The sequence below is a fragment of the Zeus faber genome (genome assembly GCF_960531495.2).
Source record: "Zeus faber genome assembly, chromosome: 17".
NCBI classification, from domain to species: Eukaryota; Metazoa; Chordata; class Actinopteri; order Zeiformes; family Zeidae; genus Zeus; species Zeus faber.
This window is the reverse complement of record NC_137204.1, coordinates 11,531,817-11,809,316: the sequence shown is the minus strand read 5'-3', so window position 1 is coordinate 11,809,316 and position 277,500 is coordinate 11,531,817. Positions and strand designations below refer to the sequence as shown.

Genomic DNA, 277,500 nt, shown 5'->3' with positions numbered 1-277,500 from the left:
TATCTATCTATCTATCTATCTATCTATCTATCTATCTATCATCTCTCTCTATGTCTGTCTTTCTATCTATCTCGAGTATCTATCTGTCCGTCTGTAAATAAGATGTCGTCATCAACTGAACAACACACTTTTCACTGAAGCAGCGTGAACAGCTCTGAGCGATGTTAAAAAAAATAGCTTTTGTTTCCCTTGTTGATATTATTTTAACGATGCCAATGAGATAGCCGAGCGTGCACGTGTCTTGTATTTTTTAAGAGGCTGGAAAAGGAAAACACTGGAACAATTGGTGTTGTTTGTCTAAGGACACTGGAAGGAGTAATGAGCGGCTTTGGTGAAGGGATGCAGAAGTCAAGCCTTGCAAGCCTGAAGAGTGGGCCCCAGCCCGGCGCGTACATTTTAATAGATAGAGAAAAAATATGACGATAGATCAATATCATTGGTGCTCCCAGCGCTCCCGTATCGCCCCAAACTGGTGGGCATGATCGCTTCGGCCGCTCGTCAGCACACAATAGCCTTCCTCTCAAAAGAAAGGAAACGCCGACAAATATGCCGATGGGCGGGGCCATTTACGGTGCAACTCCAGAGGCCTATTAAAAACTTCTCAGTCAAATGCTGATTTGCCCGAGTGACTCAGAACACTGATGGCGAGGGGAGACGCCGCCGCTCGGGCTCAGTGTTTGGCCTCTCTCATCCCCTGACTGGTTAACATTCATTAGCGAGTGAATTTCCTTTCACTCAGGCCATTGGGTGGGGGGTCAGATGGGGGTGTAGGGGTAATGGGTCGGAAAAGAGCAATGGCGGAGCCAAGAGGTGATGGTTTTTAATGTGGCCCCATAACAAAGGCTTCCTTTGGTTAAAATAATACTATTAATAATACTACTGCTAAGAATACACCTTATACTAATGATAATAATACTAATAATACTACAACCACAAATAATAATAATAGTAATAATAATAATAGCAATAATAACAATAATAATAATGTGTGTAAAGTATCTAAAAGATCTAATATATAAATATATACAGTCTCTAGTATCCATCTATCTATCCATCTATCCATCTCTCTCTCTATGGCCAGGTGTTAACTTCGGTCATCTCTCTCTCTATGGCCAGGTGTTAACTTCGGTGCGTATTGGTCCCTGCTAGGGCGTGTCCCGGTCACAAGTCAGTCGATGGGAGGTGCGAGTGGGGGCGGGGGTGGTGGTGGGGTGGGGGGCATCTGCCTCTCTTTTGGACGGGCGTAGAACACAAAGGCCATCAAAGTGACAGAGGTTAAGTCAATCCATGGCGGACCAGCTGCTCCAAGCCCACACAAACCACCTCGGCCATTCATTCCCCCGTACCACCCCCCTCTTACACATTCATGGGCCCCCCAGCTGAACTCCCTCCCGCATGCTTGATGGATCGGCCCTAATATCATTAGCTTAAATGTTCAACAAATGTAGCATACCGTATTCCATTTAGACACTTAAATTCATATAACTCTCCTCGGCTTTAATTGATTTATCAAATTCCCCACAGGAGGATTTGCATACAGTTTAATCTCACAAGAGGGAGAAGGGAGGGGGCAGCTATGGTAGATAAATAAACTACAAAGATCTATCTCAGGTCGGCCGATGGAAAATGATAAGAAATATGAGGTCAATTGAATTTCTTCAAATAGCCTTGAAATAAACGAAATAATTAATATAAAATAGCTACACACGTGATGAGCTATACTTCAATGGGAGGGTGATATTATGGTATTCAAATGATAACTATTGGTAGATCTGTCTTAAAGCCAATGCATTGTCCTGTCCCGATATTTGGAGACGTCTTGTGTACAGCCCAACAGCGTGACATATATTATTATCCACGTTCACATGTTTGAAGAAAAAAACCCCAAAACATTAAGCATGAATTCCTTTTGAAAATACATAAGCCCACCTGACAAATCCAACATTAAATGAAAAATATCATGTTTCCCTTTTATCCCACGAATCAAATTGTTACCATTTCATTATTTATGTAATTCATTCATTCATTTAGATCTGTATCTGACTACACTATCACACACTATCTATACACTAGACACTATCATGTGCACATGTTCTACATGTGTGCGATCTGGCTACAGAGAGGCAAACAGAGGAGTACAGCCCTCCATTGATGCAAATAGGAATTGCACCTTGATAGCGCGTTGAAATACGTGGACGCCATTGAGACCAAATGGGGTTTTCGATTTTTTTTTTTATCGTAAACTCATCTTCTCCATGTCTATATATTGTCATCATCATCATCATCTCTACTTCCACTCACCAGTGTTTTTTGTTTATTTAAAACCAATTTTCCAAAAGACAATTATTATTATCATATGTAGTATGGTTGTTTATTATTATTATTATTATTATTATTATTATTATTGTTTATAATAATAATAATAATAATTGTAATAATAATAATTCATTTATTTCTTCTTCTTCTTCTTCTTCCTCTTCTTCTTCTTCTTCTTCTTCTTCTTCTTATTATTATTATTATTATTATTATTATTATTATTATTATTATTAATAATACCAGGGGCCAGCCCGCAGGGCTGAATAATGATTTTTATTATTATTTTCTCCTTGGCATTTCTTTGGCTATAAAGTGTCTGGCCCACAGCAACCGCTGAACCCACGGACATGAATGAGGTGGTCATCTTGTGGTACAAGTTTGATCTACATTGACCTACATTTGGAGCAGGAATTAGAGAAAAATCGTTGCAAAACTACTGAAACTTGCAAAACGTTCGCCGCAAATCAGCTTGTAGTGTTTGCTTCACCCAGGATTTGCACTGGGCTGAGACCGGGACACAACTTCCAGCTTTTCATTTGATAACATTATCTCTTTTGCAGTTTTTTTTGTAAATAAACACATTCTGTTGGCATCCAACCTGGTGCTGTGTCCCTCCTTATCTTATTTTGCGGCATTTGATCAGACTCTGTGAGCCAATGATACATTCCATGGGACTCGGAAAATCGCATCACAATTGCTGTTGCGTTTCCCGGGAATTTGGAAAACTGTACTTCGTGACTTACTTTACTAACCTGGACCCCAAACATTATATAATAATAATAATTATAATTTAATTATTAAAATAATAATAATAATAATAATAATAATAATAATAATAATAATTATTATTATTATTATTGTTCTTATTATTTCTTATTTGTATTATTATTATTATTACTATTATTGCTCAAATTTGTATTATTATTATTATTATTATTATTATTATTATTATTAATAATAATAATAATAATAATCTTCTTGGCATTTTTTGGGCTAAAAGTGTCGACAATCGCCGACATGTTGAAGTCTCGTTGGAACCGGGGCATTTCAGACATCTTGCGGTGCAAGTTTTATCCACATTGATCTACATTTGTAGCAGGGATTAGTGAAAAAAAACCTTGTAAATTTACTTTAAGTTGAAGAACATTGGCAAACCTTGATTCGTTTGTGGAGCGGGGCATCATGAACCGATGTTATATAAGTTTCCGTCTCTGGGTGCGCATTTGCATTTGGAGCATCGTGCTCTGTAGACCTGGTTGCTTTGCATGGTATTTAAGCTTGTTCAGACAACAGCCCGGAGGAGCTGTTGCGGCATTCAATGTAAACTCGGAAAATTGTAATTCGTGCTGCGTTTCACAGAACCCAGAAAACTGTAATGCATACCTAACACGACTAAACTGGACACCCTGTATTTCTGCCTGCAGCTATAGTTATCATTATTATTTGTTATTCATTCATTCATTCATTCATTCATCATCATCATCATCATCATCATCATCATCATCATCATCATCAGGCAGGAGCTCAGCAGGTAGAGCAGCTCGTCTAGTTATCCGAAGCTTGCCGGTTTGATCTCCAGCTCCTCCCGTTAGCATGCCGAATTGTCCTTGAGCAAAACACTTGAACCCTAATTGTTTCTGATGGCTGCACCCATCGTTGTATGGATTAATTTTAATTTGCTTTGGACAAAAGCCTCTGCAAAATGATGATGTAGAATTACTATAACAATATATAATCCAAAAACATTTAGGTACAAATAGCCTTTCAATCATCAACACATATTTAAGCTCACAGATATACTCTAAATCTAGGAGATCAGTTATAAATTGGGAATCATCAGACCATTTGTCACCTAAAGGCCAAGTTCACAGCCAACTCTTTTAACCTATGTCACATTATGACATATTAGTTCCCCTAAAACATTCGGTCACGCACGTAGATCACGGCCGCGTCCTTTTTCCTCGGTGGACTCCTTGTGACAAAGCCGCCGCCTGTTGATGAGCCATAATTCCGCTGGCTCCTGGGGGGGGGGGGGATCCAGCTTGCACCGCATACCATCTCTGACAGCTCCCATCGGAGCTTTGACGCTTTCGCAGGTTACACGCAGGTCTCCATGGAAATAATGTTCATATCCATAAAGTCACGAGATGATAGCATGTGACAGGCACCAGAATAGGTGGATTTATTGTGCTGTTGAAAGGATCAGAGATGTATGTCTGCTCTGGACTGGCGGGGTCACCCTCCCATTTACACCGCCCATATATACACACATACACATAAAACTGGCTAGTTAATAACACAGAGTACAGAGCAACGCTTAAGACACAACACTAAATATTCTAAATATTAACAGGAACTTAAAAAGCAGTGGCAGAAGAAGTACTCGGACCTTTTAGAAAGACGTACAAAAGACTAGTACTCGCTCTTGTATGTCCTTAAAGTATTAAAAGTAAAAGTGCTTGAGTGCTCAGCATATCTTGATGTGTCTTGCTTTTGATAGATATGAATATAAATCCTGATTTCAAGAATGTACATAGATATAAATCCACATTTTCGAAACTAAATGCATGTAAATATAAGTCCAGATTAAAACTAAAATTAAAGTAAGACATGTGGTTTAGATAAAAGTATAGATATTTGTTTTGAAAAGTAGTGGAGTCAAAGTCCAAAGAAACTGAATATGAATAACGTATGAAATTATAATAATACATTTGAAGCTGAATATACTTAAAGGTGCAGTGTGTAGAATTTAGTTGCATCTAGCGGTGAGGTTGCAGATTGCAAACAACTGAATACCCCTCCCCAACATGCGGCGGCCTCCGTGGAAGAGACGGTGCCCGCGAAACACGCAAAAAACAGGTGAGCAACAGAGAAACAGGTAGAGCCAGTGTTTGGTCCGTCCTAGGTTACTGTAGAAACATGGCGGTGCAACATGGCGGCTTCCGTGGAAGGGGACCCGCTCCTTATGTTGATAAAAACGGCTCATTCTAAGGTAACACCAACAAGATTATCATTTCCATGGGGTTATACACTAATTAAAATGTACTTGTGAATATTATATTCCATTTCTGCCAAGTCTGTTCTGTAAATTCTACACACTGCACCTTGAAGTCAGTAAACATACTTGACTTGAGACGTCGCGTGTCCAGCATAACCGCACGAGATAAATTGTTATCCACTTTCCCATGTTTGTAGAAAAAAAAAAAAAGCATGAATTCCTTTTGAAAATACATAAGCCCACTTGACAAATACAACATGACGTGAAAAATATCATGTTTCCTTTTTATACCACGACTTGTTACAATACAAATTGTTACGATAAAATGTATAATTTTTTTTTTTATTCACTCATTCATTTTTATCTGTATCTGACAACACTACTATAAAGTGGTAGATTTGTATCATGTGCACATGTTCTAAATGTGTGTGATCTGGCTACAGAGAGGCAAACAGAGGAGTACAGCCCTCCATTGATGCAAATAGGAATTGCACCTTGACGTTGAAAGGGGGGGGACACCATAGAGAGCAAATGGGGTTTTCATAATGTTTTAGTTATTTTAATCTCATCTTCCATATGTCTATATATTGTATCATCTCTAATTCCACTTAACAGTATTTTCAGTGTGAAAATGTGCTTACTGCAAGACCAGTAAGTCAAGTACTTATTTCACCACTGTATAAAAATTATCATTATATTCAATTATATGTGTCAAATGATTATTATCTTATCTTATAATCCCAATAATAATTATAATAATAATGATATACATATATATAGAATAGAATATAATAATAATAATAATAAACATTATTGTCATCATCATCATCATTATTATTATTATTATTATTATTATTATTATTATTATTGTAACATTATATATTATTATTATTATTATTATTATTATTATTATTAATAATAATAATAATAATAATAATAATAATAATAATAATAATAATAATAATAATAATAATATACATGTTTGTAATAATAATAAAAGTAAACAATATTATTATCATCATTTTATTATTAATAATGATAATAATAATATTTTTTTATTAGTATTATCATGATCATTATCATCATTATCATTATTCCTATTCATCTAACTTACCCTAAATTTAAAAAAAGCAAGCCTTTTAAACTATTCTTGGTATAGATCCCCCGGTGGGAGCCTTTCAGAGCGGGGTGGCACGTTACCTGAAATATCTCTTCCCATCTTGACATGTATAAATATTTCCCGGTCGTAAGAGCTTTCTAATAAATCAACATCCCCCAACCCCCCACCCCACCCGGAATAATATCATTAAAGATCAAGATCTGACCCGCGGAGATAGCATCAGATATAAACATACGTATCTATGGCCGTGCACTTCACAAACGTTCATATTAATCTTTCCTTGGCCCAAATTGAACTGGCGAATTTAGGAACAGATGGGATCATTAAAAGCACCCAGCACCGTGCATACACTAAGCTGGGTGCTCCTCGTCTTTCTTCTCCTCTTCTCCTCCGCCAGAAAATGGCAGTGAGAGTGACATCACACTGGGCTGGGTCAAAATATACTTCCCAAGCATTTCTGTAGCCGGGCCCCGCTTTGATGTTCATTTGCGCAGGGATGTCCGTCGCCAGAGCGCGGTCGAAAGCAAATACCGCAGGGATTCAGCTCCTTTCAGAAGAAGAAGAAGGAGAAAAAAAACAACACACATACACACACACACGCTGGTCTCACATCTCCTAAAATAGAAGCCTGGAGGTCTCCGGATTCCGGGTTCAAAAATGTTGCTTTACACCTCGGATCCGTAAACGACAACAAACAGCAGAGCGTTGAGATGGATCACGCGGCAATCCCTCACGCCAGCCGTCCCCGTTGACCCGATTTCGGATCGCCGTTGTTGACGTGCGTGCATATTTTCGTGACTTGAAAGATGATGTGAAAGTGAAGTCGGTGGAAGTCTTTGATGAGGCTGGTGACGTCCTGGGGGGCGGGAGGTCAGCGCACACAGAAACGCTCGCCCGGACCGCACTTTCAAACGGAGGTCAACGCTGCAATAATATTTTCCCCTCTTGACATTAGCCCCGCTTCCCCTAGCCGTGGCGGCCATCTGTAAGATGTAATTCCCAAGCTGAGTAAACTTTTGAGGGCGGAGGAAAGGAGGAACGGGACACACAGAGCGAGCCCCCCTATCTGGGCGTGCGTGTGCATGTGCGCAGTGTTTGTGCTTGCGGAGTAACGTGGTGTGCTGAGAGTTTGTTTGACCGCTACGCGCATCCATCATGTCTATATATAGGGGTTGACGTGACACCTTGTTTTTTATTTTATGCATGGGGGATAAAAAAGGTTAGGATTAGATCGATGTTTCCCAACCTTTGTTTTTTGTTTTTTTTTTCACGGCGAAATAATCCCGCTATCCCGCCAACCTCTTCCGCCGACGGCGACGGGGGATTCGCAAACGATTCCATCGTCGGGGACGGCTCTTTCGACACGACTCGGGAGTCGCCGACGGCGAAAGTGAAAAAGGATCGCTGAGGTCAAATTGAAGTCGAGGGCAATTTTTTTGGGGCATAAGTCATATTGAAAAGTGACTCATTAACACCCTCTGCGGAGACGAAAAGGGGAGAGGGAGAGAGAGTTTTAGGGGAAGTGATTGACTTTTCCAGGGCCAGGAGGGGGAGAGGGAGCCAGTGTTTGATGTGGGAGGTCTCCCCCCGCCCCCGTCCCCCCCGTCCCCCCCGTCTCCCAGCTGGGCTGCTCCCCGAGACCTCTCATTAAGCGTGTCATCAAAGGGCTTCCACCCAACCAATCATAACATTAATGTTAACATTACCACACAGGAACAAGTTTTCCCTCTGAGCGGTCTGCAAACACGCCAGCAACCGAGTCGTTCCATCCCTCTCAAGCTCGGGGCAGGGGCGGGCGGCCCTGACCGGCAAAGGCCTCAATTCCCAAGTCCACAGTCGGTCCGTATAAACACGAAGGACATATATTATTTGACGAAATAACACGCCAAATGTCAACAAATGGGTCCGGGAAAAAGAAACATTGGAACACTTCCACTCCGTCACTGGAGGTGCACCGCAGTCTAAAGAGGAACTTCGGAGGCAACTGAAGCTCTTTTAAAACCTTATCACTTCAACTGTCCGGGTAAAATTGGGCGAACGGAGCAACTAGGTATTTCCTGCATATTAACCTATTAATTCCAGGACTCTTGTGTCGTTTTTTTCCATAAAAATATCATTCCGTCCGGGTATTTTCATCTTTTATATTGTATAGATTAATTAAAAAAAATATATATATTTTTTTATTATGAAATATTTTGTTATTGACAAATGGGCATGGGTCAAGGAAATTTATGAGAGAAGAGTAAAGATTTTAAAGTAATAATCATTTTCATGCACACTAGGCCTATACTGCATGTTGATTACAAGGAACAATACAATTCTGAACTGAAAAAGCAGAGCTTCCATTGAGTTTTTCCATTTATTATAATGTGTAATATCATTGCTTTAAATGATATCATACCATACACTCCTTATCTGTACATTTAATTTATCTGAATAACTCACATATGCTAATAGCTACATGTGTTATGATGTGTACATACTGTAAATTCCATAGAAACAACTCTGTAGTCATCTTAGAACACCCGACATGCCGCAGATAGAAACACTACACCATTACATTACACCAGAAGAGACTTGAGACTTGGAATTGCAAGAAATGACTCGGGAGGATTTCCGCCTCCTATACACATTAACTTTTTGGTGGAAGTTTGTTGTGTATTTAAGCACTTTGAATTGGCTACTGCGTGGAAAAAAAGGAGATTAAACGAAGAAACAATGGAAGTACCAGGTAGATTAAACACGAAACAGTGATACAGGAATTTCTTCAACAATTTCTTCTTTTTCTGTTTTCCAAGGGAAACAGGTCCATAAAGATTGACACATTGAACCGTTGACCAATTGTGCGTCTTTGGAACTATATGCTGCCTAAGCACATATGGTATACACACATGCTAATGATATAATAACAGTGATATAGAGTTTCCTAGAATACTAATAGACCTTTTATCTATCACACTGCAACACACCTTTTTACAATGAACCCCGCACCACTATCCTGTTAACCACTAAAAACGTCACAAAACCGCACAAACCCATAGAACTGTGTTTATTTTCATGGCCTCCTATAGTTAGTGATGATGCGCAAACAAATCTTTCAAATAACTCCAATCGTCGACTTACAAACTGGTGATAATTACTGAGGACTTAATTAACGTCCAAGTAAAAAATGAAAATAAAAGCCTTTCACCAAAATATATGATTTTTACAGAATCAAAAAATTTTTGGTAGAATTCGATTCACAACTGAGACCGTCATTCATCGCTCACCGTGCATTACACCGACCCAATCACACGAATGAAGTCGGACAAAGTGAACGACTCCTTACTATTTAATAAGTGACTCGTCAAGGACTCTCACAAGCTCTCAGCCATGCAATTTTGATCTTGCGACACACAAGCTGCACATGTTTTAAGTGGAATTCGAAAAATGTTTTACTCCTTATCGTAGGCATTCCCAAACGGAGCCCGGAGCCCTTTTCCGTTTGCTCCGGCGTAGCATCCAGCCCCCCTCCATGTTCTCCACGAAAGCCACAGGGACCAAATGACAGGAGATCACAGATAACCGTCCTCTACCCTTCCTTCCCTCTGTCCTTTCATTCCCAACCCCCCTCCGCTCCATCACCCCCGCCCCCCTCCTCCGTCACCCCGTCTCTTGTCCTCAGGTCAATGGGTCTCCCGTGGCCACCTTGCTTTTAAGCCATCAGACTCCACCCCCATGGGGCACATGAGGGAGATCTATCTGTCATCCTCTTCAGGTGATCCTTAGGTAATGTACTGAAGGACACGAGTGCGGCCATCAGCTCCGGACCTCCGTCAGGCGGGCCGCACCTTGCAGGCTCGCGCACTCGGTGGCTCCTTTTGGTCGGCAATTACGGGGGAGGGCTCCTCCGGCCGTGGGGAGCGGCAAACCAATTAGAGAGTGTACCCGCCGTTAAAGGACGTCTCCCTGACAAACCTGGCCACGGGGTCGCATGTTTATTATGTCATCCCTCCACTCGGGGGGCCATTATTACAGATAAGTGTCACCGTTTGGAGGTCGTGGATGGAAATGGTATTCTGTTTGGGCCCGCCATTTTACATGCTCCGATTATTCCAACGGCCGCCCGGGCAGCTAATTATGACCGATTTGATTCAGCTCTCTACCTGTCCGTTTAAAAGGGAATTAACGGATGTCCCCGCGAAGATAATTTCAGAGAAGCGTTCCCCTGCCTGATCAGTTTGGACAATAAGTTTGAAAGTTGCTTGACACAGTGAATTTTTCAAAGCTCATGTTGGACTATAAATATGACGCCTGTGGGATGCGGGACATGTACTGCATATCTCCATATGCCTCTCAAGGGTCAGGCAAAAGCCCTATTTGGATGACCAAAGCTCGCATTTCTAAAAGATGGGACATAATCGCCCACAGAACAGCTTGCAAATGTGTGCTGCTGTAGCACGTGTTTAAAAAGTAATCAAACAGCAGGACCCCACCATCAGGGGAGCCATGGGTTTTAGCCCATTAGCAACCATACATGCATTGACTTTTTACAACTCAAAATCGACACATTAAGAACCGGTGCAAGGTTGAGTTTGTAAATGAAGCGTCGCTCGTTCCTCTAGAGACACGAATAACAGAATAGAGCAAGCTGTTAAGCTCAAGTTTTATTGAGATCGGTGTTAAAAATGTGGGATTGTGAGGGAAAAAGAAGGGTGTATGAAATTTTCTTCTTTGAAAAGCTGGACGTTGATATATTGTGCTTACACCAGGGCCCGTTGGTTAGGACTTTCACGGTAACTAGTCTGTAGTCTGTCAAACTCTCTGAAGTTCTCAGGAGCCCATTCTGTAGCTTCACACACCTTTCAGCTTTTTCGACTGCAGCTGCACAGGAAAATATATCGTTGAGTGTCGTTCTATAAATTAAAATCAAGCCACTCTTTACATTACATTGCGTCATTTACGCCACTTTTGTCCAAAGCGACTTACAATAACTACATTTTGTCGGTAGTACCGTAGTCTCTAGAAATAAAAAGGTATAAGTAGGAAAGTCACAGGGAAAAAATTGTCGCGATAGACAGGGTAGTGAAAATGGGGTCCAGCTGTATGAACAGGCCTATTCTGCGGCTGCTGTAGAGGGAAAACCTCCAAGAGCAGGTTGTCGCAGCGAGGGGCAGGGCAGGACAGCTGGTTGTCCGGAATGGGGTGACGTTGAAAGGTAAATACGTTGGTGTTTTCGATGGTAAGGGAGAGGTCTTTCTGAGGGCAATCTTTCCCAGGGACAAAGAGGAGCTCCATCCTGTCGAGATTGAGCTTTGGGTGTTGCCCAGACGACCCATGCACTAATGTCTTGAGGCACGGACGGACTGGGACTAAAAAATGGCCCTGGACATTTTTACCCAGACCAGCCCATGTCTACTCCACCATCTCCGCCCCATCGACCCACATACAAACACGCGTGCCCTTGATACCACCATTCTAACATTAACAGAGCTATTTTAAGAGCAAGTGAAAGGTTGCCAGCAGGCCACCACTGTGAGGATACCACAGTGGAGGACTGTCTTTTCAGGGCAGGTCTATAAAAAAGAAATAATTACAAACATCAGGTACTGATTGTACACATTTGTACTACTTCTAAAGTGCAGTTAAACAATAAAGAATACTTAAATAAACAAACTATAATTCATATCTAAAATTGAACAAAACTTAAGTACTGTACATTATTTGGCCTGCTGCTAAGATACAGACTGTTACCCCTGGCCTGAGTATTGCTGGTTTATAGATCATAAATAATATATAAAATTGATATTTTCGATGCTTGAAGGCAGTGCGTTAGCATTTCTGACGGGCCTTGAATGCTTCTTTGAAAAAAAATACCTCGCAACTTGGAAAAACAAATGCTGTTGTGCATCCCTTACAGTGTTAAATACCACTAACAAACCATTAATGTTGGTGCATATTTCAGGGTAACGAGGATCCTAAACTGTGCGATTTCATTTCATGAATGGATAGTTACATGGCTTGATTATTTGGAAGAGAGAATTGGTAAGGAAAGTAAATAATAATGATATTTGTTTCTCCGCCACTTACACTTTTAATCGTATATAGTAAGTCACTTTTTATGTGCTGCTGCTGCTAGTGCTCACAAACATATCACTTCTCCTCATGCAAGTTATAGCATCAGCTTGAACTGAGGTTATTTTTTTCAGCGCCACCTTTCCTCTTTTAACTTTGATTTTTGTTCATTTTGACCGACTGGGTCATGAAACCGCCCGTTCACTCACTCCTGTTGACGGCTGGGAGTTGGCGTGTGTGAGAGCGATTGGCAAAATCAAAGTGGGCCGGCGACACAGATCTCTCTTGCTCATGTTTTTGTATAATGGGCTGCTCAGGCAGCTCACAGAGTGACAGGATATATCCCGGTGCTCCCGATGGCCAGTCCAACTATATTTTGAGGACATGCAGATATGTGCCTCTCCATATGCGTTTCCGAAGGGTGAAGGAGAGATAAAGTTACGTGTCATCTGCATAGCAGTGATATAAGAAGCCACGAGAGGGGATCTTACCACCAGGGGATTTTGCGTGCCAGGAGAACAGTAGGCCCCAGAATGGAGCCCTGTGGGACCCCAGTGATAAGAGTCTTTAGAAGCACTATTCAACTAAACACCACATCCCAGCGGGGTCACATTGATGCCCCTTGTCTTATGATTTCTCAATACATTAAGAAAGTGCTATTTATTCATTTATTGATGCGAGGGTCCTGCTTATTTTTTTATATTTAAAATTGTTTACTGTTGCAAAGCTTAGGTTCGGCCCTGGGGTCTTTGGGTCTGCATCAGCACGTGGTCGCATTAGTTTGTGGTGTGTGACAGAGTGTGCAGGCGAGCTGACCCCCAAACTGATTTGCATAAAGCAGGGACAATACTGCAGCTCTCTCCATCAGCATGCACTGACACCTCTACTGTTTAATGCACTCCTCCAGTTTATAAATGCTCGACGTGCGATAAACATTTCTGCAGTGGAAGCACATCGGGTCAAGGCTCTTGCGGCCGCACGTCTCACCAACAGCTGTTAGAGGACACAGCCTTCCTGACCGTCAACTCCACAAAGTATCGACAGGCTGTCTCATCTCATCTCAGGTATTAGTGATCGGGAGGTTAGGGCCTGATGGTACACGTCATGTTTATGACGTATTTATCCAGTCTATTACATATGTTGGATAATTGTGTTTGATCTTAGGAGTCAAGCGCACAGAACAGAAGCCGAGACTTAAGATGATATCAAACCAAGCTGATATTGTGACCATGTCGAATTAAATGCCTCCCCGTGCCCTGAATTACAAGAGGTTTCCTAAGGATTTTCATAAATATTGAAAAGTGGACAGGGACCCAAAAAATAGGTTTGGGTTATACAAAGTTATCTAATTCTAGTTCCAGTTTTTGGCACGTTTTTATAATAGTCTACGTATTACTTACTTTTGTAGGTTTTGACATATGCACTGGATAAATGACACTTACAGAATAAATTGATTTTACCCAATGACTGAGAATGGGTCCGACATTCATCAAATCTAAAAATGCTATCGCTATGGATATATCTACAGAATTCATATAATATATTAGTATTGACATCAGTCTCTTTTTACATTAGTCACACTGCAATATCCTCAAAGGGGAATAAATTAGGAGGGAGCTTAATATATATTGTTTCTACATTTTTTCTTCAGTCAGTTCTCATTAAATGGACTTTAACGAGATAAATGGATGATATATGGATGATCGATAGATGGATACTTTCTCCATGGAGTCTCACAGCAGCTCAATAAAAAAAAATTGGTGATAATAGTATAATATAGTGATGAGAATACAAATAGAAAAAAATAACAACACGCAGATAGAAAAATGTGAAAATATACCGTGAACGTGTGTGCTGGCCCAGGGCCAGGCAATGAGCGAGGGGAGGCAGGCGAAGGCAAAACAGCAGCAGTGGGCGTGTATTTATTATAGAATAAATAAAAAGGTGGCTCATGGGCCTGTCATGGGCAAAATAAAATGCTCGCTAACAAACAGGGGAAGGGTCCGGTGCGTCTGGATTTGTGCGCACTGCCGCCATAACGTGGCCGGTCTGTTGCGCTTAGCGTCTGTGCTGGGTCTGATCCTGTGTCTCCTAAACCCCCTCTACAGCGAGGAAAGACAGCACCTAAATTACTTCCTGGTCCGGGATTGGACCAATCAGCGGAGCCCCTCCGTTGATTTGCCTGATCGCCAGCAGGTGAGCGGCCCCGGGATGGGAGCCGGCACCCCCCTTCTGCAGCAGCGGCTTGACCACAACCCCTTGGCCTCCCACACACCACCACCGTCACACTTAGGCCGGGGCACTGTCCGGCTAACACTGACACGGGCCCACTTTATCGCCAGACATTTTATTTCTACGGTGCTCTGCCTCGTCTCCACCACTGCAAGCTTGCGGCTGAGGTACAGCACCAGCAGCCCCCCACCCAAGTGGTACCCCAGATACTGTACCTCTCTCCGCCCAACTGTGCACTTCTTTGCGATTGCGGTGAGACCTGCACGCCTCAGGCAGCTAGCACTGCGACCACATGCCACAGGTTCCGCTCCCAGGTATCGCTGTGAATAATCCCATCGTCTTGGTTTACAGCGGCAAATGCTGTATGCGGACGTAGGACACGGTCCATGAGTTGTTTAAAGGTCGCGGGGGCACCAAACAACCCGAACGGAAGCACACAAAACCAGTTAAGGCTTTCGGAGAGGAGAAGGACGAATTTTCGTTGGACTGCCAGGAAAAGGGAATCTTCCATTAGCCCTTGGTTAAATCCAGCGTCGTAAAAACAATTAGCCGTCCTAACTAGTCGAGAAGCTCGTCAACGTGCAGCATCGGGTAGGCGTCAAACTTTGACACTGCATTTACCTTTCAGTAATCTATGCAGAATCGCACCCACCCATCAGGCTTACCACAAGCACGATGGGGCTGGACCATTCGCCCATAGATTCCTCTATTACCCTCATGTCCAGCATGGCCTCTTATTCCGCCTGCACTATTTTGCGTTTGTGTTTGGGCAGGCGATTCGGCCGAGAGCACACCTTCACCAGGGGTCGTACGGCCGGGCAGGGTAGAGAACACGCCGGCAAAGCAGTTGCTGCAGCGGTGCGATGTTCGCACTCTGGCCAGGAGAGAGATGGTCACTTAAAAGGGCAGCCGTGTGATCGGCCGATTTTGGAACCTCTGGCCCCAATTCGTCCCTCTCATTTACAGCTGTTGCCAGTGCTAGGGACACACCTTCCCTCCATTCTTTTAGAAGGTTTGGGTTGTAAATTTAGGCAGACCCCCCCTTGTCTGTGCATTCAACTTCATAATCAACCTTCCTGATGCGTTGTGTGACCACAAAGGACCCTTACGACTTCGCCAGTAATTTTGAGCTGGACGTAGAGAGCAATACTAACACCTTGTCTCGGTGGGAATTTTCTTCACCAAGCCCCCCTGTTGTACCGGCGGCGCTGACGTTCTCGGGCCTGGAGCAAATTCTCCTGTGATTCCTGCCCTAACGCGTGTAGCTTTGCTCTCAGGTCTGGGATGTATTAAACCTCCTGCCACTTTTTCTTAATCTGGTCCAGCACCCCACAAGGTCTTCTGCCAAACAATAGCTCAAAGGGGGAAAACCCTGTGGAGGATTGGGGAACCTCCCGCACGCCAACAACAGGGGGTTGAGCCATGTGTCCCAATTCCGGCTGTCACCGTGGACAAACTTCTGGATCATGTTTTTCCACATTTTCTTGACGACCTCAACCGGCCCGTCCATCTGCAGATGGTAAATGCTGGTCTGAATTGAGCGGATGCCCAGTAACCTGTACTGTTTGCGCAGTGTGCGTGACATAAACAAAGTGCCCTGGTAGGTCTGGATTTCCTTCGGAATCTCGACCCGGGTGATGGCCTAAAACAGCATCTACACCACATTTTTGGCCACAATACTGCGCAGAAGCACTACTTCGGGGTATCCTAACACAAATCGATAGCCTGGAGCACCGCGGTCTAATGGCCCAATGAGATCCATAGCGATTCTCTCGAACGACGTCTCGACTAGGGGGCGGGGCCTTAGTGGCGCTCTGGGAATAGCCGATGGATTCACCAGATGACACTTGGGACAGGCGGCACAGCACTGCCGCAAGTCTGCCCAGGTACCCGGCCAATAGAAACAGGCCATTATCCACTTGAGTGTTTCTTCGTATCATAAGTGACCGAACCTCTGGTTATAATGAGCTGCCTGGAAGACTAAACTCCGACGGCTTTTGGGAATCATCAACTGGGCTCTCTCTTCTCCTGTTGGAGCGTCACGGTTGACTCAATATAATCTATCCCTAATCACCGCGTAATACGGGTGAGTGAGCGCAGCGTTTGGGCGCACCAACACGCCATTGACTTTATCTACCCGCTCAAAGGTCCCGCACAGTTTATCTCGCATGACTGTTCCAGAGAAAATCCCTCCATGGGATGGCCTGAGGGGTCCGGGGAAGTTCCCACCTGGGGGCTCCCCTTCCCCTGCTCTGGCGACCTCCAAGGGTGTGACCTCCGCGACGATGCGCAACATTCACATATCCCTACGGACCGTGAGCGCTCCCCCCCGCTTCTTTCATCAATACATTGAAACCCGGCCAACTTTTGCCCAAAATCAGGGGGTGCGACAGGCGGGAACTAACCACAGCCTTCCCCCTATGCACTATCAGATTCATGTGAATATCCCCATGCACACCACCTGGGGCCCCGGAAGGGAGGAGGATGGTGATGGCCGAGAGGCCCCGGTGCTGGTACTGGCCAGTCCTGCGGCGACTCCCACGGCAGATCCGGACGCGGGCCCCTCGACGGTGGTCGTCCCGCAGCCCCCTCGGTGGGCCCCTCTCCAGGCCGGTGCAGTAGGCAACGTAGGCCTTGGCGTGGTCCTCGGCGAGGGCTATGGGTGGGTGTGGGCGTGGCTTGGAGGGATGCCGGCCAGTGACAACGCACCCGGCTAGCGGCACGGACCGAGAGATTATCGATGAACTGTTCGGTGCCGCATCGATCTGGTGTGGGGGGCGCTCCTCCGGTTGAAGACACCGCTGTCCAGGAGCTGTTGGGCATGCAGGAACAGGGGAGGGACCGGAGGTGCAGGTAGTGGCCCTCTGGCGTTCTCCCGACCTGTTCCATCACAGCCCTCCGGACGACAGCATAGCTCGTCCCCTGCTCTGGGGCATACTGCTCCGGGGCATACGCCACAAGCAGGCCTTCACCGAAGAAGAGGGTAACGAGCCGCCACGCCAACTCATGGTCTGACCAGCCGGCCGCCTCGGCCATCTGTTCAAAACTGGCGAGGAACGCCTTGGGACTGTCCTCCCCGGTCATCATCTGTAGTGGGGGTACGTGGGGTGAAGTTCCTCACCCTGTCCGGGGGAGGAGGAGGATGACCTTGATGGCCTGCTGGCTTTCCCAGAACACCTCCTGGTACCGCTTGTGGACCCTCGCCATTTCCTGGAACTGCAGGGCTTGCTGCTCCTGCATTGTGGAGAGGGCCGCCACCATCTGTTTCAGAGGGGAAGGCGTCAGGGACTATGCCTGGGAATGAGAGAGGGGAGGCAGGCGGATGCAAAACAGCGCCGGTTGGCGTGAATTTATTGTAGAATAAATAAGCAGGTGGCTCGTGGGCCAAAGGCAAAATCAAATGCTCGCTAGTAAACAGGGGGAGAGACCGGCGCGTCTGCGCTTATGCACATTGCCGCCGTAATGTGTGCTGTCAGTTGCGCTTAGCGTTCCTGCTTGGTCTGATCTCGTGTCTCCAAAACCCCACACACGTCCTCGTCTGCGGGGAAAAACAGAACCTAAGTTACGTCCTGGTCCAGGATCAGACGGATCAGCGAAGCCCCTCTGTTGATTCGCCCGATCCCCAGCGGCATCCCCGGGATGGGAGCCTGCCTGATGGGAGGCTTGACCACGCCCCTTTGGTCCGCCACATGCACATTAAAAAAATACACCTAACGATAGACAATAAACCTGAAAAATAAACCTTACAATAAACAATGGACAACAGATATAAACTTAAATCATTAAACAAGAAAATATTAGCAAGAAAAACATATTTTAAAATGATACAAGAATTCTCAGTGCAGTGGTCATTCTGTCAGCAGGTCTTCTTCAGTATTCTGCACCTTCTAAACTACTATATCTTGGCACTGGCCATATTTTTTCTGAACGAGCCAATATTATGAGTGACAACAGCAGCAGCACCAGAGAACGGGAAGTGAGAGCAAATACAGTGTCTCCAGCTCGGAAAATCGCCCTCACCCCAATATTGTTAATCTGCGTGGGAATTTATACCAAAAAAATAAATAAAACATAAGGAATGAAACCTGATTAATTCTATGCTGTGGTCAATGACTACTGTAAAATGTATGACAAGTAAACTCTTTATTGTAAGGATTCAATTTTTCCGGTGACATATCACTTCAGCACATAATATAAACATGTATATTCGGTGTGTATATTCTGTGACAAATGGCGTGAGAATTTTCCCCGCCAGCCATCTCCATCGGCGGTAGTCTATGTCCAAGCAGGACTCAGTTAGAGCGAACAGCCTGGGCCCTGATCGATACGCCGGCGCGACGGGGGAATAGCTGGGTCGACCGCAACATGAGGTTTCATTTGACACCGCTAAATGTATTTTTGAGGTGCAATTTCAACAATCAAAGAGGCGTCCCTCCAAAAAGAAGTCCATCTCATTCCCGTTGCCTGTGCCTTTTCAGGCCGGGGGAGGATGAGAAACGATTCGACATTGAGAGAAGATCCTGATTTCCACCACTTTCTTTTTACCCCTAGAACCCGGCATCGCCTGCCGAAATTGCGGCAGTTTACATTTCCTCGACTCTTCCGTCCTCTTTGGCGTGAAGTTGTCCGTCTGGAACGAGTCTCTGAGAAGATGAATTGAGTCGCGGACGCTTTCTTGCCTCTTTACTTTGGCCCGGGCCGCGGGGCCGAGAGGAGGCCCCCGGCCCGGGCCAAAGTAAAGAGACCATCTCATTAATATATGATTAATAGCCACCGGCCGCTGGTGATTAATTATTGTTTGTGACAGTAAACTTTTAACAGGCTCCTATGTCGTCCTTTGGAATGGCCATTTATCTTTTCGGACCCCCCCCTCCAAACACCCCACCCCCATCTCTCTCTCTCATTATCCGTAGCCTTCCAGAAAGAGCGAATAACTTTGCATATTCTAGTCTTGTCCGATTTCATTCCGCCGTCCTCCGTAAAAAAGGCTAGCCAGGAATGAGCCGGGGCTCTCCGACATGATTGATTGCTTTGCTTTTTTATTTGCAAGTTGGAATCTAAGGAAGAGGGTTTTTTTTTTTTTTTTTTGCCTAACCCCCCCCCCCCCTTTTTTTAAACTTCCGTGTACTTGTTCTTCTCAGGCTCCCAACGAGGACCTCAGTCTTCCCATTTGCCACAGGAATTTCTCCGGGCTCCACTTTAAAATTGATTTTGAATGAATCGCTGGTGTATAAGGTTGTGTGTGTTTTTCTCATAGCCTCCTTGTGCTCAATTTGCACTGCCGCCACTACCCCTCCCCATCACCCCCCAAATCACCCCCCCCCTTACTCTCTCTCTCTCTCTCTCTCTCGCTCTCTTTTAGAGCCACACACAAACAGATTCAACATGCGCCGCATCTAAGAGTCACTTAGTGTTCTGCGTAATTCAAATTGTTAACCATTCACAGATTGAAATATCCAAATATGATTTTCGACCTGGTCTTCCCTGACTGTCAAGTATTGTATTGGGTTTTTTTTTTTGTGCAGACGTGGAGATACGTGGCCTTTTTTCCATCGCGGCAATGTCACAGACTGTTCCCACGTTTTACAACGCTTGCTGCTTTTCCAACTCCCCTCATAAAATTAACTCATAACACGTTCACCTTCAATCCAGAAACACCACAATTATGAATTGGTCACATTGTCGATTTGCCCATATGGCAACAGTTAAGCACGAGGTATTAACGTGTTATCTGTACATTTCACCAGCCAATCATGTTCACGCCAGTGGCTCAAAAATCACACGATTGCAGGCAATCTGCTCTCAGCTCCCATTTTCAGAAACGGTGGAAGGCTTATTTCTTTATTTTTTTGTATGAAAGCGACAAAATAATCAGAATATGTGGCTTTTAATATAAAAGCCTATCATCCGTTTTATCTGTTTTATTGAGTTTATGGAGGCTGGCGGCGCTTACTGGGGATCAGGGGGTGAGGGCATGGCCACCTGTAAAGCCTCCCTGGCCGCTTCGCGCTCATACAATAAAAAACCTTTTCTGGGAATTTGTTCAAAGATATGTAGACTTTTCATCAGGGCCGTGGAGTGGAGTAACTTTTCTTTCTACTATCTTCATTGTTGATAATCTCTTTAACCACAGGGGTGAGCCGCTACACCTGGACCCCTCTATCCGGCGGCCGCCAAAATCGCTCTATAGCCCAAGCACTAATCCCATCAGGCCTTGGGTAGACGCAGGCTTTCTTTTTTCCCCTCACTTCTTCTTCTTTTTTCTCATCTTGTCTTTCCCCTTCTCCCTTATATATAGGACGCTTATAGTGCAGAGAGGAAGTAAAACAGATTTCCAGCAGCTCTATTTCATTTCAATAACCCGCCTTACACCCGCATCCACTCGGGGCTGGGCTTCGGGGTTCACGTTGTAATATGTGGAAGGGGATTCCGCCTGGCCCCTGAAAGAACCCAGAGGGTTGCTCGTAGCTTTCCAAATCCAAGTATAGATGTGTCCCAGAAGGTTGAATGTAATCCAATGTCAATGCAAGTCATTGAAAGATACAGAAAATCAATGTTATTCCTTCGGCAACAAATTAATAGAACTTTTCTAACTGAAACTCCTCAATTGATTTCGAGCACAAGTCTCTTGTCGGAGAAATTCCACTGCATGGTGGGTGAAGTACCTGCCTTGCCTACCAGAAACAAACTGAGATCCTTGTTCTGTTCATGAAATGTATTTTGTAAAATAAATTAGAACAATACAGTGACACTCTGAATGCGGTGAAAACAATACTTTCTGACTAAATGAGTCAGTCAGTTTTCTATACGCATCGGAAGTTGAGCGCCTCCCTTGACTTCGAGTTTCATACAATAATACAATACATCATATGTTCAAAAAATAATGAGCAGTTCGGGCGCAGGTGCAGGATAAGAGACATGCCAAGGCAAACGGTTTTCTCACCGCTGTGACTGTCTCTTTGTTTGAGAGGGACAGGGGAGTATAACTATAGTATAAGTAAGTATCATTGTCGCTTTTATGAGAATATGAGTCATGCACCTGGTTCTTGGAACTGTATCTCTGACTGAGAGGTGGCCTTCACCGGCTGCCGAATTGCAGACAGCGGAATACAGACGACATCAATTTGTGTCTTGAGAAAATTGCATTGCTTCATCCAGACTAATTCACTTTTAAGAATCAAGCTACAATATTAATGCAATCATTTAAGTTGGCAGTTCTTATCTACTTTAACAGTGCAGAGAGTTTTATTTTATTTTTATAATTTAGGATATAGGCCAGTAGGCAAAGCCCAAAGAACATGATGAACTCACAAATTGTTTTAACTCTAAAAGTGATACTGCATACATTTCACTGTTGATTTCTGTATATTCGCCAAGGTGGCCTTTGAATCACAGAAAACCTGATTTCCATTGTTTAATCAAGTGTAATACAGATATTGCTGGGGAAAATGTTTTTTCTTCTGTCATTCTCAAGGCCTTGATCTCAAAGAATAGAAAGGTGCATGTGCTACACCAAGGAGTTACATAAATCACAAGCTCAACCTATGCCTGGACCCTAAGTTGATTGACCATCAACTCCTCTGGGCGAAAACAACCAATCAAGACAACTATGTTGGCGAAAGGAATTGAACCAGTAAGCGAAACGCTGACCATTTCCTTGGGGATGGGGGATGGCAGGGTGTAGTGCAAGACTTCCCAACCCCATATAACTCACACAACTGTTGCACCTCCAAAGTCGCAGGCCCGGTCAGAGTGGAGGCGTGCAGGGACACTTTATCTGTAAAACCACTCTTTCACCAAGACGGTTGCCACTGTAGTTGCCCTAATGTAACTGGAACAGCACAACCTCTTTCAATGCTTCTGGTAGGAGCAACTGATTGCTTTTCTCACCTCCATCCAGGGACAGTGAAGGTATAACAAGAATAACAGTTTGGGCGGTTTTCAAGGATTGGCTTTCCATGGAAGCTTTTGAGGATACCGGCACCGCAATGCCAGGAAGGGACGCTCCAAGTGTGGCTGAATTTGTGGGCGTCAGCATTAGCATTACCATAAGAATGGCCAAAGCCTGCAAATGCGGCTACCGAATGACACACATGCCATAGGCCACACATTTTCTGGCCAACAACATGACCAAGAAATAAATACTACCAGAATTCTATAGTCATGCCATTTTTTTGTGCTAGAAATTGTAGCTTCATTGAGCCATTGTTGGCCATGTTCATCTCTGAATGACTAAGAGATCTACTGGCATAAACAATGAGATCAGATAGGATAACACTTAACACACATTAATCCCCACACATACACATTAATCCCCGGGAGGAAATTCAGGAACTTCCTAAATAAACAAAAATTAAATCGCACCTTGCCTTCCTGTTTCCTAGGACGGCACTGCAGCCAGACCATCATGATCGGCATCCACCTCTATGATGAAAAGGAGCTTAATCTTGGTATGGGCCAGCAGTGGAGAAGTGGCAAGGTCAGTTTTTAAGCCATCGAAACTCTTCTCACACTACTGCATCACCAAAGGCTCGACCCAAGCTTTCCTTGGTTTATGAGTTGCCAGGCAATTGCGCGAACCGGAAAACCCCTCGACAAATCTCCTTTAATAACTAGCGATCCCTAAGAAGGACTTCAGCTCTAAAGCAGTCTTTGGTAGCGGCCAATTTGGAACACAGTTTTGTCAGGGTCAGTTGAGACTCCGTCCTTGGAAATAACATGTCGCAAGTGTTTTACCTCACCAGTTGTGAAACAACAGAATGGTTCCGCTGACCGTGATTGTCTGAGTTCGGTGTTACCCCCACTCGGCCCGTCAGAGTCGCCCCCCTGTGTGGGGTGGCATGGTGTACGGTGAACCAGGGGGACAACACTCTCATTATCACACTAGCAAATATAATGACCTGATCATTGGCAGAGCCTGGATACCCTTTGATTAGGTTGCCTTTAAGGGTTTTGTATCTACCGTGGGCACTCAGACGGTAGATTAAGCTGCTCTTGTTGTTTCGCCATCAGTTATTTCAACTTGGATAATCCATGTTAAATGTCGGATGTATGCGCTGCTGAAAATGGGAATGCTGCGTTGCACATTAGTAGAGATGCTATTGAATGGTACTTTGGCCGACTTATAGCCCTTATACCCCTTTTTAATGTCATACGGAGAGTGGGATTATATACATAGAATAGAACACAGCAGAATTTGGGATGCTACCAGGGGAACTCTTCACCACTTTCTCCATCAAACAGAACAAGTGGAAATAAGAACTGGCGTAAACGCTGCTATAGCTAATACCTTCAGTTGCCACTACACAATGGTTAACAGAGAGGGGAACCATGTTGCCCTTGCCAAACTTATAAGTACTTAGTAATGCACGCATGCTTAGTGTTCAGATTTACAATGCATTGGCCGACTCTCGATTCCCACAGCAGCAGTGCAACGACACAGAGTAGCAGCACAAGCTCCGAGGCTATTGGCCACCGAGAAGCCATGACGTCGTCTGGTGACTTCTACTGACTTTTGGAGCACCTGACATCTACTTTCCTTTTCCAGTTCTCAACCCGAGTCAACCAGTCACCATGACATGCTACAGGAGTTAATGAATGGTGAAATGTTGAGTATGGAAAAGATTACAATATCGGCCTGAGTGGCCGATAAGTTAAGATAAGTTAACTGAGGTGAAGACCCAAAATAGGTTGACACAATGATCTGCATGAGTGTTTGGTGTTGAAGACGGTTACGTGATATCAGTATCAATTTACCAAGGGCCAGTAGTTATGTAGTTTAAAAAAGCCTGTGTTGATTGTGACAGGAACAGTTACGTGCAATCCCCATTTGTTTGCCCACGCTGAAACCATTTTGGAACCATAAATCGATATTCTGACAAGGCTGATATCATATTTGATGACACAACAGCTGAAGAGCTGCTTTTGATGAGAAACTAGCAGCGACCGTTATGGTGGAGGGCTGAAGCAATGCAGAACTGGTGATGAAAGGATCGGTTCAATTTTCTCAGCAAAAAGATTTGTTCTCTTTTACGACTTTGCTTATTTGATTGAATTGGTGTAATGCACAGGCAAACGAGGGAGGACTTCCGGTCAACGAAAGTCAGAAGAGTGGGTTCGCTCCGACTTATGAATGGAATGGAATTCTCACGGGAATCATTTAACTCGTCACAATTATTTATTTTGGTGGAGGGCAAAGTGTCAATCAGTCACATTCGATTCATTTAATCCTCGGTCATTTATTTTCAGCTTGAGAGTCAAAGATTCGCTCTCTCTCGTTCTCTCCAACTGACTGAATCGAAAACACAGGGAACTTGTTGAGCTTAAATTTTCTGGCGGCGTGAGTCACATGCGTGGCCTACAGCTCTTTCGATTGGGAGCCGAGACTCACAAAGAGAACATGGAGTGTTCCACTGTGCTGAAACCGTAGCACAGCAACTTTCGCAATTACTTCATGCGTTGTCTCAAAATTCATTATCGTGATTGTTTTAGTGCTTTTTGTCATGAATGACAGCCTTGTGAGACGCAAAAAATGATCAGGTGGTTATGGTGGTTATTTTAATACTGGGTCCCGTTTCGGCTCAATGTCATCCATCAGGGTAAATTGTCATTCATTGTCTTTTATGTACGGGGGCACAGAGCATTGCACTGGTGCCTCACAGCAAGAAGGTCCTGCGTACGATTCCCTACCGGGGGCACTTTCTGTGTAGAGTTTGCATGTTCTCCCTGTGCTCACATGGGTTTCCTCCTTGTAAGGTCAGTAAGGTCCCCCAACAAAAACATGCAGAACATCGTTGTCTGACCAGCGATGGACGTTTGAAATCGGTACCCGGGCGTGTCGCTGTTTGCTGCCCACTGCCACTGGCTGCACCCTGGAGGAAGGACAAGCCAGGATGGGTTAAAAGCAGAGAATAAGTTTCACCAGCCACCGTTTGAAAGCCTGTGTGTGTGCTGGTTGTGGTGTGCGTGTTACGTGTGACAAATAAAGATCCTTCTTATGCTTATCAATATATTTTGTAATAATATATTGCGAAATATTTCATTTGCAATAAGATAAATACTGGTTGTACCTCAAGAAGGAGTATGTACTAAAGAGATCTATGTAAATATTACTTATTGAAGTACTACTGTAATACTGTATTGGGGTTTTACTATTATGAAGTTTGTTTACCAAAATATTTGCTTATGTACTAGTTTTCACATTTCACAACTTTGAGCTATTCAATCAGAACATTCATATCAATACATTGATAGGCAATCTTTGGTTTCCAGCATCCATTACTATTGCAAACAAATAGGTAAATGGAAAGACCAGTTGGTTGATTGTTGTAGCTTTGCTGTTAGTTCCACATATGTAAAACATTTAAGTTTCAAGCAAAAACTTTTCTAGTGGCTTTCCTTTCTTAAATGAAAGGGCGGGAGTCAGGTTTTTTTAATAATACACTTGACATCGGAGCAACATGATACCAGTCTGAATTGAATGGCCCCGCCTCTTGCTTACTTTTATTAGGAAGTCTGAGATTGCATTGTTATTACCTTGACATCATATTCTGCCCCGGTTTATGTCTTGTCTTTGCATGGGTTGTCCTGGGTTGCTCGCTCACAGTCCATGCAAATCAAAAAGCCTTGATTTATGCACCTTTCCTGCGGCGAATGGAACAATACATTTAATTTTAGCCGCTGTGGAGCCGCGGGTCCCACCTTGCTCAGGCTTGACACGGTGAACCGGGGGGCCTGCCGCGGCACAGGAATTCATTACTTCCTCCACAATATGCGAAAGCAACATTTGAATGAAACATTTGTCTCTTGTCAGAACAGCGTAGCATCTACTCTCTCTATACAGATATATATATATATAAAAAAAGGAACAGGAAAAAGGCCCTCATACTTGACTTGAGGCACATTATGCTGGCACATTAAAATGAGGCCTGTTGGATGTGTGTAGCGAAGCAATCTGTTTCTTTCTTCTGCGATCGCCCATTACCGCTTTGTAATGATGTGGAAAAAATATCACAAAACAAAGTAATGAAACATACCAGACACCCCACCCCACCCCTCCTCCCTCAGCCTACTTTAACTATACGCTTCAATTTTGCACCTCACAGGGCTTCTTAAAAAAAAACAAAAAACGGGCGGCATTCACACCTCCAAAAAAAAACCAAAAAAAACCCTGGATGGGACGCGACTCGTTCACTGTGTTCATGATCCATGATTTATTTGCAGCTCAAAATATCTTGTTTCCTTTGCTGGCAGGCAATTTATCTATGTAAATGTATAATGCATGTGTTTCCTCCTATTAAGAATCGGATTTGTTGGACGCTCAATGTAAAGGAAAAAACATGGAACAAGATTATCTTCAGCATTGTCTATATTGTTTAGAAATTATATTCTTGCAGCTGCTCAAGGCTGGCGGTTATAAAAATGTATCCCGCATGTTCCCTTTTACAGCAGGTTTATGTTTTGCATCCATAGCGTCATTCAGCTGTTATGCCTCATCATAATAGATGTCAGATATATCGGGCTATAATTTAAGTTTCTTCCTGGAGGTTTATTCAGGTAAATTTTCTGTCTCTTATTGAGTATGTCTACATCACCTATTTGACCCCTTCTTTACATTTCCAAGGCCATTGGGCTTTTAGAAAGTGTGTGTGTGTGTGTGTGTGTGTGTGTTTGTGTTTATATGTGTGTGTGTGTGTGTGTGGGGGGGGGGGGCAGCATCCTGCCTGGTCGCGTCGCTGGACAGATTACAGCCTCAGTCTAGCGGTAGATGTGGAAGCGGAGCAGGTGATTACGCGCCCGGCGTGGTGTGGTCAAGTGTGACCTTGCGATAAAGTAAATCCTCCGTGCGTGCAGCTGCCACGGCTGTTGACTCGAAGAGGCGTGCTGAATATTCTGATTGACTACTCCAGCTCCGCCGTCCCTGAATGCGCAGGTTTTGCCTGGCTGACCAATCCCTTGGCGGGGAACATAGACAACAGCCGTAGAGACCGCAGAGGAATTCATGTCCTTGAAATAAACCGAGCTCAAAGACTGCTATCGCTGCGTTTCTGTAGACACAAAAGAGAGACATTATTTGTTTTCCACCCTCCATTGAGTCAATATACCTGTTAGTTGGAAAGTAAGTACATTTAAACATGCAAGGAATTTGTCGTGGTGAGGACTGGTGCATTGCATAGATTTCCATAAAAAAAAAGCTTAACAAAATAGCCAAATACACAAAAATAAACAAAGATAACAGAAATAGCCAAATACTCTGCAGAGGAGGGAAGTCATAGGTTTAGGTATATAAGGTATACATTATCATTATCTATGAAATTACTAGTTTATTACAGTGTCTACAATGTAATTACAGTGTTGTTACTTACTCCTATTATTCCCATTCATTTTGTTTATTAAATATGTGTATTGATTGCATCTAAGTATGTGTTATTTGCTGATGATAGAGTGATGCTCAGTAACTCCTGGGCCTTGCAGTATCACAGTATCGTCCGTAGCCCCATGTCCCGCAGGGGCCTTCCAGTGAGCTAAAGTGACAAATCCTATGCCCAGATGCAAATGACTTTGCAAGGTCCTTGCGATTTCTCATTAACTTTCCACGGGCATAAGTCCTAACTTTATTATTGACTGCACAGAATACACAATCCACCGACCTCTGCGACCCACAACTAAATCTCTCACAGCCGATCCATTGTACCGATTTCCGCGGCGGGCCAGAAAAACTAGAGCCAGCAGTTAAGTCACCTCACGTGTTTGCATCCTCCTCCCGGCGCGGCGTGCATTTGCACAGAAAGAGCTGCGAACGTCAATGTATGTACACGTCATAAACCCTTTGTCATATCATCCCCCGATGATGATCCAATTGGTTTGGTTCCAAAAATGGTTTGTTCGGTGTCCTCGACGTCACTGCAGGATATTCAAATACCTTTTACAGTTTCCAAAAGTCAAAGGGAATTTTCATCTGGTCATTGCAAAACCTGCTTCCTAGCCCCGCACCACCCACACTCACGTGAATGCAGTGCTTATGCAGATGAGGGGCAGAGAATCAACATATTAAAAGCAGCTGACATTTGTCCTGATATATTGAATCGTTAGCGCGACAGAATCACTTAAGCCGGATCCACTAACATCAAGTTTCCTCTCGTTATTGACCCCCGCAGGCCAAGCCTGACAAGTGGAACTGCGGCAAAGTTCATTAATAATGTGAAATAAATCAATTTGCCTGGAAATACCGAAAAGCCACGGACTGGGGAGTGGAAAGCCCCAATTCCACTGCTGTGATGTTTTCCCTATTATGCTCTGTTATTCCACCAATTACTCATACAGTCATTCATACCGAGAGTTTTTTTTTTTTTTTTTTTTACTTTTTATTAAAGATGACCCGTCTATTGTCCCAATGTCGGTTTATGACCATGTAAAACACCCATTTGAATTTATGCTCACAATTAAGTGTTTTACAATTCTTCATGAGTAATGATAGGGCTAGCGGTAGGAGGACAGATTAGCTTTGCTCTGCCTCTGAAATAAGCCAAGATAAATGGATATTCATAAATGCATGGCACTGATTCATAACAGCGGCAAAAATATTTTGGGGCACTCTTTGGGGCATAGTTTGTATATCTGTTTTCAGTCCAAACGTAACCAGGGACCGTATAGGCAAATAAACCAATCAAAAACCGATAAAAAAAAAATCTATATTAGTTTGGAATTTCTTGTTATTTTCCTGACGTAGATTTCCCTGATGTTGAAGTGCATTTTATTGTATTTTACATGTTCTTTTGGCTCTTTCTGGGAAATCGGTACAATGGATCGGCCGTGAGAGATTGAGTTGTGGCCAATAGAGAGCAACAGAAAGACACTTTAAATCGGCCTGAAATGAAAACTATGCTGTTGTAAATAAACTAAAGTAAAGAACCGGGGGTTTATTGCATATAATAATAAATTATAATACAATATATTACCATTCAAATTACATATGGAATTGTAAAAATGGTGGGTATATATAAATGTATATATATTGTATATGTACATATGTATGTATGTATGTATGTATGTATGAAAATGTTTCTGTAGGTATGATATGAGTTCATGGATGTATGTGTATATGTGTATATTTGTTCAACTTCGTATGTTCTAAAAAACCCAATAAACAAAACTGTGGGGGAAATTACATATGAACAAAATTACAAAATTAAAGAGGTAATTAAAGAGGTGATTTTGTTCTCTGTAGCGGCATGTTTACCAGCGGTTTTCAGTTATTGATCCTCCCCTTATTTGCATGTTGGCTTAAAGTTTTTGTCATGACAAAATGTGACACGTTCATTTTTGCGGCCTGTCTGTTCCCACCGCTCATTTCTTCATCATTCCTCACTTCATCGATTCCTGTTCTTCATCAACTGCCTACATGGCAACTAGACCTCTTACACCTTGGCAACGATCGCCACCGTGGCGGAAAGACAAGAGTGCAGTGTCAGCTGATCGGGACGTCCTTCCTAGGGGGGGGGGGGGGGGGGGCAAGGTCAAACCTGCTGACAGAGGAGGGGAGAAAAAAAGAACAGATCACTTCATTTACTATTCTCACTGGGAAAAAAAAAACCAAGTAGAGTCACGCCTGGACTTGATCAAATCAAGGGTGATCTATTTTGCGGATCGATGACAGATGCAGAAAAAATGAAAGCTGTCAACAATATCAAAATAATAATAATAATAATAATAATAATAATAATATTAATAATAAATAAACCAATCAATCAATCAACCAATCATCGCCAAGATGGGATGAAAAATCATAATCTTAGATTGCTTGCACATGTTCTGTTCAATTTATAGCAAAAAACGACAGTTCACTTCCTGGTTTCCCTACTCAAATAGTCTTATCTTTATCTTTATTCTTATCTTATCTTATCTTATCTCACATAGATACCATTTGGTATAACTGAGTTGAATTTTCAGTGCCTTAGGCCCTTTTCATAGTGGGGTCAATGACCCAGGGGCCAATAGGGGGCACTAGGGGGCACCGGGGGGGGCGTGTCAATAGTTTAGGTCGTGAGGAGATTCTGAAGAAGTGTCTTTTTTTTTTTTTTTTTTTTTAACATAGTATAAGTTTTTATTTAGCCAGTAAATTTGCAAAGACAATAATTGAACAAAAACAGGACAATCGCTAACAGCGAAACTCATTTAACTTGTAACGATCGTGTCTTTGAATCTTTGGTCAGATTTGATATAACGACATAACTTCCATTTGATCTGTCCGAGTTTGTGTGCACGCTGTATGACCTGAACTAATATCACTCTCCACCGACGGCAGTAGAAGCCTTTGTTTTATTAATAACCTGGTCTTTAAAAAATATATATTTTTATTATCCTTCTCTCGCCACGTTAATGTTGGTTGCTGGCCTTTGGGTGGCCGCGCTTTAAAAACCCGACCATCGGATCAATCGCGCCGACGTAATTATATTATATTCGGTTAATTTCATTGCTCGACGTGAATAAGTGGATAATTCCAATCTTTAAGAGCTGCTGGCTCAGCGCTTCTCCGGCCTACCTCAGCTCTTTGACTGAGGCCATTTTAACCCAGGCATTACCTTGACTGGTGTGGCTCATTTGCTAATTGAAAACTGATTGACAAATCATGGGGCCGTGGCTCCGCGGCTTGGACTCCCCTCGTCTAACGCACCCAGCCTCCTGACCGCCGCGCCGCGCCCTGACGCGGAGGACACTCGCCTGTTACGGGGAGAATAAGGGGACGACATCATCTTTAACTTACGAGGCGGGTGCATTTCCGTGGGTCTTCGGCCTCAGCCTCGATGAATCAGAGCGGAGGGGCGGGAGAGAGTCAAAGCTCAACCCTTCATGGCGGCTACCCCACCCACCCCCAGCCCCCCCGTGGAAGTCCTGCCCTGTCTTCTGGCTGATATCCTCCCCGTCAGTGCCTTGAGAAGTGAGCAATAACAAATCTCCTGTCTAATGGTCAGTGAATTAAGCTGGACGGGCCTGAAGCCTGAAGCCTGAAGCCTGAAGGAGTCGCCCCCCCATCCCTCCACCTCCCTGTTTCCACCCCACAGCCCCCCTCACCCCATTACCTGTCACACCAAGTGGGCCACAATTAGCGGAGACAAGTCTTTTCGGTGCTTTCGCCGCAACACCCGGAGCTCTCCCCAGTGAGTACCCCCCGCCCCCGTTATCCTGTCTCCCAGTTGTCACCGGTTGCAGAGGGGAAGCTCTACCCGGTTTAGGGGAGAAGGGATATTAATCGCAAAAAACCAGGGGCGCCACAAGTCATCGCGCACCTCGCCGGCCACGACGGTTTCGCGGGGGCCGCGGGGATAATAGACAGGGGATGGACGTAGATTGACAGAGGGACAACTGATGCGATATTCTGTGTGGAAGCCCCCCCTTAGGGGACTTAGAATGCTGCACCGCATTGTTTAAATTAACTATGCTGACCTGCTATGAGGGCAGTAATCCCACACATTTTTTTTTTTATCGAAAGGAGATTTGCGGGAAGTAAATATGTGGTAATTAACAAAATGATAATTGCCTTGATAGATGTTACAGGTGTTATATTAGATGTATACAGCACAGGACATTACTTAAAAAATTTAAAAAAATCACCAATCTTGATTATGATAATCCTGTACATTATATCCTGTAATGGCGACAAAGTCAATAATATTTAAAAAAGAAAACAGTTAGGGGTGGGTTTTTTTAAATTTCAAGCAGGGTGCCGCTATCTTTCCACCATGCGCACCGCCCCGCCATCACTCTTCCTTAACAGTCTTTAATTAATACTGATTATCGCAGGGGGGGAGGGGGGGAGGGAGGGGGAGGGATCACCAGAATGAATGGCAGTATTTTACGGTCAATTTACCACAATGTTCTTATCAATGAAAGCCTTACATAACCCCTGTTAAAAGAGCTAATTAGCTGGAAAATACATGACAAGTCAATTGTGGGGACGGAGGGGACAGGAAGGAAGCGTTCAGCCTGGACCAATGTCTGCTCGCCGTAGATACACTTGTTCTCGTTTTGGACTGCCAGCTGGGGGGTAAACCCGATAATATTGTTGTAGGGGAGGGGGTACAATTCAGTACAATTAAGTAAACAATTCACCATAAAAAACTAGATTGAATTGATTAAATATTATTATTAGCATCAGTTTTTGAGACGTAGAAAAAAAATGTATATTAGACTATACTATACTACTATACTATTTACACTATATACAGTATATATGGCAATATACACTAAACCTATATTTTATTTTTCACCAAATTGTTAAATCAGAATCTGTTTATTGTGTCAAGGACATTTATTATTTTTTATATTTGTCATGGTATAGTTGGTGCATTGTATATCAAACAAATAGTGGCATAGAAAAATAATATTTTAGTAAAAAAATAAATAAATACAATATTTAAAGAATAAACAAAATGGTCTAAGTGGCAGTAAGGATGCAAATATCGTATAGGTGTGTGATGGGCGGATAGTGTGGTTTGAGCAGCCACACCTGTCATGGATCTAGTGTAATTGGGGACCCAGGACCAGGGTGGCTGCATACCTGTCGCTCGCTGCTTGGTCTAATGAGCAGCAGCTAAAACCCCCATCCCCACACTCACTCAGGAGAGAGGAGCCCTGGCATGACCTGTGTCCACCTGCTCCGGGGCTTGTTCTATCAAGCCCCCTCTCCACAATAAACTGGCGTGTTTTCTACCCCTTCGTCCGGTTCTCTGAGCCGGAGGTCCCTGAAAACGCCACGGGGTGGCAAGTGGTAGGCGACACTGCCACAAGGCGTATATATAAATATAAATATAGTTGGATATTTATGAACACGATGAATAAAAATAATAACGTGTATACAGTACAGTATGGACACAGCTAATAATTGACGGGTTAGACTAACTTATTACAGTGTTTTTACAGAATATTGCAAATATAATATAAATATAATATAAATTGTGTCATATAAGTCATATAATACTAAACATTTGTGCGCTATATGACAAGACATTATAAAATGACCAGACAGAGAAAACTGCAACCACTTCAATAACAATACTTCATACCAAGTTGTTTTTTTTTTAATTATTTTCAACTAAAATCAAACTAAATGCAGTGGAGGTTGAGAAGATAATGCCACTGCATCAAGTGGAAGGAAAAAAGCATCAAAATTCCAGGCGTCAACAGGCTCGTATTTGTTACAGCAGGTGTGGCGGAGTGGCGCGGTGAAGGCTCGACATCTGTCTGCCGTATATATAAAAAACACACACATTTCAGATGCCGCTCTTTTTTTTTTTTTTAAATGCTGGAGCTCTCAAAGAAATCCAATGTCGTTGTAAAAAAAAAAAAAAAAAAAAAAAGGCGATGGTCCAAACTTTAGCTGATTAGAAAAGAGTTCAGCGTTAACCTGGTCATCTGTCAACCTTCTTCGGTGTTTAATTTCATTTACAACAAATCGAGAGTCTTCCAACATCACCTTGGAGTATGCATGTTCGGACTGTTGTCACTTATTAGGGGCGTCATTATATGAGGATCCTTAGCACTAGTACTACCACTATTAGACGTAGTAATGCTGTTATTATGGACTGCTATTATCACAGTATGCCACTTTTTGATTGTTCTGTTTCTTTAATTACCGTCGCTACTATATGCAACTTTCTTAGTCACGCTACAACACCGTGACTTGTTCTTACTGTAGAAGAGATAGATGGATAGAAGAATAAATAGAACGACAGAAAGATGAAATGACAGATAAAACGACAGAACAATTGATAGATAGATAGATAGATAGATAGATAGATAGATAGATAGATAGATACAACCCACATCCAAAAAGTCGGCAAAATAATAATAATAATGCAATACAATCGGAGAAAATGGCAATATAAGAAAATATTGGCATTTTCCAATAAACCTAATAAACAGTTTACTTTACACAATACTAATATGACAATATACACTAAACCTAATGATAAACAACAAATACAACCTAAAAAAAAAAAAAAAGAACAGGAAAAGAATAAAAAGCAAAACATAAATATGGTGCTGTCCAAAAATAAAATATAAGTTCCCGTACAATAACTCATGGAATGAACCATGAAGATGAACTCAAGGTAGAAATAAGTAAAAAGTACAATAAACCTGATCTTAAATACCAGCCTGAATCAATAAACCAAATGTGGTATAATAAACCAAACAAATTCACGGCAAACATGAACATAACTGCTACTTGCCCACGTTGGGCTCACTACTTACAAGCTGGCATAGTGCTACTATCTTATCCTACTTATCTTGTCTTATTGTATCTCATCTTACGCTGTTCAAAACCACTGCTGAGCAAGGCTCGGCTAGCTGGTTAGCGGTTAGCTCCCCGACTCGAGGGAGAACATCTGAATCCATCAGTCAAGCGTTTGAGCGGGGAACAAGCGTGAACTGTTGCTTTTGGCAGAGGCTCCCGGCCGCCATAACACACCGCTAGCGCCGTCCCTCCTCCCGCTGCCATCGGGGGATATTTATGTGGCAACGGATCCGTCTTTCGGGCCAGCCCATCTGCCGAGAGCTGTCTCCCCTGGCAACCGTTCCGAAACGTTGCAGATTGTTAATGTGGGCGATAAACAATAATAGACGCGGAAGCTCCTCCTTTTAACAATTTCCTTCGGGCGGCAGCTGCACGTTCGAATGGACGATTTGAATTTGTTGGTTTTCCCGACCATTGCAGCTGTCATAGTCATCAAATTCACAACAGCAGGTATTTATTCCCCATCGTCTCGGAATCGGAATCAGAACAAGGATCAGAACCCGTTCATCCGGCCAAGAGCACGTGCGTATACGGAGGAAGTTGTTGTTGGTGTGTATTGCTGCGTTGCTGTGCCGACATTTAGCATACAAAATGTAAACGGCCAAAGATTAAGAACAGAAATAGTCAAATATATCGAATATGCAGAATATACAGAGTGTGAGCTATGCAGGATAAGTTATAGGTATATGTTATCACCAGTTACTTTCCCGTTCTCTGTCACTTTCTAAAATGGCTCAAACTATGTCCAAAATATAACGTTCCTCCCCGTGTCTGCACTGCAGTACAACAGCGGAACAGACATTTTTCAGGCGGCCGAATCTGCGCGAGCCGTGCAGCAGTGCGAACGAAAGGAAGAAAATAGAACTTATTTGGGTTGAAGACACGCAACACAAGGCAAACATGACCGAGTCGGCCCCTGGATGCGGAGGGCCCGGGAGGGGGGGGGAGGGTCTGCGTCCCGCGGAGGAAGTTGTTTTCCCTCCCCGGCGTTCAGCTCCCCGCCAGACGTTTATTTTCGCGGCGTCGTGTGCGGCGGCCCGAGTACCTCTCCCTCTCTCTCTCTCCCCCTCTCTCTCTCTCTTTCATCCGACACACTCTCCGTTCTTTACTTGTGCTTGTGGGAATGGATCTCTCTTTGCGTTTCAACTTCTCCGTTGATGTTTTTCAAGGGGGAACAAGCGATGCTTGTAAAACCAGGTAACAATTCCAGTTAACATGCGTTTTTATTTTATTTTTTTTCTATTTCTGATGCAATACCCCGTGGCCTGTCTTCCATTGATTTTTGGAGCAGTTACTCACATTAAAGGATCACGAATGTATTATTTTGTCGGAGATGTCATCTATGGGCGTGACTTGCTTGTGCTTGTACATTCTTTCCCTACAGCAGGGATTCCAAACCTTTTTTTCTTCCACGCCACACTGTTTACAGTGGAATACTCCCACGACACACCGCTATCCTGTTCGGCACTAAAAACGTTGTTATCATAGATAGGCAGCGCTCACGGACGATTCGTTCGCGGCGAACAAATCTTTCAAAAGACTCGACTCTTACAAACTGAAAATAATTGCTCAGAATTAGATTAAAAGTCCGTGGAAAAATAGCCCGAACGTGACGCGATTTACTCGTCGCATTCCCGCCCAAAGGAAATAATCTTGACCGAATGAAATGTCTCTCGGGGGAATCACATTCATAATTCAGAGCCGAACCTGAACTTCTTTTTTGACTGCACAGACTAAATCAAAGGAACAAAAAAATTGGAAACGTCAAACGACTTTCCTTTTCACAGGGCGACTCGTCGAGAGCCGAAGCTCAAGAAACGGTCCAACCCTATACCGTCTGGAACCGGTGAATTCGAGGAATTAGCGCGGCCCTGGCCACTTTGATCTGGCGACGCGAGAGCTCGTTTCTCATTTACTTTTTCCAGGCGGAATTTCGGGAACATTATTCGCGGCGCGGCGCGTGGAGCTGAAAAACGCAGCCGGCTGCACAGCATTTTGAGACACTCCTGGGTGACCTGTTGGAATCCGTCTTTGAGCTCCCCTTAGCTGAGCGTGCCACCGCTGCCGCTGCCGCTGCCGCCGCCGCTACTGCGGCGGCGGCGGCAGTTAAGGCGCGCGGGTCAGGGATCAGGAGGTTGTCATCATCCTCTACTTTGCCTAATTACAGGGGAGGAGAGGAGAGTGCAGCCCGCTGCGGCGGGCCGGAATTGTCCTGATGGGAGAAGCGTGGCGGCGGTTCACCGTCCCCGTTATGGAAATCCTTAATATTTAATACATCGATTAACATTAACAACTCAGGCAGGAACTGTTTCAACAATTCCATTTTTATTTGATCTCTCTCCGTAGAGCGATGATGGGTGGCATAATGAAAGGTGGATCTCTATTTCAACCTTGAAGGGGTTGGGCAAAGTGCCAGTAATGAAGACATATTAAACCTTAATGTAGCTTAATGTAGCAGGTGTCATATATATAATGTACAGAAGCTCTTTCTAAAGCATTATATTCATCGCTACTACCTTAAAAGCCACTAAATCTTCCGGGCTAAGTTAGTCCCGGTACGATTCTCTTCCAATTAATCAATAGAAAAATTGTTAACACGCCTTAACTGGGATCCATTAGAGTGTCCGGCGGTAATAAATGTGCCTCTGGTGTTCGGAGGGAGGCGGGGGCAAACTGCCTGCTGCACTCAGGTTAATGGGCAAAGTTGAGCGAAGTGACCACTAAATCTGCAAGGACACCACATTCACACTGGCCGAGCCTCCGTCGCTGGCAAATGACCGCGCCTAAGAGCTCGGCGCTAATCAATTGTTTCTTTAAGAGAGGAGGAGCGAGGGCCTCCGACGAGCGAGGGAGGGAACGCCGAGTGTGATTCATTTAACCTCCGTTTTGAGTCCTCATAGGCAACTTGGTACGGGGTTTGGGATTCGGTATTGATACAAAGCCTACTCATCATTGTCAACGGCTTTGACGGAGTGAGACGGCGGTGATTTATCGTCCTCGGTATTCTCGCCCAAGACCTTATCTGACCTTCCCCTCCGGCCGGAGGAAAATGACAACACTCCGGCGACCGGCCGTACCTACTGATCAAACTTCCCACATTTTGCCTGTCAATTAGGTTGTGATATTGCAACACAAAGGTCAGAAAAGACCTCTGTTCATAAAAGACGGGAGATGACATTTCGGGAACGGCTTTCCGCAGGTAACCAAAAATAGGTAGTGCACAGCAGAAACCAATAATATTTTTTACAAGTGTAGTTTTCCGATTTTCAAATTGTTCTTGCGATCGGGCTTTCACTTTATTTAAGTCAGTATAACACGCTTGTTTCGTTCATCGGCGAACATTAGGTTCACGGGGTTTCCCGCCGAACAGCGTTTTTTTGTTTTTGTTTTTTTTTTTAAGCGGGATGAGTCAGCGATTTGAGAATTATTTTTTTTTTTCCGGAGCGGGGGGTCGCTCTGCTTTTTTCTCCACACCTTCAACCCGCCACGCGATCCGGCCAGGAGGAAAGTGTACGTGCCGGGGGGCTAATAAGTCACGCGGCGCGGCTCAACCTGGAGAAGAGAGCCGCGAGGGGAAAACGCCCCGAGGTAATCGCATTTACTTCATCCTGTAATGCGGCGGCCATCGCAGCGGCTAATTCAATTGTACAATCATTCTGCCAACTCCTGGCCATTAAGCGCCCGTTTAATTACGTCCATAAAGCTTTTAATATGCGGCGCGCAAAGCGAGGCGAGGAGACGTGACACCGGCCGCCTCTCTCTCCACCGCCAGCCAGCATCCAGATGTCCCCCGGCCACCGTCGCCACGGAGACAGGAGCCCGGGTTTTTTTTTTTGCGGAAAAGGGGGGTAATTGGGAGTTGCGAGGGTGTGGGTGTTATTGGACAGTCCCGTTTCAGATACATCATTATTAGATGAGTGCTTGGGGCCCATTTCACAGTTGTAATTCAAAGGCGGGATGGAGGGAATAATGGATGGATAGATGGATAGATGGATAGATCATGGGCCTGGCCGCCGTAAATTGGCCCCCGACAAGCCTTGCCATTGTTGTATGGCCATAACCGCCGCTCACGAGGGGGGGGGGGGGGGGTGTCTTATCTCCAAGCCATACAAGAGCTTAGGGTGGCCACGCCAAGACATCTCCTGATAAGAGGACATGCCGTGTGAGTAAGAGGAGGAGGAGGAGGGGAACAAGGGGGGAGCGGGAGTGATAAAATCCCGGTTGAGACAACAGCGCCGGCAATGACAAGCACAGACATATATAAAACTCCAACAAAGCCCCCCGAGGAGACAGACCATCAATACCCGGGGATGTACATGACCATTATTGTTCCCCCTGAACAAAGGATGGTGTCAATTGCGGCCGTGTTATGGAGAAGTCTCTTAAATTAAAATCTTGTATCAACCCGCATCTGATGGCCGCGGCTATTTAGCGGCCACATTTTACGGCCGGACCAATGAAAAGTAATAACAGTTTTTTTTTTTCATTTAATGTATCTGCTCCTGCCAGCTGCCAGGGAGAGAGGGTCTTAATAGGAGCTGTCCATCAATGTCGCGGCGGCGGCGCCGGCCCCCAACAAGAGGCGCCGCTGTAATAAACATAAAGGGGAGATAACGCCGCCCGCAGGCACCGAGCGGGGCCGGGGGCCCGGGGGGCCGTTCGCAGTCTGGTCAACTTCCGGCTCAACTGAAGCGCTTGTCGTCCCAAGTTTGTGAAAGGGAAACCATTTCTCAGACGGGCTCGCTCCCGTTTCTCTCTCTCTCTCTCTCTTTCTCCTTTGGTTAGGTTGCCAATCCCGTAAGAATTGCCAACCGCAAATGTTGCGTGACATACAGCCATCTACAACAGATTTATGGTGATTTGGGTTTTTTTTTTCTATCCGTTGCCATTTACCGCTGATGTATGATGTTGAAGTTGACACCAGAATGACTGATTTTACAACCTGTTGTCTTACAATGAAATAGCCCCCCGGTACACTTCCACACCGTTAATCACTAGAAACATCACAAAATGTTACAAACCCGTAGAACTGTGCTCATTATTATTATTAAGGCCGACTGAGGGCGATGCAAGATTTGCGACTGATTAGTTCGTAGCGAACTCCAACACAAGAGTGGGCTCAGTCGACTTAAAATAAGGACTCACTTTAAGTCCAAGGCAAAAAAAAAAGGTTCTCGGCGTAATTCATATAGAATGTGACGGATTTGCAGTTTGCACTCCACCAAAATAAATACTTTGACAGAATTTAACGATTCCCGTGAGAATTAACATCAACAACTCCAGAGCCAGAGCCAAACTTAGTCCTCTGGCTCTCGTTCGTCCCTCACAGGAAGCCCTCCCTCGCTCGCCGCGCATTGGGCCAACTGGATCGAAGGAAACCAAGGGTCGTAAAATCGAAACGACTCTTTTCTCTGAGTGACTCGTCCAGGAACCGAATCAAAAAAGAGATTCAGACTTTACATCACTACTAATAGTCTTCACTTTCAGTGAGAAGCTCGAGCTCGTTCTGTTGAACACAGAGCTGATATTCTGACTTGAACTAGTGAATGAGCACAGACTGGCAATTTTGATCTTGCAGCACAAGAGCTAATTTCCGTCATTTATGTGTTTTAAGTGAAAGTGGAACACTTTTCTTGCACACTTGTCGAGATATGGCCACAGCCCAACTGACAGAAAAATTAATAAATCGCCAATTTAACATTTTTTTTTTTTTGTCTGTGTCTCGTTCAAGGTTTTGAGGATTTCCTCCGCCTCTGCCGCATATATTGTACAATATTCTTCCCCTTGATTAGAGGACAGCAACGTGGATAATCACAGCACGGTGTTCTGGGTGCAGTTTTAATCTCTATAAAACCTTCACCCAGGTCCCCCTATCCCGGAGGAGGGAGATTAAATGCTTCTACACATTAGTAATGTCAGCGCAAAATGATTATCTTTTTCTGAATAATTTATTCTCAGCCCCAACGTCATTTTCTTATCTCTGCTTTTTCTTTTTTCTTTTTTCTTTTTTTTTTTTTGTGTGCCTCTTTTTTTCTTAGCCCGCGGGAGATGGTAAATGGCTGTTAGTCTTCAGAAAACCTATGGATCGCCGTTTCCATCAATCAATTAAAAAACACTTACCTCACACTCAACATGATTTATATCTTGTTAATAGAATTGTCTCACTATATCCCTATATTATTATAGCCGTAATTCCATTAGCTGTTTGCTTAATGCTTTTTTTTTAGGTTGACCTCCAAGAAAGGGGAGATAGAAGGGGGATTAGAGCAATATTGGCCGGAGAATGGAGCTTCTTTTCCGGAAATGTTGTAGGTCGTTGGGTGGCGAGCGGATTCCGTGCTATCGTAACTCTTACTGTAAGTGATCAAGCCATTTTGTCGCAGGCCGCATCTTTTTTCATATACTTCATGCACAGTAAATAAAGAATACACCGGAATACATACAAAGAAAGTTCAAAGCTCGTACTATAAAGTCCTTTAGTCACAGGGGCACGTACTGTACATTTTACTGTATTTCCCTGATGGATGCCAAAATGTATCATTTCAGTCAGATGCCCTTGACACGGTAACATGTAAGTTACATTTTGAATATTCATCACGCGTGCCCTTATGAACCCATTACTCTGTTCTTTCTTTTCTTTAATACCCGCGGGGGCCTCCGCCATGCGCAGAACTGTCTCAAAAAAAGGGATGAGTTCAAAACTTTTCCACAAAGTGTCACCGAATAATCAATCATGCACTTCGAAGCGCGTAATTATGCCTCTCCGTCGCTTAAGCATGTTGCATAGGATTTCAATACATTAGGCGGAGGATGAATAGGGAACGCATGTCCAGTGGGTTTTTACGGGAAGCGGATGAACGCGGCAGGGCCCACGCTAATAAGTGCCACCGTCCGACGACCTTTCCGACGGCAAACCTGGCAACCGACATTAACCAGAGGATCTCTGGTCATCTCTCGGCGACAATGAGGGAGAAGTGGTATAGACAAAGACGGTATTAGTATTTTGGTATTTTACAATAATCTATGCCCTAGATACGGGCTATTCCACTACGTTCTGTTGGGGGCCAGATTTTCCAACATAGGATTACAGACTAAGGGGCCTCACAAATGCAACAACCCCATTTCATGCTCGGGACTGGAGCTATGTTTGTATGTAGCAGACGTGAAAATACATGCTTATACAGTAATTATTGAAGTTTGCCAAAATATACTGAGGTCATATTGTACTGCTTTTATTCAAACCTGGCAACCCCTGTTTGGCCTTACTTTTCTGGCAACACAAGAATACGATCAATTTCGCTACGATTTCCAGATCCGGTCACTTTGCTACGATGCAGACTTGGGAACTGGTACAGTATGTCATTTTTCAGCTCTGCGCCATGTATTGATAAATACGTTCAAAATTATTTTATCGTGCGACCTTAGTTAATTAGCAGTTTTGTGAATGTGTTGTTTCCTCTGTAATTTCATCTCATATTGTGGTTTTATTTTATCCATATAGCAAAACTTTTTTTCCCACACGGGTGGAATGTTTCACAAACGTATAACTTGAATGGTGCGAGACAGCTGAGATGTTCCAATTTTTTGGTTTTAGATGACATACAAATGACATATTCGGGTTCTAGGGTTCCCAGGTTTTCCTAAAATAATATTTTCTCAGGTTTTCTTTCCTCCTGTATAGTCATCAGATTTTTCGGTCGTTCGTCCTTTAAGCTACTGTTACATTGTTTCACCTCAGGTTTATTCAAAGGGTCGCCAGTTGAATAGGTCTTTAAATGAAAAAAATTAAAATTTACGCTATTTAAAAAAAAATCTGCAAATGCATATTAGACTTGTGGTGCCGGAGGTAGGATCTTGTTTGTTCTGTCTGTACTTAGCAATAATTATTAATTCATAAATTATGCCTGTCAGGGTTTTGCCCACTGTCTGGGAACCGTCCCCGTTCCATCATTGCTAAGTTTGAACACTTCAAGCACAAGGAGCTGGTTAAAAGCAAAGGACGGCAGCTGAAAGGAGCCACGCTGGGTATGAACGACCAATTCCCCCGGGAGATCAACAACCGATGGAGAACCGGCAGAAGGGTAAACGGGTATTGCTGGTTGTTGATAAACTATAGATGGTCTGTTGTTCTGAGACTCCTCCACCACACCCTGGTTATTCTGAGAATTCTGATATGCGAGATGTAAAATTGGCGGAGATGTAATTATTGTGAAATGAACATCCTATCTATGTCACGGTTGTAAATATTGCTCACTCTCATCATCTCTCCTTCCCAATCCCTCCCTCCCTACTTCTCTCATCACTCTCACTCTCAATTCACTCTCTCACTATATGTATGTCTGACTCTGCAATGTTCCATGTTTATCTTCGTCTATAGTTCCTTGATTGGTGGAGGGATGCATCCCTACAAACTTCCTGCAATACTAGGACAGAAAAATGAAACGTAAAGGAGAAACACACAAGTTTATCTACAGGAAAACATGGGCACGGTAGTACAGCTATTGCCTTGGATGCAAATTGCTGCTGCATGGGAAACCTACAAATCCACATCCATCACCCGCTAACTAACCGCAAAGACATCCACATTGTTTGTTAGTTGGAATGTAAGGGGCATAGGCTCACCAGCTAAACGTAGCAAAATCCTAAGTCACCTCAGCAGGATGAACCCCAGCTTCTGTCTACTGCAAGAAACTCACCTCACTGCATCCGAGCACGGAAAACTCAAAGCTACAATGGTTAATCAGATGTTTTCTGCATCATATAATAAAAAAAAAAAAAGAAGTGTTTCTATATTGATCAATTAAAGTATCCCATATCAGAATAAAACCACAAAATTAGACACAGAAGGGCGAGACATAATAATTAGCGGAATTTTAGGAAACGTCAAATTAACCATAGCTAATATTTATGGCCCCAAGGTAGACGACTCAAATTTCCTTTACAGTATATTTTCTAAATCCTTAGAATTCTCTGACTCAATTATTAGACTGGGAGGGGACTTCAACGCAGGACTCGATCCAAGTTTAGATCGTTCACAAACCAGAAATAATCACAAGCTGTGCCGTTTGTCTGACACTATAAAACAATATATGGGTGATCTTGCTCTTGGCAATTGTCGGCGATCAAATAACCCACATAATAGAGAATGCTCATATTACTCACCACCTCACAAAAGCTTCTCTAGAATTTACTTTTTTTTGACAAGTAACTCAGTAATGTCCAAAATCACTAATCCTGAAATCCGCTGTATTGTAATTTCCGATCACAGGTCGATTCGTTTCAGCCTCATTAATGAAACCAACCCAAACCCTCCGGGCAGGTGCCAGCTTCACACCTCGCTTTTCATGGATAAAGAATTTAACCTTTTCTTTTCCAGAGAATGGACTTCCTTCATTGAGCTGAATGACTCTCCAGAAATATCACCATTACTCTGGGAAATGGCAAAGGCAGTTCTAAGAGGTTGTATTATTTCATTCTCCACTCACAAGAACAAGGAAGGACAAGAATGCGTAAATAAACTAGAACAACGATTAAAAGACTTGCACTCCCAACAAGCCCACTCACCCCGTGAGCAAAGCCGAAATGAGATCCAGACAATTAAATCTCAACTTGAGATCCATCAAAAGACACAATTCCTTGTGCAATGAACAAGAGTGAATTATTTTGAATTAATTTCAATTAGATACCTTGGGATTGATATCTCCTCCAATCTGTCAGATTTGTTTACCCTTAACTTCACTCCATTGGTCAAATCCATTGAAGAAGACCTCACTCGATGGAACAACCTACCCATCTCACTAATTGGTAGGATAGCAGCACAACTATTTCTGGAACAATATTTTCTGGTTTAAAACAAACCAATAATGTTCAGGTCTTGGAAAAGACAGGGAATTACTCATCTGGAAGACATTTTTGAAGACAATTCACTTATATCTTTCCCAACCCTAATCCAAAGGTATAATATTGGTCACAGTTTCCTGCAATTCCTTCAACTGCAGCAGTCTCTAAAAGTTAAAATCAAATTAACGAACAACATCCTACCACCACCTCCGATGATTGAACATCTAACTCAAAGAGGAAAAAAAATCCCTTTTCCAGAAAATGCAAACTTTTATTAAAAACATATGACACTTTGTCTTTACCAGCGATGGAATGGGAAAGAGACCTTGCTGTTTTCACCGATATCAACCTGCGGAAGCTTATTTGCAACAACACATTTTTTACCAAAATGCAACTCATCCAATATAAGTGTGGCGGACCAAGGGGAGTGGTAAAGCACTGGCTGCAGACGACAGCACAATTCCCTTTCCGGCGGGCGCCAAGCTGCCTCAAGCGCCACGCGGGCACTGATTAGGCCGATTCAGGGCACGGACCTTTCTTGATGTTTGTCTGTCTTGCAGAGGGGATCGACGCCCAGGCTTGTCAGCCAACCAGGAGGCAGATCGGAACGCCATTCCTCCTGCGCCTGAAACCATCACCATCACCATCACCATTATTATTATTATTATTATTATTATTATTATTATCGTCATCATTATTAGTTATACTTCTGGCCAGCAAGCCTTTCGTTCATCGGACCCCGGAGCTGTTCGGCTGGCTGCGGATGCACCTCTCAGACCTGGAAGAGAAGCGGGACATCCTCCGCTGTCAGCTGGAGTCCTTGTCGGCCTGAGCTCCTGGTAGCATGCCGCAACTGGCTGCTGGCCCGCCGCCATCAACCGGGAGGCGGCTAGAGGGCCAGACCCGCGTCCGACCCCAGGACCCAAGCGGGATTCGCCGGGTCCCCACCCACGGGCATCCGGAGACGCCCCTTCCCCACACGATCCCCCTCCCACCAGCCCGGGGGAGCGTGGATGTCTACCAGCCGGGTCCTGACCCCCTTCATCTTCCAGGGTGGTGCTGCTGAGGAAAATCAGGGAGCATTACAGACGTCTGTGCAGGGGTGCGTGCAAAGCAAGCGGCCCAGCCACGTACCGGGACTGCACGCGGATGGAGCTCGGCCAGGTGGCCCGGGTCGCCGGCCTGCCGGACCCCTCCCCTGGTCGGGAAGGGGCCTACCAAGTACAGGTAAGGCTACAAGGGGGTAGATATCAGGCTTTGCTGGACTCGGGCTGTTCGCAGACTATGGTCCAGCAACGCCTGGTTCGACCTTTACTAGAGATGTCACAGGTGGAGGTGCTTGGCGCTGTGGCCATGGGGGGGTGTGAGGGGGCTGGAGGGTGGCGTCTGCTCTTGGCGCTGGGTTGAGTTGGCTGGTCTCTGGGGGTGGAGGGTGGCAGTGCCCTTGGGGGGTGCCTGCAGCTGGCACTGGTGTGTTGGTTTCAGCACTGGGGTTTCCGGGGTGGCGGGGCTGCGGGGAGCGCCCCTGGGTGCTTTCCACGGCCCCTTGTATGCTGCTTTCCGTTGTGGGTGTGGGTGGGGTGCGGGAGGCAGCTGTCGGCCTTTGCCCCCGCTGCATGGCTTCCCTGTGGCGGGTGCCGCAGGGGTTGGGGGTGGTGGAGGGCCAACATATCTGTCTGCGGGTATCTGCGGGGGGGGCTGACATTCGGGTGTCCTGTGATGAACGCTATCGGCCACGTGGATGGGCGCTCGGGCGGTTGCGTTTGGGTTGCGAGTCTTCTGTGGCTCCAGACGCCCCACTATGGCTGGGTGATGCGTCTGGCCAGTTTTGGTGGGGCGGGCCTTGCCTCTGCACGGTGTGTTGGTGGGAGTGGATGCCCTGCCGGCTCGCATGGGGCGGGCGGTTCGGGTGAGGCGTCGGTCTGTTGGTGCGAGACCTGACTCCGGGCTTGTGGTCAGTGCCTGGCGCCCGCGGCCTGGGTTCTATGCCTGTGGCTGCGTCTTATGCCTACACGTGGGGGTTGTATGTGTCTCCTCATGCTATCTGGGACCCATATATACATACATACATGCATACATACATACATACATACATACATACATGCATACATACATACATGCATACATACATACATACATGCGGACTCATCACAGGCACACATAGACCACCACCACCTGCTTTGAACACACCCCCGAACACCCTCCTGATTTCATCCCTCTCCTTTCCTCCCTCATTTACTGCCATAGCTATCATAGGAAGAGGCCACATGCTGAATTGCTGTTCCAGTTTCATGGACTTAATGAACTCTGTCTTATGGATACATGTTGTCATCTGACGTTTCTATGTTAACGTTTTTCCATGTACACTGTACATGTTCTATGTTTATTTATCTCACCCCTGGTGATTCTCCCCTTCTTGGAGTAGTGATTAGTTGTTTATAGACCAAAACGTGGTAAGATAGTTCTCCAAAGAGGGGGATTGGTGGCAGTTCTGTGTAACAAAACCTGTGCTCTTGTCATCCCACAGGTCGTCCACAGGACAGAGTGATTGCAGCAGTTCTTGATGATTAAAAAATGAATAAAAATAAATAAATAATAAATAAATAAAATGAAGTTGCATTATAGGTTGAGAAGTTGAACGCCACTTGCAGACTAACTCTGTCCTAGATGCAATAGCATACAAATACTCTTTGTTGTATGCCCAGCATGCCGACAGCGCAGGTAAAAAAAAAAAAAGATAGACACTCCAGTCTCCCCAGCTGAAGCCCAGTCCTCTCCTGGTCCCGAGCCGTCGGACGCCGCTGACGAGTCTCAGTCCGTTACTGGTCCCGAGCTGCTGGGCGCCCTTGCCCTAGTGTAGGGTTCCGTGTTGGTTTACTGTCACAACAGCATGGTTGTCTGCTGGCACTACAGCTTTTAAGTCTGCTGTACTGTGTTTGTCCTGGTACTGTCAGGGTTCTGCCCTGTGGTTGTAATAAGTTTATTCCGTTCCTTGTTATCCTTCTCTCCCTCGTGTATGTAGTCCTAGTAGTATGTATGTAGTGTCCTCCCTGTCTTGGTTTCTCCTTGTGCTCTGTCTCTCTCTTTCCTCCAGGTCCTGTGTTCCCTCGTTTGTACAGAAGATGTCCTCAGTGTCTTTGCCCCTCAGCTGTGTCTTGTCTAGTAGTAACCCAAGTGTATTTAGTTGTCTTCCCCAGTTAGCCTTTTTCGGATCATAAATTCCTGGTTGTGAGTGTTACCTGTATGTCCTGTACTTGCCCAGTGTAAGAAACTACAGGACACACAGTGTGTATGTAAAGTGTCGCATTTTGTATATTTTCAAATATTTGACTATTTCTGTTTTGTATTTTTGTGTATTATTTGGTATAGTATTTGGTATTTTTTATTATTCTATTTCACTATATATATATATATATATATATATATATATATATATATATATAATTATTATTATTTCATTTTTATTTTTATTATTTTTATTTTTTCAGAATGTTAACCTTTTTAAGGGCCGAAAATGTATTTTGTCTGAATAAATTCTGATTTGGGAGTGACTAACAAGTACATCACAGCAGCACCTTGTGGCGTGGAGGAGCAATTCACCCTCTCTGCTCAGCTCTGCTCATGAAGACCGGGAGGCTGCGGCGTCGGCAGCAGCGGCTTATTACGTTAGTTTAAACCTTCATGCAATGATCAATAGCAATGTGTTTATTTTCCTGCACTGCGTTATTCGTTAGAAATCCTTAAAGAGCCTTATTAGGTCAGGATGCGGCCGAGCTGTATGGGAGGGAGGAGAAAAAGGTCCAGGTAGAGGGGTGGAGGGCCACAGGGCTCTCATAGAGCGGCTCTATGGAGACCGGGCTCCCACGGGAGGCTTAGAGAAATGAACACTGATGTGAGGATAGAAGATGGAAACACAGGTTGTAAAGATGAACAAAGATGAATTAAGGGTTGGGATTCAAAAAAAACGAAACGCTCTATAATAAAAAATATCGCTGCAGGAAGTCATGCATGGGGTCTGGTTTAGTTGGTGTGACAGGTGTAAGGATTAGTACAAATAGATGTAACCACCTTGCCAAAGGTGTATTTTTCCACTTTTAACCCTTTCCTGTCGCCACTCTTAAATGCCTCTTTCTTTTTCAAACGAAACCCCCTGAGTTTGCTGTAAACCAGGGTTTTGGATTTTTATAACTTACCCGGGTGCGTGTCTCGGAGTTTCCCAGCACAGCACGGGGAACGGCCTGATACGTGCTGTGCACCGTGCCAGAGCAGTGATCCGGTGTCTTCTCCTCTCTGCTGGGACAGTTAATAAACTGCTTGTATTTCAGGAGTTTGTCTGAAATTCCCTTTGTTAAGAGTCTGCCATCACAACAAGGACGGGGTTCGGGTGTTTTCCCTCCACATACAGCATCAGGGGTGACAAAAACACTGTTTTTTTTTTTACTAACTTAAAGAAGACCGATGTGGATCAAACCAGGACCGCAGCGTGTGTGGACTGCCCCGGATATAAATCGTATTCATTCATGTCTGTGGGTTCGACAGTTTCTGAGCGCCAGATACTTTGCATGCAATAATGGCTTGGGAGATTAAGTAAAAGAACAGATTCCTGCCCTTTGGGAGAAAAACCCCTAATAATAACAATAATAATGATGATAATGATGCAATGGTATAATATAATAACAACAGTGATAAAAATAATCATAATAATAATCATAATATCAACATAGCTGAACGCAGCATTGGTTGACGTAATGATGCGGTGACGCATGTTTTTCAAATCCTGGTGGCAGAATTACTACTACAAGCCGATACACTTATTGTGTATTATTACTTTATCCTAAAAATAAGAACGTAGCTGTCTACTACCTGTATTGCACACAGTCCTGCCTCATAGTTTCTCTGTGGAAGGAGATCACTCCGTGTGGAAGTTCTCAACAACATTCCAATCAAACGTATTGAACACTGCATGTCCCTCAGAGGCATTTTATCAACTTTTTAAACTTTTGGGACTAAAATAAAATGGATACGATTTAGACTCTGCTCTGAGGCTGCAAGCGAACTCCACGTGTGACACAAACCAGGAATGTATTTTGGACTGTTTTGGACTTCTACAATTCATGTGTTACGACTGGCTGGAATGCTGCAAAATAAGGAGGGACACAACCCCGGGTTAGATGGAAACAGAATGTGTTTATTTAAAAGAGGGCAAAAGAGATAAAATATCAAACTAAAAGCCCTGCCGACACACACACACACACACACACACACACACACACACACACACAGACAGAGTCATGGAGTCTACACCACGCACCTCACACAACGTGAATGTGCGCCCAGGGCCACAACCTGCACCTATATAACGAATTGGATGATGATGTCACAAAGCGCCCTGCTCCACAAACTCATTTAACTTCACCACCCGACCAGAAGTTTTAGAGCGTTGGCGTATCGAGGATGCACAAACGTTCTGCTACTTCCAGCAAAATTGTATCCGTTTTTTCCACAAATTCCTGCTCCAAATGTAGATCGATATGGATCAAACTTGAACCACAAGATGTTTGAGAGGTCCTGGTTCTAATGAGACCTCAATCCGGGCTGGATCCCTAATGATCTATCCATCCATCCATCCATCCATCCATCCATCCATCCATCCATCCGTCTATCTATCCATCTATCCATCTATCCATCTATCTATCTATCTATCTATCTATCTATCTATCTGTCTGTCTATCTGTCTATCTAACTAACATGACCACATGACTCTATTTCAATTCAAAGTACAGCCAAGCGGAAAATCCACAGTCAACGTCACAGAGGCGAAAAATATTTCACCTTCCGGGCTCCCTCAGAGGAGCGCTTGTTTCCGCGGAGTCAGGCGAAACAACGGCACCCCCGCCGTTACCACGTGACGCGAGTTACCGCTATGTGGCGTACACTAGCAGAGACAGTGGCCCGGGATAATTCGGCCTAATCAGATGAAAGCACTGGGCGGCCCCCGATCTCGCCAAAGGATATGGAGCATTAATTGACATTTGCCGAACAGGCCCAACAAAGCACGAGTAACGGGCGCTCTCGAGTGAAATAAATTAATCCCAAGAATAAATTGTCCCTTTTCAATTTGTTATCGATTCGAAAATGAGCCGAGATTCGAGATCCATCTGGAAAATGCGAAAAACAAACCCGGGGATGACTCTCAATTTGTTTTAATGTATTTAAAACCCATAATCATCATTTTTTATGATTAGCGCGGGGGGGGGGGGGGGGGGGGGGGTGGTGCATCTGCTCGCCTGGAGAGCTGCTCTCCTTTTCTTTCTGACCAGACCTCTCTCTCTCTCTCTGTCTCTCTCTCTCTACATAGTAAGAAATCCCTGCACTCTCTCACCTTGTGCCCTATTTTTAAAGACGCTGTGATTGCGACGGAGGGGGGGGGATTCGGACGAGGGGTTAAACTGGTAAGAGCATGTTTGCTAAGCTGTTTGAGGACCATTCTGGTATGGGCTGTAGCAGTGATGGGATTTTTTTCTCCCCCCCACCCCCCACTCACCCACCCACCCACCCACCCTACTCTGCCTTTCCATCTCGGTGCACCCGAGTGCAGTGATGGGATGACCCGGACTTGATCTTCGAGGGCAACATGTCTGATGGTTTCTGCGGATTGATAAATTGATTCAAAACTATTACCATGGGTAAAAAAAGCAATAAGGTCATAAAAATTGCATCGGTCCGACCGGCTAAGTAAATCCGTGGCATTTTTTTTTTTTCGAGGAAGGGAGGGGGGTGGAGGGGGCGGGGTGGCGGGACCCCAGGCATGAGGTGGAATGAAGGGAGCAAGAAATGACTTTGAAGAGCTCATCATCTTCAATCTATTTTCCCCTGCCCGCGCTCCATGCCGCCGCATAGAGGCACTTCATTACAGGGGGAATAACTGTACACAGGCAGATCCCTGGCCGGCCTCCCGGTCCGGACCCCCCCCTCCTGCCACCCCGGGGGGCCCCCTGGGGGCTTGAGCTGGTTAATACCTCATCACTGGCTTCATTGAACGCTTTAATCTGCACTCCGGTGATCAATAGAATCCCGTTGTAAATGAAAAAAGGGGGCATTTCGTGCAATCAACCCCCGTTCACGCCTGTTGTGAAAAACATTATTTGCGGAAGGTATTTAGTGGGGAGGTGAGGGGTGGGGATTTGCCACGGTGACAAGGCCTCACGTCCCCCTTCCGTACCCCTTACCGCTTACGCTGACAAAGATTACCAGTGGCTAGGGGTTGTTTGGCGAAGAGGTAAATAGGGATGAAAGGGGATGGGGATGGGGGGTGACAGTCGAGAGGTGTCGGGCCAGGAGAGCGGGACGTCACGAGGAGCGGACAGTCAGTCGGGAGAAGGATCGGGGTGGGGGAGGGATCGAGGCGAGGGAAATGGAAGAGAAAATGGATGGAGTTCAGGCGGGAAGAGGAGGAGGAGGAAGAGTCTGCCCCGGCTTCTTCTTCTTCTTCTTCTTCTTTTTCTGCCGCTCAAGTCCTTGCGCCCTCCACACACACACACACACACACACACACACACATATACGCGCACGCGCTCCCATGGGCGGGGGGTGAAATTTTCCACACCGCCATTTCTGCGGCAAATTAAATTACTGCAGCCACTTGTACAAAGACAGAGCGGTGACTTCCCTGATCCTGAGATTGGGGAAGAAGAAGAAGGAGAAGAACGGAGGCCGAAGGCTGCGCTGTCTTCTTTGGAGTACATCAGAAAAATGAAATGAAAATAGGAGCGATCCGGATGAGAGAGGACAAAATAAGGATAACCATGACATAGTGGGTGGGGAGTTTGTAGAAAAGTGGTTGGCTTATCTTTTGGTTCTATTTTTTCCTCCGATCGTGCGATAAGAAAGGGGTGTAAATAGCACACGCAGTTCTACAAATGGCTATTGTCATGACACATCAGTCACCCACCCATCGCATATGGGCACCACTTAAATGCACCTGAGATGATGAATAGAACTTTAGACAGGGCAGGATATTAACCTCACGCGCTCCGGTGAAAAAATAAAAATAAAAATAAAAGACACACACACACACACATAATGATGAGATCAATGGAAAATATGTCCTAAATACAACAGGTACATTTATATATGCTGTATGTGATGATGTAAATTATTAGGAATACATTTTCCATTGTCTGATTACATACAAATAATAAACCAATAAATTAAAACCAAAACCAATAAATTGCTTCACTCAAATGTGGGTTATATTAGTATTTTCCTATAATGACATTGATGCTGACACATTTGCGGTAACCCCATGAAATGAATATAAATGAACTAAATTAATTAGTAAATTATTTTGGAACTCCAAATTGGAATATCAAATTAACCAACAAATCAATATATATGTACGAATATACACATATATATATATATATATATATATATATATATATATATATTTATATCCATAAAAAAACAATTGTGGTGTGGGGATGGTGTTGAGCAGCCATACCTGTCCTGGGTCTAGGTAATTGGTGCCCAGGATCAGAGTGGCTGCATACCTGTTGCTTGTTGGTCGGTCTAAGAAGCAACAGGTAAAACCCCCATCCCCACACACACTCAGGTTAGGAGCCCTCGTCATGACACGTGTCCATTTGCTCCTGGGCTAATTCCACCGAGCCAACGCTCTACAATAAACTGTGTGTCTGTACCCCATTGTCTATGTCTCTGAGCCAAAGGTCCCTGATAACGCCACTTGGGTGGCGTGTGGCGAAAGTGCCACACTGGCGCCTGAACAGGGACTCTCCGGCAGGGGGAAGGGACACAGCAACAGCCCTCTCCCGACTGGCAGCAGCAGCACCCAGGGTGTCCGGCGGAGGACCGGGGGAGAAGCACCACGGGTAATCGCTGGCAGCTGCAGCCCCCGCAACAGGCCCGGCCATGCGTCCACCAGCCAGCACAGCAGCCCAAGGCCCCACGGTCCGGAAGGGAGGAGGGGAGTCTGTCATCGCCCTTGGGGAAAGTCCCTGGTGGGCCATGCTGTACCGGGGAACCAGGTCCCCGGGGGGGTTCTCCCTGGCCTCACTTTGGTGTCGTGGGTATGTGGTGGGGTTTGAGAAGCCACACCTGTCCTGCATCTAGGTAATTGGGGCCCGAGATCAGAGTGGCTGCATACCTGTTGCCCGTTGGTTGGTCTTATGAGCAACAGGAGAAACCACCATCGCCACGCACTCAGGGTAGGAGCCCTTGCATGACACGTGTCCATCTGCTCCTGGGCTTATTCCACCGAGCCCACTCTCTGCAATAAACTATGTGACTGAAACACCATCGTCTGTGTCTCTGTGCCTGAGGCCCCTGAAAACGCCTCTTGAGTGTTGTGTGGTAGGCGAAAATGCCACAACAATGTTCCATCCGTTGTATATATGTGTGTGTATGTGTGTGTGTATACATATATATATATATACAAACACACACACACACACTGTATATATATACAGTATACATATATATAAACATAAAAGCAATGTTACTTCCACGGTATTTACTGTATGTATATATACATACATACTGTATATACACACACATATACTGTATATATACACAAACATATATATGTATATACATATATATATACTGTATATCACAACTAGAAAAGGATGCTTGAGATAAAACACAATGTTGCTTCCACTGTGTGGCGGACTAAGGGGCGTGGTCAAGCCATGTGGCTGCAGACAGCAGCATGGCTTTCTTTCCCGTGGCCACCCAGCTGCCTCGAATTCGGCCGAATCGGCGCCCGCGCGGCGCTGATTGGTCCGGCTCGGGGCAGGGAGCTTTCTGAATGTTGGTCTGTCTTGCAGAGAGGATCGGCGCACAGGCTCGTCAGCCGACCGAGAGCCAGATCGGAACGTCAATCCTCCTGCGCCCCAAATCATTGTTGATTAATTATTTATCCTTTTGGCCAGCGAGCCTTTCTGTTTAGAATTATTTATAAAAGATTCTCGCCATGTTGGCAATCCACCGCCAGAGACTCCCACACACTGTTTTGATATATATATATATATATAAATATATACTAGGTTTTATGAAAATAAGCTAAAAGAAATTTGCTGATTTTGTCTTTTTCTTTTGGCTAGAATGGTGGGTTTTTTGGGGTTTTTTTTGTAATCGCATTATATTTTTCCATTTGGCCCCACCTTCAAAAAACAACAGCAAAAAAAACACGTTTCCGTGGGAGATCACAACTAGTGTGGTCAGCGTCGCACGCTTAGGCTTTGTCTAGCTTGGTCGGTCACCGGAAAATGAGTGTGTGTCGCCCCCCCCCCCCACCCTTGTAATCCCGATGGCCTGCTCCACATTCTCATTGTGCGCTTTCATTTAATTTCTCCCCTTTCTGCTACAAAGCCCCCGTGGTATTACCTGCGAGGGAGAGAAGGGGGGATATAAAGTATTTGATTCCGATTCCAGGCAAACCCTGTGGGGGTGGGAACTGTGGGATGGGCGGCGGCGGGAGGAGCTCGGGAGGTGGGGCGGCGGGGGGGGGCGGGTTTCAGTTTTTTTCCACATGCACCCGAGTCGGTTAGGGGGAAGAGAAAAGCTATTAAAGTCGCATATCTCGAAAAAAAAGGTCAATAACATTCGCCGTAATGACTCCGACTCTTTAATCCGAACATATGGGTCTGCGAGTGAGCCCTGGCGCGCTGACATTGATAGACTTGAGTGGCATGTTGCCGGGCTCTCCGTCAAAACATCTCCCGGTCGGAGGCCCTAATGAGAAACCCGCCACTTGAGCATAACCCCCCCCACCCCTTAACAATACAATGGGTGTCACGGAGGCATGATTTGGCTCTTCTAATCGGCTGGGATTTGTGTCTTACTGAGCAAAAACGTGTGTGTGTGTGTGTGTGTGTGTGTGTGAGTGTAGGAGTGTGTGCGTGCGTGTCGGAGTGTGCGTGCGTGTGCGTGACGGATGGGTGAGGTTGTGTTTAGTGCGATTGGGGAAGCGATACGCGCCGATGTTTGTCCCCGGGCAGAAAGAAACACGGGTGTGATATCATCTCCCCCCCCCCACGAGGCTCCCCCCGGACAAGCTAATGTGATATTTGCTCTCGCCGCCGCCCCCGGCCCCCCACCATCCCCCCACCCTGCCCCCCAAAAATCCGGTGTTAAGCGAAGAAGATCTCATCTCCTTGTAAGACAATTTCCGCACATCTGAGAAGACACGTTTTTTTCCCTCGAGTCAATATAGACGATACGTTTCTGTTGGAAATGTGTCGAGGGGGGGTGGGGTGTCCAAGACGGTCCATTATTTATTTCTGATAATTTGTATGTTTAGTTGTTTGGTCAATTGGAGCCTGGCCCTGTGATGTCTCATCCGAGAGCCCATCAATCAGACTCAGCCCCCCGGCAGAAAAAAATCTCCTGTCACAATATTACAGGTTATTAAAAGGATGATCCTGAGGTGGCTCGTTTGTGTGTGTGTGTGTGTGTGTGTGTGTGTGTGTGTGTGTGTGTGTGTGTGTGTGTGTCAGTTGTGTCGGCCAAGGCCTCCCCGTCATTTATCGAATGCGCGGCCTTGTGCGCGTCATCTAGTAATTCATGCCCAACAAGTCAACAAGTGTGACGGCGGACTTGCAAAATCAACCAGCAAGTCTCTTCTTTAGGCACAAAAAGAAAAAAGATTTAAAACTAGCTCCTGATAAAAGCACAGCGGAGTGAGGAAAGCAGTGACGTTGTATTGTTTTTCAAATGTATTTTTATTAAAATGAAATGTGAAAATATGGATAACAACTGTTGAGCACTAAGCCTAACCCTGCATCATAATCATAATTATAATCATCATAATCATCATAATCATCATAATCATAATAGTGTCATATTAACTTTAACCTTTCACCTGGAAGTGTATTCTGAGTAAATATTGAATATATTCCAAATCAAACAATGGTAGGCAGCAGATGAAAATAAAATTGCATTTTGTATTTCACATACTAAATATGTAAAAAAGTGGTTTGTATGTGTATTTCTTAATTATTTCATGCAATTATTTTTTTTTCCAATGAAAAAATAATTACATTTTTATATTAACAGTAAAAAGGTATGATATAAATATATAATAAATTAAAAATAAAACAAAATTGTATATATATATATATATATATATATATACACATAGTATAATATATAAATATAAGAAGCAAGGTTTACAGCGATGCCGCAAAATATTTTGATTAGTCAGCATTAACAAAAGACAATGTATGTCTTTATTTAAATTGAAATAAAGTGTTATCAGCTGGTATTTAAATAAGACAAATGATGACAGGGCTTAAATAATGATTCTGTCTTTATGTTGGCCTTACATTAATATTACTTTTTCTTTTATCTCCGTGCAGGATATTAATAATGGAATACTGTGTGAATTAATACTTTTGATCATTAAGAGTTGGGAGATATATGAGTGGAATAAGTAAGGCATGTCATTATGGGGGTTGTTATTAATAACCATCATAAAACCCACTGGCTGTATGGTGTCTTGTTGCTGATGATTGATCATGAATATTAATAACACCAAATGGCAAATAAATGGCACCATTTAGACACGTACAGCCTCCTCCGTATACGTCCTGTCAGGGATGTGCTACAGCCAGAGAGGAAATATATTTCATCAAGGAAAGTTGTCACGTGAGACAGCTAAATAATAAAGGAAGCAAAAGGGTCTTTTTTTTATTCCTCTGGGTGTCAACTATCTCCTTTATGGGGGGCGGACAGTTTTCTGCGATGCCATATACTTCAGTGGCTTTTTCAACCGCTGTACCGTGAGAGCTCATCGGGTCAGGTGTGCCGTGATCATTTTTCCTCCCCTTTCCCCTGGAAATAAATAAATCATGGAAACTAGTTCCTGTGTTGCAAGATCGAAATGGCAGGGCTGTACGTGTTCTTCTAATTAATTGCTACCAGCCAGGATAGCGGCGCTGCGTTCATCGGAAACGAGCTCAGGTCCTCGCGCCGGAGGCGAGAACTATTAGCGGCGATGGAAGGTTTGACTCTTCTTTTGGGATTCGGTTCAAGGCGAGTGAAAGAGTCATTGGATTCTCTGGCTCGCTTCTCTTTCGTTTCGATTCGGCTGCTCCTCCTCCTCCGCCCGCCCTGCGACCGATGGATGAGCGTCTGAAGAGTCGGTTTCGCTCAGAGTGGTGACGAGATCACAAGAAGATTCTCACGAGAAGCATTTCGAAATAATTTTTTTTTTTTGTGGAATGCAAACCAAACTGTATATCAGTCAAGTTCAATATGAATTATGGCAAATGCTGAGACCTTTTAAATCGATCCTCAGTTATTATCTTTAGCCTGTGAGTCACTGGCTCCCCCACTCGTTCGAGGCAGTGACTCCCAACTCCTGAGTAATTTCAAAGATTTGTTCGCTACGAGCAAATCGTTCTCGAGCCCCACATCACTAACATTCAGCAGGCCATAATAATGAGCACAGTTCTATGGGGTTGTGAGGGTTTAATTGACATTTTTTAACAGGACAGGAGGATTATTTCATTGTAAAAAGTGTGTCGTGGCAGAAAAAAAAGGTTGGAAAAGACTACAGTAGTAAAATAAATAAATAAATAAATAATTTGAAAAAAACAAAAAACCCCTCCACGCAAAAGCTCCTCGCGCCCGGTAGATTGATTTGAAAAGACCGACCTAGGGAGCAATGCCACCCGTGTTCCGATGACCCCGCACATCACGCCTCGCGTGAGCACATATTCGGTTTTCGCTTCTCACCGCCCCGTCCGTCCGTCCGTCCGTCCGTTTAAAAATAAAAAATCCGCTGACAACGAGGCATTTGTTTAGGAGCGGTCCTACCCTTCATACCTGAGAGGTACCTGTCGCTGCAGAGTCTGGGAGGCGGGCGAGGGGAGGGAGGAGTCAAAGTGGAAGGACGACGATGATGAGGATGAGGATGATGTCACTGTTCCAGGGCACGTTTGGGTGACCTACTTTAATAACAACAATAACCCCCTTTTCGTATCGCATCTCATAGCCTCCGTGGAATAGCCACAACGAAAGCAAAGCAAACAAGCAGAATGCATTCACAAAGTAGAATAACAAAAGGATTTGAGGAATGAAATACATTTTAAAACAGGGTAAGAATAAGCTCATGAAAGTAGAAAAATCGAACAAGCAAAATGCATTTAAATATCAAACTAATTATCAGATTTTCTTATTTCAATCGGAGTCTCAGAGTCTAGAGAAATCTCCAGATCATGCGCTGTGATCTTCAATTACCGTGCTTTTTTCTTATGATATTGCAACAAATACTATTCGAGTCATTAGGGCGCAGAAACAACTTTTTTGAGATCACGCGTGATCATGATCATATTTAGCTACCATGTGTTTTTCTCCGGGTATTTCTTTTCTTACTTTGGATGTGGATTTTCGGAAGTCTATTTCTACGTAATTCCATGTGATCTTTTATCCCCAAACACATACATCACATCTCATTTCCATTCAATTTACTTTATTGGCTACAATCCACCCTTTAGAACATTGGCTCCCCCACTAAAAGCATTGCCAACCTTGCCACTGCGCGTGATGTTATTTGTAAGTACTTTAAATTAAAATAAGATAAAAGGTAGATAGATGCACAATATTAAGTTAATTTACTTTTTTTTTTTTTTTACAAGAACGTGCAGAGAACTTAGAACGGCGAAACAAATGAGTAAAATGAGTTCAATAATCACATGAATATAAATGAAAATCATGCCGCGAAAAACGATGCTAATGCAGATACATACAGTATTCATTAAATAAAAAAAAAGATTCCATATCAGCTGTATAAATCTTGCAAAGTTATTAACTAAGGTTTTGGTTTAATGCAGAATATTATGTCATGTTTAACGTCTAAGGTGTCTGTAAAATTAGGTTGAGGCCAAGGTGATGAGGCTCATCATTTCTATTATTCATGCAATGTGGTACACAAGACCATGAAACTGATCCCTTTATTTGGATTATTTATATCTATGAACACATTCAGGTTTAAAATATATGTTCTTGTGGGGTGGATAACTGACTGAAATTTTTTTTATATTGAGGCCAAATATGAATGATGTCAAAATGTTCCGGAGGAAATAAGACGAGAGTGGTCGTTTGTTCAAAGTCAAAGGATGAAAAGATCCAAATTGGAACGCTGCCCTAATTCATGTAATTTATCAGTTCCCGCTAGAACAGCAGATCTGTATTCTTCGGAACGAGCTCAAGTTCCACACTGAGAAGTGAGGAATGAGGCGTAACTTGCGGAGCTAGTTCTGTCAGACAACTTGACGGCGCCGCGCGCTTCCGCGCCCTTATACGGCGGCCTATTGAAGAAACCAGTCCCTCCTGCGCTACCTGCTTTGCTTCCTGCTGTGCTGCCTGCTTTGCTTGCTGCGCCGCTGCGCCCCCTCCACCTCCCCTGCATCCACCTGTTGGGCTCTACTCTTCTATCCAGCGGGGGGGTTCGAGCTCATCACTCATATATTCCTCGTTCACTATGTATGCTGATGTTGGCTTCGCACTTCGCCGGGAGTGGTGAACTCAAACGATGCTAAATAAATAAAGATAATTTCTTGATAATAATAATATTTTTTATAACTCCCAGACAGACTAGTTGGTCTGTCAAAGCTATGGAGGCCACACCGCGGGCGACGGGGCTGCAGCATGAAGCCAAGCAGCTCCTGTGTTGTCGCTGGTCACCTGGCTGCCGTGAGCGTGTCGGTTCACAACATTTCAGATTTCATATCATATTTAATATACATTATATAAATAGATGGTTCCCTGTGTACTTTTTTATTTAAATTGCACTTAGCAAAAAAATGACGTAAATAATCTTGCCGTCCGACCCTTAAAATAAAGAATTGTCCTTATTGGAGAAACATAAATTAAGTGTTCTTTAGGGATGTTTTTCATTGAATTGGCTAATAATGAACAATTGTCCGGGTGTCCATTTTCTAAGGATCAGCGCCGCTGATATTGCATCTTCCCTCCTATTGGCCGTCGCCCGGCGCTGCTCCTTCGCATAAAGTCGAAATTCGTTCAACTTCCCTTGTTGCCGTGACGCTTTGAGCTCGTCGCTGAATGCAGCTCCCACCCCCTGCGGTGTGATGGAGCTCCGTTTGAACCGCGCTGCAGCCTGTACCTTTCGCAGTGACCTCGGGTCACCATTCGGTAATGTGACGAGTCGCTGAGTAAAGAGTCGTTCAATTTTCCAACTCTCTGTTCCTGTGATTTCGCTGGTGAAATGCGCGGCGAACGAGGGAGGACTTCCGGTGAATGATGAAGGAGAGTCAGAGGAGTGCGTTTGGCTCCAAGTGGTGAATGGAATTCTCCCAAGAATCATTTAATTGTCAAAATGATTTATTTTGGTGGAATACAAAGTGTAAATCAGTCACATTCAGTATGATTTATGCCAAATGCCTCCAACTTATTTTACTTTGGACTTTGCGACTTAATATTATTTTCACTTTGTGAGTCGGAGTCTCGCCGGCTCTTCTGCTGGAGTGACTCCCAACTCCCGAGTCGTTTCAAAAATGTGTTCGCTACCAACGAATCGTTGCATCGCTTCTGGTTTAGTAGCAGCGGTCAACGGGATTTGTTGGGCGCCGCGGGAGTATTTCATTGTATAAGGTGTGGCAGAAAAAACGTCGGGAAGGAGATTTCGCTTTCTCGGAGACGGCCCCCGAGGAATTAAAAGCGCACAATAGCTGGGAGGCGAAGAGCTGCAAAGGGTTAAATTACGACCAAATTAAACCATTTGGCGACGCGGAGTCGTCATGTCGCGGTGTCAAGAACTTCTAAACATAAATTTGTTCCCACCTTAAACACCCACTCTGTCGAGTGTGGCCCCTGACCGGGACTGGAACAGTTTAACACGATTGCCTTTTGTTCTGCTGAGAATCCCTAAATAGAGCTTCATCGAAGCTGGAGTTACGGGTCGTAACACAGCGAGTCTTACAAACCGGCGGCATGTATGGAGAGGGGTCATATCTCTCCGGGTTAACAAAGCTCCGGATGCCCAGGCCCCGGATCATTAGAATGATCCGCGCCACGCATTCGCCCCGGCAATTTAGCTTGAGTAATAGATAGGGGTCACGCTGGGTCACTTTCAATTTCCACTCTCTGCGGGGGAAAAATGAAAACAACTCATTTGCACAAATCTGAATAATTTGGTCAGTTCCAAAAAAAAAAAAAAAGCCAAGGAAAGGAAGGAAAGGGAAGGGGAAGGGAGGGAAAGGGAACGGGAAGGACAGTGTTTTTGCGGCGCGGCGCTAATGACGGGCGGCCCCCTTGCTCCCCTCGCATAAAAGCTCATGATCAACCCGACGGAGGATATGAATCCAGATGTAAGGAATAAAGCTTCCCTTTCTTTCTGTCTTTCTGTCCTTTTCTCTCTTTCTTTCTTTCTTTCTTTCTTTCTTTCCACCGCCTCGCACAAGGGTTGGGGTGGTGGTGGTGGTGGTGGTGGGGGGAGAGGGGGGGGGGGGGATTAGCCTCCGTCGCCTCCTCTAGTGAGCTTTTTAAACTTATCATAAATGTATTAAGATTGCACCGGGCCATGGAACAGCTGTAGACAATTAATCTTCGGCAAATCTTATCCGAGGAATTGGTTTCTGCAAAGTAACATCTGCTGCTGCTGCTTGGGGGGGGGGGGCGGAGGGGGGGCTTGGGGGGATATGGGGTTGGGGTGATTATTCATGCATGGGGCGACACACGCCCGCCGCACTTTTATGCGTAGGGCACGATCATTGCCAATGAAGTGAAAATTTATAGTTTTCCCTGTTCGGTAGGGAAAAGAAATAACATGCGGCGGCATTAAAACGTCATCCATCAACATTGTCCGGGGGGTGGGGGTGGGGGTGGGGAGGCGCGGGAGGAGGGGGGGGGGGGGGAGGGTGGAGGCGCAAATCCCAGGCAGAGAAATTAAAAAAGTATTCATTTTTGCCGAGAAGTTGCAAAGTGTGACGCTCCGTTGAACTGATTTCTTTTTTTTTTTTTTTTTTTTTCCCCGAGAATGAAATTGGAGAAGCGCGGTTACGGGTGTAGGCGACGCGTTTGCGGGACCCCGCCCCCGACCCCCCCCCCCCCTCCGGAGACCCCGATCACAGAGTGTCGTGATGGGTGACGTTTTTAGCACCGACTTTGCCAAATATTGACTTGGATTAAAAAAAAAAAGAGAGAAAATCGACCGATGTCATTTTGTCATCTGAAAACCTGGGCGTCTGTTTTTGGCGCGCGTGCTGCGACGAGGTCGGATTGGGCTTTTTGACAATCCGTCGACCGCGGTTTGCAGTATGCAGTTATCTCGTCTAAGTTTTGGTGTGATTTTGCAGGAAAGCCCCAAAAAACGATCCTCTCCTACCAGAGTCGGTGTAACTGGAGATTGATAGAGATCTTCTCATGTTTTCGCTCCTCCTCCCCTCCAACTCCCCCCTAACTGTCGCAATATCACAGATGGCGATATCATTTACTATATATGCCGTCAGATGGAGCCGGGCTCGATGCAACTGTAATAGGAATTTGATCATCTGCAACTTTTTTGGCTGCCTGTCACTTATTTGTTTTGAAACAAAACAATTCCATTTGCCGCCATCCCAGCAGACCTCATTCTCTTTCAATTTGGGATAATAAATTGAGAGATTGCAAATGAAATCCTGAAATAATGTTAAAACCTGTGTATATACTGAATGTACATGCTATATCTGTGTATAATATTTTCAATCTATATAGATATAAGACATACTGAATATAAGTAGATAAGCATATGTTTTCATAAAATATGTATGTTTATGTTATATACACATATCTTGTAGGATACGTGCTGTACAAATAGTTTATTTATATATTATTATTATATGAATAATATATATATATATATACACGTCAATATATATATATAAATACATATATTATATGTAAGACATACTGCATATATATGTATATATGCATATATAATTCATTATATATGTATATGAATATATATGTATGTTATATATGTGTACATGTATATATAATAGTCATTATACTGTATATATATATAAATATATATATATATATATATATCGGTTAGTATTAGGGTTACTGAAATGGTCTTTTGTACGATGGAGAAGCAGTCCAGGAGATGTGAGGAGTCCCATCAGAGGGAGAGCGCTACCTGCCGAGTCACATTACCGCTCCGCGCGGGAGATGATGTTTAAAACCTGAACGTGGATTGTTCGACGTGACATGCTCAATTTATCATTAGTTGTGAGCCCAGAACGGATGAGTACACTTTCAATTTAGTTCCACTGGTTTCTTCATTCATCACGCCTTTTTCCATCATCCATCATTTGCCCCCCGTCCCCCGTCCCCATCCGCGCCCCCTCCTCCCAGCTTTGTACAAGATTTACACAAAAACACACTTTCATAAGTTGAATGCAATTAATCTTCATGCTAAGATAATTTCCTATTAATGAAGCGCGACGTTCCTTTGATGATTCATTTGATGAACTCGCTGCGTTTTCTTTCGTCGACACAATGGCCAGATGATCTGTCGCGCATTAGGCGCGGGGTGAGGTTGGGGGGGGAAGTCCGAGTGCGTTTCTTTTTGTGCCGCTGCCTCCGCGGGGTTACGTACATTTTTTATTTATTTTTTTTCCCGGGGAGCGATCTGCCATCGCCCGCCCGACGGTAACGCCTGCCGTCTCCGTACGACGCGGCCCGGAGAAATTGGAAAAAGTTGCGGCGACAGATAGGAGGTGACCTGGAAACAAAAGCAATCAAGGGGGGAGGAAGACTCCGGGAACAGTGAGAGCCACCATCAGGGGGAAATTCTGCTTCTCTGTCAATAAAAGCCCAAATACCTTTTGAGGAGAAAGAGCGGTTTGCAATTTCACACCTTCGGGTTGCTTGGCGGAAGCACATTTTTCATGCGGCTTGATACCAAACACAATGGTTCTTTGCCACCGTTTTCTGAACCGCGGGCTTCTAAAGTGAGACGCAGCCGCACACAGACGTCTAACGAAGATCGTTTTTCCATTGACTACACGGGAACGTCATTGAAATTTTTTTTTTTTCAATTTTGTTTTTATTCCAAACGAAACTAAGCGGAATTGAACCACAAATCAATCAGATGCACTTGGAGAACCTCAGACTCAATTGCGGCTCAATCAAAACAGAATAAAATAAATAATAAAATAAAATCAATTCTGACCAATAATAGCCACGACAATTAGTCTATGCAAATCGGGGCTTTCACCAGATTCCCACTAATCTCTAATTGCCTCCCACCACCAGGAGAAAGAAGAAGAAGAAAAAGGAAAACACTTACATATATCAACACATGGTTACCACAGATACAAATTACCTATATATACAGTATATATATATAAATATATATATATATATAAACTGAGATAAAACTTTTGTTGCAACTTGTGACTTTTGTGGTCAACTTGAATTTTTGTCTCTTGGTGTGACTGGCTGCAGCGTTCACGCTTCATCCGTCACCGTTGGAGCCGTTTGTTTTTGTCATCCTTTTCGGCTGATCCGTTTATTGTTTGAGGGCTGTTTTGTTTCCATACAGAAAACCCTCCCCCGGAGACAGGTTATCTTATTTTACTTGAGATACGTTGTTACTTCTCCGCCTTTGACCCACCCCGTATCAGATAATATCGTCACATATAATTATTTACCGATGGATTGCATTACAAAACATACAACAATGTTATGAATGACAAGAGAATAGATATATTGTATTGATTTTTAAGAAAATCAGTGTATAAGCATACAATATTTATATAATATTTCATAACTTTGTATAATATTTCAAAATCATTTTTCGTGACTGAATTGACAGCGACTCCTTCAAAAGAACCTGAAAACCAGATTGTTTTTTTTACTCCGGGCATTTCAGCTGCATGATAACCTTTTTTTTTTAAGTTTAAGTCTGAGGTGGATCACACGATTTGATCAAGACATTCCTCGGTTGAAATCTCCTCCTCCCATCGAATTCAGTCTGGATTCGGTAGGGGACGGATAAAGGATTCTGGAAAAGGTTACGGGGGCCTCGCTGATACCATCGCCCGTTACAAATTCACTGTAGAATTCGAAATCTGTCCCCGGATGCTCAAATGCAGGTTGGACACACTGAGAATTACCTGTAACAAATTTGAAGTGGGTTTCCAAGAATTCCAAACCCTTCTATCGTCTTTTCTGACAATCGTGTCCACGGCTCGCAATGGGTCCCCCCCCCTCTCTTCCCACATTGATCTGCGTGGCATTCCCTGCGTCACTTACACTAAAGAAAAGGCACTTCTATTCCCAGCATTAAATGGATGGTAGAACAATGTATTTAAAGTCATTACGTCCTAAGTAATGGCAAGACTTGGAGAGAAAGAGAGAGAGAGACCTCGGTCGTTTAGCCTCGGCGGGCGCTTTTCGAAACGGCTCGATTCCCGGCAAACCAGTGATTTAAAATGATGCCCCCCAGCCCCGTGTGGACTACATTTTCATGGGCAGAATGATTCAATTTGGAAAAAATATATTCATATTTACTTAAGCTTACCTGTATTGCATTTGTATAGATCACATTTGGGGGGGTAGGGGGCGGGTAAAACCAAAACGGAGCAAATCTAATCAACATGGTGAGGGTCCGTGCAGGGGAGGGTTGGTTGGTTGTATGGAGTCTAACGGTTATCCAGACCCAGGCAGGGGTCACTCCAATGCCTTTTATGATGTCTCTTTGAAATCTATCTGAATCGCATTAAATTGGACATAAAGATGTGCAGACACATACATCACAGTAAATGGTGCAGCGGAGCACGGCTTTGCCAGGGATCCCACCTCAGGAATCGGGTTATAAAAATCGGCTTTGGAATCCCATTAATAATTCACAATCTTGTTAGGGGAGAACAAACATTTCTGTTCGAGCAATTTAAGTTGCCAGATTGTTATTGTGGCCGGGAAGGGTGGGGGGGGGCGGGGGGGGGTGGTGGGGGGGGGGGTGGAGGGTGGCGCGGCTTCAGTCGGCCGCGAGATGGGTCTCGGCGTGAGAGACGGAGAGCCCGTGAAATTTAAGATGGCTCCGGCTGTGTGTGAAAGAATAACTCAACGCTATTTCACAGTCTCTGCTTTCTTTATTAAAGCACCGTCACAGTAAACATGTCTGGCCTAGACTCATCTGTGCATGGGTAGTTGTTTTTTTTTGTTGTTTTTTTTTCTTGGGCGGTTGGTGTTGTTGTTGGGGAGGGACCGTCCGACTCTTTCTTTCTCCGCCAGGATATATTGGGTCCTCGATAATTAAGGAACCCGCCCGTAAAGTGTCAACGGACAATTGGGGGAATATTGCATAGTATTTCTATCACTGGCGCCATTAATTAAACACAACACACGACATCGGCGGGAAGGGGTGGGGGGGCGTGGGCTGGGATTTATTTATCCCAGGGGGAAAATTAGACGGGGTGTACCTGTTTTAAACAGCTACAAGAGGCGCGTCTTATAAATAACCCCCGCACCCAGGCTTTTAATGTTGCGGTGTACGACACTGTACAATAACATTGTTTCATTAGTAATTTTCAGTGGACTGATTTGAAATAACACTGACGTAAGGTCAAGTGATCATAATCATGTGATTGCATTAGACGCTGAAAGTGATTTTATATCCTGTTTTCTGTAGTTAACCTCAAATATTTTAGAGCAAAAAAAAAAATGTATATATATATACATTTATATATTATAATATATATATATACAATCATATATATACTGTGTATATATATATATATACATATGTAATATATATGTATGATATACCATATATAATAATATAATATAATATATAATATATATTTGTATATGATACTTTATTATTAACTATTTTATTAAGTTTATAATAATAATAATAATAATAATAATAATACTAAAATACTAACCAATATAAAACTGCAACAAAACTGGAATAAAAAAAAATCGAATAACATGAATCGAATTTCTGGATACAACTGTTGTCCATTCAGTAGTGTTACAATACTACTACAATCATTTCATTAGGATTGTTTTCCCCGCTCCACGTAATAGCTTTGATAACAGCTACCATGCTGACGTCACTTTGCTTGAGCGATGAAACCGGGAGACGCGTGAATAAAACGCAGGCCCAGCCACTGCTGTTACCAGGTCAACACTGACACCCCGTGGCGAGTATAGGCCACTACAGCAAAACATAGGCGATACAGCCGAGACCTTAACAGAAAGGACTTCGTTCAAGTTTTCAGGCGGCAACCTGTATGCAGACACAGAGGCCAGATCTAATTAATCATGTCAAACTTCTTGGTCAAAGAATTTCAATTAAAAAAAAAAAAAAAAGATAATGGTTGTCCAACTGTTATGGTACCTTGGTGTCTTGGGTAGGAGTCTTCCGGGACTTGCCACCGTTTTTGCTGGCTGCGATCATACCGCTATAGATCTTCTGTTGCTCCTCTTTCAACGACTCCTTCACCTTTGCTCTCTTCAGGCCTCCATCCCTGCCGGGAGATACATGCACTTTTGACATACACTGACTGTGTGGTGGTCTACTGTATACCCGGAGGCGACAGCCTCGAGGTCGGAGGCTTGACAGGGGATATCATTTCAAATCCCGGTACAGAAACGCGAAGTGAATGGAATTCATACAAAAATTTGACTTAAAACGAATAATTGAAACTAGCTCTTGTGTTGCAAGATCAAAATTGCAAGGCTGCATTTATTCATTAGTTGCAATGAACGGTTCGACTCTTTTTTTGGAGATTAGGTTCTTGGTGTCGCTCAGTGACGAGCAGAGAGTCGTTCCGTTTTCCGACTCTCCGTTTGTATGATTCAGTTGGTGTAGCGGGCGGTGAGCGAGGGAGGACTTCAGAAGGGTCGGTTTGGCGCTGAGCTGTGAATGGAATTCTTACAAAAATGCAATCGCGCCAAAAGCTTAGACCTTGTTTGCCTTGGATTGTAAGTGAGTCCTCAGTAATTACTTTCAAGTTTGTGAGTCAAACTTTCACTTGCTCACCCACTCTTTTGCCAGAGTGACTCCTGACTTCCAGAGTCATTTAAAAGATTTGTTTCGCTACGGACCAATTGTTTGCGAATCTTGCATCACTTACTGCCACATTTTTTGTGTTTTTTTTGGGGGGTTTTTTTTTGTAGAAAGTGTGCAGTGGCAGAAAAAAGGCTGGGAAACTTGTTCATTTAAAAAAAAAAAAAAAGTACCATGCGAGATCCAAAAGCCCTCCTTGTTTGGCAATGGCAGCTTTCACTCTCTTGGCAAACAGACAGGCATCCTCCCCCTCCTGGAGAGAAAATATGTCATGGGTAATTCACACGGAGGTGAAGGTCTCTACAGTGACACATTTAGTCGCACTCAAATCTCTCACACGAGGCCTCTATGAATGAAACGAGGGACTCCTACCCGTCTGGTCATAGGAGGGAGATACCACACGTTGACCACGATGGCCCAGCTGGTCATCATTCTCAGCAGATAGCTGACCATGTTGTATTTCGTGCTGTTCCAAAAGGCGTCGCCGAATCGCGGATCATACTGATACCACGGGGGAAGCAAGAAATTAGCTGATAAACCTTTTAATGCAAGAAAACTTCAGCACTCATTTCCACAATCCGTTTCAGAATCAGAATGGGAATCAGCTCATTCCGCCCTAAAATAAAATAAAATAGAATAAATAAATAAATACAAATTGCACTATATAAACAAATAGCCAAAGAATACAAAACAGAAATAGTCACATTTATAAGAATATACAGAATATATACAAAATGTGATTCTATGCACAGTATAAATTATTGGTATTGGTATATAGGGTATAAATTAAAAAAATATTGCTTTTAATTAGAAAGAAAATCAAAGCATCAAATGTGCCATTAATGGCATACCACACATTATTTTGCACCTTTTTATACGTATCACGTCATTTTTATGTATATAATTGATACATATATACTGCTGACAACCAGTTATTCAAATAAAAACACTGTGCGGTACTTTTGATGCACAATTTGTTCTTTGTTTTTGACTTTATGGTCTTTTAGCGGTATACCTTGATGGCAGCAGGGTAGATAGTCCCTCCGATTTCAAAGCTTCCCTTCTTAAACATCATGACTGATGTGTTGTTGACGCAGGTTCCTGAGAAAGAATCATACAATCATCATTTCCAAGTCAACAGCTATGGCGGATGTGTTTCTATCTTATAATAATAATAATAATAATAATAATAATAATAATAATAATAATAATAATAATAACAATAATAATAATAATAAAAATAATACCAATAATAATAATAATAATAATAATAATAATAATAATAATAATAATAATAAATATAGCTGCAGGCAGCAATATCCCTTTGTATTGACACTAATTTGAAATTTTGAGTTCCCTTGGAACGTACAGTAACAGCAGTTTGTGCTGTCGCTCGTCTTTACATCAGCATTACAACTAAATCGAGTTACAATTTTACAAGTTTCCATTGAACGCAGCATCGGGTGACATAATGACAGGGTGACGCAAGTTTCCCCAGTCCTGGTGACACGCAAAGTTGCTACTACAAGCCGATACACCTGTTGTGTGATATTCCTAAATCCCAAAAATTTGAACGTGGCTGTCTACTACCTGTAGTCCACAGAGTCTTGCCTCACAGTGTCTATGTGGAAGAAAATCACTCCATGTGGAAGTTCCCAACAACACGGTTCCATTCAAATGGACTGAACACTGCATGTCCTTCAGAGACAATTCATCAACTTTTTTAACTTTTGGGACTAAAATAAAACGGACACGATTGGGACCCGTTTCTCTGGAGGTGCAGGCAAACTCCATGTGTAAGGACACAAACAGGGAACATGTTGTTGACTGTCTTCGACTGCTACAGTTTGTGTGAACTTATGTCTGGACCACTGGACCAATCAACGTGCACTTACGTCAATGCACGTTCCTCTTCCGGCGTTCAGTTTAAATATCCCTGAAGAGCGGTGATTTAAGAATTACGATCGTTCCTGGATAACGCAGTGCGGACACAAAAGACAATGTTGGTTCCTCCAATGGTTCTTAGAACTTCCTGCGGTGCGAAAATGTGTTCTTTGAACAGAACGCAGAACGAGTTACAGATTTCCGAGTTTCCTTTAAACGCAGCCCTGGCTCAAGGTGTCTCTCTAGATGTTGTACCCGCAAGTGGCTGGAGGGAAATGAGCTCCAAAAGACAAAGCTTGGAAGACTATGACTTTGGATGATGATGTCACAAAGCAGCCTGCTCCAGAAACTAATGAGATTACTGTAGCTTTTCAATAATTACTGGTCTAAATGTAGATCGATGTTGATCAAACTTGGGCAACAAGACATCTGATACATCCCGGTTCTAACAACCATGTCTATGCGTACCGCAGTTATTGTGTTTCAGATACTTTTAGCCCGAAAAATGCAGAGAAAAAAAAGAAAAGAAAACGCAGAGCAATAACAATTCAGCATGAGTAAAATGATAATGGAGGAACAGGATATTCTTCCCGGTAAAAGTATGTTTTAAGAATAGATTTATTTTCTCCAGGCAGTTATAAGTAGTTATCTATAAAATCTTAAAATCTATCCTCAAACATACAGCATAACACTTACCTTCAGGGAAGATGAGTATGGGGAGTTTGTTCTTAGCTGCCACATGATCTTTTAATCTTTGAAAAAAAAAAACAGTAATATACAAACAATGTAATAATAAAATATGAATAACTATTTCATTTTACAGCAAGCAATGTTTTATTTCCCTCCAAATAATTCTAAATATTTTTAATGTTTGTAATACATCTGGACTGCACCTGTCACAAAGACGATCGATCACAAATAAAGCCAGATGTATGTACTACTTTTCCTAAATTAAATTATAAGCCAGCCAAAAATCCCATGTACAGTTGTTTCCATACTATGATTTATTTCAGAATATTTCAGTGCAATGTTAAGATTAGAATTGAAAATAATGCTCTGTAAGTGATTGTTTTTCAGATGAAGTACTGTAAGTGTTATGATAAGTTGCCACAAAAAAAGTCTAAAGTGGTGATAAACCAATCACCCGACTCAGAAGCTGACATGAATGTATCATTGGATGTAATATGTTTATGTTATAGAAGATTAAAAAATAATGATAAATTAGGAACGAGAAAAAATAAAAATCCAGCGCAGCTGAAAAACCCAGATTTATTCTTATTTTTGACACCTTATTGAAATGTTTTTGTTGTATATATTTGTATTTATTTTTTATGTTTAATAGTGTACTTCCACAATTTTCCATTTATCTCCATTTTCTCCTCATGATTTTATTCCATTGCTTTATTATTATTATTGTCTATGATTTTATGTAAGCTGTTACTGACAATGCAATTTCCCTCCAGAGATAAATAAAGTAAGTAAGTAAGTAAGTAAGTAAGTAAGTCAGTAAGTAAGTAAGTAAGTAAGTCAGTAGGTGAGTAAGTAAGTAAGTAAATATGCAAGTAAGTATGTATGTTAGTAAGTAAGTAAGTATGTAAGTATTAGGGCTGTCAAAGTAAACAAGTTAATAACGAGTTAACACAATTTTTAACATTGTAATACCACTCATTTCTTTGATTCGCCTCTGATTCGTGCAGCCACACGTGATAGACTAGCAACAGCCTTGACAAGTCACAACTCACATACTGTACAGGCCAATCAGCGTTGAATTCAGATGCATGGAATATTGTCGATGTTTTTTGACTGGGTTAGGTAATAATAAGTGGGACAGAGCATGATAAATGTCTATGTTAACACTGAAAACAAGAATAATAACATTATTATTATTAATTTAATTGTGGTGAAAACTGGGACAATTTGGTAGTGAATGTTGAAAACCAAGACATTTTAGATATTTGTTGGGCTTGAGTTTGCCATGTTATGATTTGAGCATATGTTTTAATGCTTAATCGAGTACATTTGAGGAATTTACGGACAGTATTTTTCACTGTTTTGGGTTGTTAATTGATTTCCAATAAACATACATTTGCATAAAGCCAGCATATTTGTCCACTCCCATGTTGATAAGAATATTGTTGTTGATATAACACTTGAAAAATATGTCTTTATGGTACATTTTGAACAGATGAAAACACGTGCGATTAATTTATGATTAATTGCGAATAACTATGGACAATCATGCGATTAATCGCAATCAAATATTTTAATCAATTGCCATCCCTAGTAAGTATTTAAGTACATATATAAGTAAGTATGTAAGCATGTATGTAAGTGTGAAAGTATCTAAATAAGCATGTAAGTATGCAAGTAAGTAAGTAAGTAAGTAAGTAAGTAAGTAAGTAAGTAAGCAAGTATGTATGTAAGTAAGAACAGTAAGTAAGCATGTATATATGTAAGTAAGAACAGTAAGTAAGCATGTATATACAGTGGGGCAAAAAAGTATTTAGTCAGCCACCAATTGTGCAAGTTCTCCCACTTAAAAAGATGAGAGAGGCCTGTAATTTTCATCATAGGTACACCTCGACTATGAGACAGGATGGGGGGAAAGAATCAGAAAATCACATTGTAGGATTTTTAATGAATTAATTGGTAAATTCCTCAGTAAAATAAGTATTTGGTCACCTACAAACAAGCAAGATTTCTGGCTTTCACAGACCTGTAACTTTTTCTTTAAGAGGCTCCTCTGTCCTCCACTCGTTACCTGTATTAATGGCACCTGTTTGAACTCGTTATCAGTATAAAAGACACCTGTCCACAACCTCAAACAGTCACACTCCAAACTCCACTATGGCCAAGACCAAAGAGCTGTCAAAGGACACCAGAAACAAAATTGTAGACCTGCACCAGGCTGGGAAGACTGAATCTGCAATAGGTAAGCAGCTTGTTGTGCAGAAATCAACTGTGGGAGCAATTATTCGAAAATGGAAGACATACAAGACCACTGATAATCTCCCTCGATCTTGGGCTCCACGCAAGATCTCACCCCGTGGGGTCAAACTGATCACAAGAACGGTGAGCAAACATCCCAGAAGCACACGGGGGGACTTAGTGAATGACCTGCAGAGTGCTGGGACCAAAGTAACAAAGGCTACCATCAGTAACACACTACGCCGCCAGGGACTCAAATCCTCCAGTGCCAGACGTGTCCCCCTGCTTAAGCCAGTACATGTCCAGGCCCGTCTGAAGTTTGCTAGAGAGCATTTGGATGATCCAGAAGAGGATTGGGAGAATGTCATATGGTCAGATGAAACCAAAATAGAACTTTTTGGTAAAAACTCAACTTGTCATGTTTGGAGGAGAAAGAAAGCTGAGTTGCATCCAAAGAACACCATACCTACTGTGAAGCATGGGGGTGGAAACATCATGCTTTGGGGATGTTTTTCTTCAAAGGGACCAGGACGACTGATCCGTGCATAGGAAAGAATGAATGGGGCCATGTTTCGTGAGATTTTGAGTGAAAACCTCCTTCCATCAGCAAGGGCATTGAGGATGAAACATGGCTGGGTCTTTCAGCATGACAATGATCCCAAACACACCGCCCGGGCAACGAAGGAGTGGCTTCATAAGAAGCATTTCAAGGTCCTGGAGTGGCCTAGCCAGTCTCCAGATCTCAACCCCATAGAAAATCTTTGGAGGGAGTTGAGAGTCCCTGTTGCCTAGCGACAGCCCCAAAACATCACTGCTTTAGAAGAGATCTGCATGGAGGAATGGGCCAAAATACCAGCAACAGTGTGTGAAGACCTTGTGAAGACTTACAGAAAACATTTGACCTCTGTCATTGCAAACAAAGGGTGTATAACAAAGTATTGAGATGAACTTTTGTTATTGACCAAATACTTATTTTCCACCATAATTTGCAAATAAATTCTTTAAAAATCAGACAATGTGATTTTCTGGATTTTTTTTTTCTCATTCTGTCTCTCATAGTTGAGGTGAACCTATGATGAAAATAACAGGCCTCTCTCATCTTTTTAAGTGGGAGAACATGCACAATTGGTGGCTGACTAAATACTTTTTTGCCCCACTGTATGTAAGTAAGTATGTAAGCGAGTATATAAGTAAGTAGGTATGTAAGTATGTATGTTAGTATGTAAGCAAGTATGTAAGTACGTCAGTACTTAAGTAAGTAAGGAAGAAAGTATGTAAGTAAGTATGTAAGTACAAGTAAGTAAGTATGTACTGTAAGAATGCAAATACGCATGTAAGTAAGTATGTAAGTAAGTAAGTAAGTACATAAGTTTGTAAGTAAGTATGTAAGGAAGTAAGTAAGTACATACGTTTGTAAGTAAGTTTATAAATAAGTAAGTGAGTAAGTAAGTAAGTGAGTAAGTAAGTAAGTAAGTTTGTAAGAAAGTTTTTAAGTACTGTAAGTATGTAAGTAAGTAAGTAAGTAAGTATGTAAGTAAGTAAGTAGGTAAGAAAGTTTGTAAGTACTGTAAGTATGTAAGTAAATAAGTAAGTATGTAATTATATAAGTAAGTAAGTATGTAAGTTAGTATGTAAGTAAGTAATTAAGTATTAAGTAAGCATGTATGTAAGTAAGAAATTAAGTCATTAATTAAGCATGTAAGTCAGTAAGTGAGTATGTGAGTAGGTAAGTATTTAAGTAAGTAAGTATGGGGGCACGCCGAAACATTGAGTTTTTATTAATTTTAGATGTAGGTTATTTTATTTTACGTCTTATTATGGAACGAAACAAGTGCGTATAGAACTAAACCGTGCGTAATGGGGACACTCTCTCCGTGACTCTCTCACTGATAACCCCCTGTCCATGCGTTATGCACAAAAGATTATCTTAACCTTATTCTCAAACTTAAGTCTACGAGTCGTGCCCTGTTTCTCCGTGACCCATCCGTTCACTGTTTTTAGTTGTTTTATTTGGAGGAACAGGGCAGGGCGATCAGGGCGCACAGATGAAACATGTGCGATTAATCGCGATTAACTATGGACAATCATGCAATTATGTAAGTAAGCATGTAAGTATGTAAGTAAGAAAGTAAATATGTATGTACAGCAAGTAAGTAAGTATGCAAGTAAGTAAGTAAGTAAGTAAGTAATTAAGGAAGTAAGTATCTATGTAAGTATGAAAGTAAGTCAGTATATAAGTAAGTATGTAAGTATGGAAGTAAGTATGGAAGTACATAAGTAAGTAAGTAAGTATGTAAGTAAGTAAATAAGTAGGTAAGCAAGTATGTAAGTACTATAAGTAAGTATGTAAGTATGCAAGTAACTAAGTAAGTCTGTAAGTATGTAAGTAAGTAAGTAAGTAAGTAAGTAAGTAAGTAAGCAAGTATGTAAGTACTGTAAGTAACTAAGTATGTAAGTAAGTAAGTATGTCAGTAACTAAGTTCGTTTGTAAGTATGTAAGTAAGCAAGTAAGTAAGTAAGTAAGTAAGTAAGTAAGTAAGTAAGTAGGTGAGTATGTAAGTATGTAAGTATCTACTTAAGTAAGTAAATAAATATCTATCTATCTATCTATACTTGTACTTTTGGAATCCATGGCATTAAGATATCCATTCTTCCCCCTTTCACCTCTTAATTTTAACTCCAGCCAACACAGAAATATTTGTAATTGTGTATGTACATTCATGGAATCAAGTTTGTTTTGTCTTGTTTTGTTTTCAATGTTTGCCATTCGCAAAGAATGCTGCAAAGAACACTGCTTTGTCAATTACATTATCATGTTACCTATATTCCCTTTGCGCGGGCTGCCTCACCTACTAGCGACGGCATTCCGATCCTTCATCTCCGATCTCTCAAACCAAACATGAGGGCAAGACCTCAACATGGACCTCTGAATGATCCCCATCAGGCCTCCGTGAACCTGGCCCACCTAAGGGATGACGCGGGACGGATAGCATGACATGTCTGGCCTCCGCAAAAAAAGACAAAAGTGGGTGGACGATACATCAAACATAGACGATATGTTGACCAAGTATACCCACCATTGCGTAGCATCCGTCGTTGGCCAAAATGACAACATCGATGGGTGACGTGTGATTCGCCACGCATATGCCTCCTTTTTCTGGTCTGTTCTCTCTACAAATAAAGAGAAATGTGCATCATCTACTATTCCGAGATAGATAGATAGATAGATAGATAGATAGATAGATAGATAGATAGATAGATAGATAGATAGATAGATAGATAGATAGATAGATAGATAGATAGATAGATAGAGAGAAAGAGAGATAGATAGATAGATAGATAGATAGATAGATAGATAGATAGATAGATAGAGAGATAGATAGATTGAAAAACAGACAGACAAACAGACAGATAGCAAAATATGCAATATAAGAAGATAAAAACAATAATGAATTTGCTGAAAAACTGACTCTAAGATAGATAGGAAAATTGTAAATATACAGTAAACCTAAAAAATAAAAACAAAAAAACACCGCAATGAAAGGCAAAATACAATAATAACCTAACAATAAACAGTACATAGAAAACTAGAAATCAACAAAAATCAATAAAAGTCAACCTTTTAGTAATAACACTGTCAATAAAGTAAATGATACACTAAGCCAATGAGTGTGAAAATGAAGCACTGACCCACCTGTTGTGATAACGCACGGTGGCAGAGAGCCCTCGGGCACAGATCCTGTAGCACGTGAGATGGACCAACTCACTCAGCCAATTCTTTGCACTAAAATCGGATATAATAATTACAAACAAAATAGCCAGGAAGGAGAAAAACAGCAGAGAGAAAATAATAAAATGGTAATAATAATGTAATAATTATTCTTGTTTAAAAAAACTAAAAAACAATACAATAAAAATGATAACAATCACAAATAAAGCTGCAGGCAGCAATACACAAGTCCAATGTTGTCATGTTAGGTGAGCATTACAGGTTTCCGAGGTTCCGTAATCGGAGGTTCCCGAATCTGCGCTCTGTGATTATATGCGGGGACATTTGGAGCGAACCGAGGGACTTTCTCCGACCACGTCAGACCAGAACTCACTGAAAATTTCAGATTCTTTCTTTAATCGCTCTGCTTTTGATGGGGGCCTTGCCCGGGCTCGAGCAGTGCGAGTTCAAATTCAAATAGCTGTTTGAGGAAGACACGCAGCGTCAGCTCCGGGGGCCTGTTTCCCTGCTCTGTACGATTGGCTGTTCGTGTCACATGTTTTGTAAAACGCAGCACGAGTTACAGTTTGCCTTAAACGCAGCCTTGGCTCAAGCTGTCCGTCTAGATCTCGTCCTCGCAAGTGGCTGGAGGGGAGTTCCGAGAGACATAGCTTGGACTTATATAACTTCAGATAATGATTCACAAAGTGGCCCGCTCCTGAAACTAATGAAATTCCGACAGCTTTTCACTCATTTCTGCTCCAAATGTACATCGATAATGCTCAAACTCGAACTACAAGACATCTGAAATGTCCCAGTTCTAACAAGACCTCTGACTAGACTGCTGTTGTTGTGTTTCAGATACTTTTACCCTGGAAAACACCAAAATTAAAAATAATGAGTATGCTGAGTAATAACAGGGGCTGGACCCCAAATTAAAAGAATGATAATAATACCAATAATAATAATAACAATAATAATAACAATATAATAATAATAATAATAATGATGATGCTGATTATAATAATTTGGATCATAACAATATTAATTATTATGATCATAACAATTATAATTATAATGATCATAACAATAATAATAATACATATATAATAATATATGTAATCATAATAATGGTGATGATGATTATTATAATTTGAATTATTCTGATGATAAGAATTATTATTATTAATGTAACAATAATAACATAATACATATAATAATAATGATAAATTCTAATTCTAATAATTCTCATAAAAATATAATAAATATAATAACAATAATAGTCATAATAATAACCTTAATTTGTATAGCACCTTTCATACACAACTTGCAACCTAGAACTGCCCCCGACTAACACCGTTCCTAATTTACTATTAGTCTCAGTTCAAGCCATTAGTCGAATCGTTGCATGTTTACAATATTTGTTTAATTATTTAAATAAATGTTTTTGGGGCATCAGAAAATGGTTTGAGTTCCAAGGCTGAAGAAGGACGTTATAACTAACTAACCTCTTCGCTCACCCGATGTTGGTCTCCGCGTCATTCTCTCAGTTGACAAAAAATGTGTTGGGTTTCAGAGCATTTGCTTACCGTGCCCCTTATCTCTGGAATGGCCTCCCAGTACATGTCAAAGAAGCACGCTCAGTTGACGTCTTAAAATCAAGAATGAAAACCTACCTCTACTCACTCCGTTACACCTACCCTAGAACGTATGGAACATAGTCCATCATCTTTTCAAATACCCCTTTAACATTGATGTTCTTAATGTGGTTGTTAAATTTGGATTTTTTTTTTTGTTTTTGTTCGCTATGTGCAGGCATCTCTTTGACTTTGATGTTGTTGTTTTGTTGTGACTATTTTGTTTGCCTGCTGTATGTTTTCTCCTGTGTGTTCCTTTGACTGTGAAGTGTATCGGGACCGTGCCGCATGGTGATTCTACACTTTAAATAAAAATTGATTGTTGATTGATTGATTGATTGAAAAGCCGCTCATCAAAAGCTGTAATTGCTCATCTGAACGTGTCGGAACAACCAGCAAGAAGACTGAACATTTATTTTTGTTAAATTTTGTTTCAAATTAAAAGCCCTCTCGCGTTTCATTCACGGGTGCAGCCATATTAGGTTTTAAGGTTAATTTTGACAAGGCCCAACTCCCGAATAGAGATTTTTTCCCTGTGACCAACAAACCAATGAAAAACTTGGTCAAACAAGGCTCTTCTCATCGAGTAATGTTTGGTTGACTGTTTGGAGGCAGCCCCACTGCAACATAATGTGCAAGTAATGTCCATTTAATAAAAAAAAAAAAAGTTAAATATTGGTCCACCAACGTCGAAAAAAAATCAAACAAAACATGGGCGTTTTCCCTGCACCGGACGGCGCTGTTTCCGACGGGCGTACCTGCTCTCGGGTAGAAATCCAACCAGAGTGGTTCCAATCACCAGCCATGTCAAGCCAATGATAGCCAGGGTTATCCTACAGGACAGGGAGGCCAAAACTTGAGAATCCTCGTCTGTTATTTTACGAAAGCGAGAATGAAAACCGGCCTGCACGCTCGTGAAAAAGAGCAAAGCTGCTGGAAGGAGGACATTCACTGGGGGGCGTCACGGTGTACTGACCTGAGGGGGAAAAGGACAAAGTAGCGGACGAAAACCCCCACGCCCCAGATGACCGTCAGTCGGAGGCTGATGTAACGGAAGTTCTGATTGGTGCGGGTGAGCAGGTTCCAGGAGGCCAGCTCCTCGGAGGAGAAGCGCTGCGTCACCTGGTCGTCCACGATGCTCTCCATACCCTTCTTGTGGAAGTAGAAGACGTCGCTCAGGGAAAAGTCGCCCTCCGCCAGGGACCTCGTTCGGCAACGCCGCAGCTCGGACATCTGCTGCTCCATAGACCGCCACTCCCTCTCTATGATCCCTGCACAAACATATATTACATATATCTATCGTGAATCTTCCACTCACAAACTGAAAATAATTACTGAGGACTAAATTGAGGTCCAAAGGCAAAGATAGGCTACGGCATTTGGCATAATCCATTTTGATTGTGACTGATTAACTCTTTGCATTCCACAAAATGATTTTTGTGAGAATTCCTTCTTGACTCCCAAACAACCGCGCATGAAACCGACCGAATCGAACGAACGAAGAGTCGGAAAATCGAATGACTCTTTTCATTGAGTGACTCGTGAAGAGCCGGAAAAAAAAGAGTAGACTCATTGATCACCACGAGTAGGCCACGATTTTGGGGTGAACCGATGAATTAGAGCAGCCTTGCCATTTAGATCTTGCAACACAAGTGATCACTTCCATTCTTTATTTTTTTGGAAAATTTAAAATGTAGCGAGCTCTCACCCATTGAGAAACACCAGGCCACGGCGTGACGGTTTAACATCGCATGAGCATGAGACATGCGAGGTCGTGGTTCGCATTTTGTTGTGGTTTACCAATAAGTGTTTCGTCAATTCACTGTGTTTATCTGTTGTCGCGCAGGCGCGCAAATTCCGCTTTGCTTCGATCCTTGTGGAGCGCTCCCTTTGACATCTGAAGGCCAAACAGTGTTGAAAGAAAACAAAGTCCAATGTTGTGAAACAGAAGTCATTTCTAAAAACATGTCTAAATGTCTAAATCCACGGCAGGCCGTATAAAGCGCCGCTGGTGATGGCATTTGGTCATACATTAGCTGTGGATTACACGCACAAGTCGGTCGGTTTGCTTTGACGTTGGGTAATAGACTCTTGCGTCAGAGAGGGTCTGTCTTTCCATACTTCGGCATCGAACCACGACATCAGCTGCAGGAATTGGCCAATCCGGAGGACATGCACTTAAAAAGTCACATGAGTCGGGTCAGCCCTGTCTGCAGCTGAATAAAACCCCTATACAACAGGAAGCAATGTTCTTGGAGAGCACATGGTTCTGGCATGATCAAAAAGGAACTAAATCACGTATTTTTCATTTTGTCACCCGCCCACCCCTCCCTCCTCCGTGACGGCCATTACACGAGGCCCAGATACATTTGATAACACCCAGAAATGACTCATAGGTAAGAGAAGATGAACTCACCGTTCGGCAGGGGGACCGGCACGCTGGGCTTTTCTTTGCGTCCTCTCTGGATGCGCAGCGTGGCCCACTACCCAGAAAACAAAGCACTTTTCAGGACGATCTTGTGACAGGGTGGCCCGGCCGGCGCGAACTGTGACCCACTGACTTTAGGCGTGTTGTGAAAGCCTCACGCCGAAATTACAGAGGACTTATTCCGAGCCTGGTAGAAACTGTTCAAAAGATAATCGGAGGGGGGGGGGGGACGGACGACGAATCCCGGCGCGCTCACCTCTAGAAGTTTGACCAGTATCTGAATGTAGAGCCCGGTGACGCCCAGGGAGAGGCCGAACATGGCAGGTATCATGACCAGACTCAGCACCACGAAGATCCACAGCTGGAACAGCAGCAACGCCGCTCCCCAGGGGTCCTCCATCACCCCCTGATCTGCAAGACGACAAAAGTAGAAATGACTAACGCGTTCCTTTGGAGGGGGGGGGGGGGGACAAACAATGGCACATTTTAAGGCGAAACGGACGTTTGTGGTTGGAGGGACGGCGTGCGAAGAGCGAGGTGGAAGAAATCCCCCCTCCAAAAAAAACGACACCGGTACCTGAAAGACGATTCGATGTCAGGGCATAGTCCACAACAACAATTGTTTAAAAACACTAATAATAATAATAATAATAATAATAATAATAGCGCCGCGTCAGACGCTGTTCCTTGGAAAACAAAAAGCTGCGGCCAGGCAAAAAAAAATAAATTAATAAAAGAAAGAAAGAGGAGAAAAAAAAAAACAAAAAAAAAACGCCCCCGTCGCAAACTTCCTCCGCGCGGCCGCGCAGGCGCAAACGGGGCGCCGAGGCAGCGGGACGGCCGGCATGGCGGCGCCCACCGTGTGCACGTCCGGGATCGTCCTCGCGTCGATGATGTTCGAGCACCTGAACCGCGATTCGGACGCGGTGAGTAAAAAGATGGACGCGCTCGGTCGCTCGGTCGGCCCGCCGCCCGTTCACCGCGGAGGCCCGGCCGGCGAGCGGTGAACGCTGGTGTCTCGACGCCCGGCTGGGATGTGGACGCCGGCCGTTGAGTTCGCGCGGACCGCCGAAGTTGTCGGAGCCGCAACCGTTGTTGGACGTTTCTTCAGCCCTTTTGTTTCGACGTAGCGTTCTGTTTGGGGAGAAGGTGTCCGTTTGGCTTTCGCTGGAAGCTCTATGTGTAGGTAGGGAATGCGAGGTTCGACGGCTGCCCCCGTAGAGAGTGAGCTCACATATAAAGACATACCGTCGTGCGTGTTCTGCAGTGGAATGTTTTTGCCACGCACCGGGAGATTATGCACAATAGTTACTAAACCGAACATAATAGCCAACCCCATTCCTACCTAGCTGACTGATTCCTAAACCGTAGTGCAGTTGGTGAATAGAATACTGTAAATAAAAATAAAATAAGACGCAAAAACATACAAGGTGGGGGTACAAAATAGAAGGGGATGGAGTTATGTATATAGATAGGCGAATTGGGATGTCGCACACTTTCTGTCTTTATTTCTTTATTTATATTTTTCCTTTTATTTCTATTTCTTATCATATTGTATCTGTACGTTTTTTTTGTCTTTTTAACCGCTTTTACAATTTAATGGATTCGTTTAATTACTGTTTAATAATGTTCCTTTGCCTTTTTATTTCAAGATTGGAACGCTCTGCCTTTGTTTCTCTGCCAAAGCACTTTGTAAACCCTGTTTTAAAGGTGCTATATAAATAAAGCTATTATTATTATTATTATTATTATTCAAGTAGCAATCCCCCAAATATGACATCAGCTTCACGTTCCCCATAATCACTTAGCTAGTGTGGTTTTTAAAGTGTTAGTCCATAAGATTATGAAAAATTGTATTTCATTTATTTTTTTATTTTTTTAATCCCATAGTTGATACTTAATTTAGCTGGTACTGTACCAAAAAGGCAGCCATTCAATGTGTTATGCATGTGCTCCTCTATGCTGTTTACGCTTTTCCGACAAGAACGCACATATTATGATATTCCAACAGATACTTAAATAAACAGCGAGCCAGCGGGGGCTTCAGGGCTTCAGGGCTTCAGGGCTGAGTCTCAAAGTGTTTCCTAAACAGCCATGCCAGGGACTGAATCACTGACATTTAGTTAAACTGTGCCGTTCACATGTCTTAGAAAGTCTTTTGGGGTGTGAGGGCATACATGCACTAGTGTTTAAAAATGTCAGAACCGTAGTTAAAAAAAAAACAAAGGCATACTTTTTCAAATGCATATCTCCGAATCAGCGCTGATATTTAACTTCCATGACATTTTTGCAGGAGGGTTTCATTCTTGGAGAAAGCAAAGAAGAAGAGAGGAATGTTATCATTGACTCCGACATTGATCACATTTATCTTGAGCACAGAATCAGTAAGTTCTTTTTCACGTGGTTTACGAGTATAGTTTTGCGGAAGATAATAACAGTACACTGAAAAAAAATTCCGAAATGCTTACATATGCTCCCATTTGTAAGTAGTCTTAAACAAGGTAAGCACGGGAGATTTTTTGCTGATCATTTATTTTGATATTTTGATTATTTTAGTTATAACTACTGGTATGCATTTCCTCTTTTTGGTGTTCTATAATAGCTATAATATCACTTTTCCTTTCTAGATATTCAGAAACACGTAACCTGCCACAAGCTGAATAAGTGAGTACAGGATGCACAAATATAAGTATCGCCAAGGAAAAAAAATGTATTTGCGAAAAAAAATCATGTTTTTATTATTATATTTAAATCTCACTGTTTAAATCTGGTATTATTTCAGAAAATTGAAAAAAAAAAAATGCAAACACTTTTGCTTGACATATGACATGTTAGGTAGAAATCAGTTTAACCTGCCGCTATAGAGACCAACGTATCTGCCTGAATCTAACGTCATTTGTAAGTAGACACTGATGCATAGCTTTGCCAACGTACTGGTTTTGCCGGGATTTAAATAGTGGTGCGAAGTTAAAAAAATTAGAATAAAATAAATAAATAAATAAATAACAAAGGGGGCAAAGCAGAGTGCTGTTAGGATTTCAAAGTAGTTTGTACTTCGGTCTAAATCGATTTAGAACAGCCTCGATAGCATAACACTTGCTTCATTAAGTTTAACAGAATACATCAGTATTTGTAGTTAATAGGACATATGAAGTATGAATGAATAATGGTTGAAAGTAGGATAAATACTGGATGAAAAATAAAATATTTTGCCACTTGTTTGACTTACAATGTAAGTAAAACGTTACGTGTGTTCTGAGTTTGTCACGCCAAAGAAACATGTGTTATTAACCACCCAGCCAAATTTGAATGATTGAAAAAATTGCTAGTATATCATATGTATATAAAATTAAGATTCAAAATAGTGAAGGGGGGGGCGGGGAAAGCGCAGTTCTCTCTGCTCTGAGAGTGTGTCGCTTGGGGTGTGTCCGCTGAAGACGCTGAAACCGCGCCCAATCGCAGGAGAGGCGCAGCCTCTCTCAAATGTCAAATACCGCAAACCCAATACATACATATACAAATCTGAAAACAAATAACGGGCTGTTTATCGTTGTTTTGATTTTGTTCTGACGTTGAAAATAGAGCACGAGAAAATGGGATATTTGTGGCGGGGAGCGTGTAGGCTCCCCCAGCTCCCTGCGCGGAGCCGGAACAGAGCCCTGCTCTCTGGCGGGACTTTTGGGAAAGCCCTGCTCAGAGGGGACGTTCCCGCTGTCTGGGAACACACAGAGCTGGGGGAGCCAGCATGCTCAGAAGGGAAATGTTAATAAGGAGACCGAGCCGTACATTCTAGCATCCAGGGAAGATGCATTTGAGAGATGAAGGCGCCATACCTAGATAGCAAACTAGTGTCGGCTGTAGTAACACGTCGCGATTGACGAATGCGCTCAACTCTTATATAGTGTTAGGGGAGGGGCTCTCAGGACCACTAAAACAGTTTAGCCATGACTTTAAATACTTATTCATTCTTTTCCGTCTATGTGGATATCAGATAATCCCTAGATTTCATTACTAATTGTTTATTTATTAAACAATTTAATGTTGTTTATTACTCACTCTCCCTGTAGCTTTTACAATGGAGCGGGAGAGGTGAACCTGGACCTCATTAGGAACATTTTGTGGGACAATAAGCAGGTAAATAAGTGCAACTCGGCCGCAGTTAAGTCCAGCTTACAATTGGGTAAAGGTAGTCTTACTGTAAATGTGTTTTGAAGGAGCATGTCATCGGCTGGTACAGACAGCGCAGAAACACCGGTCCGCAGATGACGTTTAGAGAGAGGATCGTGCACGAGAACCTGAAGAGAGCGCTGGCCAAACCTGACATGATCTTTTTCCTGACGACGCCGAGCGAGACGACGGCGTCGGGCAGCACTCACAGGATGGAGTACGCCGTTTTTAAATCGCAGGACGGGTGAGAATAACAGGGGCGGGGGTATCAGATGTAAACATAACATTTTTTCAACGTTTTGGTGACACTGGAATTTCTTGCTTTTTTTCGAGTAGGCTCTTCCATAATATTCCTGTCCTGATCACCAATTTGGGTTCCTTGGAAGAGCAGGTTTACTTGAGGTCTTCGGCACCAATATCCGCGGCGGGCTACAACCGCGTACTGCAAAAACACAAGTACGGTGCTTTGGGCTGGTATTATTTGGTATTATCTGACTGTTTTCCCGTATTTTAAACGTTTTTTTTTTTTTATTTGTTTGATGCCGTTCAAAGGTCAAACTTCTTCTCTGTCGATGGATCGTTGCAAGAAGTAGACAAGGTTGGCGAAATGAACAATTCTATGCAAGCGGAACTGCACGTAAGGTCATTTTTGTTTACCCGCTGGAAGGAACTATGCTTTAATGCAGTGGTGTTCAAACGGTGCCGTTAAATACCACTCCATAAACCACTGCACCCCGCCCTTAACCGGCGTCACATGTTTTGCATACACAGGAAGCGTGCCGCAATGTTGAGAAGAGCGAGCGGCAGGTTCAAACACTGCGCGCGGAAGTGAGAGCGATCCAGAAGAGGATCTTGAAGAGGAAACAGCGCGCTGAAGAAAAGGGTATGCTCCGTAAAGTTACAGCCCGTTGCTTATCCCATCCCATCCCATCCAGTGATATCATAGCTTGTTGGGTTTCTCATGGCATTAATACTGTACATCGAGAGAAAAACAAAGTGGCGTCGTGGGGAGTGGTTTTGGCGCATCCAAAGGTGGGGCTAGCCAGCACTGGCGACCAACGGGGGACGCAACTGTAGGAGATTGAGTTAGTTCTTAATCTCTCTCAGCGAGGCTGGTTCTCACACCAGTACCGGGCAAAGTATTTTTGGGGGTTTTTTTTGTTTTCATTTGATTTGCTGTGGCATAAGACCCCAGTGAAAGACGGTTTCTACTGCAAACCTCCTTCCTAGTCCATCAATCAAACACAAGAGTCTTGTCACAGTGGCGCCCAGTGCGGGGGCCCAGTGGAGTAGTAACCTCAGTTTCCGACAGCTGCGTCCTCTGCCGGTTGCCAGCACTGGCTTCCCCCACCTGCAGATACCGCCAAAACAACTCCCCACTACCACAGAAAGCCTTTCTTCGCTGCCACTTTAAAAGTCCCCCCCTTGCAACAGGATTCAGTCGTGACCAATTTTCCTCCCGTGTCCTCCAGGTGTCGCCGAAATCGTCCCGAGAAGGAATCTGCTCCTCCGCCGTGAGCTGAGGAAGCTGTTCCCGCGCTCGCCTCTCTTACGAACACAGACTTTGACGTTTGAGGGCGTCCCCGTGGCGGATCCGCCGCAGCTTCAAGGATGATGTGGACGCCGCCAGCTTGAGGCTCCGAGGATACGTTTTTAATTAGGAGTATGTGGAAGAAGTATCCAGGATGAGCTGAGGAGGTCATTTTGGATTTGCACTTGTGCCTCGAAGATTGTAAATAATTAAATTGGTTTTTTTTTAACTAATAAACTACTCAGGTGAACTTGTCCTTGAACTTAAATCCGTCTGGTAATCCATTTTCTCTATTGTTGAGGTGGACCTGGAGGCCCACTTACATTCATCCAAAGATAAACCTGCTTCTGGTCAGGTTTCATTTAAGCCTTCCCTTAGACGTAGATTAACTTTAATCTTCCTTCTGGAAATTACTTGTGCAAGTATGAGAATCATTTTTAACCATGACTGAGAAAAAACATGTCAGTTAGTCCAGATTAAAAGTGATTTCGTTTTAAAATTAGGCCTTATCTGCATCTGCGAAACCCCCCCCCCCCCTTAATGTTTATAAGGCCCTATAAAGTGGTCATTTTCTCAATAGTAAAGCATTCAGCGGGGCGATGAACAGTTGGAACAACAAGGCTTTTAAAGATTTTCAGTGATCTCCCACCAGAAGTGTTTAACAGGTGCACAGAAAGTGCTTTAAGATGATGAATAAATAAGGAAAGAAATAATTGAAAGGATTAAGGATACAAGCTTTTTAAAGCACCCACATGTGTGCGAGCCTCTGGATTTACAGACTAAGCTACCCACAACCCTTTAAATCATTTCCTTTAATCTGATGATCCATCAAGCTGTGTAAATCCCTCTCACCCTTGTATCGTAATCTTCATCACATTAGAGGGGCGACAATTATTCTTACGTCTGAACAGACGATTGCTAAACGTTAACGTAAATATTAAACATTTCATACGTTTACCAGCAGTATAATTCCCCACATCTGGTCCTGAGTAACTCCCTGAATACGAGATGCTGAAACTTGTTAGAATTGGCCAATTAAAAAAATCTTAAGTAAAATATGAAATGGTGTTAGGTTCACATACTAAATATTAAATATGAATATAGCTCACTTAAAATATGTATTTTGAAAAAGTACATTCAAAGACAGCAAATAAGCATGGTCAGCCATTTCAATGAATATAATCATAATTAAAAATAAAGGTGACTTTACATAACTAATCTTATTAACATTTTTTACTAATGAACGGTAACGCTAAGAAAGTAAACAGCAATGAGCTGCACACAAGTAAATCCAAATCCTATAGCATAGGCTAAATTAAATAGATTTTTAATCCCTTCAGTGATATTTTGCTTTTAGATGGATTATGGTTTGAATAAAGACTATGAAATTGAATTAACACACGGTACAATTTATTTGCAATAACTGACAAAACAGCATGATAATGACAATTGACTTTTTTCCAGAAAAAATGGGTTTCTAGTTTATTCAAAACAATTCTCTACTCAAAGTGTCTGACAGCACAGATGTTTGGATCCTTCATGAACTGTGGATGTTTGTGGGTCACAGACATGAACCCTGCAAAAGAAAAAATAAGAAAACTATTAGGTTAATACCTCAGCTTTTACAATACAAAGCCTAAATACTATGTACATTAATGGATGCTGTGCTATCTGTAATTTCACATGAACTCAATTACCCTTTTCATCGAATGAACTACAACCAGGAAAGTGAGTTGAGGAATTTGGTGCTACGATATGCATCGTTCATTCATGACATTTCCTTCAATTCTTAGATTATCGAGACACCCGTTCCAACGATTAATATTAAGATTCTTTATTTGTCACCCGGCACACAGACACACAACAACGGTGATAGCGACCAACACATACACTTCAAACAGTGGCCGGTGAAACTCATTGTCTGCTTTTGACCCATCCTGGTTTTTCCTTCCTGGGGGCGGCAGGAGCAGTGGGCAGCATACAGCGATGCACCAGGGGACCAATTTCAAATGTCCATCACTGGTCAGACAACAATGTTTTTGCATGTTTTTGGTGGGGGTCCTTACTGATGTTACAAGGAGGAAACCCCATGTGAGCACAGGGAGAACATGCAAACTCCACACAGAAAGTCTCCTAATCGGAACATAACCCACCGGAGCGCGGTACCAACATCGCCCCAGGCAGGAATCGAACCTTCTTGCTGTGAGGCAGCAGTAAAATGCACTGTGACACAGTACCTAGGATCTACTTCACACTGGAGACCCAAGGACATGTGTCCAATTTGGACACGTGTAAAAACTAAAAAAAACAAACTGGTAATAACCTCTTAACAACCTGATAAAAGTCCATTAGTTATCCTTTATGTGCTGCACAATTAAAGACAATAGTATGTATGCAGACTTACCCATTGAGTGACCTTTCTTAATAGCTTTGGAGACTTCCCTCTGTTTTTTACCACATAAGCCTGCAAAAAGATATGGATTACATGAATCTGTTGGCCTATCACCATACTCATAGCTTTTGCACAAATTCATTTTGAAAAGGGTGGGCAAACTACATTACTAGACTCCCATTTTTCCGTACCTGTTATGTGTCGTCCATAAATTCTGCCCGTGTGAGGGGATATAAATTGGGACAACAACTGTAAGGAGAAATAAATGTAAACATATGATTTAACATAGATCTGACTCATAATGAACTTGGTGATGTATAACATTTCTATGTACATTAGATCACCCAGAGTGCTGCAACCTTACTGCTTCAATTAATAACTTCAAATCAGTAAGAATGCTGCATTCAGGCTTTTAATGAGTGCTAGAAGATGAAAACAATTACATTTTCCATTTTTTTACATACAAACTTTAAACTCTGCCCACTAGATTTTAATTGATGACATTACTGTATAAATTTAGTGCATGGTATATGCTATAAACAATATTGCATGTATTGTTTTACTTCCATCTATTGTGTCTTTGTATATTTTCTTTGACATTGAATTTTTGCATAAAGTATTTACAGTATAGACTAACTGAGAACTTTAGGAGGAACACATGTACACCTACTTATTCATGCAATTGTCTAATTAGCCAGCCATGTGGCAGCAGTGCAAAACATAAAATCATGTAGATATGGGTCAACAGCTTCAGTTAATGTTCACATCAACCATCAGAATGGGGGAAAAAATGTGATCTCAGTACTTGACCATAGCATGATTGTTGGTTCCAGACAGGCTGGTTTGAGTACTTCTGTAACTGCTGATCTGGGATTTTCACACACAACAGTCTCAACAGAGTTTATTCAGAATGGTGCGAAAAAATAAAAAAGGTCATCCGGTGAGCAGCAGTTCACTGGAGAATGGCCAGTCTGGTTCAAGCTGACAGAAAGGCAACGGTAACTCAGCTAACCACTGGTTATGCTGAGTTTTCAAAACATCTCAGAATGCACAACCTGTCGAACCTTGAGACAGATGGGCTTCAACAGCAGAAGACCACGTCGGGTTCTACTTCTCTCAGCAAAGAACAGAAAGCTGAGGCTACAGTGGACACAGGCTCAACAAAACTGAACATTTGAAGACTGGACAAACCTAGCCTGACTTGATGAATCTCGATTTCTGCTGAGGCACATAGATAAGGGTCAGAATTTGGCACCAACAGCAAGAATCCATGGACCCAACCTGCCTTGTGTCGGGGTGTAATGGTGTGGAGAATTGTTTCTTGGCACACTTTGGGCCTGTTTATACCAATCAATCACCATCTGGATGTCTTCTGTGGAATCGGACCAGACGCGCTAGCCTTCGCTACCCACATGCATCAATGAGCCCATGGGTACCCCTGACCCTGTCACCGGTTCACCGGTTGCCCTTCCTTCGACCACTTTTGGTAGGTACTAACCACTGCATACCGGGAACCCCCCACAAGACCTGCCGTTTTCGAGATGCTCTGACCCAGTTGTCTAGCCATCACAATTTGGTCCTTGTCAAAGTTGCTCAGATCCTTACGCTTGCCTATTTTTCCTGCTTCCAACACATCACCTACAGGAACTGACTGTTCACTTGCTGTATATCCTTGCAATATATCCAACCCCTTGACTGGTGTCATTGGAACGAGGTGAGCAATGCTGTTGTGATATAAATTTAGATTGTATGCTATAACTGACCTGAAGATTCTTGTAATCCACTGTAATATTGCAGAGAAGGCATCCCTTCGGGCGTTGCTTGAATGGATTTTCCATCTTAATAGGCTTATAAATGGATATTAAAAAAAAAATAGTTAGGAGTTATGCACATCAAACAACAATAAAGGAAAATTCATTACGTGGATGTGAGGCGCATACCAGGTCATCGTTTTGTTGGGTTGGATTGGGAGCGCCCGATAAACTCCTTAGGTCTAAAATTGAAGTGTAATTAAAAATTGACAAACCTAAAGATGACCTGAGAATGTTGTATGTTAGATATTTGTAAAAAATGCAATATACTGTACGCTAAAACAATAGATTCACTCGGAGATAGAACAATAAAAATGACTAAACAATAAGTGTAGACCGAAGAGTTGGAGCACTCAAATATAGCTTACAAAAATCAACAAGAAACAAGAGGAAAGGGCAATGTTCAACACGCATAGAAATTGATTAGACGATAGAAAACATTCAAATCTACAGGAACCTAAACAATAAACGGCAACTTAAAGCTGATAATAAACCAGGAAAAAAAAAAAAAAAAAACACTCGTAGAATTTTGCCCTTTCAGTCCATGTAGGTGACGACTGAAGAAGCTACCATTAGCATATAGCATATATGAGGTGCTGCATTGGAACACAGCAAATCCCTTACTACAACTACTATTACACCATCTCAACTCATGTTTTAACCTGTTTTAACCGTTACTGTTATTACTCCGTCGTGACTTACTCATGGTCCCGCGCGGCGCTAGAAGAGGCTTTAGCTTGGTGACTCCTCTGAGCGCAAGCATTTTGACCCGAGACGGCACCGGATGTTGACGGACGCCACTTCCGGTGCCCGGTTATGAGTCGCGTCGGCCAAATTGGAATCAGAATCATATTCATTCATATCATATAAACAGGATCATTTTACACGAGGGATTAGTCGTGGTGCGTATTGGTGCGTTTCTCTACAGACAATTAACATGACATTTAAAAAAAAAAAAAAAAAAATCTAAACAGTCTGGGGGGAAAATAAATAAATAAATAAATAAATATATATATATATATATATATATATATATATATATATATATATATATATATATATATATATATATATATATATATATATAAATAAATAAACAAACAAACAAATAAATAAACAAATAAATAAATAAAGATAAATAGATAAACGATATAATATAATATAATATAATAAACGAATACATAGATACATAGATACTAATGGAATGAACAAGTAAAATAAATATAAAGTTAAGAAATATACACAAATATGCAGAAAAAAAACACACAAAAAAAAAATCGAAAATAATAATATAACAATGAAATAATATATAATCCAGGATATATTTGATGCGATTCTATGCACAGGATAAATACTTGGTATGGGTATACAGGGTATAATTATATCGATGTACTTACTAGGTTATTACTCAGTTATTAAATTTAAATCAGTTATTAATCGGTGGGATGAATATTGAAGTCCTTAAGGTTGCCTTTACAATGAACGAAAATGAATGAGAACATAAATATCTTTGTACAGACCAGTTATTAAATCGACCGTAATAGTAGTTCCGCTTTTATATTCGCCCGGAACCCGAATGTGAGTCGGAACGGATGTGACGTGAAAGGCGTTCAAAGCGACAAGCAGTGTTGTCAAGAGTTTCGTCCTCTCTCGCTTGTGTTGGGCGTCCTTGCCAACACGCTTTGGGTTTTTCATGTGTTGTTTTTAATCTATGAGAGATATGTGCGCGCTATCCGACAGTTGACATGAACGCCGAGAAACGGGAATTGAAAGTTCGAAGAGTGTCGCGGAGTAAGCGGCCCAGGCGCAGTTTTAGCGGCAGTCCGACTCCTGCCCGGAAGAAAGCGGTCGCCACACTGGGACGCTGTCCTCACGACACAGCGAAGAGGATGCTGGACAGTGTCGTGGCCGATAGCAATGCTAATGAGGTAAGAAATATGTTAACTGAACTTTTTTTTATGTTTAAATGACTCCTAAATTGGATTTTCAAGAAAACCTGCCTGTATATCCACGCAAATGTGCTCTACAAATCAACCAATCAGAGCCCTGAGCTATTGTTTTGAACCCGTTTTTGACCGATTGACACCAAATTTGGTACAGGACATTAAGGGACCTAACTTCAAGTACTAGAGCGGATTGACGATCGGTTAAGCGATATGGCCGCTATTAACCATCAAACTTGACAATGAGTGTGGTCTTACGCAACATCGGCCATAATTCAGTCACCGTTCGCCCAATCCTCGCAAAACTACATGGGGGTATGAGGAAGAGGAACGTATGTGCCAAATTATGTAAACAATGAACAGCAGCGGTCGCTACAAATGCCAAAAACGTGTATCTCCTTATGTGGTTGGTGGAATGTAATGAAACTCGGTTTACATTCTTTATAGACGATTAATAGTGCATGTACCTCGGTATATTTCCATGTGGCCAATCACATAATGGCTTACAACTCAAGTTGGATTGAGGCAATCATCATGGCACTTGGGTAACATGTTCAGACCCCCAATTGGAATATTCACACCAAGGTTACCAGGTTACAAAATGGAAATACTTTCTCTTTTTTTTCAACCAGTATTGCAGTGACGATGAAGATCTGTTTGGCGACTATGACAGCATCCTCTGCGACAGTTCTCTTATGGCCAAGCTGGACAACGCGGAGCAAATAGCGCGACAACAGGACCGTCCACCTACGGCCGACCCCAACTCCCTGGCTCAGCCGATCTCCGACTTCCCGCCTTCGCTTTGGTTAGGCAAGGAAGACGCCGTAAAACATTCTTTCCTTGACGACGACCTTACGGACTCCATCCTGGACGGGTTCAAAGACAATTCCTTTGAACTGCCAGCCACGGAGCATCATAAAACGTCCACGCCTGTGAGAACTAAGAGGACCCAAGATATTGTCAATGACAGACAGACAAGACCAGCCGGTTTTCCCAAAGTGCGGAGGAGCATGGCCGATCAGATGAGGAAAGCTATGCTGAGCAATGCAGTTGCGCCCCCCCCTGGTGTTTCGTGCACCGCCGCACTCAAAGAGGCTGTGGTTACCGAGGAGATGGGCGTCGCTGCCCGGGCCGCAGAGACCTGCATGTCCACGGAGACGACAGACCTGGGGCCTTTCTTTGGGCTCCCCAGCAAGGTGAAGGATCTGGTCCACAAACTACGTGGAATCAAAGACTTATACGGTGATTGGGTTTTAATGTCAAATCGAATCTATGCAATGGAACATCAAATCAGAATCGGATTGACTCTATTTTGCCAGGTGCATTTACATGTACTAGGAATTTGTGATAATGATGATTGATTTGGGGGGAAAAAATAGTTTAATTAATAATATAGAATAAAAAGTAAATACAATTTGCCAAATATACACAAATAGACGACTAATGGTTAATTCCTTTGTTTTTAGTTAATTAGTTGATAAATTAATCAATTAATTTATTAATAATACAATTTAATAGAATTAATATAATTTGCCAAATATACACAAATAGCCCAAAAAGCAGAACAAGAATAGTCAACTATATAAAATATACAATATAATATACAATGCGACTCTATGCACAGGATAGGTTAATGGTGTGGGCATAAATTATGATTATAAATAATTTCATGCATTTAGCTAGTTAGCTTGTTACAGCACAATACAAGCATCTCACGGATACAAATACAGGTGAATCCAGAGTACGATTTGATTATGGTTTTCAACGTCACTCCTCCTTATTTCAGATTGGCAGAAGACGTGTCTTAACTTGGACTGCGTTCACGAAAGGAGGAATCTCATCTACTCCCTTCCGACGAGTGGGGGAAAGACCCTGGTCGCCGAGATCCTCATTCTTAGAGAGCTGCTGTGCCGGAAGAAGGATTGTCTTTTCATTTTGCCCTATGTGTCACTGGTTCAAGAAAAGGTACCTATTTTGCTTTTGTATTTTTTTAAACATTTTTATTGTGAAAATTAAACTAACTGTAATCTGTTATTGTGTATTATCTATCTGTTTATCTGTCCGTCTGTCTCTCTCAGTGTTATTTATAGATGTAGTGTTTACATGGCTCATTTTTAATTTTCCCTAAACATTGGTAGGTGCGTGGGTTGGCGAGTTTTGGCCTGGAGCTGGACTTCATGGTGGAGGAGTACGCCGGAAGCAAGGGCAGGTTTCCTCCGGTGAAAAGAAGAGACAAGAAGTCTCTATACATCGCCACGATAGAGAAGGCCCACAGCCTGGTCAACTCGCTGATAGAGAATAAGAGGCTGGATAACATTGGGCTGGTGGTTGTTGATGAGGTAGGCACAAGTACCGCTTACTTTTTTTTGTACGCAGGGTTCTTACCGGCTCCCTTGAGGTTCTTGAAGGGCTTGAATTTCGTCCTCGGAAATTGTCAGAGGGAATACCTTGAAAATAGCCCCCTTTTGTGCTGAAGTGCTTGAAAAACCATTAAAAAACATGATCTTTGGAAAAACCTGTGATGTTCCCCCTGGTTTTTTTTATCCAAATCATAGCAGAATAAAAATGTTGCATAATCGCTTTTACGAAAAAAATTATGCCGGGGAAATGTAAATTGAATCGAGCATGTTGGGAATACACACTTATAATGTAGATGACAATGAAATAAATATTAGATATATAGATACATAATAGATATTGTGGTGAAAAAAAAAATCACCCTGGAGAAGAGGTTCTTTCATTTAAGATAATTTATTATAAAGAGATCTGTGTTTGTCTCTGCAGAGGACAAAACTGTTTAAATATACATACATACATACATACATACATAGATACACATAGATACATACCCTTTTATAATATCTTGCCGTGGACTGTGTCCTTGGCTGAATATTCCAACAATTCATCTGATTAAATAGTACTGTCTACCAGACTGACTTATCTCTTGGGAGTGGCATTGAGCGAGAACACTATGCTCAGTCCACTATTTAAATAGCCAAAAAGAAAACAATGTGTTGTTCTAAGTTCTGTGGTCTTTCCACTTCAATATAGTATTATAAATAATAGACAATGAGACTAAGATTGTTATATTTTAATTAATAAAGATCACATTGAAAATGGATTATATTTGTTTCACATGAAGTCATTGGAAATGAAGTAAATAGTCTCTCTCTCTCTAATCTATGAACTAAACGTGAGCTGTCCAATAAAGTATATTTATCCACATCTGGTGTTTTTTCAGCTTCACATGCTTGGTGATGGTAGCAGAGGTGCTATCATTGAAATGGCACTTTCCAAAATCCTATACATGAGTCGTAAGTGTCCTTTATTATTAGAAATCCCCTCTGATGCTGTCACGATTTTTGAGATGCACTTTTCTAAATCGTCATTCAACCTCAAATGCACATGTAATCTCAACTTGATTTTTATTTTTATTTTTATTTTTTTTCTAGAAGCAACTCAGATAATTGGAATGAGCGCCACTCTGGGAAACATCAAAGACGTTCAGAAGTTTTTGAAAGCAGAAAATTACACGAACAACTTCAGGCCCGTATGTATATTTGACACATATTTGTAAGTCTTCCAAAAGCTATGCAGAGTTGTCGAAAAGTTTGTAAAATTTGAGCTTTGACCTGCCCTGTCCAGGTCCAGCTGAAGGAGTACGTCAAACTGAAGGACAGTATCTACGAGGTGGACCCCCAGGAGGAGGACTGTTTCAGGTTCTCACGCCCTCTTAACTTTAAGGTACATACAATAATAATGCATTTGTTACAAGGTTTGAAACGTTTTTGTTAAACCACCAAGTTCGACCTTGTTGAGAGTGCCACAAAAGTGCTTCAATGTTCTTGTGTCTTTTCGTCGTTTTTGCCAAGGTAAATTAATGTATAATGTGTGCAAATATGAGATACAGAACTTACTGCGTGTCGATTACGCACATTTGGGTATTTTTTTCGAGCTTATAGAGCTTGTGCGTAATCACCGGGTGTCATGACATTTCACTCCATATATGTACGACTGTATGTGTATGTATGTGACAAATAATCTCTTGATCTTGAACTTGAACTTAAACCAGAGGTATTTAAGCCGGGGGCTCCCAAGTGGGGCATGGAGGAATTGCAAAGGGGTGGGGGGGCGTGAGAAAATGTAAAAAAAAAAAAAATGTTAAAGTGAAAAATTATATATATTTTAAGCACTCATTTGACATGACTAATTAGATATCATGAAATATGTTTATTTAAGTTAAGTTAAGTTTGAATATCACTGTACGACCGGGTCGTAGGAACGGTACTCGGTCGTTAAGTGAGGAGTACCTGTAATAACATTAAACATTTTTATATATTTGTCCTTGAAAGTCCTTGAAAAAAAAAAAAAAAGAGTGCTTGAAAAAGTATTTGACAGCCCTTGAATTCATTTGTGTAATGGCAGAATAAACCCACAAACAGAGAGCGTATCAGACTCGATTCCCAATCCAAGCATTCATTCATTTTATAATTTTGGACTATTTCAAGTTATTTTGTAGCATCACAAAATGGACAAAATTCAATGACGATTAGAAAGTTTTATTAATGGTGAGATAAGAATATATTAGGGATGCAATGGTACATTGGCTCGGTATGTAGCACTGTTTTTGGGTCACGGTAAGAAAAAAATATATTGTAATAATTTGTGTGTGTGTGTACTGTGTGTGTGTGTGTACTGTGTACATATAAACATAAAAAAAATATATATACATATATAATTTTTTTGTTAAAAGGTATAAAAAACGTTTTTATAGTAGTCTGCCATAAATAACTAGTGTAACGCTCTGTGTGTATGACTGTGGCGGACTGGGGGAGATGGGGGTTCAAGTTCATTGGTGGGTTGTAAAGCAAAGGTTCATCAGCGAGACTCTGTTCCCTTTGTTCATACTAAAGAGCTGTTCGAAAGAACCGGACCAACACTAGTGCGAGTGGAAGCAAGAGAGCGAGTGTCTGAAGAGAAGTCTGATTTAAAATGGCCATCCAAGGGGGTTATTTTCCGACTGGACACCTCAACCCCGGGGTAGTTGTAATATATGTTTGTTCTTTGTACTTAAAATGGGTCTTGATCAATAAGCAAATCCACAGCAGCTCTAGGTCTCTGGTACAATGTAGACTCTTATAAAACACATTTCAATTGATTGCCCTCTTTACAAAAAACATGTCTATGTAGTTTTATCTTGTGTTTCTATTGAAAAGGCTTGCATAGCCGCATGCAGTGGAAAAAAAAATTATATATATATATATATATATATATATATATATATATACAGACAGACAGACAGACAGACAGACCTCTCTCACAAAAATAAAGAATTGCTGCCCAGTGGAGCTCCAACAGTGAATTCTATAGGAAGCAGCACGTAGTGCACAACACGCCACACCGTACACTGCGGCAATGCCTTGGGTGGACTTCCACTGTGATAGCGTAATATCGCGGTTCATGTCTACGTATTGAACCGTAGGGAGTGGACCAAACTGTCCGATTACGTAGAATTATCATTATTTGTTTTTTAAATTCTACTAATATATACATGTATGTCTGACATTGTTGCCATTCCTCAGTACTCCAGTACGATGCAAAAGATGGACCCAGACCACATAATCGCATTGGTGACGGAGGTCATCCCGGCCTATTCCTGCCTCGTCTTCTGCCCCACGCAGAAGAACTGTGAGAACGTGGCGGGGATGATCTGCAAATACCTCAGAGAGTAAGTGCGATGGGAAAACGCGTCTTTGCAACCCTTTTTCTCTTTCCCACCTTCCGCCCTTGGTAGCCGTTCAATCTCTCCTATTTCCAGGGTTTTCGCCACAGTGGAAAGTAATTGAAAAAAAAACAGCAGATAGATGACATTGAGATCAATAATATACAGTGGCTTCAGAAAGTATTCAGATCCCTTTACTTTTTGCCAACTTCAGTGTGTGTGTGTGTGTGTGTCTGTCTGTCTGTGTGTGTGCGTTCAATTTCCTGGACAAATGGGAGGGATCCCAGTCAAATATTATCTGTGTTTATTGAGCTTAAAACGATTTGATAAGCAGACTATATAGAGAATGACATCATCAAGGGATGTAGATGTATAATATTTTTTGTTGAATATTAAGAATAAAATAAGTCCCGTCAGTAAACGCCATTTTAAAAATAAATAAATAAATAAATAGTATGAATATTACTACCTGAAATAAAAAAAATTCCAATTGTGAACAATAAGTAACAAGTGCAGCTGCTTTAATTATCATTTCACTAAATTAAATTTTGATCAAATCAAAAACATTGCAATGTATGCAATATATTATATTATATTATATATTATAATATATATACAATATATGGCGAGTAAGTCTAAATAAATAATAACGTTTTTGGTGTCGTACGTCTTCGTTTGGGACATCCCATCGACATATTTTACACAATGAATATTTACCGTCTGCTTGGGATCGGAACTTAAATATCCAAAAAACACCAAACTATGGATGTATGTATGTATGTCCCAACGATGCATCATATCTCTGCTTCTCCTCAGAGTTCAAGACGCTCGCTATGAGTCTGTGTTTACAAGCGCCACCTGTCCACGAGGGAGGGGGCGGGGCTTCGTTCTATATTGACAAATGTGATTGGCCAGAGGTGAAGCTTTCACATCAGCTTTAGATCGTCCAAACCGATCAGCTTCCCGTTGCAACTTGCCGAGCACGAAAATGAACAGATCCGTAGACTTTTTTTTATCGAAATGATCCACCCAGCACTAATTCAATTTGTGCTTGGAGGGAACTCTTTTCACCAGACAATATGAGCGGAGGGATTTAAATATGTCGGACCTGAACAGATTTTCCCGGTCAAAAACCGGCAATTACTGGATAATGGAAACGCTGACACACATACACACTGATCAGCCACAACATTAAAACCACTGACAGGTGAAGTGAATAACTTTGATCATCTGGTTCACTGACGCCTCCCATTTTACAGGGAGTTTCTCCGGCGCAAGAAGGAGGAGAAGGCGGTTCTGCTCAGAGAGTTAAGGAGCAGCGGCGGCGGCTCAATGTGTCCGGTGCTCCAGAGGACGGTGCCCTACGGCGTGGCGTACCACCACAGCGGGCTGACGAGCGAGGAGAGGAAACTGGTGGAGGAGGCGTACTCGCACGGGGTCCTGTGTCTCCTCGCTTGTACCTCCACGCTGGCCGCGGGGGTCAACCTACCTGCTCGCAGGTCCGTGAGTGCAGTGAGTGGACACGGCAACGCAGTGTCATCGAAAATCCATAGCCATGGATTGAATAAGTCATTTAGGACTCCAGTTATTGTTGTCGTGGACTTAGAGGCTATGTGGTGAAGCCTAAACGTTTCTGCAGAGCTACTTGTGAGCCATAGAAGAAGCCGACAATTTGCACTTGCAAATTAAAATAAACTTGGCCGTAGTTTTCCTGAAGCAATAAAAACCTTTTCAATAATAAGAATGAAAAAACAGAAATAAAATTAAAAAAAAGGGGTAAATATTGCACAGCTTGCCTGGTAATTGGGGTGGGGCACTAATGGTCAACAGATAAATATATAGAATAAATATATAGAATTATATTTATTTGATTTATAAATTTCTTCATTCTCTAAGCAGGAAGATTGAAATATATTGGTCCCCTATATAACATGGCAAAGGAATTAAGATAAGATATATAAACGTTTACATAACATAACATACACATAATAAAAAATAAATCTAAATTATAACAAAGAAAAAAAGGTTAAACTCATTTTTTAAACATTATTATTATTATTATTAAATTAGATGATTAAATAGTTATGTACACAGTTGAGCGTTAACACCTTTCCATTTCTGTTTAGAATGGAAAACACTTTTTCTCATTAAAAAGAAAATGGGGAGTCCACAAGTCTTACTATTTTGGCATGATTTATACGGTGTGTTTTTATTTTAATTGTATTTTTTTCCCCCAATCAGAGTGATCCTTCGCTCACCGTACGTCGCCACGGAGTTCATCAAGAGAAGTCAGTACAAGCAGATGGTGGGAAGGGCCGGACGGGCAGGAATAGACACTTTGGGAGAAAGCATACTCATCCTACAGGACAAGGACAAGACAATGGTAATTACATTTGCAGTCTGTGGGGGACTCGGATACATCCAATTAGACTTCTCCGCCAAGCAGAAGTGGTATATTTTGTCTTTGTTTTTTTTAGGCTAAAAACCTTGTGTCTGCCCCAATGGAGACCTGTTACAGCAACCTCATGTGTGGCGACGGCAAAGGTGTTTTGAGTCTTATCCTGTCCCTCATCGGATTAAGTGTAAGTACCACAGTGTAAACTACAGCAATGCAGCCTATATTTTTAAAATACACTACATGGCCAAGAGTATGTAGACACCAAAACACCACGCCCATATGTACTTGTGGAATGTTGAATTTCATCCATATGCATTTATATGAAGTTGTTCCCCCTCTGTTATAACAGCCTCCACTCTTCTGGGAAGGCTTTCCACCAGAATTTGGAGCATGGCTGTGGGAATTTACTCCCATTCAGACTAGGGATGCAAATTAAAAGGACTTTCCTTAATCGATTGTCATTAACCTTAACAAACAATCGTAGATTTATTGATAAGATAAAAGCTTAGGACGTCACCAGGGGGTGGCGGCATGGTGCACGGGGACCTACGCAACGTCACGCACCTTGGAGATTTTGTGTGCGGCGCTTTTCTTATGTAGCAGATCAAGTTGAGTACAGATATGGACAACGACAGGCTAATGAAAGTATTAAACATTACTAAAATAATTGTGTATAAACAGATACTATTTTATTGGAGTCATCACCATAGCAACATATCGCATGTTTGGTTTTGCCATCGTACCTCTCCCTCGCTCCAGATCTTTCTTCCTCCCCCCTGTGCCGCTCAGAAAGTGCCGTTCTCACGTTCCCGTCTACCGTGTTCCATCTGAACCTAGTATTAGTTGCTGAGCAACAATAAACATATTGTTTCCTCCTCGGCATCGACACACACAGCCATGTTTGTTGTTTGTCGTTCTTCCGGAAGCCTCCAACTATTTCTGCAATTACGTCTTGCTCCACTGGGCATTTTTTTCTACTGCTTTCTACTACTGGGTATTTCGATTCTCGCCCTGCGCTCCGCAAAGACTCCCGTTGATACAACAACAAGATCGCAGATTGTTTGGCTTATCGATAAAACACAATCTTAATCCATTCAATTCTTATTAGTAATGAATCGATAGTTAACATCCCTAATTCAGACTCAAGAGCATCAGTGAGGTCAGGCACTGATGTAGGCGTTGGCAGATGGGGCCAAACCCATTAATTAGAAGGGGTGTCCCCATCATTTTAGCTATGTAGTGTACAGGTAGTGTATCCAAAAGTACTTTCTCAGACACACTTATCAGATCCCATGATAAGCCACACTTATTATGAGCTTGAGTTTCACACAGCGCTGTTTTGTCCCTAATGTAGATCACCAACTCCCTGGAGCAGGTAATGGACTTCATGTCCGGTACGCTCCTGCACGTTCAGGAGCGGCAGCTGTGCGTTGAGCGCGGTCTCCGGAAGATCGTACACGAGTGCCTGGGGCTCCTGAAGGAAAAGGGTCTCATCCAAGTGTCCCCCGGTGCACAGGGTGAACGTCTGGAAATTACCAAGCTCGGGAGAGCAACTTATAAAAGTGAGTCTCGGTAAATCGTTAAGGGGTGTGGGTCCCTAGAAACGGAATCGATCTCACACCCTGTTATGCCTCCCCACCCCCCTCAGGTTCAGTGGACTTGTCCAACTGTGACGTGCTGTATAAGGACCTGGTGAAGGGGCTAGAAAGTTTAATGTTGAACAGCTACCTTCACCTGGTCTATTTGGTCACACCTTACGACATGGTTTCCCAATGCAAGCCCGATTGGATGGTATATTTCCGACAGGTAAAAAAGCCTTAACTCTTTGGAAAGCCGTAGGGGCATTAATTCTCTTTTTTTAGACTAGTTTCAATTCTGGTTGAACTAGTCGTAAATGTACACTTTGGTATAAAAGCACATTGTTGATATCACCGACTGAATTCTTTTTATCAAGAAATTGCTTATTTCACATCAAGCATTCTTGATATCAACATTAGCAATTCTGGATATCAAAAAATGTAAACCACTTCCCATTGCTTTCAATACAGAATCGCAGTTGTTGATATCAACAATGTGTATTGTTGATGTCATAGGAATTGTTGATTTCATAAATATACTTAATGATATCAAGAATTAAATTGCGTCTTTTCATATCAAAACTTCAAATATTGATATCAATTTGAATTGTTGATATCTATAATTTGTGCTGTTGATATCAACAATCTCAATTTTTTGATATCAACAATACACATTCTTGATATCAGAATTCTGCATTGGGAAGCAATGGGAAGCGGAACAACTCAACGTTCAGTGACCTCTGGATTGTCCTTGTAGTATACTTTGAAGATGTTTTTTTATTTTATTGTAAAATGTAACACGTAAAAGGGATTAGTTTGAATTGATCCCGCTTGCCTCCTCCAGTTCACCCTGTTGTCCGTGTCGGAGCAGAAGATGTCGGCGGCGGTCGGGGTACCCGAGAGCTTCGTGGCGAGAAAGGCCGCCGGCCAGACGGTGAAGAAGGTGAGAGGAGGAAGATGATGTAGTGAAAAATTCTACCTTTTAGACTTGGAAGTATAGCAAGAAGAAAATATCAAAATCAGACATTTCGATGTGGTATGTTCTGTAAAAGGGACAAACTTTTTTCAACCGAGGACGCCTTATGAGAGGAAATAAACCGAGGACCCCCCTCACATATGTCCCCAAAAGTAATTTGATATTTGGCTTATTTCTCACATTTCTACATAGGTAGATGAAAAAAAAGAAGAAAAAACACAAATCAAGGGAAATGTATGCGACATATTTGGATTACACCATTTCAAAATACAGAATATAAAAACAATGTACCAACTGAATATTTCAACGGGTCAAAAATGTTCCGTTTTTCACTTATACCGATCGATTTGGATGAAATTTTAACCACAACATCCTTGTGACATAGCGGTTTAAATGTATATGTCATATACATACCAATTAGCAAAGATAAACAATTAGTTATTAAGTAATAATAATAAACTGATCAAGAATGAACAGAGTAATTATTTCAGTGAAATGCAAGAGAATAGTATAAAAAAAGTGTGTATGAGTACAAAAAAAATCAAATTTTTATGTTTTTACCTGATGTTTTGGATTTCTTCCTCTTAAAATAAATTTGGCACTATATTAAATGTTGAAATGTCTTTTACAGAAATTTGCAAGTTTTTCCAGAAGTACGCGAGTATTTGTAGTTATCTCTTTCCACTTGACTTCAGAATTCAAGAGCGAGAGATTTTTGCTTTGCTGCAGAGTTTTGTTCTATAGTTTTTGTGCCTAGTGGACAGGTTTGACTGATATTACACGTGTTAAGGATATCCTTAAAACATTGAGATTCCCTCTAAGATTTCTTGGTTACTCGCACGTCTGCCTCTAGAATGTGAACATGGCGTCGGTGAGGCGCCTCTACCTGGCCCTGGTGCTCTTCTCCCTGTTAAAGGAAACCAACCTATGGAGCGTGGCGGCAAAGTTCCAGCTCAGCAGAGGCTTCATCCAGACACTTCTGAGCTCCTCCTCAGCCTTCTGCTCCTGCGTGATGCACTTCACCGAGGTAAAAATGTATGAAAATGTACAAGGAAAAAAAAATGCTAATTTCCTCATTCACAAATACGTGCGTGGAAATGGTCTTACTTTGTCACCACTGGTGACAACACGTGCATATGTTGGTAAATCTGAACCATTCTAAAGTGACGGGCGTGTGCTTGTAAAAGCGAATTAGCATAAACTACTCCCCGATTTTGCCATATAAGGAACTAAAGAAAGAGGAGGATCTGAGTCACACATATACAAAACACAAAAAAACAAGCTACGCAAAGAAGGAAAATAATGATGTCGGATTATTATTAGTTTCTATAGGATTATTAGTAAATAGTTAAAGGTTTATATTTGATATCGTATAGTTTCGCATGATATTGATTATTTACTCCTTTTCTTTTCCTAATATGCCATTTACATTTAGTTAAAGTTCATCAACACTCTGAAGTCTGTGATTCGTAGCGTACGACTCGTCCGAGGCGGTTCTAAATTTTCTCCTGAAGTGAAAACAAATTAGAGGAAGAAATAAATAGTGTTGGATCCCGCATTTTTCCGCAGATCCGTGCGCCGCACTGTTCGTGAGTGAGGCCCTGTGTGTTTTTGCTGCGATCGCCCGCCAGACGTTTTCTGATTCACTTTTCTGCGATCAGGAATTCGATGAGTTTTGGCCGTTCAAAGCTCTGTTGGCCGAGCTGACTCGTCGGCTGAGCTACTGCGTGCAGGTGGAGCTCATCCCCCTCATGGAGGTGGCCGGGGTCATGGAGGTATTTACACGCTGTCAATGGGAACTCATCCTTAGAAGGAACTAGTTATTTGTGATTGTTGTCATTCTAATGAATCAAAGTGATGCTGTGACTTTAACACCTTTTTTTGTGTGTGTTTTACAGTCCAGGGCAAAGCAGCTGTACAATGCTGGTTATAAGACACTGGCACACCTCGCCAACGCAGATCCCGATAGTCTTGCCAAAACGGTCGACAACTTGTACAGAAAACAAGCCAACCAAATTGTAGCCTCTGCTAAAGTAAGTCTATCATTTTTTATAACTTGTATACTATGATTAACCCTAGTTCACACATACACTACTCAGCCAAAAGTATGTGGACACCCCTTCCTATTAATGAGTTTGGCTATTTCAGCCCCACCCTAACTACCAGGGGCGTAAAGCCATGGAATCTCCGTAGATGAACATTTGCAGTAGAATGGGTCGTACTAAAGAGCTCAGTGACTTTCAACGTGGCACTGTCATAGGACGCTACCTTTCCAACAAATCAGTTCGTCGAATTTCTGCCCTGCGAGATCTGCCCGGTCAGCGGTATGTTCCGTTGCGAAGTGGAAACGCCCAGGAGCGACAGCTCAACCGTGAAGCGCTACGCCACACGTACTCCCACAATGGGACCACTGAGTGCTGTGACGGCCTGTCCCCAGTTGCGGCACTCGTTACCGAGTAACTGCCCCTGGAAGCAACGTAGGCAACAAGAACTGTTCGTCGTGAGCTTCGTGAACCGGGTTTCTACGGCCGCGCAGCTGCACACAAGCGGAACATCGCCATGCGCAGCGCCGAGCGTCGTCTGTGGTGTAAGGCGCGTCGCCGTTAGACTCGGGAACACTGTAAAAACGCGTTCTCTGGAGGGATGAATCACGATTCACTACCCGGGGTTTGACGGACCGATCCGGTGTGGAAGAACCTGACTGGCCTGCATGGAGCCCAGACCTGAACCCCACTGAACACCTTTGGTATGAGTTGGAATGAGCCAGTCCCCATCGGCCAGCATCAGTGCCAGAGCTCACTGATGCTCATGTGTCTGAATGGGAGCAATCCCTCGAGCCATGTGCCAAAATCTAGTGAAGAGCATTCCCAGAAGCGTGGGGGCTGTTAGAGCAGCAAAGGGGGAACCAACTCCATATTAATGCCCATGCTTTTGAAATAAAAATATAATTTTAAGTAAAAATAAGTACATATAGGTGTGGTGTTCAGGTGTCCACCTACTTTTGGCAATGTAGTGTAAGAACTTTAGAAATCAAAAAGTTCCATTTCGAATCAGGATTGAAATTATTCTCGCCTGTGTATGTCACATGATTTTTACAGATGCTGCTAAATGAGAAGGCTGCTGCTCTTCAGGAAGAAGTAGACGACTTGTTTATGATGCCCCATGATCTCCCTCTTACGCAAACACAAGAACAAGGAACCAAATGACTTTATTGACAACAATTTCTTCCTCCTTTTTTTTGTCCACGTATTGTTTCTTTTGCCTACTGGAAATCACCGTCTTAATAGAATATTAAATTAAAATGTCCCTCGATTTAATTTGAATTTTTAAAAAAATGTGTGATATTGTCCTTATTTGTGTGATGTAGTGATGGGCAGTTCTTTTCAGTGTACTGAATCATTAGAATCAGTTCATTTAGAAAGATTTTGTTCATAAGATAAGCCAGTGAGCTGAGAATTTAGTTGGATAAAGATACGGTTTGCAAACTGAAAGCTGCTATAACAAAGTCCTACCCTGTCATGTACAGCATGTATATTTTCGCGACACCTAAATATTAAATAAAATATTTGGTCCTACTTCAAGACTTTAAGACATATATACATACATATACTGTATATGTAAATGGCTGAAAGAAAACCAGTCTTGCAGTCATTAGTTCTACGTAGGACTTTATTTATTTTTAATGCTATGCACTGTGTTATTCGCTCACAACTGACTGAGAGCTCAACTGAACTGACTGATGAACGTGTCGTTTCAGGAAGGACCCAAAGGATTGAGGTTTTTTTTTTAACCAATTGTTCGCGAACGACACAACACAGCACAAGTGTGATGATAGGGGATATCATTAAAAATATATATTTTGAACAATACCAGTTTGTAAACAATTTTCTTCAATAAAGATATTCTTTGGGGTTTTTTTAGACTGGAAATACTGAGTAAAAATGTGAATATTCTTCATGTAGGAACAGTGGTGTCCTCCATGATTTACTGTCCTGTTAAATCCTTTCAGGCATAAAGTATTTTGTACAACCATTGATGAAAGTCGACTGAAAACCCTCTTCTAAGGGAACTCCATAGACCCAATAGTGTTGGCACCCTTTAATTCATTTTATTTTTTCAAATAACACACCGTTTCCTCCAGAAAATTGTGAAATTAAAAAATATATCGTATTGATTGGGTTTGCAGAGGAACAAAACAAAGAAGCTGGAAAAAAAATTAAATACAGAATCCTAGCTTATTCCACGCACAAATCTCAAAAATGTCCTGGACAATATAATTGGCACCCTTTTTAGAAGTTGCAAGAAAAAGTTGGAGCTGGAGTGTGGGCCAGAGATTAAATCCTACCTATTAATCTTGTCAGTCTCATAAACTCAAAAGAAAATCCTACTACTTGACGCACTTGGCAGGTTCATTAATGTTTTAATACTGAGCTCCTGAACTCCGGTCTTCCTAAGTTATTTCTTGCGCTGCCACGCAAGAAGCGCCTCGTTGCACCGGTGCTATTTGCGCATATTTAAATTTGGTATTATCCATACATTTGGTGCAAAATAGGCCCATTCTATGCAAACGAGACTGGTTGCAAATAACGTCCAATACACAAACACAAGCGCTAATAGCCACATGCAGTTAGAGTGATGCTATTACGGTCTGTAGAGACCTGGTGTTAACTGGGCGGAAAAAAAAAAAAGGCTCTGCTGTGTGATCGTCTTCAGAGAGCTGAAACCTAAAAATACTCGGTAAAACCCAGGATCTCCACCCCGTTACGCGGGAAAACGGGCGCAAAAAGCTGTATAATTGATGCGCAATTCATGGTGCTATTTATGGCCACAATCCATTCCTTTGTGAATTTCGCCCCTGAGTGTGCTGATTAAGTAAGAATGACCTAGCCTTATTCTGTTGCAGATTACCTCTTCTTTCCTTGACCTACCCATATTTCTTAATGTTGAATTGACTTTGTTGTTAAAGCTGTAGAAACCTTCCCCTTGTTTCAGCATTTTACTTCCCTTGCCATTCTTCTGTTGCTTTACTATAAATTGTTTCCTTGATCTCTGAGTTGTTTAATGAGACTTGTAAATCGATGGTGTCTCTATATAAAGCTTGTTTTGCTCATCTGTCCACCTCATTTCTCCTCAGACCTACATGTGCCGGAACCCACATAAAACCAATTACATGACATACCTTGCCAAATGAGTCTGGAATGTACTTGTAATGCTTTGAAGAGAATATCTTGGCAGCTGGAGCTGAAGGATCTCAGGCTCTTGAGAACTGAAATCGAATCAGAGCCGATCAAAGTGTTCCCTGTTTTATTCTCCTCTAACCCATTCAGGCCAATAGGACTGCCAGCATCTCCACTGCCTAGACTTTTGAAGCTTTATTCCAACAACTTTCCTATCGGGAACTGAAAAAGCAGCCCCAGTTATCTCATGCTCTGGATCTTTTGACCCATCTGTATATGCTTGTATGTACTGGGAGTAGTGCTCTCTAATATGGACTGAGAATGCTGTTTAGGGCTCCACTTTCCCTCTCTCTGCCTATTTTAGCTCCAGCAGGTACAAGTCTGCCAGCAGTGTTGTGTGTGTCCATGGCTCACCCTCAGGAATTACTACTGTTGGCCTCACCTTGATATTATTAACCCCCATATCCTTTGCATATTGCCAGCCCACCCAAAGCTTGATCTTTGACCTCTACCTTGTTCCCAGCTCCTGTAATACCACTTTTGTGGGGTGTTAGTCTTTACTCATTATGCCCTTTGAGGTTAGCCCATGTAGTTGGTCATTGTGGCAGTGTCACCTACCACTCAAGTGGCGTTTCAGGGACCAGAGTCACAGACGACGGGGTTGTAGGCACACCAGTTTATTGTGGGCCATTTGGAATTAGACCAGAGCAGATAGACATGTGTCATGACAGGGCTCCTCTCCTGAGTGTATGTGGGGATGGGGCTTTTAACTGTTACTCATTAGAGCAAACAACAAGCAACAGGTATGCAGCCACCCTGATCCCAGTTACCCAGATCCAGGTCAGGTGTGGCTGCTCAAACCACCCAATCCCCATACCACAGTCATTGACTGCTTCCTTCATCCAGTAAAAGATTTTGCACAGAGCACATATCACCCAACACAAAATGTCCAAAATGGGATTCTGGATAAAGACGTTTGCTCTCATTGTTCCCTCAATACCAGAGATGACTGCTTTCATGCCATCTGGCTCTGCACACCTATCCAAACAATCTGGACCGACATCACCAAGAGGCTATCTTTCGTTTGGGTCACAGCATTCCAGGTTCCCCGTCTACAGTATATGTCTACACGGTGACCTCTCCTCAGTTGACCCAACACCCAAACACCAGCAACCCAACAATCTCACCACCTCCCATTGGTTACATTTATTAAAAGAATACATCTCAATGGAAAGACTATTGGCAATATATCCAAAAACAAGGTTGATTCATTTAATATAATATGGGCTACTTTTATCAATGACATAACTCCATCCATCAACATCTGAGTCTTCCTCGGTCGGGGCGATGTTGTTGTATTTCAGGTCTCACTGTGGGCTCCGTGGATGGATGAGTGCTGTGCGGCTGTCAGGACATGGCGCTTTGTTGTGTTGCCATGGAGGTCCTGTCTCTGGGTTACCCCCTCCAGGGGTGGGGGGTGTTATAAGAATTGTATATTTCTATATATATTTCTGTGCCTTTCACAAAAACTTTGTTACGTATTTACTGTATGTACTCTGCTCTCTTTCTGTAGGCTAAGCAGAGTTCACATTTTATTGCTGTGTTTTTCTCTTAGATTCTTGTACGTTATAGGTGTACTTATAACTTTTCTTCAAGGCCCTGCTAAGTAAGAGCTCATATCTTAAAAAGGACATAAACAAATCACTTTCCGTGCCTCAATGTAAAGAGGAGGAAGGAAACATGTCTCAATCGTAAAGTACGGAAACATCAACATATGGTCAGCCTCAACGAAAACTGCCCCATCAATGAAAGTGTCATGTCGGCATGCTCTTTGCAGGGGCGTCTTGACATCTGCTGACCTCCATCCCAGCGGCTTCTCCTTTGCAAGAAGACTGCATAAACGCTCAGCTCTCCAGTGAGAAATTAAACGTTTCCTCTTCGACTTTCTGTTGTATTGTTACACTGAAACTGCTCCTCTTGTACAACCTTGGATCTTCTTGTACAAGATGAAATGCTTTATTAACCTAAAGTATTTGTCTCCGATTTCCTCTGTGACGATTAGTCCGTCCACGAACAAAGTTTATAGCTGTTTTACTTTAACAGGGGGGGCTGTGCCCTTGGGGGGTGCGTGCAGCTGGCGTCTGTGTATTGGTTATGGGCGTAGTTGGGGTTTGGGGCTTGGGCCGGGGGTAGGGGGTGTGGTTTGTGGGGTCGGATCTTGGCCCCGTGGTTGGCGGGTCAGGGTGCCGCGGGGATCACCAGCCCCGTGGCAGGGTGGTGGGGCTTGCGTGTCCTTCTACGTCCCATGTTGGGGCGGGTGGCCCGTCGTGCTGGGGCTGGTTGGACGTTCCACCTGGTCCTGGACCAGGGCGGGGAACTGAGCCTGACCGGGTGTACTCTGGGTGGGCTCCCTTGGTAGTCTCATTTCAGGGACGGGGGGGGGGGGACTCCCATCGTCGCACCTGGTTGTTTGGATATCGGTTCTCTGGTGCGCTCGGTCCGCGGGGAACTCATCGTTAGGGGGCTGGGCTGTGGGTGGGGGGCCATCTGCCGTTCCGTGGTCCGCATATCCGGCAGCCGGGGGCTGGTCAGGGGCCTGGTGGGGGCGCATGACATGCTGCTCTGTGCCTGTGGCTGTTCGCTGTGGGTTGGGTGCCTCTGGGTTTGGGGGACCAGGGTCTGCGTGGCTGCCGCCCGGCCTACTGCACCCTTGGTGTTGATCTGGTTGCGCTTTGCCTATCTCTCCCAGTGCCAGAACTCAAACTCAGTACATACGCCACACAATAGGCTGACGGTTTGCTGACGGGCGGGGTGAAAGCTATGTGGGAAGCGATGCGTCAGGTGGCTGCCATCTTGCCCGTCACGCCCCTGCCCTGGCACGTGGCCGCCAGGGCAATGTGATGAGATCGTCTCCGTTCTCCCAGTTGGGTAATATTATTTTCCTATTTGTATTTTTCTTTTTAAAACAGCTTTATTTCTCATTTGAGTGACTTTGTGTTTATATTATTACTATTAGGTGTCATTTTTTTTTTACGTAAGGCTCTCTATGTGTTTGCATTTTAAGTATTACGTTGTCGTTGTTTTGTTAAACATCGTTATTTTTTTTATTTGACTGCTATTTTAGCGTTAGAGGTTTTTCATCTTTTTAAAAACATTATTTTTTTTTTTTTTAATTGTCTCTGCGTGTTTGTATTGTCGGTATTAATGGCGGTGGTTGTACTACTACGTTCGGATGAACAACCGAGCTGCCCCCAGCGGCGCACAATTGGTTTATGCCACGCCCGAAGGAACGGAGAGCCAATCACATCGCCTGCTCGGCCCGAGGCCCCGCGCCCCCCCGCGGCCACAGCGCACAGCCCCCTCGCCGTCCACCGCCTCGGCGTCGAGGAAGTCGGGGGCTCCGGAGCCGTCTCGTCGTGTAGGAAACGACAACAACGGCGGGCGTCCTGCGGTCATGCTCCCGCTCGCAGCACTTCTGCTCTCCTGCCTCAGCGCCGCGGCAAGCGGCGATCCCCGGCGAAACGGCACGCTTTCGCCGGAGGCGAGCGCTGTTTGGGATGTTTCGCGCGTCCAGAGGAGCGTGGACGAGCGCTTTTTATCCCTGGCTGTCGATGCCAGTTTGGTAGTCGAGGGGAAGTTCATGTACCTGCTAGGGTACGTATCTGGTCGCCTCCTGTCCCGCATAAAGGGTTTTCGTGTCCTGTAACATCCTGGGAGATGTTGTTGTTTTTTGTTTTGTTTTTTTCAAATGAGGATTTATCTATGTGTTGGATTTTTAACTCTGGCATGTTCTCATCCGAACATTTCATCACGACGCTGAAGTTAAACTTTCACTTGTTCGAATGGAAAGGTTATTTATTATTATTTTTCCAGTGCCTTTTTATTGTATCTTGCTTTCCAGGAGCTTGTAGCCCCCTATATATTCAGGAAGATATTTCTACCGAGACAGTATTCTCTGTATTGGCATTGAACACTTTATCTTATTTGTCTCTATCTTCCAGGTCCTCAAAACTCAGGACATTGGCGAAAGCATTGACGCCAGCATTTTTAAGATTTGGGGGAACCAGACAAGATTTCATGGTCTACGACCCTGCATCCATTCGGTCACATGGGTATCATCATCATCATCAGAACTCGGATTTCACTGCAGGTAAAGTGAAATTCCATTCCAAATCAGATTACGGTCCCTTCAATTCATCTGTTTTTGTGGGGTTTTTTTTAAATTTTTTTCCACCACTTCTTTTCTATTTGAATAAAATGTGTTCGCCTTACGGACATGGTTTGCGCCATGGTCTCCTAATTCAGACCCAATGCGTATCCTCTAGTGGCCGTTGACACAAAATGTCGAAACATGGGAGATGAATTTTTTTCCCCAGTACAACAGTGAGTAGCTTGCGCAGCTGGACAATAACCATTTTCCATGAACAGGAGTTTAATTTCCTTTATATATAAAAATCTGGAAAAATACATACAATTTGCTTATATGAAAAGTGATCTATTGTTAGTGAATATGGTGAGGTTTACGTTAGTAACGTCATTATTATATACAGTATACGTGACTGAGTTTGAAGCCCAGTTCCAAAAAAACAACAACCTTGACTGACGTCATTTCCGGTCGTGAAAGTTGTCGCATGAATTGAAAAATGGGAATGCAGAAATTCCCCGCTTTCTGAAAAATCCGACTCTCCATAAGAATGAATGGACTTCCGGTTTGTTCTTGTCGTTTGTCGTATTCTGTGTAAAGCGGGCTTTAGGTCGGGCAGGTCAGTTGCTTACATTCCCCATGCTTTTGTTTTGTGGAAAAAAAATAAAAATAGACAGCTGCGAGAAGCTGGAGTTGCCCCCATTACTGGAGGAGAGGTTGAGGAAGGAGTGGGTCCAACAAGAAACTCTCCTTCGAAAAGAGGATCTGGAGAGGAAGTACAAAAGGGTGAAGTTCACAGGTAAAATCAACAAAAGCAAACTGCACCACAACGCTCATCGTAAAATACGATAAGGGCTGTTTACCACTGCAGTGTATCACATTATGCCACTGAGTATCACTTGATGTAGTATTCCAACCGAGGACCCAAATGTATACCTCCTGGTACACTAACGGTTTTATGTATCTAAACTCTGGATTTGTTGTTTTTGCAGAATATGACGTGGATCTGCTGTACGCTTTTGCCAACTGCACAAAGATGGACCTAATCTTTGGCCTGAACGCTTTGCTCAGGACGCCCGGCAATGTCTGGAACAGCAGCAACGCCAGATCCTTGATCCAGTACTGTGAATCCAAACACTACAAGATGTCCTGGGAGCTGGGCAACGGTGAACTCCCAAACCATATTGTGAAAAAGGCTTTTGGCGACTGAAGTCTTGTAGTTTGCTTGGTAGTAAGGAGATCAGTGGGATTCATAGGTCTGTGCTTGGCCATTATGATGCCACGTTAAACGGATTCTCGGGTCTCTGCGGGCTTTTCCCGGGTTGAAATTTGGATCATTTGAATTATTTTATTTTTAATTTTAAGTTTGAGTAGAACAATTTATGAGACGGATATTTCGTGTTGCCGCTGGTGACGAAAGGTTCAGCTCTCTTTGGAGCTGGGGCCCTTAAACGCTGTAAGAGTTTGTATCGATTTTTTTCGAATGGAGTCGGTTCAGCTCTGACTCGTGAATGGAACTCTGGCGAGAATCATTTAATTCTGTCAGACTACAGGACTACTCCTCACTTAACGACCGAGTTCCGTTCCTAGGACCAGGTCGTCAAGCGAATTGGTCGGTAAGCGAGGACTGTGTTATTTCACGGTAAGGGGGCATTGTGAACGCTAGAGTAGTGAATACTGACAGACTGCGGGAATGAGACTGAGAACAGTGATGAGATGAGATGTATACAGTCTATATAATGTATAAAGTGTATATAGCATTATTTCACGGTAAGGGGGCGTGGCCATTGCGAATGCTAGTGTAGTGACGGACTGCGGGAACGAGACAGACTGAGAACGGTGATGAGATGTATACAGTATAGTATATATAGTGTATAGAGTATATACAGTATACTGTATATATAGTGTATACAGTGTATATATCGTGTATATAGTATATATACTGTAGTGGATATAGTGTATATGGTATATATACTGTAGTGTATACAGTGTATATATAGTGTTTATAGTATATATACTGTAGTGTATACAGTGTATATAGCACATATAGTGTATAAAGGGGGATGAGATGCTTGACACTGAGATCCCGCAGTATTGTACACAGTGTACAATACAGACATGTCAGAGAGCTGGTCTAGGTTGTTAAGTGAGGAGTACCTGTATTTTATTTCGGAAGAATGCAGAGTATAAATAAGTCACATTCAATACGAGTTATGCCTCGGGCCTTTTTTAAATGAAAAGATGAGTTGGCCACGTAGGGACCGTTTGCAGGTCTTGCGTCACTAACTGCCGTCTAAATGGTGTAAGGACAACCAGACGAACGATATCCCTGCCAAGAACAACTGAAGAATAACCGCCATCCCCTCCCTGCCTCAACAGAACCCAATAGCTATGAGAAGAAGGCCGGTGTCCGTGTGGACGGGTATCAGCTAGGGCAGGATTTTGTTCACCTCAGAGAGATATTACGAGAATCCAAGTTTTACCACAACGCTGGGCTGTACGGCCCGGATATCAGCCAACCTCGTGACCACAGAAGAGACCTACTGGAGGGGTAAGATCTCCCTTTTTTGTTAATATGAAACATGATGTATATAACCAAGCTGCAAAGGATACATACATATTAAAATAGTGTTTGAGGAGAGTCGAATGAAGCTATTACAGTTTTATTATCACATGTGACATTCATGCCTCAGATTTAGTCTTGTGGTCGGATTCACTCAGTTTATTGTTATGACAACTGATTGTTAGAACAAACCTCTAATTGTTCTTGAGAACAGTTCATATGATCCATGTGTTTTAAAGAATAAAAATAATATTAATCCCCTTAACATGACATATTAATCATCCTGAATGGCCATTTCTCATCTGTGTAGGTTTTTGCAAAGCGCTTCAGAGGTGATTGACGCGTGCACCTGGCACCAGTACGTTTTTATATTATTATTTTTTTATATATATTGTTTCCGTAGTTGTAAAATAACATGCATGATCCCCAACGACAAAGATTTATTTCTTGACAATCTTTTTAAAATATTTTTTATTTACATTTTTTAGGTACTATGTGAATGGAAGAGACACCTCCCTGGAGGATTTCCTCGATCCAGAGGTTCTGGACACGCTCATCTTGAAGACTAATGAAGTCCTGGAGGTACCCTTTGTTTTATTTTATTTTACAATTTTTTTTTATAGGTTAGGAAACAAAAAAACGACTGTTTTTATTTATTTATATTATTTATTGTGTTTTTTTGGACGTATGATGTGAGAGCAATAAAATTAATAAAGTTTTTTATCCCCCAGACAGTAAACCTGGTGACCCCGCAGAAGAAAGTGTGGCTGGGGGAGACAAGCTCGGCCTATGGTGGCGGCGCAATTGGGCTTTCTGACACGTTTGTGGCTGGATTTATGTGAGTTTGTTTATTTATTTGTTTATTTATTCGATGCCTGAGAAAAGAAGTTCATGGTAATTTAAGTCGGGTCACATGGGACGTTAGAGTGGAGGAAATCCTGGGAATATGCCGGTGATTACATTAACTGATTATCTGGGAGGACCGGTCTTGTGACACAAACAGAAAACTCCTGGATTCTTGTCATACTGTGAAGGGTGTAAAAAAGTGAAAAGGAAAAGTATATCTCACAAAAATCAAACCAACTAGAACATCCTAAGTACAGCACTACAGTACTCATGCCTTTTTGTGTTACTGCAGGCAACATGTACAATTTCTCCATAAATTACATTTGCATTTACGTATTATTAGAATGCCTATGTTCTTTAAGTATTGTTAAAATGCAGGTGGCTGGATAAATTGGGACTCGCTGCCAAAATAGGCATGGATGTTGTCATCAGGCAAGTTTTCATTGGCTCTGGAAGCTATCACCTCGTCGATGACGATCTGGAACCTCTACCTGTAAGCATTTGAGCATTTAAAAATAAAAACATTCCTTTGGTTTGAGGACGTTACCATATGTCAAATTGTGTTGTGTTTTGTTTTTTTTGTTTTTGTTTTTGTTTTTCTCTCTATGCATTTATATTTTCTCAAGGACTATTGGCTGTCCGTTCTGTACAAAAGACTCGTTGGACGGGAGGTTTTGAGCGTGGAGATTTTTTCTGGTTTTGTACTCCATGGCAAAAGAAAACTACTACGGGTGTATCTGCACTGCACAAACAGGAAAAGGTATTTCTGTAAGATTTTTACTGTGTGACGTCCATTTTATTTTATCTGTCCATTTTCATTAATATATATATATATATCTATCTATATATCTATATATCTATAGATATATATATATATATAGATATATATAGATATAGATATATCTATATCTATAGATATAGATATAGATATAGATATATATATATATATATATATCTATAGATATATATAGATATATATATATATATATATATATATATATCTATAGATATATATATATATGTATGTATGTAAATAAATAAAGTTTTTCTTTTTTTCTTTAAGCGCAAGTTACAGAAATGGATCGGTCACACTGATAGCCCTGAATTTAAGTAATAAACCAGCCAGGATCGCGCTGCCTGCGCCGGCCTCTGACAGTCCAGTGGACGCCTATGTGCTTCAGTCCAACCAGCCCACTAAGGAAGGGCTTTATTCCAGGTATGACTGACACTGTAATAGCTGAGCTTACTTGTTAATATTTTATTTAATATTGTTAGTACAGCTATTAATAGTACAAAGTTGATGAATCAACAAATCAACTGATTAACAAACCAATTAATTGATTAATCAATAAGTATTAATAAATAACAACAAATGTATCTTTTTTTTTTTTTGTTAATTTATTAGTTAGTCAGTGGGCACAATGTGGTACAGTGCATTGCACTGCTGCTTCACAGCAAGAAGGTCGTGGGTCAATTCCCACCAGGGGTGATGTTGGATTAGGGGCCTTTATGTGTGGAGTTTGCATGTTCTCCCCGTGCTCCCATGGGTCTCCTCCAACATAAAAAAAAGGGGACCCCAATTAAAAAAAAACATGCAAAACACTTCAGTCCTGTCCCTGACCACGGCATGGATTCACACCTGGAATTGGTCCCCGGGCACAAACCATAGTGAAGGGCACCCCCTGGAGGGAGGAATTGGAACGGGATAAATGCAGAGGCTGAATTTCTCCAGCCACCACTCCCTGCATGCATGTGTTGAGTGCAGTGTATCTGTGAGGAGAGTAATAAAATGATTCTTGATTAACTAGCAATGACTGAATAGTACTAGGCCCTATCACCCATAAGCAACTCTCACCTTGATAAAAATGTTCCATGTCCTTAATTTGCAGGTCTGTGACACTCAATGGAAAACTGCTGCAGATGGTGGACGACAAAACTCTCCCTGACCTGAAAGGCGTCTTCCTGCCACCGGGAGAACATTTACAGCTGCCCGGATACTCTTTTGCCTTCTTTGTCCTCCCGGAGGCTCGGGCGTTGGCCTGCCAGTGACACCCCCCCCCCCCCAAACCCCCATGGAGAGGTGGTTGAAGTACACAAACCTATATTAGGATTGAAAATGTGACTCATAGTTGGGCTGTAAATGACTTTTGACGGGCAATGTAAAATATCTGGGGTTATTTGTTTTTTGTTTTTTGTTTTCTAAAATGAATTAATTTAATAAAATCTCTCCAAAAGGATTCTTAAGACTTTTTAATAAATGTTTGTTGAGTGTAACGTTGTTTTAATGCTACCGATCATGAATCATAAGGGTAATATTACCACTTTGAAAGGCAGAGCGTAAGCACAGTCTTTGTGACTGATATATCTTTATGGAAACAAATGTACCCTCCAGGTCAGTGTTGTGCCATTATTTCCTTTTTATTTGAAGCCAGGCAAAATGATGAAATACTGTTACATTGAGGAGGTAACACATCCAGCCCCTAATGTGCAGGGACCTGAACCTTAACGCAGGAGCTCCATTGACCAAGTTACGAGGATCATTCTTCCTGCTCTTCACCGTGTGTGATGATGTAACAAAGTGACTTGTAATCTAGATTTCCTGTTGTGTCAATATTGGACGATTGAAACATCTGCTTCACCTGAAACGAACAATAGTTTGAGATTATGTACAATATTATTATATTTTCGTTGAATTTTAATGACACTTCAATAGAAACTATTATAAGATGGATATCCTTACCTCCTCAGAGGTAAACTTGTCTGCTTGTGTCATCAATAATTCCTGTAACCTGAAATTGGACATTTGAAATATTTTATCTATCAGGACAAAATGATAAAAGAATTTAAACAATACAAGTTGAGCCAGAAATATTGGAGTAATACTAAATAAGTACGTGAAGGCACTTCAGTTTTTTTCAAGACCACTACTTGCAATTTTGGCTGCCTTACCCCCCCCCTAAGGGATGTCTGCCCACTAGTGCTGGAATTTCATTTAAAGAGACACGTTGGTTTCAACTTACTCATCTTTGTGTATGACACCTTTGACATCGGGATCAAACATTTTGAAAGCATTTAAGATGGTATCTTCAGGATCAGTGCCTAAAAAATAAATAAATAATAAATAAATAAATTATATATATATATATATATAAACAATTGCATATGACATTTTTTCAAGTTATAAGAATGCTGTCTTCAGTATGTGAGCCTATTAAATTATCTTGCACAATAAGTCATTTTCAGCCTCACCGTGTAGCTTTTCCCCGAAAAGATTGAGGAACATGGTGAAGTTGATGGGGCCGGTGGCTTCTTTCAGCATATCTTCAAGCTCATTGTCCTTCACGTTCAGTTTGCCTAGGAAAAGTATGTATGTTTGTTTTTTTATTACCTTCATACAATGTTTTGCCTTGGGAGTATAGAATGTGACCGCAACTCCAATTTTTGCTGCATTCCGAAAAAGCTCACCCAACGATGCATAGGTGTCCTTAAGATCTTCTTTATCGATAAACCCATCACGGTTTTGGTCGATGAGTGTGAAAGCCTGTGAGGAACACCGAACGCATACGGTAATCACAACGTCAGAAAGAAAAAAAAACCCTGCATATAAACCACAATCACACTGTAATTATGACCTCACCTCTTTGAACTCCTGGATCTGAGTTTGCTCAAACATGGAAAAAACATTGGATGAGGCTCTCTGAGCTCTTTTGGCGCCGCCTTCCTTCTTCTTTGTCTTCCTGCTCGCCTAATTAGAGGGCATCGATTATGCGATCACATTATTCAACATTGCAGAACTCATAGTAAATACAGAAGGAATGTCTGGACGAGTTATAAAGCCGAGATGTTTGCAAAAGAAACACAGCACATCACAAGCAGGTTATAACACTCAAATAAAAAGAAACCTGGATTGTTTGACATACCATCGCTCTCTCCTTCTCTCTGTGTGTGTGTGTGTGTGTGTGTGTGAGATGCTGCCTCCTCAGTGAATGTGCCAAATGATTTGGGAGAAGAGATCTTAAATACAACAGCTGTGTGGAATGGACAGAGGCCATGTGATGATGGTTGGGATGAAACTGCGTCTGGGGGGAACAGCAATGATCTAATTGGGAAACAAAGCCCCAGCAGAACTTCTCCATAAATGGTTCCATGGCTCCAATGGCTCCAAATCCCAGGTTGTCAAGAGGCCTGACAACTGTTGTTAATTGCCGAAAACTATTTGTGTTGCTATTTGTTGGTTTTTTCTCCCCCCACATGGCGTTGAAGCTAATATTAAGCTTGGTGCAAGCCCATCTCATTTATAATGGCTTATTCAGAAGATCTTTTTAAACTTTTTAAAGTTTCGGTTGAGAAGGCCTTCATTTTAAGGGTCAAATTACAGCTGAAATGTAGGTTGAAATGAATCTATCCTGCTCAGTTAAGAAAAATAAAAAAATGTATGAATAATGTAAGAGTTCTTTGGGAATAGTGCTAGGAAACACTATCAAAATAGATATTTTATTATTGTTATTTAATTTACGAACAATCATTATGATATATGATATAGCTGATGAGTGCATTATACATATAATATTATAAACAACATATATAATACGATATATTTGTATATTAAAAATACATATTATGATATATGTTATTTTTGGTATACTTGTATATTGGGTTTTTTGTTCATCTGAATTTTGTTGAAGACTTTGCATCATGAAAGATAGATGGCTAAGTTACAATTGTTATTGTGATTATTATTATTGATGTTGTTGTTATAACTATCATCATGATCATTCTTATGACGTCTTTCTAGTATTTTACCCTAAAATGTGTTGAAGATAATTGCGTGTGCTCTTGATTACCTACAGTTTCTCTGGTGGCCACGAAGTTGTGCTGTCGTTCTGTCTGGCTGTCTGAGTTGTGTTGGAGTTGTAATTATGATTATTAGTGACGTGGTCATTTGAATCCAATTTATATCCACGGTTACCAGAGTAGTGATGGTTCCAGTGATTCAATTGGTTCATTCAAATGGCCTAATGGGCGCAGCGCACGTCCAACAGGAAACAGAGCTAGAACATGAAAGCAATAAGTTGGAGATCGATTAAATTGGTGGTTGTGATGCAGAAGATGCTGATCATGCAATGTATTGATGATAACAAGGAAAGGAAACGCAAGGGTGGAAAATGTGAAAATATACAATATACCTAACATTTAATTGCACACAACAAATACAACCTAAAAAGTAGCAGAAAATTAATAACAACAAAGAAAGAATACCTAAAAATAAACAGAACATTAGGTCATTAACAATAACTCCTAAAATAAACCTAACAGTGAACAACATTAAAGATGAACATAAGGATCAAAATAATGGAAATGTACAATACACCTAATGATAAACACAAATTGTAAAAATAAATAAATAAAAAAAAAAAAACGAAAAATTGTGGCTATATATATATGAATACACACACACACACACACACACACACACACACACACACATATGCATTATACTGCTGAAAGAGGCCACTGCAATCAGGGAATGTATATACAGTGTGTGTGTGTGTGTGTGTGTGTGTGTGTGCATACATACAGTATATACATACTGTATACACACACACACACACACACACACACATATAAATGTATATACACATACACACACACACACACACTTTTTGTCATGTTCCTCAAACCATTCCTGAACAATGTTTGCAGTGTGGCATTGTCCTGCTGAAAGAGGCCACTGCCATCAGGAAATACCGTGGCCATAAAGGGGTATACTTGGTCTGCAACAATGTTTAGGTAGGTGGTCTGTGTCAAAAAAACATCACACTGCCTCAGCCGGCTTTGCCTTTTTCCCATAGTCCCACGGCGATTCATCAGACCAGGCCACCTTCTTTCATCGCTCCATGGTCCAGTTCTGACGCTCATGTGCACATTTTAGGCGCTTTCGGCTGTGGACAGGGGTCAGCATGGGCACCCTGACCGGTCTGCAGCTACGCAGCCCCATGCACAGCACGCTGCGATGCACTGTGCGTTCTGACACCTTTCTATCGTAGCAGCATGAACTATTTCAGCAGTTGGTGCTACAGCAGCTCTTCTGCGGGATCGGACCAGACGGCCTAGACTTCGCTCCCCACGCGCATCAGTGAGCCTTGGGCGCCCATGACCCCGTCGCCGGTTCACCGGTTGTCCTTCCTTGGACCACTTTTGGGAGGTACTAACCACTGCCCACCGGGAGCCCCCCACAAGACCTGCCGTTTCGGAGGTGCCCCGACCCAGTCGTCCAGCCGTCACAACGTGGCCCTTGTCCAAGTCGCTCAGATCCTTACGCTCGCCCGTTTCTCCTGCTTATAACACGTCAACCTCGAGAAGTGACCGATCACTTGCTGCCTAATGTATCCCGCCCCTTGACAGGTGCCGTTGGAAGGAGATGAGCAAGGTTATTCAGCTCACCCGGCAGTGGTTTTAATGTTGTGACTAACGTATGTATATGTATGCGACAAATAGAACTGGTCGGTGTACACTGTATTTAAACTGTGTGTGTGTGTGTGTGTGTGTATGCATAAACTGTATATATATATATATATAGAGAGAGAGAGCAGCAACACAGTGCGTCCTCATCGCACCCCACACTACACTTCCCACAGCTCTACGCGCCGGACACGCGGCGGCCATGTTGTAGGAAATCCTCTTGAGGCGGATTACCGTAATCCCACCGTCTGGACGACGCGTCGGATCAGGACCGACGCAAAGCGAAGCCCCGCGGCACATGCACCTCGTCCGAGAATAAAAGGATCAAAATTCAAAGATATGATCTGATGCGCGCGCGCCCGCCCGCCGCATCTGAAAGGGAGGGTGGGGGTGGGGGTGACGGTGCGCGCGTGGGGGTGGGGGTGGGGGTGGGGGTGCGGGGTGGAGTGGAGGCATCGTTTCCTGGACGAGTCATCACCTGACGGAGATTGACAGCAGCTCGGCACCACGGCAGCGGAGGGAGAGCGGAAAAAAAACAACAAAAAAAAACCCCAAACAACAACAACAACAACAACAACAACAAAAAAAACCCAACAACAACCCAACAAAACAAAACAACACAAAGCCTCTAGTTTGGCCCGGGTTGTTAAAGAGACATGCCCCTTGTCCTCGCCCGCTGCCGGGTTTAACTGCATCTCGCCCCGCTCTCAGTCCGGCTGCCCTGTCGCAGGAAGGAGACGCTGCTGCTCCGAGGCGCTAACACGACGGCTAGCTAGCACGGCTAGCGCGGTTCAGCTAGCTAGCCAGCTGGCTCGGTAGGGAGCCCGTAGAGTCACAGGCATTTCAGCGGAGACGTCTTGGAAGATGTCGGCGAAAGAGCAAACAAAGCTGTCCACCGTGGAGCGACCCATCAAAGGTAGGGCAATATATGCTCCGTCTTAAAAACCGAGCAGTGTTTTCCCTCGTACAGGAAGTTAACTCGACTAGCGTTAGCCTCGCAGCCCGTCTGCCGAGCTACTTTTACTGCGGGCTCGACTCTGCAAGAAAAGAAAGAAAGTTCATTCAGCGGACACTGTGTGCGTGGGTTTTTTTTTTTTTAAATTCAGCCTAATGGCCGGTATCATTTTAGCAGCCTCCCCGGGGGGGGGGGAAGAGGTGTCGAGGTTATGTAAGTTAATCAAGCCAGCGGCTAATAAGATAGCCGCGGAGCTACGTGTCTGCTCTGCAGCATATTTCACGGGCGCTCATTGAAGTGCTGTGTTTTTTTTTTTCTTTGTCACCAGAGTCTAGTTTCAGATCCCTTTTCGTGGCACATCAAGCGGCGAAAGGTGTTTTTCGTTTGTTTGCAATGAGCCGCTTGCACCGCGGTGCCGCAATTCCATTTATTTATTTATCTATCTATCTATCTATCTATCTATCTATCTATCTATCTATTTATTTAAATAATCGGATTCGAAGAGATCAGTATGTACATCGTAAGGGAGGCATGTGCCCGATCGTGGGCACACGGCGGGATCGTCGCCCAGCCTCGGTGAAGTGTCCGTGGGCTCGGTGCGCGGAGGGAGGCTCGGGACCGTGTGGGAGAACTTGAGACCATTAAACCGGCTCACACCACACCACCCCACCCCCCCTCCACGTTGAAAGATGTCAAAGCTGTATTCCTTCATCCCCTCGCCCGTCCCGACTTGTCTCCGTGCAGCTGTTCGGAAGCCTCCGCGCACCGGGCGTGTGTCTGCCGCGACTTGCCGGGGCTCGTGGCTTTGCGCCCAAAGTGCGTCCCTTTTGAACTTGCGGAACCCTCGCGATAGCAATCGAAATGGTAAAACGGATGACTGACTTGCTATCGCGCCGGTTCCCGGCTTGCAAGCACATTTCTAGCACAAACGAGAATACCTCACACGCCTTTCAGCTTTATGATGCGATTATAAAATGCATGTGAATTACAAGCTTATTCGCAATATCCAGTCTGCAGATAATGTTGCCATTACTGCGGATGGCACGGTTTTGATTTAGTTAGACAGACCTTTTTTTACTGACACCGCTGAAACCACTGTCTGTCAAAGTAGTAAGGGCTCAGCCGGCTCTGCTTAACTGCCACCACGTCTTCCTTTTCTTTGGATGTTTCCTCGTGAGTGGATGCCTGTGTTTCTCACTCGAAACCTATTAAAAAAAAATGTGTATTGACACACCCTTTCTTCCAGTTTTTCCACAAAAATAGCCACAGTCTCTTTGTGGATGAAATGACCAATTGTAAGTGCTTCACAAAAAAAAAAAGAAAAAGACAAATTTCAGCGCCCCGCAGTCAGAAATAAAGCAATTTCAATGAATGGCAGAGTTAAATATATTAATTAGACTGTTAAATATGACTTTAACTTTTACTCTATTTTCAAATAGAAAAACGTGGCGGTTCCCCCATAAACACTTGATCGAAGAGATGGCTGTTGTCGTTGTAGCTGAATCTTGATTCACATTTGACCTCGTAATAGTACCTGGTTTGACAGTTTGGTCAACCGATGCCACACCGGCGAGTCTTTATCCATCATGTATTATGTTGTCCCATATCCTGTCTACATAGAAGAGAGTGTGTGTGGTGCTGAGAAACCTCAACGCATTGGTTGTAAATGTACGTTTGAACCCGATTCATTCTGTGCGCATTCAGGTGCAGGCGCATGCTGTTATCTGAGCCTTGTAACGAAAGGGGCTGGACACTTGTACACAGGGGCTTATTGAAATTAGGTGGAAAGACATGCTGGGAGTTCAGCATGGCCCCCATCAATGATTGGCTCAGCAAAGTGAGCATTGCCTGTCAGTGACCTGTTTTGTGATGAATGGACAAACTTCCTGTATGTAGCGCATAGGTAGTGGTTTCTACTAGCAGTATTTGTTGTAGAAACCCAACGTGTTTAGCAGAACGCTGCTGTACCTGAGAAGAAGAGCAATCTTTAATCGTCACACACCACACCACACTACAACACATGCACGCGCACCCACCCACACGCACATGCTTTGCATGGTGGGCGGTGAAATGAGGCCTCTGCGTTTAACCCATCCTGGCTTGTCCTTCCTCCGGGGGCACAGCCAGGACGCGCGGGGACCTGGTGATGAGTGTCCATCGCTGGTCAGACGATGATGGGTGCATGTTTTTGGTGGGGGTCCTTACTGACGTGAGGTGGAGGAAACCCCATGTGAGCACGGGGAGAACATGCAAACTCCACACAGAAAGGCTCCTATTTGGGAGATAACCCGCCGGAGCACGGTGCCAACAGCGCCCCAGGCGGGAATCAAACCCAGGACCTTCTTGCTCTGAGGCAGCAGTGCAATGCACTGTGTTGCCAAATAAGTTCTAAGATGCTCAGAAATGGATATTGGATTTTCAAAATTGTAGTACTGAACGATGAAGCCAAACTTTAACCAATTACCACAAACTGAACCCCACTAAACAAACAAGCTTCTGATATCTTTCACTGTTTTCTTGTGAAAACAGATAAAACTGACCACATACCGATCACCTGTTTTATGCATAAAACCGTCCACATGCCAGCACTTGTAGTTGATGTGGAACGATAACTGATCATATTGACACGTAAACATCTCTGTAAAAGCATTAACAGATATGATGCCCCTATTTTATCACTTCAATCTACTATCAACACAGAGAAGCACCTTCTCTAACAGTCAGTAGACACAGAGCGCAGTGTTGTAGAGCGAAGGCCTCTATTGTACCATGGTGAAAGTGGATATTGTACATTGCCACAAATTAGGCAACATCCACAGTAGCCTTGATTTATTTAATCACATTTTGATGTGTAATATGCTTGGGTGATTGGACGAATATATTGGCAATTAGCTGTTTTGTTTTTTTTTTTGTTTTTTTTTGGCCACTTCTTTACTTTAATTTCGCTAATGGAATGACCTGTAAAGCGCAATTCAAAGCTTGAATGAATAGGAACTGGTATTCCACGTCTTCTTTAACCACACCTGTGCGTTTCTCCCCATCAGGAGAAATCCTCCAAAAGAAGAAATAAATAACAGTAAACCCCATTTCCAGGTCATTCTGAAACGGGCTTCCTCTCTTTCTTTTGCTCGGTTCGGTTCAGATACTGGAGGAACATCTCGGTGGTGCAGAGCGCCCTCAGAGACACGCACCTGTTATGCCGAATTCAGACTACTTTATTCTGGGCTCATTTTCCGCTCGCCGTCAGGTTTTTGGACATCGCAGAGCCAACTCCCAGGTTGGAGGAAAATCATAGCAGGCTGCTCACGATGCGATCAGATCTCGCCGACACCAGCGAGATATCAAGTATGTTAAATATCTGGTTGTGTCGGCATCAAGTTGGGCGTGATGCAACAAGCTACAGCCAATGACAGCAGACACCGGGTGAGGGGGAGGGAAGGGAGTCGAGAAGAGGAGACAGGAGTGCACAGAGCAGCCGCCAGAAACACACAACATACATATTTTACTTTTCTTCTCTAGGTTTTTAATATATTTCCTATTTAAATTCTGATTTCATTTGATGTTTTTTTTTTTGTTTTTTTTACAGTGATCGAGAATATAATAATAAAAAAATAATAATCATGTCCCACGCATGTATTGTGTCATTTAATGCGTTTTTTCGTGACAAAACATAGTTTGAAGACCCGACAGACTCGTCGGGGCTCCTCCTGGGGAAAGATCTTGTAATTGCTGACCCCCTGTCACTGAGCACTTATGTAGTGTGCAAACCACAAGACTGCCCGATTCCTGATCACAAGACAGAAAGTTGTGTAGTGTGAACAGTACAGCGATCTGATGACTTTCAAAGTCATCAGAATGCAAATCGTATTTAAAAAAGCGACTTTTTTTTTTTTTTTTTTTTTACATTTATGGCCGCTATTTTCCCCAATGCAAATGGAGAAAATCAAAGAGAGGCTAGCTGAGGAGGTTCGGAAATGTCAATTTATATGATTATTATATTTATATTGTGTTAGAATTCGTGGTGTGAAATATCCGCCAACATCCGATCTGACACCATGTGTTGTTTTTATTACGTCCGTGCTTAAATAGACTCGACACTCCCATCGAGCGTTTCGGAGGTCTAAGTGCGTAATCACTGACGCAGAACCATAAATACAAGCACTGCCATAGATACCCACGGCGTACCTATGGCGGCTATAGACGCAGAACTATAAAGCAGCCCTTAGGCCTGAATTCATCTCTAATTTAAAGACGGAAGTTAAAGCTAAGCTATAACATTTAGTCCTATCAAACCCATCAGCATTGCCTAGCATGTGGCCACATTATAGCAGTCTGGAGAATTCCATTAACTTCAGCCCTAGACTATTCAATTGTGCAATGAAGTTGTGGAGAGTGGGCTATGTTTCTGTCACTGGTTTGTCTGTGTGTGTCCTAGGACTGCTGGATGTCTGTTCTGGGCTTAATGGTTTGACCTCTTGGTTTACTGACTTGTGTAATGATTCTGTCCTTTTTCATCATTGATGGACCTAGACCTTGAGTTAAAGCCTCAACACAGATTTTCTAGAATTGGGCATATTTATACAAAGTTATTAGATTTTCAGTTTTACCTTGATCCACAGTTGGCTGACCTTCCATTGCATATTATTATTATTATTATTATTATTACTATTATTATTATTATTATTATTATTATTTTATCATATTTTTTTAAACCTTTGCTGTCAGCATGCTTGGCATACAACGCAGTGCATTTGTATGCCATTGCATCTAGGACAAAGTTAATCTGTAAGTGGAGTTCAACTTCTCAACCTTCAATGCAACTCTCTATGCATTCTTTAATTATCAAGAACTGCTTGGAGGACAATCTTACCATGTTTTGGTCTATAAACAACTGATTAGGACGTCCCCCTTGAAAGTCGACAATTTTATTCATCAGACGAAAACCCGTCAATTGACTGAGATTCTTCAAGTCGAGCAGTCATTTTTATTATTATTTTTTTTTTCAGTCAGTGTCCATTACAATAACAGGATAAAATAGATAGAGCTTACAAAATGCACAGGGATAACATTTCATTGAGAACTATGAATAAGGGGAATCATAAACATATCTTGATATGTGTGAATCACACGGACGCAAACACGGTTCTTCGTGTGCCTCGATTGCCGTGCCCTGTTCCTTCAAATAAGATAACTAGGAACAGTGTGGGGATGGGGCTAGTAGATTAGTCAAGAGTATTTTCTGCACATAACGCATGGAGAGGGAGTGATTGGAGAGAGTGTCACGGAGAAAGTGTCCCCATTATGCACGGTTTCGTTCCATACGCACTTGTTTCGTTCCATAAGGAGACATAAAATAACCTACATCTAAATTAAAAATGCACTGCTTTGGCATGCTGATCGTGGGCACCCCATCACTGTCTTGCGCATCACTAGTGCGTGCATTATCGAAGAGGGACTGGTCTCACAGGTCTCCTCCCTGCTACCGCTGAATAGTTGATTATTCGCATTGAACAGCCAAATCCGATTTGACTGACAAAATTCTGAGTCAGGCACAGCCCTACAATTAATCATCATTACTTCTCCAAGAGGGGGAGAATCACCACGGGTGAGAAAAATAAACATAGAAAAAGAAACATGTACCTGGAAAAACATAGAAATATCAGATGACAAAATGTATGGACAAAACATAATTTAAGTCCAGGAAAATTGGGACAGCAATTTGGTACATTACCTCTTCCTGTGATAACTATGGCAGTAAAGGAGGGAGAAAAGGAGAAGGATGTAATGAGAATGGTGTTCGTTCGGGGGATGTTAGAAGCAGGTTCTGTTAGTGTGTGTGGGTGGGTGTGTGTGTGTGTGTGTGTGTGTGTGTCAGGGTGACCGTGGGTCCTTCAAAAGTCTTAAAACTCACATAACATTTCCTAATTAAAGGCCTTAACAAATCTTAAATTCTGATTGGATGGTTCTTAAATGTTTTTAAGTTATGCCCCTGTTTTCGCCCCCTCTCCGCATTTCGATTGCTTCTGGTATGCGTGCAACGCCCATATTATGCTCCTCTAGGCATTTAAATCACTTCTTTATAAAAAAGGGAAAATGCAAGTTCTACGACAAATGGCTTGAGAATAACAATTACTCGTGGTGGTTGAAGCCGGTGCCTGGAAATACTTACAAAGCAAATACGCTGAACTGCGCTATGTTGGAGGGAACCATGGAGGGAAATACACAGCCAACAACGTAATTGTCTGACCTCCAAACAATTTGTGGCTCTACGCCAACACTCAGAGGTGTTTTGGGTGCTGAGGACGGTGACAAGCCACCACTCATACAGGTCAAATGATGGGATTGAAGATGTGTTCAAAGCAGTTTCGGTTAGAAAAAAATTGGTCCTGGAAGATTTCAATGTCCTGGACAAATGGGAGCGATTCCAGTCAAATATTATATGTATTTTCATATTTAATATTCAAAATAAATAAGTCCCGTTAGTTAAGCTATTTAAAAAATGTATTAATAAATATCACAAATATTGCTTCTTGAAATCAAATTTTGGTGAAATATAAGTAAAAAGCGCAGCCTCTTTTAATTAACATTTCACTTAAACAACATTTTGATAAAATCAAAAACAAATTAAGTATGACAACTAGGTCTAAACAAATTTGAAAGTGTGTCCGTCTTTGTTGGGACGTCTCGTCGACATATTTGGATACAATGGATATCAACCGTCTGCTTTGGGTCTGAACTTTAATATCCAAAAAAACACCAAAATATGGATGTATGTGTCCCTGTTGTCAACAATACATAATTTTTCTGCTTCTCCAAGTTTTGGATGCTGCACTCTGTCTCCGCTCTGTGTGTACTGTGTTTACAAGTGCAACCTGCGGGCGGGGCTTATTTCTTATTACTTCAACGTGATTGGTTAGAAATGAAAGGTCAGCCTTAGATTGTCCAAACTGATTGGCTATCCGTTGCAACTTGCCGAACGCAGGAATGAACATTTCTGTGGATTTTGTTTTTTATCAAAATTATAGTCTATTTTATTTCGACATAGAGGGAAAATAAAGTTGCGATAATTACTTTTTTGTTTTATCGCCCAGCAATAATGGAAATTGTGCTTAGAGGGAATTATTTTCACCGGCCATTATGACCGGAGAGATTTAAATATGTCGGACAACAGATTTCCCTGGTCAAAAACCGCCAATTACCGGATAGTGGAAACTCTTGTTCAAAGCTATATTTTTAGATTCGAGGCTTGATCAGACATTTACATGTGGAAAAGACAAGACCGGATATATGGATAACTTTGGATTGGCCCTGTATATTAACAAAGAGCTTATAGCCGAAGTCAACACGAGCACATTTGTAATCATGCCTGACAAGACCCTGAACCATACAACAAAAAGCAAACAACTGGACCTGCATGTGTGTTATTGGTTAAACGTCCATATTCGTTCAAGATACTATGGATCACAGTTCATGGGCCATGCAACTGTCCAGGACCTGCTTCAGCATTTCAAAGTAAGTTTGCTGTCAATCTATCTATTTATTAACTTACCTCTTGGATACATTAGTGTATCATAGAAGCACCTTTACTGATTTGCCGAGTGAATAACAACTATGGCCAAGGCACTATGTTAAATATCCAGCTGCCAAAGTGTCTCGCAGTTTTGTTAATTCGCCCTTTAATTAGTCTACCAGCCAAATTGAACTTTAGAATAGGGGAGAGTCTGGTTCTAAATACAGTATACAAACGTATCAGCCACAGGCAGAATTTACCAGCATTCGGTTGGTGATATCTCCCACACATACCATGGCAAAAGGCTATCTACCATAGTTGGCTAGTTAAGTAAATGGTTCGTTTTGCTTCATTTGTAAAATAGTATTCAATCCTTTTTTATCCTACCCAGTCTAACATTAGTCTGAAGTAGAATGTCAGAGATGAGTTGTGTTGACTGTTGTATCTAATGTCTAATGCATCTTTTTTTAATTTCCAGGAGTGTGTGCAGCACCTTGACCTGAGAAATATGATTTTAGTCTCTGGATGGACCAGTGTCAACTGGAAGTTTTTTTTTTTTTTTTTAACTGCTGCAGGAACAGGTAGAGAGGTTTGGAGGTGCCCAGCTGACTGTGGTGGAGAGCTTTGGGTTTCACACACTCAACACCTGAAAAAGTGGCTTTAGTGTCTGGCAGCTGGAGAAAGTGGCAGAGCATTACATAAAGTCTTCCATAATACCCCTGCTAGAAGACAAGATTTCTGCACTTTGACCAAGACATCTGTGTTTCCCCTACCGTTCTGTGGGCATTGCTGGATAGGGAACCTGCCTGTTGTCTACAGGGCGATTGCAATCGTGATGTACGTGGATGCAGTGACAGGGGAAAACTTCCACCAACCCTAGAACATCATCCTATGACTCTCTTGTAGAGGCACGGAAGGACCCTCTAATAATGGCCAAGTTGCACTTCTTCATGGCTGTCTCCTGGACCTTCACCACCAATGATATTTGACTAAATATCAGACAGATGAGCCTGTGATGAAATTCAGTAAAGACCTGGCTCTGCTCATGAAAATAATGAATGACATGCCACGTATATAGTGTATGATATTTCCATTTGAATTCAATAGCTTTCCACCATAACTGATAGGTATAGCATTACATCCAACATGTTTTTCTTTGTATTGTTAATGTGTTGTACTGTATATGTTTATAGAGCCTGCTGAAGAGGTTCTTCAAGGCAGAGATCCTTAATGACATCACTACAAGAGATGCAGATGGTCAGACTGGACACGACTTACAAGAAGTCAAGGGTTCACCTCAAGGATGTGGACATCGGCTTAGGAGCAGAAGCAGTCCTTAAGGTATTGTGGGAATACCCCCACCCTACCTGTGAGGAACTCCAGAGTAGCTCCAGCAGCAGTGTAGGAGAGCTCACTGTGTTGGAGCTTAGAAGGGACTATGGACTGTTTGACTAACATCGTCCAGAAAATGCAAGACAAGAACCCACTGAAGTACCCCATTGTGAGGCAAATGGCATGTTTGGACCCAACAAACATGTTCTCAGACCCCGACTTGTGACAGGAAAGAATGAAACGACTTGGTCAGTTTCTGCAAGACAACCAGCTGTTTGGAGGTGTCTCTGCTGGTTCTTAAGTTTTTAGAGGTCTAGCAGAATATACACTGTCACACTTACCTGAAGCCTGTTCAGTCACAGCACAATAAAGCAGTGATAGGTTTGTCTGATTCAGTATTTTGTTTTCATTACATTGATTGATTGTGTTTTTTTTTTTTTTTTTAATTTTGTGTTAATCTGTTTTACGACAGGTGATGTAATTGTTAAGAAATTTAGAAATTTCTTGTCCCTGGAGGCAAAAGCGGAATCCTTCTCTCCTTTACCACCCATGCGCACAAGACTGAATGTTTTCCTGCATGGACTCCTCTGTCAATCTTACTCTTAGCTTTGGACTTTCTGCAAGAAACATTTGCTGCTGTCCCATGGCCAAGCAATGGTTGAGACAGGCTATTCTCTAAACAAGGAGCTGCAGGCTGATAACATGCAGGTTGTTGCTCAGAGGATGATATGTGACTGTCTCTCCCTACTACTTCTGGTGAAGGAGCTCCTGGCAGCTGCAGCTTCAGCAAGGTCTCTGTATCGGCTTCACCTGGACCAGGAAAAGAGAGAGAGAGAAAATGGAAGAGAGAAGTTCTGAAGGACCAGCTTGAGCAGCTTAAAGAGCAGATGACACTTAGTGAGGTAGCAAACAGTCTGGAAAAAGATGCAGACAAACTGGCAGAGCAAGCTGAGGGTAAATCAGGCACAGTCAAAGAACTGAAAGAGGTTGAGACAGAGCTGGAAAATAAATCAGGCATATGCCGTAATGTCTAGTCAGGCATTTTGGTCTCTTTTCCTTACCTTCCCACCTCCCTGTTTTAGCTTACCCAGAATTCCTGTTTCCACAACATTTCAAATGAAGATTGTGCATTTGCATTGTTGTAACGTGCATACACATTGTCATATAATGTCTAAGGTAGGCCTATAATAGAAATTCAAGGTTTCATTAGCCAGGACAGATATCAAGTGGCTATTGTGAGCTGTTCAATGGCAACTCATAAGCAAGTAGTGTGGTACAGTGGCTCTTTGCAGTCCAAAATCTGCTGGAATTGTTTTTATTCGTTTATTTTTCTTTCAAACAGTATTGTTCTAGTTACTTAATTTGATTAGCTCCACATATGGTGTTACATGGTGAAGGATCTGGTTAAAAAAAAAAAACCCAACTGGTTTAGTTTGCATAGATTTATGGGTTTTTGTCCACTGATATTAAATGTTCTGAGAATATTGGGATAGTAAATATAATTTACAACAACGATGATATTTTTGCCTTTTCTTTTCACATTAATACACATTTGGACAATTTCTTAAACTCAAACAATTATTGTCATTTTACCATACTGTTTGTAACCAAAGTTAAATAACATATGAAGAAGTACAGAAAAGAACCTGGCACTATAAATAGAAGTCAGAAATAAAGATGGGTCTTTTATGCATATTGTGGAAAGATAATTAGGTGATTTATGCATGTTTAGGAAAAATAATTTAATAAATAAAAACTTAAAACCGTTATAAAAATGTGATCTGAAAATATAAATAAATTATTTTTTCCTTTATTACTGTTTACTTCCAGTCGAACTTAAGAGGCTTACTCACCCAGCCAATTGGGTAGCCGCTCCCATCAGATGACCAGACAACACCAGTCCCCGCATGGGAGTGAGCAGTCACGCATGATGAGTGCTAATGACCTTGGAAAAGTTGATAAAAGAAGGGAGGGGGCAGTTAGAATAAATTGTTTGAATATAAATCATTTTTGTGAGTAAGGACCCTGTCGTCGCTGGTCGTTGAGAAATACCCGCGCAAAGGCAAGGCCCGCCATACTTCAACCAGCCAGATGACCCGACCGGCCACGAGCCCTGAATGCCCACCCACGTAACTGGGTGTGCATGGCGCAGGACATCCCGACGTCAGCCCCGCCAACACCCGCAGAGAGCCGGATATGTGGCCCCTGTACCGCTACCACCACCTGGGGCCACCGCTGCAGAGAAAACACTCAGTGGGAGCAAGGCCGACAGCCTCCTGCACCGCAACTCACACCCCCGATGGCGAGCAGCCTCCAAAGGGGCCCTGGAAAGCACCTGCAATTCCGCCCCAAAGCAGCACAAGGAAGCCAGCTGCATGCATCTCCCAAGGCACAGCACCCCCCCATACACACACACCCACAAGCCAGCTCAACCCAGAGACAAGAGCAGAGCCCCGGTGAGGCCCGGAAGACCCCCACCTGCCCTGAAACACCACGACATCGCCCCGACTGAAGAAGACTCAATTATTGATGAATGGAGTTATGTCAGTGATAAAAGCAGCCCATATTTCATTAAATGAATCAACCTTGTTTTGGATGTTGCCAGTAGTCTTTGCATTGAGATGTGTTATTTTTATTAATGTAACCATTGGGATGTAGTGAGATGATCTCGGTTTTTCCAATTGAGTAATATAAATTCCTTGGCGATTGTTAGGGCGATCAAAATGTGATGCTGGTGTTTGAGTGGCAGGTCAACTGACGAGAGGTCACCGTGGAGACATATAGACAGGGAAACTGGAATCCTGTGACCCAAAACGGTTGATAGCGTCTTTGTGATGTTGGTCCAGAATGTTTCATCTCTGGTTTTGAGGGAACAATAGAGAACAAGTGTCTTTATCCAGGAATTCTATTTTGAACATATTGTGTGGTGATATGTGCTCTGTACTTCTTCAGTATAAGTAAAATCTTATATCTCATAAACGTGTTGTTGCAAATTAGTTGCTTCCAGAAGTTGATATCAGTGGTAACAACAAGGTCTCAGTAAGGACAAAGTGTCATCTGATTTTTAAAAGAGTTTGTATATTCTGGGGGAGAGATTTTTAAAAAAGCATATATGAGCAAGATGTTCAATCATCGGTGGTGGTTGTAGGATGTTGTTCGTCCCGAAGATAATTTGTTTGTTTTTAACCAGAAAATCTGTGTGCTGCCAAATTGAGTGAATTTGTCTGGAGATGGAGAGTAACCGCTGAGTTTGTTGAATTTTTACCAGGCTGACAGAGTTGTTGCAATAAATGGGTTTTTAAAAGCAATTATGTTTCTTTATAGATTCAGTAAGGAATGGGAGTCTGGGAATGACATTCTGTTTTTTTCAATGTCATGCGATCCATGGCCCAATTGTTGCTCTGGTTGTAACCATTTCATTACAAAAGAAATTGAAGCTGGTTTGCCAAATACTGGTATCTGCTAAGCCTCCACAGTTTTTCTGTAGTATTGTTAGTTTAATTCTCAATTCTTAATTCTTGTGTTTCCAATATAATTTATTATTCATAGAGTCTAGAGTATTAAACCAATTTACTAAACATATGTAGTTTATTTTTGGTAGTAGGTTCATTTTCACTGATGCTACCCTGCCAATTAGTGAAATTAGTAGGTTGTTCCATGTCCATTGAGGCGAGATGTTCTTCGATGGATTTGAGCAATGGAGTAATGGAGTAAAGTTAAGTGTTAACAAATCTGACAGATTGGTGGAGATATCAATACCAATTTATCAAATGTTGCCTGGTATGATAGTTAAGGGAAGTTTCTGGGTTACAGCATCCAAGTCTTGCCCACCGAGTGGGGGTTTTAGTTTTAGTCCAATTTATTGAATAGTCCGCACCAGTCCTCTGCTGAAGTGCTACCCCAGATACTGTACCCACCGCACACTTCTTATGGTTGGCGGTGAGCCCCGCCCACCTCAGGAACTCGAGTACTGCATCCACATGCTGCATATGCCGCATAACCCGAACGGAAGCGTCACAAATTGGTACAACCCCTGCGAGGTGGAGAACGCTGATTTCTTCTTGGACTCAAAAAGGGAATCTGCCAGTAGCCATTGGTTAAATCCAGTGTCGTAAAAAACCAAGCCATGCCTAACCAGTCAAGGTGTTCCTCGACTTGGGGAATGGGATACGCATCGAGTTTCCACACCGCGTTTGCAATCCGGTAGTCTATACAGAAGGGTACCGACCCATCTGACTTACCTCCAGCATGATGGAACTACACCAGTCGCTTGTAGACTCTATCAACCCCATGTCCAGCATGGCATTAAATTCTGCCTGCACGACTTTGCGTTTATGTTCGGGCAGGCCATACGGCCAGGAGCGTACTTTCACCCCTGGGGTCGTCTCCACATGGTGGTGTATGAGGGACGTGCGGCCCTGCAGGGGGCAGAAGACATCAGAAAACTGGCATTGTAGCGCGGCCACATCCGTGCTCTGGCGTGGCGAGAGATGATTTCTGGAAAGGGCCCGCCCGGGTGGAATCGGTCGTTGCCTCCTTCCACTGCTTCACTGCTGAGGTTAAGGTTATGGTTCTCTGATTTGCTCAGTGGCTTAGCAATGCAAATAAGGGCTTGTTGGGAGTGCAAGTCTTTTAGTTGTTGTTCTAATTTATTTTGGCATTCTTGACCTTTTGTTTTGTTTGTTTTATTTTGGAGAATGAAATACTACCTTAGAACTGCCTTTGCTGTTTCCCAGATTAAGGATGGTGATATTTCTGGAGTCCTTCAGCTCAAAGAAGGATGTCCATTCTCTGGAAAATTAACAGTTAAACACTTCCTTCCTTCCACCTTCCTTCTTCTTTCTGACAATCCGTCAGACAGTCTGGCGTTAAAACCCGCACCTGCCAGGAGGGTTCGGGTTGGTTTCATTAATGAGGCTGAGACGAATGGGACCGTGACCGAGATTACGATAGGGTGGATTTCAGGATTAGTGAATTGCAAATTGAAGCATATAAAAATAATGTCATTCTATAATTATTCTTTGAAGAAAATGTAGGCGTTGAGCATACCTCAAATTTGAAAAATGGTAGGTGTGGGAATTGCAAACTGTAAATCAGCATACAATAATTGTACATTTCAAGGGGCACAATACAATTGTCAACATTGGAGCCCATCTGCATTACATTGTTTATAGCAAGCTCATTACTTGTGATACATCGCAATATTTTAGAAAGACAAAAAACATTCTCCTGAAAGAATTTTTCATAACAAGAATCTGTGAAATATGTTATCTCCTATTATAGCCAAAGTATAGTTTAACACTAAGAGTACAAATGTGAAAAGTTTGTAGAACAATACTAGTCAAGATGAAAATGCTGTATCTTTTATAGGAATCAGAGTTTGCTTACAGCCATTCCTACCAACAAACATACAGGGCTCAACACTAACTTTTAAAAGTGCTTGCTAGGCTGCCAACCAGGCATCAGCTTTTGGTTGCCGAAACTGAAAATATAGTTGCCATGATCACCTTATAGTTTGAGTAATTAAGATACTATGCAGTTATATGTCAGCTTAATTCTGAAAATGTGACATAAAAGTTGTTTAAAAAACTTTTAAAAGTTGTCTTCATTAACAAACAAAATTCTTTCTAGTTTTAGATTTATCTAATGCATTACAGAATTTGCATCTTCAGAAGGGAAGAAACAGAAGTTAAGACGGACAGGAGCTGTAGTAACACTACCTCCTCTGCTCACACGTGGCCTGATTACACTTAGACTGTGTCTCTGTCTCTCTCTTACACACACATGTATATGCTTGTCACATAGACAATCAAAATCTCAACAGTCCTCTTTGTTTGCATCTTTCCATTTAAAAGTAGCTCTCCTCTAGATGAGGTCTGAGCCATGCTCATTATTAATGCTGTCTGTCTCCAAAGATGAGATCCGGTTATTGTATTGTAACGGCTATATGTTGACAAATTTGACCAAATTGACTAGAAAATACTAAAACTACAGACATTTCCTGTATATTTTTTATTTTATATTAGTTTATAAATACACAATATTCTTTTAGTTAGTTTTAGTTTTTTTTCTGTCTTGTTTTCTTTTTTTCACACCTAGTTTTAGTTTTTAGTTTTAGTTAACTTTACAGGGATGCAAACACATCTTTGGTGGAAGAAAAGGTCTGAAATATACTTTTTTCCGAGTTCCAATAAACTCATCATTTTGCCGACACGCATTAGTATTCCCAGCCCGGAACGCAACATCGCTTCCTGCTTGGAGCACTTTCAACTGGAGACTAGAGCCTTGTCAGCGTCTCACTTCTAATGTAATTTTAGAAAATGAGTCCACTAGTTAATCCCAAGTTTCCCTTTGTTTTTCGTTCAGGTTTATCTGGTTCTTTGTCAGTTTAATCAATTTGCACAATTATTTGTGATATCGACGGGTTAGTCAAACGTTTAACCATAGTCAAACAACTTCATTTGCTTTGCTATCGGCTTCAAACAGGTGCCTGTGCGCACTGGTGTGCGCATGAGTAAACGCACCAATGCACATGCAGCATTCTTGTTCAGACTGTAACACCAATATTACATTTATTTATTTGGGGGTGCACGCTTTGCTGTTTGCTGTCCCTATTTTTTATGTTAAGTGGTTGCCAAAGGGGGCAACCAGAGGCCATGAAATGGTTGCTAATTTACTTTATCTGGTTGTCAAGGGTAACCAGGCAACTGTTACTGTCGAGCCATGACAAAGCAGTCTGGCTCTTTCAGTTGATGTTGAGAAAAGTCCCATTCGCATTACAGATGATCCGCACAAATAAGTAATAACCTTTTGTATAAACAAAAACTAATTTGTAAAATTATGGTGCTTTTATTGCAGCATGTTTGTTGTCAGCGATCGAATCACATTGAAACCTTGCAATGGCACAGAAGTAAGGTGGTGGGGTAGTTCCACTAAACAATTCTTAAACCCTATTATCGTAAACTGCAGTGACAGTGTGTGATGTAGTTCACTTAACAAAGCGCACTAGATCTTGCATGCAAGTTTTTTGTTGCAAGTTTTTTTTCTGGCATGTTGCGCAGCGATATGAGGATCAAGCATGTTGTGGTTTGAAATAATTGCATGAATGACTGATGGGTTTAAACAGCTGAGCATTGGTTGTGAGATACAGGATCTATCCCAAGTTTCCCTTTGGAATGTGGCAGTGACCAAAAATAAATGGGGATATGTGAATTGTATTTTGTTCAAAACCCAGAGAAATTTATAACAATAACATCAGGCTGTTTATGAGGCAGTCATTTTTCTGCATAATGAATCTACTCACTTTGGAAACAGACTTGCTGCACAATGCAGCATGTGCCTTCTTTAAATAGAGCAAGATATGCCACTTTACGGTAAGGTCTTGCGAGAGACAAAATCAAAAATTGTCATTTTAATAAGTAAGTAAGTCGCTTTGGATAAAAGCGTCTGCTAAATGACTAAATGTAAAATGTAATGTAATAATAAAACGGGATATCCGGCCTAACCTGTAATTGTCGGGCATATTAATAACTATCAATGATTCAATTTAAGCAGGCAACTATAGTAAGCTAGAGAACTTCTGCCGCTTGCTGATGTTTTCCTCAGTGTTTGCTGTTTGCAGCATCTATGAAGTTGCGCTCCACTAGCAGGAACATGGAATAACCAAAGCCCTTACTGTGTCCTACGTTTATATCAAGGTGTGCTTGAACCATTTTTATTTGGATCACAAAAGTTAACTGAAAGAAATGACTAAAGATTTTCCTAGTCGACTATTGGTCATCAGTTCAAGGCATTAGTCGACTAATCGTTGACCATTTGTGATATACTTTTAATAATTTATTCATATTTTTTTGGGGCATCAGAAAATCGTTTGAGTTCCAGGGCTGACAATTGTTATAACTAACATTGTTAACACTGTGCTGCATTACAGATAAATACAAAACCTAATAAGCAGCCCTTAAAATATTAATTACATTTTCAAGTGCTGCGCGCACAAAGCGAGCCGCCTGTTGATTACACCGGCTAAACATGACATCGGTTAAACTTATTAGGCGCTATTATAATGTTATTAATGTGCACATTTAAATAACATTGACATAATTTGCACTGAAGTATGGTGTACGGAAGATCGTTTTCCCGGTGTCGGGATCCCCTCGTTAGGGACCCCTTGTGGGGCCCATTTCCTGGGGCCGTGGACTCGGTTTATCGCTGCTCCTTCCCAGTACCCGCCAGGGATCCGTCGGCTTTACAGCGCCCCTCTGCCCCGACCTCGGCACTTCCCAGTGCCGTGGACTTGCTTAAACCTCGCTGCGCCTTCCCCGGCCCCCCGGGGCTTTAACTTCCATTTAAACGTCAGGAATTTATCAGTAACACCAACACAATAACTTATAACCAGCCTTTAAAATATAAATTGAATTTAAAAGCTCTGCACGGTGCGCACGCATGAAGCGAGCCGCCTGTTAATTACCGGGGAATAGGCGCTCATCAAAAGCTGTAGTTGTTAGAGTGGGAACAACCAGCAACGAGACTGAACATTTATTTGTGCTAAAATTTGTTTCAAATGAAAAGCCCTTTAGAGTTTCATACACTGGTCCAGCCACTGTAGGTTTTAATGTTAATTTTGAAAAGGTGCACCCCCGTAATGGATTTTTTTTTGTTTGTTTGTTTTTTTTCCTGCTACCAACCGATCAATAAAAGCTTGATCGTCTAAGACTCTTCTCGTCAACTAACATTTGATAGACTATTTGGGGACAGCCCTAGTGTTCATCATAAGGCTATTTTCATGGAAATCAATGAATGGCATCATTGGCAATGTTTCTATTGCTAAAGGTGACAGGAGCCACTGCTAACAGTAGCTTGTTAGCAAATGAGGACATGTTCATTGTTGGCTCTGCCCTTTCCCAAGCATGCAAAAGTGGCCGTAGTTGGGTTGTTTTGACTACATAGTCAAATATTCAGCTGGTATAGGGTTGGTTTCGTAACTGTAGCTACACATGTAGCCTTGAGCGCTCACCGACAAGCACCATATACTAGGCTCTTGCTCAATGCATACCTGTACAAGTAGGTGCTGTTGGAATGGCTCTCGGTGGGAGAGTCGATCAATAAAATCCAACTTATTACTTTCAGCTTTCTGGTATTTCTTTCGATTCTTTTTCTTAAACAGTTTGCCTGCTGAAATTATACAAACCTCGGTGAGCATCATGAGTTTGTATATGATAAACTCATGAACAAACAATTTGTCACGAGTGGTTCAACAATTCAGATTGATGGGGTCAGAATATATTGCCAATACAGAAAAGGGATACCAAGAGCCATATCTGACATTTAAAATATTAAAAGCTCTCTTTTTTGGAGGTTGTTCTCTATATCAGTCCATACTTAACATTCAACACTGAATTAGTGAAAGTGGTATTCATGCATCCCTACAACCACTCTAACCCATCCTGTTTATGCAGTTAGGACTACATTTGCACCACATAATGTATGCTGAAAGGTGCCCTCCGCCAGATGTTTTCCAGCTATTTAGAAGCAGACAGATCCTATTTTCTTTTATAGTTTATCTCGTTATAAACTACTCACGCTCCACTTTGTTGATTGCATGTCAATACAAGGGGCGTTCATACATAAAGCGTTCTAAAACTTTACTGTTTTCCAACATGGCCTATTCAAAACGATCAAAATAAAACGAAAAACTAGCGGTACTGTACAGCGGTACAAATGGGAGAGGGAGCAGAGTTTGCGAGTGCACCTGGTGGTGTGCGCTGCGGGAGCCTTTTTCTAGCAGAATATCTAATATCTGATTAATTTATGTATTTTAGCCTACATTGGCAAATGCACACAAAAAGATGCATTGTTGATTCCGCATAATGGTTTCATTTTTAGACATCACGTTAAAATAACTAATTTAATTATTTCAATTTTAACAGGCGATTGCCTTTAAATGTTACAAAATTGCTAAGCTGAAAACATGGCAAAGAAAGACATTTTCAAATTCTGAACATCCATCTCCGCTCCGCAATTGTGGTGCTGAAAGGACAGCGCAGACACGGTCTGTTGGAATGGCAGTTTATAAGGGCGCCTTCACATCTACAGTTGGCTAGATTTGGCCATGTTCAAGAGCAAGTTGCTACTTTGTCGCATTTTTCGTTGGGTCCGATTACTTTTCACACGGTCCCCGTGTTAAACAACCAAAATTCGTAAACAAATGAGACGCGGCCAAACAGGTTGTTCATCTATTGGGCAGAAAATTTCAGAGGGAAAATGTATCTGACCAGCGGTGACGTCCCTGTTTGCACTTTGCTGTGCCCAACCGCTGTCATCTTCCATTGTAACAGTGTGAATCACAAACACTAAAATGCAATAACACCAGCAGCACTCCAAATGTCCATGCCAAACTGGAAATTAAAACAGAGACAGCTGTTCAACTTGATCAGGCGCACTGACAGTCCTTTTCACAGTCTTTACGCAATGATATAACCCTGCGTTCACACATCTATTGTCCAATGTCTGGGATCTTTACTCGCAACCGCCGGTCTGTTCCGTAGGTAGAGTCCCATGTGTCCATAAAGGCGATTGGCTTTTTATTTATAAACAACTCTGCAGTTTCCAGTAGCGCGTCAGTTTTCAACTTACGTTGTGGCATATACCTCTTTTAACACCTTGTAATGCCACAGGTGTGGTGAGGAGGAATCATTTCAGAGCTTAATCTGGAGAAAGAAAAGAAAAACACGAATGAGGGAAAATCACTTTCTGTCACAAAATCACAGTGTCGCGGACAACAATGGAGCAACACAAATACAGAAATGGGATACCAAGAGGCTTATCTTATATTTTTGGTGACTGGCTTCATTGGCAATGTTTCTATTGCTAAAGGTGGCGTGAGTGACTGCTAACAGTAGCTTGTTAGCAAATGAGGACATGTTCACTGTTGGCTCTGCCCTTTCCCAAGCATGCAAAAGTGGCCGTAGTTGGGTTGTTTTGACTACATAGTCAAATATTCAGCTGGCATAGGGTTGGTTTCGTAACTGTAGCTACACATGAGCCTTGAGCGCTCACCAACAAGCACCAAACAATAGGCTCTTGCTCAATGCATACCTGTAGAAGTAGGTGCTTTGGAAATGGCTCTCTGTGTAGGAGAGTGTCGATCAATGAAATCCAAACTTTTACTCTCAGCTTTCTGTTAATTCTTTTCAGTCTTTTTCTTAAACAGCTTGCCTGCTGAAATTATGTAAACCTTGGGGAGCATAATGAGTGTGTATATGAAACTCATGAACAAACAGTTTGTCACGAGTGGTTAGAATATATCAGAATATATTGCCAATAGCGAAACGGGATACCAAGAGCCATATCTGACATTTAAAATATTAAAAGCTTTCTTTTTTGGAGGTTGTTCTCTATATCAGTCCATACTTAACATTCAACACTGAATTAATGAAAGTGGTATTCATGCATCCCTACAACCACTCTAACGAGTCTTGTTTATGCACTTAGGCCTATATTTGTACCACATAATGTATGCTGAAAGGTGCCCTCGACCAAATGTTTTCCGGCTAGAGCAACTGCAGCATTGCAACCGTGAAACTAGCTTTCATTATAATGATTTAGTGTTCCAACCAAATAAGAACAGTGGAAACACAAGTGCCAACACGTTTCAACCCACAATGCACTATATTTATATATCTATATATCTGCTAAATGTGATGTAAATGTAAAATTTAGGTTTACTTCCTATATTAGGTCCTATATTAAGTACAGTTACGTTCTCACTTGTAGCAAAAACTAAACCCTGGTTCACTTGTAACCGGACCAAGTCCTGACTTTTCAGGAGGACCATCGTTTGATTGTTTGGTCCGCACCAGTTTGATCGTGTGTTCACCTCTCCAAACGAATCAGACTAACGGAGTAAACGCACCATGGGTTGATTAAAACAGACCAATCAGGGTAGGTGTGAAAGCTCCCTAAGTGTGGTTAAGCAAATCCATATCCGATGGGAAAATAAATAGGCCTATCTCTGAAAATAACCGTCCGTTAAGATACATTTTGTGTGGAATTAAGCCATATAACAATGCATTTTTTAAGCCGATGTACACCAGAATCAAAACACACACAAAAAAGACTAGTCGTAAATATCGGTATGTGCCTGCGACACGGAGACTAGCAAAAAAGTGTCGTTAACATCTCTAGTCAATACATGATGTCACTGACAAACACAAATCCATGTAACATTTAATACATTTGTGATTATTTGGTCTTGGCTTATGTAGTTTGCGGTGCCCAACGACACTATCCCACGCAGGCGATGGGTGTGCTCTCTCTGGCTGGCACCTCCCCCTACTACGTTATTTGACAGCATACAGTTTGGTGGAATGCTCCAACAAATGATCTTTGAAAAGACTCCGCTTGACTCATTAAATGTAGAATGTAGCCTGATTCCTAATCTCATACAATCATACAGTGTTCTCTGCAACTAACAACCACGTAGTTATTATTTATCATAAAGGTGGAGTGCTACATTTGTGATTTGGGATGCCCTTACTATGGAACCCTGACTAGTTTTAATATTTGCTACTCATCCTTTAGTAGAGCAGGCACAACAGGCGGATATGTGGAGCGATCCGAGTGGTCCAGATGTTGTCCCGCAGAACTCAGTGACTATAGAGTGAAGATATTTTATCTTTAACTTTATTCTCTTTGCTGATTTTCTTTGATTTATTTTAAGTTCAAGAGATTAATTGTCACATACATGTACATACGGTCCCTTTAACCTTGTGTTTTTGTCAAAGCTACATATGATGACTTCACATGAACTTTTAACTTTGAATTTAGTTTACAATACAATTCCCCAATAAAATGGCCATCAAACCATGAGACCGTACGACTCTTTGAATTTGCTGATTCTATGTGTTGTCTATGTGAGAGTACAGAGTACAACAAAAACAATGCTGAAGTGATGTGATTTGCTTAATACAAATGTTAGAAAAAGCGTAACTATATTATGTCTTAAAGTCCAAACTATAGAACCCCTTTCTCAATGATTTGTTCCCCCTTCACTCATCATCTTTGTACACAGGTTTGTTTGTTTTCATAGAAAATAAAAACCTTCTGCGACAATGAAGTTAACAGTCAACCATTGCCATAACCGTCAAAATCTATTCTCTACTGGTACAAATGATACAACCACATTCGTATTGTGGCACATATTGTGACCAATGTAGTGTGCCATTTATACAGTTTACCACCAACCCCTAGAACCCAATATATGAACCACTGAGCTTTGGAAGAACCAGTTCAGGGCCTATGAGATGATTGGCTTAATCAGCGACCTGGTTTGCTTTCAGAGTTCTACACTAACTGGATCACTGGGCCAGAAGAGTGTGTACGGATGCATGTCATGTATTCTGAAATAGTTTGTCTGTGAGAATGAAGGCAGAGAGCCAGGGGAGGGGAAGGAAGGAAGGGAGGAAGGCGTGTGCGTGGGGGTGGGGGTTGGGGTGGGTGGGGGGATGGGTGTGTGTGTGGGATTGTAATGGTTGGTAGGTAGTATCACTACAATTTATTTTGCTTAAGCGTAAGACTGGGTGGTACAATGCATGTACATCTAATACCCATAGTTGCAGCTCTTCTACTTTGGAATTTTATTATTGTAGCATGTGACTGTAGCCAATTTGCCTAAGTAAAAAAAAAAAAGAGAACTGCTGCCGTTGCTGTAATCATCATGTGGCCATTCAGCCGACACAAGGTGTGAAATATTGTCACACTTTTAGTGGATAAGAATCAACCACGAACATTTAATTTCATTGACTAATATATAAAGATATATGTTCTACTGCTATGCAATGCTTTTTAAGCCTTCTGCTTTATTTATTCAACCAGATCCAGGTCTTTCAATCAACATTTTATTTCTGATTTGTTTTTACTGATTTTTAATATTTTTTTTGTGGATAGCCTTTGGCATCCATTCAACTTTGCCTGGTACCATAATATAAAACATGCTTATGTTGAATGCTTAATGAAGGCTTTCAAAAACACCTTTTTGTTTTTACTTTTTAACCCATCTTTCTCATTCTCTTTCTTCTTCTTTGTCGCTCCCTCTTGCTGGACCTGTCTGCGTAGCGGTGCCATATCCTCCCGGCACGCGCCTAACGGTCAGGGACCTTTATGTGGATGGAAAGCCCAGTGTGGAGGTGTTGAAGGGCCATCTGGTCAAGGAGGGCCGGTTAGAAGAAGAGGCTGCTCTGCGTATCATCAATGAAGGCGCCAGCATCCTCCGCCAGGAGAAATGCATGCTGGAAGTCGAAGCCCCAATTACAGGTAAGCCTTAACTCGGTGTAGACTGGAGTGCCCTGTTAGAATAGTTAAGTTACATCACGTTATGTAAATACCCGTGTTCAAGAGGTTTATTTGTCAAATACATATACATACGTTCATACATATATGCAGTGAAATGTCTCTGCGGAGATTATGCACAATATTTTCTAAACCGAACGTAATAGCTGACCTTAATATCTACCTAGCTAAATAACTGAAACTAACGATTCCTTAAACGTAATGCAGTTAGTGAATATAATAACATAAATAAAATAAAAATAAAATAAGAAGATAAGGTAATACAGAGTGGGGATACAAAATAGAAGTGAAGGGAATAGAGTTATGTATATGGGATAGACTATTTGTATTTACAGATATGTGCAGCAAAGTACATGTGAATAAAGTGAGTATGGACATATACAGTACAGTATACAACAGCACGACACAGCAATACAATAACACCGAACAGAACTGCGCAGTATGCAGTAACCCAGAACAGTGATACAGTAATTTGCAGCACAGTATGCTACATACAGTACAGTAAGGCAGTGGGGCCTACGTGTGTGTGTGTGGCTCAGTTGAGGACCCCTGGTGAGTTCAGCATTGACAGTCCTTATGGCCTGCAGGAAGAAACTCCGTCTCAGTCTCTGTCCTGTTAATGATTTAGTCCAAAGCAACCTGCAGTCAGGTAATCTGGCATGAGCAGTGTAATTGAACTAGTTCGCACTTTGAAAGCAAGTGAACAAATCTCTCATAGAAATGAAAAGGTATTGGTTGAAGAGAGGCAGAGAAGTCCCTGTACATGAGACAAATGGAGCCGACTAGGGTTGCCGCGGTTCTCAGTGTTACAGGTGTTAAGGCGTACATTACTTGCCCACAGCCCCCACTGTAGTTTATTGACATTTTTTTTTATAGAAATAAAACCCATTCAAGTTAACTTTCATGTGTCAGTGCCGACGTTCATCACATTAAAAGAAAAATTGCAAAAGACTTAAAAGACTGGCTGAAACACGAAGAATGAGAAATCATTTTATTAAATATAATAAATTTTCAAGAGATGCTTTTGTTGAGTTTGGAAGAAAATATTTTCGAGGGAGCAGGGGAAATTAGACTTTAATTTCTTATAGTTATGATGTCTTCATTAAATTAATGTTCTCGGTATTCATGTGCAATTTGTTCAGTAAAAGCATGTTCAAAATCATTTTAATTTCCTTATTCAGTGGCCATACGCTATTCAATGTACACACTTATTTGTTTATTCATCCCAGGTCATATCATCATCGCAACTCTGAACAATGTTATCGCACATCACAGGTTTTCCTCATATCATGCCCTCTTCCCCTTTCTTGCCGTCCTCTCTCTTTTATATGTCGTCATTAGGAAATAAACCTTCAGCTTCTCTGTTTGGGGGGAAAAAAATGAAATAAAATAAAAATCTTGTTTTGTTTTCAGTGTGCGGAGATGTCCACGGTCAGTTCTTTGACCTTATGAAGCTGTTTGAGGTGGGCGGATCCCCCAGCAGCACCCGCTACTTGTTTCTCGGAGACTACGTGGATCGGGGGTATTTCAGCATTGAGGTACGGTGGCGCTGTACAGGTTTATGCCTCTCAAACGGTCGTTTTTGCTCCTTCAAGTAGTGGTGTGATCGCATTGGCCTAAGTTGCATGCCCTAAAAGAAACTCCAAAACTGCCGCATCAAACCCCCGCCCGCCTCCACTTCCACAGACACAGGCACGGGCCCGTTTAATAAGTGCACACGCAGACCTAAGCCTGGCATGGTGCCTCCGGGCTCTCTGTCCCACTTTAGAACAATCTGGGTGGAGTAGTGAAGTAGTGAAGCCGCCCGTGTGTTTTCTAAAAGTGTCATTTTTTTATTGGCTCCCTATTTTTGTTTAGTGGTTTTATTTCGGCATGTTCGGTGATCGGGCTGTTTGTTTGTATTGCTGACGAATGAAGGTGAATCAGAATTCTCAAGGTGTTGACGTCCCCCCCCCCCCCCTCCAGTTGAAATAATGTTCTTCCTCTCGGATTTTCATGTCATTACGCATGTTAAGCACGTGATCCTTTTTTTTGTTTTTGTTTGAACTCCCTACAGTGTGTTCTTTTCCTGTGGACTCTGAAGATCAACCACCCCACTACTCTCTTTCTCCTCAGAGGCAACCACGAGTGCCGGCATCTCACAGAGTACTTCACCTTCAAACAGGAGTGTAAGTCACTGTCACGATCTGTCTAGCCCCCCCGCCCCCTACCAAACAGACTGTCACGGTCAGCTTTTACCGTGAGCAAATGTCTTATTTTCCAGACCTTTTGTTTTTGTGTGTGTGTGTGTGTGTGTCTCCTCCAGGTAAAATAAAGTACTCGGAGCGTGTATACGACGCTTGCATGGAGGCGTTTGACTGTTTGCCTCTGGCTGCGCTCCTCAACCAGCAGTTCCTCTGCGTGCACGGAGGCCTGAGCCCCGAAATCACCTGCCTGGATGACATACGCAAGGTTTCAATTTCCCCGCCTATATTCCTGACGCCTTGGACCAAACGCGGTCCGCACTCATCGTGGATGAAACAAGGCCAATTAACCCAAACTGGCCTATATAATTTTTTTTTTTTATAGTTTTAACTTGTTCAGCTCGAGCAAACACACCAGTCGGCTTGGATCGGGATTTAATTTGGCAAAATATTGACGGTAATTTCGCTTTTCGCAGCTGGACCGCTTTAAGGAACCACCTGCATTTGGACCCATGTGTGATCTGCTGTGGTCAGACCCAGGGGAGGACTACGGTTCCGAAAAATCCCAAGAACACTTCTGCCATAACAGCGTCAGAGGCTGCTCCTATTTCTACAGGTACACAAGGATATAAGGATAATATTTATGCTTGTGTGCCCTTTTCACTCGCTCTTTAAACACATCAATAAACATTGTCAATATTGTTGAAAAGGATTGGATCCAAATTCAGTATGCTTTTAACGAGAAATAGTTAAACAACTGGATGCATGAAAATAAATGAGAAAAACGGACGATAGGTGTTTTTCAGAGTTTTTATTTGTGTTTTTTTTTTCACGTCATTGAGCTGAACTCGATTTTTTTCCTTTAGCTGTCATGACAACCAAGGTGACAGGAAAAGAGGTAGTAGCATTTTGGAAGGTCTATTCACGAGGATTAAATACACGCCTGTGCTGTCCTTTTGTCACACAAAGGCACATCTTAGGGACAAAAATGTAGTTAAAAGAAAAGAAAGAATTCAGGGAAATTAAACTACTGAATTAAAAAGTGATGATCACATGCGCCTCTTGTTTTTCAGGTTGAGTTTTATAAGGGACATATGAAAGGATCGAGTTGGTGGGCCTTTAGTATGTGGGCGTAGCACTTAATGTTTTCACTTAAATAAGACCACATCTATTATTTTTATTATTAGACGTAGACATTTAAGGAATCCGTTAGTTTGGTAGGGATTAGATTAGATATTATGTTCGCTTTAGTCACTATTGTGTATAATCTCCGGCTGCGTTGCAACGACATTTCACTGCATATATGTATGAACGTATGTATATGTATGTGATGAATAAACCTCTTGAATCTTGAATCTAGTAATAGTATATTATTATTATTTGTTTATTAGTAGTATTATTTTATTAGTAGTATTATATAATATATTTGAGTATTTTATTAGTATTATATTATTATTATTATTTTATTTTAATTATATATATCTTTAATTTATTTGTATTATTTTATTATTATACGTATTAAATAAAATACAAATAAACGCATTACATTAAAATGTATTTTCTTCCTTTAATAACTGTGTGGGTATTTTTCATATTAAAAATGACGAGATACTCATCCATCCCCATCTTTTCTTCTTGTCCATCAGTTACCCCGCAGTATGTGACTTCCTGATGAACAATAATCTGTTGTCAGTAATACGAGCACATGAGGCACAAGACGCAGGGTAAGTAACTCGTGCTGGTGATTTTATCTCTATCCATGTATGCAATTTTGACACTGCATGTATGCAGTGTCAAAATGTAAGCTCCTTTTTTCTTTTTTTTCAGCCAATACCCTCATTTCATGTTCTCTCTTTGCCAGGTATCGAATGTACAGGAAAAGTCAAACGACGGGTTTCCCATCTTTAATTACAATCTTCTCCGCTCCCAACTACCTGGATGTATACAATAATAAAGGTAAGAGAGCGGAAACCATGGCAACACCGCACGGGAAACCTTGGCAACAGGGCCCCTTGCTCGCGAATCCTAAGACTTGTCTGTGGTGTTCTGTGTGTGTCTGCGTCTCGCCACTTTGTTCCTCAGCGGCGGTGCTGAAATACGAAAATAACGTGATGAACATCCGCCAGTTCAACTGCTCGCCTCACCCCTACTGGCTGCCTAACTTCATGGATGTCTTCACCTGGTCACTCCCCTTCGTAGGCGAGAAAGGCAAGACTCGTACAAGAGGGTGTGTGTGTGTGTGTGTGTGTGTGTGTGTGTGTGTGTGTGTGTGTGTGTGTGTGTGTGTGCGCGCGTGCGCGCGCATGCGATCATGAACACGGGAAAAGCGATATGTTGATAAATAAAAAGGACCAAAAAGTGATAGCTGGGAGAGTGAAATAATGTTAGTTTTCATTTACTTTATCAACAGATTGTAGGCGAAGAAAATAATGACTAACTAATAACTTTCTTTTAACTCAGTGTAATATTCGTTCATTCTTTGTATTCGATTCTATTTTGGACTCAACAAAACCTTAACTGACTTTTGTCGACTACTTTTGCATTGTCTTATTCAACCTGAAAGCTGCAAAGCTGGCAACCCGAACCCTAGTCCAGAAAACAAACTGTTGCAGGTGCGATAAATGTTAACAACTTCAGAAAAAGAAATTGTTTTTTTAGAAAAGCAAAAAATCAAATGCTCGTTGTGTTTTTGGAATAGAGCGGGGGGGGGGGGGGGGGGGGGCGCAGATTCCATCCTCCAATTAAATCTTTATAGAGAAAGATGTTAAGGGGGGAAAAAAAAAAAGTTGTCCTGCTGTCCAGCATATATGGTTATTCCGGTTTATATTATTGTACAGCTTTTGTTTCTTATCAAACTAATTATAATTGAAAGACTTCCAGAACTCCCATCAGCATGCACTCAGTTAATCAGCTGGGAAAGACACCAATGTATTTATTTATTATCACAATATAAAATGTTTGTATCGACCCTTTTCATTGTGGACGTTTCTCGTTTGAAAACCATTTACCACCCTGTACTTACACGGCGCCTCATGAGGGGGGGGGACTCGACTTGACAAACTCTGCTCCATTCCGGCAGTGACGGAAATGCTGGTGAACGTGCTGAACATCTGCTCGGATGACGAGCTGATGTCCGAAGGGGACGACACGTGCGAGGGTAAGGCCAAACAACACTGTTTTGCAGCTTGCGCCCGTCTGTTTAATGTCATTCCAAGACGACTGTTTCATCAAGCTGGGTATGCATTTTCCTGCTGTTGCACACGACTGGTGAAGACAGATTTTGAGGCGGCTGAGTAGGTGGAAGTGTTTTTATTCAGTTTAAATGCGCTATCTACTTTATGCTACGCTATAAAGCCTTAACCCACAAAGCGTGACTGTCGTTGCTGTTAATTCTCCTTGCCGGTGATGTCACTTTTTAATGAGATCAGTTGGGTGTCGCGCATCAATACCGATTCTTAGGCCCTGTCCATATCTTTACGGATTTTTCAACATACATACGCAAGGTCAAACACCAGCGACGAACATGAGGAGCGTGCAGCGTGCAGAGCTTCTTCTTGAGCGTAATAATATTCATACTCGACGCTGTACAGGCGCCACTCCTCGAGTCGGAGAGACTTGTTCACGGTGACACTAAGGACATCACAGTGTCGCCGCCGCTCGTAGGTTCCCGACGCCGGCGCCAATGCCAAGGATGAGGTCATGACGTCGACGTTTTATCAGAGGCCCCCGTTTTACCTGTCCACAGGAATACACGGAAAACTTGAGTTTTGAAAAAATCTCCAACCTGGAAGGTGTTTTCCAAAACTTTACTTTTGGGTGATCTAAAACGCTGTTTTTTTTTTGTTTTTTTGTGCAGACGGGGGAGGCCATAACGCAGAGAAAATGCTAGGTTTTTAGTTAAGTTATTTGTAGCTATGATCTGCTGCAGATGACCCAGTTATGTTTGGAGAGTGTAGCGATGGCTAATTATGAGATAATTTGAATGTGATGGGGCGGATTTCAATTATAGCTCCAACACCTTCATAGCAGGCAGCGGGCGTTAAGGTTGCCACCGAACGTCATTCAAGGATCCACTGGCCTATTTTTCCCTTTTTAAAGGCCTTCCCCTAAAGTTTGGGGGTTTTGTGGAAATGTGTTTGTTTAACGGGAACAAAAAGAATGAACATCAACTGAGGCGTCTTCCTTCCTCTTCCGGTCTAGGCGGCACTCCTGCTGTCAGGAAGGAGGTTATCAGAAATAAGATTCGGGCGATTGGGAAGATGGCCCGCGTGTTCTCTGTTCTCAGGTGCGTATGCTGCTGTTGCTGCCTGGTTGGTTGTTTTATCCTGGTTGTTTATTTTTATCTCGATGCGCAAATGTTTTTATTTTTATTTTTTATTTTATTTTTGACACAAGATGGACAGATCTCTTAATATTGGCTGATCAATTGAAAACCCATGTTTAGGAATCAAACTACAGTTGAACATGAGTATGATGTCACCCCCAAACTAGTTGCCAAACATCACGTGTTTAATTAAGTAACAGAAATTTTGATCAATAAACAATTCTTTTAAGTCGTCTTATTGGGAATTTGTTGGAGTTTGTTCATTAAGGAGACAATTTAGTTTTTGGGATAAATGTATACTAGTTGTAATTAAATATTAGTGATTGGGTTATTGTTATTGTTAGTTTAGGCTGTATGAGTCAACGAATACAACGTTTGAAGGGAAATTTTGCCTTCATCAGTTTAGACTTCAGTGAATGTATATCTGCGGCTTTTTTGGGTCTTATTAATAATAATTCTTCATATACCTCAAAGACTGTTTTAAGCACGGCCCAAACCTCATATTCTTTGGTACAGGTAATATATCAGTGTTGTTATTTCACATTGAACACCTGTGGTGGAAAGTGGAATCACCGGCATGTATCATACAGAGAGACGATCAAGCCCGGAATTGATTCAATTACAATGCCCGTCTTAATTTACCTTCTGGTGAATTTTGGGTCTGATCTCTTGAGGTTTAAGTTAATTTTTTTCTTCTCCATTTTCATTACCCGCTTACTCCTCTTTAGCGGCGCCATGTTCCCATGTGGGACATTGACATTCTTCACTTTGTTAAATTCTATGCGCTGTAGGTGAAGGGCTGTCCAAAATGCAAATTCTTTTTTTTTTTTTTTTTTTGGCACTTTCTCCTGCCTTTTGGAATTTGCCCTGCTTTCCAAAAAACCAGCCGCACTTCTTCCTGGATAAAACGACCCCGGCTAATCTGCCTGAGCCGTCGTAAGTGTGTTGAAAAAAACGTTAACTGTGTCCCGCTTCCCCCTGCACGCACAGAGAGGAGAACGAGAGCGTTCTCCAGCTGAAGGGCCTGACGCCCACCGGAACGTTGCCTATGGGCGTTCTGTCCGGAGGCCGCCAAACCCTGCAAAGCGGTAAGCAAAGTGACCCCTCCCTCCCTCCCTCCCTCCCCCTACAATGTAAAAAACAAAAAAAAAACACTAACATAAGTATACTAACTTAATATTAACCTTCTACGCCTGCACTCACCATTAGAAGATCTAACACACCCTTACACATACGCCGACACACTGCTCATCTAGATCAGAATCTCAGCCCTAATCTGCTTTTTTCCTTTATCGATTTGATGGAGCGCGACGCGCACCCCGACATAACCCACGAAATACAATCCGCGAACAAGAGTTTGCCTTTATTCGGAGATATCGTCCGAAAACCCACCACCTTCCCTTTAGCAGGCCTCGTGGAGATAACTCACTAAATCCTTAGTATCCTTAGTCGTGTAGCTCCCCTTCTCCTGCCCCCAATCTTGTTGTTGTTGTTGTTGTTGTTGTTGTTAGTATTATTGTTGTTATTATTTATTCTATATTTGATGGGTGGGATAGGGTGGGGGGGGGGGGGGGGGTTGTTATGGTGTATGATTTTTGAGCTAAATGATAACCGGACTGAGTGAATGCAATGTTACCACTTTCTCTCCATTGGTTTTTGTTTTTGTTTTTTTTTGGGCATGGCACTTCTACTCACGCTTACACAGCCACCGTAGAAGCAGAAGAGGCACGAGGTATGCAAGTCTCTATCTACTATTCTCTCTCTCTCTCTCTCTCTCTCTCTCTCCTCCTCCTCACACTCTCCTTGTCGAGTACGCGTGTCATGTGGATGCTTTTGATGCCTCGCCTTTCTTTGTTCTGGACAAAAAAATAAAAAATTAGAAAGCTTCGGTTTGAAGTGCTAACCTGGTTATTATTAATAATAATAATAATAATAATAATAAACTGTAAGAAACAGCTTTTTGTAGAGAAGCCGCGTCAGTTTGTTTCCATTCTTTGTTGTCTTTATTTTCTTTCCTCTGCTCAACTAAATACTCTTCTCCTACTCCTGCCAATGCTACCAGTTAGTCAAACCGATTTGACCCGTTGTTTTGGGGGCGGTCTCGCGGCAGGGTTTTAAATCTAAATGGGGAAGGAGCTAATCCAACTTAAATCAAGCCGCCATTTTAAAGTGCCTTTTGTGAGACGTTTAACTTCAGATGAATTCGTTCTAGATTAGGGAGTCCTCGACCGAGGTACGGTCTGGAGGACTGCTCGGCTCCTTCTCTCTGGTCTTGATCCATTTCCTCTGTTGTGGAGGTCGACCTGGAGGCCCCACGTCCATTAATCCAACCAACCATTAAACCAAGACTTAGTCTGAGACTATTTTCAACCATGACCGAGGAACGAGGAAAGACCGTTTCAGTTTAAATCGAGATTGAAAGTGCGGCCCGGTTTGAAGATGAAGCCTAGTCCGTGTCCGCAGAACTGCCCCCAAAGTCTCTCCGTTCGTGACTTTGTTTGCACATCGACTTTGCCCTGATCCAACCCCCCTCCCCTCCCCCATCTACCCCGCAGCCATTCAGGGTTTCAACCCGCAGCACAAGATCCAGAGTTTCGAGGAAGCCCGGGGCCTGGATCGCATCAACGAGAGGATGCCGCCACGCCGGGACAGCAAGCAACAGGAGGCCGCCGCCTCCCTAAACAACCTGCCCGCCAGCCCGGGCCCCCCGGACAAGAACGGCACCAACGCACAGGCCTAGAAAAGCACCCGTCCCTGTCCTGCTCTCCAAGTTCCATTCCTCTTTTCATCACTTCATCTCCCTTTCTCCCCTTTTCCATTCTCCGGGCTCCTGCTATGTCCCCTCACCCCACCCCTTATCTTACCCATCTTCTTCCCATCTTTTTGCTAAACGAGGGCAGGAGAGAGGGGAGGGAGGGAGGGAGGGATGGATGGAGGGAGGGAGGGAGGGAGGGAGGGAGGGGCGGGGATCCCACCGCAATCCTTCAGCCCGACCAACACTTACAACGCTTATTTATTAAATCATCTATTAAAGATGTGGCGTCATGTTTTACATCGGAACCGAACGAGATACACAGGATCAAAACCTTGGGTTTGACGTTTTACGCCGATTTGCAACACACAAACAAACAGAAAAAGGCGATCGCCCAATCAATTCGTTTCCAAGGAAAATCTTTTTATTTTTTTTAAATAGAATATGGGTTGATGCTTTGGCACTTTTTTTTTTTTTGTTTTGTTTTTTTTTTATCAACTCTTGTTGTTTTAGATATATTTTCTTTATCAAATTTTCCTCCATGCTTGGCAAAAAGGAAGAACTGATGCTGTAATTTCTCGTCCGCCATCCCAATGCTGTGTTTGTGTCCACACAAAAGAGCAAACCACAAGCACTTGAATAGAAATGAGCAATGTTAATTGGAGCCCCCCACCGCATTAAGTCCATCCTTTCTTATGCCAATAATAATGTAACTGAGCTCCGACCTCCGCTAGTATTGACATTTATATTATATATGTACATTATAATTGTTCCCTCTTTTCAATGTGATGGTTGAATTTATTTTGATTTCTTTTTTTTTTTTTTCTTTGTTTAGTTTTTTTTTTACAATACATAGGTTTAGGCATATAATCCCCGGGATAGAAATGCTGACAAGGGAATTGAGGAGAGATAAGAGAACGAGTGCAAGGCGGAGAATGACTGAAATGCCATTCGAAGAAAGAGGAGAGATGTTACGTGATGAGTGTGACAGTAGAAAGATGCCTGCGAGGATAAAAAGAAAAGGTCAAGGGAGAGAGGGAAAATTGTGGGTTGATAATGGTTTTGTGTTATTGCAGAGAAGAGGTGCTGTTTATTTCAGGTGTGAGTATGAAGCTGATGGATGCAAATGGGTGGGTTTGAGGTGTCTTATTATTTTTTTATTTTTATTTTTTCTGGGGAGGGGAGTTGCGATTGAGGCCTCATATTTTTTTTTTTTTTCTTCTGACTTCTGTTTCAGACATGGAACATATCTCACAGAATGTACAGAAATGGATAATCAAGATTTTCTCTATAGCTGCAATTGAAAATAATTTTTGTCAAGTACTTGTACTGCGAGGCCTCTCATTTATGTAGATGTTTCACTCCATTCAATAAAAAGCTAAAAAACAACTGCTTTTCTCTCTGTTGTCTTGACTCAGAACTTTCTCCCGCACCTTGTCAGCATATAAAGGGCTTGTGTGGGAGGCATTTCATGTGCAGCTTTACTCAGTGGGAGAGAGGGATGCAGGATTGCCAAGCTGCCCTCTTTTGTGCAGACCATATGTTGCTTAGCAACACAAAGCCTTGAGTTTATTACCTAATTTAAGTGCAACTCGGAGTGATGTGTGCCATTAGCTTCTCATGTGAAATCATAATCTTGAATCTACTTGAAAGACTATTTAAGAATGGATGAAATGTTTCTGGAAGAATCGTTGCACTTTTTGGTTGTTATTGACAATATACCAACACAAGTCAGTCCATAGGTATTTTAAGTTTTTATTTGGTTTGGTCCTATATTGTACAATAGAAGCCAGATGTTATGTGATGGCATTAGCAGAAATTAAGCAAAGTGCACCAAAACATGATAGATGACGAGTAGTGAACATCTGCTGATATGCCATAGACACATTGTCATTTGATATGTTCCTCAACCCCAATACAAGATCCAAGCACACACCATTATTGATAATTACCACTTGCTTTCTTTGCAATACCCTTTTATTTATAAATGTTGCAATTTCAATAAGGCATGTTTTAAAAGCCAGTGCAGCACTGGGTGCTTTGAAAATGACAAAAACAAATCTGTACAGCAATCATTCTTCATGATAATAATAATAAAAATTAAATAATAGCTAGCCAACAGGGTACTTATGTGGAGTAGAGTAAAAAGTCATAAGATAAATATTGTTTAAATCTCATTCAGTCAGTGGCAACTAATTCCTAACTCTCAGCATGATTCGTTATTGGATATCATTACAGTCTATCCTACAATTGAATGGATTAATTAACATGATGGTGGTCTCGGGTCGGGTTGAACCGCATTCATTCAGGTAAAGGTCCAAATCACCATAATATTAACATTATATATGATATATGGGTAGACACAACATACATTGAGAATGAGCATTTGACATTTATGAGAAACGGTGATTATAAGTGCAGCGGAATAATGCGTGGGAGAGCACATCTCCACTTGGAATGACTATCAGTGAATCCTCAGTGCATCAGTTCAGATTAGTAAGAGTCGGGGTCAGAGGTTAGTCAGCGCCCACCTTAAGTATACTCTTGAAGAGGTATAATAAGCCGGGTTGGAGTGGACTGGTATAGAACATTATGGCAGATACTATACTACTATCGTTGTTCCGTGACTGTTTTGGTCAGGATCCCGTCTCCCGTTTTTTTTTTTCCGACCGAGCGGCGATTGAACGTTCGAGGGGCGAGCTGGATCTCCCCGGTCAGAACAGGGAAACTCTCTTCTTTAGTTCATTTCGTTTCCAAAGCGACAGGCGGTCAAACTCAGCGATCTGCATTCCGAACAACCGCTGGAACTCCTCGGGAGCCACGTGCCTCTGCGGGGAGAGATCAGAGCGGTTGATGAGCCGACCCCGGGTTCGTGGCCCTCGAAGACGTACGGGGAAAAAAAGAGGCTGGCGATACAAACCTCCAGTCGAGTGCGGTCGACGCCCGGTGGTAGCTTACAGCGCCCTCTGTGGGTCACAATAAGAGCTTCATAGGGATAGACCTAGAGGGTGAAAATGTACAGAAAACGCAACATTATTTTTGAATTGATCGTTCTAGTTTTGTCGTATGTTCCCTATTTTTTGGTTCTTTTTTGGTTATTTTTCTCAGCTATTCTACTTCTCCCAAAAACATTTGAGCGCTTACTCCATAAAAATCTGGAATCTGGGCCCAGAAACAAAGTAATTTTTGATACAAACCTGATATAAAATCTATGAAGAACAGATGAACTATGAAGAGGTGGAAAAATTCTTTACAAATCATAAAAAAAAATTATATTCAATATACACCATTATTCCAAATTGTGTTTGATTCGATTATTTGATGACATTGATTTATGTCTGATGTTACATGAACAGCAAAGAGGAATGTTTCTGCGATGAATGATCACCGCGTGATACTCACGTAGGCAAGGAGGGACGTTAAAACAAAGAACTGCGAGTGAGTGCGGCATTTAATACGCCTTCTTCTGAGTCTGAGTCTTCCATCTGTGAGTGCTGCATTTTAGCTCAAATTGAGTTTGTTTGTATATGTGAAGACCTTAGAACAGCGTTTGAAAACCGTGTGAAGTCCGTGGCATCCTTCACCTTTTGCTCCAGAATACTAGGCAGTGAGTTCCCTCTATCCATTCGTTCCCTTCGTGCCTCTCCATTCTGAAAACACACACACACACACACACACACACACAGGAAAAGAGTGAAATCGATACTATATGATGCATCTCAATGATATGTTATAGAAACTCTTAAAATGACACACATGCCTATCTTAATATTGAGCCGCAACTGCAAGTAGCACCATCCAGGAATTAACGGAAGGAATATATGGCCAACCAGCGCCGTTCGGTGATTTCATGCAAACGGAATAGGACGACAAGGTTTTGGGTTGGGTTATTCGACAAAAACAAACAAAAAAACAACTCAAACGGAAAGCCATCGCAAACGTACAACTGTTAAACACGAGCGACGTTAGACTAATGGATGATGCCGACCCGTGCGCATGCCACCGGCACCAGGTTAAGCAGAGGCCTAGCGAGCTTAGCGAGCCTACCTGAGCGGCTGCAAAGTGCGGGAGAGAGGAAAAAGAGAAGGTGGTGAGATCTGGAGTGTCATAAAAAATATATCCTATACCATATATATATATATATATATATATATATATATATCGTATACAGTACACACACACACACACACACACACATATATATCTGCCTTATAAGACCTTTTTTTCTCCATTATAGTTTTATAACGTGGTATCTACCTTATCTAAACATAGACTAAACCTTGGAAAAAACATACCTTGTGGTCCCTTATCTCCATCCATGGAAAACTCTGCAGACTGCATCTGCGTAAAAAATACAATAATAATTAACTTGCCTTCAAATTAAGATATGGTATCTGGTATATATATTCACACAGTAACAGATACTTGATTATTATTATTATTATTATTATTATTATTTACAGTATATATTATTGGTATGTTCAGATTCTTTAAATAGTGAAATTATCAGCTAATATTGCACATAATTCATACGGTCTATTACCCTGAATTCACTATTTTTTTCATAACTAATTGAACAGGAAATGCCCTTACCCTTGTCAGGCCTGAACGGGAGGGGGATTTCGATGCACTAGCAGAGATACCTGGCGGGCAGAAACCACCACTTTAAACTCAGACCAATATTCAAGTCATCGTGCACATTTTGGACGGTGGGAATATGAAGCTCGGCCTCACTGGCGTGCATGTGCGTTCTGTCCGGCAGCGACTGCGTCTTCCTGCGGAAATGAACGGCCTTCTCCTTCTCCTCCTTGAGGATCAGGCGGCCCAGGTTGGACTTGATCTGCAGTCAGAAAAAAAACAAACAAAAAAAAAAAAAAAAAAAAAAAAGCGAAATCGTTTCATACTTCACTTCCGCCGCGGGTCGCTCACCGTTAGACCACGCTAGTGCGTCTTCACACCTTCTCAAGCTCCTGCTCCTGCACCGTCTTGGCCTCCTCCGTCAGGTCCTCAAACTCGTCCTCCTCTTCCAACTTCTTCTTCTTCCATTCAATCTCTGTTTGACAGCGGGTGACAAAGGTTTACGCAACGAGGAAAAAAAACGAAAAACATACATATTCTCTCTCTTCTCCTGTGTGTGTGTGTGTGTGTGTGTGTGTGTGTGTGTGTGTGTTTGTATGAGTTACCCATGGCAGCTAGTGAGGGAGGGCAGGGCCAGTAGTCGGTCTCTATCTTGGACGGCAGGTTGGGGTCGGGCCGCTGGGCCGCTGGGAACTTGGACGACTCGATGATGCTCCCTTCCACGTGTTTACCGCCGTCTGCAACGAAATCCGTTTGTTCGGCCGAGTACATTCTCATACACGAGAAATTTGTGGTGGTGAAGATTGGTGCATTGCAAGTGCAGACAATTGGCATAAACAAGCTCAACATGCTGAAAAAATCAAATAAAATGGCCAAAAGTACAAAAATAGCCAAATACAAAAACAAACAAAGCAAAATAAGCAGAATATACAAAAGGCAATTCTATGCATATGAAGAGCTGAATTTAAAGCCTAAAGCAAAGGTCAGGCTGTGTTAAAAGTGACTGGTGGCTCGTTCGTACAGGAATAAATAAATATGAATACAATACAATAATAGGGGGGTGAATGACAATGAATGAGTAGGTATATGTTGTCACTATGTTATTACAATGTTATTACAATGCCATTTCCGTTAGAGGGACTCTACCTTGTTTATAGATGGGCGGTTTCATATATATGTTGGCGCCATTATCTGAAATACAGAACAACAATGAGTGCAATCTCAATCTAGAACGAAGATAATAAAGAAAAATAGTGTGTGCGCTTGTGTTTACCTGGTCTGTGGAAATGCTGTAGGCTGACGCTAATTTTGCGTCCAGGTTGGAGTTGAAGCATGGAACCTCCCGGAGAACCGCTCTCGCTGCCCGCTCTGCGTGGCTTCAGCTGAGACACAGAGAATAACAGCGTTAGATATTTGTTCAAATAGACGACTATTATTATTATTATTATTATTATTATTATTTTTCTTTTCAATAACACGTCATTAAATGAAATTGTGGGTGAGTGAGTGAGTGATTAAGTGAGTGAGTGAGTGAGTGAGTGAGTGAGTGAGCAACTAAGTAAGTAAGTAAGTAGGTAAGTAAATAAGTTTGTAAGTTAGTTAGTTACGCATGCAAGAAAGCAAGCAAGCTATCTATACATAGAAATAATATCTTCAAATTGTTGTATATCACTTGTGTTCTCATCATATAATTAAAATCAACAATTTGTGATATATATGACATTGAAAATTAGCCATGATGAGATGATACAAGCTGAGACCTTAAGTATTTTGGTGTTTTATTTGAAAACAGAAGTTTTAGTTGGGTATCACACTTGCATAACCATGTATTTCAATGTAATTTAACAAGGGATTTAAAACAAGAAATGTCTACATTAGTTATCATGCAAAATGACCTATGATCATAGCAAAATCTTCTATATCATCTGGCCCTACCTTGAAATAATGTCCTGAGACAATCACATGAGTGATTACATTGAGACTGACCTTGTACAGGACGTTTATTTGAAATGTACTTGATTTTGAAATGGTAAAAATAATAATATACCATATTTGTATTTATATCCAGGCAATACTTGCATCCTTACTGGCACTTGTGCCCTGCCATAACCTTTTTTATGTTCTCTTTCTTTGTAAAGAGCACATCTTGTTTATTATAAGTGTATTGTATGTGTATTTTGCTTTCTGTTAAACTTCTAGACTGAAACTTTTTACTAAGCAAGCAAGCTAGCTTGCTCGTTAGTTAGTCAGTTATTTTTTTAAGAAAGTAAAGTATCTAAGTACTTTTATAGCGAGTAACATTAATTTAGTTCCGCGAGTGTGAACGCCTCCCTAGCCAACGAACTGAACTTCTTTTATGCGCGTTTTGAGGCTGGCAACAACACCGCTTCCTCGCCGGCTAATTGGAGTTACACCGCTGGGATGAGCGTGCACTCTCAGCGTCTGAGCATGACGTCAGGAGGGCTCTGATGCGTGTGAACACCAGGAAAGCTGTAGGCTCAGGTGGCATATCTGGGCGAGAACAGAAGACCTGTGCTAGCCAGCTAGCTAGTGCTCACTAGGATATTCAAAGCCTCCCTGGCCGAGTCAGTGGTCACGTCCTACTCTAAGAGGTCCACCATCATCCCTGTGCCGAAGATCGCCTCTCCAGCCTGCCTGAATGACTACCGTCCGGTGGCCCTCACCTCGGTGGTCATGCAGTGTTTCGAGAGGCTGATTAAGGATTACATCTGCGCCTCCCTCCCCGCACCATTGGCCCACTGCAGTTTGCGTACCGGCCGGACAGATCCACAAGCTCACGCACATTGATGGCCGGAAGGGGGGCTGTGTGAGATTGCGGTTCATTGACTACAGTTCAGCTTTCAATACCACAGTCCCCACCAGACTGGCTGTCAAGCTGCGGGAGCTAGGACTGAACGCTCCGCTGTGTGCCTGGATCCTGGACTTCCTCTCAGCCCGGCCCCAGGTGGTTAGGGTGGGGGGGCACATGTCCAGCTCCCTCAGCCTGAACACAGGATCCCCCCAGGGCTGCGTCCTCAGCCCCAGCGTGCCCGCTGCGAGCGTGGCGTCTCAGCATCAAGCAATCCCATTCTACATCACCGTTCTCAGTCTCGTTGCCTCAGTCTGTCAGTATTCACTATACTAATGTTCACAATGGCCACGCCCCCTTACCGTGAAATAACACGGGTCCTCGCTTATCGACCAATTCACTTAATGACCTGGTTGTAGGAACGGAATTCGGTCGTTAAGTGAGGAGTACCTGTATTATGTTTTTACTCTTATTTTATTATATTTGCTAAATGATTAAGTTTTAGGAATCAGTTAGTTAGTTAATTAGTTAGCTATTCTGTCAGTTAGTACTTATTCTGCATAGTCTCCGGGTGCGTTGCAATGACATTTCACTGCATATATGTATGCTTGTATGTACTGTATATGTATGTGATAAATAAACATCTTGAATCTTGATTAGCATATGATGAGTGCTAAGTGCTACTGATTTTTAATTTTTCATTTTGTATAGTCTAGGTCAGATTGCTTATATATGGTTACTAATGTGGGACTAGTAAATGTGAATTAGTAAGTGAATAAGAAAGTAAGTTAGTACAGATGTTTGTAAGTGAGTGAATGAGTGAGTGAGTGAGTGAGTGAGCGAGTAAGTGCGTGAGTGAGTGAGTGAGTGAGTGGGTGAGTGACTTAGTATGTCAGTAAGTAAGTAAGTAAGTAAATTAGTTCGTTATTTAGTTAGTTGGTTAGTTATTTAGTTAGTTAGTTGGCTGGTTAGTTAGTTAGTTAGTTAGTTAGTTAGTTAGTTAGTCAGTCAGTCGGTCAGTCAGTCAGTCAGTCAGTCAGTCCGTCCGTCTGTCAGTTAGTTAGTTAGTTTGTTCGTGTATTAGTTCTTTGGTTACTTACTTACTTTGTTTGTTAGTAACTAAGTATTTCAGTAGGTAAGTATGCAAGTAAGTAAGTAATTTGTTAGTTAGTTATTAAGTAAGTAAGTAAATAACTGAATAAGTTAAGTAAGTAAGTAAACCAGTAAGTAATTTGTTAATTAGTTATTAAGAAACTAAGAATGTCAGTAAGTAAGTAAGTAAGTAAGTAAGTAAGTAAGAGGTAAGTAGGTAACCGAGTAAGTAACAAGTTAGTTAGTTAGTTAGTTAGTTAGTTAGTTAGTTTGTTAGTTAGTTCCGTAAGTAAGTTCGTTTGTGTGTTAGTTAATTATTAAGTAACTAAGTATGGCATTAAATAAGTACGTAAGCAAGCAAGTAAGTAAGTAAGTAAGTAAGTAAGTAAGTAGGTTAGTAAGTAAGTAGCTTGGTTGGTTGGTTGGTTGGTTGGTTGGTTGGTTGGTTGTTTGGTTGTTTGGTTGTTTGGTTAGTTAGTTAGTTAGTTAGTTAGTTAGCTAGCTAGTTAGTTAGTTAGTTAGTTAGTTAGTTAGTTAGTTAGTTAGTTAGTTAGTTAGTTAGTTAGTTAGTTAGTTAGTTAGTTAGTTAGTTAGTTAATAATTATGTCAGTAAGTAAGTAAAAAAGTAAGTTAGTAAGTAAGTAAGTAAGTAAGTAAGTAAGTAAGTAAGTAAGTAAGTGAGTTGGTTGGTTGGTTGATTAGTTGGTTAGTTTATAAGTAAGTAAATAAGTACTTAAGTACTTTGATATTGAGTAATGTTAAGTTAGTTTCCGATTAGCACCTCACTCCGTGTGAGGTTAGTTTATTGAGAGATGTCATTTTTGTTTTTATTTTCCTCCTTTTCTTTTTATTTATAATTATCCATGAATGAATATCTATGAATTTGAGATTAAGTTTATTTCTTGTAATTGCAGAGGGTTGGATACAAAAAAAAGGTAAAGAAGGTGGTGGGGAGGTTAAAAAGTATTAATTCCCAAATATTTTTTCTTCAATAAACCTTTCATTAGATGAAGACATTAGGATTAGGAGGAGGTGGCAGGGTAAGGTATTGTCAGCGCCCTTTAGTCAAGCAATTCAAACGACTCAAGGTCAATATATAATAGCAGGAGATTTAAATTATACATTAGACCCCAGTAAAGATACATAGATAACAAAAGCAGAGGAATAATACATACATTTATTAAGACGCTAAATCTAAGGGATGCATGGAGAGATAGAAACACTTAAGTATTTTTCTATTCATGTTCTTCTAATACACAAAAATCGTACTCATGAATTGATTACGTTTTAGTCTCTGCAGGTCTGATGTCTAGAATCAGACCTGATCTGATACAAGATCATTTGTTTTAGAACTTCTACATCTAAAACATCGAAAGAAAAACTAACAATGTTGGAGTCAAAAATGAAGAGATCAAATATCTCTTGGAGATAAAATATGATCAAAATCCCTATTCTAAATTAAACCAAAAAAGCTATCACCATCCACAAAAAAGAAAATGACGATACCATCATAGACCCTATTAAAATTAACAGGGCATTTGGAGAGTATAATGAAAAACTGTAGTTAGGAAAGAGATAGGGAACTATTAGACCAAAGTCTATTTCTAAATAATCTTAATAACCCTAACCCTTCGAGGACATCTCTGTGGCAATAGCGTGAAATCTGGGAAAGCTGCAGGACCAAACAGCCTGCCCACTGATATTTATAAGAAATTTTAACAAAATTTAAGACACCTCCTTGAGAGGAGCTTGGATCATATTTCTTCCTAAATCCGGAAAGTCAAACGATAAATGTAAAAATCTGAGACCGAGTCTTTTAAACTCGGATTTGAAAATACTCTCCAAAAACCTAGCAAAAAGATTCGAGAATCTTCTCCCAGGAATTATAAATGGAGACCAAAATGGTTTAATTGTGGGCCATAAGGGATTTCACAATATAAGAAGGGTTTTAAACATCTTACATGTCCAGAGAGAGGTAGCAGATAGCTTTCCTGTCATTTCCTGCAGAAAAAGCTAGATTTTTTTTGTAATTGTGTGAAACTTTTATATACAGAGCCATATGCAGAGATAGTTACTAACAACAATCTATCCAAACCAATAAATACAAATACAAATACAATAGAGGGTGTAGACAGGGTTGTCCATTATCACCTCTCCTATTTACGATTGCAATCGATTATATGCTGTAGGCCAACATCGTATAGCTCTCTATGCATACGACATTTTTTAATAAATTGGGTGAATCTGTTCCAGCTCTAATGGATCTCAATGAAAGATTTGGTAATATCTCCGATTACAAATTCGGATGAGAAGGATAACCCACCCAGTCATGTTGGTCACTTCAAAACAGTTAACAGTTTTACTTACTTAGGAATACAAATTACTTACAGGTTAGAAGAAGTCGTACAAGCCAATTATACTCCTGTTATAACATCTATTGATGAGTCAGTTGATAGATGGTCATCACTTCCAATCTCCCCAAAAGATACAGTTAATATACTGAAAATGAATACTCTCCCCAAGCTATTTCAAACCTACTCTCAAACCATCTCTTTCAAAATATCCCCTTGCCCCAAACCTCCCCCAAACTTTGTTTCTCGACTGAAGAAATGATTCAATCATTTTATGTGGAAAAATAGACACCCCAGACTTTTTTGGTCCCTTCTGTATTTAGCTTATGACAGAGGAGGGCTACAATGCCAAAACTTGTTGTGGCATGACTGGGCAACTCAAGTTAGAACTACAAGATTTTAGTACTCAACAGAAAACGCACCAGCACTGAAAGACATTGAGTCTGACTCTGTAAAGCTCCAGCTGCCAGCAGACTGGAGCTGGTAATCCTAAAAACCTTAAAAAGAGAACATTGAATGCTATAGTGGGAAACATGATTGCTTTCTTAAGAAAACTCAGTGCTGTGATGCAGTATCAATAACGTTTGAAAATTGGAGATTTGTACGATTTTGATGGTTGGACAACCCAGCACTATTTTCTGAAAATGACTCAGAAAAGCCCACTTCTCTTCAATTGACCTCGACATCCCATACATTTTCTAAATGTTCTAGGTGCTATTCTGTGTCGAGAGGCTGTGGCTGTGTTTATCCTAGAGGTCACAATAGGTCATTTTATACAGTAAGCTGAAGTTTTAAAAAGAAATGCTGTCATCATATCGAAATGGTTACTGTGAGGCCATATTTCATCGAACACAAAAGCAATTTGGCTCTTTGGATTCACAAGAGTCAGCTTTGTAGTCATACCCAAGTTCTACGATTTCAAGACTGTTTGGGCATCGCAGTGCGCAGAAATAGGGAAAAGAAAAAAAGTATATAAATATAAATAACATATTTTCACCGCATTCAGAAAACAGTGTATTTAGGACCATGAAGCCAACATACCCTGTGTAGCTGACATACTGTATGTCAGGCATGGCTGTAAAGGTGAGACTCTTGCAGGTTCTAATGAGCCAATTTCATTCAGATATCTTGATGTAAGAGGTTGTGACCCCTTTGAAAATGGTCATGCCCATTTACTTTTGTCAAAAAAGATCTAAGGCTTTGGAGCTGTGTTACACCCGCTTTTCGGTTTAAGAAATTAGCTTGGGAGAACTCGTCACTCGGACTGAGCCGTGGACCTACCGGCGGGTCTTGGGCTTAACAGGAGTGCAATTATTTAAGACATATTCATCGATCACAACAACTTGGTTTTACCTTGGGAGATGTGGAGGGAGATGTGTTGGGAGGAGACAGGGATCTCTGGGGATCAGAAGAGAAACATTACACAAAAAAAAAAACACCTTTCATTAAACAACGCGGAAATGTGCGTGTGCTTGTGTGTGTGTGTGTGTGTGTACCTCTCTGCGTGGTTGGTCCAGGGAGGAGAAGCTGAGGTGAGGCTGGTAGGTCATCAGGTCGGGTCTCTCCACCTGCAGGATGGCTTTATCTCTGGGGATGGCCGCCAGGTCTCTGTAACCCACCACTTGGTCATTCAAACGAGCCTACACACACACACACACAAAGAAAAGAACAGATTCATATCAATAACAAAATAAAAAATGAAGACGTTGATGAAATACATCCATGTGTCATGTTTAGATATGCGTGCATTATTTACTGTGATGCCTGCGGCAGGTGAACCAGGGGCACTAGGACCCCGGGAGGAAGCCAAGCCCACTGGGGTTACCCCTCCCTCCACCTGTGCAGCAAACATCCACAATCAAGAGTTGTACGTCTCAATATAGTACTATGTATTTTATATTCATATTTATTCAGGATTAGTGTCGATTACCTTATGCATGGTTGGAGAAACAACTCGCTCGCGTTTAGGCCAAAATGTTCTAGGGGGGGAAAGTTGTGTGACACAGAGACAGGTGATGGGCATTTTTTTTTAATGGTTTCATAACTCAATCACCAACTGACATTTTCTGAAACAATCTAATAACCTGATTGAAATATGTTTTGTGTAGATAATTATAGCAATCGAGCCTGTCTACCAAATCAATGTTATGAGTGACTCTGTTCAGTTATTAGTTATAAGTGATTAGATAGAGAGGCAAAGAGGGTCTGTTTAAAATTTAGTTGTACACTTGTATGGGGGTGTTCTGTGCTAAAACAGATGGGAGGGGTGGAGCTCTACTAGGGAACCCTGGTCTCCGGGGTAACTGAAGTGGCAGAACAGAACCTTGCAGCCGAAAACAACAACAGGACAACAGAATCCACGAGACCTTGCGCTTGAGAGGATATCCTGTGGCAAACGAACCCGACTTCCTTTACTCAAAGTATTCACGACTTTCCTCAAAAACACGGCTGTTCCTCGACTTTCATCTGCCCCCCCTCCCCATTCCTTGGGCTCAGGCTTCCTCTTCCCCTCAAACGCTGCCACCTCTTACTTTATCAGCCGGCCCAGTCAGGCCGACGCCCCAGCCATGGTTTAACAACTACTGTACCGCTACGGTTACACTCCTCCCTGTGAGATACACTGCTCTCATTGTCTCAGATCTCCTCCTCTGTTTATAATGTAAATACACTCTGAAAAAGCCTAAATAGTGAGTAAAGTAACGGCACAGGCACGATATCAGATTATGTCCATTATATAGAGCTGATTTTCCATTTTCAATTCCAGTATCGCATACTGATTAATGTTCCCTAAAATACTCTTAATTATATAATGTGACCACTTACGGCTTTAGTAAAGTGGGCTTCGTTAAATAATTTGGGATCTGTGTAATTCCTACCCCAGTCTCATAATTGCATAATTAAACTTCAAAACCATCAACACACTTTTCTCTATGGTATCTTGCTACCCAGCCCTATCACAGTATGTGCAAAAGCATAAAAACAATTTTTTGGCCATGAATCAAGTAAGACCTGCCAGTGATCACCGGCCTTTATCTTTATGTCCGAGGGTCCAATGGTAAAAGACACAGAAATACTTTAACATGTACCAAGGCCACGTATATTATATATATATATATATTTTTTTTTTTGTTATTTATATATATATATTTTTTTTTTTATTTAAACTTTATTTCTATTTAATTTTATTTAATTATTCTCCACTTTTCAGACTGTTAAGTTTGTCTTTATTTGTTTGTTTTTTAATGCTAATGGTCTCCAGTGGCACGCACCAAACCTCACCAGAACAAATTCCTCGTATAATAACATGTAAATATACCTGCATAGCAGAATCAAAGTGATCTCTGACTTCTTTTCTGGCAGGTGCAAAAAAAAAAAAATTATAAAATAAAAGTAAAAATAAAAACAAATCATTGTGCATGCCCTTTCGTTTGGCAGCTTTAGCCATGTGCTGGAAGTGACAGTGATCCACCCCTGTGGCCTTACAGCTCTGTGGGGGGGGGGGGGGGGGGGGATAAGTGGAGCATGTGTCCAGCGCTCAATGGGGGGAGGAGAGGTCTGGGCTGAGGAGGGAGCCTTATCACTCAGAGCTTTTAACTGCCACACACACACACACACACACACACACACACACACACACACACACACACACACACACACACACACACACACACACACACACACACACACACACACACACACTATTTGTTTTTGAAACTGTGACAATAAAAAGAATTGGCCTCTATGCAATAATCCAACTTTCATATCTATGTTTCATATCCAGGGCTTCTTTCCTTAGGGGTTTGAGGCAGTTGTTTGAATGAATTAGGTAAGGTTGGTTATCCGAGGGAAGACATCATATATATCACAGAAAGACATCATATATATCACAGAAAGACATCATATATATCACATATATAATTGAAAATGAGCGAGGCAATCTCAGCACCACAAGTGGCGCTATATTATGATGAAGGAGGAGGCCTTCTGGTGGAGGGCTAGTTTCATTTTGTTATGGTTTGGAAATACCACATATTGTCGTAGGCTGCAAAAGAAAATAGTCAGAACGCCAAATATATAGATATATATATATCTATATATATTAATAAAATTAATACACTGTAGGCCACAAGGAGAAACAACGTCAGGAAGTAAAACGGGAGCACACATTCTTTCAATACGCTGCTTTACGCGTTCTACAGCTCCATCGTACGGCGTGGACCTTGAAATACCTTGGACCCCAGTATGTGTCCTGTTTCCATCCCTATCCAGCGGGGGAGCGGACGAGCGCGTTTGCGGCAAAAACAACCGTCGCTGAGCGCATGGCCCCGGGCTCCAACACGACACCAAATAACACCTGATCCTGGAGAACAGCAGGCTAATAATATATAATAATAACAACACACCCGAATGAATAACCTACCTCCCAACGGCGTAGGAAAAAAAACAAAAACAAAACCCCAACGGGTTTAGTTCAGCTCCTCAAACCGCGTTGATATATATTTTATTGACGTATATATACGTTTATATTCATATGATCCGACATCATTCGGGGACCGTCGATGACGCTGCTCTGCCCCCGCGCGCAGGATGGATGGAGCTGGACTGGGCGGGTGGGTGTGGGGGAGTGTGCGGGGTGGGGGAGTGGGCGGGAGGGCGACGTTGGGTGGAGGGGTGCGGTGGTGCGGTGGTGCGTGTTTTTTGGTGAAGTAAAAAAAAAATACAAATAAATAAAAAAGGCGTGTGCGTGGGAGGCGGGGCAGGCGGCCTCAGTCGCAGCAGAGCGAGACAGCCCACTTTCCAGTGGACCGTTCCACTCTCGGGTCTGGATGGGGGGGGGGGGGGGGGGGGGGCAAACTATGCAGCGAAGGCATGACACTGCATTATATTCAGCTTTAAAGTCGTAATGCTGAGGATGATTGGATTTCAACGAGAAGGAAAAAAAAAAAAGTTTCCACATTTGATATTTTATCGTGCCAAACAGCGAGTCGGTAGACTGTCAATGTGGACAAACGTCGATAAGAACAAACAAACAAACGAACAAACAATCAAATAAATGTATTGTTTTACCGCGAATAACCAATTTGAAAAAAAAAAAAGTAAATTCCGTTGGGAGAAAGTATGTTTTCAAGACAAGAAAGAGACTGTCTTCCAGGGACGACTTAGGTCAACCGGGATGTTGAGACGTTTCAAATGTGCTGCTCGAAGTTCACTTGCACGCGGAAGGCCTTTGCAGCGGTTGATCGGTGCAGCGGTCGAGTGAAAGTGTCAGTGTGCAATAGGAATAAATACACTAAAACACAAATACAATACATACATGAGACCGGCGCATGCATGCAAGGCACAATATCATAAATAAAGCTGCAGGCAGCAATACACAGGGTCCATTTTAGTAGTGTTAGTCACATATTACATTTTGCAGATTTTCCCTAATGTGGGATCAAACTACATGAATCCTGACCACAATTTTTTGATTGTCCGTCCACGATATTAATCTTTTATCCTGTGTAGTGTGACGTAACCATTTTCGTAATTTAGGTACGTATTACATTTTGCAGATTTTCCCTAATCCGGGATCAATTCAGCCTGATTCGGACCTGAATTTGTAATGTTGGACAATATTTTAATTATCCAGCCATAATAGTCATCTTTATTCTTTGTCCTTATTTTGTGCAGTGTGGCATAACAGGTGAATTCTGAGACAAAGGGGCAATTATTTGTACGTTATAGCTTTACAAGTTCTCCAGGCTGTCAAGGTTTTGCAAAACACTTTTTTCTATACTGACACGAATTACAACATTTCTAATTCTTCACTCGTAAATGTAAGACCAGTTGAACATATTTAGGTCAAAACCTTCGGTATTCATAAAGTAGGGTGCATTGGGAAATTGGGAGATGACAAAACAGGTCAGATAATTGTTTTATTAAACAGTTGTCCAAAACATCTGGACAAAAAAACTCAAACAAAATATCACAGTATTTATAAAGAGCATGTAATAATTGTGTAATATTAAAATGCCAATTTTAAGTAATTCCAAAAAAAGGGGAAAAAAAGCAATTGACATAAACATTATGTCATATGTAGTCATTTAACACAAAAACACGATGTTCGGAAACCACATTTTTATAAAGACAGCTCGCTTAAATCTTGAATCTTGATATTTGTAATATGTTTATTACAATAACTAGGCCATCTTCACAAAGGAAAATATATAAATGATTCACCTCCATCTTCTGTTTTTACCATTTTTTTTCTAACTTCCATAATATTAGTCACCATAAGAAACTGCCACCCGTCGCTGGGTGGCTGAAGCACCTGTCATTCAGTGAGTCATGTTGTATTTTTACCAGGTAACGGTGCACGACAGACATTGTAATAATCACTGTAACATCCAGGTGAGGCTTCACTGCATCCTTTGTCGTTTCTAGAGTGCCACGCGCAAACGTTCTTGATCTTGTTTTAAAGTACTGCTGTTAAACTGACAGCCGCATGCTGCCTGTTCCTGTGAATCATCCCCATGAAATGAACGTGTTAACACCCGTATATATGTCGGGGGAATCAACAGTTATATTTAACGGCTTCTCATCTCTATTAACTTTTTTTTCATAGGTATCATTTTAATATTTCTTTATTTTTTTTTTTTTTAATGTTTAGCCATCTTTTTTCCCCCCACATTGTGTTTCGTCGGCTTTTTCCCAGTCTTTTTCTTTAGTGTTTTCTTTGAGAACAGTGTGGCTGCCTTCTGTGGCTGGGTGTTTGGACACTTTCTTTCAGCAATAGACCTTTGGTTATTTCTCGGCACCTGGAACAAGAATGAACAAACGTTGTAATTATTTTTAATCACAAACACACTAAATACATGTTATTGTGACGTGGTGCCTCCAAACCAAACCTTGTCATTGTTAGAACTCACCTTGTTGTCTGTGGAAATAGAGCTGCAGCTACAGTGACATGTGTGACATTTGTTGTCGGGTGAGGCAATAATGACGTATTTACTGAAGTTTGACGGGTTCAGTACGGGGCAACAATGACCTGGTGACGTCATTTTAGCGCTCGGGCCTTTATGTGGATAATAATATAATATAAAATATAAAAATATATCGGCAATATATAACCTGTAAATATAAATAAACAAACGGTATTTTTGGCGAACGAAATAGTGTGCTCTCGTCCCAGCCTCGTAGCCCTTTAAAACGTTACGTCACCTAAAGCTGACGTCACGGAGCAATGGCGTCGGACAGCGGTCTTACGTCTCTGGTAAGGGCGCAAAACACAACGTTACAAACAAAAAAAAATATATAGATATGAAGGTGTTATGTGAAGGTGCGCTGAAGGTAAATAACCAGCGGTTCACATGGAACCGAGATAATAAAAAGCAGGTGAGCGTGTGATACGGAAGCGTCGTTACAATGGCGAGACAAACATGTGCGCCCCGCTGGAAGCGCACTGGAGCGGCTCCCCGCCCGCCTTAGCCCGCCTTAGCCCGCCCTAGCCCGCCTTAGCCCGCCCTAGCCCGCCTTAGCCCGCCTGTTGGCCATGTTGACTGACCGCCTACGAAACCACACAATGTGAGGTTTGGATTACACGTGGTAGTCTTGCTGACTAACCATGGCCGCTAACTAGGGGGGAGGATGGTCTCCCGGTTAATGGCGTTGTACAACAGCGAGTCAATGATGTCTCCCATGTTTGTATCTGTACAGGGTGTCGATGGAGCCTCGGCGGCTGCCCACGCCCTGTCCCTTCCGGCGGACGCGTATGGAAACAATGTAAGCGGTTCCTCTCATGCAATTGTTATTCTTCGTGTTTTTTTTTTGTTTTTTGTTGTTGTTGTTGTTGTGTTGTTATTCTCCTGGGCTGGTTCCCGGGCTCAAAACGTCTGGCCCCACGGACGCGGTTGAGGTCTCGTTAGAACCCGGACGCCTCGGACGTCTGGCGCGTCGGGTGTCTTCCGTAACGGTGAGAACCCGCGCGTCGCCGATACGCCCGGGTTCTAAAAACTTCACCACGTCGCTCCGTCGTGGTTGCCCCACGTGGCGTCAAACTGTCAACACTCATAGTCACTACGTCATCATTGCCCGACTCACACACATATATATTTATATAACTATAATTGGTTACAGAAGCCGTTCTGCACTGCAGGAAGTTCTAAGAACCTTTGGAGGAACCGGCCTTTTCTTTTGTGCCCGTGCGGCATCAGGCAACCACGGCTTCCGAGCCACAAGCCTTCCCTTGTCATACCGTGCCCACGGCATAAATGAATGTTGAAAAAGGGTAATGTGTTGTAACCGTCCTCCCGATGGGCAATCTTCGGCCCCCGACAAAAAGCGGGTCGATATCGGGCTGAATTTGCGTGGTCTGGTTGTGTTATTGCAGAAACCTCTGGAAACTGCATCCACAGGTACTCCTGTGTACTCCTACAGGTACTTGACGACTTACGAGAGGCTCTCTGACCAGTCTGTATTGTATGCAGCGTAAAATACCACAGCGTCTCAGCATCAAGCATCTTATCACACATCACCCTTTATATACTATATATACCATATATACCATATACACTATATACACTATATATACACATATACAAGTTACACATTATAGATACTATATATACAGTACACTATATAGACTGTATACATCTCACGGCATATCACTGTTCTCAGTCTCGTTCCCGCAGTCTCAGTATTCTCTACACTGGCGTTCGCAATGGCAACACCCCCTTACCGTGAAATAACACGGGTCCTGCTTATCCACCAAGTCACTTAACGACCTGGTCCTCGCAACAAACTCAGTCGTTAAGTAAGGAGTACCTGTACGTACCTAACGTGACTTTTTTTTTTTACGTTTTATGCTATTCTCCATGGCAAATCCCCTGTATATGGAAATGTCCTCTGCAGAATAAACTACAGAAGAAAATGCATAATTATATACTATGTTGTCAAGTCATAGAACGTTAACATTGCTTACGTATTGTACACTGTTGACTTAAATAATGTCACGTCATTTTAAGCAGCACTATGTAACTTTTTGTATTTTGTCTTTGGTATTTGGCGCCTCTACAGTTTCTGAGTGCAATTTTTACACCGCTGTCGTGAAAGTCTGTCCGGTGTCCGAAAATGTATTTCCCCCGGACAAATTTGAGCCTCATGGGTCACGTTTCAATAACAGTCTTATGGTGCAAACGCAAATATAAAACATATAGTACACCTAGGTTACAGTGCCCCTTGCACGGACCACGCCGCCATGGGTAGGGCCGGGGCCCCCTGCTACCGGTGTAGGTACCAGATGTGCTCGGCCCGGCGGATCTGCTCGCACGCACGAGTCGAGAGGGTGAAACAAACGTGGCACAAAGAATGAATCCCCTTTGTATGAGCATTATTACCGGACATTTTGACAGGCAAGTTTATAATTTATCATTATTTTTATTTTTTTTAGATACATTTTAGCAGGCAAAAATCGTAACGCACTTTTCCTCCCGGTTTCGTACCCGAACATCAGAGTTGCATAGTGCAAGAACCGGGGGTAGGCGCCATCCTCCATATTACAAGTCAGTGTACCATCAAAACTATTTGGAAGCTGTTATTTCAAGGTTAAAAAAAAAAAAAAAAAAGTTACATAGTGTTGCTTTAAAATCATGAAATATTTATTTTTAAAATAATTTTTTTTTCGAAAATAAATGTGTAAAAAAATCAATGTGAAATTATTTGAGTGACTATTTTAATCGGGATTCAGTGTGAAGAACCAGATGGAATTGCATTGTATTGATTGTTAATTGCTGAGCTATGCCTAACCCTAAAGTTCACTGCTAGGGAAAACTATTCACCTGTGATGTGTAAGTCAGCTCTGTGTGTGATGATCTGCCTATACAAAGTGAAAGTACATATAAGAAGTTATTTATTTCATTTTGTTCTTTACTAGCCTTGACATTTTGTCTTCCCCTCATTTCCAGCCCCAGGTGGAGGTCATGTGGGCGATGAAGGCCTACAACCACGCTGAGGTCTACTTCAATGTAAGGTCTTTGCTTGAAAGAGCAACGATCAGGTTTTCTTTTAATGAATCTACAAATTTGGGCTTATGGAGACGATGGTCTGAAGTTCTTTTGGTAAAATGTAGGCGTTTGCGGGTAAAATAGGCCTGGTCGGTGATGTCACAGGTGGGAGTCGTCGTCTCTGGCACAGCAACGCACCTCCGTTGAAATCTAAAATAAAAAATAAAAAAATCGCGGCGATCTCCCCGAATAAGACGAGGCTCTGCGCTGCCGCTGCAGATGTGTTTAAGTTTTTCCGCTTCATAGACATAGGAAATTCTGAAACAAACGGGACACGGGAAGGGATTGGTGGAATTCTTTGGGCGATGGGGAACGCCGCGCTCACCGTCCCAACTCCCGCCCGCTTCTCTCCTCCAGCTCATCTCGTCCGTCGACCCGAAGTACCTGAAGCTGACGAAGGTGGACGATCAAATCTACTCCTCCTTTCGGGAGATGTTCAAGGACTTCGACATCAAGCTGCTGAATCCGGACGATCTCAAGTCCGACGAAGCCAAAACGGTTTGTGCCGACTGTGACTTTTAAAGATACTCTCTGGGTCCACGTGCCAGCGTGACCTCGTATTGATAGCGGTGCGTTTTTAGCATCCAATCCAATACAGACGTCCGATACCGAGAGCTAGATCAAACATGTCGGATATTAAAGAAAAAGCAAAGCCTTCTAGACGTTTCCAATAAAACTGAAATACACTTCTCACGTTCCGGTGGACACAAACAGTACAATTCTACAATATACGCCTCAGTAAAAGTTATTCTATGATTTGGAATTGTTTTTAATTGTGTTTCTTCAGAAAAGGGATTCAAACTGACCAAACTCAATTGTTTGTGTAGTTATTCCTTTCCGTGACATTTACAGCAAGGCAGCGGTTATTCTAACTTCAGCTCTTTCTATGCAGACGTGGCGGCCATTCTGTAACCAGTTCGACGGGGTCATTGAGGATTTCAACTATGGCACTCTGCTTCGCCTAGACTGCGAGAAAGACTACACGGAGGAGAATACGATATTCGGTAGGTTGCCATTGAAAACAAAACACAAAAACTGTCAGTTGAAACTAATGGAATATTTGACCCTGTTTTCCATCTTCTCTCTTTCAGCTACCAGGATCCAGTTTTTTGCCATCGAGATCGCCCGCAACAGAGAGGGTTTCAACAGCTTTGTGTATACAGCCAGTGGTTCCAAAACTTAGCCTCTACTTTAGTGAGAAACCCAATCCTAATTTATCATTATCCAAGGACTCCCAAAAACACAAGTCACGATAATTGCAATTTGTTGTTGCTTAGATTAAAACCCCACATCCTCAAATAGCATCTGTACAGTAGTGTCAGTGTACTATTTGTATACTTCATCCTCATCTTTTTATGTATTGTACATTTTATTTCGTGCCAATCCTAGTTTTTGTGGCGACCACCAGTTGAATGAATGAAAGCCTGTTAGCAAAGTTATTAAAAAGGCAATTTACAATCTTACAAACTCAGAGTCCTGAAGTACAGATTGATTTGCACAAAACGACACAAAGGCCCCCGTGTACAAACCAATGAGGTTTATTTGCAGTCACAATGCTTACACTATATGTAGCAGACATCCAAACAACTCAAACAGCTATTCACTCTATGGACCCAACACATTCACATCAGGGACACAAACCAAAAATAAAGTAGGAACTCAAATAAACATCCATGAGTGTCAACATGGTTAGAGATGAGAGCTAGTCGTCACAAACAGTTAGCAGCAACGTCGTAGGGAGTAATACAAGTTGCTAATATTCTCCTATCTCTTTACACTGTCCTGACTTCTACCAAGGTTGATGCAATATTTTTCAGATATATATATAAAAAAAAAAACAAACAAAAAAAAAAAAAAGGGATTCCTTCAAGGAGCTCTGATGACTCGCACTCCAACGCCGCCAGCGCTCCGGAACTGGGAATTAATCTTTCCGGGTGAACCGGAACCCCGTGCTCCAAGAGGTTCTAGCAGTCACAGCACCATGGGACACCACACACACACACACACACACAGCCACAACACACCTCCCACACCACACTCAATAACACATTCTTGCACACGCACACACACACACGCAAATAGGACTCCACCGGAGAGCCTTGTCCTAAGAATGGGGACGGTCCCGAAAACCTGGTCCAAGGGGACCCAGAGGAGTGTAAACAAAATGGTGGAAACTGCACCCAGCCTACCAGAGGGTAAAATGTAGCCAATACCAAATTGCTTGCACATCAATCCTCGCCAACTGTAAAAGGGGAACAAGAGGAGAAGTGTGTGTGCACAGAAGACCCGACAGCCTAGGGGTCCGTTGTGTTTCTAGATTGTTTAGAGAAGGAGGAAGAAGGTAGAGCGGTGATGGATAAAAGTCTGGGAGTGATGCCATGCCTCATCTGCCGCCATTGGGGGAAAGTGGCTTATTAACAACGTTCCAGACCAGACTTGGTTAAAAAAACAACAAAAAAAAAAAAAGTATGTACATAAACGCTGCGACCCTCTCGATCCAATTAGTGTTTGTACCATTTTTCTTTTAATCCGGCTACTCCCCAGCTCAGGTGCGCTCACATTACTCCCTCTGTCTTCCTCTCTGAAATGCGGTAGAAATCGCCCCGCCCCCGCCACATGGACACAGTTGCACTAACTGACTATACTTAGGAGGGGGGGGGGGGGGAAACAAACTCAATCACGCTTTTTACTCATCTTCCGTTTTTAAATTCAGTATAAACATTGTTCAAAATGTTACGAAAAAAATGTACACTTGTTTTGTGTGTTTTCTATACAAGGCAGGCAGAAGCAGATTACTATTTTGTCTTTATTTTTTTATTACCAGCTTTGATTAGCCCGTTTCAAACCAGAAACACTTACTCGTAGTTTCTCTACGATTTTTTTTCCTCCTTCAAGAATGTGCCCTTCCCTCCCCAAATCCTGACCCCCCCCGCTCCCCCTCCGTTCTAGCCAGAGGACTAGCCCCCTTGAGGCCTCTGCAAACTGGCTTTAAAATAGATCTGTATATATTTATATATGTTTATATCAAAAGGGGGTGCGGGTGGGGGGTCAAAAATAAGGGGTGGATGAGGTGAACAACGTAAAGATTTATGAATTGTGTTGATTTTCTTTTTAAATTGAGCGATACCTCCACGAGCAACTGCACATGCAGCGTCCGCTCTTCTTGAGGTAAAAAAAAAAAAAAAAAAAAGGATTCCTTAGAGCATCCTGGCCCAAGGCGAGAAGAGGACTGACAGTGGCGGAGGTGCGGGTGGGTGGATGGGGGACAAAACGCTAGCTGGGAATAAAGGAGTTGAGGAGACTCTGGGTCCATTTAGGGTAAGACTGCGTGGAATGTCAGCTCATCATGTCGTTGCTGTTGACGCCGTACGTTGAGTTCTTCATGCTGTCGTTGACTTCCCGCCTGAACACAGACAGGTTCTGGGTGAACCTGCGGAGAGAAGAAAATTCAAGCGCATCTGTGAATGACTGAAGGTCATATGGTATACTACATACAGGCGTGGACACATTTGTTGGTACCCTTACAGCTCATTGAAGCACTGCTTCATTCCCCCTGAAAAGTGATGAAATTAAAAGCAATTCTCATGTACACCTGCATGCCTTTGGTACGTCAAGAGTAAAGCAAGAAACTGAAAAGATCAATTATAGTCTAAAATGGCCTGGACAGACTTGTTGGTACTCCGTAGAAAAGATCATAAATAATTGTATTATGGTGATTTTTCAAAACTAAACTTCTTTAATTGGAATCACATGTCTTCAATCTTATAATCAGTCATTCAGCCTATTTAAATGGAGAAAAGTAGTCCCTCTATTTAGTATAATCGTGTGCACCGCACTGAACATGGACCAGAGAAAGCAAAGGAGAGAGTTGTCTGACGAGATCAGAAAGAAAATTATAGACAAGCATGTTTAAGGTAAATGTTACAAGACCATCTCCAAGCATCTTGATGTTCCTGTGACTACAGTTGCAAATATTATTAAGAAATTGAAGGTCCATGGGACTGTAGCCAACCTCCCTGGGCGCAGCCGCAAGAGGAAAATCGACCCCAAATTGAACAGAAGGAGAGTGTGAGTGGTAGAAAAAGAGCCAAGAGCAACCTTCAAAGAGGTACAAGGTGGACTCCAAGGTCAAGGTACATCAGTGTCTGATTGCACCATCCGCCGCTTTTTGAGTGACAGTGGGCTCCATGGAAGAAGACCCAGGAGGACTCCACTTTTGAAAGAAAAACAAAGCCAGACTGGAATTTCCTTAAATGCATATTGTAAAGCCACAATGCTTCTGGGAGAATGTCCTTTGGACTGGAGCTTTTTGGCAAGTCACATCAGCTCAGTTCATAGATGAAAAAATGAAGCTTTCTAAGAAAATTACACCATACCTACTGTGAAACATGGAGGAGGCTTGTTAATGTTTTGGGGCTGCTTTGCAGGTCTGGCACAGGGTGCCTTGAATCTGCAGGGCACAATGTAATCTCAAGACTATGAAGACATTCTGGAGGAAAACAAACTGCCTGGTGTCAGAAAGCTCTGTCTCAGTCGCAGGTCATGGGTCCTCCAACAGGATAACCCAAAAGAAAACAGGCAAAGCACCCAAAAATGGATAAGAACAAAACATTGGACTGTTCTGAAGTGGCCTTCTATGAGCCCTGATCTAAATCCTTTCAAACATCTATGAAAATAGCTGAAACATGCAGTCTGGAGAAGGCACCTTTTAAACCTGAGACAGCTGGAGCAGTTTGCTCAGGAAGAGTGGGCCAAACTACCTGTTGACAGTCAGAAGTCTCATTGAGAGCTACAGAAATCGCTTGATTGCAGTGATTAGCTCTAAAGGCTGTGCAACAAAATATTAGGTTAAGGGTCCCATCGTTTTTGTCAATGTTTAGAATATAAATGATCTCTCAAGCAATAATTTATCTCTTGTGACAATTCCTCTGCTTTACTCTATGACATACCAAAGGCATGCAGGTATACATGAGAAAATTGCTTTAAATGTCATCACTTTTAAGGAGGAATGAAGCATTGTTTCAATAAGCAGTGAGGGTACCAACAAATTCGTCCATGTCTGTATATCGTAAAGATTACCGTCATATTTGTATTAAACCGTTTCTATTGCTATGACTCAATTAAGCAGCAGCTCTGCTTCACGGCGATAGTTTTAGATTTGGAGTCATGGTGCTTCACGTCATCTGCAGTGAATGTAAAATGTGGCACTTTGGGAAATTACTCACAGAAGCAAAAACAAAAACAAACCTGTCCCTTGTCGCTAAACAATATCAAACTTGTGTTTGATAAGGATATCTCAAATTGCACAAGGGCACCATTCATGGATTATCACAAAATTTGGCGTCTGCCGACACGACATAAGGTGAGGGCAACTACAGAGCTGAACCAAAGTACCTTTTTGGAAGCATTTAACATGTTTCCAGATGGCGTTTTAGTTCAAGGTTTCAGGGAATTAAAGTTTACATCTTCAAATGAAGAATTTGTTCGCACTTTACTGCACATATCTGTATACACAAATAGGCTCTCATATACATAACTCTATTCCATTCTATTTTGTACCCCCACTTTGTATTACGTTTGAGTCTTAATTTGTTTTATTTTATTTATATTATTCCATTCACTAACTGCATTACGTTTTAGGAATCAGTTTGTTTCAGTTAGTTATCTAGGTAGGAAAATCTCTGTGTGCGTTATAACGACATTTCACTGCATATATGTATGAAAATATGTATGTGACAAATAAACCTCTTGAATCTTGAATTGTGCACATATGTTAAAAGTCAGACTTCGGAATACACCATCAACAACATTAAAACCACTGACAGTTGAAGTGAATAACATTGCTCATCTTGTTCCAATGACACCCGTCAAGGGGTGGGATATATTAGGCAACAAGTGATCAGTCACTTCTTGAAGTTGATGTGTTGGAAGCAGGAAAAATGGACAAGCGTAAGGATCTGAGCAACTTTGACAAGGGCCACACTGTGATGGCTAAACAACTGGGTCAGAGCATCTCCAAAACCACCGGTCTTGTGGGGTGTTCACGGAATGCAGTGGCTAGTACCTAACAAACGTGGTCCAAAGAAGGACAACTGGTCGGTGAACCGGCCACAGGGTCATGGGTGCCCATGGGCTCATTGATGCACGTGGGGAGCGAAGTCTAGACCGTCTGGACGAATCCCACAGAAGAGCTACTGTAGCACAAACTGCTGAAAAAGTTAATGCTGCTATGATAGAAAGGTGATGTGAGCATCAGAACAGGACCACGGAGCAACGGAAGGTGGCCTGGTCTGATGAATCACATTTTCTTCTGCATCATGTGGATGGCCGGGGTTAGGGTCCAATCCGTTCGTGCATCTGTGGGATCTGTGCTGGGACATCAAGCCCGATCCACGGGGGCCCCACCTCCCAACTTACAGGACTTAAAGGATCTGCTGCTAACATCTTGGTGCCAGATACCACAGGACACCTTCAGAGGTCTTGTGAAGTCCATGCCTTGACGGGTCAGAGCTGTTTATGTGGCACAAGGGGGAGCTACACAATATTAGTGGTGGTTTAAATGTTGTGGCTGATCGGTGTGTGTGTGTGTGTGTGTATATTTATATAGCATTTTTTTTTTTGCTTATTTTGCCTCTCCTGTGTCACATATAGGCATTACCTTAGGCATTAGGCATTACATTATTATTAAGTGTTTTTTAAAATATAAACTATATTAATTTAATATAGAAAAAACCTGATACATATCGTCATCGAGAAATGAGATGATCTATAATCGGTATGGAAGATTTTGCCCATATTGCCAGCCCGAACTGAAGATATGGGTCAAAAATGCACCGTGGCCTTTTGGACTCAAAGATGTGTCGTGTGAAATTCGAGAGTCGGGAACGTGATGATATTATGGCCATGACTGACCTGTCTCGGTTCTTGGTGAGCAAGTTGCGTTCTATTCCTTCCATCAGGTTCTCAAAACATAGGTGCATGGCCTGCTGCTTCTCCGGGGGCTGGCTGTTGACAATGCTGTTCCTCAAGTCAGCAAAATACTGTGGGAAATTCAACAGTACATAGTATACATAGATTTATTAATGGGAATAATGTAGTGTTGCATATATAGATGAAACATACAAGTTGTATCTTTACCTTTTCGTTAAGCAGGATTAGGCCTAAAAGAGGTCTTGACATTGACCACTGGTTGCGGCAGTCTTCGAAGATAATGATGTTTAAAACAGTGGACAGCATCTAAAAGGATGAATGATGTGAAAGGAGGATAGGTTGAACAACCTGTTGAGTTGCTGGCATAAAAAAAAAAAAAAAAAAAAATTAAAATAAATAAATGAGGGCTGTCAATGTGAAGTCGTTAACACGTTACCGCAAAGGAATAGGGGAGCGATGCTGGTGAAAACTCCATTAAATGCTTTTTGATAAAGATTTGCTTTATAGTTTGGATCTAACTCAATGCACTGCTTTTGAAATAGATTTTTTTTTTGTGATTTATTACTTTCATTGTTAGACAGTCCTTATAAAAAAAAAAAAAAAAAAAAAAAAAATCTACTTCTGAAATTGCCATTAAATACATTTTAATAGAGATTGTTTTGTGTTTGTTCTCTCACTGCTTTCGAAATAGGAAATAAAATGTCTAAGGGTCAAATTTGAGTACATTACACAATTGCAATTTAATCACAGCCCTTAAAAAAAATAAAAAATAAATAAAAAAAATAAAAAAAAATCTACCTGCTGTTCTATAAACACATTTGTTACAATTAAAAACAGATGTACTAATAGGTGATTCCACCTGCTGGATCATCTCTGGATGCTGCTGCATGATGTGTAGGAAACGATCATCTGTTGCCATGGGAGCAGGTCGTTTCTTGGTAGAGCGCGAGAGCTGCTTGAACAAGTAGGTTACTATGTGGTCCAGACTGGAGCAGCAACCTGTGCACACCATCGTATCTGACAAAAGAACCCCCAAAAAACAAAAGTAGAAATGGTATAATGACAACACATGCCACAAAAGCAACATATACAACCAGAGAGAGAGACAGGTTTGACTTACCTAGTGCGGTGAGTCCTTCCGATATCGAGGACAGGATGTACATGACCACATGTGGCTCCAGACTGGCAATGAAATTCATGTGGTCCTGAGTGAGCACTTCCAGCAGAGAGTAGAACGACTGGCTAAGCTTGGGATAGTCCTACAAAAACACAAAAAAAACCCCACTGTTGCAGTTCATGGATTCACTTGCTCAAACAACCGCGCTCGATTTGAAGGTTCAAAAAGGCAAGCTCACTAGTAAGTCGCTGTGAGGAATTGACAGCAGCAGCTTGATGAAGGTCTGCAGGGCGTTGTCAAGGGCATCGTCACCGTACAGGCGGAACACGCCAAAGTTGACGTAGTTGCCGCTGAGCACGGCCTTAAGCATGGCGAAGCACACGCTCACGCCCTTCAGCTTCACGCCGTATACCTGGTCCTTGGGAACCTCCCCTAGGGTCAGGATGCGGTTTCCTGCAGGTGGGAGGAGAGGAAGGAGGGGAGACGCCCCCAAAAAATACTGAAATTTTACACCGAGACACCTAAACCACACCTAGCCTTCCCAGGATGAGAGGCGGTAGGAGTATTCAGGAGTTTAAGGCTGGTTTGGAGGTACCGTAGGTGGTGATCATTTTGCTGGTCTCTCTGAACAGCAGAATCCCATTGGGCGAGGACACGTCAAACTGTAGCCTTTGGGACCTGGGAAAGGTAAATAAGGTTTGGGATTCGTAAGAAAACCTTAGCACTCCCGGCATATAGCTCATAGCTACAACAACGACCATCGCCTTTACCTGTTGTGAACGAGCTCCGCCATGAGTTTGAGGACCGGTGTGGTGCATGCCGGGTCATGGTACCACAGCTCTATGGCCCTCTGTAAAATGGGCATGTAAGCTGGATATCTGCGGTGGTAGGTCAAGGGAACATGTATATGTGTGTGTGTGTGTGTGTATATATATATATATATATATATTTTTTTTTTTTATATCGATAGTATTCCGTAATAGCCATATCGCCACTAAACCAGTGGTGTAACAGAACGTAGTTGATCTGTACGGATTGCCCTCCACGGTTCTGTACGCATGTGAACTGCGGATCAATTGCAAAATTTCAATACAGTTTTACTGCCACTGTTACTTTTTAAGTACTTTTTTTTTTTTTTCTTTATCTCGATGCAGAGTTGCAGTGAAAAGAAGATAGACAAGACAGATGATGAACCATGAGTTTTGTGATCTGTTGCACCCCTACTAAACCACTTTAATATGTTCCAAGGTTGGAAGATGCATTTTTACCAATCGGCATTAGCAAATACATCTAGTTCATAACAGTGTTTGTACTGGTTAGTCGTGCACAGCAAAGGATACATCCAATCAAAGAGCATCATGAAGCTGGTCTTGGCATTGAAGGCAAAGGCAATTCCCCTCAGGTCTCGAACCAAACCAACCAAAGTCCTCTACAGGGAATGACGTTAAGAACAGAAGATAAACAGAACACATGTCAAACAAGGAAAACATCTGTGCGTGGTCTTGTTTTACTGTACATAGGCGCTGTTTGCATGAGATACCTTGGCTTCCTGTTCGTTGAAGGTGTTGGTGCTGAGCATTTGGGCGACGGCTTCGAACGCGGCTGTCAGCGGGAGCATGAACTGCTCAAACTGGTCTTCGTCTTCCCCTGCACACACGGATAGAAGATCATCGACCCGTCAGTTACTTCACCCTGTTAAATCTAAGGGAGTGGCTGGATCGGTGAGCACTTACCTAGATCAACCATGAGCAGGCGCCCCAGCGCGGTGTAAAACGTGGTGCGACATCTCATGTCACTAAGGTTGGACTGGTTGTTGACGCCCAGGAAGGAGAAGTGCTCACTCTGGCAAGGTGGACAGCAGAAAACATTCCTTCAAATCTCACGGAGATCTAGAGTTTAGAGATGCTTGGAGGGAGTACTTACCGTATGGTTGTTCAACATGAACTGGACGGCGCTCAGCTTCACCAGCTTTCTCACGCTGCTGTATGTGCAAAGCAGCGTCAAGGAAGAAACTCAGAACGATCTGGAGGTCCCCGAAAATAATAGTGGCTCGAACGTGGCAACGGTTTGTCAAGACAACTTTGAAAACGGCAAAAAAGGATATCCTAAAGAGAGGTCGTTGAGGAGCTGCAGCGTCTTGGAGGTGATTGGTTCACACTGACCCCAGTACTTCAGATTAGTGATGCTGCAAAGGGTAACAAAAAAAACAAAAAATAGTCAATGATATAGATCTACAAATAATATAATTTTTTGTGGCGAATAAACATTTGGTCAAATTTATGACTCGTCTCCAAAACATCCCGGTGACCTCCCATATCTGCAGATATACACGTGCTCTGAATATAGTGATGACGAATACACTTACATTTTGCCAATGAAGACACTAAGTACCATGGTTTCATCGTTCAGCCCCAGTACTTCTGATAGCCGCCGGTAAAGCTGAAGGAAATATGAGCATGCGGGCACAGAGACAGACAAGACACGGCTCACTCCATCAATCCAAAATGCAAACACTCTCAAAAACATCCATTATCCTATTGACAACCCATTTTTCTTTTATTAGTTGCCTAAAGGATAAGACATTGCAAGGTTTCCCCCAGTGTATTGCAAGCCTGCCCCGCCAGGCCTAAGCACCTGCATTTTTTTCAAGTGTATTTTTATATTAATCAAAATATCAACATTGATTGCCACATATTGATTTTTTATTTTACCATTTACAAGAGGTAAAATGTTAAGCGCGTCTTAATGTATGTAGTGTGTCTCTCTCTCGCTCTCTCTCGCTCTGGGCGCATTTTGTGCCCCAGTCTCCCTCATTGGAGAGGGAGCAATCACGTGTCCCATTCCTCTAAATAAAGAAAATAAAAACATTGTGTTTTTATTTAAAATGTATTTTAATTTATTATCTTTTTTTTTATTACCCTTCACCCCTAAACATTTTTTTAATAATAAAATAAATAAATAAAAGCACCATGCGTAACGGGAACACTCAGCATCACTCTTAACCCCCTCACCCGGCCACAATGCCACCGGGCTTAACAACTTTTCTGGGGGAAACCCAGCATTGGCTACCATCCGTTTTCTCAATTTAAAAAAAAGGTTATAAGGTTTTAAGGGCACAACGCAGAGACAAAACAAGAATCCTTCACATGTGAAACATAACTAAGGGTCGAGCTCCACAGACAAGGCTGAAATGGGATATTGTGGATCAAAGGGTAAGTTGACGGGAAATGGAAGCCATCCTAAACTCGACACTAAACATTGGCAGACACCGATGTGGTCCAACAGGGCTTAACATTATGCTTTTTTTTTGGGCAAGTGGCTTCTGGCAAGTGAGTAAGATGTTTTACTTGCCCAATAGCCAAATTTACTTGTTCCAAATGAAAAATGTAGTCCTATTAAAAAATAAATAAAACCAACAGGGATTTGGATAATTATTATAATTTATTAATGTATAAATCATAAAATTATCAATTACTATAAATAAGGTAAATACACACAGTATAGTATATATACGGGTTAGGCAATCGTTTATATTTTTTGTCCAATCTACTCAAGATCGTCAATAGGTGATGCTATCGCCAGGGGGCGGCAGGAGTAGGAGGGGGAGTTAACTCACAGCCCGCCAGTGAAATGCCAGCGTGGAAACAAATGTTTATTCATTTTTATCATTTATTCTCCGTTTAGAAATTTAAACAATATTATTGATGTTAGAATGAAAATGTGATTTTAGATTTTGAATAACCATCTTGAGCATGGCTCAGTGTCTGAGGGATATTTGAAAATCTTACCTTTAAGCTTTCTGCAAGCAATAACAACATTTATAAGAGAATCTGACATTTTCTTTTAATATTTAAAACATGAAAAAAAATCCATTTAATAACAATGTGCCCTCTATTCAAACAACAGCTCCCTTTTAAAAGTCTGGGTCTGTGAGTGCAGGGGCCTTTCTGCATCAATTTATGGTGGAAATACTGTATCTCTATTCATGTAAAGGAAAAACACAAAAGTGTTTTTATTGGTGGGGAAGGGGGGCAAATGTTCTAAATTGAGGGGGATGTATCACATGCATCCCCCAAAATCTACCTTGCTAAAAGCAATGTTGGCTAGTAAACAATAACTATTTAGAGGTAGATCTTTCCAGTAAACAAAGCTACCTGAGAATTCTAACAACCATTCAAATGCTCAAATCATATCCCTAACGTTTACTGCTCTTAAGGTAGAGGTACACTTAAAAACAAGTTGGAAGTTTTGAACCAAAAAGACGTGTTCAGAAAAAGATGAGAACAAATTGACACAGTGATCTGGGTTCTTGCGGTGTTCTCGGCACAAGACCCTGAGGCAAACTGTGTCTTTCGTCATTCTCTCGTTCTGAGAGCTCCCCTTGTCCAGATTGGTCAAATTGCAGTTGCGTCATGGCAGGGGGACGGACTTCAACCTCCCTTTCCGGGTCATTCAACCTCCTCCTTTTCCTGGTTCAACAAGCTTGATTTTTCCGGAGAACGTTTTATTTATACACCCCCATCTCCTCAAATATATTTGACGCAATCAAATAAAAACAGTAAACAAGGCTGAATCTGAGTCAGTGCCCCCCCCCCCCCAAGCACTGCGTCACGCTCCACACCTGCCTTGTGGTTCCCATGTGTTTTATTTTAGATTTATTGTTTTGGTCAGTTTCTACTTGTATGATAACATTTTAAACCCAACCAAGGGACGTTCCGCCTTGAATTAGGACAGTGGATTGTGTAATTGAGAGAGAGCGATCCTTGGTCCACTGTGCGTCAGGTGTCTCCGAACAAAAAAAAGTAATAATGCAAGTTTATGTATTTATGTATTTATTTTGAGGAGCATAGTGCCCAGACGTCAGTTGAGGTAAATAAAAGCCCTGGTCACTATTTGAGGAAATATGGGTACTAACAATAAATTACATTGAGTTTGATTAAAAATTTTCTTATTACATTTTTTCATCTTTATGTAAATGAATCTTTCACCGCCGAGTTCTTAGTAAGTTCTCATTGAGTATTCTGCTGACGGTGTTGTGGGACATGTTCTCCGGTGGTTCTAACATTTTTTGTTTCTGCGTCTTTTTAAGTGTACCTTCTGTTTTAGGGAGCGCGTACCGATAGCTACCGGCTACCGGATAGCACTTCTCACAAGCTGCCGGTACTCTTTTCTGCCCTCTCAAGTGGACAAGTCACGTGGACATATTGTAAAATATATTGTATTTTATTGAATCGGAGCGCACGCAGCTCAGCTGGAAAAGCTCCGCTTCAGCGACACAAGACGTAGTTTATTTTAAGATAACTGAAAATAAGCTATTTTTCCCTTGCCCGATCTGACAACTGCATGAGAAATTCCACTTGCCCAAACACAGTTTACTTGCCCCGGGCAAGCGTTAATGTCCAGCCCTGTCCAAGAACTTCTAGCTGCGATAAAAATCATATTGTTCTTGCGAACGAGACTTAAGAGAGAGTTAGTAGCATGTTTCAACAACGATACAACTAGAAAAGTACGGAAAAAAATTAAGTTTGCCATTAACTGCAGGTTCCCGAGTGTGGAAAAAAAACAATTTTCGTTTAAACAGGTTTTCATATCTCCACACCTCTTCCTGAGTTTAGTTCCTTCCTAAATTTCTCCAAGACCTTGGACAAGGATTACTTTCAACTTTTTGAGGTTGAATTGCACATCGTGAATTTAGCATTTTTAGTAGGCATTTAAACAGAAACACCTATTGTACATGTGACTAGCTAGACTCAAACCAAACCCACAAGAGACACATAATGGGAGGGAAGCTATTGGTTCTAAGTTCAACCACTTATCTGGGCTGTTCACATTTTGCAGTTTCTGCCCAGAACAAAGAGAACACACTCAGTCAGGCAGGCCATAATAAACTTCACAATGCCGAAGCTCAACAATGGTTTAAAAAAACCCATCCACAATAAAAAGTAGGTGCAGACTCAGACCCCCGGGGGCTCTTTAGAGGTTTTTCGATAAGTCAGCACTATTGGACTCCACAAAAGCTCAGGACAAAACGACTTACTCGTTTCCATCAACTTAGCCCCCCGGCCCTAACGGCTAGCACTGGCTCGGTTAGGAAAGGGGTGAAAATAGCCCCCCCCCCCCCCAAACACAGCTACGAGGATGGACAGAGTCGACAGAGTGAGGGATTTAAAAACAAAAAATCCCACATGGCAGGCAGGATTTTACCTTAGATGATTTTTGCACCTGGTCGCCAATGTAGATCTTTCTGAACTGCTCGAAGAAGCTGAGCATGGCCAGCTCCAGTCTCTCATTGCCGGCCTGGGCTAACCGAGAGTCGGTGAGGTTCATCAGTTGGAGAACCCTGTGTGAGAGAGAGAGAGACACACATACACACACTCTGTAATGGGTCTAATACATAGATGTAGTATGCATGAGGGAAAGCGGTTTGAATTCTTACCGACATACTAGCTCTCCGTCCATGGCGTCCTGCTCGTCCGTACTGGCAAACGACACCCGTCCGCCAATCACGGCTCCGATTATATAAACCAACCACGTCAACCGCCCTGCTTGGAAAAAAAAAAGGTTTCACAACAGGGGTTAGGGCAGACGCATACAGGCAAATTCACCAAATACATATAGTATTTTCAAATGTGCCCAAAGCATTCCCCACAATTTCAATTGAAAAATTCAAAGCTTGATTCTAGCCGGAGCCTGAATAAATACTTCATATTGCTGCAAGAACATTTAATTTCTTCACAAAACACTTTAACCATTTGGCTCTTGATGGCAACATGGCCAATGCCAGCCTCAGTCTACACCACTCCAATTTGATTTAGTCCATTTGTTTGCAGTTCAACAAACATTTCCATCCAACTGTAAAGACTGCTTTTTGGTTCTTTTCAATTATCGATTTCACCTCTAGATAATTGCTCATTGGCGTCAAGCGCATTGGTTGATTTCTATCAATAAGAGCAAAGGAATCAAAATGGTAATACTAGATAAAGCCGACTTTAAGCTGCTCTTGTTGGGCCAATATGTTTTTGGGTAGCCTGTAAAATGAAAAGTCACATTGGACAGTAAAAAACAAACAAACCCCAAAACACTCAACAACAACACATACCCTCTTGTACAGTGACATCGGCCGTGCTGGAGTTGGTGGACTGGAGCAGCTCCTGATAAGACTGTGCTGCCTGGTCAAAGAGCTGCACCAACAACGCGCAGGTTTTCTCGTACTCACACCTCCCGATGGTGGACAGTTGGTCCAGCTGCTGCTGAACCAGGCCGGCGTCGTCCAAGGGGTCTTCCAACCCATCTCTGTACAGAAACAGCACACATTCGGACAGACAATCAATTCCCTGTGCTTTATCTGCACTCTGGAGCGGATGTAAACAAACATGTTTTGGGAAATTACTCGGAAGAATCATGGCCCATGGAGCATAATTTTTTTGTGTCTGTTGATGAAATATGGTCGTGTTTTGTCAGCACCATTCATGGATTACTACGAAATTTGGCCGTCTGCTACCACGCCGCCAACACCTAAGGTGAGGGCAATTTACATGTTTGCCGATGGCATTTTAGTTCGAGGTTGCAGGGAATCAAAGTTTGCATCTTCAATTTTGCAAATATGTTAAAAGTTGAATTTCGATACATGTAGCTGATTTTTCCACTTATTTTGCCTCTCCTGTGTCACAAATAGCCTTTACCATGTGTTTTTTTAAAATAAACTATTTATTAATTGAATAGACGCAACACATGCTATATCGTGATATACATCTTTATCAAGATATGAAATTACCTATTATCGGAATAGAAGATTTTGGCCATATCTTATTGCCCAGCCCCAGCGGAAAAGCATTAGATAGTATCCTGTGCGGGAACATATACAACCAGCACGCGTCACATTCCATAAGCTAACCTCAGGATGACATGCACCGATTCCAAGCGTGATGTGATGTAGGCCTTGGTGACCTCCGGCGTGTACGTCTCCAGCAGATGGGGTTCTGTGGCTTTGACGTAGGGGACGGACGCCGCCAGACGTTGCCAGAGGCTGAGCAGGTAGTGAACGCTGTTGGGGGCAAACTCCCAGTGCTAGAACCCACAAAACAAAACAATGACATTTTTATTTTATTGTTAAACCAACCATCTGCTTTTTTTCTTTCCCCACCTCCATTTACAATGCACCTACCTGGAGACTGGTGACTGTAAAGTTAGCTATGAGGCGTATGACTTCAGGATAGTTCTCCACTTTAACCAACTCTCCCAGCTGGTAGTTACTCTTCAGCCTTGCCAGTAGACGACAAAACTCATGGTAGTTGTTTGGATCTGGCAGACACTGAGGGGAGATAACAACATACAGGTCAACGATGACGCTGGTTTATCTTAAAAATAAGTTTACTGACAGGAGTCCAATAGGGTATGTATGTACATCAACGGCCATGTGCATACCTGTGGGTTTGCGAGTATCCTCTTCACTCCGTCCACCAGGTGTGAAAGGAACTTAGCTCTCTCTGCGTTGTTGAACAGAGATCTCCGAACTGAGGCTATCTGAACTAGACATGACAACACCTACACACACGCAAACACAACGACCATTAGCATTTGTAAAAACTGTAAACGTTGCCTCAACTTCTGCCTTATTTTGGCTGTGTCGATATCAGTGTTGACAGTGTCGATAATAGTGCCACGAAAACATTTCAAATGCCACTTCAATAAAGAATGCGACAAGATCACAATTGCAAGGCTGCACTAATTAATCGGTTCCAGCCAGAATAGCAGCCCTAGAATAGCAGCTCCAGTAGAAGACGTTTCGTTCCGAGAGTGAGGAGTATTCGTCGTGACCAAAGGATAAGACTTTGAAATTTGGTTCTTGACAAGTCACTTGGTAAAAAGAATCTTTCCATTTTCCGACTTCTTGTTGACATGATTCAGAGGGAAGACTTCCGGTAAACAAGAGGCAGAGGGGTCGGTTCGGCTGCGAGTGGTGAATGGGATTCTCACAAGAATCATTGCACTGTGTGAAAAGTATTTAATTTGGTGGAATGCCAAGAGTAAATCAGTTGCAATCTATATGAATTATGCCAAATGATATTGTCCTTTTTCGCCTTGGAATTAAATGTAGTCCTCAGTCATTATTTTTAGTTAGTGAGTCAAAGATTCACTCTTTGGACGGAGTGGCACCCGACTCATTTAAAAGATTTGTTCATGATGAACGAATCACTTGCAAGTCGCACGTAGGCCTTTAGTATTACTAGGCCCTAATAATAAGCATAGTCGGAAATGTTTCTGACATTTCTAGTGATTAACAGGATACCGGGACAATTTAATTGTAAAAAGTGTGCTGTGGAAGAAAAGGAGGTTAGTCTTTACTTACCAATGGGGAAAGGGATGGCGGGATGGAATGATATAAATTGAAAAACAGCTGTAGAGTGGAGGAATCAAGAAATGCTGTGGAATAAAAACAAAAAAATACATCAGAGACATGTCAATTTGGTTGGTGTCAAATAATTAATAAATAAATCACCTGCGCCTCCCCTCATTGGCCGACAACTACCTGATCTCCAAGATGTGGGTATCTGTACGGTGCAGAGGTCGTCTGAGGACTCATCCGTCGAAGTTCCTATGAAGTCATAGTTGAGGCAATTGTAACTGAGCTTCAGCAGCTGCATGAGCAGACCGTGCTGAGATTCATCGTTCAGGTTCAAGTTCTTCCCTGATGCCTGGAAACCATATGGACAAAAACAAACAAGGCACATATAACACAATGGTCATCACGAACCATGGGATGATACTTACTGAATATAATGAAATTCTGAAAATAAAACTAATGAACAAACCCAATTTCTTCATCCATTCATAATAGAAATAATAGTATTTATTATCATAATGAATATGAATTAATAAACGAACCTGCTTTAGCAAATTACAGGAGAGAGTGAAAATCTCAAACAGGGAGGAGTCTCTGAATGACGACGCTATCTTCCTATGTTTGGTAAGAGGATGTGTGGTGTCCGCCTGTTGGTGAAAGGCACAATATTAAAATAAATACAATTTGTTTTAAGAGAACTACATTGATTAGAGAGTAGGACGGAGGCGCTTACCTGATTAATCTCATTTGTTAGCTGGGAAAGAATCGTAACTCCTATAATGCAATGCTCCACGCTATCCTGCAAACGTACGTAAACACATGAGCGACACAACAAAAGCATGTTAACACACGTGAGTAAAATACCACACACACACACACACACACACACACACACACACACACACACACACACACACACACACACACACACACACACACACCTGTAGAAAACGCGTCACATCGGCAATGACGTTTCTGAAGACGTAGTCGTCCTTCTGACAGTCGAACCAACCCAGCTTAGTGATCCTGGCGTACAGCTGGATCAAGGCCTGGGTCACGAAGGCAGCTAACTTTGGCCGGGTTGCCAGATAATTCAGCACATAGTTCCCTGTACAGTGAACGAAAAGTAGAAAAAATTTTCACAACCACACCCTTTTTCTCCCCACAAGGCAATAAATGAAATAAAAATGTCATCCTTTATAATTTAACATTTGTAAAAGAAATATGAGTTTTGTTGGTGCTTAAGCTACATTTGAGAAACATTTGTTAGTTTTTGTAGTGGTCAACCCATATGGGTTTTTTCCCCCAATGGCCGATGCCAATATTTAAAGAGCGGGGTGGCCAATGGCCAACATAATGCCCAAATCATGTTGTTGTTGTTTTTGCATCTGATAAAACACAATAATTTAACAATGATAACAAATGACACACTAAATTGCTGAACTTAGATGAACATTTATTTAACAAAAATGTTATTGTCTGCATTGTCTCTGCAGTGCATTTATTTTAAATAAATAAATTGGTCAGGGAAAAAACTTTCAACTAAATAAATGTCCACAGGTAATGAAAAAAACGTTTCATACAAGTTAGGAAATGCATAAAAATAAATAGATCTAAAGAAAAACACAGGAAAACTGCCACGGGAACAAAGGCACGCCCGCAGCCCTGATTGAGGTAGAAAAAAAAACAACTCCACGCCAATATTCTAAGTTAGGTTTACATTTTGCTTTAAATGCGAAGTATTTCCAAATGACACTCAGAATTGATATGTAAAAAAATATATATTTTTTTCCACAACACTAGTCTGCAGACATTTTGTTTATTGGCATTGTGAGCACACGCAGGCATCGGCCGATGATCTCAATATGCGCAAATATCGTATATATTCATGTTCCTTGAACATTATTATCTTTTCTTTGATAAGATCAATCTAAATCATATCCATAACATTAAATACTCTTCTGGAGCGCATACTGGTGCGCATCGGCACTTCTCACAAGCTGCCGGTCTCCGTTCTGTCATCTTAAGTGGACATATTGGAAAATATATCATACACAGGTTTTCTTTAAAATTATGAGAACTCTCCCTCGCCCCTCCTTCTCACGCAGCTCAGCTGGAAAAGCTCCTCTTCGACGATACAGTACACAGTTCATTTTTGAATAATTTTTCACTTGCCTTATCAGACAACTTCATGAGGCATTCCACTTGCCCGAACACAGCCCACTTGCCCTGGGCAAGCGTCGAGCCCTGAGGGATGCGGCGCAGCGGACCCTCCGTGGAGCCGACCACAGCTAGCCCAACTCCAAACTTCAACCAAATTTCTCAAGTCAGTTCAGAGCGGGCAAGCCACAGTCGACTCCGCAGAGGTGCCCGTACCCCCCAGCGCACACTCCATTTGTTTACCAGCGGATCTTAACCGCCCCAATATGGCAGCCATGTCAGACAATATTACCCACAAAAATATGGGGAGAATCGCAAACCTGCTTGTGATTTCAAAGTTCAAAATCGAACGCTCATTTCAATCAGTTTTTGATTTCTAATTGTGACACCCCTAGATGAGTTAGGGGGCTTTTAGACTTTTGTGTTTTTATTCCAAAATATTAATTTTGGATTGTATTTAGAGATAGATAGATGAGCTTTTTGGAATACGGCAGTACCAAATACGGGAAAAAAATAAAAATAAAAATAAAAATATATAGTCAAGACACGGCAGTTTAGTTGAAGTCTCCAAAGGAAAATAAAATAAAGTCAAATTAAATTAAAGGCCTGATTAGAGCCAGAAAACACAACAATAAACAACAATTTTGTCATTTTGCCAAATAAGTCTTTTTGAATTCCAGATTGTGTGGTGTACTACATTCTGGTATTTTTTAATCAAATGCAAACAAGGCTCATATAACTAAAGATAGTAGATAGACTTACGAATGTCAATGCGCTGCTCGAGAGGCAGAGGGTTGCTGGTTCGAGACACCAGTTTAGACAGACAGGTGGCAGCCAGAAGCTGAGAATATGACGACTGAGGAGGAGATGCAGAGAGAACATACAGTACATGAGTGCAGCAACAGATATTACGCAGGGACCGTACTTTGAAAACATTGCCTCTAATTAGGGATTGTGGACAATTAATCGTCACACAAATAATGGTGGTGAACGATTAAGTTTCCTTTTTTTGTTCATTTTGTGCCACTATAATATAATTACCTTTAATAATACACATCCTCCTTATGAAGAACGGCAGTTTAGCGGCATTGAACATACCAATTTGGATGGACAGTTCATTTCATTTTTTTAACTTTTCTTACATTATTAAATAAACTGGGCAAATATATTATTTCTTAAAAGTATTTTGAGGTCTTCCTAGCTTTTCTCTTAGGCAACGGTCCCAATTAAAATTTTATATATATATATATATATATATATATATATATATATATATATATATATATATTTTTTTTTTCCCCCCACCCATACCAAAATAAAACCATTATCTATGCATAGAATTGCATTTGTTGTAAATTGTTTAATATATTTGACTATTTCTGTTTCGTATAATTCTGCCAGTTGTGTATATTTGGAATTTTTTTATTTTATACCTTTTATTCTATTTTTTTCTCTCAGAGTGTTAAGCTTTTTTTTGATGCCAATTGTCTGTAGACGCGCACCAATAATCACAGTGACATATTCCACCTAAATGTAAATGCCCCTGGCGAAATAAAATCTTTCTGATTACGGAAAAGATTTGGTTCAACATTAAAATTGATCAATTCCTTCATATACAACAACTCAAATCAATCTGTCAATGGGACCACCCTCCAACAAGTAGACAAGCCATAATGGCCCTCCAGTCACATCACATGGCCCCTGGGTGTTTCCCAGAGCTGAAGCAGCCTAGTCTATATGTTATGAGAAAGTAGCTGGTCATAACTTATTTTATCAACAATTTGTAAAACTAAAATGGTAAAACCTTAAGAGTTTTCATATTAGTCAGTGGCCGGCTACCACATATGCAATAACCCAGCCGGCCCAAACCGCCTCTGGATTAGATCAGAGCATTTATTTGATATCATTTGTAATGTGAGGTGTTACTGACACGGCGCCACCTGTCGCCAGCCTTGCATGGCGCTCAACAGGAGAGCCTGAAGTACTCACGCTGCCCCGCTCCAGCAGCAGCTGACACTTGCTGAGACAGTCTGGGCTGTTGGTGAACTCAACCAGAGCCTTCTCTGCTTGGTGTCGGACGGCTGTGTCGGTGGTCTCATAGAGCTGCTTACATAGGATCTCCAGCTGGGCAAGGCCCTGTATACGCGGAAAAAACAATGGAAATTCAAATTATCTGTAAGAAGAAATAACTTACAAACAACACAAAAATAAATCACAATAGCATATGTACAATATAAAAGTTTCAGACCATAACTGATATACATATTTTATTAGAACGTATCAGGCTCTTTAATTTGTGAGCAAACAGGGCTTTTCTCCAAGCTACTGAATTTATGGTATGGAATTGTCATGAGCCCCTTTAAAAAAATAAGTTTTGCAATGAAAACATAATTTCAATCTCTAAATACAGCAAATGTTAAATAATACACACAAGCCCAAAACATTTCATTCATTGAATTTACGTTGGTTTGAACATAGCGCCCCTTGCCTGCACAAAATTATCTCAAATAAAGCTAAAAGGGGTAATAGCAACTTTATCACATGCACCATATCAGAGAGCAGAACCATTTACATTCTTTGGTTAATTCTGGCCCACCAAGCCACAGCCATATAATCTGTCGGTGTCACTCTCACTAATAAGTAGAGGGATTGACCGGGGTTAGTGTGCAAGTAGAGCGCCCAAATTCACCCCTGCAAGCCAGTTCATTACAAAATGGCCGAAAGGGGAAAGGTGATGCTAATGGTAGATCATTTCAAGACGGTTTTGGCAGAAGAGAGAATATTCATTGTGTAATTTAGGTGTCATTGTGGTCATCAATCGACTCCAAACCCTACACTTAGTTAATTTAATTCAAATTCCAGTGCTTTCCACTGTATTCTGGCTTGCTTGGAAGAGGTAAGATCAATACCATTAATACCAACTCCCTCTGACACGTTCACACTTTCAGATAGTGCCAGGATAAGAATGAAGGGATTCCATGGAACCACGCAACAGTGTCTAATCAAAATGAAAAAATTAAAATTAAATAAGAAAGAATCCTGTGACAACAGGACAGATAGAAGGACCCCATCACACAGAAATTAAGCCGGACACACAGGGTGTGTTTGGGTCAATGGCATGTTTTGTATCCATCAATGAAATAAACTAGATATGAAGACACGTTTGAAATAGGTAAAATAATCCCCATAAAGTAGGCCTCAGTCCTAAGTCTTTCAGCTTAATAGACATACCTGAAAAAACAAGATTTTTTTTACAAAAGTTTAAAAAATATAAATACATCTCAACGTTTTCTTTTTACTCCCCTTTAAAAACCTTGTCATTTACAAGGCGTGTAGGTAGGCGAGTCGTTCAATCAAATTTTTAATTCTCACTTCGGTAAAAACAAAAACATTTCAATGCATTCCCCGATAATAAGGGAACAAGAAAGGCTCATCTGTCACCTTTGGAAAACAGAAGTAGCAGCAAAACAGCACAGAATACTTGATTTGTTTTATGGCGTCTTATTTCGGTTTGCGTCAGGTGATTGTCAAATGACTCCTGCAGTTAAATATTCACTTAGACAGAATCCAGGCTTTGAGCAAGGACAGTGAATATTTCCAGGTCACCGTTATATTAAATGCGGTGTTAATTCGGACTCGTCGCATTGGTAAGGGTGTGTGTTCCACTGCTGTTAAGTCTGTTCATGGCCCAGTATCCTTCTCATTTATTTTAGGATTGTGTTTGTTCTGAATGCAATCATTTTAATATTATCATTTATTCACTACATGCAACTTTTTATTTGATTATTAATGTAAATAATAGTGACTGCACTTTGAATTATTCATAGTGCATATACGTTGAACATAGTCTTTTGCCTTCTCCAGCCCAAAAAGGGAAGGTCAAATATTTTGGGTGGAGCCAGGAAAGACCCAAAGGCCAATTATGCTTCTCTCGTCTGCATTAAAAAAATGTGTGTATGTATATATATATATATATATATATATATATATATATTCCTTCAATATTTACATTTTTCCTAATACCAATGATACAGAGGTAAAAGTGCCGAATCATGTAGAGTCACAACGGGACGCCAGCCGCTTCTCTAATGGATGACCCCGCCGTCAAATTCGGAAATGGGATTAGAAATGCCTATATGTGTGCCAGCGTAAAGGCGCGTTTCTTTCTATGACATTCACGCTTATCTCTTGTATCGACTGGGGCGTTACCATTTGATGTGACAGAAATAGAGGGCCATCCCAGGGAGGCCACGGTGTCCCAGGATTGTGGAGTAGGTGTGGAACGCGCTACATAGATAGCAGATAGCGCCAGTTTGCCGATAGCACATCTCTGCTGCGCAAAGATAAAAACGTGGGCACCAGCCCCCTCTAAACATGCATCTACAGAGCGCGCCGCCAAATGAAACATACACAAACATGCATCTACAGAGCGCTCCACCAATCATTTGGATTTAAGCGTGTGACAATCCAGGACACACTACCAATAAAAAAAACAACTAAAAAAAACAAGGACATTTGAGATTTTTATATGCATATAGAGAATGGGGTGTTTCATTTGACAAAGTATGGAAAACACTTTTTTCCCCATCGCAACAATACAATATATGCGTATACATATACGATACACGACGTTGATATATTCAAACCATAACTTCAATGGAAAAAGCTAGCAGATTATGGGCCATGTGCCAAAATTCTCATCCGAATACACTAAAATGATATTCCACATTTCAACATACTTGATAATTAATCTATGCAATCTTCAGTTGTCCTATACCTCCCAAATACAAAAAAAAAAACCCAAGGTGCGAATTCTGCGAATCTCATTGTTGAGGGAGTCAACATTGTGAATAATGAGAACGTAAAACTAGTATGAAAACGACCATTTGCATACGTCAGATTACTTCCCAGTTACAGTCGGCTTTTTACAGAGTTTATATGTAAGATTAGTCAACACACGGACAAACCGATCCCCGATCGTACACATCACGAGCCTCTCTGTAGGACCTGTTGTCTGAGACATTAAAAGCGCTGTAGTGATCGAACCCAGTCGATGGGGAAGGAAACGCTTTAGAAATTCCCAAAATGAATGGTAAGTCAACGTCCAATCCATCGATACTTGAACTTATGCGTCTCCAGCATGCAAAATGCAGCCCACATTTGTGTATTATCCACCATTCTACATTCGATTCAAAAGAGATATATATATATATAAAATAAAAAAAAACTTGCCATTGTGATGATTATGTATCGAGCATATTGATGGACAGAATACTGTGCCGCTACCATCGAGGATCAACGACGCGGTCCTCGTTTGACACCTCGGGACAATGTGATCAACGCCTGAAAACGAGTCATTTTGTGGATGATCTTCTCACCCTCCAGCCCATTGGCCGTTATGTAACGCATTAAAACACCATGGATATGTCAATGCGTCGCCCGTGCGACAGCAACAATAGCTGGCTGGGGGGTGGGGGGTGGGGGGGGACGGGGACGTTTCAAAAACAACACCACAAACTGTGCCACTTCTAACGCGTGTCTTTCGGGGCGAAAACGGAAATGTGGGAAAATATCGAAAGGACTGGATGCGGCTCACTAACATCTATTCAGCAGAACATGTGTCCAGCTCCAAGCCCGTGGAGCTAATGCTAGGCGGGCTAGCTAGCTAACACGCTGCTGCTACCAGGCAGAAAAGGCACTCATTACTGTCAGTACTTACAAATATCATACGGATACGCGCTAGAACAGCCGACGTTACCACAACAGAAAGGGAGAGGGACAGGGGCCGGGCAGCGTACACGGTTAGCCGTGTAGCTCACCACATGTTTTGAATGGGACAGCGCGGGAGAAGTTGATGCTGATGCTAATGCACTAGCCTGCTGCTGCTGCTGCTGCTGCTGCTGTCATGTCGGCTAACGCAACTGGTCGGAACAAACTTCAAAACATCTCTCAACGCGCGTCTGAAACCCAACTGGCCCCCGATAGAACGCACGGAGCGCGAAACGTTACACCACGGGCGCCTCGAACCGCCACCCCGGCCGAAGGACGTCCACAGCCCCGCCAGTGCGCCGTGCCTTCATTGTTTACTTCACCGGGGGTGTCCGGGAGAACGTGCCGTCATAACCCGCGGGGACGCGGCTCCGGGCTCCCGACGGCGACCGGGGGTCCGTCGGCGGCGGCGCACCGTGCCGCCGCCGACGTTTTGTCGCGTTTCCCTCACGCGGCGGCGCCAACGCCGAACCACGGCGCACAGAAGCCGCGGAAGCCGCCCGCACGATGACAGGCCACAAGTCAACACAAGCGCACACGTCCCGTAATAACCGCCGACAGCCGCGGCCGAACGGCGCCCGGCGCGCGCCGGGCAGGGACGCCGCTCGCGGGGGGGAAGGCGGCTCCGGCGTCCACGCGTCCGTTTCCACGCACGTTCGGCAGCGGCGCGTTGATTGCAAACACATTGGGCTCCGCTCACCTGCACATGATCCGCCATTTTTCTCCATTTCATGCACCTCACACTCCCCCGCTTATGGGGAAGGAAGAGCGATAACAGCGCCTCTGGTGGAGGCGTCCATTTCCGAGGCGCTTCCCCGTTCGCCGCGCCGACATGGAATAAAGACAATCTTATGTATACGCGACTGTCCTGTCTCGCACGGGCGACTCACTTGCTGCCATTTGACAGAAAGGGTTTAGTTTAATCAGATGGATTCAAAATAAATGCCAAGCACATCGACACTATAGGACAACACAGCGCCTGTGAAATACAAGTGGAGCGAAAGTAGCCGATCATTAACTGCAACCGAACCTCCGAGATGGAAAAATAAATAAACATGTATTTATATGGAAGAATGTCAAAGGTGATGTGCAACCGGCGCTTATGCGGCCGTGTCCCTGCTGCGGAGCAGGCTCGTTGGCGGAGCGCGTAGAGCGACCACCAGGGGGCGACGTCATCGCTCACGCGGCGCCAGCGGGTCACGTGGGCTCTCTGCGACCAGGAGCTGTGCGGGAGACAAAAAGGAGCAGCTCCGGCGAAACGCGCCGTGCGGCCGCTGATCTGCCCCCGGACGAGCACTGCTCCGTTCGTCTTTTCCGCTCCCACGCGTGCGTTACCTCGATGTCCCACATTCGGCCGCTGATGCTGCAACACGCAGACGTTTACCAACATATGTAGCGCCCTAACCCGAGTGTGTAACATGTGTAGTGGTCCTCCTTCATTTAAAACAACAACAACAACAACAACAACAACAGCAACAAAACAGACTTAATGCACAGTCCCTAATTCCCTCTCCTAGAATAAGGGGCTACTTTACAAACAGCTGTAAAACTACACGTACGTATGGCTGGAGTTTTACACGTGTAGCGTGCATAACTGATGAAAATGTTTAAATACATTTTTAATAAGTCGATTATTTATTTATTTTTTTTCCCGAAAAGTGAAATTCCGCTTTCCCAAAGCCCCTTGTGCTTATAATGCGCATCCTGTCCAACTACCCACTTCTGTTTGGACTCGACAAGGCAACCATGGTAGCCATGGTAACCGCAACGCAATGGCTGCGCTTGGGGAGCGTCAGGGGGAAGAACCATCGTTATTTGAGAAATCGACGTTTTAACGTAACAGCTGAAGTGACAGCGATTGAGATTGCCAAAAATAAAATACAAACAGCCGGCCAACCATCTTCATACAGATATGTCATCATATATATTTGTGTGGCCTTCATGATGAAGTTGGAAGAACCCCATGCCGCAAAGGTCGAAACACACCTTTTGTAATTTTTCCGCAACTTTTTTTAAAAACGAATATATAACTAGTATAACTAGTATAAAATGCCGCTTCAACATGGACCCCCGCCAATAAAGTGCCATCTAATCTTATCACCAGACACACCTCTTAAAAATAATATTTTTTTTCCTCAATTCTAATATTTCTAAATATGTATAATAAAATGAATACAAATGAAAATAAGATGAATAAATACCACAACCCAGATATTTTTAATGCAACAAAACAACAACAACAACAAAAAAAAAAAGATCAATATAGCTCCTCCTCCACTGTATTGCTTGGGATGTGTGAGCTAAATATAAATTCACGTGTTTTTGTTTTGTTTTGTTCGTCACGTACAACGTTTGTTATTCTTCCTTTCGTTTCCATGACGGCTTGCATCCTGTTTGGCTGCCACCCTGCGGGCGCGTCCAGTCGCCACCGTGCGCTCCCACGTTCCCGCGGAGGTAGTCACGCCGGGGTCCACCGGGCGGCGGCGGACGACGAACGTGAGCTGGTCCTTCGGATGGCAGCCGCAACATATACCCATATATTTATCCTTTACAGCAGAGGTCTTCCTCTCAAGGATCCCTCATTTTAAGATGTCGATCTTTCCCCATTCGTTTTGTTCTGTCAGTGGACCGATCGCGCTGCGAACGGAACTCTTTGTGGTTTTTTTTGTCGTTGTTTTTTGTTTTCACGAGTAGGACAAAGGTTTCTGAGAAAAAACGTTTGAAATGCTGTTTAGGCCTCTGGTTATAACCGGGTCCAGGTTTGAATACAACAAGTACAGTGTCATTATTTTTTCACCTAGACCCGGTCTTAAATGGCGTGTGTGTAGAAAAACAGTGAAATTGACCCTTTCTCCGTTTTTCACAAATACAAATACATTTCACGAATCTGAAATACGGTTCGACAAGTTGTTGTTGTTTAAAATCAAAACAATAATACGAACCATTTACCTTTTTTTTTTTTTTCAAGTTCAGCCAATGCAGCAGTTGTGTCTATCAGTACATTACTGAAAATTCCGAGGTTTTTGAACGTTATTCAAAAATCCGAGGTTCTTGAATGCACCATAATGTCCGCGAATCGGCTCGCTTTCAGCTGATTACTGAAATAAAAACCGCTGCTGTATATATATATATGTATATATATAGAAACATTATTTCGTCTAAAATATATATATTTTTAATTTTCACAAAAATATACTTGACATAAAATGAAAAAAAATTGGCGGACCCCTGCAGCACCTCCGCCGAGCCCCAGGGGTCATGGATCCCCGGTTGAATACGAACGCGATGTGGGAAAGGGTGCGGCGGGCAGCTGCGATCTTGCCCGTCACGCACCTGCCGTGACGTGCTTCTTGTCCGTCCTGCAATTTTAATATCACTCATATCAGCTTAGAACACGCGCTCGCACTTAAATCCCCTGTCGGCTGGGTTTGGGTCGTGGCGGCGGTGGTTTTTGGAATGATGGGTTGCGGAAAGCGCCGCGGCGTGCCTTCCAGGGCCCCTTGGAGGTTGCTGACTGTCATGGATGTGGGTTGGGGTGCAGGAGGTGGAGGGCCCACATATCTGGTGGCCTGGGGGGGATGACTTCCAGGTGTCCCGTGCTGAGCTCACTTGGCTACGCGCTTGGGGCATGCGGCAGGATGGGGCGTATGGTGGGCATAGGGGCACCGCCTGCCCACCTGCAGGGTGGGCGGTTTGGGTAGGGTGTCTGTATGTAGGCACAAAATCTGGCCCCGGATTCTGAGCCTGCGGCTTGGGTCTGCACGTGGGGTTGGGTTGTGTGTGTGCGCTTCAGGGGTGCAGGGACTCCTCAGCCTATCTGGGACTAGTTTATGCTCCCTCGGCGCCCGGCGTGGGGCTTCCGGCTTCTCTGGGGGCTGGATTCTTCTGTGGCTGCATGGCGGGGGTGCTCGGCGCTTTCCTGCAGCGTGGGCTGTGGTACCCAAAGGTGGCTGCAGGGCTTTTTTTGCTGCTTGGAGGCCCTACGATATAATACTGACCTCATACACCAGAACCAATTGGGACAAGTCTTATACACTCACTGGTGGATGCTTCACACACACACACACACACGCACACACACACACACAGGACTCATCACAGGCACACACACACCAGCAGCACCTGCTTTGAACACAACCCCCAACATCCTTCTGATTACACCCTTCTCCATTCCTCCCTCATTTACTGCCATAGCTATGACAGGAAGAGGCCACGTGATGAATTGCGGCTCCAATTTTCCTGGACCTAATTAACTCTGTTTTGTCGATACGTGTTGTCATCTGACGTTTCCATGTTTATGTTTTTCCATGTACATGTTAATTGGTTCTATGTTTATTTGTTTCATTTCATTTTATGTATTTCTCTCCCTCTTGGAGTAGTGATTAGTTGTTTATAGACCAAAACATGGTTCTCCAAAGAGGGGGACTGGTGGTGGTTCTGTGTAACGAAATGCTGTGCTCTCGTCATCCCACAGGTCGTCCACAGGACAAAGTTGTTGCAGCAGCGCTTGATGATTAAAGAATGAATAAAGAGTTGGATCGCAGGTTGAGAAGTTGAACTCCACTTGCAGACTAACGTTGTCCTCGATGCAGTGGAATGCATTAAATGTATGCCCAGCATGCTGACAGCACAGGTAAAATGTATTCTAAAAATAATAATTTAACAAACTAAAACTAAAAAAAGAATACAGCTGCTTCATAGTCAGCTAACCTTGTGGCATTTTTTATTTTTTTTCATGCCAACCTTTTAAATTAAAATTCTTTCAAATTACTGTCCTTCATTTTTATTAATATAGATCTAGTATTATATACATAAACTTTTATTTCTTTTAAATTTGTTATTTATTGTTGAAATTGTAAAGATAATTTTCGGGCAGACCAAGATTTGTGCAATGACCATTTATATGGTGGGTTCAAATAAGTCTATCACATCCCCAGGTTTATAAACGTGGATATTCATAGTGCACTTAGATGTACAAAGTAGTCCCAAAATGTTCCTGTAAACAACCCCAGGCAATGATAACGCACTGGCAATAGGAGCGTACTTTATAGTTTATACTGCTATCCCCCACAAGGAGGCAGTACAGGATTAGACTCTGCTTGCTGTCTGACAGAGACACTTGTCATCGTCATTATTAATTATGTATTTATTTTAACATGTAACATAAACAATGGAAATTTATTCAAGAATCCCACATTGATGAGGACAAACATTACCCTTCTGGTATTTTTATATATTTTATGTCTGTTGACTTGAGACGTTTCTTTGTCTGTTTTTCATCCTGTACTTGTTTATTTTGCCGAGTTCACGATAGGGTGGAAATTATGTGATGAGTATGAGGAAGGGGAGAAGATAATGGAGCTAAAAGGATGACTACAAAATAAATGTGAATGTGTGTGTGTGTGTGCGCGTGCGTGTGTGCGTGTGTGTGCATGTATGTGTGTGTGTGTGTGTGTGTGCGTGTGTGTGTGTGTGTGTTAGAAACGTGATGTTCTTCTCTGAGGCAGGAGTTAAATCGATGGGATTGAATAAGTCGTCCCTATAATCATATCATCATCTATAATTGGACGTATCCCCAATACAAACGTATATTATCTTCTTTTTCTGCTTTGTCCTCGTATGTTATGGCAGTAAATGACAGCTTCTTCACCCTCGGCATGGGGGCGCGTTAATGAGGTCACATAGAGACGTCATCGACACGCAACACGACCACTCGCTCACTGTAAATTCTCTGGCCAATCACCTGCTCTGTTCACACATACCGTTCAATTGGACATTACGCAGACTTTGTACTGTAAAGTCCGGGTCAAATTATTTGGACATTTGAGTTCACACATACAGCTCCCCTGGGTAATGTGCGGATAGTTTCAGGGTTGCAGTGCATCTGTGAAAGCAGCTTATGATGGACACGTGTAAATAAGTTGGACGCGCATTTCTGATAGATGGTAGAGCGCCGCATTGGTACCTTCTCTATGGTGAAGATCAGGGATCCTGTTTCTGGAATACAGCAATGGCTTTGACCTAAATCACCTGTGGGGAGACTAGGAAAGGGGCCTTGTATGGCATTTATGTCATATGTCGTGAGCGCGATAAAACATGCTCACGAGCAAATTATATAATTTCACTCGCGCAGATATTAACTGCCACCCACACAATTTAAGTCTTCTCACACAGATTCAACAATATAGAGTTGTACAAGCAGCTGCGAGCGATAAACAAAACACAGGGAGAGGCAAAGAATGGTACATGCGTTCTTTGAACTAAGCAGCAAGCGCACAAGTCAGCCACCAACAGCGAAAGTTTCTGCTTGGTGAGCACTTGTACCAGGCATACTCGCTCTAACAGGTCACTCTGCTCTCGCAGTTGAGTTCTGCTCGCGCAAGAATTTTGACAAATTGGGAGCGGAAACCAAGGGAGGCACTTGCCCTGTTATGATTGGTCATTCAACACGATCACACCCGCATGGACCTCCTTGTACCTTGATAACAGCTCGGCCAGGTGACCTGAGCAGCGTGAGTTGGTCTTCTTAATATACATACAAATTTAATTCATTGTAACAAATTGTAGAAGTCAAAGTCAAATGGGGCCAATTTATAGTTAATTAATTTGATTTATTTATTAAACAATGTCTTGTAAACAATTTATTAAACAATATGAATAGGCGCTGGAAGACCCTGTGAGCAACTGATGAAACACAGTGACCTTTAGCACTTTTATTGCATCCTCTGTGCAAAATCAGAATGAACCCAGACATTATGTTAAATAAACAGACGTCTTTTATGTTTGGGGTCAAATTGACTTCAGCAACTTAAACCTACAAAAAAATGGCTGTAATTACCCAAGTGGCACAAATTGTTTTTCATTAAATGAAATTAATTTAATAGTTGAATTGTTATTATTAACAATTATTAATTGTATTTATTCAACAATTTCCTATAAACAAGGAGATTCGTGTGGGTGTGATCGCATTGAAAGAAACCAATCAATATGGTCACTCCTTCTCTGCTTCCACTCGCACCCAGCACTCTCCTCACTCCCCCTCCCTGCCTTGCTTCCTGCCTGCTATGCTTGCTATGCTTGCTATGCCTGCTGTTTTGCTGCGCTCCCTCCACCTCCTCTGCATCCACCAGTTAGGCTCTACCCCACTATCCAGTCGGGTGTTTCGAGCTCATCGCTCCAATATTTCTAATTAAAAATTTTGAAAGTGTGGTCAGAACTAATCATATTTTAAATCAACTGGTGTTGACTCTTAAATATATTCGGAAAGGTTCAGATACACTACATGACCAAAAGTATGTGGACACCCAAATATCACACCCATATGAGCCTGTTGAGCATTTCATTTCAAAACCATGGGCATTAATATGGAGTTGGTCTTCCCCCCCAAGGACCAATGTCAATAACTTAGCTGTGGAAAAAGTTATTGACTTTTTTCTGCATAGGGGACCATGAAATGTTTTGAGTGTGGGTATCGCACCATGGGGAGCATAGTGAAGAACCCCCACGCTCCACGCCGGACTCTGAGTCACTCCAGCACCGCCCCAAGCCTGTCCCCACTCCCCGCCGCTGAAGGACTAGTGCCTGCACCGGCTTCTACTGTAGTGTTGGGCTGTTCATGAAGGATTTAATTCTTTTGCATGACTCAAAAACATTTTTTCTAGTTTTTTGTTTTACAGTTTTATGTTGTTGTATGTTTCAGTTGCTGTCTCCTCTACGGTTTTGTTCCCAATCACACCCTAACCCTGACACGGCCCTTTTCCGACATATTTGTGACGTCGAACGTGACACACCAGAAAAAAACGGCATTTCGCTTGGCAACGGGAAAGGTGTCAATTGCCTTTCTTTAGCAGGTTTTAGAAAAACCTGGGTAAACCTGCCAAATTTTTTGTGAAAACTGTACAATATGCTGTTCTCAGTGCATCAACACAAACTGTTCTAAGAGCAGCAATATACAAATAAAAATCGACCATTCCTACTTGTTTTAGGCCAATTGATCTTAACAAGTATGTTAAATTCAACCATTTCTCTCTGTCTGCTTCGCCATTGGAGTATTACATTGCTGTCAGCTTAATTTCCTCTTTTGAATTCAGAAAAGGGAGAATTACTGGCTCCAGGGAGTAAAGAGACGACTCTGGAAAATAATAGACATCAGGATCCATCGGGAAGTGGTGCTTGTAACTGGGGAGAAAAATTAATCAATGCAATCCTGTTATTTGCTGTTATTTGGGTTTGAAAAGCTCCAGTGTCCACCAGCAAGAACCACTGCTTTTATGCTTGGGCCAATAAAGCAAGAAGAAGGAGCAAAGGCGAGTCAGCAAAGAGCAGGGCCGATTCTTGTGTGGCAGACATTGCCTTCAAATTGATAAATTATGCTGGTTTTAAAGGCGCAGTGATTCATCAAACGCTACAACATACTGGACATGGTGTTTCTAATTTGATCCTTGAACTGCTAGAATGATTTGTGGAGATGTGGCTCACACAATGCTGCTCAATATCAACGACTTTATCGAAGAGCTGAAGACATGAAGACAAACAGAATCGAAGATTCTATCTAATGGCCAGAGATGTAAGATTAATCAAATGCAGTCTCCATGCCCTCACCTTCCCTTATCTTAAAGATTATGACAGTGTTTGGTCACTCCAGAGCTAAAGGAGAACATTTATTTTTTATCTTACTTGTACAGACACCATTACAAAATAATCCCCTGAAAGAGAACCCCCCCATCCCATAGTTTTCATGGATTTCTCCTACAAAGACATAACTTCATATGGCTATGCCTTTTATGCACTTTTAATTAATCAATCAAAGCGGAAGAGGGTTCTCCATTTGCATACATCATTCTGAGTGAGGAGTCAACCAAAGTACAACTTTTCTTTTTTGGCTTTTATCTTTGCCATCAACCCTACTTCCTCTATATCAGTGGTGTCCAAACTTTTTTCACTGAGGGGCACATACAGAAAAATATGCGAAGGGCTGGGCCACTCACTAGAGGTGAGGTATATCGCCCCCCTCTAGTGTATTTAAGTTAGCCAAATCAATCAAATGTAGGTAAATTATGCTTGATAATTGAATATGTTGAAAGGAAAAAAACAGCCTACATCACAGCTTTCCATTAATGAGTTTTCATTTATTTTGTTACAAAAATGAGTCCATTCTCAAAACAGCAGCCTCAGATTGCTCCTTAGTGAGGATGGCGATACTCCTTCACAGCCCTGTATAAAGGCAGGAAAATAAGGGGAAAAGGAGATGGGAAAATTTCAAGCTTGTTATCACCTATAATGGGAACAGTTTTGCACTCAGTGGGAGCAGTGATGCTGCGCTTTGGACTGAAGGATGGCTGGCAGGTCAGGAGTAAGTTTGGTAGTTGAGGTGCAAAGGACATCACAGAGATGGTTGTCGGTCATTTTGGTTCTCAATCTGCTTTTGTTCAGAGGTAACAGAGAAAATGCTTGCTCACATATGTATGTTGAGCCGAATAGACTCTTCATTCTTTTTGAGTGGCGTCTCATCAGAGGAAACCTGGCCTTTTCCAAGCTCGGGTAGAAGTCGAAGCTGATATTGATTCTTCAGAGAATTTTCACACTGCATTTCGATAAGTTGTAATTGCAGACTCTCTTACACTTCTTCTGCATCCATCAGGAAGGGGGTCGAGAACAGCTTGATTTCTTTCTCAATGATAGAAAAATCTTGAAGCGCTGACTGAATTCTGTCATGAGAGATGTGATCACAGACACATATTTCCCCTTTTTAGCAGAAAGCTTGGCCATTGGAAACTCAAATTTGATTTCGGACAGTGTGGGGAAGTGTGCAACACTGAAGTTGCGTAGTTGTGTCTCAAAGAGACGGAGCTTCACACAGAGTGCTTTCATGTGCACATAAAGTTGTGGTACAAGCTGGTCTTTGCCTTGTAGGCTCTTGTTCAGTGTGTTAAGATGATAAGATCAACGAAAAAAGCCAGGTCTGCCAACCATAGAGCGTCACAGAAGAGAGTCACAGAAGAGGTCAGCTCTTCTCTTTCTCAGGGAATGAAACCGCTGCAGCACAGCACCAGCGCACATCAGAATGGTAGAATTAGTCCCTGTATTCAGCATCGACATCAGATAGGAAAGCTTGAAATTCCCTGTGGTAGAGCCCTTGTGCCCGCATTATGTTGACAGTTTTCACAACAGTGTTCTTCTCATTGCCAAGCTGGACTGTCTTGGCACAGAGGGTGTTTTGATGGATGATACAGTGCATTTTAACAGGCCATTCCCTTGCGCTCGCCTGTCATTGCTGGAGGCCCATCCATTGTAACTCCACACAGCTTGTCCCATTTAAGTCCCATCTTGTCAATTACATCAGACACAGCTTAAAAAATGTCCTTACCCGTTGTTGTGCCCTTTAGACTCCAAAGATCAAGCAGCTCCTTCGTAATGCAAACGTTATCGTCAACTCCCTGCAAAAAAATGAACAGCTTTGCGGTGTCTGTGGCATCGGTCCTCTCATCACATGCAAATGAGTAAAAATCAAAATCACAAGCTTTATCTGACACTCGATCTTTTAAGTTAGCTGACAAGTCTTCGATTTGCCATACAACTGTGTTTCTGTAAAAGCTAACATTGTTGAATTCTCGTTCTTTGTTTGCTCTTGTTTTGTGGAGAAGCTGCCTTGTTCAAGACAGTAGCTTCACCTTCAGTGTTAAAACCAAGAAGTACAATACAGTCAAGCGCAAGTTTCATGTGTGGGCCATATTCCATTATGTTTTTAGAATTTGCTGCGGACCAATTAAAAATGGACCACGGGCCGCAGTTGGCCCGCCGGCCATAGTTTGGACACCTCTGCTCTATACGCTGGTGTTTAGCTTCCATTAAATCCCTCAATAGAGCTGCTCTCTCAGCTTCAGCAATTATTTTGCTAGAGTTAGTAGATTAAATTGTACTTGATACCCTAGATGCACTGTCCTCAGGATGCACCTCCTCCATCAGAGCACCAGCACCACACCTTAACTTGAGTTCTCCATTCATTCATATTATTCATAAACACCCAGAATCTTGTCATTTTTGGGTCAAACCGATCAACATCATCATCTTTTTCCTCATCACACAATGAGGCTCCACAAATGTATTTACTGTGCTTTCAAATACAAAGCACAGCAAGAGCATGCCCTTGCACAATATTTTCATTATTCATTCAATTTCCTTGCCAATAGTCCAAGCTTTGCTCTGCATGAGCCAGCCAATAAGCTTTGTAAGATTTTACTTAGCCAGAGCAGTCTTTCCAAGAACCTCAGCCATTTCATTACTCAATAATTCACAGTTCCACAACAGACCTTCTTGCAGACAGACACGCAACTTCGCAATCCCTTATTTCAGATGCACTGATCAGACACTGATTTATTTCAGTTGCAACTGCTGTAAGACCAAAAAAATACATTGCAAGTGAATCTGTAATAAATTTGGTGAATAGCGCCTCACACCTGTTTTACTTACGCAGTGGGCTGCAGTGTTGAATTCATTATCCATCATGGGTATTCCATTGTCATTGTTCTAGCCATTCCGCTTCAGGCGCCCCATCCACACAATGGATGGAAAATCAAAGGCATCTAAATTTTAGTAATCTAAAAGAAATCACATCACCATTCGCATTTGACAAGAGGTCAATTACACAGCCAATATGGATTTCTGGGTGCAAAACAATGCCATCTTATTGATTACAGAGCATATCCAACAATGAATCCCTTACAATCAAAACAATCTCTTTATTTATTTATTTATTTATTTTTTAACCTGTGCTGTCAGCATGCTTGGCATACAACACACAGTGTTTGTATGCCATTGCATTTAGGACAGAGTGAGTCTGAAAGTGGAGTTCTCAACCTGCAATACAACTCTTCATTAATTCTTTAATCGTCAAGAACTGCTGCAATAACTCTGTCTTGTGGATGACCTTTAGGATGACAAGAGCACAGTTTTTTGTTATACAGAACCGCCACCAATCCCACTCTTTGGAGAACTATTTTACCATGTTTGGATCTATAAACAACCGATCACTACTCCAAGAGGGGGAGAATCACCACGGGTAAGCCAATTAACTTTAGAACCAAACAGCAATATGTACAGGGAAAAAACATAAACATAGAAACAAACAACAGGTACACTGAAAAACATAAACATCAGATGACAACATGTATCGAAACAACAGAGTTAATTAAGGAAAACTGGAACAGTAATTGGGCACATGGCCTCTTCCTGTCATAGTTATGGCAGTAAATGAGGAAGAAAAGGAAAGGGATGGAACCAGGAGTGTGTTGGGGTGTGGTAAAGCAGGTGCTGGTGGTGTGTGTGTGCCTGTGATGAGGCCGCCTCTATGTGTGTGTGTGTGTGTGTGTGTGTGTGTGTGTGTGTGTGTGTGTGTGAAGTGTCCACCAGTGAGTGTACAGGACTTGTCCCAATTGGTTCTGGTGTATAAGGTTGGTATTATATCGTAACGCCTCAAAGCCAAGTAGTCTTCATGACATCACAAATAAAACGTGTTTTTCTAAAAAAGGTTGCTGTCAATGGGACTTCTGGCTTCTAAAATGAATTATTATAAATTATTACATACATTGTGCAGTTATTTTTAAAGATTTAAAACCTAACACTAAACCTTCACTCTAAAAACTATAAAAACTACAATTCTGCACCATTTTGTTATGCATCTTGATGCAATTTCCTCATGGGTAAAGTAGTTACATTATTATAAACGGCCATAGGTATGGGTGATAATGACATGCGACATGTGTAACTAGGAGTGAATTTGGTCAGGGAATATACCAGCATTGTCAGAATTTACATATTTAATTTGCAAAACGCAATTATTTATAAACATTTCAAACCCTAACCAACCACAAAAACTACAATTACATGTCATTTTGTTATGCATCTTGATGCAGTTGCCTCATGGGTAAAGTAGTTGAATTATTCTAAACCTAAAAAGGAAACCAATTTATGGATGATAAACAACATGCATATGTTACAAGGGGTTAATTTGGTCGGGGAATATACCAGCAATGTCAGAATTTACATATGTAATTTGCAAACACCTGAATTATATTTTACACCATTTTAAATGCTGCCCCCTGTTGACACTACCATCCCACTAAAAGTACATGTGCAGAGGTGTCCAAAACAGTTGACCTTATTTTGGTAGCTCTTTTAATTACTGAGATATAGGGCTTCAAAGGTGACCTCTGGTCAGCGTTCAAAGGTCAATATCTCAGTCTAGGGTACACTGAAATCTCTCAAACTTACATATGTTATGATGAGACCTTTCTAAAAATGTGTTTGGTTTTGTTCTACGACAAAGTGAAAAAATTCAACCCTGCCATTTTTTACTTTCGTGCACGCGGTCCTACCCCTGTGCATCTTGCATGCACACGCTCTGGCTCTGCTCCCACTCCCTTCCTGGTTCTCTGTAGTTCAAAACCACATTATATGTTTTGAAATAAACGTGTTCAAATAAACGCGTTTATATGAAAGTTGTTTGTTCACCGTTAACTGCACGCGGCACCATTTTGCCGTAACATGCCAGATATATCATGCCCATCCCCCTGCCAACAAGGTTTTGGTGTGCCACCCCAAGATTTTCTGTGGTACCATCCACCCCTATGAAAAATCTCTGGGGGAGCCACTGGGCTTGTGATCATTAAAATTAGAATTTAGCTATAAAAAAATCTTGCCTGCTCTGATGGTCTTTAAATCCTGCTGAGAGGTGTAGATGGTATGGTATTTTATTAGAACGCAAAAAAACAACATCAATTGAACACCATTTGAACGCTACATCACACTTCATTGTTGACAATATGAATCCCTTCATGGCCACACTCCTTTTTCTAAGCAGAACGCCCAGCACGATGATTTGTGGCCTTTTCATAAAGCAACATACATGAACTCTGGCTGTTCTGGAAAGCTGTAGGAGTCCTACCAAACACTAGATATGTTTACCTAGTCAGGTCATTGAGTTTAGATAAAAGCTGTACTAAATGAAATCAAATTACAGACAACGTCTATTATGTAACAGGTTTTAATGTGTCAAACAGTTTTAATTCATTTTACAAGACCCCTGACCATTTTCCTGACCATTTATCCTATTATCAGGGTATGATGAGAAACCTTAAAATGATCTCCTATACTTGCTGACAATTACAGCCAGATTTTTGTTAAAGCAATGGCACTTTTGCCTTCATTAGGAAAATCTGAGGTAGCTCAGTGGATGGATTACTTCGCTCCGACCCTGGCGCCCACCATCACCACCCTTTTCGGCTCTTTCTGCTCAGTTAACCACTGTTCAATGTGCCCTAAACTTTCCTTTAATAGCAGTTTGTAGAAAATTATCCAAAAATAGGGTTCTGAGCCCACTTTACAACGCTTCCCATGCCAACTTGCTTGGGAATGCCACATACGGTAAGCAAAGTTGCGTGTCGGCATTCACGTCACGTGTGTGTGAAAATCTCCCGTTCACCTCGCGAACAGTGAGGGGGTGATCCAATGACATCATTCTGCATAATAATTTTCCCTGTGCTTCTGCTTATGTGTACAAGTTAATAAATTAGGTTAACTATAATTTGAACAAACGCTGAAAATAATAGTGTGGCAGACGACGGGGCGTGGTTAAGCCAGTCTCCAGGTGATGGTACTGGCTTCTTCCCACCACGGTGTGCCAAATCAGCCTCACATTTCTTATGTGCTGTTTTGTCTTGCAGTGGGGATCGGTGTAGGAGACGTGTCCCTGCGGACTGGAGGCACACGGACCCGGAGTTTTAATAAAAACCCTGCTGTGTCGGCACCTCACTTCCCAAAAGTCTCCATCTCCCTCCCTGAACCGCAATCCGTGAGTCTCCCACCAATAATTATAATGAAATGAATCTTCCCCGAGGCAAATTTATCTTTCTTCATCTGTCCATTGTTCAAACCATTGTTTACACTGCTACAATATTGTTTGTGCGAGCAGAGATTTTCTGTGCGAGAGTGCTACGAAAGCGCTCGCAAAAATAATATGCGTATGTGGCTGTTTGAGTTGCACGTGCAGCTCCTCTACATCCTCGTGTGTGGATCTCATTTGCGCTCTACAATACACTGGTACGTTTCAACACTATCACCTGTTTTTCTATACCAGAGGGCCAAGAAAAAGCCACTTGGGTGGCGTGTGGCAGGTGGGACTGCCACAGGAGGTAAGCACACTATGGCAATCAACATGCGGATAGATGGATAGGCACACTTGATCTCACACTACTAGGTAGATTGTGCTGATGAAACTAGGCTGGTCAGCCGTGTGTATCCCCCCATACCTATCAGCCAGCTTTCCCCAAGCTTCCCCCTGTTCCCACAGTTAGGCTGTTGTATTAAAACTCTATACCTAACCACAGAAATGGACAAGGACAGTAAAAAAAAAGGACTGAACACAAAACACCAGCACTTAACATTTTCATATTTAACATGACCACTTAACTTTCCGGTGGGTCAAGACCATCCCCTGGTCTTGCAGATGTTTCAACTACAGCCAGACCTTTAAACTACCTTCAGCTGCTTAAACACGATCCACTTATTTAAACTAGATCCAGCTGTTTAATTTGGGTCCGGCTGATTCAACCAGGTCCAGCTGTTTTAACTAGATTCAGCTGAACAAAGGGAACACAACTCACTCATACTCAACCGTAGCTATGAAAGTGTCCCTCAAAAATATGAATCAAACATGAAGATTTGGCAATTCAGAAGATCCAAACTCTTTATGAAAAAAAGGCTCACACTAAGAGAAAACACACACACATTTGATTAAAGATAACCAAAAGCCATTAGACAATCCAGGAATTGAAAATGAATTTCAGAGGTACAGAGAGAGGATTATTCTGTTTCTTCAAGTGTAGTGAGTTTTTTTTTTTTAAAGTAGAATCAATGTCATGATAAACTGGAAGGAAGGAGACAGGTTTAGACCCTAAAAGACAAACAGGCAGCAGTGAAAATGCACTATAGCATAGTCCATTTTATACGAAATCTGGAAGTAACTGTAATTTTACGACACATTCTCTCTCATTCAGCATTGGGAATCTTGCACCAATCACAACGTCCATTTTAAGTGCAACATCGATAACCACTGGAGCGCTGTAGTCTTCCTGCGTTTCCTTTTGGGCTGCAGGGTGATAAATAGCTGTTAGCAGTCATGCTGCCCAATCAAGCAAAACCATAGTGATTTATTTTAAAAGAAACAGAAAACATGGAGTAGGCGTTGCTTATTTAAACCTAATACACCTTTACTCAAAGAGATTCGGTGGATTTTCTGCACATGAAGGACAAAGAAAAATATGTATTTATTTATTTATGCTCCCAAAAAAACAGACTTATTAGTATTAGTATTTTGTTTTAGGTGTATTCAGCAATCCAGAGACTTGGGTTTGGCTGTGAGTTTCCGTTTCAATGCAATGGAATGCAGTGTTTAATGTGAATTTGGGTGTGTGTGTGTGTGTGTGTGTGTGTGTGTGTGTGTGTGTGTGTGTGTGTGTGTGTGTGTGTGTGTGATTGACATATCTCTCTTTATAGTAAAGCTTGTGCGGTGGATTGACTGTGGTGCGAGCCATTTGTTGTGGGCTCCTCCAAATCTCTTATTTTCTCAAACAATGTTTTACCACTGTCCTTAATTTACCCACTCCCGAGTTTAATACAGTTATCCAGTGTGATTATATGTTTATATTTGGAGCAAGCAACTTTTAATTTGCAGAAAAAAACAACACAGGCAATTTAACTACCAAATATATTTAACAGATATTCTCCATTCCTTTTGTTTCCATTATGGATCCTTTTTTGTTGACTCGTGTGATAAGGAATCAGCGTATTTTCTTTTATCCAAAAATATCTTCTGATTCAACAATTTCTAAAACTAGTTTGTGGTAAATTTAAGATGGTAAACCTTTTTTGTTGCTGCTTTGAGACCAGAATGTCCCCTTAATAAAGCTTTTGTCTTATTCAATCAAATGGTATCTTAAATCTTAAATCTTCAGAATCTATGTTACCGTCATATAAAAATTAAGAATTCTTCTGCTCACATTTCTGAAGCCAATTCAAGATGGATAACCAAAATAGAATAAACTTTTTATGATGATATTTTATATTTAACTCAAGGAGTCCCCTTCCAACCGTTTTCGAAAATGATATTTTTAAATTAGCTAAAATTGTTTCTGTCTCCTCTCCTCTTCCACTATAAGGAGATAATTCTTCATCATTTTGACAGTTGTAAATGTCACATCGATGTTGAACCTTAGCCCTCTCATTTTTTATCAGGTTGAGACCAGAACAACCAGATCGATGGCATTATCTTTCGGGGTTATCTACACTTTAACATTTAAATTAATTCCACTTAAAGCAATCTTCTCTTACTTGTAATTAAATAATCTGTCAAAACAATGATAGCAACTCACTGTTATATTAAAGCAATATTCTATCAAAAAAGTTAATTATGATTCTGTGTGCCACAATCACACCACAAGTGCATTGAAAAATTCACAGAATATAAATAACTAATTTTACTTTGATTACTTTACAAAATCAAAGATATTGGAACTAATCATACATATGTCAGTTTCACTCATGGGTAAAATAAGAAATTCAGAATTGTAAGAATTGAATGTTGCTATGGCCTAATGCATTTTAATGTTTTTTCTGTGTGCTGCATTTTCCCAGGGTGTCTGCATGTACCCCATAACCACAACCCATCACAAGCTCACTTCACAACTTTAACAGGAGTTATCTCCCTGGCCGACAGGGCCCTTAGCCCACAATTCTTCCACAGTTTGAGACCTTTATATTCAAACTCCTTTTCTCTCTAGTAGTGGGGAAAACGGGAAAATCATCTGGGGAAAATGGGCCATTAGAAATCTCAGGTTGAAGTGGATGGCTTTTCATGGTTCTGCAGAAGTTCTGCATGCTGACTGCAGTATGCTGCCAGAATAGTAGGTGGCAAAAATAGCAGAGGGCAGGTATCTTTTTCCCTCCTGCATCCTCTTCTTTTCTCCTGTATCTTTTTTCTCCGGGCGTACTTGTCCCAAAAGTTCTTCTATTTGCTCACACATTCTGTAATGTCCAGCCCAATGTTCTGCGCTATTTCCTGCCATGAGTTCAGTCCCAATCTTTCTAAAAGGTGTTGATGTGTCGTACAAATGTACATTTGCGGACCTCCTCTGCCAATCTCTCCCCCAATTGCGGAAATGCGTAGGAGGAAATACCTTGCTGAAATATGTGCGGGGCCCAAAGCAACAATCTCAATCACAGCACTTGCAGTGCTGTGTCCCCTACATGCAGTTACATTTTTGGAGAGGGGCATATTAGCTTGGGCAGTGGTCTTTGAGGCCAATGCAAAGACTGGCCTTAAATTCAGCTTTTCTGCAAGCCAGGAAGGTTTGGGTTTGTAGTTGGTTGTAGTTTGTAGCTCTTCCATACTGAGTCATTGGCTGAGAACTGCGAGTAGAATGGTGAGCAGCCACTGTACGCCAGCACGTTGACTTGCGGTACAATGTAAACACAGACCAGAATGAAGGACGTGAACTCATGGGGTGAACAAAAGGCTTTACAGTTTATAATGACGGATTCCACACCAGGAGAACATGAAATCACTGTTATGTCACTCCACCAGCCATCGCTGACGTAGAAATAGATCCCTCCACCTTTAGTTTTGTCTATCAGCTCTGTGTCGCGGTTGGCTCAGAAAAGTAGGAAGCGGACCACATAAATAGTGAGAAACAGTTTAACTCCACAATTCAGTACTACATAATTCAGTCTATTAACATAACTTTTACTACTAATTACATTTATAATGTGTTTAGAAACAAATCACTGAATTCACTTTACAGGGACTTTAAGCACTTTATTAGAGAACCTGGTCCCATTAACTCAAAACAGCTGACCATGGCTAGAGGATGGACTTACCGTCTTGCCAAGCAAATTAAATACAATGAAGGTTTCGCTGGTCAGGTTGTTTCCGGTAGGGACTCATTCCATGTAATACGTGATAATAAATCCCCATCCCCAGCAACATGATTGGTCAAAACATATAGGAAGCAAAAGAAAGTGAACCGCTTCGTTTACACATATTTTCTCTCCCATCAGACTTTTGAAAAAAGGTCTAATTTGTGTGACTTACTCCAGGGTAAACATCATATCAAGGTGATCCACCACATTGTCTTATTTCATGTCATTTTTTTGTGTAAAAAGAAAGATTTAAATAAAAAATACATAAATAATTTGCTGCCACATTTAATTATTTATGCTGACATTTAAATTCATTGTTATTTACTCATTGTCACATTATGCAATATATGTAATGATTTATATTTAGTAGTCTTGCATCTGCTTCACTACCTACTGTAGGTTATTTGCACCACACGTAATCTGACCCAAGATATTTTTTTAAGGTTGTATCAGAATAAATGTTGTCCAGGTAAGCCACAGGATAAGCGGGCGCAGCACCCGGTGCATGAGGTGTTGGAAAGGGGCTGGGGCCCCAAACAACCCAAATGGAAGTGTGTAAAACTGGTACAATCAATACAGAGTGGAGGAGGCCATTTTTTCTTTAGACTCTGGAGACAATGGAATCTGTCAGTAGCCCTTGGTCAAATCCAGTGTCGTGAAAAAGTGGGCAGTGCCAAGTCGGTCCAGGAATTCGTTGACCGTGGGCATCAGATAGGCATCAAACTTTAACACATCATTCACCCTGCAATAGTCCACAAAGACCCAGGCCCACCCATTCAAGAATTTGACCCTCCCAGGAGAAATCAGCAGTATTATTGTTATTATGATATATTGAATATATTTTATTATATTGGAGTACACCCTCCATTGGTGATCGGCTGGACTGGTTTGAGTTGTGTGTATCAACATGAGTGCCGTCAACCTCTGGAGAGTTTCGCGTGTTTTTTTGTCTCACCATCCATGGCCCAATTGTTGCACTGGTTGTAACCATTTAATTATAAATTGAAGATGGTTTCGCTAGATAGTAGTATCTGAAGTTTGGGGCTGCTAGGCTCCACAGTCTTTGTTTTTCTTTAGTGTTGCTAGTTAAATTCTCAGTTTCTTGTATTTACAATAAAACCTATTGACTATTGAGTCTAGACTATTAAACCAATGGACTGTTGGCTGCACTGGGGTCATTGAAAATATATTGTTTATTTTTGGTAGTATATGCATTTTCACTGCTGTTATCCTACCAATTAGTGAGATGGGTAGGTTGTTCCATCGTATGAGGTCTTCTTCAATGGATTTGAGCAATGGAGTAAAGTCAAGGGTAAACAAATCTGACAGATTTGTGGAAATATAAATACCAAGGTATCTAATATTGCCCGCTCGGATGGTTAAGGGAAGTTTTCTTGATGTTACAGCATTGCAGTCCCCCCACTGAGTGGTAAGACCGTGGTTTTAGTCCAATTTATTGAAAAGTCTTAGATAGCCGAGAATTTAGATGTAAGATTGATCACCTCCGGTAGAGATGATATTGGGTTCTGTACGTACAACAAGATATTGTCTGCATACGAACTGATTTTGTGAACAGACTTTTGTGTTTGTATGCCAATAATATTATTGTTTTGACGGATGGCCACCGCAAGGGGTTCAACAAAGATGGCGAATAGTAAAGGGGAGAGCGGACATCCTTGTCTTGTGCCACGTTGTAGAGTGAAACACTTTGAAGTGTAAGTGGTGATGACAGAAGCAGATGCAGAGTTGTAGAGGAAATAACTGTATTTAAGTTGTTCCTTTGAGATATGCTGATCAGACTGAAAAAACGGCGCATATTGCTGGACTGTTTGGTCTGAGTGAATTATAAATAGAATTACGTTTTCAATTCTGATGGTTATTGTTTTACTAATAATCTTTAGATCGCAATTAATAAGACTTAAGGGTCTATAATTGAAGGTGAGGGTTGGGTTCTTATTGGGTTTGAGCAAAACCGAAATGAGAGCAGTATTCATGTGCGGAGGCATGGTGGAGGTTGACTTATCTCTGGAACCACACTGATGAAAAATGGGGATATAAGTGGCCAGAAGTGTTTATAGAATTCCACTGGGTAGCCATCTGATCCGGGCGATTTATTGTCGGGCATAGACATACATATAGTGAGAGACAGAATACAGTGAGGGTGATGGGAGAAGTAGGGAGGGGGGATTAGGAAGGTGAGATGATAAGAGTGAGCAATATTTTAAATCCTGACATAGATAGCATGCTTATTTCTACATCTTGCAGTATATAATTACCAGAATTACCAAAATACATACTAAATTATCAGAATAACCAGGGTGTGGTGGAGGAGTCTCAGAATAACAGACAGTCTACATACAACCAGCGACACGCATTTACCCTTCTGCCAGTTCTCCTTCAGAATGGGGTAGAGCACCTTCCGTTGGTCGTTGATCTCCCGGGGGAATGATCGTTCAAACCCAGCGTGGTTCCTTTCAGCTCCCATCCTTTGCTTTTTACCAGCCCCTTGTGCTTGAAGTGTTCAAACTTTGCAATGATGGAGCAGGGACGGTTTCCCATGCAGTGTTCCAGTCCGTGAACCCAGGGAAGGTGATCTGCTTCACGATGTCCATGGGGAGCTTCAGGGTGGTGTGGAGGACGTCTTTCACCTTGATTTCTGGGAACTCTGTGTTGTTTCCTGAATCCCAGCAAAGATGAGGTTGTCCCGCATACTTCTGGATTGTATATCCAGGATAGTCTCTTTCATTATTTTATTTTATTTTTTTAGAACCCCCACCTCCGTTGTGAGATGCCTCGTGGAGGGTTTTAGATCTGCGTTGTCCTTTTGCATCTCGTCAGGTAGGGATGGAGCAGGGCTGGGCAGGGATGATGATGACCGGGAGGAGGGGTCCAGGATCCGGGTGGAGGGACGGGGAACCGGGCTTGATGGAGAGGGACGTACAGCCTTGGTCGACGAGCGGAGACAAGCAGGTAAACCGGGCTGGCTGGAGAGGGACGGACAGACTGGGTCGACGAGAGGAGACAAGCAGGTAAGGGGAAGACGAAACAAAGAGACATAAACTAGGGACTTTAAACAAGCACTAGGAGCTAGGAACTTGGAACTAGGAATGGAGCCAGTAGCTGTACAACTCGGGTAAGCTAGTTGACGGTCTGGCAATGAATGACTGGGAAGCTGGAGACTAAATACTGTGTGGAGTGATGCAGGTAATTGATCCCAGGTGTATGTAATTGGCTCAAGGGGGGAGCTGAAGATGGGGCAAGAGCGGCCTCTAGTGGCGCTGGGATGCTGTGGGCCTAACACTGATGTGTGTGAAAGCTGCAGGCCCAGATGGCATATCGGGGGGAGTACCGAAGACCTCTGGTAACCAGCTAGCCCCTCTGCTCACTAGAATATTCAACGCCTCCCTGGCTGAGTCGGTGGTCCCGTCCTGCTTTAACAGGTCCACCATCATTCCTGTGCTTAAGAAAGCCTCTCCGGCCTGCTTGAATGACTATCGTCCGGTGGCCCTCACCTCAGTGGTCATGCAGTGCCTCAAGAGGCCTCTCTTCCCTGCACCATTGACCCGCTGCAGTTAGCATACCGGCCGAACAGACCCGTGGATGACCCGGTCTCTCAGGTACTGCACACCACGCTCATGCACCTGGATGGCCGGAAGAGGGGCTATGTGAGCCTTTCTTTAAATCATCACATAACTCTTTCATGGCTCATACGGCTAAAGACAAATTCCCTGATTCTGCGTCATTGGCAGTAAGGCAAAAAGATTTTTTTCCCATTAGGAACAAAAGGGGGGAGTGTGGTAGAAAAATGCAAATGATTAATACTTTGTTCAATGATTGACGTTTCATATTATTTATGTAGACGAATAACCTTTGTAACTTGTTTTAACCCACAAATCTTACTCATATCGCGTATCGAACCAGTTAAATGATCCTGTTATTTTTAACCTGGCGAAGGCCAGCACCACATTCTGTAGTTACTCATCTGTGTGTAAAGATAAGACAATTTGGTGTTTTTCGACCAAGTACCTGTTCTATCTGTTGTAGGCATCTTTCCAGATGATGCCTAAGAGAGTGAGTGAGGAAGTGTTACCATTACGCAGTGTTTTGTTTCGTTCCATAAGGAAGCAGAGTGGCACAGCGGAGGGCAGATCATGGGTGCTCACGTGCTGCGTCATGTGAACACCCACCTCGATGCCTATTCATCAGGGTCAAGGGTACAGCCCAAATCAAACAGAGCCTGGTGTGTACTAGCTGGGTCATTGACAACCCGAACCACCTGCATTTACCACCTCCATTAACGGACACTCCCGTTAACGGGCTCCCCACACCGCCAACAACCGTGTCCCATGGTCTAATGGGCCCCCTGTGGGTCCGGTACAGCAAACACTGAGGCTGGGCCCTGCGGGAAGGAGGGGAGAAAGGCATTAGTGCTTGGTCAGTGTTGTGAGGTATTTCTGTTGCTGTGACTGGGGGTGCGTGTGGGGAAGGTTTTCTGAGGAGCTTGGGTAGGTGTGTTGGTGCTTGGAGGCCTCCTCCTGTCCTCCTGCTAACTCCAGGGGGGAAGGGACAAGTGGTTCTCCTTCCGTCTGAGATCCTGTCGACTACGCCACTTTGACAAGACTGTCTGTTATGTGGACCAGGTTGGAGGAACAGACAAGAGGGCACGGGTACAGTTAGTCTCTATTGTCCTTTCAATTCAAACAAAAAGTCTGAAACAAACTGTAAAACACGGGAGTGCCTGCGCCCTTGGAAAACACAAAAGACACCTTTTCAGGCTTACAGGCATTACATGTTACATTCAATGTGCTGGGGTCAGGACCCTGCCTCACTGAGGGAGAGAAGAGGCAGAGATGAGACACATGGCAGTTTTTAAAGCCTTTGTCAATTAGTTCAACTACCCACAGCTGTGTTTGCTTCCAGTTCAGCCACTGCTCCCCAAGCAGTAGCAGCTGACACCAAACCACACCCCCCTACCACACAGAAAAAATGGCTAGTCGTCAGTGTGGATGGTTCGGACTGCAGTTGTGTGTAAAAATGTGTCAAGGCTGTGTCTAGTTGTGTTGGTATTTGTGGCTGTCTGTAGTTTGGATGGGGGAGGGATTACATATATCACAGCCAGTTTATTAGCAGCTGGTACCAATGGAATTGGGCCTGGGGACAGAAAAGTAATATAGTGTTGAACCCAGCAACTGAAATGTCCTTCCATCACATCCTCGAGCTATGTGTATGTGTGTAGGTGTGTGTGTGTGTGTGTGTGTGTGTGTGTGTGTGTGTGGTATCTGTTTTCTTGACCAACTCTTGAAAGAGGAAAGAAAGGTTGTGATTCCATCTCCGGGGTTATTTGTCACTGTGTTTCTGTTCATATTGTCTTTTTTGTCTGTTCAAACAAAATGCAATGTTTGTGTGATGTGTTGATTGTAGGCCACCTCCTTTAACACAATATCGAAACAATATTTACACGTACAGTGGGGAAAAAAAGTATTTAGTCAGCCACCAATTGTGCAAGTTCTCCCACTTAAAAAGATGAGAGAGGCCTGTTATTTTCATCATAGGTACACCTCAACTATGAGAGACAAAATGAGAAAAAAAATCCAGAAAATCACATTGTCTGATTTTTAAAGAATTTATTTGCAAATTATGGTGGAAAATAAGTATTTGGTCAATAACAAAAGTTCATCTCAATACTTTGTTATATACCCTTTGTTTGCAATGACAGAGGTCAAACGTTTTCTGTAAGTCTTCACAAGATTTTCACACACTGTGGCTGGTATTTTGGCCCATTCCTCCATGCAGATCTCCTCTGGAGCAGTGATGTTTTGGGGCTGTCGCTGGGCAACACGGACTTTCAACTCCCTCCAAAGATTTTCTATGGGGTTGAGATCTGGAGACTGGCTAGGCCACTCCAGGACCTTGAAATGCTTCTTACGAAGCCACTCCTTCGTTGCCCGGGCGGTGTGTTTAGGATCATTGTCATGCTGAAAGACCCAGCCATGTTTCATCTTCAATGCCCTTGCTGATGGAAGGAGGTTTTCACTCAAAATCTCACGATACATGGCCCCATTCATTCTTTCCTTTACACGGATCAGTCGTCCTGGTCCCTTTGCAGAAAAACAGCTCCAAAGCATGATGTTTCCACCCCCATGCTTCACAGTAGGTATGGTGTTCTTTGGATGCAACTCAGCTTTCTTTCTCCTCCAAACACGACAAGTTGAGTTTTTACCAAAAAGTTCTATTTTGGTTTCATCTGACCATATGACATTCTCCCAATCCTCTTCTGGATCATCCAAATGCTCTCTAGCAAACTTCAGACGGGCCTGGACATGTACTGGCTTAAGCAGGGGGACACGTCTGGCACTGCAGGATTTGAGTCCCTGGCGGCGTAGTGTGTTACTGATGGTAGCCTTTGTTACTTTGGTCCCAGCTCTCTGCAGGTCTTTCACTAGGTCCCCCCGTGTGGTTCTGGGATGTTTGCTCACCGTTCTTGTGATCATTTTGACCCCACGAGGTGAGATCTTGCGTGGAGCCCCAGATCGAGGGAGATTATCAGTGGTCTTGTATGTCTTCCATTTTCTAATAATTGCTCCCACAGTTGATTTCTGCACAACAAGCTGCTTACCTATTGCAGATTCAGTCTTCCCAGCCCGGTGCATGTCTACAATTTTGTTTCTGGTGTCCTTTGACAGCTCTTTGGTCTTGGCCATAGTGGAGTTTGGAGTGTGACTGTTTGAGGTTGTGGACAGGTGTCTTTTATACTGATAACGAGTTCAAACAGGTGCCATTAATACAGGTAAGGAGTGGAGGACAGAGGAGCCTCTTAAAGAAAAAGTTACAGGTCTGTGAAAGCCAGAAATCTTGCTTGTTTGTAGGTGACCAAATACTTATTTTACCAAGGAATTTACCAATTAATTCATTAAAAATCCTACAATGTGATTTCCTGGATTCTTTCCCCCCATTCTGTCTCTCATAGTCGAAGTGTACCTATGATGAAAATTACAGGCCTCTCTCATCTTTTTAAGTGGGAGAACTTGCACAATTGGTGGCTGACTAAATACTTTTTTGCCCCACTGTATATAGTTTAGATTCACAAATACCTCAGTCCTACTGACACCATATTTAATATAGCTTCCTATTTTTAGCAGCTCTATGAGAATGTTAAGCAAATTACATACTGTGTGACATACTGTGTGTCCAAAGTAGTCTTTCAAAATTGAGAATTTTAAAAGATGAGGTGGAGGTGACATAACACAAATGCTTTCATTTGACTTTCATGTGAGCATGTGAATTTTGTATTATATGATCTGTTGTTTTGCATTGTGTATTGCATAGTTTGTCAATGGTGTCTATGTACCATAAGATTTGTGTGTGTGCGTGTGTATCTAGTTTAATACATAGAGAAGTGCGACATTACATTACTTAATTTCCCGGACCCTTTGTCCAAAGCGATTATTATACAACTTAATGTAGGGATACCATAACAATTTGGTGTTTAATGTTTAATAATCAATTAAAATTTGATAATTATTTAAATAATCAACAATCAATAATTAATTATTGTCTCCTAAGGGAGACCTTAATTTTGCTTAGTCAAAGGAAAATAATGTGTTTAATTAAAGTAAATCAGTAAATCTCATATCTTAAGTGTATGGTTCATTTCTCTTTCAATTATCGCAGTACTTACGGGAACTAAATATCACAAAACAACAAATAAAAGAAGATTTATTTATTATCTATTATACTAGGTAAGAAAATGTAATGTAAAAAAAATGAAAAATAAAGAATGAAATGATGGAAAATCACTAAAAACAGATAAGGAATGCATTAATGAAAATTAATGCATTCCTTAAATGTAGTATAAAAAAGTCACCGCTGATTGGCAGTAATGGAGAGAGTGTGTGATTATGGATATAATAAAGGGACCTGGCAATTAAATATAATTTAAAGTTCTAATCTAAAGGTTCAATATCGATTAGACACCAACTCTGATCACATGCACGGCCAAAAAAATATTCTGTTGGTTCAACTTGTAGAGGAGCGTACGCTCTGTTGTATAGCTGCTGGAAGCCCTGCAGTGGCCAGTTCTTCATTCCGAAACGATACTCTTCAAAGGAAGAAATCCGCTGTGATGCAGAGTCGGGTTTAATTTTGAGCAAATCCACAGCCCTCTGGCTTCTCTCGGGGCCTGGGGGTCTTCTGTCGTGGCAGGGCAGGGTACTCGGGGCTTTCCTGCAGCCGTAGGGTGTCTACAGGGCTGCGGAGTTCGGGGGGCTTCAGGGCCCTTTCCGGAGCTTGAAGGCGGCGCGACATAATACCGACCTTCTACACCAGTACCAATGGAGATAAGTCATGTACACATGACTGGACTGGACTTCAATCCATTTGAATTGAAACATTTGGAGCTTAAACATAGTTTGGTTACAGATTGATTCAAGTCATAACTCAGCTCCCATTTTTGTATAAAAACGGACAATGATTGGAGTTGGGGCCCTTCTAGTGAACAACGAGGGGTTTAACACCTTGTCATCAATTGCTGGTCAGACTTAGTGGCTCCATTGAGCTGGGATACAGATCCAATCCAGATGTCCAGGCTGTAATCTTTTCCTCTCTGTCCGTAGGTGAGGATTAACTCACAGTTCTGTGATAAAATCCGGGTTTATGAATGAATGTTCGCTACATTCATAAATACTGATGGATGCAGCCATCAGGCGTTAAGTGTCTTGCTCAAGGACACTAACGTTTGCTATCCGCTCTGCCTCCTGAGCCACTGCCCCCACTAGATGTAACATGAGATGGATCCTATGTAGCCACAAAACGGGGGCAGAATGCGGATCTCCTCAATGTCATGAGCTATTTTATTTCATTCTTAGGAGGGCCTACAAGCAAGTTACAGGCAAGTTTAACAGAGAATGTGTAGGTGATAGAACAAATCACATATCAACAGCCAGTTGCAATGGAATCCCGAGGAGAGAAAAACCATGTAGTGCTGAGCCCAACCACTGAAATATCCATTCATGAGATCCTAAAACAATGTGCTTGTGTGTTGGTTTCGTTTTTTCTTTAGACTTTGAGGTTGCATGCTTGGGTTGCCACATCCCAAGCATGCAACTACCATATCATAAGATACTGGAAAAATGTGTACTCACCCTTTCAAACAGTACAAGCAATGGATTAGTGAGTCGGAAAGATGGGCTGGGATGGAAAGATGGGCTGGGATGATTAAAGGCACTGGCAAAAGAGCGAGAGTTGGTCCCCAGGCGCTGCACTGCCGCTGCCGCTGCTCCTATGTATCGGATGTGTCAGATGTAGAGGACAAATTTTGTTGTGTCCTACATGTACAATGACAATAAAGAGATATTATATTATTTTCTAAGTCCCGGGCATGACTCAGCACTTCATGTCAACCACCAAGGCTGACCATGCTGGCAGAATGCAGTTCAATCACTGCCAGGCTGGCATGAAAGTATTCTGTGTGACTGTTTGCACATTTTCGTCTATAGGTGGGTGTATAGAATGTTGCATTCCATGGAACTCTGAAGCCCGTCATTCCGAGCAGGTATTCCCCACTGTCGAGCTCAATGTATTCTATTGCCGCTGTTCGGAAAAACATGGAAGCCTGCGGTAAATTAGTGTTTTTTACCCATTCAAATTTCTAGTGTGCATGTGTGGAACAATTCAATTCCAATTCAAGACTTTATGGTCATTGTCCAAGCACAACAAAATTGCAACACGTCCGCTGACAACCAATGTAGTATGTACAGAACTGCGTGCGCTTCCGCGGTCCGTGTCTGTATTGAGTATAAACAAGCCTTTACTCCCTCTCTTATTCTGCAAGATTGGGTTGGACACACTGAAAAAGTAATTGGAATGGCAAACCCAACAAAATCCAAAAAATTGTTGGCTTTTTTGTGTGTACTTGCCATTTGCTGCGGGGTATTATGACTCCTTCGGAGTAACTTGTGCACAGTGCTAGTGAACATGAGTCTATAGAGTGGTTTCCCTATTATTCCCTCAGGATTGAGTGTGAGCTTTTGTGATGGGAACGCCTGTATGTGTGTGTGTGTGTGTGTGTGTGTGTGTGTGTGTGTGTGTGTGTGTGTGGACAGACTGCGATCAGGCCAAAATAAGTAAAGGAGTTCAGAGAAGTCTAACAGACAATACTTTTTCGGTACAAAGGTTTGCACATTCCGATATGCATGTGTATCATGTGGCCAAGTATGACTTTGTGCATGTGTGTGTCTCCAGCATGTGCACCAAACAGACCTTTGCATTGACAAGCCCTTTTCCCACAACCGGAATGGAGTAGTTTGGCCTATCATAATATTACATATATTCTGGCTGCCTCTTCAGCTCCATCCGTTTCACTCTACCTTCCGCATGCATGCCGGGACAGCGTCTATAGTGCTCTCTTCGTTAATCAGCAATTAGTCTGACTGTATTGCATGTATACAAGGAGTATTATGAATAATGCAGAGTTGAGTAGAGAGCAGACAAATGCTTGTTCTCCCTCACACGCATGCATGCATAACACACACACGCACGCACACACGCACACACACACACACACACACACACACACACACACACACACACACACACACACACACAGACACACACACACACACACACACACACACACACACACACACACACACACACACACACACACGACATTGTCCTTCTACCATTATGTAACTGGCTCCTTCGCCAAACAAGAGAACGAGGGAATGAGCCGGCACAAGAAGAATATGTGCAATTTGGACTGATCAAGAGACACTAGAGGGCTTTTACCGGAGATTGGTCGAGACAGGGAGGACTGCGACCGCTCAAGGGCCCTCTATGATTTAGGATCTGTACAAGCTGAGGCTTCTGATGGTCGACTAATGAGGCCCCGCACTCCTCAGTCTGAGCCTCGTAGTCCAACGGATACGTAGACTGTATGCCAATGTATACCACATCCCAATGCTTCGTTATTAAAACGAGGCTCCAAACAATTGATTAAACTTCTGCTTTTATTAATATAAAATAAAAACAGATTAGCGTGTAACAGCAGATCATTTTTGAGGCGTTATTTTACCATAAAAAGAGGCTGCGATAACTAAAAGGATTGTATTTCCCCAGGTAAAAAAAATGATATTGAGTTGATGGTGCTAATTTAGAGAAGGAGCTTAACTCTGTCAGGTGGAAAGGAGCTAGAAGGAACTTTTCCTTAGATGGGTATTTTCTGCCTCTCCTCCCTTTTCTGCCACCGGGGGCTCCATGACTTCTAATCCCCTTAATCTCTGTACAGCCCATTGGAGGTATTTCAGGTATTTATTTTGCTTTTTTGATTTCAAGTGTGAGTGTGTGTGTGTGTGTGTGTGTGTGTGTGCACGCAAGTGTATTTCTGTTCCCTTATAATTTGGTGGTATGGGTAATAAGGAAGAACTATGAAATAACAGCCAAATTACATCCACCTACCTATCCGTCTGTTGGTCCCGTCTATTATCTTATTTTTTTATGATTTTCAAAACAAAAAATGTTGATGGTGAAAGGGGGAGACACTCACTCATAGGACAACACACTTGCACTTATAGCCATCTATCACATCTATCTCATTCTTGGCCATTTCAGGTACTTTTTTTTGTAAGTAAAACCCCGCCGCTCCACATATTTTTAATGTCTGAATGTAATTCATGTAATGGAAATATAAAATAAAAAAATCTTCATCATGCTTAAAAATGCAGATGCTAAGTGACAACATTGTCCTAATCCATTAGGAGATGAGAGAAGCGGTTTAAACCAGCTGCCGAAGCTGCTCTGGCGAAGTGTTGAGGTGTTTTCAGTTTTTTTTCTTCTGTGATGTCACTCTCCTTCCTCAGTGTGTGTGTGTGTGTGTGTGTGTATGTATATATATATATATATATATATATATATATATATATATATATATATATATATGTATACATGACGCAATTGCCTTCTATTGGAAATAGCCATCACAGTTAAATTAAATAGCCAAAATATATTGTATATTAATAAAATGAATATTTGATTACAATAAAACATTGTTAAGAACACATACATATTATGTAGAATGGATTACATTCAGACATTAGTAGAAAAATGTTAAACCGTGGAGTTAAGTATTCCGGTTAGATTCTATGGGGAAACGCTGTTCAGTTACCGAGATGCGGAACAGCACTGAATAATGCAGATCGATCGTTACCTTTAAAGTGAGCATCCAGGTGAAGATCATTCATCAATATTCCATGTGATGTGAAGTCACAATGTAAAACCGTTTTGATAGAATTCAACCTCTAAAATGTACAACTCTTACACACACGAAGCCACTGTTGTGAAACTGTGAAGAAGAAAAACCCTTCGCGTCACGCACCTACATCACTTCCGTAAACAGACAGTTAAAGCGCAGCACGGAGGTGTTTTGGTCTCACTAGTCTGTGAAAACTTTCGCCTACGTATCGTTATGGATAACAAGAAGCGGGTGGCGGAAACCACTGCGATAGATCCAAGTCAGTGTTAGCAGCGCGTACTGGACTCCATTTTCCACGATGACAGTCAGTTTTCCGACAGCTATGCTGAGAACGATAGCGGCACTACTCCGGCTATTACTCCGGACTTGGAGAACATTTCAAACAGCGGATTTCAAACTTAATGTGATGATGAAACTGAATATTTTCAAGAACCACCGGAGGAGACCGACGATATGTCCGTTGTTGTTACAACGGAAGAAGTTGATGACGTGATGAAGTCTGTTGAGGTTGGTGACAGATTTTCAGATTTCAGATTTTCTGAGACTCATAATATTGATAGACTCCAAAATAATTACACTTTTATAAAACATGTATATTCTTACTGTTAAATAAAAGCATTTTTAAAAACAAAATTAGTTGTGTTGAGCTGTCCATGATTGGCCCATTCAGCATTATGTTAAGTAGCCATGAGGCTTTGTTTGTCCGCCAACCCCATTTGCATTCTGGGAGCTGGCTGAATGAGCCTGGTGTGGGTAAAACTTTGGAGGTGATTATCCCAGAAACACGGTTTCCCACACCCTTCTCATTAACAAGTCATAGCTTTAAAAATATTTGCTTGATTTGCATAAGTGACACCTTGTCTGGAAGCTCTGATTCTCCACTTTCAAATGATGCGGAAAAAAAAAAAATCTTGAAAGCCACCAAATAACCCTAAAGTACGCGGGGGGGGGGGTCACATGTTGTCTCTCATGGCACTCTAGATTTTCAAGTTCTCTCTTACAGTGACTGCAATAACTTTCTTAAATATTTTATAGATGAGGTTGTAAACATTATGGAAAAATGGATTGCTTTTGTCCTGTTTCTTGAGACAATGTTACATATTGCCTTGTTAGGAAAAATTCATCCCTTTTCTCCCCCACCCACAAGATGTCCTACCAACCTCTCTGTTCTTAAAGGTTATCTTTAGTGTGGTCACTTCCTGCTGTTATTTCTGTGTGATACTTCGCCGAACAGCTTCCTAACTTCACCTGATAGCTTTACCTGATAACTTTCACTGATTCTGAATTACAGATTTCGGATTGTTCGCACTGTGACATCCTTATTCTTTTTTGGCTTTGTCCCTCGCCTGACCTGTTTTCGGGTTTGGAACTCGGATTTGGCTTGGCTTGCGCTTGGCTTGCGCTAGTTAGCCTGTGGCTTAGCATATAGCTTACTATGCTGGCGTCGATCTCTACCTCCTCAGACTTTGAGAACTGTTTGCACCTGGTCGACAGACTCGCTCGAGTAAAGTCGGTCTTTAAAGACATCCACAGCCTGCATAAGGATGTGAAGAAAAAGGATGAACCGTTTGTGCATCCGACCTCAATCGCCAGCGCTTAGGCTAAGCACATCTCCTGCTCCATGTCCTTGGCTGTGACCAGACCGGACCTTGACACCACTCTCCCTTGGCCATTCTCGCTGTGGGTGAGTTGGGTCCAACTGATGCCCCGCCGGCTGTGATAGAGGAGCCATGGCCCAAGTCCCGGACCTGCTACAACCCAGAACCCTGGACCCTGGCAGTGAGCGGGGGCGGCAATGCAAGCTCTATGTGGGAGACATGTCACCCAGGTGCACACGTCGAGGACATTAACATCGCAATCCTCCAGCTGCTTCATCATTCCCTGTCTGTCTCCACAGTTGTGGTGCATGTGGGCACCAACGACCTTAAAACACAACAATCAGAAAAACTGACTTTGTCGGCCTTATAAACAGTATTTTAAACACGACCAAACAGTGCATTGTATCAGGTTTAGCCAATTGCGGCAGCTGCACATCCAGCTGAAGGGCTACTGCAGCAACAGAGGCATAGCTTAGGTGGACAACTTCACCTTCTACAATAGAATAGATCTTTTTAAGGACGGTTGCCTCCATCCAAACCATGGAATGGTTTGGATGGAGGCAACCAAGGATGGAAACCAAGGATGCAGTCTTCTTTCCATAAACATTGAACTCACACTGCTCTCCTGCAATGCATTCAATGCCTGATGGTCAGTCAGTCCCACACATGCATTCATAGTCACCTCCTCCATCCCCTACTCCTGCATCTCACTTATCTCTCCTAAACGGGACTAGTATGGCTTCCACTAGAACCACTATCACTTCCTGTCATAGACTGATGGCAGCACGCTCCTTATCATGCCCACCTACAACTAATCATAATATTATAATTTGAGTTCCTCAACAACCTTCTGCTGCTGCCAGGTGTAAACCTGTAAACTTTGGTCTTTTAAACATAAGATATCAAAATGATAAATTATTTTATGTCATGATTTAACCCTAACCCTTCTTTTAATAATTTGTACTTTTTTATCATCACAGACTCACACACTTGGTTATCTCAGGGAGTCTGCAGTCCTCTTACTGAAGCAACGCCCCCCTGATTTCACATTTCTCCACCAACCCAGGCTCTCAGGTAGGCATGCAAAGCGACATGAACTTCCCTGTGCTGGGCAGGGGGTTGCTGTTATCTATAGAAAGGATTTTAAAAGCACTCCCATTTCACATGGTAGTTTTACATAATTTGAACATCTTGGTTTGATGTTAAATTATTTTAATTTGAATAATATACAGACCGAATAATGCCTTGACCGTTTTTGCGGAGTTGTTTTCTCATTTTGTGTGAAAATATGACAATATTGAATATTATGATTTTGGGTGGAGGATTTTAACATACATTTTTAACATAACATATATTTAGTAACATACATTACTTTTGTCACTGATTTTATGGAGGTTCTTGACTCTTTGAACCTCACACTAGCGTTACAAGAACCTACACATTCTAAAGGCCACACCCTTGACTTAGTACTGTACAGTGGTCTCAGCCCTGAATACATTGAGACAAAGGATTTCTGTGTGTCCGATCATAAAGGGGTTTTATTCAGTGTCATCTTATCCCAATTTACTATTAATCACAATCATCCGGTCTGCGCCGTGTTTTTAACTCAGTGTCAACTAACAAGTTTTCTGAGCTTTTCAGTGCTGCTGCTTTGCCCTGAGCTGCCTTTTTTTTCCAGATTTTAACACAGAGGAGCTCCTCTCCCATTTTAATAACACGTGTCTGACTCTGTTGTCCCATACAAAGAGAGATAAAACATTTCAGCCTTGGCTAAATGAATCCCAGGAACCCAGGAACTAAAGAGAGATTGTAGGAGAGAGGAACAGAAATTGAAGAAGAGTGATTTAAACATATTTTATGAGATCTGGAAAGACACTATGCATAATTATCAAAAGGCAGTTAAAGAAGCAAGAGCAGCTTTCTTCTCTAACCTGATTGTTGCAAACCATTCTAACCCCAGAATTTTATTTAAAGTAATCCGTCATCATCCCCTCCCCCTGTCATCTTAATGAGGCCTTACCAGCGATGTGTGAGGAGTTTTTAAACTTTTTCGGGAATGAAGTTGAGAATATAAAACAGCAAATTACTCTTAAATTAAACTAAATTAATTAAACTAAAGTTATACATGCCAGTAGGGTCATTAACAGTTATTTTAACTATTTTGAACCTGTGTCACTGTAATTTTCTCTATCCCACATGAAATAAACCATGTGCAGCCTTGATAGCTTTATACCCACTACATTTCTTAAAAAGGTGATTGACATAATTGACAATCTATTATATTATAGTATATTATCAATTATAAATAGCTCACTGGGGAAAGTCATTTTTCGTTCTGTGTTTAAACATGCTGTGGTCCCTCCGATTTAAAAGAAACCTTACCTTGATTCTTCTGTTCTTTACAATTTTAGGCCCATTTCTAAACTTCCATTTCTATCAAAGGTTTTAGAGAAGGTGGTATCAACCCAGCTTTTGGCTTTTATGTGTCAGTATAACATATTTGAGAATATCAGTCTAGTTTTAGAGCGTTACATTGTACGGAAACTGCCCTCCTCAAAGTAACCAAGGATATCCTTTTAGCAGCTGACGGAGGAAAGTGCAATCTTAGTTCTTTTAGATCCAAGTGCAGCCTTTGACGCCATTTTAATTGACTGTCTTAACACCTAGGTTGGCATCAAGGACACTGCACTTTGCTGGTTTTATTCTTACCTTTTAGAAAGAACCTTCATGGTCACCCTAGGTAACTACTCACCCTCTACAACTCATATTACCTTGTGGTGCACCGCAAGGTTCTATTATATGTCCAATTATATTTTCAATTTATGTGCTGCCTCTTCGCCAAATAATCCAAAGACACAATGTCTCTTTTCATTGCTACGCAGACAACACACAGATATACCTTCCTCTGAGACCTAGTGACCCAAACAGCCTAGCTGCTGTTGTAGATTGCTTCAGTAATATCAACTTTTGGATGGCACAGAATTTTCTTCAGCTCAATAATATAAAATCTGATAGTGGCACGGTGCATTGCACTGCTGCCTCACAGCAAGAAGTTCCTGGGTTCAATTCCCACCTGGGGCACTGTTGGCACCGTGCTCCGGCAGGTTGTCTCCCAAATAGGAGCCTTTCTGTGTGGGGTTTGCATGTTCTAAACATGCACACATGTTTAGAGCAAGCAATGGACACCTGGTACCAGGTCCCCAGGGGTGTCAATGAACGCTACCCCCCCCAGAGGAAGGACAAGCCAGGATGAGAAATGGGTGGTGGCCAGTGAATTGTGGCCATCAAAATGTGTCTGTGTGTGTGTATATATATGCATGTGCAGTGTGATGAATAGAGATTCTTAATATTGTTCACTCCCCCAGATTTTACCAGTCAAATTAAGAGTGGCCTTGGTCCTCTGTCAGCAAATGTGAAGTCCGTTGCCAGAAACTTGGGAGTACTATTTGACTGACATAAATGTCGAAACACAAATTTAAAAAATTGTCCAGTCTTGCTTACTTCAGCTGAGAACCATTTCAAGAATCAAACCAATACAATCACACAGCGACCTGGAAAGTTATCCACGCCCTAATCTTCTCAGGACTAGACTACTGTAACTCCCTCCTTTTTGGCATCAACCAAAAGTCACTCTCTCGCCCCAAACTACTTCAGAACAAAGCAAATAGGCTTATTACCGGTTCCAATAGACAACATCCCATCACCCCAATCCTGGCTTCTCTTCATTGCCTCCCTCTTCGGTTCAGAGACTATTTTAAGATTTTACTGATCACTTTTAAAACACATCTGGGTCTGACTCCAAGATACAGAACAGATATGTTGACCCCATATGCGCCAGTGCGCAGCCTTAGATCCTCAGGCGGGGCCCTTCTGGCGGTTGCAAAGTCTAGACTAAAAACCAAAGGTGATCCCTCTGCTCGGACCGACCTGCCTGAGGAGATACAGCTGCCAGAATCAGTGACTTATTTTAAATCACTTCTCAATACTCACTTTTATAGATCTGCTTTTATGTGATGTTGCCCCCTATATTTTATTTATTTATTATCTATCTATCTATTGTTGGGATCTGGAAACCGATCCCTCCCAGGTTGGTTGACGTCGGGAGGTTCTTCAATAAGATGGAGACGGATGCGATGCATAATGGATCCTTTATTGGCACAATGACAAAGACCAGGAGACGAGCCCAAAGCAACAGCGACCAAGCAAGAGAGAGCAACAGTGTCTTTTTCGACACGCTCCTATATAGTTCCTCCTCGGCCAGTCGTCATAAAGGTTATTTGGCAAGTCGTCATAAAGGCTATTTGGATGAGAGATGTCATAAAGAGACATTTTATATGTTGGGCGCCATTTTAAGTAAAATGCCCTGTCATTTCTATCAGCCGCCATTTTGTGCGCTATACTACATCCAACACTATCTATCAATTTTTTAAATTCATTTTATTTTTATTGTCTCCTCATCCAATTTTTCAATTTTATTAATTAATTGAATTCCTGTTTATTAACGTTTTGCTGCTTTTAACTCTTCTCTCAAAGCACTTTGTAAACTTTGTTTTAAAGGTGCTATATAAATAAAGCTATTATTGTTATTATTATTATTATTATTATAAATGTATCGGTCCATGTTTATCATTTCAAATGTATGTCACTTTATTATATCATATTTATGTCACTATTTTAAGCCGCTCTCTTATCAGGGTGTCCTCAGCTATTTTAAGCAGGCCATTGTTCAACTTTTGTTGAAGAAACCAAAGCTGAAACCCTCCCTGCCAGAGAACTATAGGTCTATTTCTAAACTCCCTTTCTTTTCTAGAACTTTAGAAAATGTTTTTGAAAAGCAACTTGTTGAAACACTGGATTTGCACAGGGTGTTTGACAATTTCAATCTGGTTTTCATAAACTACACTGCACTGAAACGGCTATCCTTAAGGATTTCAAACAATGTCTTAATGTTTGCAGATACTGGAGAGTGTTTTTGCTTTAATTGGACTTTATTACAGCATTCGATACTGTTGACCACCACATTATCGACTGGCTAAAACAACTAGTGGGCATTTCTGGGACTGCATTGGAGTTGTTCTTCCAGCTCACAGATAGGACTCGGTCTCTGTAGGTGATTTTGTGTTGTACACTGCTGCTCTGTCATGTGGCGTCCCCCAGGGTTCGGTCTTGGGGCCTATTTTATTCTCCATATACGTGCTTCCACTAGCACAGATTATCATTAACAAATTATAGTAGTTTCAGCAACATCTCTAGCAGATTATAATAGTTTCAGCAACTGCCCTATCATTTGTGTGCAGTCCAACATCTTGTTGCATCCAATTATATTTCTCCTTCAAACCTGATGAGCTTGATTGACTTTCTTAATTGGAAAACTGTTTTAATGCATTTAGTCTGTTTTAATGCTCAATGCAGATAAAACTGATGTTGATAATTTCTCAGAAAAACCTACACTCAGTGAATCAAACTTAGATCTGTTGCGTCAAGAGCTGAAATGGAGATGCTTATACAAGCTTCTATCTCATCACGTTTGGACTACTGTATTTCTCTTTTTACCTGCCTTAATAAATCTTCCCTGGACTATTTACAAACTGTCCAAAATGCTGCTGCTAGGCTTTTAACACAATCCAACAGAGGCTTCCTGTTAATTTTAGAATTCATTTTAAAATGTTGGTGATGACGTATAGAGCCCTACATGGCCAGACTCGTATCATGGACCTCCTGCACCCACACACCACGATCTCTTAGGTCCTTCAACCAGGGTCTTCCGACACAAGTTCAAGTGTCCCTCGGACACGTTCAAGACTCAGGGAGATTGTGCTTTCCAGTTGGCAGCAACCAAGGTTTGGAATAGTCCCCCAATGGAGCTGAGGTCTCTGGACTCTGTGGATTTTAAAAAGCAGTTAAACACCTGTAGCGCCCCACGATGTTTGGGTTCGGTTTCTAAGGTAGCTACCACGAAGGTTTACTTATGTTTGGTGAAACTTATAATACCCTACTAATAAACAAAGCGAATGCAAAACTTCAGTCTCTATTCACTTTGGCTTAACTTTTGTTTAAATAACTGACCCAGACCCCTCTTTTGAATGAAAATAGGTAAGAGTTTACTGACTGCTTTTCATATGTACAAATAATAACTACCCTTTTAATTGAAAAAACAAAACAAAAACATCAATAATGCAAATCAGACAGCTTTTAGTTAGAAAAAAACAAACAATACACACAAAACTTAAATCCATTTCCTTTACACCTATTTCCCCAATATCAAACAGGTCAATTTAATTACCTAGCACGACATTAACGAACACTGTGGGCCCACACACACACACACACACGCACACACGCACGCACACACGTGTAGATGGATACCGTTGCAGGCCTGTGCGTTGCTCGGGTGTGGTGCTGCTGAAAAACAGTCGTCGACAGAGGGGAAAAAACAAGTCGAACTCACAAGTCCAACGTAAACCCTGTAAAACAGGTTGTGGTCTGAAAAAATAAAACAGTGGCGGAGGTGAAATCCTCGTTAGGAATCACTTGAAAAAGTCCTTCACAAGTCCGTCTGATCTGGCGATTCACCGACGTTAGTTTAGCCGATACACGCACTACACATTCACTTTAATACACTGAGATTAAGCCAGAGATGTATGTGGGCTTATGCTGATCCTTCTCCGGTTTCTTCAATCATTCACCGCGCTACCTCTCCATCCTCTCGTCTCCCTCCCGTTCTCTCCCTCGTTCCTTCGCCCCCTCCGTGCGCCCGCACATGTCTCTCTTCCCAGCGAGTGGGCGCGAGTGACGTCACTTCCGTAAACTGATCCCAGCGAGTAACAGCGGGTGACGTCACTTCCGTAAACAGAGCCGAGGCGTTGAACTGCGCCAACGTCGATCGATCGGCTCCCATTCGCTGCCACCACGCCCCCATCTCTCGTTTCCCCGCCCTTACACTGGGCTACACACCCATTTGTTCTGACAGGCTTTTAGGTAGAATGTTTTTTTAATGTTTAAACTTGTGCCTGTTTCCCCTTGTGTTTTCTCTCTTTTTAGCCTGATTTTATTTATTGGATTGTATGTACTTATGTGTTTTATCTGTTTTTATCTTTGATTTTATTTGATTGTCAAGCACTTTGTGACTGGTGTCTGTGAAAGGTGCTATATAAATAAACTTTACTCACTAATTTACTTACTAACTCACTAACTTACTTACTTACTCATTCACTTACTTAGTTACTCACTAACCTACTCACACTTACTTACTCACTCACTTACTTACATACTAACACCCAACCTGTTCATGAAGATCCTTCACTGACCCATCCATTGTCATTGTGTGTCTATAGACAATATTCACATGCTTATGCGTTTCATTAATGTTTTTGTTAATTACGTTCTGATCTTCTCAGGCAAGAGAAATTCAAAAACTTTTTTTTTCTTGTTTTTTCAACTTCTTCAATTCGGTACGTGTTAGTTTTTCATGTTTATGTTGACGCCTGATAGGAACTTTGTCTATTTTGTCTGTTTGGGAAAATTAATTTTACTTATTTGCACACCTCATAGTGCACAAAATGAATCCCTAAAAAATGAAAAATGTGTGGCGTGATAAGGGAGCAGCAGGTTGGTGTCAATTCAATGAGAAATCTATTTTCTCTCCCTCTGCATCTCGGCTGGAAACAATCAGTCTTCTGGGTGATGTCCCTCTTCCTCCATTGATTCTTGTGTTGTGTGAGTGTGTGAGTGTGTGTGTGTGTGGGGGGGGGGGTAATCATCATCTGTCCTGCTGCAGTCATTCTTTGGCCCAGCTGACCTAACCTACAGGATTGGAGGAGAAATCAATGGCCATCTATATCCCCATGCACACACATAGTATCGATGTGCGCAGGGATATGAACTATTATCGCAGTAATCCTGTGTGGCAGTTTGCCTAGTGGCATTTTCAAAGACCTCCGGGTTGAGGTTGAGGTTGTAGACACACAATGAGGTTGTAGACACACCAGTTTATTGTAGAGAGTGGGATAGTTGGAATAAGCACCGGAGCAGATGCACATGTCACATGACAAGGGCTCCTCTCCTGAGTGTGTGTGGGGATGGGGGTTTTACCTGTTGCTCGTTAGACCTAGCAAAGAGCAACAGGTATGTAGCCACACTGATCCTGGGCCCCAATTACCTAGACCCAGGACAAGTGTGGCTGCTCAAACCATACCACCCCCGCACCACATCCTGATTTGATTTTTTTGGGATAGCTCAGCTCTGCTTCTTTCTGTGGTGGTAGTAACCTTAGCTTATTTGTTATTCACTTTTTCAGCTTAAATGTTTGTAAGAATTTAATAATGAATTTTCATTGATTTGAATGGTGGTAATGGTAAAGGTCATTAGTGTCAGACCCGTTCACACCTACTGGAAATGCTCTGTTTTGTTTGAGTGAGGGGTGGAGCCTGGGTAGAGCATGCAGGAGGCAGGACGTGACGCAATGATACATGACGCATGACGCTGGAGAGTTTTACAGCACACCCAAGATGATGAACAGAAAGCAGAAAGGAATGTATGAAACAGGTACGCTCTGTGCATGAAGATCCTACCAGATATGCAGCAGTTGCATGATAGAAATGTCATCAACATGCGACATGCCCACACTTGCTATGAATTCTCTGGACAATTACCTGCTCTGTTCACACATACCGCTCAATTGGACATTACACAGACTTTGTACTTGGGTGCTGGCTGGACAAATTGGTTTAATGTCCGGTCCAACCAATTTGGACATTTGCGTTCGCACATCAGCTTCTCTGGGTAATGTTCGGATACAGGATTCAGGGTTGCACTGCATGGATGGAGGCAATATGAGATAACAGCACTGATTCCTTCTGTACTTCCCCATTTTAACCAACACAATCAATCTTCACCTCTCTCTCTCACACACACACACACACACACACACACACACACACACACACACACACACACACACACACACACACACACACACACACACACACACACACACACACACACACACACACACACAATAAAGCTGCATATCACTGCTCCCCCTTACCCCACTACCGTTTCTGCTCAGCTCTGTGCCAGAAAATGTATTTGTTGGTACTTGACTCCCTCCTCCAAATTAACTGGTCTACAAGCAGGCTAATAAGGCAGCTAATTGTCTGATTTCCGCGGTGGGATTGATTTGTCTGTTTCAACACTCACAACTCCAGTAATCATCTCCCTTCCTCTATCTCTCTCTCTCTTTTTGCGAAGCCTCGACACACACACACACACACACACACACACACACACACACACACACACACACACACACACACACACACACACACACACACACACACACACACACACACACACACACACACACACACACACACACACACCGCAATTCTCCATCACTGCACGGCTATAATAGCTTAGGCAGCCAGAAATGTGTTTGCATATGAAAACACAAGAAAGAGGGAGAATGAGTGTTTGGTGTGCCTTCTGCTTATGATTGCAAGGACAAGTGAAGGTTGTCAGGTTTCTGTTCACCCCTCGAAGGAATGGAATAGACACTGCTTACAATGACAAAGTACATAAAGTAGCTGGTGAGGGACTCCTGAGCATGTTGCAGTTGAGACAATGGCAACAAAATGAAGGGAGTGAGATAGGTGATTATCTGTGGAGGTGTTCTTCAGTGTATCTGCGCTGTAGATTAGTGATGCTCACGAAGGGGTCGTTTTTGCGAATCAATTTTTAAAATGACTCGGGAGTCACTCCGGCTAAAATAGTAATTTGTTCGGGGACTTGGTAACTGCTGGCAGGCACACAGGCTGAACTGAGAACTGAACTCCTGAGTAGACTCTTGTAAAGTTACACCAATTGAATTAAAGAAATGAGGAGTCGAAGATTGAACAAATCGTTTTACAGAGTGACTCATAAACAGCCGAATCTCTAAAAAGTTTTCAAACTTTTCATGACTATTGTAAATCAATGCACGTCAGAGATGTGTGCAAAAGTACCTCCATCTCTATCCTTTTTCAGGAGAGTTGACTGGAAGCTGTATCTTTTTCAACAACAGTGAACCTGGACCTGGCTTCCCCCGTTACTGGTGACAACCAGAGAGGATGAAAACCGAAGACCAGTTGTTGTGATTTTTGGGAGCAAGATTTAATTTGGAAGTTCTCACACATGCCTCTAACTAACAACTAAAAGTTGGTTTCCGCCCTGTTCTTTTAGCTATTGTCAGAGTTTCAGAAGTAGCTGAGGAGTATGGTATCATAAATCAGTGAGGTACAAGTAATGTGCATCCTGTAACCATGGATGAAAATGTGCTGGCAAGACCTAATAAAACAGGGCACTTTGGATTATAATGCAGAGCCATTGGAATCCTCTTAAACTTGTGTAACTTTATTCCCCTGTACCCTTGGTACAAGAAAGTAAAGATTACAAGTTTTAAAAATGTGTTTTCTTGCATTCAATTGCATTTAGCCATGAATATTGGATATATGTATATTGGCCACAAATCAAATGCTAATCAAATGCATTCAGAACCAATCTAAAGTGAGAGAAAATTTGAGAAAGCCATGACAATGGGCTTCACCATTAGTCATTTTTTATTACATTACGGTGTGCCATACAACGGCAATTAACATTGTCAGAAGGGTATTGAAATCCAGTTTGGATACTAAAGCTTTATTTAGTGAAGAAACACGTGTTGCACCGCTGGCAATTACTTGAATGGGTAAACAAACATGTCAGATTATGCTCCATCTTATTTCAATGCAGAGAACAAAGAAATGACATTAAGAAGAGATATTAGAAGGAAAGAACATTGGAACGACAGTATGACAGTGGATGTCACGTGGCTTTGTTACCACCAACCAAACTGTTTTCAAGCCTCTAAGCGACACAGGTATGGATCGTTGTTATTTTCACATTGTAATCATCTGTTCAAGTTTGAATCACCAGACAGAATTTGAATCACCATGCAGACTCACCAACATACAGGTTTGCTGACCTCCATGAATGACATATAGATACTCAGCTATCATCACAGTATTCAGGGAGTATACATGATGAAAGGAGGCACTACACCTGACTGAGATGGGGTTTAATGGAGCAGAGGTTAGGAAAAGAGGCTGGTATATACATTTGTTGTTCTGTTAGTTCTGTTAGTAGACATGCAGCATGTTACTAGTCTGTGTGGAAAAAATAGTGAAATCTACCTTTTTCCTTTTATTCACAAAGACAACAACGGTTTTACAAAAATGACATAGGGTTTGAAATGCTGTTCAGGCTATCAGGCTTTTTATTATTATCTAGTCCAGGTTTGACTGCTCTACTATTTTATCTAGACCAAGGTTAAAGTGGCCTAGTCTTAAATGGCTAGTGTAGAAAAAAACAGTGAAATACATCTTTTCTCTGTTTTCATGAATCAAATAACTTTTTCATAAATCTGAAATTCGGTTTACTGTTCAACAGAATAACAGAAACCATTTACCATGTCTTTTTATTGAAGTTCAACCATGCACCAGGTATGTCTGTCGATCGCTCAAAAATCTGAGGTTTTTGAATGGACCAATAACATCAGAAATAGAGGTGTAAATCTTCACTGGCCTTACGCTTCAATTACGATTCACCTTCCAACGATTCTCGATGCATGTAGATTGCATTTCAATGTATGCAACACCAATTTTCTATTTGGGCACTGATGTAAGTTTTTTGGTAATGATGGGTCACACTCACCCCCATTTCCTTTTTTGTGTTCTCACTGCTCTGTACTTTCCATGTAACTATATAAGGTCATATTATTATTAGTTATTTTGTCTCTTAGCCAGTCTCTGTACTTACGTGTAGGTGAAAACGATGTTCCCCCGAATTTCATAATGATATTTGTTCAATGTCAAACCTGTGTCACAAAGCAATGTTCAGCTTTAACACTATCCACAGAAACTGCACCTTGTGTGACATCTGCCGGTAAAGGCTACCACAGAGACTAAATACCCAGCTGGCTCCAGAGATCGGGGCTGTCTTCTAGAATAGGCCCCTGGTGCATGTTCTTAAAACTTTGGACCAGTACTTAATAAATACTGATCTTCTAATCACTGTCTTTGTCACCTCAGTCCAGCTGTCCAGTCTAAGCTTACTTAATTAACCATCAGCACCAAGGCCTGTGCCAGGGAGAGGTTGAATATGAGGGTGAACACTGGGGTAAGCAGGTCAGCACAGGTCTTCAGAACATGTCTGGGGATGCCATCCAGATCTGCTCCTTTCCTGGTGTTCCCCTGTTTCAGTGTGCTCACCGCTGGCAGCGGAACTGGGTTCTGTTGTGTTAACCAGGGGGCTAATGCGAAAGCATCAGCATTCACCGTGGTGGTACTGTAGCTCTGCCTCTGTAGTCCGTAATAGTCCGTAATCCCTGCCACATGTGTCCGGTGTCAGACAGCTGGAACTGAGACACTTTTTCCCTGTACCGATGCTTTACCTCTTTCACAGCCCTCCTCATTTGGTAAGACACCGCTTCGTAATTGTCCATGTTCCCAGACACTAGCCACCACACAGAAGCAGTGGTGCGCATGTTCTTTGCGTCCTGTATGGATTTGTCAACCCACAGTATCGCACTGTAACCTTGGGAGCCACATCTTCCACTTGCTTGACAAAGAAATTCGTCACCACTTCTGTAAACTCTCTGACATCATCAGGGTGGAGCGAAACACGGCCACTCAGCGCGTCCTGCAGTTTGGCTTCTGATCGGCCAGTCCAGCACCTGATCTCCCTCGTCACTGGAGCTTCCAGAACATGGAGATAATTCAATTTTGTGGAGGCTGTTATTTTAATCAAAATAAAATCTGTAAATTAGAAATGAATGGTAGAGTCGGGGGTTTTTTTCCATGTAGGCCTAGTTATATTTCCAATCTGCCGATTATGTTCTGTCACTGCATCGATGCAGAATCGTCCACATCCGCATTGCGATGCATCTTATAATCGAGAAATTGCCACACCTTTAGTCAGAAACTACAGCCTCGCTTTCAGCTGATTAATGAAATAAAAAAATGCTGCTGTACTAGTGTAATGATTGTTTTTTGTCTAAAATACATTAAAAAAATAAAAATAAATAAAAAAAATGTACATAATAATTGTACAATAATTGGCCTCTGAAGTTCCTCCACAGACCCCTCCATTGAAAACCGCTGTTATATTGTTTAAGATAATTCCCAATGTGGTTTTTATGTGAGTTCATCCTTGCCTGGGTAGAGATTAAGTGCAAAGTGATGATTCTATTCTAGCGTCACACCATAATTCAGCTGGGCAATTCAGGATCTGACACACCCTCTCTCAACCCCCTATGGAGAGGAAAGGAATGACAGACATAGAGAGGATAGAACTGAACGTGAGAGGACATCAAATAAGTCAAGACTTCAGACAATAAGCAAACAGAAAACGAGAACAAAAATGCTTGTCTTCTCAGGTGCACAGCTATTAAATAAACTTTTCATAAGATTTTTCTTCTGTTATGTTTGGGTTCATAAACTTGATGTAAGTGGACCATTATGTTAATTCATGTAAAATGGATTGGTAATTGCCTGGCAAGCCTTTGTCTTTTATTTTCCCAGCCAGTCTCCTGTCAATCCTGTGTTTTTTATTTTTATTCATGTCTAAATATGTTTGCGATTGCCCCACCATATCAAGGTTTGCAGAATACACAACGGGAAAATATGTGTTTGCTGCCAAACATCTTTTAGACTTCAAAGTGACTTCACCGAGGCCGACGCACTATGCGTAATTTATTGTGCTGAGCAAAGAACTTAAAGATAACCGCCATTAGGCCCAGCCATTTTTACTAAGGGGAAGCAATTTTATGTGTATTAAAGTGGTTGCTGTTGCTACTGGTAATACAAAGTAAAAAACCAATAACCTTTTTTATCCATCATAATCCATTTATACATCATGTTTACACATGAATCACAATGTTAGAATCTAACTTAGGAAGTCAGAACAAAAAAAAAAGAAGACATTAGCAAAGATAATTAGAAAATAAAGTTCTGAGAGACAACTGTTAGCCTTACTTTAAAATAGTCTTTGCATTGTTTGGGCGTCTGGGCTCTATTGCTCATCAATCCCGACGAGTTGTACAACAAACAGACATGAGCTGTAAATAGGTTACCAATAGGAGTGATGCACTTGAATCCACCCACGAATTAGATAGAGAAGTAGAGCCCAAAAGGTGGATGCAAGGGAGGTGGAGGGAGGTGGAGCACAGCAACGCAGCAAGCAGGCAGCAAAGCAGGTAGGACGGGAGGGATTGCCTGCTTAAGTAGGCTGGGCCATAAGGGCGTTGTAGCATGTGGTGCTGTCAAGTTGTCTGACAGAACTAGCTCCACAAGCTACACTTCATTTAATCCTGTGGTTGATATTACTCTTTGATGTGTTTTATATTCTTTTAACCTGTGCTGTCATCATGCTTGGCATGCAACACAGAGTATTTGTATGCCATTGTATCTAGGACAGAGTTAGTCCGCAGGTGGAGTTCAACCTCTCAACCTGCAATGCAACTCTATATTCATTCTGTAATCATCAAGAACTGCTTGCAATAATACTGTCCTGTGGAACAACAATTCAGCACGTGGCCTCTTCCTGTCATAGTTATGGCAGCAAAGGAGGGTGAAAAGGAGAGGGACGTAATTATCATGGAGGGTGTTCAGGGGTATGTTCAAAGCAGGTGCTGGTGGTGTGTGTATGCCTGTGATGAGTCTGCCTGCATGTGTGTATGTGTGTGTGTGTGTGTGTGTGATGTGTCCACCGGTGAATGCACGGGACTTGGGCCCTGCAGCCACAGAAGACCTTTCCCCCCTGTCACACACCCAGTCTCCTAGCCCCACTAGGAGCAGTCTATGTCTGTCAGTTCATCTACCGTATGTCTGTCTAGGTCTGTCTGTCTCTGTCTGTACGTTAATTGTCATGGATAGGTCGTCAGGCTCGAAATCCTTCCGGGGTCCCCTCTGCCACTCCTCCCTCCTGCTCTGTCGCACACACCTGAGGTCCATCATCCCATTAAGTCTGCAGTACTTATTCCCAGGCTTTCCAGCCACTCATCGCCAGATTGTCAGTTTGTCTAACCTAGTTAGAATCGTTTGTGGCCCCTCATTATATTGGAATTATAATTGATCCAAGTGCATAGCTCTAACCTTACCCTTTCTTCCAAGTCCGGTCACAAGTCCTGAGCGCCACGTAGCCAAGTGTGCTCGGGATAACCCATTCTAAATGAACACGCTCGATGAAAACAAATCCATTGCTACATTGTTTAAAATGCTGTTGTTCTTTAATCAAGAGGTCATGTAATGTTTCCGTTGCATATCAGTGTCATGTTGTTGATATGAAAATGAGAACAGCAGAAATGTTTTTTCTTAATATAAAAAAATAAATACTTTAAAGATCATTTGTCTGCAAAAGTACAATAGCCTACCTTAACACCAGGCTTCTGTTTTAACATTCTTGCCCATAATAACATCTGCCATCGCACATGCAGGTTGTCCTACATCACCATCTGCATTAATGAGGTTAAATAGGAAAATAGTCCATAAACCTGGTGAATGAATTCCCATTAAAATTAATTTGGATCTGAATACTTTGTTTTTGCCTTTTGTCATTTTGATTTCTGCCAAAGATAGCATTCGCAGTTGGGTGAGTCACTGTTTGCCGAATGTCGCCTCAAGTTGTGCTTTTGAAGAACTAAGGGACATCTACCCCCAAATCCCCCTGCCTTTTCTTTTAACAGGCTACTGACAAAAATAAATACTTTGAATGATGACAAACACGGCACAAACAAGGACAGACACAAATAACCACATTGGATATTAACTTGCAAAATATTCCCCCCCGCGGCACGGAGCTTCTTCTTCCACCCCTTTCCAACACACACACACACACACACACACACACTGATAATAGAATACATATTTTATCACATTTATATCCAGCACACAAATATTTTACTATTTTGTATTGGACATGTGAAGACCTTATTTAATTTTCATTAAAAAATATTCTCACTCGTGTGAGTTTACATGTGTTTTATTATTGGGCTTTTACTCATATGGGGGGGAAAGCTGTTTTCATGTAAGTCTGTGTGTGTGTGTGTGTGTGTGTGTGTGTGTGCCAGTATGCTCCAAATTCCAGTCAGTAGGAAACACACAGAAAAATGAAAAAAAGAAAAACAGTGCTGTTCCCAATTTCAGTCTCATGCAGAGATTTCAAATAGAGTTTCAAATACAGTTGAATGGTTATGAATATATTTTGGTTCTTTTTTTTTAATGGTAACATTCTTCAGATATAAATTTTTAACATATTTGTAAGGACATCTGCTTTTTTTAAATCCGGAGGGCGCGGTGTCGTGACGCGACTTGTGTGGAAAAAATAGTTAAACCCGTAACTTTCTTGTCAGGTAAATAAACAGACACAGATATGCATCATGCATCTCTCCCTGGCTGGCGGAAATAACTTTTCAGTATTTGACGACGAGGAAATACAATAAAGCGTTTTGCCAGATGAGCATTTCTCAGTCTCTGATTTTTATTGTGACAACAAAAACAAAAAGTTGACAGTGGGTTATTTAGTGATCAGAACCCTCTAAATGAAAGTGTTATAATCATCGAGGCGTTTGTCTTTTTCCCAGGAGAAAGTAAACGGGTGACATTATGTCAAGACTGATGTGCAATATTTAAATGGCCATGATTTAAACGAGAGTCGATTAAAACATGAGAGAACTGGGCAATAGCAATCTTCTTGGAGTTTCCAAAAACACACACACACACACACACACACACACAATTCAAAAACCTTTCCTACGCAATTTTCGGCTATTTACTTGTCAACCTGAGCTTTCAAAGATGCTGGACTGTTCAGATCTAACCATAGACAACATCTGACATAATAATAAAAGCAAACCATAGAAGGACAATTAATCCAGGAACAAAGACCTAAATGAAAGGGCACCTTGAGGCACCAATCTGTCAAGCTCCTTGTAGACGACACCACCCTCATTGGACTCATCTCTGAGGGTGAAAAGTCTGCCAACAAATGGAAAGTAGTCCACCTGGCTACCTGGTACAGCCAAAACCACCTTGAGCTCTATGCTCTCAAGACAGTCGAGATGGTGGTGAACTTCAAGAGAGGCCCGGCCCTGCTTTCCCCCTTCACGTTGCATGACTTTTCAATTAACACTGTGGAGTCCTTTCATTTCCTGAGCACCATAATTGCTCAGGGCCTCAAGTGGCAACGCAACATTAGCTCTCTCACCAAGGAGGCCCAGCAGAGGATGTTTTCCCTGCATCAGCGGAAGAAATCTCCAACCACAGAAAGTGATGGTGCAATTCCACACAGCTATCATTGAGCCCATCCTCACCTCCTCCTTACCGTCTGGTTCGCTGTCAATGCCAGAGACAAGGGCAGGCTGCAGCGGATCATTCGGTCGGCGGAGAAGGTGATCGGCTGCAACCTTCCATCTCTACAGGACCTGCAAGCCTCCGGGACCTTGAGGCGGGTGGGGAACATTGCGGCTGACCCTTCCCACCCTGGAAACCACCTTTTTAAAGTGAGGTGTATGAAGACAAAAAACCTTGCACCACAAGAACTTCCCTATGGAAGTGGGGATGACAAACAAAACAGCTGTAATCCTTCAGGAAATGCTGTTGTCCATTCTTGACTGTGGTCAGGCCATTGCCCTATTCCTCAAGAAAAAACATCTCCAGTTCTTTGAAGGATGATGGAGGTGGAAATCTGTTTTGTACTCTTCACACCAGAATTTCAGGTTCGTTGATTGATCCAGATCAGGTGACTGGGGAGACCCTGATCGACTGTTGACTACACCCTTGTGTTCATGAAACCACTCATGAAGTATTATTCAATTAGGCCTTGTAATCCTGGAATGTGGGAACATGAGGGAACAGCGTTTACACTTTGGGGTCACCTGGGCCTGTATTTATCAAATGTCTGAGAATCACTCCTAGGAATTGTGCTGAACGTTAATCTAAGAGTAAAAAAAGAATCCTACCCCAGAGTAGGACATAAAAGTTAGTTATGAAGCTTCCTACACTCATATTCAGCGACAAGTAATACTTCTCTTCTCAGAATAAAGAATCAACTTGGCTGCAAAATTAATACAGATAAGTGAGGACGAAAACCCAATGGAGGGGATACTTTTGTAGGAGGTGGTTGGAAAAAATTCAATATCACTTTAGACCAACCGTAACCAGCTAAGAAAAAAAATGTGTGGAGGGCCATCTCAGACAGAATAAACATGTCATATCACTTCAACAGTGTAATTTCACAGTACCCTAAGGAGTGTGAGAAGAAATGGCATTCTGTCATGAAATGCCACACTATATAATATTGACATTCAACAATCAGACTGAGCACCCTATACTCTAGTGTAGGGTATAACACAACTCAAAACATACTTTTCTTTCCTAATTTTCCCTTTGACTCCTCAATTGAACACTCAATTGAGATGAAGAACAATGTTTCTTTGTAACACACTGAAATAGAGGATTATCATTCCTTCCACAGGCCTCTTGAATCCAGAACGATGCCTTCAGAGACACCTCCCCCCATCATCATCACGGTCGTCCTCATCTGTACCAGGTCTTCATTGGGAGGCTTGCACATTGCTACAGCTCTCATATGTTAAGGTTACACATGTTATTATGATGTTGCAGACCCTTCTACATGAAGAGCATGGAACCTTATTTGCGCTGGCCAATGCCCCCTGTAGTTATATCTGTTTTTAATTTGTATGCTACACAGATGATAATCATAGAAGTTAGCAACAAGGTAGTTGTTTTTCACCCTGTTTTTTTCCCAATATAACTGGCATATAAAAATGTATCTCATTCTGTTGGCCACAACATCAAGGCTCATGTAGTTTGCATCCATAATTGTATTATTATATCTAATATTATTACTATTATTCTGACTTTTATTATTTTATTATTTTGTTGTATGTTCTGCCTGCAGGCAGAACAAACAACTCAAGGTGTTTGTATGCCATTGCATCCAAGAGAGAGTAAAGGCCCAAATATAAACTTCTAACTACGCAAACGCGTATGCAAGATGGCTGCCTTCAGTATTCTGCATTCCTGTGGAGCGTTGTTTGTGCACCTCCTCAGAAATTAACACTACGCATCCACAAGATTCAATTCAACACATGACCATTGGGGTCAGTCTATCAGGGTGTGACAGGCAGGTCCGCAGTGGACTCTGAACGAGCAACAACAATGGCAGAAGATTTTAAAGAGAAACTTGCATTGCTTGTCCGCAATTACTGGCATTTACAGCGATATTCTTGCAAGAATAGCTGGCATGAGATTACTATTATTTAACAAGTCGCCATGGAAACAGGTCCGAGATGGAGGGACATGCTGGAGAAACGGAGCAGTGACAGCAATCGTTCTCCAGATCTCTTCATCCTCAGGGAGATATTCAGGTGTTGCCCACTAATTTGGCCCTCGTCTGCACCCTGGTGGATATACTTTTTAATCCTCCAGGCACAAGTATGCAAGAGGCAATTCAAGAGGTTAAAATCAAATATATTGAGTGCTTTAATCTGCAAGTGGAGCCCCAATTCCCAACCCGCAATGGCAATCTTTAATCATCATCAAAAACCACCAACAATAAATCGGCCCTTTGATGTCCCGTGGAATGTCAAGAGTTTGACAATTAGTGCCACCTATGATGTCAACAATCTCAGGAATATAACTACATGAGAACTTTGTGACATGTGCAAGTTCTCCTTCAATAAATCACTGAACAGTCATGTGCCAACTGAAACAATTTCATTATCACAGATAAGCAGTTTTCTGTCTAGAGGTCTAATATAAAATATAAAAATATTAAAGATACAGCAGCTAAGCACCATTGCACTGACATGCAGTGTCTGTAAACATTGGAATCAGAAAAGACAATTCTTCTAGTAAGCTCAGCGTCAGAACTTTCTACGAAACCACTAAACACAAAACTTATGGTTTGTCATTTGGTCTTCGGAGTAAGCTGCAGATCGTTTCGAAGATCTCTAAGATCGAAACATCTTAAAAACAGATTAAAATGTAAACCTGGTTCATATAAATGTCCTGCATAGACATCATGATACACCATTTCTTTCCTGTGTCCTGTCCGCATTTGCCTTCAAGTGGTTGAGTATCGAACAGCTGCTCTGAGGTTTTTTCCACAAATATGTCGTCAGAAAGCTAAATAATACCCCCTGATTTAATACCAGTATGGACTACACAGAAGGTATTGGAGGCAGATGATCGGCTGTGGCGACCCCTAACGAGAGCAGCGGAAAGAAGAAGAAGATGGGCACACTACACTATCTTATAAAGTTGGTTAAATACAAGTAGGACTGAATTTGTATCAGGTTTGTTATTTTTAAGCCTGTGCTTTGGCGGCATTTGTCCACCATCTTGTTAAATGTCAGTGAGCTATGACTTGCAACCGATAAGCTTTGCTGTTGAGTTTGTCCATATTTGGCATATGCTGTCCTGATTTTTCAAAACTAAAACAATTCTGCAGTTTTTATGACTTTTTTTAATGACTATTCGTTTTTAATTTGGTGTTTGTGTTATTTTATCCATTCCCTGTATGACTCCAAGAAGTTCATAATTACTGGCAAAACTGTCTGACATTTATTCATGTACTAATTTAAAGTACTACTGTAATTCAGACAACATGGGACTTGTTCTCGGTCAAATGGACAATTGACATTTTTTTAACAAAATAGATTCATTCTGAAATAAGATTCTACACAGCAATTGGACACATTTCTGTATATGTTTACTTCAAAGTAGTTTATTTTAAGATAGACAGGACATCTATCAAAAATGATTGGGGACATCCCACCAATACAAGGCAGATTTTGAAATTCAGCCACAGTGTCATTTGACCTTACATAGATTGGTATGTCTGCTGAGCTGTGTAACGTGTACACTAGGTCCCAAACTGTTCGCTTTAACATTTTTTCATGAACTAATACCCATATTTTAAGAAGGTCATCTTTACATGATATTCCTCGTGAGTAGCTTGGGGACACATGCGTATCTTGAAGACTTATCCCCTTTTTCCAAAAAGAGCCACAGGGTATTTATTTTCTTACATCTAAGGAGTGCAAATTTGTGCATTTTCTCTCTCCGAGTACACATTAAATAATCAAACAGCTTTTGTTGTTTTCTGTAACTTAGACAGCCAGGACTGAAGATGTAGTTAATTCTATTCAAAATTTGTGAATTTGATGAAGTGTTAAATAAGTGAGTGACAAAGTGAGTACTCAGTTCTGTGTGTATGTGTATCCGTGTGTGAATAGAAGAAGCATGTATGACACAGTTCAGACAAGCTCACTCATTCCAAAAAATGAATGTCAACCTATGAAACTTGCTTGGAACATCATCCACATGCTCTGAAAAAAAACCTTGATGCGAGTCCTGCAACTCAATCTGAAAAGCAAGAGCAGCTATTGAAAAATACATTAAACAGGACAATGCAAAGAAAAGATGACCGACCGGCATCGTAATACTTCTCATAAAGTCAGTTAAAGCTCAACCTTGGCAAACATAAGCAATTTTCTGTGCCTGGGTTGCGGTGCATCTTACAGTATGTCTGCAGATGGGGGTGGGTTGTATGTGTGCACATCGGGGGTGCGGACTGGTTAATGCTCCTCGGGGCTGTGTGTTGGTATAGCGCTGCAGGCTTGCGACTTCTCTGGGGGCGTCACATACAGGCAGACTCATGACAGGTACACACACCACCAGCACCTGCTTTGAACACACCTCTGAACACCCTCCTGATTATATCCATCTCTTTTACTCCTTCATTTACTGTCGTCGCTATCAAAGCCACATGCCAAATTGCTGTTCCAATTTTCCTAGTCTTAATTTAACTCTTGTTTTGTTGATTCATGTTGTCGTCTGATCTTTCTATGTTTACACTTTTCCATGTACATGTTTGTCTCACCTGTAGTGATTTTCCCCCTCTTAAAGTAATAATGATTAATTGTTTATGGACCAAAACATGGTAAGATCGTTCTCCAAAGAGGAGTGGCAGGTTGAGAAGTTGAACTCTACTTGCAGACTCACTCTTTCCAAGATGCAATGGCATACAAATTCTGTGTTCTATACCAAGCATGCTGAACACAGGTTAAAAAAAAAAAAAAAAAAAAAAATTCTGAAGCATTAAGTCAGAGGTTTGTGGAACAATCCACTCTAACATTAGCATTTTTTAAACTGCACAACTGCTATGCAATTAGAATTAGCATTACTTTACAGATATTTGTTCACCATGTAAATAGAACCATAAAAACGTATTTTGTTTTTCAAAATGGCAGGGCACAGGTAGGTGGAGGTATAGTTGCTGCGAACCTCAAGTCAAAAGTTGAAAAACTCTGTTTATGTTTTAAAAACCCGGTTTATGTTTTAAAAACCAACGCCAAACAAAGACAAATAATTGCTGACCTGGCATTGTAATTAGCTACCTTGTTACCCTCCTGATAATATCACTGCGATGCAACTAACGCACAGCAGCGGCGGAAAAGCAAGCAACATGTTAAAACTCCATTTGATTCATGGAGCCAGTTCACTTCCTTCTCCATTGAATGCCGGAAAAGTGACTTCTCCAACAAAGCAACTGCAAATCACAGACAGAGGAAAAGCATGCCAACAGTTCCGGAGAATAATCAACTATCTAGCCGCCAACCTCTTGCTCGCAGGCGATGTCCAGCAAAACCCAGGAACTAATTCCAACTGTCGTGACCCACAGTCCCCTGATGCTTTCATCACACACTGTTATGTCCATCCTAAGGGTAATTCCATGACTGAGATACTCCAACCATGTGACAATAATCCACTGTCTTCTGTGATGACTGTTATACCGGTAAATGCGACTCAAGCGCTTCCGGTCATACCTGAAGTGTGCGTTGACAATGTGATTGTTTACGAACGCAAGTTTCAAACAAGTCGTGTGAAGGCTTTGTGGGACCCATGCGCAAAACCTAAAGGTTTGCTTGGGGGACATTTAAACATCAGAAGAGTCACTTCAAAAACCGAGCAACTCAAAAAATTACTTATGGACTCGGACCTTGATTTCCTTTGTCGTCTGAAACGTGGCTAACACGACTCATCGCCCAACACTGCCTGGTACCAGAGTATAATGTCTTTAGAAAAGACCAACAACTGGGAAGGGGTGGTGGACTGCTTATGTTTGTGAAAGACTGCATAAACTGCAAAAAAAAAAATAAAAATATATATATAATTCAGCAGCTCTATCGCTATGGAATGCATTGCTGTAACAATTATTTTATCCTTATGCATGTCCTTCACTGATGTTAGTATATGTGACCCACCACACACTTTAGGGTCAGTTGGCGGCTTTCGAGATTTTTTTTCCCCCGCATAATTTTAAAGTGGAGAATCAGAGCTTCCAAACAAGGTGTCACTTGTGCAAATTGAGCAAATAATTTTAAAGCTATGACTTTGTAATAATAACAAGGGTGTGGCAAACTGTGATTCTGAGATCACCTCCAAAGTTTTCCCCACATCATTGGTCTCAGCCGGTGATTCTTGAAAATATACAGTTTTATCGTCACATTAAGTTTGAAATCCGCTGTTTGAAATGTTCTCCAAGTCCGAGTAATATCAGATTTAGCGTCGCTGTCAGAGAACTCGCTATCATCGCAGAAAATGAGGTCTCTATATTATACAGACCTCCCTCATCAAACAGCATGTTTTATGAACATCTAAGAAGCACTCTGAATGAGCTTGACAGAAATTAAAAGTTAATTCTGGTTGGGGTTCTAAATATCAATTAGGCTGAGAAGTCAAATTGGAAAAAGCTGAAGGACATAATGCCACTATGACCTCAGCCAAGTGATCTAAGGCCCAATCACCCAAGCATCTCAAACCTAGATGGATAGAGATAGATGCTTTGTCATTGCATTAAAAAACACAACTAAATTAATTTGGCAGCAATCCACTCCACTTTGCAGCATAATAAAAATATACGTAAGAAAATATATAAAAATATAATGAATTGTCATAATCAGATATTATACCATAAACATTGACGGTAATTGCAATTGCATTAGCAGCAGTTATATATTCCAATTGGGGATGGGTTTGTTGTTTGGGGGGGGGGGGGCGGGTTCAGCAGCTTGTCTACGGCTCTGGGGGAAAAAAAACAAACTCTTTCTCAGCCTATTAGTCAATGTGCGTATGATTCTGAGCCTGCCTGAGGGGATGGTATCTAAGGTGTGAGGGTCTCTCATGATGTTAGAGGCAGGTTTGGGGAGACGGCTCGAGTGGAGTACCAGACTGTACAGTAGTAAGTCAGGATGATCTCAATAATGCACTGGTAGAAGTTGATCAGCAGTAATTGGGGGAGTCTGTTGCGCCTCAGGGTCCTCAGAAAAAAGAGCCACTGCTCAGCCTTGTTGACCAGGCGGGAGGTGTTCAGGCTCCAAGTCAGGTCATCAGATATGTTGACTCCCAGGAACTTGAAACTGGCAACCCCTCAACCTCCTTCCTGTTGATGCACTGCAGTTTGGTCACTGTGGTGTGTATTTATTTTTTCGGAAGTCAATGATGATTTATTTTGTTTTTGTGTTGGGGTTCGGGTCGTTGTCCTTACACCATGCAGACAGTGTCTGGACCTTTTCCCTGTATAGAGAAAGAGAAAGGAAATCGCTGTGTGTATACCAACATCCCTTCACTATGAGGATCTGGTCAGTCAAAAATGGTTCTGAGGGTCTCTGCGATCTGGCGAAGTCACGGTGCAAAAACGCGGTTTCAAAGCAACAAAGAAAAATACAGGCCGCGCGCCACTGTGCCAGATAAAGTGAAAGTAAGGTCCCTTCAGGTAAAAGTCATAATAGCTTTAGTTATATAGCACCTTTAAATAGACAAAGTGCTTTGACAGATGAAATAAAGGCAGACTACTCAGATTATGAATTTAAAAGGCAAATGTACATTAAACAGGAATAAAAAGCAGATAAAGAGACAATAAAAATTCATAAATAAATACGATAATAGAAATAAAAAGGAAAAAAATAAAAATTAAATAGATAAAGAAAGGGGGCGACATCACATAAAAGCAGATCTATAAAAATGGGTTTTGAAAAGTGATTTAAAGAAGACACTGGTTCTGCCAGCCGTTTCTACTCAGGCAGGTTGTTCTAAATTTGACGCACCCTGACAGAAAAGGCACGGTCCCGTTTTGTTTTAAGTCTAGTCTTTGGGACAGCCAGAAAGGCCCCGCCTGAGGATCTGAGGCTGTGCTGCTCATATGGGGTCAACATATCTTTTATGTAGCTTGGAGTCAAACCGAGATGTGCTTTAAAAGAGATCAGTAAAATCCTAAAATCAATTCTGAACCCAATAGGGAGCCAATGGACAGAAGCTGTAGTATAATTTTAAGCTTTTTTTAAAGGGAATCAATGGGTAGGTAAACATGTCTTTGTGTTGGGTATGACATAATTAGAAGCAGATGTGGAAGGCAGGAAAGAGGCCCCTTCCATCCATCACCTATAGAAAAGGAATGCAGGGGTTTGTGGTATCAAATCAACAACATGAAATATTTATTTGCATGAAAACAAGATATAACGTATCTAGACATAATATGAATAAGATATAACTTATTTAGACAGAATATGACCAACATATTCAGACAATATTGATAAGAGTCGACAGAGATGCCTCTTAGAAGCTGGAGGGGTGGGGGTCACTTTGAGTGACCTGGAGCCTCTCTTGGAGGTAGACTAGGCTTCTACAGAAATATTTTGAAGTAAAGGGGGAAAAACAATATGGAGACAAGAAGGAGTCAATACTTTGAAAAGCATATAGTACTCTGCAAGCCAAAGTTTCTTTATTGAACTCTGCAGACCTCGCTCAGACTGGTTATTTTTTAATTAAAGTCTTATCTGTGAATTCAACTTTCCAATCTGCCTGTTAAAAAAAGTGGGGGTTTTCTCCACGACATATTTGGCACTACGAGCAGGGTTGAGAAACAGGGTCTGAAGCGTTGCCGATCCCGGGGCACGGGTCCACATTTGGGCCACACAAACAGAAGGTGGCCGCCTCAGTTCAAAAGGTAAGCAAGTGTTCTTACTGATTTGTTAGTAGCTTTGTGTGGTTCATGCTGGCCAACTCTGAGGCTGGGCAGTAAGTAGGACTCTCTAAATAAAAAAAACAAAACATAACTATACATTTAGCAGCAGATGTTGTTGGGTAACAGATTTTGGGAAAAAAAGGCATGTGCGTGTGTTAAAAACCTGTGGATACCACTTTATGGGTACCAATTAGAGGAAAGGTACTATATGGGACTGAACGGACAGGGCTCTAAGATACCGCCTTAGAGATGGGTCTCTTGAGGGTCTGAGTAAGTTGTACTTCTGAGATACCGCTTTAAGGAGACAAGTCTTGTTAAAGTTCTGCTTTGTCAGAAGTAAGTTTTTGTGCTGCGATACAGCCTCTAATAGAGAGGGACTGCTTGGTCAAAGGAATCCTGAAGTCTATGATACCACCTTAAGGAGAGAAGTCTCATAAGACTCTGCTTGGATAGACTGACAGGTTCTGCGATACCACTCTAAGAAAGTGCACGTCTAGAGGGTCTGCTAGGGTAGAACCGAACTCCGCGGCTATCACTTGCAAAAAAAAGCTTGCTAAGGTCTGAACAGGTAGAGTATAAAATAAGAACCGAACTGTGTGGATACCACTTAGCAAGAAACGCTTGCTAAGGTCTGAACGGGTAGAGTATAAAATTAGAACCGAACTCTGGGGACACCGCTTGGCAAGAAATGCCTGCTCAGGTCTGAACGGGTAGAGTATAAAATTAGATCCAAACTCTGCTTAGTGAGAAAAAGCTTGCTAAGGTCTGAATGGATAGAGTATAAAATTAGGAAATTAACTCTGCGGATACCGATTAGCAAGAAAAGCTTGCTACGGTCTTAACGGGTAGAGTACAAAATTCGGAATAAACTTTGCAGATATCGTATAAGTAAATTCGGGGTAGAAACTGTATTTGGCTGGTGAAGAGTGAGAGAAAGAAAAAAAAAAAAAAGGAAAAAGGCCTCGAAGAGAGCAGAGGGAAATAGAAGGGGGTTTCTCTTTGTGTCGGTATGTGTGTAAGTTACTCTGTGTGTCGGTGTGTGTAAGAGTCTGTCTGTGTATGTGTGTGTGCGTGTGCATGTGCATGTGCGGTTGTGACAGTAATTGCAATGTGAGACTGCTTGTGTCGATGAACGTTCAAAGCTCTTTGTGAAATTTGAAAAACTGCTTGGGGAATCAAAAAGTGTAAATTTGCTGTTTATAATAAGTGTGTGAAGTATAGTTCATGTTAAGTAGTAAGACATATTGTGATTAAAATAGATACGAATTTTCCACTTCTAAGGGACATTGTGTGAAAACAGTCCCAATAGAATATAGACAATATAAGACCCTTAAAAGTAACTGTTTATGATACTGTGGCAGAGAAGGGGGCATAGTTAAGCTGAGGTCTGCGGGCTACATCGCGGGCGTCGTCCCTTACCCGTGCAGCTGTTCTGACTCTGCCGATCAGTCTGCTGGCACTGATTGGTTGGAGTCAGCTGGGAGAGGACAGAAGGCACCACTCCATCACCCCTGGAGCAGATGATCGCCGCCGTCACCACCATGCAAGCAGTCCAGGCTCAGCTTGAGGAAATGGCGAGGGACCGGGTGTTGGACTGGCAGGTGATCACAGAGCTGCTCCAGGGCAAGCGGCGGATCCAGTCAACAGAAGATGACGGGGGATGATGATGCAGAGGTGTTCCTTGCCACCTTCGGGATGACGGCAGAGGCAGCCGGGTGGAGCAGTGAGGAGCGAGTGCTGCGCCTGCTCCCCTTGCTGATGGGGGAGATGAGGATGCCTTCTCTCCTTCCTGTACTGTCCCCTCTCTGTCCCCCATTTACTCCCAGAGTGCTGCAGCAGGCCAACAGACAGCTGCTCAAATGCCTGGGCAGGGGTGCTGGCTCTGTGGGCGATCTGATCACATCCGGTGGGACTGCCCCCTGATGCAGGTTGGCCAGGTGGTTCGGATCGCTGGCCGCGGGACCCCTCCCCCGGTCAGGAAGGGACTTACAATGTACCGGTTAGAGTACAGGGGGGACGACATCCAGCTTTGCTGGCCTCTGGCTGCTCTCAGACGATGGTCCAGCAATGCCTGGTTCGACCCGGGGCTTTGGTGGAGGCGTCACAGGTGGAGATTTGGTGGGCACATGGAGATATTCACACATCTGGTGGTTCGGCTCGAAAATTCATTACCAGGGGAAAAAGCATAAGATGAAGGCTACGGTTAGTTCCTGCCTATTGGGCAGGTGTGCGCAGTGTTGTTCTAGGAGGTGGAGGGGGCCGACCAACCGGTGCTGTACATCAGCCGGAAGCTTTCCGAATGGGAAACGAGGTACAGCACGGTTGAGAAGGAGTGTCTGGCCATTAATTGGGCCATTGGCACTCTTCGGTATTACCTTCTGGGATGCCATTTGACCCTCTGTTTGGACCAGTGAGTGGGCTGGCGGCCGGATGGCTACCCGGCATAAGTGGTGGGGTGTGGCAAATGAGGGGGCGTGGTTAAGCCGGGGTCTGCAGACTACAGCTCGGACTTCGTCCCGTACCAGCGCAGCTTTTCTGACTCGGCTGTCAGTCTGCTGGCGCTGATTGGGCCGAGTCAGCTGGTCAGAGTTTTCTTATGTGTTTGTCTTGCAGTTAGGTGCAGGAGACATTGTGGACCAGATCGCAACCCAAAAGGACTCTGTCTCCCTCCCTGAACCTGTGCAGGTGGATGGAACCATCTACAGATACATTGTCTAAATACTAGGGAGTCTGATATAAATAGTGTGTGTGTGCTCCACAGCCTGTCTGCAGGCTGGGAATTGAATTAGTGTGTGTGTTGAGCACGATCCCATAGGAAATACTGCCACGAAAGTCTATAAGAAATTAAGGACTAGAGTGTGCTAGTCGAGTGGGCTTCTAGGAGAATTCCCTGAGGAGCTTGGTTGGGAACAAGAGGTCAGAAGCAGAAAGTGAGAAGAGGGGAGAGAGAAAAACAGAACACTAGAATAATAAAAAAGTATAAGGAATAAAGAACTAATCTCGAGGAACAGTAGAAATACATAAGGGTATATTAGGAGAAATATTTGTAGTCAGGATAAAATCCAGGTATGATATTTTGGTGATCAAGAATTATTAGTTAAACCTTCTTGAATAATTCTCCAATTGTATGTTGACCTGATAAATTCCCGTGAAGAAGCTCAGTGGCTCGCTGCTTTGGATTAGGCTGGTTCTCACCTGTGAGTTCTACCTGCCTAGAACCCGGGTGTCACCTGGGCAATCCAGGCCTGGGGTTTCAATTTGACCAATCAGCAATGTGTGCTCGTAAATCCTAATTTTTGAGTTCCTTCCCTTGAGTTAGTCATCTGGAGTCACTCAGTGCTGTGGGCAGCTAATCTAGGGGGGGGCGGGGGGGGGGGGGGGTGACTGGTGAGTGACTGGGCAAGTGTCAGAGCCTCACAGGGGGAGCTATATGAGGACACAATCAAATTTAAAATTCAATGAACTAAAAGTATATTATTTTGTATGAAACTACATTTTATATACAGGTAAATTAAAAACAATAAAAATAGATAAATAAGCAAATAAAATAAGAATTTTTAGGGACAATTCAATAGATAAAGCAAAACCAGGTGTGACAAGAAAAAAGGTTGTGTGTAAATTTGAAAAAGCAAAGATGACCATAACACCAGTGCAAATTCTGTGGAAACCGTTCCCACGAGGAAAGGAGGAAATAAAACGAAGATCCCAAAAATGGGCAAAATGTACCAGAAACCTAATGACTATATTGCCAAAGGAAGGAACATTTGACAAGTCATTGTGTGAGGAAATAGAAACTTTAATAAAACACTATAAAACATGAGACAGAAAAAAAAAGGATTAAAAAGAGCGAAAGAAAGCAAGAGATTATAAAACTGTTCATAGAGGAAGGAGATGGGTGGAGAAAAAGCATGAAGAAGGACAAGGAGATGTTAGATGAAAGAAAGGGAGAGGAAAGCCAAGAGAAGGTGTCAGAGGAGGCATGTTCACCGATATACCCACCTGCATATGAGCTCGAACAGTTCCCAGTGGATAAAGGAGTGGTGGCTAATGAAGGCGACATAGAAATGACAGACCATACATGACAGAACCACATGAAACAGGAAGGCAGGCCAGAAGCAGGTCTCATGGTAGATTGCTACAAAAGGCATAAAACGACAAGACAGACAGTGGAGGGGGGTCCAAATCAGGGAGTCATTAAATAGACTTATAATTGAGCCGCTGAACAGGCAGGACAGGCCGAAAAGTAGAGACATGAGGGAATCATTACATAGACCTAACAGGCGAGACTGAGCTGCATGAAGAATGGAACAGACAGGATTCTGATTTAGAAACAGGGAGAGGAGAACGATTGGCCCCTATTGAGGTTTCAACACCGTGGAGAGGGGAAGGTAACTTTATGACAGTGGGGAGGGAAGATGAAGGAGTGAGCCTAAGAGACAGAAATCAGATAAGACCTTAACCGAGATTTGGTCAACAATACCCTATTCTGGTTAAGGGACAAGCGTCGCAGTATATTCCATGGGGAACACATGATATGGAGGGCCTAGTATCAAAATTGCCAAGATAAATGGGGGAGCCAGTAAGTCGATTAGGATCTTCATGGAGTGTACTATGGAGAAGATGTTAGTGGTGGGTGATCTAAAAGCTCTTTTGGCCAGAGTTCTGGGGACAACCAAGATCGAAACCGTACTGGCAAATGGTCGTCTTGACTAGATGAACAGGACAGTGGAGAATAACGGCATCAGTTTTGATCACTACTGACATGCCACATGCGGTGCACTGAGGAAGGAATTCTCAACTTGGATAGATCCAGGGGCGCTACAGGGGCAAGCGCTGTGGGACACAGAACCCAGCCTCCTACATCTAGGAGGAGGTCAAAGGGTGGCAGCTGGAAACCGAGAGATCTGGAGACAGATACCTTAATATCTGCCATATTCAGGAGATCTATGATTGAGGTGGCACCAGGATCAGTCAGGAAAGAACTGGATGACGTGGTAGGATTAATCTTATCCAAGAACCATTTGGAGTAATGGGACCATGTCATCCACATGGTGGATAATTTCGCCTAAATGAATGAAAACTGGCAGAGCAAGGTAATGAAATACAAAGAAAACTGTCTCAGCTCCAGCTGGAGATTTGGTCAACTTACTAACAAAAAAAAAGAGAAAGACAAGAAAAATGCAAGGTGTGGCAACAACAGCTGAACCAGGCGCAATGATACCAGTCACTCAGTCCGCCCCGCCCCAGTGCAGCAACCTCAGAGCCAAGGGTTACCCACCAATCCCCTAGTAACTGTATATTCACAAAGAACGGGCCAAGCTCCAAACCAGTGGAAAACAGGTTGAAAGGGCCCCCAATACCAGAATCAGAACCAGTACCAATACCAGAATCAGTAGAAGTGCCAATATCAGAACCAGAACCAAAATCAGGTGTGTTTAAGGGGACCACCAGGTGTGTGTTGGGGTGTAATCAACCAGGACACTGTGGGTCCCCAGGCAGAATCAGAACCAATCACAATCAAGCCGGGATCAGAACAGGGGCAGGCATCCTGGCGACAGTCTCAGGGGAGGGCCTCCAAGGGTCCGGCGAAGCCTTGGGCAGGACAAGTGTACTAGGGGTGCCCAGAGAATCCAAATGGGGAGAGTCAGCTGGTAGTGGTGAGCGAACAGGCTGATCAAGAACCTATGCTGCACATTAAGGTAAACAATAGAGGCAACCCAATGATTAATACTGGAGCTACTTACACATGTGTAATGTATTACATTATGTATATGACAAATAATTCTTCAATGTCCAAATTATGCCCCTCCCCATGTCTGGCAAATAGGCAAAGATGATTGAAGTCTAGTGACAAATGCAGTTAATACCCAAGAAAGCTCTAGTACATCTTCCTATATTAGTATCAGAAAACATGTTGATAAATTAATTAGGAAGAGATGTGTTATGTGAAATGGGACTGCAGATTTTATACACCCCACAAGGAGTAATAATAGAAAAAGCAGGCTTAGCAACGCAAATGATATGAGAGAAACAAAGAGCAAATGTATATTGGATAGGAGAAATTCAACAGACAGTGGCTCAAACTACGAGTATATTGGGAAAGTATATCAGTGCACAACTTCCAGATGCAAGGAGATCCAGACTCGGGTACCACTGTACGCTGCAGTTTGACCCAAACCAAGATCCGATATTAGAACATTTATGGCAGTCAGAAGCAGCAGGGAAGAGAGCTCCGAAACAGTCACAGTACATCATCGGTCCGCAGGGAGCAGCGATAGAGGTCCACAATCAACCAGGTGAAAAAGCAATACTGATTTGGTGTCATATGTCTAATGGCACTGCATGTCACCTTTATGGTAAACAAAGGATACGAATCCAAGGACTTGGAGGTCATATGATGAAACAGGAAAAAGAGTGGGTGAAAACAAATAATCCTCTTGTACTCAAATCTAATTGCAACAGTCTTATCAAAATACTTTTGTTTCACAAATGGAAGGAGAGCTACAGGAAATTGAGTGTGAAAAGTGACAGATGCAGGAAATAAGAGAGGGAAGCAGACAGAATGTGTTGAGGGAGGAAATGGAACAGGTAATTCCATGACAAGTATGGTCCAAACATGACACTGATGTAGGATGAGTAAAATGTGCTAGCTCAATTTGAAGACGGATGAGACCAAATACTAAATCGCCCTGCAGGCCACAATAACATATGAAGCCGGAAGCAGAGACAGGAATAGAAGCTACAATAGAAGGTTTGAAAGCAGCAGGGGTTTTGATAGAAACGTAGTTGTTGTAACACCCCTCTCCTGCCGGTAGAGGGGTGCCGTTATTGTTATTCCTACTATTATTATTATCACTAGTATTATTGTCATATTTTGTTTTGAGCGCTCTAACAATACATCAGTCTTTTGTTAACATACACAAAACACAACCACACACAGCCGGAAATATTTTATGCTTGGTTGCCTTTTAGCTAAGTTCGATCTTTTGTTAACTCAGGTCCTGGGGGATTCGTTTTAAGCCCTACGTCCTTCCAAACGATGTCTTTCCCGAGTCCGCAAGCTCTCACAATTTGATGTTAAAAATTGAACCGAATTGACGTACCTTTAGGAAATGCTTGGTTCCCTGAACCGGGCCTTTTCACCCTTAATTGAATTTTTGGGCACCAATCCAATTTAAGTTTTAGCCTTAATATTTTATAGATTATATCCGAATTGTTTTACCTTCAAATTAGTAATGTTAATTATTTTTACGTGCCAAGTTAATGTTACCTTACCTAACAATTTGATGTTAAACTGTTGACCTGAATCACATTAACTATATCCACACTAACCATCAATGTTAAACAATTGTTTTACCTTTAGGCGTTTTCTACTCGTCTCCAATCTAGCCAATTAATGCTTATAAGTAATACTTGTCCAAAGTATGCTTCTGCCGTTCCGATGCAGGAAACATCCAGTGGCCCTCGAAAACAACCCATAGCATACTATAGCACCAACCTTGATGCAGTAGTCCAGGGTTACCCTCCATGCTATTAGGGCCTAGCTGCCGAAGAGTATGCACATGGCAAAACGTCAACGATTAAAATGGCATATCCAGTAATGATATTGTTCGTGCTAACCAATGCTAGGCTTTTGGAACATGTAACCTTGTTAACATACCCAGATGTCACATTAAAAAGATGCTACACAGAAAATCCAGCAGAGAGACTATGAGGGCACACCGCATGAGTGTGTCGCAGATACATTTACTAAATTAAGACTGGATCTTATGTTCACCCCCGATAATTAATTCAGATGATGAGCTGTTTGTGGCTGGACCATGCTTCAAGGATCACATTGGTAGCCACACAGGGTTTGCTGTGGTCCACCGCCAGACGGATCAGCAATTTATCACAATCCAGAGTGAGGCCTGTCCAACACCATGCTCAGTGCAACTGAGCTCTAACAGCAGCAGCAGAAAGGGTGAAGGACATAAAGTAAATATTTACACTGATTCTGCATATTCTCATGGAGTATGCCATCTGTTTGGAGCAGTATGGAAACAGAGGGTTCAAGAAAACTGATGGCACACCCATTCTGCATCACTCTCAAATTTACAACTTAATGAAAGCATTGCTGTGACCAAAACAAGTGGCAATTGTTATGTGTCAGGCGCATAAGAAAGGCAATGACTACTTAATTGTTGGCAACAATATGGCAGACGAAGCAACGAAACTAGCTTCAAAATGTGCAACAGAAAATTCAAGCACTGCTGATTATACCCGCGGCGGCGCCAAGCTTAGATGATAGTTAAGGAATGCAGGAGAAGGCGGGTGTGTATGAACACAGTTTGCATTACCAGGAATTCTCATTACCGAGGCACATGGTTTTGACCATGGCACCAGGGGGAAGTCGTAAGAAGAATTTTAAATCAAGGATATTGATCTTCAATCTATGGTAAATGCGCATCGGGCTGGATGCGAAGTGCCCAAAACAATGTGTGAAAGACATCACTACACCATTAGGACATATTCCGCCACCAAAAGGACCCTTTAGAAACTTACAGATGGGTTATGTGGATATGATTACAAATGTTAATGGTAAAAGGTATATGCTGGTGATAATAGGCAGACTCGGCAGATGGGTGGAAGCCGTTCCATCAGCCGACTTAGGAGCAGGGACAGTGATAAAGTTCCTGACTAGAGAAGTAGTATCTCAATTTGGTTGTCCAACAGAGATCAGCTCAAATAATGGATCATCATTCATACAGAAGGTAGTGAAACAAGTGATGCAAGAACTGGGAATAAAGCAAAGGCTTGGATGTGTGCATCACCCACAGAGAAGGGTTGAGAGAGTAAATGGCATGCTTACGATGAAAATAAATAAAATCTGTGCAAGTACAAAATTAAACTGGATGGATGCACTCCCGCTAGCACTATTGAGCTACAGCATGCAAGCTAACCAAGAAACTAATCTCATCCCGCATGAAATACTCATGGGTTGACCTATGCCTGTCCTATGTGGACCACATGAAGGTCCACTGTAAGAACAATTGCAAATGGAATTAAGAGAATATATCAGAAAACTAACTGCAATATATAAATGGATATACCAACAGGAAAAGAACAGAGTTCCAGAGCCAGACAAAGAGCCACCAAGGGGGGTGGAACCTGGAGACAGTGTCTACCTGTGAGTCTTCCAGGGACAATGGAATGAACCAAGGAGGGAGTGACCCAATACAGTGGTTAGAGCAACGGCGACTGCTATTTGGGTAGAGGGAAGCACTACATGGTATCATCTTAACCACTGTACTAAGGTACCGCAAAGGGACATTAGACCCGACCATGAGGAGGAAACAGACCTGGATCCTGGGGTGCTCTTGGATGGAAGCCCCCCGAGGAAACCGTGGACGGAGAGCCCCCAGAAGCGAGGTCTCAGGGGTAACAAACTCTGTTTCCAGACTCTTTGGCCCAAGGGATGAACGTGAAGGAGGCCCAAATGGGGACCTCACCACCGTCAACTTGGCCTTGACCTGGCCTAACAACCAAGAGTCACAAAAGGAGGGTATCTACGAGACAAATGACATCATAATAAAACCAGAAAAAGAACAGGTATCTAGGCTGAAGAGAGCATTGAAGCTTACAGCAGACAACATACCCCAAGCGGGTATACCCACCTTACAACTCGTACCGAATTACCATCAACGGGTCATAGGAATAAAGGATAGGAAAACGGACAATCGCACAGTGACAACATTGAACATGACAGTGGAATTGGGAACTATATGGATGCAAGATACATTTGTAGAAATATAGAGATTAGAATAGGAAGTCGTCACACAGCCCTCACCAATCAAGATAGAATGGCACTACAGCACTAATTGCCCTTGAAACTACACTGCGGCCGACGCCGACCCCCTTATTAAAAACCATCTGAAAACCCAGAAGGTTGAAGTTCCAGCAGTTCCGGTTGAACAAATTGAGGTTCCAGCAGGTGTGGTGGGATGAGATAAGACTACAGTTGTTCCAGGAAAACGGATTGTGGTTCCAGTTGTTTTAACAGAACAAGTAATCACCTGGCTGGATGGAGATGGACGGGCAGCCTTTGTCGACGAGAGGAGACAAGCAGGTAAGGGAAAGACGAGACAACGAGACATAAACTAGGAACTAGAAATATGCACTAGGTGCTTGGAAGGGAGCCAATAGCGATACAACTCGGGTAAGCTAGTTGACGGTCTGGCAAGGAATGACTAGGAAGCTGGGACTAAATACTGTGCAAGTAATTGATCCCAGGTGTGTGCAGGGAGCTGCAGGGCTGCAAACTTTGCTATTGGGTGGTAGATCAATCAACTAAGAGAGTGTCAATATTTAACAGTGAATGTAATCTTTCTCTGACCAAAGTTGAAGGACAATGGGATGTGAGAATAGACCTAAGGAAGAGAAAAAAAGACACCTTTGTAGAAACGACTGTGGTAGGGTTTCTAATAAGCTCCATACACTCTCGTGTAGATTGGGATTCTCCATCAAATGTAAAATCTGTTCATGAGGTAAACTCAAGAGGTGTCACCAACTCCTCAAAAATAGAAGGAAAGGGGTGACAGGTCGGTCCCAATCCCTACCAGGTGTAGCCCCACCAAGGGACAGTTTGATGAAGACCTGAGCGAGGGCAACTCAGCATATGGAAGGGCATTATGGAACAAGTGGTATGAATGGCTGCAGTATACCTCACACCAACATACCCAGAGACCTTGTTGGGCACGACTCCTGGGCACGACTTATGGAGACTTTCCAGGTGGGCCATAAGACTATGAAGGAGTAGTGTGCGGATAGTAGTGTTATAATATCTAAGGATGTGTCAGATAGGAAAATTCCTCAGATAAAGAACATAAAAGTCTATGGACTGCACGAATGGTATTCAAGAAAAGGTCCCGGTGGGTTGTTTGACTAAATGTAAAATAACATTCAATGTAGAGAAGGGTCAGGTGATTATAGCTTCAGCAGGTAGGATGTCCCAGAACTGGAAGTGGTGCAGTGCATTGTTATACCCAGGCCAGCCATTGGCAGACATCTTCTGGATGTGTGGGGGAGAAGTCTGCTTAATACTCTACCAGCAAATTGGAATGCTGTTTGTGCTCTAGACAGCTAATTCAGCCCATCTTGTTAATGGCGAGGTAAAAACAGAAAAACTACAGCATAGTAGTAGAAAGAGAGAATACACCCCTGACCATAATGTTATATTGATGCAATCGGACAACCCAGAGGTATCCCTAATAATATGAAAGCACAAAGTGAGATATTAGCAGGTCTTGAGCCATTCTTTTACTGGTTCATGCCAATCAAAAACAATGGATTAATTTTGTATATAATAATCAGCAGAGGTTCATTAACTATACTGCTGATGCTCTGTCTTCACTAGGAGAACAGTTCGATGCGACTAGCACTATGACCTGGCAAAATAGGATGGCACTTAATTATTTGCTCGCAGAAAAAGGGGGCATTTGTCATATGTTTGGTGAGGAATGTTGTACATTTATTCCCAATAACACTTCACCCGAAGGGAGTTTTACTCTCTCCATGAATAAACTGAAGAATTGGAGAAGGGAAGTAATGACTGCTGTGGGCAGATAAGCCAGCACAGGGATTGGTTAAAGGGTAGCATAGGGAGATTGGAAACCATGCTCAAGAATATAGCGACAGCGACAGGAATAGTGCTTGTGAAAGTTGGAATAATCATCTGCTGTTTGCTTCCAGTACTGAGAACCTTTATTGCTAAAGTACTGATTGATAAGACATCCTTCCAGGCTGCAGTCAGACAGGCATCGGTTGTCATCAATCACCGTGAAGAGGCTGAGTATGTCACAGCTGTGGGTCTCCCCTGCAACGGACATGGAGGACCCCTCAACTGCCCATACCATAATCCTGATTGTGCGTTGCTGTTCGGAGCCAATGGGGAAGCAGCCTGCAGAGCTCATGCCCAGATGGTTCTACATATTAGCGGCTGTGAAGCAGCCATTTAGAGGACAACCCAATGCCCGAGTGGTGTTGTTAGGGCTGGTAAGGGTGCTGGAAGAGCTGTGTACATAGCTGCACAGCTAGAGAAGAAGAAGACATCCATGAATAGAAGATTTGTTGTGATTTTCAGTTTATTTTCTGTATTTCACTTTTTGCTTATCACCCACTATATGAAGGTTATATTTGGTAATCTTGTCCTTTTTATACCTCAGAGAAGATGGTTTTGAATATTTTTTATCCATTATGAATATCATTGATTACAAACTCTTTTTTTTCTGATAATCAAATACAACCATGCATGACAATGTTTTTGTTTTGTTTGCAACGCATGTAATCACGTGGCCCCTAATAGACTAGCTATGGGAGATGTTTATTCAATTGCTTGCTGTAATTTTGTGTTTGGGGCTTTGTAGCCCCACAGTGGGGATATGTGGTATAATTTTAAGCTTATCTTCAAGGGAATCAATGGATCAGTATACATGTCTTTGATGGAAGGGGCCTCCTGCCTGCCTTCCACATCTGCTTCTAATTGTGGCATACCCAATGCAATCACCTATAGAAAAGGAATGCAGGGGTTTGTGCTATCAAATCAACATCATGAAGTATATATTTGCATGAAAGAGCCTAGGCTTCTACAAAAATATTTTGGACCTATAAGTAATGGTCTCAATCTGATGGGACGTAAGGTCAGAAAAATAGGAGTGAACAATACAAGGGAAAAACAATATGGAGAATATGGAGTACGATATACTTTGAAAAGCATATAGTACTCTGCAAGCCAAAATTTCTGTAGTGAACTCTGCAGATCTCGCTCAGACAGGTTATTTTTTAATGAAAGTCTTTTCTGTGAATTCAACTTCTCAAATGCTGCCTGTTTGTTCAAGAACCACAGTCGGGGTTTTCTCCACGACAAAGCCAGGGTTGGGATGATGTGATGTCGCTTTTGGAACTGATAAGAAGCCTAGCTGCTGCATTCTGAATTAGTTGGAGGTGGTAAAGTGACTTTTGGTTGATGCCAGAAAGGTAGAGTTACAGTAGTCTGGTGGTGAGAAAATTAGGGGGTGGATTACCTTTTCCAGACTGCTGTCTGATAGTTGCTTCGATTCTTGAAATGGTTCTCAGTTGAAGGAAGCAGGACTGGAATCTATTTTAAATTTGTGGTTTAAAGTTTTGGTCAGTGTCAAATAATACTCCCAAGTTTCTGGTAACGGACTTCAAATTTGTGGACAGAGAATATAGGCCACTCTTAATTTGACTGGTAGAATTTGGGGGAGGAACAATATGATTTCTGATTTTGAATTATTGAGTTGAACAAAAAATCTGTGCCATCCAACAGTTGATATCATTGAGACATCTACAACAGCAGCTAGGCTGTTTGGGTCACTATGTCTCAGAGGAAGGTATATCTGTGTGTTGTCTCTCACGACCGGAGCTAGGAGGGACCCAAATGCACGACACAAAGAGACGGGAGGCAGATGAAGGATGTTTATTAGCCCACACGGTGGAGATGGCCGGGGGGACCCAGTCAGGTAGGGATGGAGCAGGGCTGGGCAGGGATGATGATGACCGGGAGGAGGGGTCCAGGATCGGGCTGGAGAGACGGGGAACCGGGCTGGATGGAGAGGGACGGACAGCCTTGGTTGACGAGCGGAGACAAGCAGGTTAACCGGGCTGGCTGGAGAGGGACAGACAGACTGGGTCGACGAGAGGAGACAAGCAGGTTAGGGGAAGTCGAAACAAGGAGACATGAGCTAGGAGCTAGGAGCAAGGAGCAAGGAGCAAGGAGCAAGGAGCAAGGAGCAAGGAGCAAGGAGCAAGGAGCAAGGAGCAAGGAGCAAGGAGCAAGGAGCAGTGCAATTTGGGTAAGCTAGTTGACGGTCTGGCAATGAGTGACTGGGGAGCTGTCGAATAAATACTGTGTGAGTGATGAAGGTAATTGATCCCAGGTGTGTGAAATTGGCTCAAGGAGGGAGCTGCAGATGGGGCAAGAGCGGCCTCTAGTGGCACTGGGAGGCCATGGGCCTAACAGTTGTCTGCGTAACAATGAAAAGAGTTGTGTCTTTGGATCATATGGCCAAGAGGCAGCACATAGATTTAGTCATTTAGCAGACGCCAAAGATTAAAAATAAAACTGGATCTAAAATATAACCTTGTGGTGAACCACAGGTAATGTGATTTGGAGAGGATGAGTAGTCACCTATGGAGACAGCGAAGTTTCTTTCTAAAAGGTATGAATAAAACCAAGAAAGTGCAGTGTCCTTGATGCCAACCCAGGTGTGAATGGCGTGATCTACAGTGTCAAAGGCTGCACAGATCGAAAACAATTAATATTGCACATTCCAACCTGTCAGCTGCTAAAAGGATATCGTTGGTGACTTTGAGAAATTCCAATCTGGTTTTAGAGCTTGAAATAGTACAGAAACTGCCCTCCTCAAAGACTTTATTATGACACATAAAAGGCAGATGCTGTGTTGATACCACCTTCTCTAAAACTTTTGATAGAAATGGAAGTTTAGAAATGGGCCTAAAATTGTAAAGAACAGGGGGATCAAGGTTATGTTCTTTAAAAGAGGATGGACCACAGCATGTTTACAAACAGAAGTAAAAATGCCTTTCTCCAGCGAGCTATTTATAATAGATTCAAGAGGTGCATTCGTCACATACATGACACATAATAAATAATATACTTGGTCCAATTGTGTTAATCACCTCTTTAAGAAATGTGGTGGGGATAATATCAAGGCTGCATGTGGTTGATTTCATGTGGGAAAGAATTTAAATAAAAATTATAGTGACACATTCAAAATAGCTCAAATAACTGCTAATGACCTTACTGGCATGTATAACTTGGTAATGGGAATCATTTGCAGTCATATTATTACTTAGTAAGATTGTGGTGGGGGGGGGGGGTGATGATGGAGTCTATTGCCTTTAATACAATTCTGGGCTTAGAATGGTTTGCAACAATCAGGTTTAGAGAAGTAAGTAGTTCTTGCTTCTTTAACTTTCCTTTTATAATTGTGCATAGCGTCTTTCCAGATCTCATAAAATACTTGTAAACAATTCTTCTTCCATTCCCCGTAAATTGGAATAAGACCACACTTAATAAAACCACTTTGTGATCGGACAGAGATATCCTTTCTCTAATGTCGTCAAGGGTAAAACTACTGCGCAGCACTAAGTCAAGAGTGTGACCCTTAGAATGTGTAGGTCCCTGTACTGCTTGAGTGAGGTTAAAAAATTAATGAACTTCATAAAATCAGTAACAAAATCTGGCTGGTGCAGTAGATATGTATGTTAAAATCACCTAAAATCTGAATTTTCAATAGTGACATTCACATAAAATGAGATAACAACTCAGCAAATTCTTGGTTAAATGCATTATTTAGTCTTCATGGTCTGTAAATTATTACAATTATGACTGAATCCTAAGAATATAACATTAAACCAAGATGTTTAAGTTATGTAAAACTACTATGTAAAGTGGGAGTCCTTGTAAATCCTTTCAATAGATAACAGCAACCCCCCCCTCCCTTGCCTGAGAGATGGAGAAATATCAATGTGTTTGTGACGGGGCACTGCCCGTTTGTGGCAGCCTGCACAGGCGTGCCGGTTGATTATGCACATTTTTAGTATTTTTATCCGTTTTATATCACTATCTCTGCCAAAAACTCATTGGCAGTGATCTCCTACAGCTTCGATGCACTCGTGCATATAAAAATTTTCATGAAAGATCAACTTTGGGACTTCTATCTGCGGATCCAGAGTGGCGCC

General features: G+C 42.2%; 10 protein-coding genes across 13 annotated transcripts; 5 read left to right on the top strand and 5 right to left on the bottom strand.

Moving 5' to 3' along the window:
- Positions 1–67,921: 67,921 nt before the first annotated feature.
- On the bottom strand, positions 67,922–82,084 carry gpat3 (glycerol-3-phosphate acyltransferase 3). The gene is made up of 14 exons (XM_080017267.1): positions 81,994–82,084; positions 81,748–81,902; positions 81,480–81,546; positions 80,040–80,334; positions 79,822–79,896; positions 77,412–77,501; positions 76,795–76,888; positions 76,567–76,682; positions 71,486–71,541; positions 69,921–70,006; positions 69,278–69,406; positions 69,079–69,158; positions 68,234–68,363; positions 67,922–68,122 (listed from the first exon to the last, which is right to left on the bottom strand). Exons 2-14 carry the CDS (start codon positions 81,889–81,891, stop codon positions 68,111–68,113), a joined length of 1,374 nt encoding a protein of 457 aa, XP_079873393.1. The 5' UTR covers positions 81,892–81,902; positions 81,994–82,084; the 3' UTR covers positions 67,922–68,110.
- A 226-nt stretch (positions 82,085–82,310) lies between these two features.
- Positions 82,311–87,451, top strand: abraxas1 (abraxas 1, BRCA1 A complex subunit). Of its 2 annotated transcripts, none has more exons than XM_080017495.1 (9): positions 82,311–82,417; positions 83,785–83,875; positions 84,119–84,155; positions 85,559–85,625; positions 85,706–85,902; positions 85,995–86,114; positions 86,211–86,256; positions 86,430–86,541; positions 87,131–87,451. In XM_080017495.1, the coding sequence occupies exons 1-9, from the start codon at positions 82,337–82,339 to the stop codon at positions 87,271–87,273; spliced, it is 894 nt and encodes a 297-aa protein (XP_079873621.1). In that variant the 5' UTR covers positions 82,311–82,336; the 3' UTR covers positions 87,274–87,451. The 2 variants fall into 2 exon arrangements, with proteins under 2 accessions (XP_079873621.1, XP_079873620.1); XM_080017494.1 differs by having other exon boundaries at positions 86,211–86,295.
- A 1,131-nt stretch (positions 87,452–88,582) lies between these two features.
- Positions 88,583–92,178, bottom strand: mrps18c (mitochondrial ribosomal protein S18C). The gene is made up of 6 exons (XM_080017351.1): positions 92,095–92,178; positions 91,522–91,574; positions 91,345–91,428; positions 89,773–89,830; positions 89,594–89,653; positions 88,583–88,765 (listed from the first exon to the last, which is right to left on the bottom strand). The coding sequence occupies exons 1-6, from the start codon at positions 92,153–92,155 to the stop codon at positions 88,689–88,691; spliced, it is 393 nt and encodes a 130-aa protein (XP_079873477.1). The 5' UTR covers positions 92,156–92,178; the 3' UTR covers positions 88,583–88,688.
- Positions 92,179–93,068: 890 nt separating this feature from the next.
- Positions 93,069–107,839, top strand: helq (helicase, POLQ like). 2 transcript variants are annotated; one of them, XM_080018478.1, is made up of 18 exons: positions 93,069–93,320; positions 93,968–94,577; positions 95,122–95,300; positions 95,474–95,674; positions 96,577–96,649; positions 96,788–96,885; positions 96,981–97,079; positions 98,918–99,063; positions 100,317–100,556; positions 101,299–101,440; positions 101,535–101,639; positions 102,810–103,017; positions 103,104–103,261; positions 103,877–103,975; positions 104,862–105,035; positions 105,670–105,783; positions 105,907–106,041; positions 107,107–107,839. In XM_080018478.1, the coding sequence occupies exons 1-18, from the start codon at positions 93,138–93,140 to the stop codon at positions 107,212–107,214; spliced, it is 3,072 nt and encodes a 1,023-aa protein (XP_079874604.1). In that variant the 5' UTR covers positions 93,069–93,137; the 3' UTR covers positions 107,215–107,839. The 2 variants fall into 2 exon arrangements, with proteins under 2 accessions (XP_079874604.1, XP_079874605.1); XM_080018479.1 differs by lacking the exons at positions 102,810–103,017; positions 103,104–103,261.
- Positions 107,840–112,626: 4,787 nt separating this feature from the next.
- Positions 112,627–118,902, top strand: hpse (heparanase). Its single transcript, XM_080018250.1, has 12 exons — positions 112,627–112,839; positions 113,187–113,335; positions 114,003–114,128; positions 114,322–114,495; positions 115,709–115,880; positions 116,203–116,250; positions 116,381–116,474; positions 116,624–116,730; positions 117,117–117,231; positions 117,365–117,498; positions 117,802–117,954; positions 118,628–118,902. The coding sequence occupies exons 1-12, from the start codon at positions 112,640–112,642 to the stop codon at positions 118,785–118,787; spliced, it is 1,632 nt and encodes a 543-aa protein (XP_079874376.1). The 5' UTR covers positions 112,627–112,639; the 3' UTR covers positions 118,788–118,902.
- Positions 118,903–119,275: 373 nt separating this feature from the next.
- On the bottom strand, positions 119,276–120,477 carry LOC307242886 (myosin light chain 5-like; the record flags this gene model as incomplete). The annotated part of the gene is made up of 6 exons (XM_080017502.1): positions 120,376–120,477; positions 120,204–120,279; positions 119,988–120,092; positions 119,759–119,837; positions 119,479–119,527; positions 119,276–119,377 (listed from the first exon to the last, which is right to left on the bottom strand). Exons 1-6 carry the CDS (start codon positions 120,409–120,411, stop codon positions 119,276–119,278), a joined length of 447 nt encoding a protein of 148 aa, XP_079873628.1. The 5' UTR covers positions 120,412–120,477.
- A 3,215-nt stretch (positions 120,478–123,692) lies between these two features.
- On the top strand, positions 123,693–156,745 carry ppp3ccb (protein phosphatase 3, catalytic subunit, gamma isozyme, b). 2 transcript variants are annotated; one of them, XM_080018177.1, is made up of 14 exons: positions 123,693–124,116; positions 147,110–147,307; positions 148,757–148,881; positions 149,400–149,511; positions 149,649–149,794; positions 150,003–150,142; positions 151,173–151,250; positions 151,388–151,482; positions 151,609–151,734; positions 152,606–152,683; positions 153,727–153,811; positions 154,841–154,938; positions 155,556–155,582; positions 156,406–156,745. In XM_080018177.1, the coding sequence occupies exons 1-14, from the start codon at positions 124,065–124,067 to the stop codon at positions 156,588–156,590; spliced, it is 1,545 nt and encodes a 514-aa protein (XP_079874303.1). In that variant the 5' UTR covers positions 123,693–124,064; the 3' UTR covers positions 156,591–156,745. The 2 variants fall into 2 exon arrangements, with proteins under 2 accessions (XP_079874303.1, XP_079874304.1); XM_080018178.1 differs by lacking the exon at positions 155,556–155,582.
- Positions 156,746–159,316: 2,571 nt separating this feature from the next.
- On the bottom strand, positions 159,317–169,371 carry dmtn (dematin actin binding protein; the record flags this gene model as incomplete). Its single annotated transcript, XM_080017597.1, has 15 exons — positions 159,317–159,430; positions 159,523–159,603; positions 160,187–160,252; positions 160,650–160,657; positions 160,898–160,943; positions 161,196–161,245; positions 161,337–161,442; positions 161,561–161,655; positions 161,786–161,917; positions 162,327–162,371; positions 162,454–162,562; positions 168,786–168,830; positions 168,929–169,072; positions 169,189–169,269; positions 169,363–169,371. The coding sequence occupies 15 exons, from the start codon at positions 169,369–169,371 to the stop codon at positions 159,317–159,319; spliced, it is 1,131 nt and encodes a 376-aa protein (XP_079873723.1).
- Positions 169,372–174,634: 5,263 nt separating this feature from the next.
- Positions 174,635–178,785, top strand: pbdc1 (polysaccharide biosynthesis domain containing 1). The gene is made up of 6 exons (XM_080018179.1): positions 174,635–174,687; positions 175,131–175,196; positions 177,377–177,436; positions 177,833–177,973; positions 178,368–178,479; positions 178,567–178,785. The coding sequence occupies exons 1-6, from the start codon at positions 174,658–174,660 to the stop codon at positions 178,656–178,658; spliced, it is 501 nt and encodes a 166-aa protein (XP_079874305.1). The 5' UTR covers positions 174,635–174,657; the 3' UTR covers positions 178,659–178,785.
- A 229-nt stretch (positions 178,786–179,014) lies between these two features.
- On the bottom strand, positions 179,015–203,527 carry xpo7 (exportin 7; the record flags this gene model as incomplete). Its single annotated transcript, XM_080018180.1, has 28 exons — positions 179,015–180,905; positions 184,388–184,515; positions 184,613–184,711; positions 185,265–185,422; positions 185,526–185,664; positions 185,761–185,975; positions 186,118–186,200; positions 186,293–186,400; positions 186,863–186,951; positions 187,063–187,169; positions 187,256–187,364; positions 187,446–187,509; positions 187,627–187,707; positions 187,888–187,961; positions 191,727–191,862; positions 191,959–192,064; positions 192,622–192,815; positions 193,417–193,589; positions 193,687–193,833; positions 193,947–194,066; positions 194,872–194,945; positions 195,052–195,217; positions 195,408–195,512; positions 195,599–195,664; positions 195,807–195,973; positions 197,788–197,881; positions 199,015–199,161; positions 203,495–203,527. 28 exons carry the CDS (start codon positions 203,525–203,527, stop codon positions 180,812–180,814), a joined length of 3,276 nt encoding a protein of 1,091 aa, XP_079874306.1. The 3' UTR covers positions 179,015–180,811.
- Between the last annotated feature and the right edge of the window lie 73,973 nt (positions 203,528–277,500).

What these genes read in the sequence shown, in the direction of transcription:
- gpat3 (XM_080017267.1), bottom strand. Translation starts at nt 81,891, where the DNA reads ATGGAGGACCCCTGGGGAGCGGCGTTGCTGCTGTTCCAGCTGTGGATC. An exon ending in GCCGGTCCCCCTGCCGAACG is followed by an intron (nt 80,335 to 81,479) that starts GTGAGTTCATCT and finishes ATGTTTGTGCAG; the next exon opens with GGATCATAGAGAGGGAGTGG. An exon ending in ACGACGGATGCTACGCAATG is followed by an intron (nt 76,683 to 76,794) that starts GTGGGTATACTT and finishes GTCATCCCTTAG; the next exon opens with GTGGGCCAGGTTCACGGAGG.
- ppp3ccb (XM_080018177.1), top strand. Translation starts at nt 124,065, where the DNA reads ATGTCGGCGAAAGAGCAAACAAAGCTGTCCACCGTGGAGCGACCCATC. An exon ending in AGTCGAAGCCCCAATTACAG is followed by an intron (nt 147,308 to 148,756) that starts GTAAGCCTTAAC and finishes TTTTGTTTTCAG; the next exon opens with TGTGCGGAGATGTCCACGGT. An exon ending in CCCCTTCGTAGGCGAGAAAG is followed by an intron (nt 151,735 to 152,605) that starts GCAAGACTCGTA and finishes CCATTCCGGCAG; the next exon opens with TGACGGAAATGCTGGTGAAC.
- pbdc1 (XM_080018179.1), top strand. Translation starts at nt 174,658, where the DNA reads ATGGCGTCGGACAGCGGTCTTACGTCTCTG. An exon ending in ACAGCGGTCTTACGTCTCTG is followed by an intron (nt 174,688 to 175,130) that starts GTAAGGGCGCAA and finishes GTATCTGTACAG; the next exon opens with GGTGTCGATGGAGCCTCGGC. An exon ending in ACGCTGAGGTCTACTTCAAT is followed by an intron (nt 177,437 to 177,832) that starts GTAAGGTCTTTG and finishes TCTCTCCTCCAG; the next exon opens with CTCATCTCGTCCGTCGACCC.
- helq (XM_080018478.1), top strand. Translation starts at nt 93,138, where the DNA reads ATGAACGCCGAGAAACGGGAATTGAAAGTTCGAAGAGTGTCGCGGAGT. An exon ending in GGATGGTATATTTCCGACAG is followed by an intron (nt 103,262 to 103,876) that starts GTAAAAAAGCCT and finishes TGCCTCCTCCAG; the next exon opens with TTCACCCTGTTGTCCGTGTC. An exon ending in CCGGCCAGACGGTGAAGAAG is followed by an intron (nt 103,976 to 104,861) that starts GTGAGAGGAGGA and finishes GTCTGCCTCTAG; the next exon opens with AATGTGAACATGGCGTCGGT.
- mrps18c (XM_080017351.1), bottom strand. Translation starts at nt 92,155, where the DNA reads ATGCTTGCGCTCAGAGGAGTCACCAAGCTAAAGCCTCTTCTAGCGCCG. An exon ending in CCCAACAAAACGATGACCTG is followed by an intron (nt 91,429 to 91,521) that starts GTATGCGCCTCA and finishes TCCATTTATAAG; the next exon opens with CCTATTAAGATGGAAAATCC. An exon ending in TTATGGACGACACATAACAG is followed by an intron (nt 89,654 to 89,772) that starts GTACGGAAAAAT and finishes ATCTTTTTGCAG; the next exon opens with GCTTATGTGGTAAAAAACAG.
- abraxas1 (XM_080017494.1), top strand. Translation starts at nt 82,337, where the DNA reads ATGGCGGCGCCCACCGTGTGCACGTCCGGGATCGTCCTCGCGTCGATG. An exon ending in CGCGTACTGCAAAAACACAA is followed by an intron (nt 86,115 to 86,210) that starts GTACGGTGCTTT and finishes TGCCGTTCAAAG; the next exon opens with GTCAAACTTCTTCTCTGTCG. An exon ending in ACAGCGCGCTGAAGAAAAGG is followed by an intron (nt 86,542 to 87,130) that starts GTATGCTCCGTA and finishes CGTGTCCTCCAG; the next exon opens with GTGTCGCCGAAATCGTCCCG.
- hpse (XM_080018250.1), top strand. Translation starts at nt 112,640, where the DNA reads ATGCTCCCGCTCGCAGCACTTCTGCTCTCCTGCCTCAGCGCCGCGGCA. An exon ending in GACGCGTGCACCTGGCACCA is followed by an intron (nt 116,251 to 116,380) that starts GTACGTTTTTAT and finishes TACATTTTTTAG; the next exon opens with GTACTATGTGAATGGAAGAG. An exon ending in ACGATCTGGAACCTCTACCT is followed by an intron (nt 117,232 to 117,364) that starts GTAAGCATTTGA and finishes TATTTTCTCAAG; the next exon opens with GACTATTGGCTGTCCGTTCT.